We start from the raw sequence: 256,481 nt of genomic DNA, 5'->3' as shown, positions 1-256,481 counted from the left end.
TAATGCAGTTATTACAGACAGGGACGGATGAAAAACCCCCTTCAAAAACCGTATCCCAGGTATTACTCATATTTTCAACTCGATTAATGACAAAACAATGTTTAATTCGGAACTACGCGGTCAAGGTACGCCAACGGGAGCTTATTGCTGGAGGTAACAAACTCTCGGCCGCGAGGGGACGTTTATAGATTTTCGGGGTATTAATGAACGTCAGACTATTTCACCGACCAAGCAAGAGTGACAGAGCGTCTCGGGGTCGTACGATTAGCATCCCTAGACCGCATCCGCAAAGACCTAGGTCCGCCGTCCCCAACCAACCGTTTCCCGACAAACCCCGAAGTCTCTATAACCTCGACGGAAGCTTCACGAAAACATCCCGAAGCCGCTACTCGGGACGGTAGTGTAATTGATTCAGATTTAACTTACAAATTTTGAAATATGGATCGCTCTTCGCACGGTGTGTTCGTTTCGAAAGACCAAACAAAAGTGAACTACCCTTTCGACCATCGCGCGCGAACCGCTTCACCCCCGCTCCCTCCGAGTTGCCAACTCCCCAGGATTGCCAACCCCATCCCTTAGTTCCCAGTCTAACCGCTAGTACCTTCACATTTGGCGCGCTCTCGTGGCGGTACCGGGAATTAAAATTAAAATTTACACTGGGTCACTACAAATTTTTAATCAGATTTTAAATGTATTTAAAATTGTGACCATAGAAGCAGTAAAGAGTTGTGTGCATGCAGAATTGTAAGAACTATTTAGATATCTTTTTTGCACAATGAGCAAGTTTACTCCCTAATTGTATGGAGTAAAGTGGCTCTTTTTTCCCCTTGGGCAAAAAATCATAGGCAACTCAAGCTTTTAGTCAACTTTTTTTCTTTTTTATCCGAGGTGCAGTATGAAGCCCGATGGCGAAGCTCGAGGGTCCTGCAGAGCACCCAGGGTAACAATTATGCACTCCCGAGGTGTTTAAACTGTCTTTTTCACGACCCAACATGACACTTAAATTTAGCTTGACAGTTAATGATAATTTACAAATTTTCGGCTTTTTTCTATTAAAACCGTTGAGTCGTGCAAAAAATAATATATGGACCTCGGAAGTGAATGATTTTTACTCTCAGTGCTTTGTAGAACCCTCGGACTACGCTCTCGGGCTACAAACTCCACCTCGGGCAAATATCATACACTTCACTCCCTTGGGGCACAATATACTATATTGTTTGACATAGTCACAAGACCCTAATCCCTAACTTTGATGTCCTTTATTCATTCATGACCCGTGTTACCTACTCATTGCTTAATCGGCGAAGAAATTTGAATCTCCTACGAAGGTGTTCTTTTAATTTTGGGGACAAACAGTAATAATCAAGAATTATCTACAAATAGATAGGTGGTTCCAATATCTTCAGAGCGGCGTTATGAATGCTAGCCTAATAAATGTAGTCGTATATAAAGGGTGTTTTTTTTTTTAATTTGGCGTCGAAGTAGGCGTTGGAGAGTTGATTGAGAGCGCACCACTCGTGTAAAAGCGTAAGATTTAAACAGCTGATCCGGGATCCGTAACCTGTATAATGCGTTCACAATCGACAGTTCAACGCCTACTTCGACGCCAAATTTAAAAAAACACCCGTTAGTTATTTGTAAGATGCAGCATTGTTTTGATGTTAAAAATAATCTTGCTTCAGGGTTGGCGTAGTCCAGTTAATTGTTTCTAATGGGACAAGAAATCTTGGTTTGAATATCGATTGATTCAAAGATATAAATTGCGATTGAATTTTTTTGTGCAAAATGTTTTGAAAGAAAGAATAGAGATCAAGTGATTATTCAGAAATACATGAATCTAAGGTAATATGCGATATCGTTATTAATAATGATCTGAAAAGTGAGGTAAAATTATAATTACATTGTTAATTTAAATGGACATAGTGTATGTTATATAAAAAAAAAATACAAGAAAAATCAGAATATTTTAATTTAATTGTAAAACAATTGTCTTATTTGATCGATTACTCCCACATCTACATCTGACTGAAAATCGCTGTTCTTCATATTTTGAAAATTAAAAGAGATGTTTTTAAACATATTGATATCTAGAATCCAGTACATCTTAGGTATATGTTCTAACTCGGATATTTATTACTTAGGCCTTTAATCAAAGTAATTTTTACATAAGTATTCCTAGAGAAGTTGAAATGTTTTGGACCTCTCACTTCACTGTGTGACTTGTTATTTCCTTATCTTCATGATCGTAAACAGAGTGATATTTACTAACTCTTGTCATTTTTCTCATGTCATATCATCTTTACAGATGATCTAAAAGTGTATCATAGGATAAGTAGTAATGTACTCGTAAGTGATGTTCTATTTTACGGCATAGTGTTGGCATGATTCAAAACTGATCTAAATATAACAGATTCAATTTAAATGTCTCCAAATGAAAAAGGGTTAGTTATTCCAGAAAACAAATTAGGGAGTTGGATTATCGCATTGGTACTGAAATAATTTTTCCTTGTTCGAATACTTTTTCTCTAGGTGTATTCGTCTTATATCATTTCTTCTTTGTATTTATAACTACACCGTTGTTTATTAGTATGGTATCCCCATCCTCTCTTTGGGTATCAGAGTGATGGAATTCAATCTGTTTATCATTATTTTTTTAAATTATCAGCTTGATGAATTTTATTCGCCAAGAGATTTTAACTATCAATTGCTCTTGAATTGATTCGATGCTGGAGCAGTGTAATTCCAAACAACCTAAAATTAACTTTATCTATTGTACTTGACTGCTGACAGTGACGCAAATGATATTTGAAAACAATCAGGCTTTTTAATGTAAAGTAAGTACAGGGTCATTAATTCATTATAAATGATTGTAGTCGAAGTAAGCCATGCCCATGTTTTTGCCGCCTCACTGTGAACTGTCAATTTTTGTCACTGTCACTGTCATTTTTTAAGGTGAAAAGTGCGGTGATGAGAATTTTATTTATTTCTTTCTAAATTAACAATTGAATTTAAAAATATTGAGTTGTTTTGCAACCAATTTAACTCTTGTGTGTGAACGATATGTATTCACTGATTCATCATTTTTTATATGGAGCGGCAACCATAAATTTTACATTCAGTTTTTACGCCTACTTGGACTACAATCATTTATAATGACCCTGTATTAACAACATATGATAAACTACAGGGTCATTATAAATAATTGTCCCATCATAGTTGGCGTTGAAAACCCACACAAATTTTGGATGTGCCGCTACCCTCGCAACGTTAGACAAACTAGTAGACAGCTTTCCACTACCGCCGGTAGCGCCATCTATCGGCGATACTAGTCTCACTCATTTTATGAAGCTTGCAGCACAGTCAACTACGTCACCAACGCCTACTGCGATGAGACAATAATTTATAATGACCCTGTATAATTCATATCGCGTATGGTGGTAAACGGTAGTCCATTTCGGGGACGGGTATACATTTGCCACAAGGAGAATCGTGAGCACGTGTTTGTCTGAAATTAGGTTGTTGACGCGAGGGCAGATAAAAAGGAGGAAACGAAAGACGAGGGCCGCTAAAGGAGCCGACTTGAGGTTGCCGGCGTGGGACCCGCGAGTCTTCCCCATGACGTGTGGTCCTGGACGTAGAGCTTCTCATCCGCTCTTGGTGGAAGGCCTCTGTTTCATCTGCTGTGGGACCCGCAAGTGTGTTAAGGAGGACACAAGCCGGGGGCACTGTCGTGGGGACTTGGACGAATGCGCCGAGATAGTTTAGAGAATAATAGATAGGGGGCGAGAACTAGGTTAACTCCGCGATGGTAAACCACGTGTTATGCGAAGAGCTGTGAGTTAGAGGAGCGTAGTTTCAGGTAGTAATATCGCCTTGCCTATTAATACATATGAACGCTCATGCTTTGTAATAAATATTCAATCGCGCAAAAAACGCCATAAGTATCACGAACGTTAAGGACATTATACCGATCTCAGACAATAATTAGAGTCGTCGCTGCGCTCCTCCAAACATTTGTCTTTCGATCGATATAATGGCCGTTCTTTATACTTAATATGCTATAAACTTGACCTTTATCAGTAACCATTTTCATTCATTTACATTACTTATTTAGCCGAACAAAAGAGTACACTTTTAAAATTGTATCAACATAATATTGCACAATTTATTTCTTTTATACATTTGCAAAACGATTTAGGAGATTGTTATATCTGAACAAGATCTAAACGTTTCTTGAGGACCACATCCCATTTCGTAGGAACCATCATCACACTGTCCCCAATTATTTCCTGAAACATCAAGACAACCTTGAAAAATAACATTCTGAAGAAAAATAAGATATTTATACCCGCAGTGTAAGTCCAACGCAAGACACATCTTTCACATGTTAGACCATCTGGCAGTTTGACAGTAGTAGTGATTTTTTTCTCTCCCGCAGACAACTTATAATCATTAGATCCATCCCCAAGTGCAAGCGGTTGGAAACAATCTTCACCGGTTTCTGGAGCGTTCGCATCTTGCAATACACACAAACTAAAAAATTCTCGTCAAATAAATCCGTAAAGATTTCATTCAACATACCCGAAGTTAAAAAAGCCTTTGTGATTTGTTGTGAGTTCAACATTCACATCGATAACACTTCCTGATGTGTACTCCTTTGCGATAATTCCTTTTCCATATTTACCAGTGTTCTCATTGGCTTGGGGATGAGGGTCGTCATATCTGTCTCCACAAACCCCACATTTACCGTCAAAATAGTTCCATTGTACCTAAGCAGGAGGAATTGAACGACGAGTTTGAAGAATAAATGTCAAGAAATACTCACAGTCAGGCCACCACAGTAATTTTGGTCGTCGTCGTAGTTTATGGGTGCGCTTGGATTGAATCGCCACAAAGAGCTGCGATTTGGTGGGTCCATCAACCTTCCATGTCCAATACAGCTGTCAAAGAAAAGACAAGCGAGGCAGAAAATCAGTACAAAACATGTTTTTGCCAACATGGTGAAGAGTGAAACGGCGAGTTTGTGATGACGATGAGTTGCTTTTATAAGGAAAAGTGATAAGATTATGTTTATAACAGCCACAAATCGTGCAAGTCTAAATTTGAATATAAAAGATTTTGCCACTCTAGAAGTTATTATGTTGTCACTAATAATCATTTAGTCAATCTAGATTAAAGATAATCAACTGATCGAGGATCAAGACGTCAAACAAAACTATTTTAAGGACACTAAAACAAAACGATTACAAGTGTTGAATGGAAAGAATAATAAACATCTTAAAAGCCAAAAATAAATTTTTAACGTCAGCAACCATGTCTTCAAAGATTAACTATTGGTAGCATATTACTTATTTGTATGAAATCGAAATAAAAATACAAAAACTCTTTTACATGTGAATTTAACATCAAAAGAAAATAAGTACTTGAACACATTCTAAACTCTCTAAGAATATTCTCTTTCTTTTACAAGATCTTAGATAAGAATATAAATGTAAAAGATAAATACCTCAAACCAATCATCAAAAACAATCACACTTTCAAGGCGCCTGTTCTACGTAAGTATACCACCTTTCTGCATAAATATTGCATTATATACTATAGTTCTACAGGCCATTTAGGCCCATGGCTTAGTCTCAATATTCTATAACACACTAACACACTACCCATGTCATCACAACTCTTCTTAACAATTTGTCTCCATTGATTTCTGTCCTGTGACGCTTTCTTCCAGTCGGTTACGCCCAGCAGTCTGTTGTTACCACCTCCAGCCACTTCTTCTTCTATCTTCCTCTTTTCTCGGTCTCCCTCCAGTAGCACGCTCTTTGCATATCTCTGCTCTGACATCCTACCGACATGACCCAGCCACCTTATCCTTATTTAATTTTCTTCTCCATTCTCCATCCTCGGTTTTTGTCCCCTTAAATATTTTCCTCAACATCTTCCTCTCCCATGCTTCCACTTTTCACTACTGTCCAATATACATAGACTGATCTTGCTGCTCTAGAGATTTCTCTCGACGTTAGCATTCTGTTTAATGAGCCTTGCTTCCTTTGCTCATTCTCTTATCTATCTTCAGCTCTTCTTCGTTATCGTAGGAAACTGTTAGGTACTCCTGGGTATTATTATTAAGTGTCCTAAATTTGCTGTATGATTCATCGGTTGTTGTTTTCTGCTTCATTATTAAGTATTTCGTTTTGTCTTCGTTTATCCTTAGTACATAACCCCTTGAAGCCTTTTCAATTTTTTAAATGGTTTCCTTTTTTAACCTTGTTACCTATCAGTGCCACATCATCTGCATAGGCAATTAATTACTTGTTGGATTTAGCTATCTCTAAAAACTGTTTCTACAACTATGTATATTAAATAACATTTTGGATAGCGGGTCCCTTTGTCTGACTCCGATGTTTCCTTTCGTCTGCTGTAATTTTGTTCTCCGCATCTGTCAGATCATTCTTATCAGATCGATTAGTTTCTTCGGGATCTTCAGTTTTTTCATTGCTAAGCACAGTTTATTTCTATTTATCGAGTCTATGAACAAGATATGAAGATTTAGGTTTTCTCGTAGCTTTGCTTCTATAGCATCTTCAACGTAAAGATCTGGTCTGTTGTTGATCTTCCCTTCCTGAATCCTCCTTGGTACTCGCCAATTAGAGCCAAGAGGCTTAGTCTGTTTCTACTCTTGTTATCACTTTGTACGTGACGTCCAGCAGCGATATCCCTCTGTAGTTTTCCCAATTCGTTCTATTCCGTTTTTTTGGGATGAGACATATTATCGCGCTTCTCAACTGCTGTGGCTTTCGTGCTTCCTGTTTTTTAGTTTTCCCACTACGTTGTTTAATATTTCTGCCGGGATGCCATTATCTCCTGTACTCTTATTGTTTTTTAATTTACTGAGTTCTTCTTCTATTTCTTGCTCTGTTGCTTGAACTGTGCAAAACTTTAGAAACATATTTTGTCTCTTTAGTTTCAAGAGATTTTAGAAACTGAAAAATTTTGGGTAGAAATTTTGAAACAAGGAAGAAAACAACTTTTTTCTTTTCAAAAATTTCATTAAAAATTAATTCAGAAGTGTAATAATATATCTATCCAAAAATATATTTCTCTATGTTCTTTTCTTGTAGCTAATTTATTTTAAAAGGTTTTAAAAATGTCTCAAAATTCCGAAAACTATAACCATAAATTATTTGTCAGTGGGTGTATATGATGGTAATTAAACATCTTCGAAAGAAGCATTTATTATTGAAAAATTACAATTCAAGAAAATCTTTTTTTGTTCTACGCTGTCAGAATTTGAGAATTTTCTCCTATGTGAACGGATTTTGATAAATCGTGGGCCTTTAAAACGCTCGTTTCACTCGCGTTTTAATCTGGCCCACTCATATCAAAAAACACCAATTTACACACGAACTCGTTAAATAAATAACTATTGTTGTCTTTTGTTGTAATCCCAAGGAATGAACAACACAGCAAAAAAAAAATGCCCAGACCATTAATAGTTATTTACATTAGAGTACGGGATGTGAATTTTCCGGCACGACAACTGGTTTCGGGCACGATGGCGCAGCCGAGTGCCTGATTAGTTGGAGGGCCGGAAAATACGTCCCGTACGACATTTGTATTAGACTTTTCGGCTGACCAAAATATTAAATCTTTTAAAAATCAAGACTAATTTTATTGTAGAATTTGACATCGTCAATAAAGAATCGAATGCTGTGGAATCAATTCCTTGACGACCGTGACCGCTCATTTGTTTTTTTCCTAACAAATTATTTGCCGGCTAAATTTTCAGTCGTGCTTCAAAATTTGATTTTGGTGTATTAATCGAGTGAAAAAAATGTCTAGTATATAATATAGAGTGAGTTAAATGTGACACCCGAGGCAGTACAACTAGTGGCAGGACTAAATTCTGAATTATTACCACAAAAATCGAAACAACGTTACATAGGACAATTTTTTCTCACGAAAGTATGTAATAACTATTCTTTAATTCACAAATTTTTAATAAACCATATTTTATTACAGACAGTTTCATTAATAGGTGTTTGTGGTGCCTGTCTCCGAAAGGATTTATATTCTCTGAAAATGGAAAATGTCAAGAGAAGATATTATATTGATAACTGACACAAAAACCAATATTTGTAGATCGTTTGCCATTACCAATCCAAACTGGGTTGAAACTGTGAAGAAATATATGGAAGTCAGGTTAAATTGGTATTAAAACAATTTCAAATAAAATTGACAAATATTTGAACCTTGATTGCCCTATGGACACAAGATTGAAGTTCCTAAAATGATTCGTGATGACGATGGCCTTCCTTCAACATCAAAAACAAAATGTACTATGTTGCAGCTACAGCTCCTCAAACAATGGTGAGTTGTGTCACAAACTTCGATACAGTGCTTTAATCTACTTGAATTTTTAGCAGTTGCTTCCAATGTAACCATCCAACATTGAGAATTCCATCATCAGTACCGTAAGAGAAGCACCAGTACAACATATCGACATTCAACCCAGAAGTAATAAAGCTGACAGTTGCCAAATTGTTTCTGCATTGTTCTCTAAAGTGGAGAATTGTAACAATAATGTTTACAAGAAATTATAAAAAACACATATGTGGTTTACAATCGATCATCGATAAATGTAGGATTTGCGGAACTGAAGGGGAAACCATTGAACACATCATTTCTTCTTGCACCGTTTTGGCTCAAAGCGAATATAAAAAACGTCATGATATATTCGCAAAAATTATACACATGAATTTAGCAGTTAAATTCAATTTATTAAAGGATACACAACCACATTACATTTATAAACCAGAAAGTTGTTTAGAAAATGACAATTACAAATTATATTTTGATCGCACAGTTTTAACTGACATTCACATTCAGCATAACAGACCAGACATTATTATTTTAAATAAACAACAAAAGCAAGCATATCTTTTAGATATAGCTGTTCCAAATTCACACAATATAACACAAACATATAATACAAAAATTAATAAATATTTAGAACTATCCGTTGCTATGAGAAATCTTTGGTGTTTAGAAAAAATTTCGATTTTACCATTTATAATTTCAGCAACAGGAATAGTACCGCAATCTCTTTTTAAAAATTTAAAAATTTTGGACTTAGAGAACACATTGGTGGTTGAAATTCAAAAAGGTATATTATTATACTCATGTCACATCGTGAGGAAATTCCTTAACATTGACACAGAACATAAAACACAAAAAAGTCAAAATGCGGAGGCGACACGCCGGTAATTATGTTGATAAGCACTGCACTATTACTTGATAGTATTATCCGTAATAGTGTATGTACTCCGGCAAAATTGCCGTGCCGCCGGGTGGAGGTGGGATACGAATTTTACAAAATAAATTATGTTAATGTTGCAAATTATTAAAATGTCTTGTACTTAACCACTACTTCCTGGTGAAAACGAATCATCTTTCTTCAGGTGAATACAAGATTTTGGGGTTAGAATGTTTTGTAGATTTTTATTTTCCAGTTGCACTTTAGCACTAACAGCTAGTACTGGATAAAGTAGGTACACAAAACCATATATCAACTTCTGTGGTTTTGTTTTATTGTGCTATTTTGCAGATATTTATGAAATACCTGACAATTGTCAAACTTTTTGACATATAAAGCTGCCAACCCAATAGGTTGTATTTTCCCTGTTACGATTATTTTCTTTTTCGATCGATATAAATTAAACAAACACATTTATCGGAAAAATTATACAGGGAAATGTGTTTTTTTACACTAAATTAAAGTAACGTATGGACACTTTAATTTTAAAGTAACTGTGAAAAGAATAAATCAACGGTGTCCGCACATTTTTCCCGTACTCCACTAGATTTTTCCCACATTCCACTAGAAATTTTTGACATTGTACGGGAAATCGCACCTCCCTTGACCTAAAGTGTAAGGTAACGCTATATTTCCCAGATTGGGAGGCCGAAAAACTCTTTGGAACACTTGATTTTCTAGTTTGAAGAGTTGTCCGTGAATCGAAACAATGACAGCGTGTAGCGTGTTTTTCACAAATGTTTTCTCATTATTGTATATCGACTTACTGTTTTAGGAAAACCGTTCTTTTCAGATTTATTTAATTATCCCATATTTTCATTAAGTACGATTACATACAATCGCGGACAAAAAAAAGTAGGACAATGTTTTTTCGCTAATGTAAATTTGCTTGCCCTTTCTATGGTTACTATGAAAATATTTATTTATTTATTTATTATAGTAACCCCGGTTTACTCAACTCAATTTTGACTAAATTTCTTAATAAGACTTGTCCTATTTTTTTTGTCCGCGACTATACAACAATGTACAATAATGGCACCACCTCGTTGAGAATTGGTGGATTCACTATCCTGTTCTCTCATTGGACAAAATCCATTAATAATATCTACGTAAGTCAAATTAAAAAAACTACAAGTGCGATTGCTTAAACAGATCTGTATTTCTCCAAAATTATTACATAAAAAATCAAATTAAAGTGCCCGAATGAAGTTTCCTTATACAATGGCTATGTCGGAGCACGAACGGAATGTCTCTTGAGGTCCGCAACCATCGCCGTAAGATCCGTCATCGCACTGTCCCCAGTTGTTACCTACAGATAAAAATAAAGTAAGACATTAAGAAATAGAAAAAAATTTGTTCTGAAAATAAACTTCCAAGATAGTTTTGAAACCATCTACCTACAGCAAAAAATATTTTTCTTATTACTACCATTGCTATATTACCTGCATTGTAGTTCCAACGCAAGACACATCTGTCACAAGTCAAACCGTCAGGTAGTTTGAGAGTAAGATTGACGGTGTCATTGTCTTCTTCTTCTTTATTGGGCAAGACATATTTTGGCGATCCATCACCCAAAGTGATCGGTTTGAAACAATCTTCACCAGACTCTGGAGCATTTGGATCTTCCAAAACGCACAGACTAAAATTTACAATTTTCACAAAATCCATTTTCCAAAACCGACCGAAACATACCTGAAGTTGAAATATCCCATGTGGTTAGTAGTCAAAAGGACCTCGATGTCGATAACGCTTCCTGATGTATACTGCTTGGCAATAATACCTTTGCCGTATTTGCCGGTGTTTTCATTGTCTTGAGGATGAGGATCGTCATATCTGTCACCACAAACGCCGCATTTGCCTCCAAAGTAATCCCATTGTTCCTTGAAAAGACACAAAGATAAAATTTTACGAATAAATTAGAAAATTTGAAATTCTTACTGTCATTCCACCACAGTAGTTCTGGTCATCGTCGTAGTTGATGGGTGCGCTGGGGTTGAATCGCCACAAAGAACTGCGATTCGGTGGGTCCAACATCATCCCATGGCCCGAAATGTTGTCGATGAACAAGCACAGTACAAAGATGCTGATCGGAAGAAAAGCCATTTTGTTCGATTTGCTAAGCAAAACAGTAAACGTTTCGTGATTTTTTGCGTTTTTATAAGGTGTGATAAGATTAAAATACAATTGTCTACAATAAGAGTTACTTAAGTATTTTGAAGAATAAGCAAAAGTGTGTGATGTATTTTTGTAATTATCTGAAACATGAGCATCACTTTATCTTGTAGATCTAAAGGTCAGGACAAAACTCATTGTCCTAAGAGTAATAGCAATTTAAGCTTTTTTGTAAATTATTTGTAACTAGCTTTTACCCGCGGCTTTGCCCGCAAATTTCAGAATGTTTTAAAATTATGTTTCTACTTTCATGTATTGTGATAAACGCAGTAATTTCAATATGAAGTTTGTCTTTTTACGAAGAATAATTAAAACTTTACTGTAGACTACTTTTTTCTTCGACTATATAAACAAAAAGATCAATACGATAAGAAACTAACACTATGATCACTTACCAATTCATGAAAATACGCCAACATAACACTTTTATTTTCAGTTGTTACCTAATTTAGATCCTCCTATTGTTTGATTGTCTCGTTTGATTTCAGATACCTGCCTTTTGATTTTTCCGTTATTAAGCTATTTGAAGCTTGTTCTGCTTCATTTAAGACATCTTCCGGAAAAATACAATCATTCAAACACATTTTGCGAAATTGCTACTTTTATAAACAACCAAATGTAACGATGACACCTGAACATATCATGCAAACGCGATTTCCAACTGGAAAAAACTTTTTTGTGCTTAACAGGTTTAAAAATGATAATAGGGGTTGCTTTTTGTGGGTGTCAAGCGGCGAAGGTGACGATATACTCAGTTGATGAAATAGGGGTGAAGCTGCGAAGGTGTCTTTTTTTCTTAACAGGGTTGAAAATGGTAGTAGGGGTTGGTTTTTGTACAATTTAAGTAGACAGTTATTTTCTTCTTGTTTTGAAGATCAAGTGTACAAAATTTCATCAAGATCGGAGTAAAACTGTAGATTTGCCTACAAAATATACAAACAGACATTCAGTTTTATATGCAGTGAGTTTTTTTTAAGACTGGCCATAGGGTTTTACATGCTAATTTTTCAACCCCCTGTTAACTTTTGTTCTGATGAAAATATTCAAACCATTTTTGGAACAAAGTTGGAAGATTTTTCAAACTATCGGATAGATTACAATTCAATATCCCAAACTGTCGAAAAAATTGTGAAAAAAATATTTTTTAGCGCGCCGAAAGCGTCCAAAAGTGGAAATCGTCAGGTGCTGGTTGAGCCGACAATGGCGCTACTCTGGCGGCCGCTCGACGCACTATTATTTCGGCGCCCTGAAAATATTTTTTTCACAACTTTTTCGACAGTTTGGGATATTGAATTGTAATCTATCCGATAGTTTAAAAAATCTTCCAACTTTATTCCAAAAATGGTTTGAATATTTTCATCGGAACAAAAGTTAACAGGGGGTTGAAAAATTAGCATGTAAAACCCTATGGCCAGTCTTAAAAAAAACTCACTGTATATAGATATGAGTTATAATAATTAAGCATTTGCAATTTTAAACTAAAAGTGAAATATATCAATAGTTGTTTTGAATGTGATATAATCACAGTCTACAAAACTGATCGGATGTTTTAAATTAATCTCCTCAACTGGGCTTGTTACTGAAGATTAGTACCAATTTAACACGTGTTCGTCAGGAGTTAATTCTATTTTGGTCAGTATTTACAATCATAAATAAAGTAATCACGCTATACTTACATCACATATTTTTCAACGTGAAAGCAATAAATGAAACTCGCTGATAATTACCTAAATTTTAATGAAATCAGATTATAAATGTGTAAAGATAAGGTTATTGGAAAATTTAAAAACATACTCGTATATTCTTAGAATTACTTTAAAAATATCTTTTTCTTTTAAATAAACCTACATTAACAAATTAGACATGTACGTACATACGAGGGCGGTTCATCATTTATTCCTCTTGACGGAAGTAAAAATGTGTAGAATTAAAACAATCATTTCTCAAAATGTTACGTAAAAAATTAATACACCTGAAGTAGCTTTGCTGAACTGTTTTGACCCTTGACGCTTTATATTGCTGACTCCGGCCACTCATTTAACATTTATGTTTAATCCTGATGGAACAGCACAGCAATATGAAATTTTCTACCACTTTCTTTAGCGTCTTACATCCGTGATAAAAGATCTTTGAAGAACTCTATGCAGAATATGGGTAAATGTTTTCCTCAGAGACCAGTTGTCTCTAACTTGTTTTACCCTTCAGGCACTGAACACTCAAAAATTTTTTCACGTTTTTACGTCTTCATAAAATGTCGTAAATTGTAAAATTCACAAAATCGAAAATTATCTCAAAATTATTCCTCTCTACGACGTTTTCTTGGTATTAGCAAACTCTTAACAAATGCTTATAAATATAAAACGTAAAAAAAAATTACCACATAATTGCTAAGAACTCTGTAGTTTTTACTACTGTGGGAAATATATTTTTTTTCACGTTTGGTCAGGAGCTTAAATAGTTTACTCTTTTATTTTATTACTCTCCGTGTCTTTTTATTGTTTTATGACTGATTCTTATACATTATTGCACTTTACTCTTTTCTCATTTTTTTCCAGAAAACCATTATTTAATTTGTCCTATTATAAGTTTTTTGATGGCGGCGGTTACTTGTTTTCACAACTACTGCCTTGTTGTTACACTTTCACATTCGAATATACTCGTAACACTTTTAAATCAAAGAAAAAATTAGTTGAAATCCTTTATTACATATTTTATTTTAATGAATAGCAATATCGGAACACGAACGGAAACTCTCTTGTGGTCCACATCCTTCATCATAAGATCCATCGTCGCATTGTCCCCAGTTGTTACCTAGACAGTACCAAAGTATCAATAAATTACAACATTCCTTTAATGCAACAAAATTATTTACCTGCATTGTAATGCCAGCGAAGGACACATCTCTCACAAGTCAAACCGTCAGGTAGTTTAAGAGTAAGATTGACGGTGACATTATCTTCTTCTTCTTTGTTAGGCAAAACATATTTTGGAGATCCATCTCCTAGAGTGACAGGTTTGAAACAATCTTCTCCAGACTCGGGAGCATTTGGATCATCCAAAACGCATATACTAAACAATATAATTCCAAATGAAACATTTGCAACAAATAATGAAATATAAACAAACCTGAAAGTGAAGTCACCCATATGATTGGTTGTTAGCAAAATTTCGATGTCGATGGTGCTTCCGGCTGTGTACTCTTTGGCGATTATTCCCTTTCCATATTTACCGGTGTTTTCGTTGTCTTGGGGATGGGGCTTGTCATATTGGTCACCGCAAACTCCACACTTGCCATCAAATTGGTCCCATTGAACCTACCATTTAAAAAAAAAACTCCTTGTAAGAGCATCCTCTTTGGACAATTTCTTTAACTTACATTCATACCTCCGCAGTAGTTCTGATCATCGTCATAATTGACGGGAGCCTTTGGATTATACCGCCACAAGGAACTGCGATTTGGTGGGTCCAACATCATCCCATGGCCAGAAATGTGGCCAATGAGGGAACACAAGATCAAAATACTCACAGTAAGGACAGTCATTTTTGCAAATAACTTCACGAATTGAAAATTCTGACATGTATGTTGTCTTTTATAGGAGTTTTGATAAGGCTAAAGTGTTCATTTTGTATCCACATGAGTGCATCAAGTATTTTTAATTCAAGAGATAATTGTTTTCTAGGGAGTGTTTATTCCGATGATCACACCATATTAAGAAGTGTTTTATCTTGCTTTTAAGTTCTTTTCTCTCGTGCCGATTGAATTTAGTCCATTAAAATGATTTCAAATAAGATAGTTATATTTCATTAATGTACTTTCATTTGGCTCAATTAATAAACGATTGATTTTTAAATTGTTACTCAACATATTTTGACAAATGTCTCTAGTAGTGTACTGACCACTGGAACTGATACCTCTATAAGTAGAGATTTACTAAGGTAATGTTCATTAAGATGAACATTATATTCGCAAGATTGTTTACCTTTAACTAATGTTTGTTTTGTTTTCAAACTCGACTCAAGTACTTGAAAATGGAAACTTATCATTATCCATTCAAATATCTTCTGATTACAGAAATATTTTACAATCACATATACCACGAGGTTTTCAAATCTAAAATAATTCTTGGAATATTTATGATACTTAAGTATTCTAAGAATTATTTTAGATTTTACTTATTCATTTATTTACCTAAGGTACATAGTACCGTTACATTTAAAAAGAGAGTTTTAGATGTTTGTAATTTTGTTTGTAAATTTGCACCCTAGATAAATTGGGTTAGAACAAAATTGCTTATTGATCTCCTTGATCAGATTGTAATATGTACTTGTAAGTTAGGTATTTTATTAAAAAAGGAAAAAGATGTTTGTTACCAAATGTTTTAAAATTGGATCTGTTAAAGGGTAATGAGAAAAACTACTAAACTTCGTCCAGCGAGAGATTGGGAGATTTTAAATTGTAGACTTGTAACCCAACACTACAAAATGCACTAGAATGCATCAATTAGAGCATAATTTCAAGGCAAAAATGTTACTGCTTGAAGGGTATATTTCAAATTTTACGTGCGTTAAGTACTATGGGGGTCATTCACGAAACTCGGTAAGGCTCGATAAGGCGTTGCAAATTCAAAACCATGACAACCGACATTGTTGAAGCATTGTTTCGTTAACGATTTGCAAATTTGCAAAGTTTCGTGAATCTCCCCCTATGTACTTTCTCTACGTAAAATTTAGTGATTCTTATGTCAACCAATCACTCGCTGGACAAACTATAGCAAACTTAGGCCCAGTTTATAGAAAGAGATTTAAACATTTAGTTCGAATTAAATTTTAATGCGCAATTAACCCATGAATGCGAAACTTCGGTTGATTACAATTAACCTAATTTCGCTTCTGTAAACTGGCCCTTTGACGTTTAAATAAACAAGAGTAACGATAACTTTACCGAAAACATTTCAAATCAACCTTTTGAAAGCAATTACGTACCAAATTTTCAAAAGATAAAGATCAAGTCCAAAGAACAATTTGTGACTGACTACACACTTAAAACATCTTAACTCTGTTTGTGCGTTCAAATTCGCTGATAAAAAATGTACCTATCATTTATTTGCCACTTTACAATACTGGGTGCCCCAAAATTCGCGGAACAACTCGGGGGCAATGTTAATTCATGTTAGAAAATAATGAGCAAAATAATTAGAAAATTCTATTGGGTGATTCAAAATTATTGTGGCCAAGTATGGCAACTATGTACGAAAATTTATGTGGCAACTGTGTGGATGAGGTAGAGTTGTCATTTGTATGGCATTTCATAAGCGTGCATTTGATTTTTTTGATATCATTACACATTGATTTGACAGTTTTCAAAATTGCGCGACTATGAACTGTCAAAGAAATATCAACTGTACCCTATCCACACAGCTGCCACATACATTTTCGTACATAGTTGCCATACTTGGCCACAATAATTTTGAATCACCCAATATAAGTACCTAATAGATTTGAAGATATGGGGGCTCAAAAGGTGCAGCTTTGATCTCGTTTTTTTTTTTACTATCTGTCTTTTACTAGCCATTGGCATTTTTTGGATTGGAATTTTACGTCGGTTTTACCTCAAATAACGTATGACAACATGGCTTTGATTTTGCTTTCTTATTTTATTTCCATGAATACAACAAAAATTAAATATTTCCAGACTACATATTAGGATACATTGAATATTTTAAATGTTGCCACATTTAGTGTAACAAATAGGTCCATATCTTCTACAAAAAAGAAGATTGATTTTTTTAAACATTTTTACCTGATATTTTAATGGCTAGTTAACAACGTACTGCTAAGTTGTTCCGCGAATTTTGGGACAGCCAATATATTTCTGACTTTTTCAATTAATTATTTAAATAAAATTAGGTTATTAGTGTGTGCAAATATCTACAATACCTAAGGTACTATATCTTTAGAAGGTAGCGCCATTCCGCTCCACAATTTTTCGCCTCGAAATTAAAAGAGATGGCATTATCGACAAATCCTGTGAGTGTGACAAAGATAGAATCTGTTTGACTCGATACAAACATCCCTTAAAATTGTGTATAATTCTATGTTTGTCACACTCACAGGATTTATCGATAATGCCATCTCTTTTAATTTCGAGGCGAAAAATTGTGGAGCGGAATGGCGCTACCTTCTAAAGATATAGTACCTTAACAATACCAAGTGACAAGAGTGAATTAAATTTACCGCATAGGCATCACTGAGCAATTGATAAGCCTTCTGTCTCTTGATCTCTTGATTGATTTATTAGGTTATGGTTTGAGTAGTTTAGCGTTAATGACCCTGAAATTAAGATTTTACAAAATAAAGATAAAAACAAATTCTACTAACGTGAATTCATTTTCATTTGGCAATTCTCTTCGAAAACAAGCCATTACAATAAACGTATCTTAATATTATTTATGTAATTATGTAATTTAATACAGCAACTTTGTTTTATTTGACTTTTAATTTAACATAATATTTAGAATTTGAAAATCAGGTATACCAACATACAACTCACAATATCTTGGTCAGGTAACACAAAAAAATTCACAGGCATTTATAAAATGAAAATGCATTCACGTTATTTGACATACCTAGTGGAAAGCCTTGGAAATGTTGCATTTAATTTGGTAGTAAAGCTGCCTGATGAATTAGGTTATGTTTTTCTAAGTTTGAGGTTATAAATAACCATTGATTTCTTCGGTGTATAGTCATCATTCTGCCTTTTTAAAAATGCACGTAATTTTGACATTTTTTCTATATTTATTCCATTTTTTAGATTGAGTGTCATCTTGACCATTGAATATTGAGACAAAGGGTGAATGCTTTCCTTTAGTCTACATAATTTGCACTACGATAATATTACGGAGGTTGGTTTTTATTCATTTTTTATTATTATAATGTTGCTTGTTTTATTAAATGATTGATTGTAAATAAAATAGTATACAAACCTCGGCGAAAGTCCATTCTTGTGTCTCGAGAACTAGTTCACCTCGAGGGCAAGCCTCTCGGTAAATCATTGTTCTCTCGACAGGAATGGAACACTTTCTGCCTCGGTATGTAATATACTATTACATTCAGGTACTCATATTACAGTTTCAAAACCAAGAAAAATTCAAGTCAACTACGGTGCGATCAATTAAAAAATAAATCGAGTCGGCGTGTTACCTATGGCAACCCATGCTATAGCATAGGCACCAAAGCAAACTCGATTTATTTTTTAAATGATCGCTCGGTACTTTATTACGTATATTATAGAATATTTTAATGAATGGCGATGTCCGCACACGAACGGAAACTTTCTTGTTGTCCACATCCTTCGTCGTAAGATCCATCATCGCATTGTCCCCAATTGTTACCTAGACAGTACCCAGGCATCAATAGAATGCAATATTTCTTTAACGCAACAATTTGTTTTACCTGCATTGTAATGCCAGCGAAGGACACATCTCTCACAGGTTAAACCGTCAGGTAGTTTGAGAGTAAGATTGACAGTGTCGTTATCTTCTTCTTCTTTGTTAGGCAAAACATATTTTGGAGATCCATCTCCTAGAGTGACAGGTTTGAAACAATCTTCGCCAGACTCTGGAGCATTTGGATCATCCAAGACGCATATACTAAACAATATGTAAATGACACATTTAAAACAAACAATAAAATCTAAATATACCTGAAAGTGAAGTAACCCATATGATTGGTTGTCAACAAAATTTGGACATCGATGGTGCTTCCAGCTGTATACTCTTTTGCGATTATTCCTTTTCCATATTTACCGGTGTTTTCGTTGTCTTGGGGATGGGGATCGTCATATTGGTCACCGCAAACTCCACACTTGCCACCAAATTGGTCCCATTGAACCTACGATTTAAAAAATCTCCTTGCATCAGCAACTCTTTGAACTAAATGTATTTTTTACTTACATCCATACCACCGCAGTAGTTCTGATCATCGTCATAATTGATGGGAGCCTTTGGATTATATCGCCACAAGGAACTGCGATTTGGTGGGTCCAACATCATCCCATGGCCAGAAATGTGGCCAATGAGGGAACACAAGATCAAAATACTCACAGTAAGGACAGTCATTTTTGCAAATAACTTTACGAATTGAAGATTTTGACATGAAATTTGTCTTTTATATTAGTTTTGATAAGGCTAAAGTGTTCATTTTCTGTCCGCATGAGTACATCAAGTATTTTTAATTCAAAAGTTAATTGTTTTCTGGGGAGTGTTTACTTCGATGATCAGGCCACATTAAGAAGTGTTTTATCTTTGTTTCCTTAGTATCAATAAAATTTAACCTAGCGAATAGCATTAAAAATCAAATTAAGTATATCTAAGTTCCGTTAGTGTTAGCAATAAACTATTACTAACTAAACTATTACTAACCTATTTTAATACATGCTTGTAATAGACTGCTAACATCTGATACCTCTAGAGATAAAGATTTACCTTGATAAGAATTTTATTTGCAAGATTCATATCTACTACTACTAGTGTTTGTTTTGTTTTTAAACTAAACTCAAATACTTGAGAATACAAACTTATCACGTGTATTATGAAAAAATCTTCTAAAAACATTTAGTTTCCATTCAGATAACTTGTGATCTCAGAATTATCTTACGATTATAATATACCAGGAGTTTGTCAAATCAATAAATCTAAGTTCATATAATCCACACAATATCTTCATCGCATTATTACAAACAATTTATTTGTAGGTAGTTTTGTTGAGAATACAATTCGTGTACCACATGATCCATTTTTGACGATTTTTATTGGCCGAAACAGGGTAATAAAAGAATATCACAATGAGAATATAAAATAAAAGAATCTATCACCTTATTTTGGTCAACTTTTAACGATAACGACATTTACCAAGTTTGACAGTTCAAAATATTTCTTCAAATTGCCCGATTATAAGCTGAAGAAAGGTGTACAAATCCTTAGGAAAATTTCGCTGATGTAAGGAGGAAATTAACAAGTTGGTATCAAAAAATATAGTTATCAAAAAACAAAAGCGGTTATGTCTTTTATAGATTTAAACGTTCCTCATTTCTTCATTCATTATATTCTCTCATCAACTATGTATAAGCTCATGATATGGTTAATAATCGATGATTTGACTCGTGAAACCGGAGTAGCATTATTGTCATCAATGATTTGACTCATACCAGTTGTTATAGCTGAAAATATGAATCTTTTAGAGGCGACCTCATATACGAAAGAAATGACTAAAATAAATTAAAATAACATATCACGCATGGAATTTTCAAAAGATAAAGATCAAGTCCAATGGACAATTTGTGTCTACTTCAAATCCTGTCATACGCACAAATTCGCTGATAAGGAAATTTACCACAGTTCATTAACCACTTTACAAAATACTTCTGATTATCAGAAAAAAACAAAAATGATCTTAATAGGGTAATATTAAGTGATACTTTAAAAATCCATCAACAAATAACGGTTTAGAACACGAAATTTAAATTTTATATGCTCTCATTTTTGCATAAAATTGAAGACAACTTTCTTTAAAACTTATGAAATTCAAAAAAAGAGACTATCGATCAGTAAAAAATTTATCTCATATCATAGAAGAATCAAAAATAACTTTATTGAGGTATATTTTATTGCATAACTTGGTAAATTTCATCTCTTAACTGGTCTTTTCGATTCCATGGTACTTGATGATTTGATCGAACCTTTCCGAAACAGTGAACCTAAGAAACTTGATTTCCTTTTCCCCGCAGACTTAGACAAATCAGTCAACGAACTGATAGTTTCCTCAGATTTTCTACTCTTCTCGTCCGCAGAAGAAAGTACATCCGTTTGATTTCCCTCATCGGTATACACCGGAAACGTTTTCTTCGAAGTGTAAATCTTTTCCATCTGATTACCGCCGAACAGAAGAGGATTTCTAGGGACGTGCAACTTGCAGTCGTCACCCGGATAGTGTTTTTTCGTGTTACTTTTTACTAAAACCTCGTAAGGGTCAATTTCTGGAAATTTATTAGTAGTTATCATTATCTGATGATGTCTTCTCTTCGAGTGAGATGATTGTACAGGTTCTTGTTTCTCCGGTACGACAGCTTCCTCCTCCACCAGCTCGTGTTTTATCTTCGATTCTGTTTTGGCGTGGCCGTGGTCGAGATGACTCTGTTCTGATTTGGGGGTTATGTAGCCACTAGGACTAGGACTTGGTGTTGATTTGACACTGTCATAGTCGCTGGTTGAAGCAGAATGCAATGATGTTCTTTTGCTGTGGGTCGACATCTGTGAAGGTTCTGCTCTAGGAGTGGGATTGGGTTGGGGTTGCAGTATGCTGCTCGCTACATGTGGGTCCTCGTGTCTGGAAGGTTGCAGTATGCTGCTCGCTACATGTGGGTCCTCGTGTCTGGAAGGATCTCTCGCCGGGAGTGTCTTGGTTCCACTGTCGTGATTCGTTCCAGTAAAACCACCATTAGTCCCTACCACAAGAATATTTTGTTAAAAACCCTCGACCTTCATCAAGGGTACGGTTGATGACTACATTTGTGTCTTCCACAAAATAAAACTCAAGTCACCTTGGCTGCCGCTGGAGTCGGACTCCAATTCATTTGAGTTGCAGGTTCTGAAGACCAATCTTCCTATGCAGTCGTAACTCCCCACTTTATCGTCGATGCTTCGCCCCGGTACGTCGCTTTTCTTGTAAATGCAACTCTGTTCATGCTTCTCTAGCACACTTATCTCCATAGCGCATCCTGCTCCATGATGTCGATCCACTAACAAGGGCAGCTTAAACAACCGTTGCTGCTTTTCTGGTACAATTTTTACCTCGGTTTCGGAATGTTTAGTAACCACCAGAGGCTTCTCCCCATCTCCTGTTTGACTCTCGTTTATTTTTACTTTGGAAGGTTCATGGCTTCTGACAATGGACTGTTCGGATTGTACTTCCGAGCGCTGCGGCTCCACTGATTGATGTTCTGATTCATCAGAGGTCACCTCTCGCACACTCGGTGAGGACTCGACGAGTTTCTCGTCGTGTTCATCTTGATTGGATTTATTTATTTTGCTAATTCATGCATTTTAGATTATTACCTGGGGTTGTTCTTTGGCTCTGGGCCTTGTGAATACCGTCGCAGTTTCGTTTACAACATGTTTCGATAGTAATCACAATCACATCTTTACTTCTGCCGTTGGGACAGTCGCAATGAGATACGGTTTTTATGTCGGCTCTTTCCATTGACACTGGGAATTTTGGCAACTGATGCCAAAGTTTTGACTTATGTTAACCTTCACTTTTGAGTTTAGCATTTGGAAAAACGTTCAATACTAAAGTCATTTAAAAAAAACAAAAAGATTTTCGCTGGTATTATAAAAAAAAAACAAATTTGTTTATCTTGTAACAAAAATAAAAAATAAAAAGGAAGACAGACATCTTTCTTATTGCCCAAATCTGGCTCGTGATGATTTTTTTCAGTTCCCACTTCCAGCGCACTGTCATTGCCATCTCGAACTCCAGGCCTTAAGCCAGACAGCGTGTGACGTCACGAGGAAGGCCAAACGTCAAAATTTGACATTTGTTTACATTTTCAGAAAGTATCAAATACGGTGTTTTAATCATTCTTATGGAAAATTGTGAGATAAGCAAAAGCTTGGTGGCAAGTGTATATAATAGTTTCAGTTGATACCAGGGTATTTACTGTTCATCGAACGTCGCAAGAGACGTTGAAACCTGGGAAGTATTTTTATACCCTATCAACATTTTCGTGATTACAAGTCGTTGTAAGGGCAATTTAGTTGAAACTATATTTGCTACACATATAATTAAGATGTATGAAGCATTTGTTGTGATTTGGTGTTATTTAAATGATTCACAAAGTAAAAATTACGAAAAAACAATAAATACACAAACTTAACCTCACTTGTAAATGACAATTTTCGCGTCATTAATGGCATTTAACTCCACGAGGCAGTAATTGTAAAGCATAAACACATCGTTCTACTAAAAAAAAAGAGTTCTAACCAAAAATTTTACTGTTTTTATTAAATTCTGGAGGTTTAATGCGTTTTTCGATGAAGCCTTTACTGTGACGTCACGATCAAAAACAATTGCTGCCTTAAGGCTTTGTGTTCTAGATGGCAATGGCACTGCTCTTTTTAATAATTCACAGCGGTGATGATTTTAAGTGAAAGCTAACGAAACGTTGGAAATAAAAACAGTACACTTTTCTTAATAATCAGTCAGAAATCTGAAGAAAAATAATTGACTGAGAAAACGACTAGAGAAAATAGTACCCACTTAATCAATTTTGGTCTTCAGTGTTATTGTAAAATTTCGTGGTATTGTCACAAATTATAGTATTTATTATATGTATGTATTATTAATAGTTTAAAATCAAACTAAATTTTTTATTCCTTATGTATGAGAATTGCACCTTTGACGCTTTGTGATGAAACTTCTTTTAATTGATTGTCTGCTGTATGTTTTTTTTTTGGTACATCGTGCTGTAACACCCAGCAAAAGTCTGTCATCATTGATACGCTCCATATTCCTTGATATCACCTGTCCATTTCTTTTATATCTTGGTAAAAACGTTCCCCTTATTCCTCGCTAATAGCACCAAGATTTTTACGAAAAAGATTTAAGTGCGAAAATAGGAAATGCACTTTCAAACTCATAGATATTACATCCCAAGATGTGAAAATTTTCCAACATGATTCTTACAATATTTTTGTAGTCTTCATCTTTGTGATTTCCAAGCAAATTTTTCTATGACGTTCTTAAATGCCTTCCAGGAATTCCTTTCAACAACATTCATAGAATATTACTGTATCGAAATTTTGAATTAATTCATTCATTCTACCGGGTGATTTTAAATGAATGTGACTTTTTTTCATAGGTTGGTAGATAATATTATTGTTGGTTATTCTGCTTTTTAATGTGATAGTTGACATAAACATAGGCGTCCTCGCCTATTTGACACAATTTATTCAAACATAAAATATCAAAATGACTTACGTACGCCAATGTGTTGATTAAGGTACTATGGCGGCCAAAAAATTTCGTCCGTCATTTTTCCGTCATTTCAAAAAAATCGGTGTAGTCCATTCCTTATTGTCATTATGATTGATGTTTTTACTTGTCACTTTTGAAAGTCAAGCAAAATGCCATCGGTATCAAATTTTAATAAAATTAAAACAGTAACTCTTGCACAAAGAGAAATGTCCCAAGCTCAAATTTCGATGGACCTTCGTATACCTAAAAGTATAATTTTGTCCATTCTTCAGAAATGGAAACAAAATGAAACTATTGAAAGACGCCAAGGCTCAGGGAGGCCTAGCACATCTACTGCAGAAGAAGATAATATGCATCTCAATATATTACGCAATAGTCCTTTTATGACGGCTGTTGAAGCGGTAAATACAAGCAAATACAACAGAAAGGAGCGGTCGATTTTCGGCAAACATATGGGCATGGATTTCAGTAGATAGCCCCAGGCTAATATTGCATCTAGAAGATCGGCTCAACAGTGATGTTTATGTTAGGATTCTTAAAGACGTGATGATGCCTTTAGTTTCAAGAATTTTTCCGAATTTTAACTTCATATTTCAACAAGACAAGTTCAGTTCAGTGCATACAGCACATAAGGTAGCAGAATGGTTAAGGAATAATAGCATAAACGTTCTTGATTGGCCGAGTCGCAGTCCAGATTCGAACCCTATAGAAAACATGTAGGGACTTTTGGTTTGTAATTTGCAACAACGACAAGTGATTCGGAATAGGGCAGAACTTTTGACTGCGATTACTAATGCATGGCAATCATTACCTAGGAATTATCACAGAGATTTATGCCTCTCCATGTCGCGTCGTGTAAGGCGAATTATTGACGCCAATGGAGCGATTACCAAGTATTGATTTTAAACTTCATTCATTTTATCTTTTGATTTAGCTAAGTACTTAAACAAAAATAAATGTTTCACTTCCTTGTCTTTGCCTTAAAAATAGCCGCAAGTCTGCCTCTAGTCTAGTGTCACTAGCGGTCGTGTGGTAATTGTGTAAGAGTGGAACTTGTCCTTTGTATTCACAAAATTTGAACTGATGGACTGAATGACAGATTGTCAAAATGACAATAACGATAAAAAAGCGAGGTTATTGATGCTTAAGGGTAGTTTACACTTTATGTCAGGGCCTTGAAAGTGACGGACGAAATTTTTTGGCCGCAATAGTACCAAATTTGCCAAAATAATTTATGAAAAATGTTCCCAACTTAAGAAAAAAAGTCACAATCATTTAAAATCACCCGGTACTATTCATTTACTAAACTCCCGCACTATCAAAGTGTTTGCAAGTTGCTGCACTGTCGTTCAGAGACTATATTTAGTAGTAATTTTTACTTTAACGTTGGTGCAAAAATTACAAATTTCAAATTTGAAGTTAAGTTTAATAAATTCGGTTTCTTTCATTCAAAATATTACTTACACGAAGTGGTTGCACAAGAAGAAGATATGAAATGTAAAAGAATACTGTTAACGGCCAGAGAGAAGCAGGGTATTGTTTATTATTGTTTGGAAAGAGGAGAATTAACTCCATTAATATAATCACACTTTTGTTGTTGACGTTCTTATAACTACTCTCGTGTCAAAAATACCGAGTGACTATAAATGATTGAAAATTATTTTGTTATGTTGGTAACACATTTGAAATCTTTAGTTGGCAACATCGTTGGCATGACACACGTAATTTTTAAAATTGAAACAAACGTCAAAAAAATCTAAATCGACAAAGTACCGGGTGATCAAGAAGGACTGTTTAAGTTGTCAGTACAATTAAGAAAATTTTTTAATTCGGTTATTTATAACACTGCAACTGGATATGTTTTGTTGGTTTATTTGACAAATATCTGATATAGGTATATCATTAATAACGATAAGCCACCAACAACCGGAAGTTACTCCTGTTATACGATTTAAAATACGATCCAGTGTTACCAACTTAAACAGTCCTTCTTGATCACCCCGTACTTCGTGACTCAACCTAACCTAAATAGAAATGATTGACAGATGATGCACGAGAAGACTTGCATTACCAACTCCATCAGTGTTGCCAATCCACTATTTTCTTTCAATCATTTATAGTCACTCGGTAGATTACTCCCTAGAATTCGAACTTTTAGGGAAATAACGTTTTTCATGTTGTGTGTAACTAGATTTTCAAAAGTTATTTTGAATGCCTAAGGTTGGTTACTTTGAATTGAGAGATTAAAACCAAATAAATATGCCACCAGTAACCAAAATTGATTGTGAAACGAAAAATCATCTATCACTTAGCGAGAAATTAGTCATTTGCAACTGTTACAATTAATTTGCTGTCTTACATTTTTGGGATATCTTTTGTTTGTCACCAGAAACCACATAGCTTCCAACCTAACCAAATTTATGGCAACTTAGTAACGAATATCCCTAAATCCTAGGGAGTAATCCATTTTTGACACGAGAATAGATTTTGTGCACGGACAATTTGTGTACAGGCAACTGAAAAGATAATGTCACCATAGGTACTATGCCGGCCACAAAATTTTGGCCGTCATTGTCTGTCAATTCAAAAAAAAAATGTAGTCCGTACTTTATTGTCATCATGATTACCGTCTTGATTATGAACGTTATTTTTTGGGTGGTAAATTTCAAAACTCAAAATTATTTTGTCATGTCTACTACACAGAACGTTTACCTCAGGTTATCTATGTACGATTGCTCTAGTTTTGTTCATTCATGTCGGATTTTTGGAATATCTGAGCTTCAAACAGTTTAAATTGATTGTCAAACTGACAAGAATCGAAAGTGGGGTTACAATTCCTAAAGGTTTATTTACACTTTACTTGAATGTCAAGAAAGTGACGGCCAAAATTTTTTGGCCGCCATAGTACACTCCAAAGAAAATTCAAAAATTTGACACTGACAGTGCGGATTACTAGGTGAATATTCCAATTTTAAGAAAAAACGAATTGTGAAAAAACTAGACGTGCTAGCGCAAAACCAAAATCATTTTCATAATCAAGGGGTCGAAATTGTTCAAAAACTGTCAATTTTATGCAAACAACGAAATCACTGTAGACCTGTGTAATTAATTAAGTATAGGATTGTCATTAATCGAGTTGTAAAAGATCAGTAGGTAATATCTGGGATACGGTTTTGAAGAGAGTTTTTAACCGTCCCTGCCTGTGATAACTGTAAGTATTGTAATTTGATTAAGTACCTGTTTTTTTGCAAATTTAAACTTGTAATTAATATTGTTGTTTGGCTTTGCCATGGCCTCAGCTAGATAATTTAATTTTTAATTCGTTAAACTTAATTTCCGTTATTTTGGATTCGTTTCATTTGTTCACCGGAAATCTAAGTTATAACAGGCATTTTTTTCAATAAAAGGTATTTTGCGTCCCTCACATGTGTGTTTTATTTTACGGAACTCTTCCAACTGGAACCTTTTCCGTCAGAAGAAAAACACAACGGCCTTCGCTTCGATGACGCTCACCATCACACTTGTATCAGTTTTGCGCAGGTTCGAATATTTGGCGGAAAGAAGTAAAGTAATGTACACTGAACTCCAAAATTAAGGCATCACTTTGATTTTTTTAATTAAAAAAGCAAGTTTTGAAATATTTTAAAAAATATGTCAACAACAATAACAGCTGAACCATGGAAAATATTTTCAACACATTTTCTTACAAAAAAGATCACATAAATGTAAAAAAAAAATACAAAAATTCGAAAAGGTAACATCACGAGTAAAAATGAGAAATCAAAAAAACCATCGAAATTTAAAGATTATTTTCCTGAAATCTTGTATTGTCCCCTCTAGCGTTAATTGTAGCTCAATAACATAGTGGCATGTTAAAAATGAGGTTTCTGTTATGATTTTAGCCTATATTTTGCCAAATATCCAGGAAGTGCTCTTGTTAGCTGACTGAAGTCATTTGGACGTCCTTACATTGCCTGTAACAGTTTTTCCATATTATCCCATAAGTGTTCGATTGAGTTGAGGTCAGGGTTACGTGCTGGCCACTTCATAACTGATATTTCAATAGTCCTAAATTAGTCGGAAATTACCATTACAATATGTGGCTGTCTATTATCGTGCATATAAATGAAGTCTTGCCCTACGAATGGGGCATAAGGTACAACAACAGGTTCCAAGATGTTCGTGCTATATCGATGTGCATTCAAATTGCGTCTAACTAAAACCACCAGCTCTGTAGCTACGTCTAAAGATATTCCTATCCATACCATTATTGACCCTCCCCCAAAACTCTCTTTAGTAACGAAATTACACTGCGCATATCACTCACCAGGTCGTCTATACACTATTACCTGTCCGTCAGACTTGTATAGACAGAACCTGGATTCATCGAAGGCCAAAACTCTTGTTCGACCCAATTGACATGTTCTAATGCAAAGTTTAAACGGGCCCTCCGAAGAGCTGCAGTTAACTTGGATCCAGTGGCTGGTCTTCTCGGATGTATCTAATCCTCCTTTAGTCATTTTCTAACAGTATTTTCACCCAGGCGGAGTGCATATTGTCTAACATGCGATCTTGAAGTCGGAGAGCAGTGAGAAACCCTTCTCTAATGCTTATTAACCTTAAGTATTGGTTCTGGTGAGGTGTTGTGATCCGTTTTCGGCCTTGTTTCCGCCTCTTTGTGTGCCGTCCAGTCTCCCGATGTCTTCTTAGAACTTTAGATACGGTAGATTGGTTCATATCAAAGTGATATGCTATAATCCTCCGACTCCCTTAATTCTGGGCTAACAAAACCACTGGCACGGACTTTTTAAATACGAAGTTGTTCCTAACATCACCCATGTTAAAAGTAAATGAAGATTGGTGTCAATACTGATTAAATTTTTCAACTGTTACTAAAAAATTATTTTCGAGTAAATTTAAAAATTAAGCAAAAACGATATTTTTGCTCATTTTTGTACACAGTGGCTGGAAATTTTATTTACTCTTGTAGAATGATCTATGTTTTTCCTCTATTTTCAATGTGTATAACAATTTTTTGCTTTAAAGTAAAACTTTTCAAAAAAACCGTAAAAATACAAGTGATGCATTAATTTTGGAAGTCAGTGTAGTATTAGATCATTACACTTTTTAATTATTCAATAAGTAATTTGACAGTCATCTTCAATCATGCTTAATTAAATTTATGTTGTTTTCAGTAGGAAAATATTCTTTGCTCGCCTAAATCATCGCTAAGCGAAATTTTTTCACATAGGTATTATATCCCAAGTGCAAATTTTTTTATCGGAAAATTTTTTGCTAATGAATGAAAACATTCATAAATGAGGTCAGAAGACCAATTATTATTAGCAAATAAGAGCACGAGACGAAGTCTTCTGACCGAATAATTTATGGATGTTTGAGTTGATTAGCAAAAAATTTACCGATATTAAAATTTTGCACCAGGGGTATACGGCTGATTATTTCCTGAATAGAATGAAAACAACCGCATTATTTCCAACCCTTTTTATTCAAAATAATTTATTAAAAAAAAAAAACAGGTACCGACATTTTTTATCCGATTATTGCACAGTGTGCATTTTAGAGAAATTTTATCGGGTTATTTTTTGTTTTCTCGTTTTGATTGGTCAATATTTGTCACGTAATTGGTTGCTAAATGAAGGAAATAATCAAATTAAAATTCCTTTTAGAACTTTTAGTAATATTCTGTTTTTAAAAATTCAATCACCATATTCATATGTATTTTTGCACATCCACTGGTGATAATGTTCTGCGCAGATTTTGATTACTCACGAATCACGAGAACTTTCAAAATCATTATAAATTTTTAATTGATTAAATTAATTAATATTGGTACCTAAGTACTCTTTTAGATAACACTTCCTTCCAAGTTTGTATTGGTTTAAGATTGGGTTGTAATCTTTGTACACCTCATATTTGCAAATGCAATGTGAAAGTTGACGAAATTGGCATTCACGGTCTAAGTTGTTCCAAAAGCAGTGGTAGATTTTCAAGACACACTGAAAATTCATAAACCTGGAAAATCTGTGAGACTCATTGTTTTGCAATCAATGCTCCAACTTCAAAAATTTCTAAATGGTTGACAAATGAATTCAATAACTTTCCCATAAAACAATCAAGTTTTTCAGTCCAAAATTCATTAGATTTTATTAACAGAATTAAAGATATTAAACTCAAAGACAGCGAGATTTTGGTTTCATTTGATGTAAGTTCTCTTTTTCCTAGTCTTTCAATTCCACAGACTCTTGAATACCTTAAAGAATTATTGTTAGAAAACCACTTAGATGACAAAATTGTAAAGGAATATATTCAGCTCACCGAAATTTGCATGAAGCAGAACATTTTTCAAATCAACGATAAATTTTATCAACAGAATGAGGGAACAGCAATGGGAAACTCTTTGTCTCCTTTTATTGCTGATCTATTCATGAGCCGTTTTGAGAAAGATTTAGAGAAAGAGCTTGTATACTTTCCTAGTAATGGTTAAGGTATGTGCATGATATTTTTGCAATTTTCGACACAAATAAAGGCGACATTGATAACTTCATCGAAAAGCTTAATAAACGCTTTGAAAGCATAAAATTCACATGGGAAAAAGAAGACAACAACTGTTTACATTTTAGAATTTGATGTGTACCGAAAGGATACAAACACACTTCGCTATATCCCTAATGATTCAAACCACTCTCCACAGCAAAAAATGGCAAGTTTAAATTTCTTGGTTCACAGACTTCTCACCTTTCCTCTAAGCAAGGAAAGGTACAGAAAGGAGCTGAGTGTCATTAGGGATGCAGCAAAGTGCAACGGATTCGATGTTAGCCTTGTAGATAAAATTATTGATAGGTTTAAGTTTAAACAAATGGTCAAAGAAACTTCGACTTTTCGAAAAGAAACATTTGGAAAACAACGTTTGTAACATTGCCATATATACCAGCATTGACAAAAGGATTAGAAAGAATTTTCAGAAGTCTGGATTTAAACGTGGCTTACACGGCCGGACCTAGTCTTCAAAGTCTACTCGGTAATCCGAAAGACAGTCAACAGGAATGAAAAGTCGGGGATTTATGAAATTAATTGTAAAGATTGTAATCAAAAATATATTGGACAAACAAAACGACCGATCATAACACGTTTTAAAGAGCACATGGCTCACCGTAAGTTTGGGAGATTTGAAAAATCCAGTGTGGTAGTAGTGGTAGATATAAATAGCAATTGTTCTTAGGTTAAGTCTTGGTTTGTTCATCGTTCTGATGATGCCAACTTGGTTGGATGAAACGCGTCGACAAAATTCGACAAAACTTTTGGTGTGGGAATTTTGGGAATTTTTTCAATTTTTCGTGTCATGTAATTATGTTTGTCAATTTTTTTTTTATTCAGTTCAAAAATTTTCGTTAGTTAAATCACTTAAATCCGTTCTCAGTTTACACTTATTAATCACAAAGTGTAGTTGTCAAAATACTAAACAGCAGCATTTTTCAGTCTATTTGGCTGTACAGATTCAATGATTATAATCGTAAGAAGGAAGAGATTTTAAGGAAGGTTCGTCAGGGTCGAAAAGTTATGTGAATCCTTAGACCATTTAATTAAATGATCCGAATGTGAATCAGTCTGTACTTTAGTTTGCAGACATTTTCGGAGCAACCCACTCATACAACCGTGTATTTTGTGTTGCAGGTAACTTACAATAGATAAAACAGAATTCAGGAAAATTTATATGTAATCAACCAAAATTTCTTTATTTTACACCTTTTGCATTTTTTTTTCGAAATTAAAACCTTAAATATTAAGCATGGTAAATATATGAAATGAAAAGGGTGATGAATATGTCAATAAATAAATAAAGTTCACTTCAAATTAAACATCAAATGCTAACTTCCGAGGTGTCATAAATTGCTTCAACACCTCATCAGTAATTTTCGCCCTGCGCTCTTGATGCCTTGTTACAATAGGTGTCAGTGTGTCTATGAGAATCTTCTTTAATTCTCCTGTTAACAAAGCGCCACTCGTGTAATCCTTTCTGATTTGTTCCAGTCTGTCATCATCCTCTAAGAAAAATGTCAAATACTGATATGCAATATCAACATCACAATTTCCTCCAACTCGGCGGTGTTCCTCAACTGTGCTTTGACCACCAGAAAATGCATGTTTGTTGACCTTATTCTTCAACTGTTTTGGCGTATCATTTAAGTAAATAGTAGTGTTGGAATCTGAAGCTGACATCTTAGTCTGTGCTCCTTGCAAAGCTGGGAAAAATGTAGAATGTAAAAGAGCTGGTTTCTTAAATCCCAGTCTCGGTGTCACATCTCTTGTCATTCTAAAATATGGGTCCTGATCTATAGCACATGGAATCAAACATGGCACTTTTTTCCCTTTGAAAATGTGTGGAAAAGAAGTGGATAAAGCGGGAGTAGCTTGCACTGATGGAAAAGCCACTTTGCCAATAACAGAACTGTCATCAAATCCAAAGATCCCCTTGACTTGATTAAATGTCACACATTTCTGAATTTTTACCATGTTTTGGTAGAATTCTGGACACTGTCTGGTATTAAAAAACATGATTATTTATTGTTAAAGAAATGACAGTTGTACCTACCCTATGTAAGTAAGATCTGAAAAAATAAAAGTTTTCTCAACATCAAACCCAATAGCAATAATATCTTTAACATTCTCCATTGTCATTTTCTGGGCCTCTTCCATTTTCAAATCCTTCCACATGAACTTCTCATCATCTGTCATCTGAATGACTAAAGGCACATTAAACACATCTTGCAACCATTTGCACAAAATAAAGGGGACAAGATGCCCTATATGCATGGAGTGTGAAGAAGGTCCTCTACCAGTGTATAAATAAAAAGGCTTTCCAGCTTCAACCTGGTTTAAAATGGAATGCATGTCTCTGTGGGAAAACACAATACCCCTGCGAAGAAAATGGTGGACTTTCTTCCCTGTCACTTTTTCAAATCGGTCCAAAAGTTCCTGGTCTATTTTACTTGAGCCAAATTTCTCTAAAATGAAGACACCAGAAAGGCTTGAATAACATGATGCAACAATCAATTACGAGTCTAAGTGTGTGAAAAACGCGTAAAAATTTTTGTAAGCACGAGAACCGTACTCACTTATTAATTTGTCGTAATCAATGCCAGTTTCCGACTTGCTAACAACTGTCCAGGGATCCACAAAATCATCGTCCACGTCGCCCTTGTCGGCTTTGTCGTTGATTGTGACATTTTCTAATTTATTAATTATTTCACCGGACATTTTGATCTTTTGTTACAATAAATAAATAAATAATAAATACTGTTGAAAATCAGAATCGAACAACGTGGTTTTTGTCACCACTATTGAGGTTACAACACAACACACAATCTCTGACCTCTGACGTTTTCGGTGATGTTTAAAGAATGAGTTTGACAGGACAGTTTGCCAACATAGGCAACCAGTTATGCAACTTTGGAATAACAACTTCCCAATCTATTGATCGCGGTACACTGTGTGTCAACATTTTTGTTCAGGGAGAGCAGCCATGTTTAAAAACGGAAATTATGAAAATTATATCTTTTAAATTTTATTAAAAACACACATAAGATTACGTTCAATTCTGGAAATAATTTTTATATTGTGAATTATAATAGAAGATTAAAAAAAATAGATAAGTGCAATATAAATGTTTCCAAAATTTTCATGAAGTAATAAACGAAAATCATTAACTTTGTACAATGATAAACTGATATCAAACACAAAAGTAAGCAACAAGATAAGATAGATAGATTTTAAGAATTTTAAGATTAAAACGTATGATGCTTGATTTACCAGTTAAAAATATAATAAAAAGATTATTTACCAAGATAATTTACCATAATAAAACAGTTAGCAGTGAAATATCAATAAAAATATAGATAAGAAATAGAAATTAAATACACATTATGATGCGTAATAGGTATTTTAATGTTTTTGGTATATTGCAGGTTTTGCATTCATAAAATATGTGATTTTTGAATCGGTCCAGAAGCGTCAAAAAGTGCCATAGCGGTTCATTTTTTGACGCATTTGCGTTAAAAAAAAGTGCTGTAATGTGTTATTTTTTAACGCGATTATAAAATTGGACATAAAGTAGTGTGCTCTGGACGCTACCCTTTGACATTTGTTCCATTTGCGTATTTTTGTTTTTCGTCTCATGTAAAATGTATTCTTCCTAAACAGTTATCCTGCCATTACCTACTCCATCTCACTTCCAAATAACTCTGATATAAAACTTAATTTAAATGGAGAAAATTTTTCTTACACGGTTTCCAAGCCATATATCTATAGGAATTATTGACCCATAGCTACACAAAATGCTTGTCTTAATTTAATAGCAATTAATAATATTTAATTATTATCAAAGACTCGTCCCGACTGTATATTATATTTCTTTTAATAACAAAAGTCCGTGTTTCTTAAATGTTAGAGTGCCACACTGTTATACATAACAAATTTAAATTTAAATGAACTTTTTTTATTTTAATATTCACATGTTTAAAGTTAAGTGTTTTAAAATACAGAACGTCTGCATTCATTTTTAAAAACCCTGCCAAAACAAACAAGAAGTGTATTGTTGGTTGCCTACACATAATACTTGATGTAAAATCTCCCAAACAAAATAACTATTTCAGTCAAATCAATATCAAAATTGTCGTGTTCACATTAAACCCCGTCCCATTATGTTTGAACCAAAGATCGTCTCGACCCATCTCAAAACCTAAATTCCGCAGTGTACCCAACGTCCTTGGCTGCCACCGATGGTGTGCGCATGGACGGAAACAGCTGTTCTACTGTCAAATGGTTAGAGCACGTCGTGTGGTTCGCTGATGGGCATCAAAACAAAGGTGTATGTAAATATTTTGTGTTCTAACGTTTGAAGCTCAAAATGCGTTGGTACGAAGTACCAGACGCCATAAGGAAAAAGTGCTACATGCACATGCTGGAGAGGTACATAGGACAATTCATTTACAACAAGCTAAACCACAATCAACTGAACGTCTACTTGCTGAACGGATATGCCATCCTGAGGGATGTTCGTCTGGATGTCCAGGTAAGATCTGTTTTCATAATCGTGCGATATTGACACCACTTTCGAGTCATTTGAGCGTCTTTTACTCGTCAATCTCTGCGGAAATGTGTGCTCAAAGAGCTTGTGCGTCGTTGTTTTACTTAGAATTCCGCTTTTAAAACCGTCCGTCTGGAGATGTAAACATGCGCCATAACAAATATCTTGACTCTTGTCCGGAGTCGGACCAGTCTCGATAGTAATTTCTGTAAAAGATTCACCCTTCAAGGCTTAACTGTCTCAGATATTCGCCCAACAAACCCCACTCGTGTATTACCAGTGAGTAATGTTTTTCAACAGACAGTTATCACGCTGTTATCAACAACCTTTGTCTAGAATTTAGTTTTTATTGTTGGTTGCAGTGTAAACACCAGTGCAAAATCGGAAACTTGCACGGACCCTTTGTTAGGTAGTTTTCTGTCTTTGCTGTTGTCTTGTTTACCTGTTGTCAGACCTTGAGGATTGGGTCTGGTGGGCATTCACCCCCACCGAACAAAAGAAAAAGTGTCCTTTGCATTTGTAACGTTTTTGTTGGAGAAATTTCAACACACTCGTCCCTTCGGCAGGGAAAATAATTCCTGTCTGGTAGGTCCTTTTGTGTCGAGGTTAGCACAGCAGGGTAACAAAGTTGCCAAATCCTTAACAGAGTAGTTATAAATGTGTTAATATTTTTGATAAGATCTGACTTGCGAAACCCCATTTCTAGATCATTTCGCTTGTTTAATTTTTTTTTGCAAATGTTTATTTACTGTGTTTAAATTTATCACATTGTATACAATTTAACGGAACGTTAGCCGACCCACAAAGAACTAGTTTTTCTAGTGGCAGAAAATGAATCTGCTATTAGAACAAAAATTTCGCCAGCGCTTGTCTGTTCTTTGTTAGATTTGAATAATGTGAATGTAACAATGGTGACGAAATTCGCTGGTGTTGATGGAGATTATTAACCTACACATTTTCTTAAAGTGCTGTAAAACGACGTAAAGAGAGTTTAATCAAATCATAACATTCAGCATTGTCATGTCACTAAGCTTCTGCGGAAAACGGATGAATTGATGGAACATTTCGGCAAAAATTTTACGGTTGATTGATATCTCTGATTTTCGTGACCTTGAAAGAAAGTTGTCCAAAATGTATGTTTAAAGAAATCACGTCTCATATTTTTAACATTTTCTTTAATTTCATGTTAACTGTATTAAAATTTGGTGAGTTTAAGATTTTTCTGTGATTAGAAAAAATAATTTATACTAGACCCAGAATTCTAACTTTTTATGATAGACAATACTAATAACGATGGGGATTAGTATTTGACAACTTGTAATTTAACGTCAAGCATAAAGCTATTTACCGTTTGCCAGAAGTGGTCATTATGTTAGAGCTGGGTAGTATAGAAAGATACATACAACTATATTTCTGGCAACAACCGCCTGGGTACTTGGAAAACTGCACCCTTTGACAGCTAAACCGCTTGCAACTGCATAGTAGAGTATACCTACAGTTAAAGTAGACCCAGAAATATAGTGATTTGATGTCTACATTCTAAAACGACCCTTATCAAGGCGGTCTCTATTTTAACAGGCCGTGACACTGACTTCAGAAAGTGGTCTGTGGAATGGCCCACTAACGTCTGGCAACGTTGCTTCGCCAACCTTTGAAAAAAGTTACTAGTTTTGAAGTTTTTTGATCACTCACTGCCACTCACTATTTTGTCATTGTCAGCTGTCAGTCATTCATCACTGAAAGATTTTTCTAATTCTCCTATTGCAATTTTACTTCAGTCAAAGTATATCAGGTGTCCAAGTCAAGGTAATTAGGTGTATTCTGTTTTATAAGATAGCTATTGTTAGTAAAATTTTATAGAGTCCTGTACTCTGAACAAGTATCCTATCCAACATGAACATAGAACTCCTTTTAGTTCACCGTGATTGCATTAGCTCCAGTGCAAATTGCAATGCATGCCACCTGTACCGGGTGTCCCATCACTTGTGTCCCGTAGGAAAATGACTTTAAAACTAAATTATATTTATATGAAGGTATTATGGATGCATAAATACTGTTCACCGCCACAAAAATTGGGTATTACTTTTTTGTTAAAATTAATTACCTAGGTACAGCAGGCAAAAAACTATCACTTTAAAAATTAAATTTTGTTCAATGCAGTTCAAATTTAGTATACGTTTTGAAAAAATGGTAGAGCAATAAAATCCGTGATTAGAATTTAATTAAAATGTTTTGATGTAAAGATATTTGGTTAATTAATTTGGGCCGTTCTACTTTATGAAAATTTATTGCAGACGAAGATTTATGAGGGGTGCAGTGTGTTTGACACCGTAACACAGGCAGGTACCGCTGGAACCCTCTTGAATGGTCTTCGTACCATAAATTGCGGACAAGAATAATACCCACAAACTTAACTTTGTCTTCCATAAATTTTTATAAAGTAGAAGGACCCAAATTAAATTAACCAAATATCTTTACATCAAAACATTTTAATTAAATTCTAATTACGGATTTTATTTCTCTATAACTATTTCATAACGTATACTAAATTTGAACTGCATCGAACAAAATTTAATTTTTAAAGTGATAGTTTTTTGCTTGCTGTACCTAGGTAATTAATTTTAACAAAAAAGTAATACCCAATTTTTGTGGCGGTGAACAGTATTTATGCATCTATAATACCTTCATATAAATATAATTTAGTTTTAAAGTCATTTTCCTACGGGACACAAGTGATGGGACACCCGGTACACTGTACAGCTCAGAACAAGATTTTTTTCTAAAGTCGTACACAGAGACCATTAAAGACTAATAAAGGTGCAGTATTTATATATTTTCATTTAAAAATTTACTTTCAAATCTTCCAAATTAATATTAATTTCAACGTCATCCAACATCTCCAAAGATGTATTGTCTTCAAAATAAACATCATGTGCCGAAAGTGGTTTTACAGTCGGACTGAGACGCTTCCTCTCGGTACCAGTCTGGTTAACGCGCCAGATTATTCATGCATTCTAATCTTCTTCGATGGGAATTTGAAAACGGTAACGTAGGAAGACTTGCTTGAAGCACAATCTGACTTGCAATTGGGTACGCAACATTTGTATTATGTTTATTTTTTCAATTACTGAAATTAATTGCACAATTAATTGTCTTGTCAAAATGATTTTTGAATGAACCGCCTTTCTATAGAAGTGCCAATATTTTTGAAACTCAGGATGTTGTGGAATGGCCCACTATGTGTTAATAACCTCAATTTTGATTGTTGTGTCAATTTTGAAAATGTCAATCTCAGATTTACCGAGAAAACATTCAAGAAGTTTTAAAAATCAGACAAATGGAATAGAACGAGGTTTTAATTAATAACTTAATATTTTAAACGGGTAGCATACTGACAAATTGTAGACAAATTTGACAGCAATTTCATCATTCATGTGACAATTTCAATAAAGCATGATTTAGAGTAATTTTTTTATGGGACAGAAGAATGCTGTCCAAAATTTAATGATCGTAATAGTACAGTGTGAGCAACAATAACTGTTTCAGTTTGCATAAAAAATATTTTACATAAAATTTTCAAGACTGAATTGTACCTATTTCGGTTTGTTTTATTGACAGCTGGTATACATTTCAAATTTAAACGTCTTGGTTTTTGCAATCTTTTATTAATAAAATGGTTTTCTCGTTGGAACATGACATAAAAGTCACCAAAAATCACCAGAATTTATTGCCAACTCAATCAGTACTTGTTGCTCACACGGTACTATTGCGATCAAAAAATTTTGGACACTAATGTCATCGTGCTGTCATACATTCTAAAACGACCCTTATGTATTAATAACCTCAATTTTGGTTGTGTCAATTTTGAAAATGTGAATGTCAGATTTACCGAGAAAATATTCAAAAAGTTGTAAAAATCAGACAAATGGAATAGAACGAGGTTTTAATTAATAAAAAATATAAAACAAATACCCAAATGTACTCGCATATTAAAAAAATGATATTTTAAACCGGTGTCAAATTGACAACAATTTCATCTTTCATGTGACAGTTTCAATAAAGCATGATTTAGAGTAATTTTTTTAATGTTACAGAAGTTTGATGTCAAAAATTTTATGATCGTAATAGTACATTAACTTGAGAGGGTCAGTTACGGCAGGGCAATAAGCTTCTAACACCTGTCGCGCGACTAGGCTCCGTGAGCGTATCCGAGTTCCTCCCGGTGGTCACTTCTTTACCTGTATAACCCTTTTTAACGGACGAGTTCCTCCCGAGGTTGTCGGGGATTACTGCGATAGGTAGTTGACGGATGGTAGCCGGACTAGATTATAGAGTATTTTGCTTGAAATTGGCAATAAATATACTGATGAGAGGGAGAAACAATTTTATTTATAAGGGTAAATTAAAATGACATACGGCATTTACAAATTGTACTCTATTTATGTACATGATGATTGATAGAAAAATACTAAACTCTCCATCTCAATTGTTTCACGTTATTTAGAAAACCGTTGTAGCCTTGCAAATTAATTCCCGCCACACTTGTCCTTTGTCTTCTGTCAAAAAACGTGCAGTCTATCAGCGTACGAAGTATACCTACCTCGTCTCCAATGGTCCATACCGTACTGAGACCGTTTCTTGTTTGCAAAGGTAGAAGATTTATAACTCTTCAAGTTGGTAATAAAAGTGACCCCAAAATTGTAAAGAAATTATCGACCAAAATCCATAAAATTACTATATCTTTGGGTGAACCATAGAAATAACTATAGGTGAAGGCTTTAAACATGGCAGCCAGGAATTCATCCAGATTTATCCAAATTTAATTCTTGAACGATTTTTTTTTTTTTTTTCAAATCAACTTACCTACATACCTATTCTGTTAATTAATCTTCAACAAATTCATATATTACAAATGGAGAAGTTATTTTGTCATTTTTATCGCTTTTTATACTCTAGATAACAATTTTCTACGTAGTATCGTAAAACAACAAATTAAAAGTAAGCATAAATTTTTTGAATGGTTTGATTGTTATCTATATTTTAATGTAATAAGATTTTGTTTTTATCAATCACTAAAACACTACCTTCTTTAAGCTTGTGTATAAAAGTGTATTTTTTTTTTATTTTTTTATACGTTTGTCACAAATTAAGAATACAACTCTTACGTAATGGTTTTTATTTCACTATTGAACTGTACTTACTTCGAAAAGAAGTTATTTTAATATGCCTTGTAAAGCATCGATACATGGACGTATAAGACCAGGCTTCATTTCACCGGTTTAGATCACACTGTTTGTGTGAGACGACACCACAACTTTCAATTAAATTAAAACAGGATTCAAACTACCCTTAAAATGTTGTTTATATAAAATTTATTTTTTTTTTACATATTCATAAATAATTTACCTTAAAAGAAATATTATTATTATTAAATGTATGTTTTAATAAAGACTATAATATATAGTCTTATAAACTCTTATATAGTAATATTCAAGGTGAATCATGAAGCGTGGTAAATATTCGAATCTTTGATTTCATTTGTAGGCCCAGGAAAAAAATTAAAAAGAAATAATGAAGCGAAAATGTTTCCTCAAAACGGAACGTGCGCCCTTGACCCATTTTCCAATGATTCCCTGTAACTCAAAACCATCAGTTTTGTCGTTATTAGTAAAAGCAACCATTACACGCACCCTTAACTTCCGCCACTAATAACATACCGACCCAATTGGGTAAATCAAATGTAGACTAACAAAGCTGATCAGCTCAACATATCAAAAGAATACCCACGTTTTTGTTGTGCTCTTCTTTTAATTTATTCGTGCAGTTCTCAGACAATGTTTACTACAATTTCCAGATAAAATGTCTCTAGCACCATCATAGGATATTTGTGTTTTTTTTTTCAAGAGAATATAAATGGGGACTATTAAGTTCAAATATTTACCACACTTTATGAATCAGCTTGTATTACAACCAAAGTCTGGGCTTTTATATCTGGCGTCTAAAAGCCCCCAAATTTAACGCATTTCAGAATTTAACGCAATCACAGAAAATATAAAAAATGCAAAAATTAAATGAACATCGATTTGAAACAATTTAGTAGATGATAAAGTTTCATTGGCTGTACAGATTACTACAAAATTTCGATTTCTTTATGAGTAACTTTTTTGCAGATGGAAAACCATGGGCATCATACTGACGCAAAATTATGTTTATTTTTATTTTCTTTAATATTGTTTATTTATGAGTGCTTTTTTTCAATGAGTAGCCGCTATTGTCAATTAAACTTGCACATCTATTCAATTGTTTCGAATCTATGCATAATACATTTTTTGTCTTTTATTAATTTACATGCTCTTTTAAGCGAAGATCATGAGAGTCTTTAAACTACCCGGGTTGAATAACACTGAAGATTTGCTGATAACTGTGCACTATGGATTGACCTCATCTAAATGATATGGACAAGATAGTTCGTGAGATTCTGTAAACAGCCAGAATTTGCCTGCTTAGTCAGATCAGATTGAATACGATTTGCCTCGTCAGTGTTGCAAAAGTATAGTAAGTAGTTGTGCATATAGCGTGTTCATGTAACTCGGAAGGTCGAATTGGAAAGCTATAAAATTAAATTTATCAGCGATTATCTTTACGCACTAAGTAAATTTATCTGAAAAATATCTTAGCTTAAAGTCATTTATTTTAAATGCATTCTAATGAAATGGGCACGTTGGAAACGTAACCCCCGATTTCCAGATGCTCGTCTATTCAATCCGTTATTCGCAAGCAGCGGCGCTACCACAATTCAAGTTTAGCTGTACAGCCTAGCTTGCAAAAATGCAATTTTTTTTTACTTTGGTAATAATTAACGAGTATTCAAACAAATTTATGGTCAAGCAGACCGTGACTTCCTCTCTTTTCCAAACGTAGATCGTTTTTGTAATTGACAAATCCTTCAGATGCATACAACTCCGTTTGATCATACCATTATTTGTTGTAATAAATGACAAATTGAAGTTTTTGGTTCCTTTTGTATTATTTTTCTCTTTAAACGATTTCTGGATTTCGTATTGACTATCGTTCACTTTCACTCTTTCGTTTTACACCCCTGTTTCACGAAATATTTGACAGCTGATGAAGCTACGCCATACGGAAACAAAAACAAGCACAATGCCATTTCACCACCAATTTTTTTGATCAGACAGTATCATAACGAACTATCAAAGTCACATGAAAACACTACAGTAGCTATTAGCCGGTTCAGAGGGTCTGAATCTATTTCAGAAATTTCCATAAATTCTGCTGTTGCTTTGCGTATTAATCGAAGCTTTTTAACTATTGCCACTGTAGGGTTGTAGAGTGGAATATTTTGCGAAAGTTTGCTACGAGTAGATTCCATATTGTTTTGTGTCAGGAGCGAAAATATAATGGCGAAATTCTGTCTTCGAGATAAGTCAGCCTTTCCAGTTTGATAATCCTTCCAGTTTTTGATCGCTCTGGTATAAAATGGCGAGGATGAGAATGTTGGCAAATCTTGTCAAGAGCTGCAAATGTAACGCACAGGATGGCTGTGGCACAGGCCTAGAGGAATGAAGGAGGTGGAGGAGACTTGACTCGAACCAAGTTCTTGTACAGTTGCGGAATTAAAATTTCGCGCAGTATTGTCATTTTCATACTGTAAACTCTAAAACAACCTTTACGTTAATATAATCTCGTTTTTTACTTTTGTCATGTTGATTTATTTACATTAAAAAATAGTGATAGTGTAGCATAATAACGGGTAGGAAGCAGGTGAAGGCGATGATTTCATTACACCCATTGCAATTAACTCAAGACCCAAAATTCAAAAACTGACTGCGTGACCGACACAGAAAAGTTTAATTTTTGAATGTCAGTCATGAACATGATGACAGTAAAAGGTGGTTTACAAAGATTTTGTTGAAATGACAGAAAAATGTTGCCCGAAATTTTGATTCCGCGACTGTACCTTTCGCGACATACACGTTCTATTGGTGGATGCTTAAAACGATATCCTCGTATACAATCATAAGGAAAAATTGATTCAAATAGAAAAATATCTACATAATTCAGGTGGACGTAGTTCGACTTATGTACAGGGTTATTCACGAGGGGTACTTCTGAATTTTTATTTTGCCGCAACCAACAATACCAATGGCAGTAACTACTAAATCAAATGTGTTATTTCTTTTAAATTAGAAATCAGAGTAAGTTGGATAGATTTGTCAGAAATGTCAAACTGGCAAATAACCTATATTTAATCAAAATTCAACAAATTAATTAACAAATTAAGTTAATGTAAAAGGTGTTCGAAGTGTCTACTATCGGCATGTCATAAATGAGGTGCATGTCAGTCTTTTCGTCGTTATTGTAAAAGCAAATTTTTCGAATTGACAAAGATTTTTTGCTTTAACGTCAAAGAGACAGGACTAAGAGCCATCGTGGATTCAATTATAATCATTTTCAAAATTTGAAATCAAGATATTGTTGCAATGTGTATAATGGGTTGCGGCAAAAAAAAAACAGAAATACCCCTCTCGTGAATAACCCTGTATTTTGTAAAAAGGTTAAAATGGAAAGTTCAAAACGAACTAGGATGCTTCTATTAGCGCGAGAGAAGAAGGTCATAAACAATAGTATACAGGGCAAGTCACATAAGGTTTATTTCTGAATTTATTTTGTACGCAACCAAAAATACTAATGACGTTGACCACTTGATACCGTTTATAATGTGATTTAATTTAGTAATCAGCGTAGGTATGTAATTTGGCTAAAAATGTCAAAATAAAAAAAACTTTACAAATAAAACTGAAGAAGTCAATATTTGATCATTGCTCCATTTTGTTGTACAACCAAGAGCAATCTATTCCTCATGGACAGGCACAGATTTCGGTGATAGTTCGGGGGTGCCTCGCTCTGTTCCACGGAAGACACCCGGCTTCTTCCAGAAACTGGACGCCGAACCACCGTCCCAGTGTGTTGCCACTTCCGCATAATGGCATGGATAGTGCCCTTCGATAACCCTAAATTCGTCGAAATTTGCATACGACATACCTCTCTGGTGAAGGGTTACTATTTTGGCTTTAATAAATTCAGATACGGCTGGCATTGTATCACTAAATTATTATTATAAACTTGTTAGACGTTTACTTCAAACCGTCAATTTTTCGATTTATAAACGTCATAATAACAGTAAAGGGCAGCTTGCAATGACATTTTTTGATATGCCAAAATTTGATCGTTCAAAATTTTTTGTCCGCCATAGTACACACCTACTTCAGATATTCACTAAATACAACAAACGTTATCAAAACGTAAATAGCAAACGATTACAACTTACTGTTTACCTGTTAACACTGAAGGGCAATCTTGCTCTATTTTTGACATTTGTTTGACATCTGATCTGACATCCATGGACACGCCCACAAGTCCCACAACGAGCGGCTCGTCTTTAACCACAGTCGAATCGCTTAAATATTGAATAATAATTTCGTTATTTCGCTTTTTTAGAGGATTAATCTTAATGGGGATAATTTATTAATTAAATATTTCGTGTAATTGATAAATAATTCATGACAAATACTTCAAATGACCTTACATTTGACCCGGTCGAGCTGCCTGTGGGACACTTCTACTCCTAAGACTTGAAGTACCTACTTCCGTTCAGAAAAAAAATGACAGTTTAACTGTCTCTATGGAGATACACAAAGGCGCAATTTTAGACCGCTTGAAGATAAATTATTGTATTATAAAGTCATATCTTCAACAAAAAACGTTTCTGATTTTAACCCAACTATGTGGAGAAACAGCATCTTGCATTGTGAAAACTTAATTAAAGCTGATTGGTTAACTATGATGGATATTAGACTTATCTTAGCGGAATCTGAATCAAATATGGAAAGCGATTTTCAATTGTGGTTTTATTAAATTGCTCCAGTTTTTAGTTGCTGCATTTCGCTTCAAGTGTTCAAAACATTTTTAGTTCAATGATTAAAAAGAAAAACATAACTTAAACATATTTTGTAATTAGATTTTGACGTGAGTACACTCTAGCGAAAAATTTTTATACCCAGGTATAGTCAAAACAAGCATTTTATTTAAAATTTAATTTTGACAGTCCAGGAGTTTTTTGAATTTACTATATGTACAGTCGTTGACCAAAATAAAATAGGACAAAGTAAATTTCAATTGTGTAATTCGATATTTTTGCGAAATCCATCTCTTAGGAAACAAAAGTGTCAAAAATAAAAAAACAATTCTGATAAGTGTCATCATTCGACAATATTTCAAAAACTCACAATCATTCAATTGAACATAGTGACAGTGACGAGATGACAAGTGAAAAACTACAACCTAACTTTTTGTAAATCAATCGTCAAGTCAAATCAAGTTGTAATCTGAGACACATACGCCTCAGTTACACTACACAAATCTTTGAATTGTGAAACTGTCTAAGGTAACACTTTGTCCTATTTTATTTTGGTCAACGACTGTACTTTATATGAAAATTATAGTTTTGAGTTTGTAATAAAAAAATTAGATTTTTTTTTTCTGTCTGTAAACCGGGTCAAGGTAGAAACTTTCAAACTTGGCACAAGGTTTCTCGATTTCTATTTAAAATCAGGTTCTACTCACGTCAGTACAAAACAAAAATAAAAATCAAAATGGTAACATTATTTTTGTCTCTAACAATACGGAAACATGGGGTTGCCGTGATCTTTCCTTTTCATCTCAGACAAGGAAAAACTTTGTTTTTTAGATGTTTTTATTATACATAAATGTTATCACAATAAGTAAACAAATAGTTTAGGGATAGTTTTCAACTTTGGAATTGTCTGAGAAAATTCAGAAGAACGAAACTAGTTACGTAGTCAGAAACGAAGTATAATACGTAATCATTTGAAAAACTTGTTCCTCTTGGATTTAATATTTAGAAACAAATGTATTGGATAAGTAAACTTGAAGTGTGAATCGGTATTATAATATCTGTTCACGTTGGAATGAACATCAGTGGTGCAAATGACCTGACCTGTTACTACAACAACTCATATGAAAGTTTATGCCAAATGTGTGCGATTTGCACCACTGATGTTCAATCCAACGTGAACAGGATATACATTATTGTATTTTCATCTTCGCTTATACGGTACCGGCCAAAAGTAAAGAAACAAATTAAAAACTTCGAATTGTATCTACAAAAACTGATATGAATAAAAATGTGTTTGGAAATGCAGATGCTACCGACTCAAAAAAAACTATAGTCATAAAAAAATGAATATGATAAGTTTTTGTATCAAAACGGCTTTTTTGTTTGTTTTTGTAGGAACAAAAGTAAAGAAACATTTGGTTTTATTCATTTTTAACGAGTTACGACAGCTATGTGCCTTAAAATTTGTGTGTCTATGTAGTATACAGGATGTTTCTGAAATACGTGTGTTAATTTTAACCAGTGGAAGAACGCGCCAAATCATGGAACTTTTCTCTAAAACATTTATTTGAAAAAGCAATACAAATTGATTTAAAATTTCAAAGTGTATACCCGCCTATGGGTAAGGGCAAACATTTTCTGTTGTGATATAAACAGAGGCTTTGTTAAAAAGTTCCATTGTTATTGAAAAAAATAAATAATCAAAATTTAGATTCTCATGGTTACAAAAAATAGAAACTAGTTAATCACACAAAACGCCTCGTTTGGTAAAAATTGTGGGGCAAAAAATCTTGGAATACTTTTACGAATTTTACAAAATGTTATAGAGAAAAGTTTCATAAATTAGCGAGTTCTTTCACTGGTTAAAATTAACACACGTATTTCAGAAACACCCTGTATACACTAAATAAAGATGCCTAAAGGTAAAAGTTTGTCTGTAGATATTCGAAAATTAATAATTGATAAGTTTCAATCTGGAGAGCGACAAAGTGATATTGCAAAAGCAGTTAACGATCAGTTATTTCAAACACAATTTCTTTGTACAATCAAACTCTGGGACCACCTTGATCGGGCAATTCGGAAAGAAAATGGAGGAAAATTTGAATCCAGAGAAGATTTGTTGGAGGCAGCACAAAGAACTTGGAACAACATAACGTCAGAGTATATGGACAAATTGATTTTTTCTATGCCTAGAAAATGTGCTGAAGTAATAAAACATAATGGCTATTCTACTTGTTATTAATAAATAATGATTATATGTATAGAATCATTGTTAATTTGTTTCTTTACTTTTGACCGCATATAAAATAACTGTATGTAAATGTAAATGACTGTATCTTTCAGGTCCTTTACTACAATGTTTTTTCCCTAGTTTGACTTTAAATAAAACGCAGAAAAACAAATACTTGTTTTTCAAATGTTTCTTTACTTTTGATCGCTACTGTATGTCATTTCAAAATTAAAAAAAAAACCCTGCCTGATTATGCCTATGTCAACAAAGTGTCAAAAACATGAAAAAAAAAAAAAGATAACACAGGCCTGCAAAACAAAACTTTTTAATCGATGTTTTGATTTTGATAACTGATTTTGTATAACATTGGAGCCCTGATTACAAAAATACAATTCATTTTTTTGTATCACGTCAGGTTTTTTCACAATTAACAAAAAAAAAATTAAGCAATTTATTTAGGAAAATAAGATGTTTATAATAATTCTTGGTTAATAATCTAACTAATTTTTTTATTCCTTATGAGAATGGCATCTTTAACGCTTTGTGAGGAAACTTCTTTTAATTGATTGCCTGCTGTATATTTTTTTTGGGTACATCGCGCTGTACATCCAGCAAAAGTCTACCATCATTGATACGCTCCATCTTCCTTGATATCACCTCTCCATTTGTTTTATATCTTGGTCAAGACGTTCCCCTTGTTCCTCGCTGACAGCACCAAGATTTTTAGGAAAAAGATTTAAGTGCGAAAAGAGGAAATTCACTTTCAAACTCATATTACATCCCAAGATGTGAAAATTTTTAAACATGATTCTTACAATATTTTCGTAGTCTTCATCTTTGTGATTTCCAAGCAATTTTTCTATGACGTTCTTAAATGCCGTCCAGGCATTCCTTTCAACAATATTCATAGAACTTTGAAATTTATTACCTTTGTACAAAGATCTTATTTGAGGTCCTAACCTCTTTTCATTTGGCATTGGAGAGATCTGGTAACTTTGTACATTAATACTTGAAACATTGTCCATATTTATCAAGAGGCTTTACAAATTGCTTCATCAAACAAAGTTTGATATGCATTAGTGGTACCTAATACTACTTTTTTAGGATACAACTAAATTATTTTTTATTATTGCTTCCCGGTACAAGTCTAGTTCTTAAAGGCTACTTCTTTTGAGTCCAATGCTTGTCTCGTACCCGGCAGTCCCACTCGCAAATAAAACAAGTAAATTTCGAATATCCATATTGTTGTCCGATATTACAATATCGAAATTTTGAAATAATTCATTCATTCTAGGTGAACATTTCAATTTTAAGGAAAAACGATTTGTGAAAAAACTAGACGTGATAGCGCAAAACCAAAATCATTTTCGTAATCAGGGGGTCGAAATTGTTCAAAAACTGTCAATTTTATGCAAACATCGAAATCAGTGCAGGCTTGTGTAATTAATGTCATACAACATGATGATAGGTTATGATATTTACAACTGTTTTACAATGGAGCATTTTCGATTGCGTCAAAGAATGACATTGACGACCAAAATGTATTGCTATATAATATAAAATTTATCAGAATTTTTGTGGTGTTCTCTCTGTATAGTGTATTATCACACCAAGTAACTGTACAGCATCTGTACAAAATTATGAATACCAACGAGTGGAAAATTCTGTTATGATGAAATCACCAAGCATTTTATTCGCTCTAATTGACACTGACCATTATGGAACACATTAATCTATTATCCATGGATTACCAACTCAAAGCCAGTTTATAATCAACAATTTCTGTTTCAGGAACTTTGTATTTTTCGATAAGTTAGTAAAATAAAATCTTTGTACACCTCATATTTGCAATGCAAATGCAATGCGAAAGTTGATGAAATTGGTATTCACGGTCTAAGTTGTTCCAAAAGCAGTGGTAGATTTTCAAGACACACTGAAATTAATTCTATTATCAACCGGTCTTTGACTTCTATTCATGTTAATTCAACTTTAGAACCAAACGGACTATCTCGTGATGACGGAAAACGCCCTGATGGGATGACTTTAGTACCGTGGAATAAAGGTCAACCTTTGGTTTGGGACGTTACTGTCGTAGATACACTTGCAGACAGTTACGTATTGAAAACATCTGAAGTCTCAGGTTTTGCCGCTGAAATGGCTTGCAAACGCAAACATAACAAATATCGTTCAATTATTTCGTCAAACTACATATTTAAAGGTTTAGCCTTTGAAACCTTAGGCCCTTGGTGCAAAGAAACAATAGATTTCATTAATGTCATCGGAGACCGACTTATCGCGGAATCAGGGGATTCAAAATCTAAGAAATTCCTTTTTGAGAGGATTTCCCTTGCCATTCAACGTGGAAACGCTGCAAGCATTCGGGGCACTTTTCCAGATTCCGCATTATTATCGGAAATTTTCGCATTGTAAATTAAAAATGTTATTTTATGTTAAATTTTAATAAATAACTTTTCACTTTTAAAAGATTTCTAAGATTTCATTTATAAGATTTAATGGTAATCTAATGATAAGATTTATTGCGACTTAACAGAAATCCACCATTACGGATTTAGTTGTAATTTATTAACTGTTTAGAAAAGATAACAACAAAAAAATGTAAAATACATATTTACAAAATAAACACCAAACAAACAAATGTTTGAACGCAAAATTAAAAAAAAGAAAATATTTCAGTTGTCTGTTTATTTAAAGTCGATGTAAGAATTGTAAATAAATGTGACCAAAAATTTCAGTTGGTAATTTGTTAAAATTTCATTTATCAGATGTCAGTCTTAAAAGTTAGGTTAGTGATTTTGAGAACGTTGAAATCTTGATTTTCATAAAGGTGTGCATTATGTGTGACCTGTCGGTTGTAAAAGAATCATGAGGAGCTCCAATCGTATTTACGAACTAGAGTAAATGTTCGAAATGTCTGCCTTCAGCTTCTAAACATAATGCTACTGTCTTCGCTTCATGTTTTCAAATGACCTTCGCAAAGTCGGGACATCAATTAAATTCCAGTTATCAGTGAAAGTCCGGAATGACAGTTACTATTGTAATTAAGACATCTGATGACATTTGAATTAAATTTTTAGGTGCTGCCAACTGAAGTGTATTAATCATGGCCGTCTCGATTTTTTTCATTTTCGATCGCACGGTGTAAGTACGTAGTAGTCTTGTTTTTGCTATAAAAAATTTCACATACATATATGTATATTTTTTTAACTGAAAAATAAGTGAAGGTAGTAATTTCTAATCTTGGCACAGAGTTTCTGGATTTCTGTTTAAAATGAGGTGATGATATTCTACGCACGTCACCACAAAACAAAAATTAAAAAAGGTGAATAGTATCCTTGTTTATATTTTTATTGTTTCGCCGCCAACGTGATGGACACGTTGAGTTACCTACCGTGCTTTTTTTTCTTCCACATGAAGAAGTTTATAAAACAAGCAAAATTTTTGCACATATCTTTGCTTTTGTTGAATGAAATTGGCTACCACCCGAGAAATTTTGCCGATTCCGTGTTTTTATTTTACCTAAATGTAATGATAATAAGTAAACAAATAACCAACAAATCTTTAAAAAAAATGGAGCGATAATTAAACAGTTCGTATTCATTGTACGTTATTGAAAATCAGAAACTGTCCTGTGGTAGCCCTAAATAAGAGAAAAAACTTTCAAAAAAATTGAGCTATGAGAACCTAAAAAAAACTGTTCCATAACGCTCAAGCATTTTGTTGACCAGAACTTCAAAAAAGATGGGATGACTTTAGTACCATGGATTAAAGGTCAACCTTTACTTTGGGACGTTACTATTGTAGATACACTTGCAGATAGTTACGTTTTGAAAACTTCTGAAGTTTCAGGTTTTGCCGCTGAAATGGCTTGTAAACATAGCAAATATAGTTCAATTATTAAAGGTTTAGCCTTTGAAACTTTAGGCCCTTGGTGCAAAGAAGCCATCGATTTCATTAATGTCATCGGAAACCGACTTATTGCGGAATCAGGCGATTCCAAATCAAAGAGGATTTCCCTTGCGATTCAACGTGGAAACGCTGCAAGCATTCGGGGCACTTTTCCAGATTATTATCGGAAATGTTTGCATTGTAAATTAAAAAGCTTATGTAATTATGTTATCAATACAGGCTGTAACAAGTTTAAAAAGAAATTGTTTATAATTCATTAAATCAAATATGTACCTACCCACTTTGTCTTAAATTTAGTTGTCAAATATTTTGTATTTTTCTATAATTAGGCAATTTACTCTATATTATTTCAACATTGAATGAATGTGTAATAAATTCGGCAATTGCGAGACGTTGCAAAGAGAAATCTATTATAACAGAGAAGCTTCTAAATATAGCATAGACAAACTTAATCGATGAAATTACAGATTTTTATGGCAACAATTAAATGATGAAAAAGTTGTTTTTTTATTATACCTGAATCTTAATCCCTGTTTTTGTCACTAAAATGCGTGCGAAAAAGGGCCTTTAAAACACTAAGGCCCGGTTGTAGTTAGTTAACATCGTGTCAGCTAACAACGCGTCAAGTCGGAAATCCGCCCATTTGATTGGCTGATTCAAATAAAATGTTAAATATCCTCCAATCAGATCGCTTGACATTTTGTTAACTTTAACAATGACTTGACATCGCTTTATGCAGCCGGGCCTTAAGCTTTAAGGGTTGCTTAGGTAACAACAAATTCACCTATATTTTGAACAATGATAAATAGACATTTATACACAATTTATGATAGCAACGAAACAACAACAATTGACTATTTCTATACCAAGGATTAATGACAGAGATTACTTCGGAAAAGGTAATTCAGTGTACTTTTTTTGTTATATGTAATTTTCAGATTGTAGTGCAGGTATAATAAAAAATAGCGTATGATACACGTTTATAAGCGCCTTTAAATCACTTGCGACGTTAAAAACACTCCGCTACGCGTCGTGCTCTTAAACTCGTCACGCCTGCTTTAAAGGCTTCCTTATAAACTTGTATCATAATATACTATTATATGTTTTGTTGGAAAAGTAAAATAATTAAAAGCCATCAAAATAGCATCAGTTCTCAATCTTTACTTTTCTAGCTTACCTCGCATCGTTCAACGAGTAAATAGCTTTTATGGTCAATCTAAACGTTTAAATGCTGATTTATATACAGGTGTATCCGAATTCGACCGACAAACTTTCAGAGCAGATTCTAACGATCAGAAATAAGCAAAAGTTTGCGAGATAATCAACAAAAACCTTAAAACAATTACGATCTGAATTCCATGGATTTTATGGGGGTTATCTGTGCATTGAACAGGCGGGCGAAATTTGACAATTTTTGTAAATTGTACATTGCTCCTTTTTATTTTTGTACGTTTCATCAAAAAAATTCCACCCGATTCCTTTTGTTGGTGGTAGAAGCAGCAGAATGTGTCTGTATACTCTATAGTAGATGACTTGTTGGTATTTTCACATTATCTCAAATTTATCAGTTATCACAGTACAAAATGTAGATCCATATACAGGTGTCCCAGGACTGCCACCCAAAGAAAAAATTGAGTATTTGGGTAAATGTGATAATCTGAATTTTAAAGAATAACAATCCTCTCTCAAGCGATAATCGAGAGAAGACATCCTAAACTTGACCAAACAGAGTTGAGCACCATCAAGGTATGGCGAGGCAACTTTGTGTTGCCGGGGTTTCGCAGTCAAAATAAAAAAGTAAACTTTTCGCTGATTGTTGCGATCACGGCTTCCTAGATTAATAAGAGTCGAAGCCTCTAATACGGCTGGTCGAGTTCATCAGTTGCGAGCATTTTTACTGTTCCTGAGAGGGCGCCACTATACATTTGTGTATTTGGCTGCTTAACCGCGTATAAATCTCATTTTAAAAAGAATCGTAATTTGTATGTTACATACGCTACTTCAAAAAGTAGATTATTGATAGAAGAAAACAAAAAGCATTAATACGATTTTTCATTAATTTAATTTAAATAATTTTCGTTTTTTGGTAGAGGGCGCTACTATACTTTTGCTTTTGAAGGAACAGGCAGTTCAAGGAACTCTACCAGCCGTATTAGAGGCTTCGACTCTTATTAATCTAGGAAGCCGTGGTTGCGATATCTATATGTAATTATTTTTGCTGCCTAGCAACCTGTCCGATTTTTTAGTAATACCTGAGGACGAGCTTCTGGGATTGGTGAAATTGAAAACTTTATAACTCGGTTATGTGAGTTACAGGAAAATTTATTTTAGTCATCTTGAAGTCTCTTTTGCTGTCGGCACATGACTATGCGGAGGCAGTTCTGGGACAGACTGTATACGCTAATAGAATATGGGACTTTAATCTAACTCTGAAGGCCCGGCTGGCTAATAAACCTATAATATTCACCAAATCAAGGGAGCGGCATTGTGTAGTTGTATGTATTTCTCAAAGTGTTACGATTAAATCTAAATTTGCTAAGAACGCTCCCTGCAGATGAGAGATTGAATATTCGTTCGGAGTTTCTACCTGATTTGACAAGAATTATGAATAAGACAAAAATGGCCCTTATGGTAAAATATGTTTATGTTTAAAGTAAAATTACAATAAAACGGTTGGTACCACCATCTTCATCTGGTGTCCCTTCGGTGAAAAACTGAATATTATTATCTGTTTATTAGTCGGGCCTTTAGAGTCAGTTTAAAGTCCTATATTGACTGTTAGTTTCCGAATAAAATTATCCGCTTTTAAGGAAATCGCATCATTCTTTATAACAATGAACAAAATCGTATTGTTTTGTTTTACTTTTGCTTCGAATTGTTTTTGTGAAATAATTCAGTACCAATGGCGAACCAGCAGGGTCAAGATTCAACAATAATGTGAACCTTTGCTATTGAACTAACAATACACAAGGTTATTTATTAAGTTTTTTGCGACTGTGACGCAGTTCCGTTTTTAAAAATGCCCAATAGCAATAACACTTTTTCCGTTAAAATTTAGGCCCTCAACGAATTGGGAGAGCGACAAAACTGGCCGCTGGAATTCGTGCACGGTTCCATAGGAAAGGTGGTCCTCAGGATACCATGGAAGAAAATACTGACCGAGTCGAGTACCCTCGAAGTGTGCTCTTTAAAACTCACCCTGCAGCCCAAACAACGACATCCTTCTGGTTAGTTTAAAAAAATCTACAACACATCGCAACCCTAGATACATACATTAACTGCTTTGTTTACAATGCAAATCGTCGATCAGTATATTGTCAAGGTGTCTCATTTGTTTTGTTTACGACAATTTTTTTATTCAAATCTATTGGTGATTTTTGGACGTTGCAGCAACGTCAATGTTCGAATCCATGTGGTCGTCCATGACCAGTTCCATGAACTTGGCCGAGGATCTCGTCAAGAAAAATTTACCCAACTCGCCCAGCACCAACACGTGCGAAGGGGTGGAGATCTTCGCGCAAATGATAGATTCTAGTAATGTAAATTTCTTGATGGCAACTTCCCGCTTTACGTAGATTCTTGTTTTAGTTTTGAACAGGGTGAAAGTGACGTTTGTGAATTCAGTAATCCAGATCGAGCACCTGTCGGAGAATAGCCCGCTAGGAGTGGGATTAGTGATGCACATAGATTCGTGAGTGAGGGTAAGCCAAAGTCGAGTCGTCGTTAAGTGCAATGTTGCAGAATTACGTACACGGACGAGTCCGCCAGCGACCCTCCCAAAGAAGAAGCCACGAACTACACGAAACAAGACGAGAAGAAAGCGTACTTCGAACAGTCGTACACGACGAGGTCCGTCCGTCTGGAGGGAATTAAACTGTCGACGGTTGAATTTTTATCCAAAGCGAGGACTTTCGCTCAGCCTTTTTCGGCGGAGTCGGAGCAGGACGAGACGTTTTCGAGCGTGCAAGAAGTAGAAGATAACGATGAGGAACCAGACGAAGCCGAAGCGGAGGGTTCGTCGGATGCCTACCCAGAGCAGGACAGCAGCACTGAAGAGCGGAATATTATCACGTTCGGGCAGTTCGGTGGTAGAGTTGAGGTATTTTGAGTTATTTTGGCGCTTTAGTAGCTTGTACGGTACGGAAAAAATCTAATAAATCTTGGCTACGGTTGTCGAGATCGCTTCATCCTAGAAATGTATACTTCGCAATATTGCATAGCTTTACCCTTTATTGCTGCCCCTTTTTGAACCAGATTTTAGTGCGGTTGAAGAAGACCGAGGAGTTGGAAGGCCCCAAAGTGTCGATCGAGATGAACATCCCACCGTTATTGTTGTTCTTGTCACCTCGCCAACTCCACCTTCTCAGCGAGCTTGCCTCCGGACTGATATGTCCAGACACGGAAGATCACAGGTAGAGATCAACACAACGATTCGATTTTGTGTTGATGCCTCGTCATTTCAGCAACGTGTTAACAAAATGCGTCGGCAAGCCGATGTCCTACTCCGACTACGAACGAATCGAGAAGGACCTTCAACAGCAGTGGACGAATCCTTTGTACATGCATCCGTACGCCATTCCGGGGGGACACGGATGGGCCACTGGAACTTTGGGTAAAGTTGGTCGAAATATCTGTTGGCTCTTTTAAAAGTGTTATTAGATGGCAGCGACATCGAGGAGAATTTCACTCCCGTGGGTGTGGGGCACGCAGGTGACTTTTTCGAAAGCGCAATCTCTGAAACGAGCACGATGGATTCGAGTATGAGTTCGAGCATAACTAGTGCCAGTACTGACATGAGTCGTGCGCGCAAAAGAAGTAAAACAACGCAGGCGCGTCTGAACGTTATCTGATTTGTGTGTTCGTAGTGAGCAGAATTGACAGAGATCCCACCGCTGAAATATCCCGATTCGAGATACATTTGACCACTCTGGCTGTGGTGTTATTACACGAAGACCTACTCATCGAATCTTCAGAGAAGCCGGGCTGCTTAGCACCTTCCAGTGTCACGCATATGCAAAATACTGTTAGCAATTTTTTTAGCAATTGTTCCGAGATCTTATCATCGAACGACTTTAAAAGCTTGAATGCTGCGATAGACAAAGCTTGCCACTTGAACCATTTGAGGTACAGCACAAAGATTTTGAAGTTGTCCTTGTTATTATTCACGTTTTGCTTATGTAGATTGTTAGCATTTCCTCTTCACTTGGAAGGCGACGAAAAAACAACCAGTACAGCTTTCTCCATCAGCGGCTATCTGGAAGCTTCAAATTTTGAGTTAAGCGAATGCCTCTACGACCCGAACAAGAGGATCGTGGAGCACATACCGATAATTACATGTAGCGATATTGTACCAGTAAATTTAGAGAACTTCAGTGCCAAACCTAGTCTTAAGTTGATCTTCAAGCATCTGCAAAAAACTACAGAAAATCTGTTCAAGTCAGGACCCAAGACTGATCTCTTGTGAGTAGAACCACACCGCCGGCCGATCAAAATTAATGAAAGTTTTCAGCTTTTTGTTGAATAAGTGCACTGTGGAATTAGATGTTACCATCGTCGACAGGATCACAGCGCTTCTTAACCCGCAACCCATCTGTGTGGTCAATAAAATCCACGCAGTCAACAGTCAGAACGTGAAGGACTCGGTGCTTGACATAAACGTGACGTCACCGATGGTTTCGCTCAAACTTCGCTTCCCGATTCCCGACTTTAGGCCACCGCACGACAAGGACAAGAAGCCGTGGTGGGAAAGGCACGTCGAGACCGATTTCTTGTCGATGAATCTGTCGACTGCGACTTTCGAGACCAGTTTCGATACGAGAAAAACCGTGCAGGAGTACGTCGTACATTGCAAAAGTGTGGCGATGTTCTATCACGAAAATGCAAATGCCGATCCCTTACCAATAGCGAAAGCTGGTCTAGAAGAAGCGCCGCTGTCGTATCTGCGAGATATTGCAACAGAATGCAGGTAAAAAAAATGGCGTAAAGTAACTAGATATTGTGACAGCGGTAGATGTTGGTAACACTGCGGATTTTGGAATCGAATCTGTCAAAGTCGATCACTGGCAGTTTTAAATAATGGAGGGTTGTGATAATTTTATTAATTACAATTACAAGAACTTAAATCGTTCTGATAAGAATGTTGAATTTATTTACTACCCCCAGACCATCTGTTGGTTTCTTTAATTTAATGGAAATTGCGTCAAATGGAAAAAGAAGTCTTATAAAACATTCTTTTTTGAAGTCTAGAATTGTAATAAATGGATTCTTTCGTTTAGGCTCAACATAAAATTCTTCCCGCCAAAGAACACAGAGGAGACCCAGCTGTTCCAGGACCCAATATCAACGTCTGTGGCTGGAGACATGGTGCAAGAACAAGAATCTACTAGCCAACCATTCACTTCCAAGCGAGTAATATATGAGAGCGACACACCCCATCACGAAAAACAAAAACGTAAGTTGAACCAATAAAAGTTATGAATGATGTATGAAATAATGGAAAATGTTCGTTTGTCTGTCTGCAAATTTGTCAAAATTGTATTTTTCTCTATATTCCAGCGGAATATAAATCGTTGTTGGTGCCAGGTAATAAAACAGAAATACAAAACTTCATTAAACGCGCGACAGAATCAACACGAATATATGTCGACATATCCTTGCCACTTCTTTCGATGCAATTGAAAGACAAAGGTTTATACGAAACAATATACAATCGAGTCAATAACGGTTTGTTGTTGTGGGAGCCGAGCGCACCTAAACCTTCTACCCCAGTGTACGACGTACATTACTCCCCTTTTCGAAATTTTGACACCGAAGACCCCGAAATATACAGATTGTGCCAAAGCGGCATCCAACACAGTAAGTTTGCCATTCGTTCGTCTCCAAGTCACGACACAACCGATATTTTGTAGGCTCTGGTAGCGAAACAGACGAAGAGAGTACGAACATGTTCTTCTCGACTGTCGGTTCGAAAATGAAAGTTTCCCAGAAACCCACCCTTAGCGAAAAAAACTCGGAGAGTTATTTAGTTTTCGACATTAAAATCAACCGCGGACTGCTCACTATGTTCCCCTACGTGAAGGATTCCACCGGCAAGAACAACATCCCCAATCAGGAAGGGGAGTTTCTCTTCAACGTCGAAGATGCGACCATTTTCATTGTCAACGGACACTTGGGCGATCCCGATTTGGGCTACGTCTGCATGGAATTCCGTAATGCTCAACTCTATCACTGTGGTTGGTTATCGTTTTGTGTTGTCGTTTTGCTTCTTCATTTAGTACTTTAAGATGTGAAATCCACCCCGAGTCACACTCCTCCGTTGAAAGACATCGGAGCAACTCCCGGCAAACATCTCCACCCCACTATCTACCGCTCGGAAAAGGGAATGGCTACCGCTCACAAGAACAGAGGAGGGACCAGAGAAATGGTTACCGTGTGCATCAAGATTCAAGCCAGCCACGAGACCCACCACGTCAAGGTAAGATTCAGATTTGCTTTGTTACAGTTTCTGGACAAATGAGACTACTTCTCTCTTGCAGAATATCTCGATTTCGGCCGGTTTTGATAAAGTTACCCTCCGCCATAAAATGTGCAATGAACCCAACAGTTGGGTGTCTCAGCTCATAGACTTTTTCAACGTGAAGGACGTCGCCATACTCGGCTACCAACCGAAAGAAGTCCTCACTGAAATCTCTCTTCACTTTTGGGATTCCGCAATCGACTATCGGCCGTACTACTCGCCGGTCAGGGCTGTAGTCACGTTGGGAAGTTTCAGCATAACGTCCCACTTGAGCGCAGAGATCGACAGCTCAACTCTGAGATTCATAGCCGAAGATTGTATTCTCTTCCTCTGTCAGAAGACTCTGAAGAAGAAAGGTGTACCTTATAGTGGCCCCATCGACTTGAGACGGGAATACGTGAAAGTGATAGAGTTCGGACTGTTCGAATTTTGTTTGAAGATGTCCGACAAGGTTTGACGCTTGGAATTTTGTGTTCTCTTGCTGTACGATTGGTTTCAGAAAAACACGAAAACCCCTCATTTTGACCTAAGGGCTTCAAATGACCTCATACACATATGTACCTGCACAGATAGCGCCAAAGCTTTGACTCACTTAATCAATTACTTCGCCAACAACGGCGACTTGACTCCTCCCGAGTCCACCGCAAGTGGAAGTGTGAATTCTAGTCCTCGACATCCGCCTAAACAAGAATTGATTTCCGTGGAACCCCAGGAAGTTACCAACGTGTCCGAGAGCCAGCACCAGGAAATAAATAATCTCATCGAAGATGCTTTGGAGGACGTGGACGACAACACCGTCCCACAAGGTAAGACATGTTTTATTTAAATTCAGAGGTTTTTCATTACCATTCCTCCATTAAGGGTTTTTACTACCAACTCACAGCTGTACGGTAAACTAACGTTTTGGAACTAATTGTACTAGTCATATATTTTTTCGTACTGTTAAAATTAATGTGCAAGCACTGGACTAAAGTATGTTGTCTTTACTTTGCAGCCAAATCGTACGAGACCGACGGAGCGAAAATGTTCTATTTTCCCGACGAGAAATACCCACCCAACGACCCGGGAAAGCCTTTGCCGCAAGTCACCACCGAGCTGGGCCAGGCCTTCCGGCCGAATCTTGCCGAATCCGACGAAGACTTCTGTTTCATCGACGAAGAGCCGGGCTTCAACATTTTCCCGAAGAACGGCGTGCCCGAAATAAAATGGCTGACCGACGAGCCAGTCCGAATTGTGGAAAATCATTTCGGCGTGCCGAGCGAGAAACGCGACCCCCTGAAGACGCCGACGACCTTCCCGGTCCCCACGAAGAAGTACACCTTGTGCGAGATGAGCATCTTGTGGTCGATGTACGGGGGCAACGATTTCGGTCCAGCCAAAGCGGAGACGAAGAAGATGGTCAATTTTTCAGACGCGAACTTCAACGACACCGTCACTTTTTCCAAACTTCGGAAGGAGCAAGTCGTGATGGGCAGCGACAATAAGAGGGACAAGAGAGACCACGGAGGACCGAACCGAAATCACGATGTCCACGTGAAAGTCAGACTGAATAAAATACGTTTTCAGCACGACGTGTTTTCAGAGACTTCGTCGATCGCGTCTAGGCAGGTGTTGATGGTGTCGGAAATCGAAATTTCGGATAGGTTGTCGAATAGTGACAGGAATAAGTTGCTCTACCAGTACGTCAGTAAGGACATGCCGAAGCGATCCAACACCAGTATGGTAGGTTTATTTTTGAAGTGAAAACTTCTTTAGGCGCACCACATACATTTTATTCCCGGGCAGTGAATTGGTGTCATGCGACACGCTAAAATCGTCACGCTCGGGAGTCGAGTTTAGCCGAGCGAGCGAGAAACAGTCAACTGTGCGTCACTTGTCACTTCCAAATTTTTATTGTGTTGCTAAATTTAAGTGACCTCAGTGCAGAGCTGCAGAAGTAGCCATATATAAAAACGACAAATACTGTAAGTTCACAGATGGATGTAGGATTTAGTAGGTAATTCTCAATTATATGACTTCATCTATTGGAAAAATTTGTGTAGCAAAATGTGAAGTGAAAAATGGACAAGTTATCAGGATATCTATAAATGATTGTTTGGTCCCGCTTGCTATGAAAACTTGTGTTCTGTAATAGGATGATCCCAACTTATCAAATTTTCTATAATCCCAAATTCATCTATATCTTTTCTCTGACCATCCAAAAAATATAGGTGGACGTTTGTAGCGAAAGTTTATTATATTGTAACCACATATTTATTATTTTTATCACCAACAGGTTCTTGTAAAATTGCTGCACGTACGTCCCGATCCACGGCTGCGAAGACAAGAGTGTTGCTTAAAGATATCACTGTTACCGCTGACGCTGAACGTCGATCAAGATGCCTTCCAATTCCTCATGTCGTTTTTCTCGGAACTCAGTAGCGAAATGAAAGACGGTAGGATTGAGTTGACATTTTTGGCGTCTCTCTTGCAATGTGTACGAATTTTAAGATGATTTACCAGTTATCAGCTCGAAACATAACACGCCGGTCCACCAACCGCCAGTGATGACCGTCAACACGGATAACGAGGAACAGATGAAAGAAGAAGCGAAGAAGATCGTCGACGAGAATCTTCTGATCCTGTTGGAAGATAACAAGTTTGAGGAGAAACCAGCGGAGGAGAGTCCGCAAACGTCGACCGCCGGAGATGAAGACGGTCCTATCTATTTCAGGTATTTCGTTGTGGTAATTCACCGATAAAAAATTGTTTTTGGGCTTGCAGAAAAGTGATATTCTCACCAGACGTGCCTATAAGACTATATTATCAAGCCAAGAAGGTGGAGTTTCAAACGTACGGTCCCATACAGGGGCTCATCATGGGTTTGGCTAGCTTGAATTGTTCCGAACTGAGATTGAAGAGGATTTCGTACAGACACGGACTCTTAGGATTCGATAAATTAATAACGTTCCTAGCTAGGGAATGGATCAACGACATCAAGAAGAATCAGATTCCGAATTTGTTGGTTGGGGTCGGACCGATCTATTCTTTTGTACAGATATGTAAGCACGAAAAGTTGTTGGTCGTGTTGGTTTTTCTTTTCTTCACTCGAAAGCGTTTGTTTCAGTTCAAGGAATTAGGGATTTATTCGTTCTGCCCTTCGAGCAATACAAGAAGGACGGGCGATTTCTCAGGGGTCTTCATCGTGGTGCTAATAGTTTTACCACATCCACAGCCCTGGCAGCTTTGGAGTTGACCACGAGGTTTCTCCAGTTGATTCAGGTAGGACACCCAGACTTGCCGATCGATTTTAGCATTGATTGTTTTTAATTGAAGCTGACCGCCGAGACCGCTTTCGACATGTTGACACCCGGACCCAGCGTCAGGATAAATCCGAGGACTAAAGGTCGAAGAAAGCGCTACAATCATCCCAAGGACATACGAGAAGGGGTGACCACCGCGTACAAACTGGTTAAAAAGGTATGTAGATGTGTGAGTGGTGGTGTTGGATTTTGTTGAAACGGTTTTGATCGCAGGGAATTGAAGAGACAGCGGAAAATATAGTGCAGGTCGCTTCGCACGAACATGAACAAAAAGGCTACAGCGGTGCTGTAGGGGGCGTGATACGACAGATACCCCCGACTATAATAAAGCCAATCATAATTGCTTCCGAGGCTACGAATAATGTCCTGAGCGGCGTTCGGTGTCAGTTGGTTCCCGATGCGAGGAAAGAGGCACAAGAGAGGTGGAGGAGCGCTGATACTTACGATTCGCTAGGGTGATAAAAGACTGTGGTTTGTGATTTTAAATAAGATTAACAATATAAGTAATTCAACACTTTGAAATAGAAGTGCTTTTTTATATTGTTTGAAGTGATTATCATTATAGGCAGCGCGTTTTGCTGTTTTAGATATTTTTTAATTATTCGTTTTGTTAGTATTTAAATGTAGAGAAATACGTTTTTTGAGAAGCGAGTCGTACCCGATCATCCGGGAGACGCCTTCGAACCATCATTTTATATTCTATTCAATGTCCAATAATCAGAGGGTTGACCTGAAGTGAAAGCCGAGTTTTTTTTCTATTAAAAGTAAGACAATATTGTAGATCTATTTAACGTTACATAAACTAGTTTTCAGTGTATCTAATGTTTTCGTAATTTTCAGCTATACAAAATTTCCACGTTATTTTTCACAGAAGTGATATTTTTGTACGTCATCTCACAATGTTTTAATTAATTGTACAAATAATCTAACGTTGATTTGAACCGTGTATTGATTTGTTTTAATGCTGTGTTCCATGTGTTCATGGAAATTTTGTATATAGCAAGTTAGTGATATGAACAAATATGTATGGCAATTTAAATAAATTTTTATACTTCTGCGAGTTACATCGGTTGGTTATTTTCTTCTAAGGAGCTTCTCGCGTATTTCCTTCGTTTGCCTTAATTAACGACAGTACCTCGACTTGCATCTGCAAATGAATACCAACATTTAAAATTTGGGATTTCCCCGAGCTTTGTTTACTTTATCCAAAAAGTGTGGAGAATGGGAATTTTTAAAATCTGAATGTAGGTACTTGAGTAGTTTTTAAAAATACTTGAGTAGCGTAATACCATTGTATTGTAATACGAATTTAGCGTTATCATGCATGCACATTTGGACAGTGAAATGATCCGTCCACATAAACTGCTCGAAAAAAGTTAGGAATATTGATAATATAATTTATAACGTAACGGAAGAGTAAAAGTTTCACATACATAAGTCAAAACTCATTACATGTGTAAAAACGTTTATTAAAAACCCATTTCAATAATTCTTTTTTAAAAAACTTACTGATGTATGTTGATAAAGTTAACTTAAATATTTAGCAATATCCCTAACTTTTTTTGACCAGTTTACTACTCGAACTGTAGTTAATATGTATAATGCAATGAGATAGCAATCCCTGCTGGAACCTCTCACATATTATTTTCTTCGTTTGCCCCCCGTAAACGGAAACTTTTTTTAAAATTAATTTTTACAAGCCCAAAAAACGCTCAATTTAAAATTTGGAATTCCGTCGAGTTTTGTTTACTCCAAAAGCGGCGAAAACAGGAATGAGAAATAAACAAAACAAAAGGAGGAAGATACATTGGAACTCTTTAATTTATCTTTATTTGTCAGGAACGTTGGTTTACGATGAATTTTGTTTTTACTCCTTCCTTAGTCCTTACCATATTGCCGTGGTGCCGAGCATCAGGACACATCAAAATGTGATAGATCTGCTAATCTGCATGTCATTTTATTGAAAAGCTAAGCAAAAAGCCACAGTAAAATAAATGCGATTTTTTCATGCAAATGCACCTTAATAAGAAACCGTTTTTATCGCAGCGATAGCGACCCTGAAAGAAAATTAACTGTGATTTGACCTCTTCATTGCCGATCGGACCGAGGGCCCTTATAGAAATGTGAACACGCGGACGGGTTGAGTCACCTTCAACTATTAAATTTTGGAGCGGCGCGTTTTAAAAAATATTGTATCGGCCGATAAATACTCTTTTCTGGGCCGGAGATAAACAGTGATAAATTTAAAACGCTCAACGGTTAATTGATCAAAGTTCGCTTGTAACTTGTTAATTCGTTTTGTACGCTTCTAAATCAAAGTTCAAATGAGTCAAGAGAGCTGGAATGAAGTACAGCTTTTTATTTGTTTTGTAGTTTTACTACGCTTTACTACGAGCCATTCATATCTTCCATTCATTAGAGAGTTTATTGTTTTTTATTTTGTCGGCAAGATTCAAACTTTATTATCGGGTTAAACCGAACGTAATTTGTTTTTAAATTTACTTATCAAAGACATATTTCAGCCATTTGCACACGTTGTCCTCCGCACTTCATTTCTTTCGCGTCCGAGAGGGAAATTTCTCAATAAACGAACGAGTGGGGTTTTGGGGAATGCAAGACCGGCTAAAGTCGAAGAATGTTGTATAAAAATATCAGGTAAATTTATTATGCCACAATCGATTAACGAATAATACCTGTTACATATATACCATTCACGATGTTTTGGCATAAGGGGAGGCTATGATTTCATTTTTTAACGTTGGATACATGTTTGATTTCTGTCATCTCTGCTGTCACTAAAGTGCCTGACATGCGGACCTATCAAAATGAACGTAACATGTTGCCGAATTTACCGTAATCATAATTAAGCGACTTTAAAACGTATTGATGGTGTTTGTATTAGACTGCAGGATATATTTTCAGTAAGTTACAATGAAGTCAAGTTTTTTTTTTGTGTATAAATTGAATCGTAGGTGAGTACAAGATAAATATGTAGCAGGAAGAAACAACGACCCAATTGAAATGGCACAGGGTTTTTGTAACACCTATTATAACTTCGCGATAGAGTTGTGAATTTATGGCTTGATCCTGTGATTGATATTGTGAAGAACTTATTTCGGAAGATTGGGCAAAATTAATGTGAAATCTTTCATTTGAAAACGTTCTTCCTTTAATAATTTCATTAGGAGAATCTGACTCGGAATTTGATTGGGATTTTGATGCAGGTAATGATTCAGAATTTACTAATGAAATTATGGAAGTTGAATAGTTTTGTTCTTTTTTGTCATAGACAATGGGTGTGTAAATATTTTGCAGAAAGATTCGAATAAAGTAAGGCTTAATAAGTAGGTACAAGATTTTATACAATCTAGTTTTAGGAATGTTTTGGTTAAAATGAAAAATTCATTGAGAAGTTACTAACTGGTTGGTTAAGACACTGTATAGGTGGGTTATCTAAGTGGTGCATAAATTAACAGGAGCCACTTCGTCTTTCGGTCCCGGTCCCTACTATTCTGTAGTATGTTCAAGTCAGTTTCCTGTTTTGTAAAATTGGATTAAAAATGTGTGAGTATTGTTCTATTGCAAACTAGTAAAACTGACAACAATGCACTAGACAATGACGCAGTTTATAACCTCAAATTTAGAAAACCATAACCAAATTCAACAGACAGGCTTTACTGCCAACTTAAATGCACTTTTTCCACGGCCTCCCCTTATGCCAAAACATCGTGAATGGCATATATGTATGATTTTAGCGAAATTCGATACAGGATAAAAATCAGTAATGGGGGTGAAAAGAGATAACTAGGTATATGTCATTCTCATCATGTAGAACAGTAAAAAATCACCTAAGTTTAAGACTAAAATCTAACGCTAAAAAGTAGAAATCATAAAGTAGAGCCTGATTCATGAATTGTGGTAAGGGTAAAAGATTCAGCTAAACGTCTTTGAAAAATACTGTGAAAACAAAAACAAACAAAAATACAATCATGTTGATCGTCTCAGGAAAAGTTGCCACAAAAAAGGGTCGAAACCGTTGTAAAGAAGAGCGATCAAAGATCAAATTAATTTGTAATCGAGTTATCCATGAATCCGAAATCGTATGTCGTTACTTGAACTCCACGCTCCAACAATCACAGCGCGAAACACAGGTTAGATCTTGACATATCAATCGCAAAAGACATATTATACGGATTCAAATCCATGGATGACTCGATTACAAATTAATTTGATCGCGATTAACAATTATTTAGATCAAAGAAGGCGTTGAGATTTTCGACGCATGTCCGCAAATTTCTGGAATGCATGGCAGTATTTTTGGTTGCATATTCGGTATATATCTACAGAGTGGCTACGAAAATTGGAGTTATTTTTCTTCATATTACCAAGAAATGTAGCTGTTTTTACAATAAATTTGAGGATCAAAAAAATATATTTAATTAAATGGCAACATAGAAGTCAATATTTCGTACAATTGTCACTATTTTTAACAATTGTCAATGTCACTGTCAGCGAATAATTATCATAAAATCACATTTTTCTTTTGGAGGTTTAGAGGCGAAGCTGAAGCCAAGTGCTTTAAAGAATAAGCTTTATAAAAATAATACCTATTTCTAAATTTTAAATCAAAGAAAAGAACCCAATTTATTAGCTGGTCATGTAGAACAGGCAGTATACCCGTGTATACCTAAGCAGTTTGCATAAACTACAGGGTGAGCAACAATAACTGTTTCAGTTGGCAATAACAACAATAACAAATTTTACATGAAATTTTCAAGACTGTGAATTGTATCTATTCCGGTTTGTTTTATTGACATTATTGACAGCTGGCATACTTTTCAAATGTAAACGTCTTAGTTTGTGTAATCTTTTAATTAATAAAATGGTTTTCTCGTTGGAACATGACATAAAAGTCACCAAAAGTCACTAGAATTTATTGCCAACTCAGTCAGTAATTGTTGCTCACACGGTAGTTTTCAGCGTATCTAATTGATTTTGAGTTACTGAAATCAAGTTATTTTTCACAGAAATGATATTTTTGTATGTTGTCTTGATATTTTATAATATAAGGCATTCACGATCTTTTTGGGACCGAGTTGGCTATGACCATCTAGTGATTTTGTTGGCAGTACCTCGGTGATAACTACATTCCCTAAAGCAAATTGACACTTTTTGTGTTAGGTTAGATTGTTTTCATTTTAGGGTTATATTTTCTGAATAGGAACATTGTTGGCGGATCTCTTAAATCTGGTCTGTCCTTTTTAAATTAAATTAAATCGTTTAATAGAAAATTTTTATCGTACCTAATAAAATTATTTTGGCAATTTTGACTGTTCTTTTGACGGAAATTTAAATTATTTTTACACACTTAATAAATCATTTAGTTTCTTACGAATATTAAAATAATAAATATGGCAATGCGGTGGCAAGAAAATGTCGAACAGACACTGACAGGAAAAAAAAATGCATCCGTTGCATCACTGAGTCAGTTAGTCCAACATGAAAAGAAAAAATCATAGCCAACTCGGTCCCAAAAAGATCGTGAATGCCTAATACGTAGTAACGTTGATTTGAACCGTGTTCTGATTTGTTTTAATACCATATTCCAATTATTGATATTTTTACAAACAAATATGGTAAGTAAGTTGTTGGAAATATGCAAACTCCCATCAAGTTGTATGTTTCAAGTTACCTGAGTAACTATAGTTTGTTATGACATTAGAAAAGTTGTATTAAACATAAAAGCTAGAAATAAATATCTGTTTTGAATCCACAAATACGTTTTCAAACACTGCATAGACTTTACATAAGTGCGTAAATTAGTAAATTTAAATAAATGTGTCTTTTGCGAGTTGCGTCAGTTGGTTATCTCCCACGTGGTTGTCAGCACTTGCGCTACTTGATGTCATTCAAAAAAACTCCTGCGGCAAATTTAGTAAATAATATCAGTGATTTACTATTCTTTGAAGTATTTTAAAACAAACACGAGGAGAGAAACGTAAATTTTCTACAATAAAATAAGAGACTGATTTCTATTTTGTGGCAAAGTTGTCGACACTGTTGCTACAAAAATGATAGTTGTCATAACTGTGCATTTCGAGTGTCATTTGAATTATTATTATTGAATCTGTTATACGTGAAAGTGAAGTTTTCAAAGGTGACCACTAATTAATAGGGTGCTCTTTTTATTATACCTGAAAGGCCTTAAAGAGACGAGGGCGAGACACACAAAGAAAACGAGGTTAAATCTCATTGCGCTGAAACACTCGGCGCCCCTTCTAGTTCTTTTTATGTCATGCTGTTGTCTGCATTGTCGTGAATAGCGGTTACCATGGCAGCGCGTTTTCAAACGTCACTTAAACAAGTCACAGTGAAGTTTTCAAAAATCGGCCATGGATTTATCAGATATCGATATTTTACCATACCTCGAGAGCCTTCAAGAGGGCGAGGAAGAAGAGCTCGAAGAAGAGGAGATCAAATTTCATTACATCGAAATACTAGACGCCCCTCGCGAGTTGCCGCCTCCAGTTGACCTAACTCTCAAAGACCTGACACACATTGCGAACGAACTCGGTTTGATAAAGCTCTGTTGGCCTGAAATTGAGAGCCCCGAATTCGAAAATCGAGTAAATTTCCCCGAGAGTTACTTGCAAAATTCGAACAAAGAAAAACTGTTGCTACTCTACACTGAGAATTTCAGGAGGCAGTTCAGTTACAAGTTTCCCAACAGGAAGCAGTTATTGCTGGCCAGCAATAACGAGTGCGGAATGCAGGTAATAGCTTGCAGGAAGCTGCTTCTTTTTCTGTTTTGTTGCGGTAGATGGGGCGCGAGTTGATATTATGATATAACTGTGTACATTTGAAAAATTTGCAGAAAATGGTTTGTAACACGGTTCGACCCACTACCCTACCGTATCCGGAAATTGAGACTTGGCAGGACTGCGCTAAATTCGTTGGCACTGCGCTGCGATTTGAACCGTTTGATATTCCCACGCTAATCGTGAGTACACGCTTTGCTGTAGATAGTAGATAATAACGTGACTATGGGAAAGGTGAAAACGCTACAGGGTTGTTAGGGATAATTTTTGAAATGGGCAACACCGAAATTTACAGATTAAAAAGCAGGAGAAATAAACCTTAAGGATTGCTGGTATTTACAGCATCTTGTTTGTTTTCGTCTGTAATTCAAGAGCTGTTACTGTAAAGGTGTAAAGTATAAAGCAAATTCATACACCCATTTAAATTTCTAATGGTGAAGTGCACCTCCACCTTTGGGTTGCAGTCATCAAAAGCTGATAAAAAAAAAACGCCATGAAAGTTACCTACGAAAAATAAAGCGCGGCGTTTTAACGTAATTTATGCAATTTTTACCTGTTTTTAGAGAACCGTCACTTGCCCATCAGAAAGTGGAATTCAAGGATACATTTTTTATGGTCTAAAGTAAAAGGAAAAATAGTGAAACACAAAGTGTTACAATTTGTGTGCTTAATAGAATATTAAATGAGAGTACGAATATTTCAAATAGAATTTATAGTCGTTTTCAATGACATCCGTGCCGCCAATATGACAGTATGTGGCATCACTTGTTGATTCAGTTTAGTTAGTAATTTTGAATTTCCTAATTTGGCAATATACCTTGACGCGGCAAATTGACAAATTCAAATTATTATCCATCATTTCCAACAAATCAAAGAAAATATGTAGTCTGATTCGGATGCCTTAGTTTAACCATGTTTTACACCATGCTGAAGACTGAGTTTTATTATTTGTTGTTGATGTTTGACGAAATATAAATTTTCTTTACCATAATCTCAATTTCTTATTTGACATTTTTTTTAACTGGGATTTGCTTATACTCTCAATACTGGTTATGAATTTGTGTGTATAATCTGCACCAACATATTAAAAATGACACTGACAGTATGAATATCGTTGGAAACGACTATAGCTAAGATACTGACTTGTTTTTCATTAGAACTTTTACAACATTTTTTAAATTTAAATTAATAATTAAATCATTAAATAACAAATACCAAATTTATTTTGCAACAATTAAAAATTATTGGACAATAATGGTGAGCGCAGATTTTTAATAACAGTTATTTTTAAGCAGACCTACTGTGATAACAATAGCTATTTTCATTATTTTAAATCTTTTACTTGTACGGTCGGGGGACAAATAAAACTAGGACACTTAAAATTTAATCTATGTAAATCAGACCATTGAATTGTCAATATATTTGTCAGTGTCGATATAATATATCATATCAAAGTTAACCTATTTGTATAAAGCCGTAATTAAACGATGCAAATTTGTAAATTTTGACTTATGTGATTGTCATTTTTGTCCCAGTTTTATTTGTTCATCGACTGTACGTACAAATCTGTACCAATTAATGTACAGAGGTGTATGAATTCGACCTCACCAGCTCGACGTGTTAGTTATTTATAATACGAATGTTCCAATTTTGTGCAAAGGTCTGAATAAGCTAAAAATTGAAAATCCTAGAATGAAACTTCTTATGAGGAATCACATGGTGTCAAACAATAAATAAATGCACAATGCAATTTTATAAAGAAACCCAAACTTATTTGCCACTACCTACAATTTAAACATGAAATGTTCGTACAACAACCGACAAGAGTTCATTACTTATCGATAAATTAATCTTAAAAAGCATGTAGTTTCGATAATAGCTCCATTGCGTAGGTATAAAAATTGGGATGGGTAACGGCAAATATTTGATGATATCGACGTTAACGGGCGGTTCGTTTCGATTAGCAAAGAAATTCGCCCACTTTCGTCCATTATTCTGGTCGATCGCATATATTCAATAAATCCGTTAGAATATCACCCCGTGACAAGTGGGCGAGTTTTGAAGCGATTTATTTACGTTACCTATCTCAGCATCATAGGTATGGGCCATGAAATATGTCTTTTCAACGATGTGGATGTTGTTGTGGCCAATGTAACTAATGATGTATTAATTTGAATTAACCCCGCGGCTCTGTACCGATACGTATCTGATTACCATTGTTCAGTTCGAACGCCGCCCCATCCTACGATTTATGACCAGTAAATGGACTCTGATTTTCAGCAAGACTTGTAGTTTGTCGACGAGAATAAATCGGAACGGATAAAACACCTTCCTTATCCGCCAGATTTGTTCCGTTTTCATCCTTAATGCTTCCATTCGTGCCGCTTGCTCTTGCTTATCGTACGCAAATCGTACACAAACAGAGTATCTGTTTTATTTACCGATATTTTTATACTTTCATGTTTCTATCCCAGGTTTACCAACGAGTGTTCCTTCGCTGTTTAGAATTGTCAATTTATTTCATCAATTAATAACAAGAAACGCCACTTCCTATAAATTTTATTAACGGTTAATCGTATTTTTTCGAGGTGTAAATATTCCCAGTCGAAAATAAATTTAAGCTCTCTGTTTTCTATTGTTCAAATAATTTCGAAGGGATTAATGAAACACAGAACCTTGACGTGAATACCCGGGTAGACTAAATATAATCAGATGCTGAGAATCCGAATGGAAATTAAATTATTGAAATCGGACCGTGATTTTTCATTTTTGATCAGAAGTTTGGTAAATATTCCATTTACGCGTAAAGTATACTATTAGTCCGTTTTCGTTTTTGTCGGCTTATCTCTATGAAAATAATACATTTCAACGGCGCCCCAGGAACTGTCTGCACAATCCATAACAACTCTGATTGATTTATAAGATATTTAAAAATACATGTGAACTATAGGTACTTAATTGTGAGTACATTTTAAACTTCCATTTATTTATTATTTATTTATATGTTTTTACTACAAGCTACTAAGTTTTTTAGTTTTTTTACTCGTAAGTAGATTTACAAAAAGAGAATCTTTTTAATTATGTTATGCTGACCAAGAAGAAAGAAATGAAAATTTACTTCAGTGCAAAATGTAATGTAATAGTACGGTGCGATCAACAATTACTTAGATAAGCCGGCGCCTGTGACTTTAACAGTGTCAGATTTTTCGTATGTTTGCTAACTCAGCTAATAAATGTCAAACAACTGTCAATATGAATCAAATTTTAACGCAAAAATGGTTTTTACTTCAGAACATAAAAGATTCATCATTGAATCGTAATGGAGTTTTCAATAACGGAGAATGGACATACAGCGCTGTTGCCTGTTTGACCAATTTTCGGCAAAAATTTCCAAAGTTAAATTGAAACAGGTATATGCAAGCAACAACACTTCCATGAATTCCATGCACCTGTTAACTTATGGCCATAATTTAAAAACCTAAAACCTTCTTTGATCGCACGGTATAATGATGGCTATTATTCAAGAGAATGAAAATTCTAACACGAGCCGTAGGTGAGTGGTGGAATTGTCCGAGTGAATAATAGCCATTATACTTTCTCCTTTACTTGCTTAAAGCGAACAACTGTCCCGGTATTGATTTGCAGCATTTACTCATATATTTTTTAATAAGTTGTCACCCTATCTTGCGTTACGTCACCGTAACGTTGTAAATTCAGCGCAACAGGTAAATATGACCCATGTAATATTGATTATGTAATAAAAATGTTGTCTCCGAATTGACGGCCGAACATTCTGTACTCGTATAAAGCTCATCGACGTGCGATGCTATTTATCTGCACGGAGCGTATTTATGGAAATGTTTCTTTTTGTTGAGTTGCAGGCTGCGACTGCAGGGTTGGCTCTAGGCAAATCTGGTTGTTTCAGGCAAACCAGGAAAAAAGAGATAAAAACTCGACTTTTTTCTTTGGTGGGTCCAACAATGATAGCTAAGAAGAGATTAAATAGAAGATATCGATTAGAATTTTATTGAAAAATAACAAAGATATAGACATATAAAAACAAATGTATGTTGACGGTTATGCCGTGAAACTGCCTACTCATCTTCGTTTATTTTCAAAATGTTCTGTAACATTGTTTGATCAATGTTACGTCAGTAACCTATAATTTCTTTCTGTGGTTCTTCTAGGTCATTAAAACGTTGTTGAAACACTTGGTCTTTCAATATATAAACATTGCCAAATCCACTGGTATTAGATCAGGATAACGAGGTGGAAACGTAGGTTTCAGTTTTAAACTCAATGCACGAAGACCATGAAACTGTTGTAGAGAAGTAAACGTTGCACCTACTCAGGGTGCAGCGAGACAATCTTGTCGACGATGTTTTGTGGCTTGTGGTCAACTTTGTCGTTTCCTTAAATCCTCAACAACTTTCTCATATACCGGAGGCCTTCCAGTTGATTTTCATTTATTTACTCTTACAGCCCAAATAAATCTCTTGATTACTTGCGTAACATGCCAACCAAGGATGTTTCCTGGATTTAAAGAATCATGTTACGATGCATAAATACAGTGAAATTTAATTGAATGACATTCAGTAAATAAAAAAAAACAAATCCATTTCAATATCAGTATCAGTAAACAGAAGAAGAGAGGTCAGTTGTCTTCAAACGGAAACGAACACAATATTTAAAAGAATATAAAAATTGTTTTATTACAAATGTTTTTAAGATCATAGCGCGCTCGGAAAATTTGGAATTATTCGGTTGTTTAAAAGCAAGGGGCATGTGGATCAACAATTATTTAGATCAAAGAAGCCTTTGAGATTTTGGGCGCATGTCCAAATCTAGACTTTCAGATGCTTTGAATGCATGGAAGTATTTTTGGTTACGCACATACCCGTTTCAATTTAAATTTGGATTTTTTTTTAGATACTCGGCCAAACAGGCAACATCGCTGTATGTCCGTTCTCCGTTATTGAAAATACAATTAGAAATGTATGATTCAATGATTAATTTTTTATGTTCTGAAGTAAAAACCATTTTTGCGTTAAAATTTGATTAATAGTGACAGTTGTTTGAACTTTATTAGCTGAATTAGCAAAGATACGAAAAATCTGACACTATCGAAGTCATAGCCGCCCCTTATCTAAGTAACTGTTGATCGCAAGGTATAAATTAAGATTATTTTGTCACAAAAAAATTAAAACCAGCCGATTGGAATATTATTGAAAAGTGTCGAAAGTATACGCGTAGTACAGAAACAATTAGATCAAGATAATGTGGTGGAACCGCGCGTTTCAGTTTTAAACTTAATACATGAAGGCCCGGTTGTATCGGGCATTCAAATGAAATCCTGGGCTGGGGAGGCGTTGGAAACCGTCAATTGTTGTGCTTTTTTAAAGCGTAGATTAATTGGAGCATGTTGTCAGCTAACCTAAAATTTAGAGCCAAAAATGTATTTCTATTTTTTCTTTCTTTTAATGTTTTACATTAAAAATAGAATAACTTAACGATTCCTATTCTCGAAGCACCCTTTGCTGAAAACTAACATGTTCAATTATGTCCTGATTAAACATAAATAAATGTCATCGTGTCAAACGGCGGGAAATTCAAACTTTACACTGTTCTAAACGGTTTAATTTTTCCAACGCCTACTCAACCCAGGATTTCATTTGATATAAAGCGATGTCAAGTTCGTTGTTAAAGTTAACATAATGTCAAGCGATTTGATTGGGGGATGTTTAACATTGGATTTGAATCAGCCAATCAAATGGGCTGATTTCCGACTTGACGCGTTGTTATCTGACACGATGTTAACAACTAAGCTTTATACAGCGTGATTAACAATGACTGAGTTTGTTGGCAACGAAACAATTGAAAAGTACTGGTGTTTTTTGTCTCGTAAATGGCACTGACCGGATTTTTTTAACGACGACATTTAAAACATTTTTAGTCGCGCCGGTTACGTTTATGCTATTACAAAAATAAACCTTTGATGGTAAATTTCAAATTTGCCAAATTTCATTGTTACCAACAGATTCAGTCATCCTTGATCACACCGTACAAACGGCCATTGAGCATGAAACTGTTGTAAAGAAATAAACGTTGCACCTACTCTGGGTGCAGCGAGACAATCTTGTTAATTTTGTGGCTTGTGTTCTACTTTGCAGTTTCCTTAAATCCTCAACAACTTCTTCAGATACTGAAGGCCTTCCACTTGATTTTCCTTCATTTACGCTTCCAGTCCAAACACATTTCTTGATTACATGTGCAATAACTACAGCTGTCCCAGAACTGTCCCGTTAACTGCAAATGTAAATATTTATTCTGAAATGGATTCTGCAAGAAAAAATGTTTAAATCCTTTTGTTTTTAAGAGATACTGGCGGCATTTTCGTTACTGTTTAGGTGAAACGTGAGTCTTGATCACATACTCGTATGTCATGATTGATTATAATGACAATAAAGCTTAGACTAGATAGGTTTTTTTAATAACATACAAATTGGTGTGCGAAATTCCATGCTCCCAACTGTACGCCAGTTCTGGGACAGCCTGTATAACCGACCAAAAACGTTTCTTAAATTTTAACGTTTGGATATTTTGTAAAGGGCTCATTCTACAGTGTCCTACAAGTGGTAGTCTTGCAAAAGGCTCCTTTGCTGCCTTAACTAAGTCTGAACTTTGTAACTGACACTTTGAAAAATATAATGAAAAGTGCAAAATAAAAAATGTCAAATTTACGTTTTATCTGTGCTATAAATCCAATCCAGAAATTGACAAGCGGCAAATCTGCACGTATGAATGTACATATGAATCATAGCCAACTACGATGTTTCAAACATTTATTTAATAATAATCCTGTGTTATGTTTAAGAGGAATGATAGAGGTTAAAATTATAATGTATGTATACGCAAAGAGCTACCAAAATGAAAAAAAGTCTTAAGAGAAGGGAAAAAGAAAGAACTGCAATGAAATGCTTTGATGAAGAAATTATGTGCTTAGTAATCCTCGTAGTATTAGTACTTATGGACTAGGTTTATTTTTAAGTTGTGTATTTCTTTTTCGTACTTAACATGATTTATAAAAAAAAAACAAATGTACGCGGAGTGTTTGAGTCGGCCCTGCAACTTCGTAACACTGCCCTAATGTCCTCGTGTGGGCCAACGAGAAGAAATGGAAGCGAACTTTCCCGTGTAGGAAATTGTGTCAGTGAGAAAACGCGACGCGGTCCCTTCTTTTCTTCCAGCCTAGACAGGAGTAAATAATACAATAAACGGGACCTTCGTTGATTTTACTTTTTGTGTTTCTTCTCGACGGCCCCGCGGAGGGTCGAAACTGGTTCCGTTCACGGCGACTGCGACGACTTCCGCTAATTTCGCTGGATTTATCGGCCCAAGAACCGGGACAATATTTGCTTGGTTCTCTGCAGATGGTTATTGTTTCGCTCCATCAAGGGGCCGACGACTGATAAGTCTTTGTACAAATTTGCCGCCAGACAAAAGGATTAAGAACGCCGTTAGCGACCGACTGGTAACTCACCTAATGGGAAAAAGTAAATCGGCGACGCGGCGGTGCCGGTGGTCTTCCAACCACGCGACAAATGGATTTTAGATTAACGCTGGACGAATTACGTTTAATTCGATTTTACTGAAAAAATACTTTGGAGAATATCTCTTAACGTTATTGCGATGGAGAAAAATTTTCAAGCTGTAGACTTTTTTACTAATTAATGTGGACCGTATGATTCAATGTTTTCACTTTTTCACTCTTTACAGTTACACCATCTGCCACATATTTTTCGTTGTTAACCTAGACAACCTGTGACTCAAAATTTTGTCATATTACTTACTTTTACATTTTACAAATACCGAACAAACATAATGGAATTGTTTACATAGACATAAAGTAACCTATGGCACATACTGAAAATTTTATGTCATGTTACTGACTTACATTACCTAAATACTGCAGAAATATCTATCGACATTAGTGAAATTACATTTTGTTTGGATTTCAAAAAGAACACTCAACAGATAATGACATTTTAGAAGTGCTAAAAAAAATTCGGCTTCCCTAACTGTAAAACTTACCTTTACCTTTCACTTTAGGTCAAGGTGACTGCGATTCCCCGGCGGATGTTGTAAATTTCTGGTGGAGTGCGGTAACAGTGTCGCACGCACGCACCTACTCTTTTTAGTTACTCTAAAATTAAAGTGTTCATACGTTACTTAAATCTCGTAGTGTAAAAAAACACATTTATAAGTCATTCCTAAAACTCCCGACATTTTTGACATTTCGAGTTTCTCAAAATGATATAATTAATTATTAATTAATGATAATACTCGTATGTATTTTGAAATTTAGGTCGGTTATAGGATGATTAGGTCCTATGTACAGTCAATTAAAATATTAGTTGGTTAATAAATTAAACTAAAAAATGTATCTACATATAAAATTGCAAATGACAGCAAATGTCACGGGATAATCATAATAGGGAAAATACAACCTATCAGGTTGGCAGCTCTGTGTGTCAAAAATTTTGACATTTGTTTTCATAAAAATCTGCAAAAGTTCAAAATAAAACATTTGGTCAGCAGAAAAGTCTAATACCAATGTCGTAGGGTAGGTATTTTACAGCGCTCCACCTAATCGGCACTTGATTTCGACTCGTGCCTGAAACGTAGTTTTCGTCCTCTAAAGTACCCCTACCCCCTACCGTACTCTAATGTAAATAACTACTTTCTTCTTTTTCTTTAGACACAAAGTTGACAAATCAAAAACTACAAATTAGATGTCGTAACAAATTTTGGAAAGACATTTCAACGATAAAAACAGAAAGAAATTGGTTCTTGAAAGAAGTCACATTAGTATTATTATTTTATCTTGAATGAAATTATCGATATGGAAGCAACTTGTGTTGGTATCTTTAAATATTAGTTTTAACCATTGCTACTGACACATAGATAAATAAAAATTTTAAATGGAAAAGTTGGTGAGTGCACTAGGCTAGGTGAATCGTTGCACTTTTTTAACGGCCCATAAAATCGATTTAAATCGCTTCACTTGATGTGACCCTCAAGTGGATAATGCTCGTCTGTTAAACATGGGATAATATAAGAACACGCCTTCTGACTAATTTCATAACCACTTATTATATTAAAATACCTCTCGCGTGTAAAGGGCTCTAACGGGCCATATTAGATAATAATTCGTCGAGGGTGAAGTCATTTTAGGGGATGCGAATCGTCCATCCGCTCTATCTGTGGATATAAAAACATCCCTTGCCAATATTAGCGGCGGTGCCCTCCATTCGACGTCCCTTATTATGTTGAAAATAAACGCCTCAATTTTCTTATTATGTCAATTATTACCATCGTCGACGATAATACACATCAGCTTTCGACAATATAAAAGGAATTTGTATTGTTGTTTCTGGTATCTCTAGGAATTCGCTCTGGATGATTAATTTTGCATGCTTTTATTGGCACAGCGAGACAAACCAATTTTAAGTGAATGTTAAACACGTTGTTTGCATCTTTATCTCGCCAATGGAACTCTCGACGATTTGGACTTCGTCTATTGACAAGCCGAGGAGCTCGAACGGTTCTTATCTCGCGTCTTATCTTGTTTTTGGTTTTTCTACGCCCTGACCCGACCGAAAACAACGTTTGCATCCAGCGAATACTAATGAAGATGTTATCACTATTTTTAAGTAAACGCCAGTGGTCGACAACGTCTAATCTAATAACGCCGTATTTATTCAGAGACACCAAATGATATTTTTATCGCAGTGTAAAAATTGTTTACAGAGTTACCAATCGCATCACAAAGAAAATAAAAGACTGATAGGTTTTGCCAGATTCGCAGAAACGCCTTTCCGTAATTTGAGAAAGTTGAACAATGTTTTGTTTGCTTTTTTGCTCTTTTTAAACATGATACAAAGTGATCAAAAGGAAAACAAATCAGAGCAGGCGTTGTAAATTATCGGTCATGTCGTAGCGGAATTCTTATCCAAATATGTATTTATTATATATTATTTTCTGATAACAGAGAAAATTTATCAAATAAACAAGAGCAACATTTTGCATTCGTAAGAATGGGTAATTTACCAGATTTATTTCCAAACGCGACGCCACTGGTAGGCAGATTTTTCGGTGAAATGTCAGTTTTAAAGCAACTGTGTTATGATATATTATTTAATTAATAATAGATTTTTTATTATACCTGAATCATAATCCCTGTTTTTGACAGTAAAATGCGTGCGAAAAAGGGCCTTTAAAACACTAAAGGTAACTTAGGTAACAACAAATTCACCTACATTTTGAACAATGATAAATAGACATTTATACACAATTTATGATAGCAACGAAACAACAACAATTGACCATTTCTATATCAACGATATAGATTACTTCGGAAAAGGTATTTCAATTTACTTTTTTTGTTATAATTTTCAGATTTTAGTGCAGGTATAATAAAAAATAGCGTATGATACACGTTTATAAGGGCCTTTAAAGCACTTGCGGCGTTAAAAGCACTCCGCTACGCGTCGTGCTCTTAAACTCGTCGCGCGTGCTTTAAAGGCTTCCTTATAAACTTGTATCATAATATACTATTTCGAGAAGTACGCAACCAATAAAACGTTTGTGTATAGCAAGTATATATGCCATTCACGATGTTTTGGCATAAGGGGAGGCTATGGAAAAAGTGCATTTAAGTTGGCAGTAAAGCTGTCTGTTGAATTAGGTTATTTTTTTCTAAGTTTGAGGTTATAAACTGCGTCATTGTCTAGTGCATTGTTGTCAGTTTTACTAGTTTGCAATATAAAATACTCACACATTTTTAATCCAATTTAACAAAACAGGAAACTGACTTGAACAGACTACAGAATATGTAGTAGGGACCGGGACCGAAAGTTAAAGTGGCTCCTGCACCACTTAGATAACCCACCTATACAGTGTCTTAACCAACCAGTTAGTAACTTGTCAATGAATTTTTTATTTTAACCAAAACGTTCCTAGAACTAGATTGTATAAAATCTTGTACCTACTTATTAAGCCTTACTTTATTCGAATCTTTCTGCAAAATATTTACACACCCATCGTCCATGACAAAAAAAAGAACAAAACTATTCAACTTCCATAATTTCATTAGAAAATTCTGAATCATCATTACCTGCATCAAATTCCGAGTCAGATTCTCCTAATGAAATTATTAAAGGAAGAACGTTTTCAAATGAAAGATTTCTCATTAATTTTGCCCAATCTTCCGAAATAAGTTCTTCACAATATCTACAAAAATGTTGGCAAATTTCAGGAGTACATTTTAAAATAGACTCAAGCCATAAATTCACAACTCTATCGCGAAGTTATAATAGGGCTTACAAAACCCCTGTGCCATTTCAATTGGGTCGTTGTTTCTTCCTTCACTATCCGTGCTACATATTTATCTTATACTCACCTACGATTGAATTTATACATAAAAAGAACTTGACTTCACTGTAACTTACTGAAAATATGTTCTGCAGTCTAATACAAACACCATCAATACGTTTTAATGTCGCTTAATTATGATTACGGTAAATTCGGCAACATGTTACGTTCATTTTGATAGGTCCGCATGTCAGGCACTTTAGTGACAGCAGAGATGACAGAAATCAAACATGTATCCAACGTTAAAAAATGAAATCATAGCCTCCCCTTATGCCAAAACATCGTGAATGGCATATACATATGTGTACAATTAAGCTAAGACAGACGTTTCGATGAGGTAGCACTTTTGTTTGTTTTCTTGTTGATCACTCTGTAGGTGGTCTGTGCAACACCCTTGTGCCTTAAATGAAAATCTTTTTGAAAAGTGTATTTCATATTGCCCAATTTGTCGTTGTAGCTAAAGTTGACTCAAGTTGCAAAAAACCACTTGTCATTTGCAACAGCATTTTTTTCATATTTCTGAACCAAATATAGGCACAAAGGGACCAGAAAATCATAGTTTGGGTTGAATATTTTCCATATAAGTACAGTTTTAAAGTAATTTCCAATGACTAATGCCATAAAAGTGCTGTTGCAAATGCAAAGTGGTTTTTTGCAACTTGCACCTTTACTAAGTCTCTAAGATATTACATTCATCCTTTTTCGAAAAAAATTTAGAGTTCTTCCAGTGTCAACAATTATTATTAAGACCATACGATGTAATGAAGATATCTCAAAAAAATGATGTGTCAACTTATAGGTAAAAACCTGCAACTACGTGATTTTAAAACAAACGCCACATGTGACATTTCGGGGACTGTCACTGAACTGTCAAATGTCAAGTGGAACGAAGAAAATGTTAAACAAAATGTTATTTTTTAGTAAAAATTGATACATTGAGTAAAGTAAAACAAGTTTTGTAAGCTTGTGGTGGCAGGTCAGGTCAGGTCAGGTCAGGTCAAGAAGAAAAAAAAATGGCTTTTTTGAAAATTTGCATTATAGCTGCAAGAACGCAAACACCAACGAAGTCGTCAGAATGCTGTCAGTTTGACAGTCCCTCGCTACTATGGCGACATCAGGCGACCGGACATCGGTTTTGAACGGTAAAATGGTGTCGAATTGATATATCATTCGTTTGAGATATCTGTCTAAACTTCAGTAAAAAGCAGTCTTTTGAACTACCACATCTTCAATAAGACAAAACTATCTAAAAATACGAGTGCACATGCTGTTTTGCTCGAAGTCTAATTCTTTACCATTCATGATGTTTGCAATAACAAAATCAGAAAGGATAACATTTTGAACTGTGCAATATTGTTCATACTGAAAAGGTTGAAGTCTGTATGTTTTTTTTTCTTTAAATTTAATAAAGTTACTAACTGAATACAGTATCTAAAAAGTCCTAGATATCTGTCCAGTCTTCCAATTTTTTACGAAACTATTTTTTTTTAATTGTGTTAATTTTGCGGGATGGTTGTTTTTCCCAACCATAAAGCAGCGAACACTTGTAAAATGTTCTTTTAAAGCTTGTACGTCAATAATTTTTTACGTGGTAGTCTTATTTTTTACGTGTGGTCTTTTAATAATCCCGTAAGTAGGTCATCGTGTCGTAGCGAGGCTCGAATGGCCCATTCGATGTAACACTTTTTGTCGTTTACGACAAAATAATTCACAATTATGGTAAATGGAAGACAAATACGGTGAGCAACTAGTTGTTTGATATGTAATGGCATAAAATCCCACAAGAAGAGTTTAATGTTGTGATAACAGGCATTTGCGGCCGCATTATGGACAGTTAAACCGGAAGCGGCCGTTACAATTCGAAAAGGATACACGTGTCCTGAAACACTCCAGGTAGAGATAGATATCTCATTAATCAATCTTTTCTCCCCCTCCTACGTCATTTTATAAACAGGGTAGTTGCTAGCGGTGTTTTCTTGTCCGGGTCTCGATCGAAACAGGCTACTTGTTGAAAAAAATAGGTTTTATAAGATGGGTCGTTGAATTTGGATCATTTGGTTTTTGACCCTTTCGCCTGAGCGAGTTGCAGTAAACGAATTTGTTCCCCTTTTATCAATTCCTGCCATTAAATCAAACAGGCGAGCCGTCCCGCTGCAGGACGAGCCGAAACACGTTATATTGCGAAATTATGTTTGCAAATTTATTAAAATTCCATCGGCTAAAATAATCGGTTTGTGTTCTCTCATTTAATCATCCGGCAGTTTACTTTAATCCGGGGCCGTGCCGTTTTTAATGTAATGAGTTAAACACGCTTCATTATCTGCCCCCGGAAAGCTCTCCGGCTGCTATATTTATTAATTGTTTTCATTTAAAGCCCGTAGTGGTAGTTCGGTTTTTAATGCGATTAAACGTAATAAAAAGCCCGACGTGATGTGTTTACAAACGGCAACCTGTTGAAAACGTTTTATTTACATCGAATGAGCTCAAACACATAACACACACACTCATTCTCTCTCTTCTTTCATTCATAACTTCGTCACTCATGAATTTTTATGATTTCATTCAACCGTTGTTGATGTTTCTTATGGTGGAAGTTACAAAAAGTGCCCACCTGTGATGCGTTCAAATAAATCTTACGGTCTTGGTGCGGTTAAAGGGATGGTTTTTATGTTATGCCGAAAGTTGTTTATTCAACTTTTATTGTCCCTCGAATAACTTGGAAATTGCGAACATTTAACAAACTCAAAGTATAGACCACTTATACTCATAAACATCGTAAAAGGGTTGGGAATAGGAAATGATGAAGTGCTGCCGGATGTTCCACTACCTGGATCGTAAATTTACCGCGAACGATGTAGAATATATTAATTAATAAGGTTCCATTAATTAGCTCAATTAAATTCGAGTGCAAGAACGTGCAAATTTTACGAGGTCTCGGCCGAGGCTCTTTAAAAAATTTAATATACATGATTTAAGACCGTTTGGGAATATCTTGAGATGTACAGAGCATTCCGGAATTCTAAGGACAAAGTTTTGGCGGTGCTTCACTTCAATTAATAATAATTATCGCGTTTTTCTGCAGTGATACTGTAAGCTTTGAATGGAGAGAGTTATTTGCGATTACTTGTTTTTAGTGACGAAAAAAGTGACAAATTCGACAAGTATTTACACGATTTAAGTCGCTATGCAGGAAGTTTGGGTCAATTAATAATTAATAATTCAAAGCTCGAACGGTATTTAATTAAATTACTTTATACACCGGACGATGAAATTAACAATCAATACCATTTCAGAAATTTTAAATTTGATTACATATCTGGAAAACTGTTTGTGTCAAAATCATACGACTGGTCGGTTGGATCAAAATCAGATAAAGCAATCAACTAAATGATTATATTTGACGTAGATTCAGAAAAAATATATCATAAGTGTACTTTTGTAGCGATGTCTGCAAACTCGATTTTTGCCATTACGTATTAAATACTGAGAGAGAGTAATACCTGAATTATGCAACATATGTGTTAGTATATTATTATACGAGTTTTATAAGACCCTTGGTTGTGACACGACTGACACGAGTTGGTTTGCGGCACGACGAACGCAGTGAGGAGTGCTCCAACAGAAAGGGTGTCACAGTGCGTCTTATAAAACGAGTGTAATATACTATTTTTTCTACTTTGGTAGCATTAATTTGATATAAACTCAAAAATCTAATTACGTATGAAATAATCTAGGGACTTTTGTGTGACATGATTTATGGTGGCATTTCTGTGAAATTTATGTCAAATTGCAAATGTTCTAATGGTGGGAAACGATCTAGGAGGACGCCCTGAGGGTGTCTAGCCAGAAAAAACGCGAAAATTCCAGAAGTAGTTAAAGTGAACAATTACCGTATAAATTTATACAGGGTGTTTGAAAATTGCTAGTACAAAAAAATACTGGTAATTGGTGATGGTGAGTTAAAGTCATCGGCAAAAATTTTTTTTAATAAAAGTCCTCTAGTTTTCGAGATAAAAATTACTAAAAATTGGGTTAAAATTGTTAGTACCATTATTAGTTGCCAAAATCTTGCAAAAAAATATTTATTTTTCATATTGTTGTATAGTCCTTCATTATCACGCTTGGTTACTAAGGTTTAAAAAATACTGCCCCGCCTGAGGCGTAAAATATGCTGGGATAAGGTTACTTTATCCCTTTTGTTTAAAAAAATAAAAAATTGTTTTTTTGGATTTCTTAGGGCTTCTAGATGCCACAGTTTTTTTTTGTACTAACAATTTTCAAACACCCTGTATAATCTAAGAATATTTTAGGAAATTGAAAAAATGTATAACGGCATTAGTGAAAGGGCGTGTTTATCTGGGAAAACTGTAACAGTCATTACGGCTAATACAATTTGTGGATATTATCATACGACAAAATCTGAAACACTTTGTGCAACATTTCTAATGACCAGGCTAAAATTGTCGTTATAAACCCTACAGCTAATCTCTTGAATGCTAGCTTTTCTGTTATTCTAATTAATTTAATTGTTTTAATGATCACTTAACCTAACTAGTGACAACAAGATAAAGTATCGTGTTAACCTTTTAAAATGTTTAAACCAATAGATTACAATAATTCGTAAGTAAGTAAATGAAATAGAATCCAAGAAATCAGATGATAACATTGAAAATATTGTTCATTTTTTATTGGAAAAAAAAATATTACCAATAAAATTGCAGTAATAATTACGTCTCAATTTGTTTTTATAGTAAAAAAGAATTAACAAACATTATATGCACGAGTTGAATACAACGTTTTTTTGTTCGACGAACCCCTCAAAGGCTCCAAATCGCTTAAAATCTTTAAAATTAGCTTGACGTTTCGTTTTGACAAGTTGTGACATTTATCAAAATCCGTTCACATAGGAGAAAATTCTCAAATTCTGACAGTGTCGAACAAAAAAAAATGTTTTTGCGTCTATCGCACCTTTTTGTACATACAGTTCAAGACACAGAGTTTCGGGCATCAGTGTGAATATAACGTCAAAAAATGTAAAATAGGCTTTACATTATTAACCTCAATTTTACCGTTTGCGACGATTTTGATTGACATGCGATTGACGTGAACAGAGAATAAATTTCAAAATTTGACTTTTGAATGCACGAAATTCCGTGTCTCTATCTGTACTATTCCGGACACGGAATCTTGGCCAACATTTTTTAGACATTTCTAAAAAATGATGTAAACCAATCATTAGTGTCATTAGTAAATGACAATTATTAAAAAATAAAAATCACTGAAGTTTTTCTTGTCACATCAAAAAAGCAGGGAAATGGCATTGTCGAGTCAAAAGTTGGGTTATATTCAATAAAGGCCAGTTCACACATATTTGTCAGTTAAATGTCAGCTGTGGCCAAGATTCCGTGTCCGGAATAGTACATATGTATAATAAATTAGAAATTAAAAGAAGTGCTAATGATGCGAGACTCATCCTGCATAATAAAACCATTTGGAATTAAACGGAGGAAGTCGATGGAGGCGTTTTTTTACTTTTAAGGAAACGATTTTAGGTTTTTTAATATGCACGTAACGGATTCTCCTCCAATGTCTTTTTTTTTGTTATTTATAGATATAAATAGGAAATAGTTATTTGTGTATCAAGGCCAAAAAGTGCATCTTTTTCATCTAAGTCTGAGTTTTCTGGCGGAGCCGCAGCCGAGGCTTGAGATAAGCGAACACAAAAGGTACTTTTTGGCAGAGGTGCACATTAAATTTTTTAGGCGACCACACGAACTACAAAGCAAAAAACATCATTGTAAAAATTACAAATTTATTTTATATCTACCTTTTCAAATACTCGTAGATTCATTTTTAATACATATTAAATTTTTTTTATAGGAGTATTTGTTAAGTATCAACTTCCCAACAAAACTAGAAATTTACTACGAGTATTTGCAATACAGTTACTTATTTACATAATTTACGGTGACGGGACAATGATCGATTTTGTCGATTTCGTTGCCAACTTACTAAACAGACCAACAGATGGCGCCACGGTCAACGTCCGAAAAAGAGTTACTTTTCGTCCGCTTGTGAGTACGTAAAATTGCCGTTTTCATTAAGGGTGCCTAAAAAACATATTTTTCTACTTGTGTCATTTAAACAAACATAGAATGCAGTAAATTATCTAAATTTTTTTGGTTGATTTAGATAACCGGGCGGGAATATTTTTTTCGCAAGTTTTATTATGGCTACTAGTGTAGAAATGAAAATACATAACCGTAGATTATCAAGTTGCTATGATACAGCTCAATATTCATCTGTTATAATTATTTTTGAAACTTATCCCGAAAGTTTACTCCCGAAGGCAAGAAAATTAGCCAGTAAGAAAATGACTTTTTTCGATAATGTAATGGACCATCTAAAAGCCCTGCCCATTTTTACTGCATTACTGTTTACGATGGTGATGGGACAACCACAATTTTGCCAACAGTTTGTGGAAGAAACTTTATTTTATTATGACTACGATTACACTATGTGACAATTTTTTTGTTTGTTTATAGGTCATAAGTGTTATTTGCTAATTGTTTATGCTTCGAAAGTACAATATGATCAAGAAAAGAAGAGATAAAGGGGCAATGGAAAACAAAATTTCTAATGATACGTGGTCTAAATGCAATCATACGATTAGCGGAAATGATGAAGAGAGGTTTTACCAAAACTCCAACAAACGAAGTTGTTTATGGTAGACTTAGTCACCACTTCTTCCAATTAATTTTTTTTTCAAATAAGATTCATGTAATTGTCAAAATTGTCAATTTTTTGTTGATTTTATTATTTCTCATCAACTTTGCTTTTCTGAACAGAACTTTTTGATGTTTACATATTTTTCGTGTTCGATTCCCGAGATACATAACGTGAAAAGTGGTAATACATATGTAACTAAATATATAAACTTTTCAGTTTATATACCTAACTTGACATCTGTCAAAGATCACCTCAAAATTTACAATTAATTAATGTTTTTTAAGACTTTGCCCAAACGAACATGAAAAACGTAATTCAATATTCGTGCGCTGTTAGTTTTCAGGTATTCGGCCTGTTTTGCATCACTCGGCTAACGCCTCGTGCTTCAAACTTTGCCTTCATACCTGAAAAGTGATCTGACAGCGCTACTCATATGAAAATAACTAGGAGTATTTCATAACATCATAACATACTCGTATAGGAAGCCTTTAGGTTCACTTTAATTCCAGCTGCCTAATTAAGTGAGTAGAATAAAAGAGATACGAGATAAATAAAGGTTTATTTCAATAAATTAATGTGTTGATTTTTTGTGATTATGAAAACGAAAATACGTAAATGTGTTCGTTTTCTTATTAAATAATAGTAAGTGACAAAATGTAAGTGTCGTGGTCAAAAGTTTGTGAAGAACAACAGCCGTTTTTTATATTTCGTCGTCATACTTACACAGTTAAGAAATAGTAATTAACGTTATAAGTCCGGGAACTCATAGTTTACAGTACGAGTTAGACGTTTAAGGACGAGGCGACGAAGGAGCCGAGTCTTGAAACTCGAAACGAGTACTGTAAACAGAGTTCACGGACGAATGTCGTTATGTATTTTATTTCATCCTGCCTCAAATTTCGTTTGAAAGAAACATTGAAATTAATTTCAAAATAATTCAACAAAAGCTCCAAATCTAGTCACATTTTTGGAACATGATTAGCAACGGCTGTTTGGCAATTGTTTATTCTGTTGAAATAATTTGGTGCGTCAAAATGACTTTTAAAGCAAATCCTCCAGAAATTGTAAGAAATCTGCAGAAGCCTGTGCTGAATTAATACCTAGCAGGAGTAGCAAGTCTGGTGAAAGGTATCACCAACAATTCAGCCATTTTTGTAAATGGAAATCAGAAAATAATGTGAAGAAAATTACGGAAGAGGTTACGCTGGCTGGCCTATTTTTTAGATTTGGTTTAAATGGTTGTATTATTTTATTTGTGAACTAACGTTTTTAGTCTGGGAAAGTAAGTGCATCATCTTCTTTGTGGCCGAAATAGTTAATTTGTATTTAGATCTAGTTTTGAATAAAACATTTCTTAAACCTGAATAATTGTTATTGCGATTGTTACTTTTGTGTTTCCAATAGCAACACTTAACCGGCGTCCGGCCGTTTTTTGCGTTTTCCCGGATTCAAACTGATGACGTAAAGTATTGAAATTTGACACAGGATGAAATAATAATATTTATTATGATGGAACAAAAATGGTGTTATTTATTTATTTATGAATCAGTAGTGCAATTGCAGCAGCAATATTTCTTGAAGGATTTTAAAAATTCGAATTGATTAACATAAATCCCCCCGTTTTGTATCAGATTGTCTCGAGTCGGGAATCAGCGAGGAGTGTAGCTTTGAAAATCTCGACGTCTTAGGCAGCTCATTTTATCTGATTCACTTGAGAAAACGGTTTAAAGAAAAGGTGTAACAACTTATCCACTTGTTTTTCCCAAGGCATTAAGAGACCGAAGCCATTAAAAACGGGCTCTTTCGGTGGCTCTTCAAACTAGGAATTTAATAATGTAGGCCGCCACAAAACGCTAAACAACTTTTTACATCGAGGGAGAAACGAACCTTTCCCGGGTAAACGTGCTGTACTATATTGTTGGCGGAGATAAGAAGATTGACAAAACCCTTCGTGCTCAGGTTTAATATACACAAATTGATATAATAATTATGTACGGCCCGTACCTACGCGAAAATTGCATGACGCAGCGCAGAAAGGGCGAAGGGCGGCCGGGTTCCTGCATAAATTTATCGCCCAGCCAAAGATACAACGGTCCTGTTCGCCAGCAAAAACGTTTCTTCGTTAGGTTTCGTCAATTTATATAGATTATAGGAGAAAGGAGAGGCGTGTGCGTTATTTGCGGGTTTTGTCAGAATACTGACCCCGCAACAGGGACTGTGGGACTCCATAAAGATTATATCGCGTGGATGGACCGTGCGGACCTGTTCCGATGTTTAAATGAACAGCAACAAGAGTTGCTACTCGACCTCTGCTTATATATTCCATCGTCCATCCCATGTGACGTAGACGGCATACCATGATTGACATTTTCTTGTCACAGGCGACCGCCTCCTCTAATCAAATTATCCGCCGTCGAGTATGGGACTCATCCCTCGATCGGCCTAATTTGGTTGCGGCCTTCGACAGCACCGATAAAAAGTCGAAATGGCTGTTCGTCGATCGAAAGACGTCCACTACTCGCGCCCTCTAGCGCCGATGGAAAAGGAGCGCCCGTTTGCGATCGCAGACCTTTGATGTTTTGTAAAAGAAAAAAACGTCATAACGTGTGACAGAGAACACCTAATTATCTCGGTACCTCCCGCATCTTCTGCCTGTGCTGGTTCTAATTTCGTTATTCCGGGGTATCAAACGGGCGCTTTTTACGCTTGCCAATTAGCATTTAAAGTATTGTTTTTAGGGACACGTCGGCACACGGGGGATTCAATGCGGAATGCTCTCAGAACTATCGAGAGAGGTTTATGTCGTTCAACCGGGAAAACTTTTAATTCCGGTGAAGTGAAGGAAAGTCGGAGATTAATTCCGCGTTGTCGCCTGGACAAAATGATATTTGACCGAGAGCTGTTTCTATGATTTCAAAGTATTTTTTTACATCGCGATCACGAAGCTTAATTGTTATTGGACACGAGCGTAATCTTAGAAGGTTATTTTTCTGCGGCGAAACTCAAAGTTGTGACGGGAAACGCAAAAATTTGTATTAGATGCTGACAGTGTTCACTACTGTGTTCTTGTTAAGAACAGTCATTGGTAGTCATTTGTCTTTGAAAATTTCCGTAATGCGCCCCATACACGCTGCGGAAATACTCAGAGGAAAAACTGTGCAGTCCAGAGCTTATTTCCGGAACGTGTATGGTAGAAAACTGCGCGGACCTGGCAAACTGTTGAGGCTGCCGGATGACATGCAAGAACGATTCTGAAGAGCTTAGTCCGAATCAAGAAGTGGACATGACTTGCGTCTGCTTTTGACATTAGACAGCAGTGCATGGTGCTAACAATTTTGAAAATTTATGTTGGCAACTTGGGATTAGGATAGATATCATTACAAATTTCAATTTATGAGATTTTGAGTTGTGTTCTTTCGTGCTTTCATAGTTTTTCTACAAAATTATTCCTCCGTTCTTACTTTGTTTATCAAAAAACAGTTCTTTTCATCAATTTTATCAATTAATAGATAAAATATACAGAGTGTCTATAAAAGAACATATATCAAGAGTCCTGTGGAACTCGAATACATTTGATTTTTGCCGCTTTGTAGCATATTGTGGTACCAAATAGAAAAACAGAGGTTATGTAACTTCATTAATGACAGGTTCTTTGATTTTTACAATAATAGTATATTATGATACAAGTTTATAAGGAAGCCTTTAAAGCACGCGAGACGAGTTTAAGAGCACGACGCGTAGCGGAGTGCTTTTAACGTCGCAAGTGCTTTAAAGGCCCTTATAAACGTGTATCATACGCTATTTTTTATTATACCTGCACTACAATCTGAAAATTATAACAAAAAAATTAAATTGAAATACCTTTTCCGAAGTAATCTGTGTCATTAATCGTTGATATAGAAATGGTCAATTGTTGTTGTTTCGTTGCTATTATAAATTATATAGGTGAATTTGTTGTTACCTAAGCGACCCTTAAAGCTTTAGTGTTTTAAAGGCCCTTTTTCGCACGCATTTTAGTGTCAAAAACAGGGATTATGATACAGGTATAATAAAAAAGCAATTAAACGCCTTCCTGAGGCAGCAATCCCTACTCCAATCAGCTTTCTACAAATCCATGTGGATTTTCTGAACTCCAATTATTATTCTAGTTTTGTGCGTCGTCCAAAAAAAAAACTAATGTCTAATAATCTGCAAGCAAAGTTAATATTAAAATTGTTTAATTCAGTTCATAATTACGAACTTGTCAACGTTCAAATTGTTTAAAAACCAATTGCAGTATTCTAAGCGGCTCTCAGAATCATCTGGTCGAAGTTCTTGAAGTGTTGTAATGTAATTTTGTATGGATAGAAGTTCAGGTTTTTTCTAACAATTTTCTGACAAGTGGAGAGTGGTACATCAGCCTAAAGTAATAACTTCCTGAGAGATTTTTTTTTTTTAGTTTTGTTCCATTCGTTGCTGTAAATCTTTGACAATTTCTTTATTCACTGGCGGTCTTCCTACACTTTTACCAAAGTTCAACACTTCCAGTTGCCACAAATCTATCCAGAATCCTTCTGATGTGTGGAATTAAATTTGCTTCCACGATGTTGTCATTTGAAAATTTTCCGAAAAATTCTTCCTTACAAGCGTTCATAAACCCACTCCATTCTGCAGGGTACCATTTAGGTAACACGACATCACAATAAAGGTGTTTTGTTCTAGCGATAAAACCATTGCGGTTTACTGAAAAGATTGCTTATTACTTACTGTAAACGTACGAAAATAAATGTCTTACCTTCGCGACTTCGTAACTTGTTTTTGGTATTATTCACAGTTCACACTTATGTGGAAAAACGTTTTAGTCTTGATAAAGAGTGTTGCAGAGAATCACAAGTAAAACAACTAATACGCCGAACTCACAACTGACGCTAAGATTTAATTAATAATTTGACATTTGTCATTTGACGTCTAATTTGCCAGGTTCAACGGCTTGACATAGTTCGACAAAAAAAAATATAGAGCCGCACAATTCCACAGGACTCTTGATATATGTTCTTTTATAGACACTTTGTATTAAAAGTTGTTGAAAACAACACTAAACAACCACGTTTGTATTGTCTTTCTTTCTTCCTAGATTTTGTTTCGGCAATGCCATGAATTAGTTTATCTCCTTACATGCTAATAAGAAATTTGTTAATGTTGCGGGATGCATAATAGTGGGACGAGCTTAATACAAACGTACGAGAATTCTATAGTTTGTTTATATTATGTTGAAAAGAGATACCAATCTAACAGTTGTTCTGCTTATTAATTGATCCATCGGACTATAATTAAAAATTGGACTTTATACAGGTGTCTCAGCTAAGATTTTCGAGCCTAATATCTCGGTTATTTGCCAACGGATTTTTATAATATTTAAAATACAGATATTTTAGACGGTGAAGGTTCAAATAACAATAATAATAAAATTACCTCAAGTTAAAAAATGTAATTTTAACACATGTTCCCTTTATTGAAAATTAAGCACAATTATTATTAGATTGTTAAACATTAAAAAATAGGTGTCTACACAAATAATTAACCAGATCACTCATCTGATTCAACGAAAAGATTAGATTTTGTTGTTAAAAATTTGATCTAAATTTTGAAGCAGTTACCTTATAAAACAATTGATGAAAAGTTGCCAAGCAACATTTTGTACACCCATTAAAATCTGTCAAAAGTGGGCGCGCTTTATTAAAAAAGTCAAATTGTGTAAATTCATTGAATATACTCTAAAAATAAACTACAATGGGAGAAATTTCAATAATACTGAAAAAGGAAACAATTTGTTGCCTATGGAGAGTGTCCTAAGAACTTCAATGACAGTTCGTTTTCTCGTGGAACTCTATCCAAATGTAGGCTTTACAAAATTGAAGGTTCAGAAAGTCGTCAATTTATTTGAAAACATGCTAAAATATCCCAATCATGTTTTAGTCCTTTATGAAAGAATTAAAGCATTCAGTATAATAAATTATGTCCAAATGTTGTTTTTAACTTTGTAAGTGTTTGTAAGGTTAGAAAGATAAACGTCAAATATGTCACCTGCGTTTGTGCGAACAGGGGCGATCAAAATTCGGCAAAAGTGCGCGTTTGTTTCATACGCGTCTACGTTTTTACATAATGCAGCCACGTTTAACACAGTTTTTTCCTTTTTTCTTGCAGACCAGACGTTTTTCAAGGATGAATTTCTCCTTACACAATTTTTTATTGACGATACATTTTTTGATACCTATAAATATTAAGTGATTCAAGGCATGTTCACCGGGTTAATGGACATTTCTTATCATTCTCAATTTTTTGTCAAATGTGTAAAGGGCTAGAACTGCAAATTAGAAACTAAGTGCTTCGTGGTAGAAAATAACTAAAGACGTTTGCACTTGTAGTTATAAAAGTCTATGGCGGAGAGTTTATTCAGGTATTTTTAAGTCCAGGACTGCACAGTCCTTCCTCAGAGAATTTCCGGATCGTGTATGGCGGAGGCCAAATCCGAAAATACGGAAGGCTAGGACTGCGCGCAGTTTTTGCTCTGACAATTTCCGGAGCGTGTATGGGGGGCTTAAGTGTTCTGAAAATATTTAGCTGAATCCATACTTTTTAGCGAGCCTGTATATGAATTAAAAAAATAAGAGGACATTTAAATAAATGTTTAGTAAAAGTTTAGTAAAATTATTAAACTAGCAATAAGTATTGCATTAGCGACAGGCAGGAAATAAGAATATGAGAAAGTAAGGTTAAGAAAGTATTTTTTGACGTTTGGTGTAAACATGTGTACAACCCTGATTTAACTTACAATAATTAAGTACCCACCAGGAATCCTACGAAATATTTAAATTATTATAAAAAATAAGTTGTAATGGCTGCAATGTCTACGGATACGTTAAAAATATATCAAATTTTTAGAAACTAAAATTGATTATATTAAAATCTTCAAATGGCGTATCTGTAGATGTCACAATTAAGGATGTAAATAGAAGAAGACATACGGTTTTATTGCCAAGTTCTTGAGTTCAAAAATTGACCGTATAGTAATGCCATGGGTTCAGGTCTAGTGAATATTGAGGCCACTGGAAAATCGGTCCGATGCCACTGCTCTGGCTCTGTCAACTGGAACAGAATTTTGTTAAAAGCACCAACAACCATTGAAAATGCTCAACGAAGTAATGTCTTCAAGATATCCTGAGGGTAAACATGCTTCGATAAAAAACAAAGACGCGTTGCTTATTGCACAAATTCGGTCTGTTACCATCAAAGAGTGAGGGTTTTGTGTCGGGAAACAACGACAGAAGGTTGCGGAGGCTTTGCTAACCACATTTTGACAGTTACGAGAATGTATAGTAAATTCATTTTTGTAATGACGAACTAGAGTTACTAAATTTAGTAACTTTTGTCTTGTGGACAGACCTTTTTACCGCGAATTTGTGATTTTTAAAAAGTTAGGTTTTGGATCATGTCATTTGCTTCTATAATTTTGTACTTTTTCATTACGTTTCCATTATCTTCATGAGTAATCTCTTTTATTTTGTTGAAAGTCTTTAAAATGTACTGCTTCCTCTGCTTGCTTATTGATGCTCTACTCTGTTTTGGAAATTCATTCATTATGGCAGCGACAATTTTTATTTATTTTGTAAAAAAATCTAATAAAAAAAAAAGTTCCAGTTAAACGCTGTTCAAAAATCAAAAAACGATTGTGGTGCAAATGACTTATCTCTCACTGTGATAAGTATGTAGTAGGAAATGTCATGAAAAATGTGTGTGATTTACACCACAATGGTTTTTTGATTTTTGAACAGAGTTTAGTTCGTCATTACAAAAATTAATTTACTATATATTTGTTCTGCAGTGAAAAGATTTTTTTTTATGTACTTCGATGCGCTGCAGTAATTGTTGACATCTTTGAAGTCGTATTCTTTTATCATATTCAGTTGGCAGATGACATTTTTGAAGTGTATGTTTTCTCAGTTTTAGGCCTTCTTTCACCATTTGCCACTCACTCACTCACTCACTCCCTCATTCACCTCTCACAAACAATTTTTCTCATTGATATCTTCGGATATTTTTTGTTCATTTTCTAATGCTATCGCTGTTTCTGGAAGTCCTGAGAGTATATTTTCTTCCTTGTCCTCAACTATTACTAACATGATCCAGCTTGTTAAATCGTATTTCGTGAGGAACTTGAAATACATATACAGGGTGTCTCAGCTAAGACTTTCGAGCTTAATAACTCAGTTATTTTCCAGCGGATTTTTGTGAAATTTAAAATGCAGATATTTTAGACGGTGAAGAATAAAATCCCATTAATGCAATCACCCAAGTCTTAAAAACGTAATTTTTACATGCCTTTTTAAAATGTTGAATCAATTAAGATTTACATAAAAAATTGATCGTCAATAAAAAATGCTGTAGGGAAAAACTGGTCCTTGAAAGACGTCTGGTTTGCAAGAAAAAAGCAAAAAACTGTGTTAAACGTGACTGCAAATGCAAAAACGTAGACGCGTATGAAACAAACGCGCAATTTTGCAGAATTTTGGTCATCCCTTTTAGCAGAAGCGCAGATGACATATTTGACGTTTATCTTGCTAACCTTACAAACACTTACATACAAAGTTAAAGACAACATTTGGACGTAATTTATTATACTGGATGCTTTAATTCTTCCATAAAGGACTAAAACACGATCGAGATATGTTAGCAAGGTAATTTAGTTCACGTACGCTTCATGTGTCTTCAAATAAATTGACGACTCTCTTAACCTTACATTTTGTAAAGCCTACATTTGGATAGTGTTCCACGAGAAAACGAACTGTGTCATACAAGTTCTTACGACACTCTCCATAGGCAATTTTTTTTTCCTTTTTCAACAATATTGAAATTTCTGCCGCTGTAGTCTATTTTTAGAGTATTTTCAATAAATTTTCACAATTTGACGTTTCTAATAAAGCGCGCCCAATTTTGACAGACTTTAAAGGGTGTACAAAATGTTGCTTGGCAATTAATCATCAATTGTTTCAAAAGGTAACTGTTCAAATACCTTCAAATTTTACATTACATTTTTAACGACAAAACCTAATCTTTTCGTTGAATCAGACAAGTGATTTACTTAATTGTTTGTGTAGACCCCTATTTTTTAATGTTTAACAATCTATTAATAATCACGCCCAAAAAAATAAAGGAAACATGTGTTAAAATTACATTTTTTAACTTGAGGTAATTTTATTATTACTAATTGAACCTTCACGGTCTAAAATATCTGCATTTTAAATTTCATAAAAATCCATTGGCAAATAACCGAGATATTAGGCTCGAAAGTCTTAGCTGAGACACCCTGTATATGTTTAACATTTTAAAACTTCATATAATCATATGAATAAGTAGGTAAAATAAAAAGCAAATCATGTTTGATAAGATCAAGAATTAAAGTGAAAAAGTTCAGCAGATTATTGGGTGCTAGTTTTCCTCATATCACGTTTGGTGACTCAGTGTGTTGTTATTTTTGCTACTTTTTTTCTTTGAAAGACTACAAATGTGCATTTTCGTAAACAACTTTTTTAATGCTGTTTTAACAAAACTGTTAACGCATTCGTTTTGAATGCTATTAACACATTCGAAATCTAGGAACTGTTTTCAGTTGGTAACACACATTGCTGGCAGCAAATTAACTCTGGTATTCTCTGCTATTTGCCGTGCGAAAAATGACAATTATGTTTACTCTAGTTTCAAAATTTAGAATTTTACTTTAAATGTTAATGAAATAAATGTGTCACCAACTGTCACAAAATTCCTTAAATTACCAAAATTGATTTTATTTGTAAAAAAAATGTATGTACATATTTAATATGCAAATTAGAAAAAATAGCATAAAAAAACTCGTTTTATAAAACATAAGAGCACTCGTCATTTACAGGCACTCCTGCTGCGACAGTCGTGCTGCAAATCTGATTCGTGTCTTTCTTAATACATATAAGCTTTTAAAAAACTCATGTTTTAATATACTATTTTCTATGCGATTAGTGCTCTATTGCAAGTTTTTATTTCCCGTTTTGGCATTCTTTTGAAAATTGTTTTAGAAGTATGCAAATTTTGATATTACTAAGCAGAAAATTTTTAGGTAGAGGATAAGGTGGTAAATAAATTCGAATTGACATATTGCGGGGTTTAAAATCACATAACGTTGAATACGATGTCATTTTAATCTGCGTTTTAGATATGTTCATTTGAGATAAGACTCTCTTGCGTCCACATAATAGAAATCGGGATTGTATGCAAATTGGGTTCAGGCTCCATTACAGAATGAAAGGCTTCTTGGAGTGAGAACGTACAAATTTATTAATGACAAATAATCAGTACAGTACAGCAGAAATACAATCTTCTGATCTTAATTCGAAACGATCTAAGTTTAAAATGGAATCTGGTTAAATTGGTGACATCTAAAAATTTGGAAGTAAACAAGAAACGAAAACGTGATCGTTTGTTGTTTGTTAAACTTAAACAATGCTATCAGTATTTAGTTACCTCGTTAACAGTGTCGGTTCAAATTACATTATCTTTATTTCAGGTGTGCCATGTAATTCGGACGTTGTAACTCTACGATTTGAAACAAACAACCTAAATCATTTCCACTGACCAAAATTAATTTAAACAGAGAATACATAATTATCATTAAAAAAATTAAAATTCGGCAAATGAGTTTGTCTAGTTTAATTACAGATATGTAGTTATTGGTTTAATTTGAAAATGATTTTTTGGCATTTTAAAATGTGGCATAAGAATCAGAGTATGCACTTTTTACAACATTCTGTAGATAAAAAGAAACAATGCAGGTTGGACCCTGGTAAGACAGTAAATTGTTTTCCTACTACGTATCACTAAACATCGTTCACGTTGTTTTGGCATAATGGGAGGCCATGATTTACTTTTTTTAACGTTGGACACTGTTTGATTTCCGTCACTAAAGTGCTTGACATGCGGACCTATCAAAATTAACATAACATGTTGCTGAATTTCCTGCGATGTCTGAGTATTCTTCTATTGCAACCTAGTAAAACTGACAACAATGCACTAGACATTGACGCTATTTATAACCTCAAACTTAGAAAAATATAACCTAATTCAACAGACAGCTTTACTATCAAATTAAATGCAAAATTTCCACAGCCTCCCATTATGCCAAAACAACGTGAATGCATTTTATAGAAAACAGTAGTTTATTTGACTAGTTTGTGTGTAAATTGGGCCTTTTTTGGCCCACGAGTGCTAAAAAAGACCCAATTTACACACGAACGAGTTGAATACAACGTTTTTTTGTTCGACGAGCCCCTTAAAGGCTCCAAATTGCTTAAAACCTTTAAAATCAGCTTAACGTTTCGTTTTGACAAGTTGTGACATTTATCAAAATCCGTTCACATAGGAGAAAATTCTCAAATTCTGACAGTGTCGAACAAAAAATGCATTTTTCTCATGGTTTACTTGGTTTATTGACATTAAAATTGCCAATTACCGCTTCCGAAATAAGGTAAATTAAACTTGTTATAGGGACAGAACATTAACTAATCCTGTGTTCCTACATTTTCTCATAGTAAAATAAAAACAATACGGAGGACTAGAGAAAAAAATGTTAATATCTTGGTCAGGTCTACGTACCCAGTTATATTTATTTGGTCGCATTTTTGTGGATTGTCTTTTATTGACATTGCTAACTCGAAATATACACACCGTACACCCACTCATCGGGTCCCACACACAAGCCAGCAAAACTACGCTTGTTACTTTTGTAATAATTTTTTTTTCTATTGCTTTCATAACTCAGTAATGATAAAAGTCAGTTAAGCAATGTTATTGTTGATTGCATTTTATTAAAAATAGTAGATTACATCACTAAGAGTAGAAGTGAGTTTTTTGTGCTAAGCCTAGATTGAAGACCGAGATGAAGTCGAGGTCGGCAAATGAGCGAAACACGTTCTACTCTGAACGAAATACAAGGTGTTTCACGTAACTTTCCGACCCTGACGAACTTTAAATACAACCAGTAATACTTCTTTCATTACTATCCCTCCGCAACCCGGCGGCACGGCAATTTTGCCGGAGTACAAGTAATAGTGCAGTGCCTATCAACATAATTACCGGCGTCTCGCCTCCGCATTTTGACTTTGTTGTGTATTATGTTCTGTGTCAATGTTAAGGAATTTCCTCACGATGTGACATGCGTATAATAATATACCTTTTTGAATTTCAACTACCAATGTGTTCCCTAAATCCAAAATTTTTAAATTTTTAAGAAGAGATTGCGGTACTATTCCCGTTGCTGAAATTATAAGTGGTAAAATAGATTTTTTTTCTAAACTCCAAAGATTTCTCATAGCAACGGAGAGCTCTAAATATTTATTAATTTTTGTGTTATATGTCTGTGTTATATTATGGGAATTTGGAACAGCTATATCTAAAAGATATGCTTGGTTTTGTTGTTTATTTAAAATAATAATGTCTGGTCTGTTATGCTGAATGTGTCAGTTAAAACTGTGCGATCAAAATATAATTTGTAATTGTCATTTTCTAAACAACTTTCTAGTTTATAAATGTAATGTGGTTGTGTATCCTTTAATAAATTGAATTTAACAGCTAAATTCATGTGTATAATTTTAGCGAATATGTATATCATGACGTTTCTTATATTCGCTTTGAGCCAAAACGGTGCAAGAAGAAATGATGTGTTCAATGGTTTCCCCTTCAGTTCCGCAAATCCTACATTTATCGATGATCGATTTTAAACCGCATGTGTTTTTTATAATTTCATTTATAATTATAATTTTCATTAACGATAATTAATTAATAATTAATGATAATTAAATTGTATATTTTGGTATCTAGCATTTTGTGACTACTGAATTTTCAGTTGTATACAGTTGCGGCCACGGAACAGTTTACTTACATCATTATTTTTCTATTGTGATTTGATGAACTGAAGGTTGCAAAACGTTATTAATAAACAAGGGGCCTACACCAAATATTAATTTGCAAAAAATTACCCTTGTACCTATTTGTTAAATAGTTAAGTAAAAACGCCTGCTGGATAAATGTAGACGTAAACTGTTCTGTGGCCGCAATTGTACATTCGGCGTACATCTCGGAAAGTTACGTGAAACGTGAAACACCTTGTATACTATTTTATCTTCAAGCGGATCACAAAAAAAAAATCGGACATGAACTAATTTATTTTCTTTTGCTGCAGTTACAGTGAAATGACACTAGTAATTCCTAGTTCTCTCGTTGATATAATTAGTACTTGAAGGTTCAATAATACATATTAGTAATGTCTAATGTCTTTTTAACGTTGAACAGCCATCTTGCTATTTTTGATTTTGATATCTGTCATTCGTGCACATGGGCGACTCGTATTACACCACAATGACACCGGTTAAATATTGGGTAATAATTTCGTTATTTTGCTTTTTTAGAGGCTTATAGGGATAATTTAATTATTAAATATTTCGTGTAATTATTGATAAATAAATCGTGAGCAATGCTTCAAATGACATTATATTTGACTTGGTCGAATCGCCCGTGGACATTTCAACTCCAAGGATTTGAAGTGTTTCAAGTCCGGTTACAAAAAAAAAATCCACTTCAACGTTAACATTTATATTAAAAGATAAAATAAATTTTTGGGTTTTGATGATGTTTTAAGAACTGTTACAGAAGGAGGTGTTGAATAAAACTATGTATTACTCTCATGTCTTAACAAGAATATGTAATTAGCCCATTCGAGCAAGCTCTCGTGGCTAAACATTTCTTTCATGACTTATTTGCCTTATAAGAAGACACTTGTATAATAAATAGTTATTAGATGATTTAGATCTAACTTAGAGGAAAAGCTCTGTGAAGACTATTTAGCATGTTATTACACAAAAATTACAATTTAATTTTTCCAGAAAATTATTTTTTACTAAGATGTTTAAACTTGCTGTCATGTTTTGATACAGTTTTCTCATGAAGTAAGTGTCTTTTTATGTAGTTTTCAGCCCCAAAGAGCCCTCGCGGGTGAGGCAGGTCAGCTCTAAACCTAAACGATTACAATAATTATTGTACAACGAATATGTGTTTTGCCTAAGAGAAAAATTGAAAAAATGGATACCTGGTTTTAAAGTTAGTTTTTATTATACCTGAATCATAATCTCTGTTTTTGACACCAAAATGCGTGCAAAATTGGCCCCTTAAAGCACTAAAGCTTTAAAGTCGCTTAGGTAACAACAAATTCACCTATATTTTGAACAATGGTAAATAGACATTTATACACAATTTATAATAGCAACGAAACAACAACAATGGACTATTTCTATATCAACGATTAATGACACAGATTACTTCGGAAAAGGTATTTCAATTTGCTTTTTTTTGTTATAATCAAAAATCGCGTATGCGTATGATATACGTTTATGAGGGCCTTTAAAGCATTTGCGACGTTAAAAGCACTCCGCTAAACTCGTCGCGCGTGCTTTAAAGGCTTCCTTATAAACTTGTATCATAATATACTATTAATTTCTTTAATTAAATAATATCTATACGAATAGCGACAGTTTGAAGATAGATGTATGACACTGTGTGTCATTTTTGGTTAGAACGTGCATCACTCCATGTAGGACGGATGTAGTGTATTCGGTACCTACTAATGACCTTATCCCGACCAACAATTATTACCTGCCGACCAACGCCTCCAGAACAGTTATTTCTATCCGTCCGCCAAATACCACTTAACCCGCCGCGGTATGGTAATTTTTGTGCATTCCACGAATAAGTACAATGGGGTACCGCCCGACGACGGTGGTACTTTTCGGCGGAACGACTCGCAGGTGCGGTCGTTTCTCCTTTTGACCCAAAACGCACGCCTCGCCGACCGCTATTCGAAAGCAACGCCATCCTCAGCTCTTCGCGGAAAAGCCTCAGCTGCTCCGTCTCGATTGATCCCGCTTTCCTCCAGGAAGTGGCGCGTGAAAGGGCGCAGTTGCACCTTCTCGCCCTCTCCGTCGAACGACGCTAATAAAGAAACGCGGAAAAAAGTCGGCGGCGAAACGCCGAATCGGCCGACGCAATTTTGACTTCTCCCCGTCTACATAATTGAAAACGGACGACCGTCGGGAGAGGAGGCGGCCGCCGCCCCCGCACATTGTTGCGGGCATAGTTGCAGGAGGCCGTGAGCGGTGACGCACTTGCGGAGGGTCCATCCTTCGTCCGCACAAAGCGGGTTTTAGTGCCGATGTCGATAGTTAGTCCCCGGTAATTTCACGCGGAGGAGGCCGGGGCGCTGTTTACCACGCGGGGAGCGGTGCGCGGGCAGAAGGTGGTTCGCGAACCCCTCGTCTCCTGCCCCGCGTCGCCCCGTCGCCGTCCCAACGGCCGTCGGGGGTCCGCGGACCGCGACCTACAGCCCTGCCGCGCCGCCCGCCTGCCTGTCCACCCCAAACCCAACGCCGACCGCTCAGGCCCGACTCACGCAGCCGAAATATAGACGAACACGAACACGCGATCTCGCCCCCTCCGGACTTCGCCCCGAAACGGGGACGGCTGCACTCACTGCCATATTGACGGATTCATCTCGGCCTGTCGGACGAAATTTACAAGAATCATCCGGTTCGTTTGGATTTTTTTCGTCGGAGTCTGCAGGTGTCCCTTAAGCCGCAGTCGAACGTTCCGCCACGGGAGAAAATTCGATACCGATAGCGTACAGGGTGAATAAGGAAAGTCCTTCAAACGTCTTTCAAATGAAAAAGATTGACTTGAAGGTGGTGCAACGATGGTTTTGCTTCGATGTGCTCGTTGTCAGATTGTCTGATAAATTGGTCGTGATTCGGTAACATACGCAGTGTTCACATCTACAAGAATCTTCGCGAAGAAACTTTTATTTTTATTTCGCGCAGATCAAAATCATTTTCAAGCGATCGGTCAATTAAAACGATTTAGGTATTTCATTGACCAGCATAAGTTGAACTAAATATTGGATATGTAATTGATCTATATGTTTTTGATGTTTCTGTTAAAAAAAAAAATTACAACCATTTTGAAAGAAATTCGTCTTCTCGATTAAAATTTATGTTCATAATTACAGGTACGGATTTATTAAGATTTAATTAGTAGAAAGCAGGAATTTTATAAAATGATTGATTCAGCTGAATACCATTTCCTTTCCTAAATGTTGAATTTGAAGTAAGTACATATTTTCAAAGATATACAGGGTGGTCCCGATATAACCTGCCAAAAAAATTCTGGGTCATTAGAAGGATCTAACAAGTCCAAAAAACCCCCCTTCGTTAGGTCCAAAATAATGGGGATAAATTAACCCCTATCCACACCCATTCGACGCTGCTGACCACAAAAATACGTACCTACTCAGGAATTAATTGTTGGTGTTTGTAAGGATGACAGTATCTAAGCAACATAGATACCTGTATCGTTTATGACAAATCTCAAATCTGACAAACTAAATCAAATTAATGACATTTATTGAAAACGCTGGACACTGTGTGCGTTAATTCACCAGTACAAAAGCTGATTTTGTAGACTGAGATGAATGAGTAATAAATAAAGTGGTGTTCCTCAATGTGTAAATAAATGTAGAGATAGTGTGTGCAAAATTGTGGAAGAACTGTGTAATAAGAGTATCGTCTTAATTGTGGTTAAATAGCCAAAATAATGTATTGAATAAATTTATTTACACTTTACATATTCGTACTTTCAACTCTAACTGAGAATATCTACTAACTAATGAAAGGTAAACTAGACTAGAAACATTATTTTATAATAAATGTTCTGTGTGCCTTCCGTTGGCATTTAAGCACATTTGAGTACGCCGGTACCAATTTTCATAAACAGAATTCAGCATTTCTGGGTTTTTACGAATCGGGTTCGCGGCATCTGTGTCGCGTTTCTGGAGTTGGCTTTTTGTATTTATTTCAACTTCGTATACCAAATCTTTCGTGTGGCCCCAAAAATTAAATTCCAGAGGGGTTAAATGGAGGATCGGGGACGCCATCGTATTGAAATCGGTCAGAACCAACCTCACATAAATGCAGATGTAGCTCCACAAAAGTACAACGGGACGGAAGGACTCCTTCAGGAAAACGCTCGCCGTATGGCAGCCTTGCCGGTCTTGAATTACCACGTGCTTCGCCATAGAGTAAATGCAAATCGGCGTATTCTTGTTTCGTGAATTTCATAACTTTTTAAAGGATTCGCAAATTTAAAATTAAACTTGACAAATGTCATAGGTGTTGCAGGTACCGTTGCTAAAGAAATCGCAGCCAAGTAACCAGAATTACCTTTTTAAAACTGATTAACTCATTAGCGTACAGCAAATTTTGACCAAATTTTCAATTATTTTTATCTCGAAAACGAAAAGACTTTTATTAGAAACTTTTTTTGTGTATGAGTTCTACTCATCGTCACCTATTACTGGATTTCTTCTGGCAGGTTATATCGGGACCACCCTGTATTTTTAAAGAATCTTCTCCCTTGAAATAAAGATTTACTTTCACTAGATGACTTTATTCAATCAACAAATTAATTAAGTTATCTAGATGATGCTTTTCAAGTGGGTGTTTTAGTCTAGAATAGGATATTTCATCGTTTTTGGGCATTTCTTTTTACAAAACTTTTTACTGCCGGTCTTTTATTTAATGTTTTCAAATAATATACAATTTTTTACAAAGAAATAACATCACCAAAATCTCTGCCTAAAGCCAGTACTAAAAAAAAAAAAATATTGAAAATTAAGATAATGGAAACATTTAGTAAATTAACCGTTTTTTTTTTGGTTTTTATTAAACTTAGAAGAAGAAAATTTTGACTTAATTCGGGTACCGGTGATTTATTTGTAATTTTCGAGACCAAGTAAATATTGATGAACTAGTTGCATTAGTTATTATTTACAAACAAATGTAGAAGACTTGCTTATTATAAGTATATTATAACAATTATGCAAGGAATATGTGTTTTACATAACCAAAATATGTAATTGAAAAAAGAGGTACTGTGCTTTAAATTGATTTCTTACTTTAATAATAATACCCACATAAAACGCTACATTTGGAAATGCATTGCATTGACTGTGCATTACCTTGTATTAATGTATGATGGATATTATACATATTGTATACAGTACTAATAAACTTTACCCTACCAACTATGATTACTTATCGATTAGAGAAGATTTATTACTATGTGTCCACCAAATATTTTAGCACTTAGCTTAGAATATTTACTGAATGATCGCTGGAACTTAAATTTAGGCCAAATTAAAATTATAATCAAGATATCAATTTAACTGACGTAAAAAAAATTGTCAAAAAATTATCGATAATTTATTGCCGTGGAAAGTTATCGCGTAATTCCAATTTCATTGGAATTAAGTTGATTATAATTAATCAATAAAAACAAAATAAAAACAAAATCAATGAAATCATATAATTATTATTTCATTGGTCCAATTTTAAAAAATACAGCATTTTCATTGGCCAATAGAATGCAGTAAAAATAATTTCCTAGATACTCCACTGGAAAAGAACATTTCCAAAACTAAAACTACAGAGTTATTATAAATGACTGTAGTCCAAGTAGGCGTAAAAACTGAATGTAAAATTTATGGTTGCCGCTCCATATAAAAAACATCAAAATGTGTGAATAAGTGCGTATACACCGTTTACACACAGGAGTTAAATTGGGTGCAGAACAACTCAATATTTTTGGATTCAATCGTTAATTAAAAAAAAAACAACAAACAAAATTCGCCTAAAAAATTACAGTGACAGCCACAAAAATGGACAGTTCACATGAAAGCGGCAAAAATTTCATAACATGGGCATGGCCTGCTTCGACTACAATCATTTATAATAACCGTGTACTTTTCAAGCGTCACAATTACAAATTCACTGTCAACATTGTTTACATGTAATTAAATGATGGAAGTTGTAAAGTTTGTCAAAACACATTCAATTCGAGTTTGAATAATATTTAATTGCGGGAAAATAATGACATTTTGTTTACCCTCGGCCAATTTGACATCTATATTCGTTTAGTTACTGTGAAAATTAAGTGGCTTATATCATTAGCTGAAAATGATATATAATTATAGTATATTACGTAATATTACAAGGGGTGAATAATATCATAGAGATCTGTGTTTTCCACTAAATTGTTATACATATTACATTGAGATAAGGAAAGATCATACAATCTGAATGAAAAAAATCGAAATATCTTGTTAAATATACTCATGTAAGTACAATCGGGGCCATCTAAAAATGAACGATCAATTTTCTTCTAGCTTTGCAATTATGTAATTGCTCTAGCTGTCTGAATCGGAGTGAGAGGTCATGGCATTTTAAAAAAATACTTTCAATAATTTTTTAACGCTAGTATCAAACTGTAACACTTTAGGACGCCTATATGATTTAAGGTAAAAATCAAACTATTAAATAAAAACGTTCACTTTTGGATGGCCGCGATTGTAAACAGCGTGATGGTAATCAACTTTAATAAGTACAACATAATAGTAATTAACGTTATAAGTCCGGGAACTCATAGTTTACAGTACGAGTTAGACGTTTAAGGACGAGGCGACGAAGGAGCCGAGTCTTGAAACTCGAAACGAGTACTGTAAAAAGAGTTCACGGACGAATGTCGTTATGTATTTTATTTCATCCTGCCTCAAATTTCGTTTGAAAGAAACATTGAAATTAATTTCAAAATAATTCAACAAAAGCTCCAAATCTAGTCACATTTTTGGAACATGATTAGCAACGGCTGTTTGGCAATTGTTTATTCTGTTGAAATAATTTGGTGCGTCAAAATGACTTTTAAAGCAAATCCTCCAGAAATTGTAAGAAATCTGCAGAAGCCTGTGCTGAATTCAGCATACCTAGCAGGAGTAGCAAGTCTGGTGAAAGGTATCACCAACAATTCAGCCATTTTTGTAAATGGAAATCAGAAAATAATGTGAAGAAAATTACGGAAGAGGTTACGCTGGCTGGCCTATTTTTTAGATTTGGTTTAAATGGTTGTATTATTTTATTTGTGAACTAACGTTTTTAGTCTGGGAAAGTAAGTGCATCATCTTCTTTGTGGCCGAAATAGTTAATTTGTATTTAGATCTAGTTTTGAATAAAACATTTCTTAAACCTGAATAATTGTTATTGCGATTGTTACTTTTGTGTTTCCAATAGCAACACTTAACCGGCGTCCGGCCGTTTTTTGCGTTTTCCCGGATTCAAACTGATGACGTAAAGTATTGAAATTTGACACAGGATGAAATAAAAAAAATTACAGATATTTTATTAGCGTAGTAGGAACTTAGTTTAGTATATTTTTTGGATATAAGTATTTTCACGTTTTTCTGCTTTTATCTTAAGTATTTGTCAAAATTACTATTGGTGATTCATTTGAGATAATTCTTGTTGATTCATACTTATTTATAAAGAAAATTTTCAGTATCATCTAAAATCATGGTATTTAATGTATCTGGCATTTTTTGCATTATAATAAACACTTCTATTAGTGCACACGACATTTTTGTGAAATTAAGAAATCCTCATCTTCATCTACGATGGAAGTCGTCAGTAAATAAACGCTTTTTCGACTGGACAACGCTGTATCAACATGACAAAGGCTTTTACATTTTGCTTTATTTTCTCTTTATTCCATTCTGAATGGTTGACATCGCTGTTAATATGTTGTACACATGTTAACTGCGTATAATCCCGTGTAATCCCATGTAACAGCAAATAAATCAGTTTACAGTAACACGGACAGTAGTTGGTAAATTGATGTACCTGCAGTCAATTGTTTATAATATTAAATTATAAACATTTACGTTTTGTTTGATTCAATTCAGACCGTGTACGATATCGCTGCTTCACTGAAATCTGAAAGCTGGAAAACTGAAATTGATTCAGTTGGATAAAATTCCAACATGATTTCAAACGATACACACAAGCGTGTTTAAAAGCGCATCTCTCTCTAAATAGTGAAACACGAGAATTTTTTAAATGATGCAATTTTTAGTTTAATTTACAAGTTGTAATTTACTTGTTATTAATTATTAATTAATTAATGAAAAGGAGTGTACTAGATTTGTTTCTTTATATGTACATATCTATATTAGTTAAACGATTAATAGGTATCAAATTAAATTAAAAACATTATTTTTTTAATGATGTTTTTTCTTTTTTTTATTTTGGTTATGAATAACCATCTGCTTTAAGCAAGATGTTGCTGATTTTCCCTGTAAAAAATATTTCGCCGACATTTAAAATTCATGAAATACCTCAATCAAGTTCAGGACGATGGCTTTTCAGGCTGAATTAACTGAAACGTTTCTCGCATCTTGTTTTTCATTCTCTCTCATCATTCATTACACCTACAAACATTTAATGGTAAACGACTCCCAATTTAACTTTATGTAATAGTTAGTAATAAGTTCTACCTTTGTAAAATCAGTTCTAGACTAGAATGATAAAATGTTCTAACTGGATGTCGTGCACTCTTTAAAATAGATTTGTTGAACGATCACCTGTTTTACTAAGACATTTAGGTTTTTCTTTCAATAAAAAGTATTTTCAAAATATTAACGTCTCAATTTCTTTGGAATGGTATTTTTTCCCGTTGGTCGTGGAATGGTACGTGGGTACAGCTAATTAAGAACAAATCAAATTAATGTTTTGCTTTCTAAACGACGGTGTAATTAAGAAGGCCGTATTTGCGTTTCCAATTTCCAAAAACCGATCAGCATTAGCGATAACGGCGTTTTGTTTCTTTGCCCGTGTCGGTTTCGTTCTCTTCAGTACATCAAAATGTCAACGTATTAACTGAGGGTCATTAACGAGGTAAACCAAGAAACATTATAATACTTCAAACAATGCGTTTCCACAGTGTTGACGTCTAAGAGGCCGCCAAAGCTCCACGCAAATTCACGATTTAAGAATGCATCAAAAGTCCTAAGGGCTGATTACTCAGGAACATTCTTTGTCAGCTATCGAACGTTTCGCAGGTACCCGCGTAAATAACAACAAGTACCCTCGGTACTCCGGATTAGTATTTTCCGAAAATTTCAATCAAGGAGGCGGTGCGGTGTGACAGTAATCCTAAGAAATGGACACACCAAGGATTAAAATGCACTTGAAAATCCACGATTTTTGCGCAACGGAAAATATTTCCGTTTTTTTCCAGAATCTTCTTAAACTGGTCGTAATTTAGCGACACAATAACAACTCAAGTTTCTAATAGAAAAGATCTCATTACGTTACGTATATGCGTTGTGCCCGTTATAACAAAAGATTGCTAAGTATAACGATGTTATTCAATTCAAAAACACAATTAGATTGTGTTTTCATGGACAACGACGTTGATGTATTTTCATCATGAATGAACCTCTTCCCGCTGAAGGAGATTGGGTTAGGTTATAAAACAATATAGTAAATGTAGAAATGTTACAACTTTTCAGTCTACAAATGATTAACCGATGTCCAGATCTGTTGCTCCAGAGAGGCAAATAGGAATTATACATATAATAATAATTTTGATTTGGTTTTTCGTTTTTTGAAAGTAGTTTTTTTCGTGTGTACATTTTCATAATTACAAAATAAAATCAGGAATTCAATCCCACTAGTTTATAATAAAAATTATCTGTCCCAAAAATAACTATACCTACTTAGTTATCACTTCTGTTTAATTGGGACACTCAGGATAGGACTGTTTTGTGCCAATTAAGCAGCTGTCTCAATTGTAAGAATTTAGCTATAAAGAAAGAACTTGGAAAATTTTCTTTCCAAGGAAAGAAAAAGAAAAGACGTGTCATTTAACGTGGACTAAAATAATTTTTACCGATTGGAACGTTGTCATATTAGGAATTTTTATCTGAATTAAACGACATTTTGTCTCAAAAAATACAATAAATCATTGGCGCTATTATAATTATCTGATGTCTTAATTAACGGGAATCTACTGTATAAGGTGGTACTTGAAAACACGATTTCAATTTTTTTTAATGACACATTGCATGCGTTGTTTGCAAATTGACAGAATTTTTGTATAACAATTTAATTGTTGAAAGCACTATTATAAATGGCGAAGTTGAAAAAGCTTCCGGATTGATTTTTCATAAAAAAAAAATTTGCAAAAAAAAATTTTTGTTTAAAAAACTTCAGGTTTGTTTCCACATTTCGGTAAAAAAAATAATTGTCGCTTCAACGTCTTATCAGCGCACACTCTAACGGAGAAGATTGGAATATAAAACTCGACTGTTTTCTTTACATTATGTAGTCAGTTTCGCGTGAATTTTTTTTTTTGTAATTCTGCTAAGAAGAATTGAGAATCTATTGGAACTTTATGACGATAATAATTGACATGCGAGCGATAGAGATGCAATACGGTAAATTTAACTGGAAATAAATTATGGATGATTATCGGAAATCGGATGCAATTATCAGGAGCGCCCAAAATAGAATGTGTCAATCGTGATTTAAAATTTAGGTTCGCAACGAAAATAATAAATTGTGCACTTGGAGGATCGGAAGAAATTTGCGTGGTCGATCACGTGAAGTTGGCATGTCGGGGGGCGAGCGCTCGCGGAACCGTAGATAGCGCTCCCCGTCTCCGGGTGCATCGGCTGTTGTTTATTTTTCGTGATGTCGGGGGTTGGTGTCGCCAGAGAGGGGGGTTCTTTTGTGTCGTCGGTCCATCAGCTGTTCTCGCACGTGATTCTTCAGCCGGTCCGTTGCGAATCTCGTGGTTGTTGAGCTGCGTGAACGCGTCTTCGCGCAAGTATTCACCCGTCCCTACCACTGGGGGTGGGAGGGTGTCACGTCAAGCCATCACGCGGGGACCCGCGAACAAACCTCCCTGCTGCTGTGCCCTGCGCTCAGTTCGTGTTCAGTCGTCGGTAGTATTGATCGCTCGGACAAAGGAACTGACCATCGGCTGGCCAACTCCGCAAGAAACTACTACTTGCCACTAGCCGTCCGTCGCGAGCGGATGTCCCTCGAAGAAGTACCGAGCGTCCCATAAAAGTCTTCGGAAGCGCGCGCCTGCGTCAAAAAGTGATCGCTGCATTCGTCAAAACTTGGCCGCAAGTTTTGTTTGTTTCTGTGAAGTTTTTGCCCCGGAATTTTTTAGAGCTGCGCACTCCGCCGCACTCCTCATTGGCCAAGAGACACATTGCACGCCAACACCACCACGTGCGAGCTTATATGAGCCGGCTCGGAGACGATGTCGAAGAGTGTGAAACGGTCCATGCGTAACTTCAGCGCCGAAGGGAAACTGAGCGCGATCCAGAGGGTCCACGACGGCGAGAGCAAGGCGTCGGTGGCGAGAGACATCGGCGTGCCGGAGTCGACCCTCCGGGGGTGGTGCAAGAACGAGGCCAAGATACGGTACCTCTCCCGGCAGTCGAGCCCCGACACCGACGAGTCCATGGAACCCGCCGAGAAGCAGCCCCGGCTCGACGACTCCGACGACCAACCCTTCAATCTCAGTCTGCGACCCTCCACCAGTGTTTACCCGGCCAACTCCCAGGCGCCCTCCACCAGCATGTACACCCCGAACGCGCAGCTCGCCACCACCAGTATGTACACCCCCAGTTCTCAGTCTCTTTACACCCCGATGGATTGCTCGTCGAACGACCTCGACAGCGCCCCCAAGACGCCCCAAAACTTGAGCATCAAGACCGAAATTCCCAAGTCGACGGCGTCGCAAACCACCGAGAGAGAGCGCACCAGGGCCGAACTGGCGAGAATGAGCGTCGAGCTGGGGCTCAACCAGCCGGAGATGTTCACGTCGAACTCTGCGAATTCGAGTCTGGCCGACATGACCTTCAAGTTCAACCTGCTGAGTCAATGGCACAACGTCATGCTGCAGTACCAGCACCTGACGAAGAAGACGGCGACGTCCGCGAGTCCCGGAAGTTCGAAGCAGAGTTCGCGCTCCTCCAAGGAACAACAGCTGACGGAGGACTATTTGTGCGCCTGGTTCAAGGCGCAGGAAGCGCTGATGGTGGGCCAGAACCGCACCAACGGGATCTCGCCGGCGGTGGCCACGACCTCCGCGCCCAGCACCTCCAACGGGGTCCAGAACAACGCGCTCTGGGCCTGGTACAAGGAGTTGTACAATCAGCCTAGCACGTCGACGGCGTCGACCGAAAAACCCATTCTCTACCAGCAACTGACGAAAGACGCCGCCGAAGCGGGGAGCTCGGCGGCGGAGAGACCCGCCACGAGCGCCGCCTGCGTCAACCACAACAGAGGAAAGTCCGTGTTGGATAATTTGCTGAACATTAACAACAACAACAACAACAATAACAACGTGACGGTGGAAAAGAACTGCGACGGGGATCGGTTGAGCGACAGCGAAGCCGTCGAACACGGCGACAAGTTCTTGAAGTGGTTGGAGTCGTCGTACAGCGACCCTTCGGTGACGGCGCTGCACATAATGCAGTTCAGGTCGTTGCTGAACAACGTGAAGAACAGCGTTCACAGGAAGAATGGTGATTTGCAAAACAAAACCAAAGTCAAAAGAAAGTGAGAATTTGCTTTCGTCTAGTGAAAAAAAGGCTGTTTAGCTACCAAATCTTATTAGTTAAAATATTATGTAGTTTATGTAAAAAGTCTATGCGGGTGTTGAATGGTGGATACTGGTTACTGTACATACCGTATTTAAATATTGGAGTATCCTTTTTAGTTACGCCCGTTCTTCCTTACATGTTACCTAAAAAGCGCGATTTATTGACGTTCCAATTTGTTTGTACATAATTTAGTTTAGTCGAATCTAGACAAATTTAATTGATCGTAAAGACTACTGATAGTGCCAAATGGTTTCGTATTATTTTTGCTCAAATGTGTACCTAACTGTGTGTTTGTTATAAGAAACGGTATTCCTATTTGAGATCTCATCACTAGTGTTTACCAAAGTTATTTTTTATTTAGCAGCGTCCGTTCCGGCGGCCATTATTTTTTTGCAATACTGTCAGAATATGTTCCTTAGACTTAGGTGATTTTTTACCGTTCTACAGGGTGGTATACATCTCTTTTCACCCATTACCCTGTATCGAATTTCGCTAAAATTATACATGATGTTATTCGTAAGTACATTGTTGTATAATAAATTTATCTGATATTTTTGTACGACATTAAATAAATTCTTCGACTTTAGCCGGTCTGTTATTCCCCGAAAACCCCACTCGTCCGTTTATTGACGAATTTCCCCGTCGCACGCGAAAAAATGCGGTGCGGACGACAACGTGTGCAAAAAGCTGAAATATGTCTTTGACAAGTAAATTTAAAAACAAATTATTACGTCCGGCTTAACTCGATAATAAAGTTTGAACCTTGCCGGGAGAATAAAAAACAATAAACTCTCTTATGAATGGGAGATATGAATGGCTCGTAGTAAAGCGTAGTAAAACTACAAAACAAATAAAAAGCTCTACTTCATTCCAGCTCTCTTGACTCATTTGAACTTTGCCGGGGTGATTTAGAAGCGTACAAAACGAATTACCAAGTTACAAGCGAACTTTGTTTAATTAACCGCTGAGCGTTTTAAATTTATCACCGTTTATCTTCGGTCCAAAGAAGCGTATTTATCGGCCGATGCGATATTATTAAAAACGCGCCGCCCCCGAGTTTAATAATTGGGGGTGGACCATCCCGTCCGCGTGCCCAAAATTCCGCAAGGGCCCTCGGTCCGATCGGCAATTAAGAGGTCAAATCGCAATTAATTTTCTTTCAGGGTCGCTATTGCTGCGACAAAAACAATCGCCGGTTTCTTATACATATTAAGGCGCGTTCGCATGAAAAAGTCGCGTTCATTTTACGGCGGTTTTTTGCTTAGTCTTTCAATAAAATGACATGCAGACCTGTCACATTTTGATGTGTCCTGATGCTCGGCACGACGGCAATACGGTAAGGACTGGGGAAGGAGTAACAACAAAATTCATCGTAAACCAACGTTCCTGACAGATAAAGATAAATTGAATGAGTTCCAGTTTGTCTTTCTCCTTTTTTTTTTGTTTATTTCTCATTCCTATTCTCGCCGCTTCTGGGGTAAACAAAGCTCGACGGAATCCCAAATTTTAAATTGAGCGTTTTATGGCCTTGTAAAAATTAATTTCGGGAAAAGTTTCTGTTTACGAGAGGCGAGCGGGTTCTTCGAGCCGGATGCAAGCCGGGGTACTCTCGTTAATTGGGGCAAACGAAGAAAATAATATGTGAGAGGTTACAGCAGTGATTGCTGCCTTATTATATTAACTACAGTGCGAGTGGTATGTGGGCGGATCATTTCACTATCCAAAAGTGCACCTTCACGCCATTAATCTATCAATTGCTTGTTACTTATATTTACACCAATCACTTAACAATTATTATTTTATCAACTTATTATGTATTGTACTCGTAGCAATAATTTTTTGTGAATTGCCCATTTCATATTTATTCACATACTTCATTAATCATTATGTATTTTTGTTAGAAGCAATTTTATCGCCACTGTTGATAATACCTACGAGTACATAATAATTTAATAATGTTATTTTTATTATACCTGAATCATAAGCTCTGTTTTTGAAACTAAAAAGCGTGCAAAATCGGGCCTTTAAAGTACTAATGCTTTAAAGTTGCCTCGGTAACAACAAATTCACCTACAAATTTTGAACAATGACAAATACACATTTATACACAATTTATAATAAATATACATAGTAACGAAACAACAACAATTGCTAACCATTTCTGTATCAACAATTGATGATACAGTACTTCGAAGGGATTTCAATTTATTTTTTTTGTTATAATTTTCAGATTGTAGTGCAAGTATAATAAAAAATAGCGTATGATATACATGTGTAAGGGCTTTTAAAGCACTAGCGACGTTAAAACCACTCTGCTAGTGCTAGCGCTTCGTGCTCTTAAATTCGTCCCGCGTGCTTTAAAGACTTCTTTATACACTTGTATCATAATATGTACTATACTAAAACAAATTCTAGTTTTGGGGCTTCATAATGTTTTTCTTTAAACTATGTATTTAGTTTAAAGCAGGAACTTATTCTTTAAACTTATCAAATTAAGCAACAATGTTTTCCTGTATCAATTTTTATTGAAGTTTATGAAAGAAGAAAGCAATAGTGTCATTTTACCTAAAGTTCCAAAATGTTTCTTTTAAAATTAAAGTATTGTTGCTCATAATGCTTCCAAATAGTTGTTAAATATTTAAATTACTTTTTTTTTGTCAATTATTTACTATGATGTCTTATAAACAGATATGTATTTTTTTTGTCTTGTTTCTTACTAATACGAATTCTTTAAATGATTTGTGGGTTCAAAATTGCAGCCAAATGCATTGCTGGCAATTTGGGCGTGTTCTCGTCTGTTAAATTATCACTTGTTAAGTAAACTAGTGGCTATTGGCTACGCTGCAGTTGTAAAAGTTTAATGGTTATAACACAACAAGAGATCTTTTCTATTTTTTCTACCTAAGAACCGCCCACATTGCGGTAAATTTTATGAATTTCTTAACGACATAATGGTATAGCTTTACAGCTGTCACCATTAAAGACAATTTCTACGAGTGTGTTATACGCGTATATACTTAATTATTAAAATCAATGTAATGTAATTTTAACTCAGTTGCAAATCCACACTTAATCATAAATGCTACATTACATCCACAGGTGATTAATTATAACCGTTTAATGAATTTGCCATATAATTACTGTCATTTACTGTGACTTTATGAATTGTTAATTTCTGACTATCTAACTCCACTTTTGCCAAAATGTTGAGAGGTCGGATGTCTGGATCCAACTTACATAATTTTAGAAAACATAAAACTTCAGGAATTATTTAAGGGAATGTGGGTTATTCAGGAACAGTTCGTCTTTGGGATAATTTATTATAAATATAAATAGATAATCAAGTTACTCAAAATATTTTATTATGTACAATACTTTATATTTTTTTATCATACCCAAATTACGTTATCTGTTTAACCCCCAATTTCATAATCAGCCTAAAGTTACTTTAACGTTAAAGTTAACCATTTACCATAGAAACATATTGTTGCAACAATCCATTAAAGTTACGTTAAGATAAAGTCGACTTTAAGTTTATTATGAAACTGGCCCTAAATGTTTTCAGAACCTACCATTAGATTTAAAAAAAGATTTTTATTGCAGTATAAATAATTGTGTATTGTGATAAGATAATGAGTGTCATGTCATAATAATCAAGGAGTAATAATGACCGAGAAAACAATTTAACAATTTTTAAATATCTACAATATTTTTCGTTGCATTAATTTTTTTTTTTTTTTTGTCTATTGAAGCAAATATCATAGATTACCTTTTTTACATTTTTCTAGCGTACAGGAGGGTTCATACTAAAAAAAATCTTTTTTAAATAAGTTATTGCGCTACCGCTGAAAAAAGTACCTATTTTTATTTTTAAATCAGTATTTTGCGTTCACAGTGAACCTTTTTTTATAGTGTAGGATGAAATACCTTATTTTACATTTTGTGGAAGCTTGTTTTACATTTTAGTACTGTAATATCCAAGTTTTGCTTAATTTGCTACAGAAAATTCAAAATAGAATTCCGGTGGAATACTTGGCAGTGCTATATTATCACTTCACCAACGCATTTACTTATATTATGGAATAGTATATTGTTATACGAGTTGCACAAGACAGTCTATTGTCGAACGAGAGGGTTTAGAACACGACGAACGCAGTGAGGAGTGTTCTAAAGGAACGAGTTCGACAACATGTCTTGTGCAACGAGTGTAACATGCTATTTTTTCTATTTCGGCTTCATTAATTTAATTTTTTTAAATAAAAAATTGTTATCTAGTGACTTTTATTTTAATGGAATTGGGTTGGTATTGACGAAGCAATGTCATTTCATTGAAAATTAAATTTTAAATGGTCTCCCAGATGTTGTTACAATAATAATCTACCCCCTTAATAGTTTATTTTGATCCAAAACATGGATTCAGGTTCAAATGACATCACATTTAACACTGAAATTTACTTTCAATGCCAATCCCAAATTCAATTGTCAGTAGAAACGATGCTATAAAATTGATCTTTGTGAAACATTGTGACACCGAAGTAGAAAAATAAATAAATAATTGTAAAAGAACTCCAAATTTTACACATCAACATGATGCCAATTTTTTTACTAGGTATTAATTGGTTACCTGGGTTATCCAATGACAGTAATACAATTAAAAATTACGTGTGCAACTGGTATATAAAGCGCTTTCTTTATTTGTTGTGGGATAATCGCTGCGCGCATGTGAATAAACTTCCCATTTGTACAATATGTAGCAGTTAATACCTTTGTTGTATAAATAACTATTATTTGGTGATATGTAATGTGTATTTTTAAAAGGTGAATCTACATTAAGCCTTTTTAATCGGACCTCAATCGCGAATTTTCGTCTTTTCCAGGCTTGATATGCAAAATGTTTAAAAACAGTATAAATCCTTAATGGGAGAACAGTCATTGGTGAGCTATTAAAGATCATTTGTCCATATGAAATGTGTGTAATAATTGCATTTTTACGACTCGATCGGTGGACATGCACCTGCTATAAATAATATTAATGGGAACACTAAGCATCAGTGGCAGGTGGAGATGTGTCACCAACAAATAGAAGCTCTTAAAAGCACCGAATAAATTATATTGTTAAAACTACGACTATACGGGTGTTGAAAATTATATTGCATTTTCTGTAAAGACGGTTGCAATACTGTTCTCTATAGCCCTGCTTAACAACTTTGCAACTGGCAACGTTAAACTCTGTTAATGCTACGTAATTGTTTTAAAGTACTCACAATAACTGCGTGGCTTGTTCTTCCTTTGGTGGATGACTATCAAGAGCTGTCAAAACACGGTGTGAAAACAAACCCGTGTCGGCTTGTCTTCTGCTAACTATTTAGCGATAGAATAGATAGATGGTTTTTAACACGAATGAAAGTGAATTAAAAATAAAATATAATTGCAATAGCAATCAAATTAAAATATTCGATTCGTTGCTGCTGATCAGAAAAAGGTGTCTGCATTGAGAGGTTCTGATGGGCCTTTTGTCGTTGCCCGTTTAGGCAACAATATTTGACTATTGTTTATAGTTCGCCGAACGAGCTGAGACAAATTGATTTTCAGCTTGTTAGTTCTAGAGCAGCACACATACATTCCCTTAATAATTTATGGTGTATATGCATGAAATTGCTCTGTGGGTGTACTAGTAATCCTAGTAGAAGACCCCGACTTTGGAATTAAAATAATCGAATTTGCAAATAGTTAATCAGTTGATGGCTTACCGCGCCCAAATTCTATCCTCTTTAAAAACCGGGTCAGACAGCACGATCAATCTGCACGCCACTGTCACAAAAATATTTCTGAAATGAATAATCAGCGTTCATTTTATCAATTTAACACTTTTGTTGTTAATTTATTACTAAACAATATTTAAAAAAAAAAATGTATACATACATAAAATATTGTGGAGAAATGGGTGACAATTCTTCCGTTTCAAATCGTTCTAACTAGGTATTTCAAAAAATTCTTGTTAGAATTTAGGAATAAAGAAGAACTCAGTGTTGGTCTTTTTCTTTTAGAGACGTATCGTTTTGTAAGTTAGACCTTCTTAGATTAATATTCAAGTAGTTGTAATAGGGATGGCCGCTAAAAATAAAATTTTAACCTCCTAAATTGAGAAATTTAAAATTTCTTTAGGATTAGGAAACATACTTTTAAAACGGAAATTTATTTCTAACTAAACCGAAATTCGCAGAAATTTTGTCGTTAAGATGTTTCAGTTAGTTTATGTAGGGTAGGTAATTATAACATACATATTTCGAGATACAGAGTGATCACAAAATAACGCCCCAGCTTATATTTTTCTTATTTGAAATGCAATTTGAACGAGTGGTACATCAAATTAAAGGGTTTTAAAAATACTATAAACCGGATATAAAATATTGCCATTAACAACCCTACCTTGCAAGGGTCAAGGGTTAACTTAATTTTTTTAAATAGCAACATCTAATTTTTTTGGTACAGTTAGATTTATTATGTTTTTCTGAGTTGAAAAATATAGCACAGCCTGTATATTGAAATGTTATTTTAACATAAGAAATAAATAAATGTCAATTACAAATTATCAGGAATAAGTAGAACTTGATTCGTAACAGGCCATGAACTACGGGGTGATCAAGAATGACTGAGTCTGTTGGTAACAATGAAATTTGGCAAATTTAAAATTTACCAACGAAGGTTCATTTTTGTAATAGTATAAACATAACCTGCATAACCAAGAATGTTTTTAATGTCATCTCAAGTTAAAAAATCCGGTCAGTGCGTGGTCAGTGCCAATTACTAGACAAAAATCACCAGTATTTTCAATTGTTTCATTGCCAACAGACTCAGTCATTGTTGATCACGCTGTACTTGTGTCCGTGGAAACACAAAAAATAAAAATTTATTTTGAAAATAAACTTCATTTGTCGTAATTTTTGTTAATTTTTTCCTTTTCCAATTTCGTATTATGAAATAAAATGAATAATATGGATATTTTACAAGCATATTTCGAAAATAATAGAAATTACTACATGCAGAGAAACGCCACCTGAAATCCTTCTGAATGTCACGCAAAGTGTGATACGTAGATGCCTCGAACAAAATGGTGCTCAATTTGAACAGTTCCGTTGAAAAATGTTATTTTTATTGTTTGTATTAATTAATAAAAATTGTTTCTATGGCTACAAAAATGTCTTCATAACTAATTCATGGCCTGTTACGAATAAGGTTCTACTTGCTCCTAATAGAATTAAAAATTAGAATAACATTTAACTATACAGCATGTGCTATATTTTTGAACTCAGAAAAACATAGTGAATCTAACTGTATCAAAAAAAACTCTATGTTGTTATTTAAAAAAATTAAATTGACCCTTGACCCTTGCAAGGTAGGGTTGCTAAGGGCAACATTTTATATCCAGTTTATAGCACTTTTTGAACCCTTTAATTTGATGTATCGTTTGTTGAAATCGGATTTCAAATAAGAGAGATATAAGGTGGGGCGTTTTTTTGACACTATAACAGTTAGGTAAAAAACAAAATGTTCCAGTTAAGTGAAGCTCGTCTAACACGGTGTTAAATTTTGTAAAAAAAATACATATTACAAAATTTAGGATGGTGTCATAGGTACATAATTCTGAACTGATACAAACTGTACAAACTAATTTGAATCTAAATTTTTTAAGACATTTTTATAAAAAATGCAAAATATAGAATCTAAATGTGCGCACATTGAACGTAAGTTGAAATCACAAAATTCGCTACAAAAAAACAAACGCACAATACCGTTGTAAATGTTCTGTTAAATTTAGCACAAAATTCAGTGTCTAATGACTACTAATGAGTGATGAGCTTTACAATTGAAATTTAAAAGTGTTAACCAGAATTGTGTTATACACACGTTGTGTCGTTTTAACAAATAGGAGTGTTTATTATTCAAGAATGTCTAAAAAAATATGTTTTCATGAAGATATTTTCAAGAGTGATATTCCAGGACCTTATAATTTTTTCGATAAATTTTTATTTTACATAAAAGCTTTGTACCTACTTGGCAACACCAGAACTCGCTGTGCGGTAAAATTTTACCAAATGTGGTTTAAAGTAACAAGACTTGTGTGTATTAATACATAAAAATGCATCTAGAGAGAATTCGAAGCTCGCGGAGATTATTTTCTGAACCAGATTTAAAAAAGAATGCAAACGATAAGGAAACTTTTTGAATTAATTAAGACAGTTAATTTTTTTGTTAAGTAACAAAACAGGAAGAGGGCATTTATCGCAGGAAAAGAGCATTTATCGATATAATGATGTGTTTCAATTCGTGATTGGTTGAACATTCAAATTTGAGTTTATTGCAACCGATTAATATGTTTTTTCAAGAGTGGAATAATTCCTCACTCGCTGTACATTATCTTTTTTCAAAAATTATTTTTTGTTCAAATTATGTAGGTATTTAATAGATAGATATTGACGGTAATCGATTATAACCGAAAGGTTTGGTTAGAAAATGGCAAAGAATTAGAGGATTCATCGCGTTCGCATCCACGAAGTCAGTTTTTGGCGTGGCTAAAACGAATCGATACCAGATAAGTAATTTGTCTCCAAACTATTTCCTTAATTAATCCCGCACCTAATTATTGGCTCGATTTCGAAGAAAACCGAAAACAAATTGCCCATCACCTCCATCGGCGCACCTCCGCCGTGCAAGAACCTCTCCTGCGTCCCTCAACAGCCATCGCCGGCCAATCTAGAGCGTTTAATTTTCGTCGAGTCCGCCGCTGTACCGAATCCGACCATCCGCCGCATGCAACCTTCCCTCCAGGACGCCGTCCCGCGGCATCGTTCCGCGCTCCCTCCGTCTCTCTCCGACCCCCGACGAAGACGCTCCGCCGACGAGGAAGAAGAAGGGACCGACGTGACACCGGGTCACGATACAGTCGGGGTGTCCAAATGAGCATTACGTGCTGCTGGGCATTGACAGCGTGTAAAAGGAAACCGTGTATCCTGTAGTTTGGGGGATGCATTTCAAATAAGGCACGTCACGCTTACTGACGGCCTAACTTGGACCCGCCGCCGCCCGCCCGCTTTCGCCCCCCGCGTTCGATACACGCCGTTCACCCCAAATAATATTACCGGGTAGTCGGATGGTCGCGAATAGGACACATTAAGACAGATGTGGACCAGGCGAAGCCGTCCTCTTCGGCTGGGAGACCTGCGCTTTCTCTTCGTGTTCGATAGCCAGTCGAGACGCTTTTCTGATAATTTTACCACCCCTAAAGTTGTCGGCTCACGGACGAATTTTGACCGTTACGGTGGCGAGTCGCGGTTTAAAATTGAAACAACAAAAATAAGGGAAAACGTTTTATTTCGAGTTTGAATTAGCGGCGATGGGTCCTTTTTGCATTCGTTTTAATAGATGTGACCCAAAAAACGAAAATTGTTTCTAATCTCTAGATAAATACCGTGTCCTAAGAAATAAATCACGAAAGGTGATGTCAATGACATTAAAACGGGGTGAATTTTTACCCTTCTCGTAAAGTCAGTTTTTTAGAAATCGCAACACCACTCACATTTTTTTTTTCAAAACTAATAGGTACGTTGTGTAGCGCGGAAATTGTTTTAGATTTTTATCAGTTATAGTCTCCCTAGCTTACGAATTGCTTCCGCAAGTTTGTCCGACCTTAGGAACATTTTTGTTGTTATGGAAATAAGCACCGGTCGCAGAAATAGTCGTAGACGAGTGTATTATTTCCGAACGACAACAAGGTTTCAAGAGAAAATTAGCGCCAGTTTGACATACACTAGTGATATTTGAACAGACTATTTCCTCAAAAAACTCACAGAGAAATAAATTTTTGAGTATGCAAAAATCAGATCGCTGCTAAATTTAAATTTCAGCCGATGTCAAACACTTGGCAACGAATGTTCGTACAATATTTGATGATTGCACAAGTGCATGAATATTTGTTGTCATTTGCTTATTATTGTGTTACTGATCCAGTTTTTAGAAACTTTTTTATATGCTTCTGCACACCCATGCGTGATACATAAGTGTTGGGAAATGTTTCATACATTTTGTAATTATGTGACGAAAACCGGCCCAACAATGGATTAAATAAATTCTATGTTTTAAAGACGACATTTAACAGTAATAAGTTGTTTGCCAAAAACCAAAGCCAGCTGTAATAAAATTAATAGGCCTAGAGTTCCCTCAAAGACAAATACTTTACATAAAGAAATATTCAAATCCATGGATCTTTGGAGAGGTTATCCTGAACGACAAATTAGCACCAAATTGTGCATCCCAGCTAACAAATAGTAGGTATGTATATTATTATACGAGTTTAACAAGACGTTGTATTATCACATGAGTGTGTTTAATGGAACAAATGTGATAATACGTCTTATTAAACGAGTATAATACACTATTTTATCTACTTTGCTTTACTAATCCCTGAAATTTCGGCTGCTCAAGCTTTCATATTAGACTAGGGACTTTCGCGTGGGTTGGTAATAGACATTTGTCACAAAAATGTAAGGTTATATTTACTAAATTTACCTCGTAGCTTCATTCGTTCGTTACCTTGATACCTGACGTCAAACGGCTGATGTTACCAATATAACAAAAGCTAAAAGATACCAGAAACAGTTTCATAATATGCTTCATTATTAAACTGTTTTCGGTATAATAAGGAGCCTATTTGTAACCCAAAGTTGATAAACATGTTTAATTATGAGTAAGCTAAGATGTATGTACTAATAACTTTGTACATACTTGTTGAATACTGAAATAGTATATTATTACATGAGCAAGTAAAGAATGTCTTTATCCACGAAAATAAAGGTTGCTGCACGAGTACATGTAATCATTTAACTGGGTATGTTGCTGCGGTTATTGCAAACTGTTGTCAACATGACAGTGGGGGAAAAATAAAAATCCCAATACATATTTCTAATTTTGATTGGTCCAAATCCCGATGGATAAAAGATCTTGTCAATTTTATCCATAGGTGGGAACCAATAAGAGCTCTCTTTTAATTTGTCGGTGGATAAAATGACAATTTAGAGTAGAGCTTTCACATCAATAATGTTGCTTTTATCTAATCGTAGATAAATAATTTTACTTGACAATTTGTATTATAAATTCGTTGCCATAAATAACTTATTGAGAAATATTACAATACGTTTATTAATGTTTTTTAAAGTGTAAAAACTATCCAAATAAATGTAACAAAAATCCAGTGGTTCATTTAGATCTATTTCGTGAAGTTTAACTAAGGAAAAATGTTTCAATGTTTGAAAATTAAGAAATCTGTAAGTTATTTATCTCTGAAACAGCATCTAATTAAAATTATTTTCGTACTTTTACTTTGGTGAACCATTATGCCATAATAAATCAACCAAACTAAATACATTTTTATTATAATAATTATAATAATAATTTTTAGTTTGAACAGTTATAACTTACAAGAAGAATATTTTCGAAATAAACATGTTCACTAGGATGCAACAAGTGTTTCATTTGGGCCTAATTTATTTTGATTGCTGAAGAGGATTCCAATTCTTGGAAAGTGCTCGGGTACAAATAAATAAGCAAATTATGTTGTGTGGGCTAATTGTGCTTGATGAAAAATAACAAGTAGAAAATATTTTTCGACTTCGTTTTGAGCGTTTGTTACCTTCATAAATACCGTCGAAATGTATCGTGTGAAATATATTTTTTTTGCGAAAACAACAATGTTTTCTTATTGATTTCAGATTCGCGTGAAGTATAATTTCAATAATATTTTCCTGTTATGTTGATGGAAAAAAATATTTCATTTGTCCGCGCTCGCTCATGATTTTTTTTTTAATTTAGAAACCATTTTTTATTTGTAGTCCAGTCGCCAAGGAGATTTGAGATACTTTGCTGTGTAAAGCGTGGCGGAGAAATGATATGTATTTGATAAATTTGTAGACTTAAGCGTCGAAGACTTTATGCAGGAAAGAAGGCACAAAAATCGGTATTTTTGACAATAACACCAAAATGTTCCACTCTCTTCTATACAAATTTCTATACAATTTTGTATAGAATTGATTTTGCTAAGAGATCTTTTTTGAAATGTTTTTATTTACATTATTTTTAGAGTTATGAATATCCTAAAAAGTATACTCGTAGTCCAATTTTTACCCTTTTGAAGTGACGTCACGATTTCCTTCCTCGCTTTCTCTTTATTGACACGACAGAAACAGAAAAAAAAGGCACGTTTATTTATTGATGGTCACTTTGAGTTTATTTTATCCTCCTGTCAATTTGACAATTTTTAAATTTTTTCACTTAAACTAGGCAAAAATGAATAGGGAATTCCACAATTTTTCTTGGAAAGCAAAATAATTGCCCCAATCCTCCCACGTATTCTTAAACACAAGATAAATTTAAAATGTTGCAAGTACTTGAAACATTACATTTAATGTGTATATTAACATATTTGTATACTTCGTACTCTGATAGATTGCACGTTTTTTGACAGAAGACAGACACAGAAACTGGTTTGGCGGGAATTAATCTGCAGGGATACAACGGTTTTATACATAACGTGAAACAATTGAGATGGAGAGTTTAGTATTTTTCACTGCTTTATGTTTTGGAACTAGAATTTAAAAACGTGCAATCTATCACCGTACGGAGTATACCACATTTCATTAAAAATTTTAAACGGTATTTATAAAAATTCAAAAAAGGAAAAATTCCCTATTCATTTTTGCCTAGTTTATTACATACATTGATTACAAAGATAACCTTTTGAAGCAATTGTTAACAAATTTGAAACATAATAGTTATTTATGAATTTTTGATCAATTCAAATTTGTTTTTGATCCTAGCTCAAACATACGTGAAGTTACTAGATAATGACGTCATCGCAAAAGAGTAAAAATTGGACTATACAGTGTGGAAATTACTTATGCAATAAATTCAATAATTTCAAAACTAATGACATTTGTCGAAACCGCTGAAACAGGTCAATTTTTATTTCTCGTAATACTTATTTTAAGTTACTTCACTTGCTCATGACGTCATCCATTTTTGAGCTATGACGTAATGACCAATTTTTTTAAATGACAACCCCCACTTTTTTCTTCTCTTTCTGATAGACCTGCGTACTACCTAAACTATCAATTAAAACATCTGGTAACTTACATAACAATTTTTTTGAGAAAATGACAAATTTTACTTCAAAACTTTAATTACATTTTTAATGTATTTAATTTTGTTCTATGTGGTTATTTAAAATCGAGGATTTACTTCAATAGACCAAACAATTTAGAAGATTTACGACACAGAATTCGCGCTGAAATGGAACAAATTAGCCCTAACATTGTTGAGCGCGGTGTACAATGTTTACACTCCTGTGTGAGTACTAAATAGTTGGCGGGGGGCAATTGCAACATTTGCGTTACATTTTATTGTTAACCTTAGATGTTTATTTGTTTTTGTTTGAGGTCAATTAAATTGTTTACATTAAAAATTAAATTAAATTTTTGATGTAAAATTTGTCATTTTCTCAAAAAATTGTTATGTAAGGTAACAATTTTTTTGATTCATCGTTTAGGTAGTAAGAAGGTCTATCAGAAAGAGGACAAAAAAGTGGTCGTTGTCATTTAAAAAAATTGCTGATGACGTAATAGCTCAAAAATGGATAATGTCATAAACAAGTGAAGCAACTTAAAATAAGCACCATGAGAAATAAAAATTGACCTGTTTCAGCGTTTTTGACAAATGTCATTTGTTTTGAAATTCCTGAATTTATTCCATAAGTAGTTTCCACACTGTATATTTGACAAATTCATTTTGGTTCTTTATAATTACAAGAGAAAAATTTTCAAACACATTTATTTTGTCAACAATTCCAAATGTGTTACTGTCAAAAATACCTACTCACATAAATTTAATTAAATTAAATTTAAATCACAATTTAGTTCAATTAAAACTAATTTTCAAAAAATTTGAATTTTGCGTAAATATCCTGACCTCGTAAACAGACCAACGTATTATCTATCTAAAGGGCGTATCTCAGAAACTATTGGTGGTATAGAAATTTTTATAGAACCGATTTTATTCAACATTTGGTAAGCTAGAAGAGTGGCTCATGCGACTTTTACGCTAGCTACAATTTATTATTATTATCAAAAATACTATTTTTTGCTTATTCTCAGCTGCATCAAGTCACCGGTGCTTGGATAGGTGAGCAAAATGGATACAAATTTGAATCTTTTAAAGATAATAGAGTCGATAATGACTTCCTGAAAACAAAACGTTTTAACAATCTGTCAAATAAATCTTAGAAATTATCTTTAGAGATAAAGAGAAAAGTGATCGACCTTGAGGAAAATGGAACGATAACCAATAAAGGAGAGGGACGAGAATGCTTACAAGTTGAGATGTTGGGAAATAAGCAGAGGAAAGTGAAACCATTAAATGCAGATGCTAAAGTGGATTAATTTATCAAGCTACCTGTTGAAATATGAAACAGTACAGCCGGCAAAAACTGACAATGAAAAAGTACTTTTAAAGTGACCGTTACTGTCTTCTTTATCATTCGATAGCGTCCCATACTGCTCTTTATTACTTCTTTTATTATCTCACTTAAGCACACGCTTTTAGTGATCACTTATCACTATCACTTTTTGCCCAAACACCACGTCAGTCACCGGTGGTAACAATGAACATCCCCTGTACATAATTAAACGTGAGTTGTATATATATGTCAATCAGTAGCACGAATAATCTATTAGTGGATTAAGTACATCACTGCTGACGGGTATTACACTCAAACTGCATGAAATAGGTGTACAAATTCATATTTCATCGGCGTTAGTGTAGCTGCAATTAAATTAACTGCTGTTTTTGAAGCAACAGGTTACTATTTTGTTTTAACGCGTTAAATTACTTCGGTAACAAAACATTAATTATTTTGGCATTTTAAAAGTGAACTAGTCTGAAACGAGCTCCGGGAGTGAAATGGGACGAGCGTCGAAACTTTCCACCGGCCCCAAATGATTGTTATTGAAAACTTGAAGTTGGCAACTTACTGAGTGAAGAAAACGATTAGTTCTCTGCAGTTTTATTTACGAAACGACGTTCGGTGGCATAAACGGGGAATTTTCATGGACGAGGGTCCACGGCCTAATTTGGTTTTATGGGGAGAAGTGAACTTAATCTTTTTTTAAACGAAAGGCCAACATAATTAAATGAAAATTAGAAAACGGACGCGATTTGGTTTGTTGATGCAATACGCCGGATGCGTTTGTTATTCGGACAACTTTACTAAGGGCCATGCTCGCAAAAATCACTTATCATTTTTCATATTTTCTCAGTGAATACAACTTCACTTGAATATAATTTTAAGTGCTGATGGTTTGAGAAGAGTTTGATTGAAAATGGAGTCGCTGAGCGAGCTCTCAGTTGCATTGTCCAATTTCTTAAGTTTGGAGAAGTTTAAAAACTCCAAAAGAAATTTAAAAATGTATTCTATTGCTATACATATTCCTATCAAAATAAAGAAATCGGTAGAACGTTAATTTTTACAAATTCCACTCTTTTGGATATTCTTCATCGAAAATTTTATTTACTTCGCCATGAAAAAAAGAATGTAATTAATCAAAATATTTTTCTCATTTTAATGGAACACCCAGTAAACTTTTCTAGTTCTAAGAGGAAAAATAGAAAATAGGAAATAGTTATTTACATTACCAGATGCGTAAGTAAACTTTTTTTGGCAAGGAGGTAGTTCAAGACCCGAGGCGGCAGCCGAGGGCCGTGAAACCTCCGAGGTTGAAGAAGTAACTTACGCATCGTGTATTGTATGAAATTTTTCCTACTACGAAGCATCAACATTTTATAATGTTAAAAGAATAGCAAAAATTGTGCCGTATCGCGACCGTCCTTGGATCTTGGAAGCAAAAACCATAGCAACAGCTTTTACAAACATTTTATTTTTCGTCTACAAACGGCCGGAATTGTATAAGTGCGTGAAATCCGTAATAATGTTAGTTTGATAGTTTGTGGTTATTGGTATTTATGCAACAAGCCTTCCCGCAAAATATGTAATGTGACGGAATTGAAAGAACCGCTGGAATTACGTTAGGCTCATTGTTGCCTGTCAAGTCGGGTGAGCCTAACTTTCCGACAATTCATAAATCACAATAAATGTGAATAAGTAGATTAATTTTCCTTTGTTGTATTCAATTGGACTAATTAAACTACATTTATTATTATAAAATGTGTTGCTGTTTTCCATTTGATGATTTGGGTACCTCAATCGAAATTGTCACAAAATAAAATAAATTCTCCTCGTCCCGTAAGGAATCTCCTAGTCGCGTAAGTATTTTACTTTCGTAGCTAGCAACCATACGCAAGATAGGTTTCACTTTCGATTACATGTGTGTTGCTAGGACAGTAGATGAAACTTTCCAGATACGTAGTAGGAAAAATGTCTATTTTGGAGTTTTTGCAACTTGACTGTTTTAATAAAGACACCAAATCAGTTATTGTGTCTTATGGTTTCCTATTTTCTTTTCTTTTCTCTCAACAGCAACTTTTTTCTTTCCAAATTTTTTATACGTTTGTATTTCTTTCATTTTTTATTATAGTTCTAAATACTCCTCTCACATCTTTTCGTCTGGTTTTTAGATGTACACATCCCATTACTTATTCTTCTCTTTGATCTCAGCAGTTAATGTAAGACTCAAAATGGACATCACCGCATTGTAATTTTTTATTTTTGCTTCTTGTGCTTCAGCTTATTTTCTTCTATTTACTTCTGGGTTCTAATGAGTTATATTTTTTATACATTTCGATCCTTCGTTTCATTTGTATTCTACCACGACCCATTTTTTCAATGCTTTCTCTGTTTTTTCATTTTATGCGAATTTTCGAATTTTGAAACAATTTATTCTTTTACTTGTTTTATCATTTTTTAGCATCTTTTCAATCCTCACTCTTATTTATGTTTGTTTTGTCGTTTTTATTTCCCTTTTTACTTTTCGTCTTCTTACTTTGATATCATTTACGTCTGTCCTTTTTTCCACACATCGGTGTTTCATGAACCTAGTGTCTCTTTCTAAACTATTTTTATTCTTTTTAACAGCTACACATTTAAATCTGTTTTCCTTAAAATCTATTCTATTTTTGTCCAATCTGGAATGGAAAATAATGTGTAGGGTTTTCTTCATTTGTCTATATATCTTTTGTGAGATGAGTGTATTCTTTTTCAATAGCATAGCGGGAGTATTACTTTATCAGTAATTTCTATTGTCCAGAAGTAACACTAGCTGTGTCTTACTGCTCCACGTAATTTGAACATTTTACAAATTACAGGACTAAACTAAATTTTAAACAAAAAATTTCTTCAAGTCCTGAGCTTTTGGCTACAGTTCCCAAAATACTTGCAGCATTTCCTCTTTGAATGGCAATACTTATTCTTTGCTGGAAATAGCTAGGGGATTCGGAAACACCAGATTTTTCAAGAAGCAACTTGCTTATATCTTTAAAAAGTTCTTTGGCATCTGGGCTTCATGGGCCAAAGGTTTCTAAAGAACAGGCGACAAAAGTGTGATTTTTTTTAATGCTACAGTATTTGCTGTGTTTTAATTTTTCGGCTGAAAGAGAGATTTTCTAGAACAACCATCTAAACATGTTGCAGCCAAGGTATCGACAGACGTTACATAATAATAAATTAATAAATATTTAGAGCTCTCCGTTGCTATGAGAAATCTTTGGAGTTTAGAAAAAATTTCTATTTTACCACTTATAATTTCAGCAACGGAAATAGTACCGCAATCTCTTTTTAAAAATTTAAAAATTCTGGATTTAGGGAACACATTGGTAGTTGAAATTCAAAAAGGTATACTCATGTCATATCGTGAGGAAATTCCTTAACATTGACACAGAACATACTTAATACACAACAAAGTCAAAATGCGGAGGCGAGACGCCGGTAATTATGTTGATAAGCACTGCACTATTACTTGATAGTAATATCCGTAATAGTGTATGTACTCCGGCAAAATTGCCGTGCCGCTGGGTGGCGGAGGGATATATTTTTTAATAAAATAATCTGCAATTTTATAATTGAATGTCGATATACATATTAATTTTTTTGTTCGACACTGTCAGAATTTGAGAATTTTCTCCTGTGTGAACGGATTACAATAAATGTCACAACTTGTCAAAACGAAACGTCAAGCTAATTTTAATAAAGATTTAAAGCGATTTGGAGCCTTTAAGAGGCTCGTCGAACAAAAAACCGTTGTATTCAACTGGTTCGTGTGTAAATTAACGAGCGTTTTAAACTGGCCCACTCATGCCAAAAAAGGCCCAATTTACACACAAACTCGTTAAATAAACTACTTTAAAACGATAAATCTACATTAAACAAAAAAGTAGGGTTTTCAAACTTGTATTTTTCCACTTCAAATTTAAACCTCGCCGCTTCTAATTCTAATTTCTTTTCTGCCAATTTCAGCTGTTTTTCATTAAAATTATGTTTTATATATTCTTCCAGCAATTCCTCTTCTATTGTTTTAATACAGCGATTTTCTTTTGGCATCCTTGTCTTTTTAAATAGTTTTATTTTCACATTTTTTTTACGCTAAATTGATCTTCACTTTGTTTACTTTGTTCAGAAGATTTTTGGTTTTCCAACATTGCCATCGCTTCTTTGATCTAATTCTTCAGTGGAATGCATTCTTCACTAATTCTATCATCATCACCGCTGCAATCAGGTTGGGGTGAATTATTTTTTCTCTGCTGCTCCAAACCCGCAACTACGAGATCCTGTCACCACCACCTTGCTCCAGAGAGCAAGACCTCGACCTTTAACGGTAACAATTTAATTTCTTCACCGACACCTCCACCAGTTTTTAGTCGGCTTGCAGCAATTTTTCTATACTTTGTTCTAGTGGCATTTTTCCAGTCACTAAATCGCTGTCAATTTATAAACATGCAATAGGTGAAGTAATAAAAAATGTATTTCTTATCTTTGCCCATTCTTTTGGCGATAAAACGGGACCAGCACCAATTGCGTTTAATTTCTTGGACAACTTATACCAAGACTTCAAAATGTAATTTTGGGAAATGATGGAGTTAATTTGCCAATCTCCGTACTGCTCGGAATTTGTATTTTGGCACCTTTTTCGTTTTTTAATGTTCATTTTAACACTTTTCCATTTCCATTTTTGAAAGGTACGAAATTTGCGTTGTTCACTCAGGCAAAATAGGCAAATAGTTAGCACTCTAAGGCAAATGCTTACAGAGGTTTTTAGAGATTACGAATTTTATGTATCTCTGTAAGGACGTTTCTTACATTGCTCTGTTAGCTACAGACTGTAAGTTTTAACATTATGCAGTGAAATTTTATAGAATAGCACTATAAATTTCTTCACGATTTATTAAATTGATTGATCTTCTAGGTTGTTATCGTTGACTTGGATTTCTGCAATTTTTCTACCATCTCTTTACAAATATTAACCCACAATTCCCAATTTATTTTTAATTGTTAATGGCAACATTTCGATTGATTCTCATTTCTCGTCATATTTCATTCATACTTGATGATCCATCTTAAAAGCTGCATACAAGTTACACAGGGTCATTATAAATGATTGTCCTATCTCATTGGCGTTGAAAACCCACACAAATTTAGGATGTGCCGCAGCCTCGCAACGTTAGACAAACTATATATAGTACATATTCAGATTTCCACTACCGCCGGTAGCGCTACCAATTGGCGATACTAGTCTCACTCATATTATGAGGCCTACAGCACATTCAACAAGGTCACCAACGCCAACGCCTACTACGATGTAACAATAATTTATAATGACCCTGTAGTTAGTTATTACCGGGTGTTCATTTAAATTTATCCTTAAAGTAGGCGATTGTTAACGCACCATTCGTCAATCTACAGAGTAAAAACACAAACAACGCAAAAAGTGAGGTTAGCACTTAGCAGTTGATCCGTGATCTGTAATCCGTTGTACGTTCACAATCGACTCGTCAACGCCTACTTTGAAGTGAAATTTAAAAAAACACACGATTGTTAGTTATAGTTCTGTAAATGTTCCACGTATGTAGCTGATTTTGCATACGTTCTTTGGTATTGCTGTTAATCTTGTTTAATATCTTCTGTACAAGATCAACCTATACAGGTGATACGAAATTTGCTGGCGGTAATATGAGCCGCCGTTCGGTCGAACCTAGCCTCGGCATCCGTCCACGGTTCCTCCCTTCGGTGTTATTGTTTTGAACTGTAATAACATTTACGTTTAATAGCTAGATCAGGCGAGTTATTTATTTGTTTAGCATAAATTTTCCTTCGGTTTTCGTCCCTCACCCGAAATTTCTCGTTGGGCAGGCGACGCACGCGAACTCCTGGAGACCCGCGGGACGGGGCCCCCACGACGTCCTAGTGTCAGGTCGATGAGGCAGGTCCGCGTGCGTGTATGTGTGTGTGTGTGAACGTGAGAGTGCGAGAGTGTGTGTGCGCCGATCCCGGAGCCGTCCCTGAGCCGGGCCTGGCGACGGTCGGCCGCGGCTTCGAGAGCAGATGCCGCGGACCCCCGCGAGGCCCTCCCCCGCCGCCCCCCGGCCGTCCCCGCCGCCGCCCCCCGCGTCCGTCAGTCACGCACACGGGGCGCGAACACTCATCCGCTGCAAGGTCAGTCCCGGCTGCGCACTTGGCCGGGGACGGCGGGATGGGGAGTCGCCGGCGCGACCCCCGATCCGGGCGCCCCCCGACCCGCCCCCGGCCGATAGGCGCTGCCCAATTTTACAATTTACGGCGCTCGGCTACACGGCATGTAATTATCGACGGTCGAACTCGCCGCGACCTCACGTTCCACCCGTTGCTCTCTCTAACTCCAAGTTTCCCGACGCGGCCGGGCCGGGGGGCTGCGTCCCTGCCCTGCGAAATTGCGGCCCCGCCTGACGTGACAGCCACCCCTCGCACCGCCGAACGGACGACGCCGACCCCGACGGCCGTGCGGATTTACACGGCCCGGGGCCCTCACCCGAAATTCGTTCTTCGGAAGCCCTGGCGACGACCACGACGACGACGACTAATTATCGTCCGGAGGACTCGTACACGAAATGTGGGTCGACGATACTAGCAACGGTTTTTTTTTCTTTTTCGCGCTTGCGGCGGTCGATTAATTAAAGAATGCCGAAGTGGATGATCGAACGCGATGTATATTTTGCTAAGGAGACTCGTTACGATGACCTCTTTGCTTTTCTTTTTAACATCACGTTATAAATTTCGAAAGATGTTATTCCACCTTTTACGGTGTGAAGTGTTAAATTTTAAATTCACTGCAGGGCTTAATGAACAAAGAGGCTGTGCAAGCTGAATCACATTCTATTCAAAATGTGCTCTTTTTATTTTTTGTGTATATCATTGAAAACAATCCAATTTAGACATCAAGATCTCGTTTAATAATTCACAAAATGTAACCGCCATACATAAGTTATCTCTAATAATCTATTTCAATTAGGTATTTTATTATTATTAATAATAGAAAATATGCATTTGTGGATTTAAAAAAATAGTTTTTGCACACATTTTTGTTAATAATGTTGTGCCCTCTCTTATTAAGATTTTTTTTTAATTTTGTAAATGTCCACCTTAACTTAATAATTATTATTAATTCACACTTCGCGCAAGCAAAAAACAATGCGAAAAAAGCTACGTGGTGGCGAATGCGTTGTGTGCGTAATGTGTTGCAGTTCCATCTTGTTATACGAACATATTGTTCCACGTGGGTTTCGGTTAGTCTTTTGTTCGGAAGTAAAATGTTGTGGGCGGAATAAAGTCAAACAGACGTCCGGCGAATTCAGCCTGTTTTGCATAAAAGTAGAGATCATAATAAATTAGGGAAAGAGCGATATATATTTTTTTAAATTTTATTTTTATTTCATGCGTATTTTATATTGTGAACGAAAGGAACGACAAAGCAACAGAGAAGCAGTAACAGCAATATCTCTTTATTATGAAGCCTAACATCACAAATAATTCTCTGCGTTTTCCGCCGACAAAGTTGAATGAAAAGTTCGCAGACGGTTTACTCGCCACTTACCAACGACGACAATAATATGGTTTAATTAAAGAAAAATGAATAACGTGTCAGAAAAATGAAAAGTTTAAATTGAAAGTTAAATTGTCATTTTTCTAGTCGAACGAATATAGATAGATCGCGTCTTTTTTTGTAACATTATAAAATGGAAACATGTCAGCATAAAATGGTTATGTGGTTATCTCAGATCTGTTGATTAAATTAAATCCTTCAACTCAACTTAACTGAATCCGTAAGAATGTCGGTGACGAATACATTTTAATGTTAAATCAATTTGTTTTTCTGGTAACTTCAATAGATGTTATTCAGGTGGCCATCATAGATCAGTCACAAGTATAACTTTTTACTTTCTTTTTGTAAGTAGAGGTGTTCCAAATTTCACACCATTGTCAAATTGCACCGCTACTACTAGCCGCGTTCAGTAAAAACCTTCATAAATCAGTCTCACGTGGCCAACAAAGTAAATAATTAACTCAGCTCATTTGTTTCGGAATTCTAGCTTTTTTCAGTATACCAAGTGGAATAACGCATACTCTATGGGGTGTTCATTTAAATTTCCGATAAAAGTTGGTATTGAAGAGTCGATTGCGAACGAACCGCGGATTGCGGATCACGGATCAGCTGTTTATTAAATATTAGATACCGTTGTTTTTGTTTTACGAGTGGTGCGTTCGACCGAAAAATTAAATGAACACCTGATATCATCAGTGAATGGCATATTAAAATCGCAGTACCTGCACTTATATTTCTGGAATACTGACAGAATTCTAAAGTATATCAGATATTAGAAGTGTAAAAAGTGTATACAAATGTAAAAAATATGTACATACAGGCTGTTTGATGAAAAACGCCTCAACCCATAACTTTTTTATTTATGATCCGATTTCAATGAACAAAAAAATCAAAGATATGGTTTTTCAAGCGCTACAAAACAGCCATAATATTTTTTTTTTTGGCGTTATCTTCAATATCTAACGAGAGTCAACTTTTTTTTTTAAATGGACACATGTAGCTTTTTAAGCTTGGTCTGGTAAGTTTTTTTTCTGAATCTAATGATGTATTGAAAGTTTTCATTTAGTTCATAGCTAACTGAAAAAAAAAAACTATTTTTTGTGGTTCAGCTTATTATAAAATTTTTAAGAGTGCCGTGAAAAACAATCGGAATACAAAGTATGATGATCGATGAATGTCATCTAAACGTCAGCTTAGAAATTTTCATCTGCTTTTTTAAACTTTTTTTATTTAAGTATAAAATAACAACATTGTCAGTCATGCAGGATAGCAGTCATTTGACTATTATTTTTTGTTCGAGTGTAATAAAAATCGTAATTAGTCAAAAACAAAAATTTAATAGAAAAAATAATAATAATAATAATTATTATTCATGTTTTCCAAGAAAATAATATTAAAACTCTTCAAGATTGCACCTGAAAATTTTCAAACTCACACTTGATATTTGTTCCTATTTGTATTCCAATTGTTTTTCACGGCACACTCGAAAATTTCATAATAAGCTGAACCACAATTAAAAATTGTTTTATTTTTTTTTCAGTCAGCTATGGACCAAACGATAACTTTTAATACATCATTAGATTCAGAAAAAAATACTTTACCAGACTAAGCCTAAAAAACTAGATGTGTCCATTAAAAAAAAAAAATTGACTATCGGTAGCTACTGAAAATAACGCAAAAAAAAAAGTATTTTATGGCTGCTTCGTAGCGCATGAAAAACCATATCTTTGATTTTTTTGTTCATTGAAATCGGATAATAAATAAAAAAGTTATGGGTTGAGGCGTTTTTTATCAAACAGCCTGTATATCTGCTTAGATGTTACTAATATATCACTTCCTGTTTCATGTCTTTGGAACCAAAACAAATTTTCTTTTTCAAGAATATCGATTTACTTGTTTTCAAATTATACTCATCAGAGACTTTTTGTTGTACACCTTTTTTAAATAATCTTAGATTTGAGTGTTTTCCGAACAAGGACTATAGATTTGTAATATAAATAATTTTTAGTGGAATGTAGGTAGTAGAAAAGTTTTTGTCCCAGTTTTACCGTTCAAAAAAAAACCTGTATTCAACTTCTTTTTTTTTAACTATACCTATAACCTCTTTCTTGTTGAGCAAACTTTTTTTAAACATCTCGGTATCAAAACACTTTTGTAGTATTACTATCACAATGAATGGAATAATCGAATTTTCCTTAAGTCAACAACGAATTGCACAAACAACAGACATGTTTACGACAATATTTATAAATAGCACTCGTCAACAAATTATAACTTTGAATTTGTTTCATTGATGAAAATATTTTTTTGTAATCTTTTAACCACTAAGTTTAGAAAGTAAAGTTGAAAAAAATAATGAATTCCCTTAATACAGGACTTTGCAATTAGAATAAAAACAAACAAAAATTTGATCCTGAGGCATTTTTAACCTTAAAAGTTCTAATTTAGTATAATATGCAGAGGAGGTAACAGATTTTTTTTAGGTTCAACTAAAGGATTATTTTGAACATTTTTCTCTCAAGGAAGGAGTGATTGTCTTTTGTAATGAAATAAACAATATATGTAGTACAGAGAAGAAAATTGTATTAATTGTGAGCGTTTTAAATATGCTGTACGTTCAAAACTAGAATAATTTATTATTGTTTGTTATTACATATATTCGTAACGAGCAGGCACGTATTAACCTAAATTAGGTTTTGGCTGTTGAGCAGTGAAATCACATCAATTCCGTCAGATTTTTAATCGCTAATGATCTGCCTTAGAATTTGGTAATATGTATTTTGGAAATCAAAAAACTCCATGAATTACCGTCGACGTAAACAGGAAACTTCAAAGGCCATCCATCTCCTGCCTGAGCGCCGTGACATTCAAATCCTCGAAATCGCAATATTTCATCGTCGATTTGTCGCAACAGCTTTTGTGTAGTGGTCGGCGTAAATGAAATTATGACGCAATTTACCAGAAGCTTCGGAAGAAGAAAAATGAGGAAACGGAGAAAACCCAAATGAAATTTAACAAAGCTATATGAACCCCGGCCCTGATTACGTATTATTATCATTACGTCGTCGACAATACGGAATCAATTTCCGAAAACGGATCCAGAAACCCTTCCGCGGCGCGTCTGACGCACTCGCAAAGTCCCCGAATACGCCTCTGGACGGATCAGGGTCGTATCGAAGGGACCGGAAATGCCGCGATTCCCTCGCCGCGCCTCTGCGCCACGGTTCGCAAATAACGATCTCCTCTTGTAATTAGTCCGACAAGTGGTCAGTCACAACGGCCGAACGACGGTACTCGATTAATGCACGCGGGTAGAACCTGCTCCTGCTGGAAATTCCTGCTGAAGGCTGGAGGGTCCGACTCGAAACGCGGCCGGTGACGACATTAATTAGTCGGACTCGCTCACCGCCAGCCAGACTTCAGCCGATGATAAATAATCCGCCACCTGACGACCCATCAATACCGCCACCAAGGAAATACCGTCACCGGGAGCCCTTATCTGCATCTATAAATTACACCGGCATATCACTGTCCGCCATCGACGATTTATACGAGGAGCATGCCTCGATTGTCCACGCTGGGCTTGCAGAGAGAGGGCGGATGGACAGGATGTTCAGCCGTAACGAAGCCAAGGAGATCTGATCGTCATCCGCGACCAGCTGTAACTGTACACTTCTTTTCGCGATAATCGATACGGCGAACGTTGGCCGGTGTGAGCTGGGCTTCATCTGATTCCATCCGAAAACCGACAAATCGGAGCTTTCGGCCCGGCGAAGAAACGAGACTACGATCCTTGAAGAGCCAACAAAGAAGTTGTCACGATCGAGATCGAAATGTTTCTGCGACAAAGTCGAAACGAGTAGACTGATTAATGAAATGTTAAACTGGATAGTATGGACTTATTTGTGTCGTCTCTGTTACAACACCGAAAGACAAATCAGAATTAATTGTCTCATATTATGTAAACATTTTTGTTAGATCGATAATGCGCTGCAGATGAGAAAGAAATGTGCAAGCAAAATCTTCTACTGCTCTGCTATCCATGATTTTGAAAATCGTTGTTGTAAAATATCACATCAATAAGTATCAAATATGTAAATGTGTCAAATGGTATTTTGGTTTAGAGGGGCAAAAGTAATTTCAGTTCATGCTTGGCGTGCTATTTTGACCAACCTATTACCAAGAAGACTAATACTTATTCGTCTGATAGAAAACAGAATAATTGAATATCAAGATGTCACCAATAGAAAATGTTTGCCCAGAACGCATTACACATTTACGAAGGTTATAAAATGCGCAGTGAAAATCCGTGTTGGGATAATCTTCCAATATATTTTTGAACGAAACCATAGAAGAAACGAACCAAGAACTCTGATGTAAAAATATTCACTTATAATATCCCAAGTGCATTGATTATTTCCGGAAATTTTTTCGAATGCATTTCCAAAACGTATTAATTACGTTTTGGAAATGCATGAGAATACAATTTCCGGATATTAATCAATGCACGAGGGCATATTCGGTAAGAAAATCGCAACGACACATTATTCTTGAATTATAAATTTCTGACAAAAAAAATCAAATTGTATAACAGAATTATCGTTGACAACGGAAAAAAAATTGAGATTTTTAATAAATAAATTATTTCGATTGGCTGAATTAAAAATTTCCACTTATTAATTTCATATTGGGGTAGCTAGGTGTGAAAAATTTCCAGGAAATCTCTATATTATTATAGAAACGACACCGAATTCTGTTTTTCTATTGACTATTTTTAAGTGTTGTGCGATTTTCTGTTGAATTCAAAGAAATTAAAAAATATCCTTGAGGGCACCAATTATGTTGGTTAAATTTACTTTAACATATTCGATTGTAACAAGATCAACATTACAGTGCAAAGATTACAGTGATGTACAGAGGCGCAAATTGCTGAAATTAAAAAATGTAAAGTGAACTCTCATTGGCTGTTCAAGCATTTTTAAACTGAACTTTATTTAGGCCAGTGAAAGTTATTTCTAGGTTAGTAAGTACTAAGTAGCATTTATTTCGCGGTAGATTAAATTCAACATACACAAAATATTTACATTACGTTGTGATTCATAACAGAGGTATTTTTGAACGCTTAATGTTTCCGATAGAGTAGTTTTGCAACACCAAAAAGTGTATAAGAAAGAATATTTAAAAAAAATGTATACATGAAGATTGTAGTGTGGAAGATGAATCTCGCATATAAGGAGCCATTTAGAGGCAATGTTGACGTTGGCATCTATATGTGTACATGTGACGACTGGGTTGAAATATCATTTCAGTTAATTTGGTAATTTTCGAGTAAACAATAAATTAATTGGCATCATATCTGGCGAATGGCGTGCACGGTGTATATAGATCTACTAACTGTTTGCCCGCGGCTTCGTTCACCTAGATGATGTTTTCTGATAATTTGTGAATGTAACAATTGTATCGATGTAGATCTTGTAGATTCACGGAGCCACAATCATCACTATCATGAGAAAATTGACACGTTATGTATTGGCAAACAGATGTCATACATTTGGCTCTGAAGTGAACGTCAGCATGTAAGTGTCTTCTCTGACTTCTTTCCCGCCAAAAAATTTCATTTGGAATAGCTCACTGTACTCACTCAAGTCGAGGGTCATAGAAAAAAACTGATGTATTCTCTAGAAGGTGATTCACACTCGTGGTTCTGTTGGTAGTTTTTTTTTAGTGTTAACTACTAAATCTCTCTTGTCTTTGCACGTCAAATTTCAGTCAGCGATTTGTCACATCAAATTTCGTCTTTGGACATCAGATTCAGAAGATCTAATCTGAACAGCTCTATCATATTGTTGACTGGGCCTGCCATGTATTCATTCTTGTGTTTTAGTCGCTCTGACTGTGGATGGTAGCATGTGTTTATTATATTATTATTTCTTCCTTTTTTGCCATGACGTTTCAATTTATTATCGAAAAGCTACTGTTACAATTTTAGTTTGGTACGTGTTTCCTTAATAAGATGTAAAATATTAATAAATTCTGGCATTAAAAGTGATGAAATGTCTACCTCGTAGAAAAACTGACTCGTGTGTAATGGCTATACTCAAATCTTTATACACTCGTTGAATAATATAAGCCATTCAACAAACTCCCGACATTTCGAGTTTCTCAAAATGATATAATTAATGATAATCTTTTGAAATTTGGGTCGGTAATAGGATGATTAGGTCCTATGTACAGCCAATTAAAATATACAGGCTGATTCACGTAGCCCGTTCATTAGAAACTTTCTGATTTCCCCAAATCATATTAATATGAAAATTGGTAGTTGACTATAATCGATTACTCCAAGTTCAAATGAAATATTTTCAAAATGGTGGCACTTCCGGAAATACCGGAAATCGACGCCATCTTTATTTTTTTTAATGGAAAGCCCTCATTTTGACTTCACATTTCGATTCTACGTTAAATTTTGAGTTTAGAGCGTCTTTTTGTTACTCACCTCACTTTTTTGCAAAAAAGATGACATAGGTCAAAAACGATGACAGATAAGTAAGTATTGACAAAAAGACGTACTAAACTCAAAAGTTAAGGTAGAATCGAAATGTGAAGTCAAAATGGGGCCTTTCTATTTAAAAAAACAAAGATGGCATCGATTTCCGGTATTTCCGGAAGTGCCGCCATTTTGAAAATATTTCATTTGAACTTGGAGTAGTCGGTTATAGTCAACTGCCAATTTTCATATTAATATGATTTTGGGAAATCAAAAAGTTTCTAATGAACGGGCTACGTGAATCAGCCTGTATAATATTAGGTCATTAGGTGGTTAGTACTTATGAAATAAACTAAAAAATGTACATATAAAATTGCAAATGACAGCAAATGTCACGGGAGTTTTCTGAATAAATTATAGGTATATTATAGTTTCCCCTTGCTTAGAGTGTAAAACGATTATGGCAATATCTAGTAAGCGTCTCTAATATTTTTGTCAAAATGTATCATTTATTTTTTTATTAAGAAAGCACAACATACTCGTAAAAAAAAATATTTGTTAGAAAATTTTAAATTGTACACAATGAGAACTTGATTCAAACTACATAATTTTTGCTCCCTTCCTTAACGGAAAATTATTGACAACCCCGAACCCCAAAATATGCAAGAAAAAAATGTAATACCTACATGTTAAATATGAATGGAACAGAAGACTTAAAAGAGTTTCAACATTAAGATTATTTGAACGTTGTTTTAAATTTCTTCAAAATTCACTTAGAAAGCTGGCAAATAATGATAATAATATGAGTGATCAATCTATTGGGTGTTCATTTAAATTTCTCTTCAAAGTTGGTGTTGAAAAACCGATTGTGAACGCACCACGAATCACGGATCAGCTGTTTAAATCTAACCTGACTTTTTGCGTTGTTTTTGTTTTTACTCTGCAAACTGTTCAACGCCAACCTTGACGGGAAATTTAAACGAACACCCGATAGATAGTCTCCAACTCGAAATTAGATATCAAATTTAAAAGTCTGTAAACGTTTTCCTTGTATCGTGATGTCGGATTCAAAAAATTGAGAAGCGGTAGATGTTAAAAAGTAATATTTGAAAGCCTTTACTTAATTTAATTCCGGAAATAATAACAATCATTGATGGATATAATGTATTCATTTTCTAAACGCATCAGGGTTGGCCATGATTTTTTGATACATTTCACACAGTATAGTAAATTTGACAATATAAACTGTCATGCACTGTCAGGTCAGGTCATCAAGTAAAAATTTTCTTCAACACGATGTCGAAAGTTGTGTCTCAAGAAACCAAGTGCATAATCTTTGAAATGCTATGAAAACATGAAGCACGATAGGCCTGATTTGAGCTATGATCATCTGGTAAGAAGGCTAAGACCTAATAGATATTTTTAACGTAAACGTAACTAGTCTTTAAAGCACGATTTATAGTTCCGTATACATATAGCATATCATAATCAAAAATCATAAACATAACATAACTTTTTAAATTCAGTTTATAGTTCATGACAAAACGTGATAGGATTGTTGATTTTTTAAGTGTCAAACAATTGCCCAATATGTTTTGTGAAGACGATGTTTTAGAAGCTGCTGCTTGTGCTGTGGTCTTACACGAGATAGGTCGTAATAAAGAAAAAAGGAAGAAACCACGAAAAAAACGAGTTACAAAAACACGGATAAATCAGCTACTCCAAATCATTTCCTTCTTTACACCGTCCTCAAAGTCTTTGGAAGACTTATCGTACAGTGCCTTGAACACACTGTACGATTAGAATTTCCTTCATATTTTCCACCTTTTCAATAATGTTTGTAAATTGAATTTATTGACAGTATACCTACACGTAACCGTTTCTATGGAAAAATATTAAAATTCCGTAACTTTCATGATACATAACATAAAAATTGGCCAATTCATATGTAAACGGATACGGACTTATGTTAACGGATCTATAAATGAATACATCTGATTCAATAGGATTCAATTTTGATATGTTATGCCATACGTTACGGAACTATAAATCGGCCTTAAGACTTAACGATTGTAATTTATAATTAAATACATGATTCTTCAGAAAATGAAAACATTTTATTTCATAAAGTTTGAATCTATTTTGTTGTTTGTGCTTTCACACTGACATTTTTACTCCCAAATGACATTTTATACTGTCATAGTTTATACAGAGTGAATACCCTAAGAAAGTCATGGCCAATCCTCATTTAGATTTAGAAAATGAATACATTATATTAAGTAATTAATATGAAGAGAGACAAACATAAGAATAATTAATTATTATGTTACAATATCAATCGGAACAACGAAAAAATTCTTTGAATCGATAATGCTTTTCATAACCTTCGATAGCTCAGTTGGTAGAGCGGTGGACTGTAGAGGTATCACTGTTGTCATCCATAGGTCGCTGGTTCAAATCCGGCTCGAAGGAGTTTTTTTATCATTACTGTTTACTTTTAATTGTTTAAACAACCGATTTTACGTAAGATTCGTTAATTTAACTACAAGCGAATTCGTTGAAAACAGTACAATTCATATTTGCAGCAACAATTTTTGATAAAATAATAAGTATAATTTATCAACAAGAAGGATTTACCTTCTTGAAGCCTCTCATTTACAGCTTCATATCATTATAAATGTGACCGAGCCAGCCCGATTCCAGGATACCACTACCTGCTTCCAACAAATTCCATTGGCACATAATTTTAATAGTTAAGCTTGATTTTAGAATGCAAAAGTGGATTTTGTGGAAAATCTAAGTAACATTTAATTAATTATGTATGTACATATTATTGAAATTGAATTCGCTTGCGTCAATGTAGAAATCAGGAAATGAAAATTTATTCAAAAATTTGTATTTTTTAAAATTTGTAGTAGTATTTAATGACGAAGAATTACAGAAAAAAAAAAGATTAACCAGTTACGTGTACCAAATTTGAGTAAGTTTGTCTAATTAGAAGTTGCGATTTTGGAGGTGGAAGTGAGACTTGCCTTATAAATAACTTATCACAATACATGTGCTTGGTGGTTATTATTATTAAAGTTAATTGTAGGCTTGGTTCAAAAACATCTTGTACTGAAAAATTAAGAATAAAAATGAACTGTATCTATAATAAATTTCAGGTGAGAGGATTTTTAGTTATAATAGAAAAATTTACCTGGCAACGTAGAGTTTACGTGAAAACAGTAATATCCCAAGTGAACAAAAATAACCGATTAAATTTTGACGTTTTGTCAAAATGTTTTGTTTAGAAATATGTCGAATAATTTTCCACGTAACAAAATTTTGGTGGAAAATTTACGAAAAATATTTCTTTAAGCTTAAAAACGTTGGGACAAAAAACGTCAAAATTTAATCAGGTTAATTTTCATGCACGCGGGGTATTCGGAATGATTATTTCCTGAATTATTATGAACAAATAGATTTTATAAAGAAGCGAATAAATTTTGACACAGATATTTACTCGATTAAATTTTGACGTTTCAAATTTAACCGATATAAAAGCCAGAAAAACCATAGCAACTACGGCTTTTTATATGTGTGAAGGAAATAATCTAGATTACTAACACTACACCAATTAATAAAAAGTTTGGTTTTTAATAATTAATTAAATTTTCAAGAGCAATTGCCGATAACTGTAATCTAATTTTTTCTTGTTCTCCCTTCGTGGATGTGGAAACACAATTTTCGTCACAGGTTTGAAAGAAAAACAAATGACAAACGTCTGAGGTAACAATCAACCTACAATTAAATTTGGACGTGGGTGTATTTTCCTCGAATTTACAGATCTAACGTTGGATCTGACCGCAAGATCACAGATGTAACAATGAACTTTGCCGTAACCTTGAACTATCCGCCATTTTTAGCACACACAATAATGACCTTTTGCAAATCGAGTCAATCAACCTTCTCTGAAAGTCGGACAAGTTCTTGATGATCGCATGTAACACGAATAACAAAACTCATCCACATCAAACGGCCAGCGTGGACACGTTTCTTCAACTAAGTTGGCACCATCAGGGCAGTAAATAAAGGAACCGAGTGTAAATTGACCTTTTTCTTATTATAACTTTTCTGTATACGTCCACTGTTAAGTATGAGTTTTCATTAGAAAAAAAAAATGTAATAAGCAACGTTAAATAAATATTTATTTTGACTGAATAAAAAAAAATTGTTTACGTTTTAATCTGAAAATATAGAAATAGAATACATAGATACATTCAATAGAAAATTCGGCGATGAATATTTTGCAGTTGTATTGCGGAAGGTTATGTGTTTTGTGAGGTGATGACAGCAACAAATACTCCCCAAAACAATCTACTAATTACCGTCGTATAAAATTACTACATTGTAGAAAACAAGCTACAGACCAACAATGACTACACCCACTCTTAAATTTGCTCGGTCGTTTTTGTGTTCATATAGCTAATTGAGAGTAATCAAAGTTTATATGGAAGGTTATTTCTTTAACGTAACATACAAAGGTGGCAAACAATTAATATGTTTTCTCCTTGACAAATATCTTTGATTTCAACATTTGGCTTCAACATTTTTGACCGATATAATTCTTTTAATTAACGTACTCTCTTAAGGCTAACATAAATGGTCCTAATTCATGAAACAATTTAGAAACAGAAAAAAGAACAGTTTTCTCGTTTAAAAATCATAATACATTTTTAAAATATCTGCCACCAAGACGAACACACAGTCGACATCGACCTGAAGGTGGAACGATGAATTTGCACAATTTACATTATTGGAAACTTTACGTAACAGATTTATTATTGTCTTAAAATCTTCCTAGAATTTTGTATCCCTTCAACTCCGATAACATTAAAAGATTATGTCAGAAATAACAAATGAATTCCCTTGATTGACCTATTTTTATTTGTTATCGACGAAATTACTTGTTACTTATGGATTAATAATACTCGTAGATGCATCTTATACATATATTTAGGATAAGCACATAATAATGTACAGACCTTGAAAACTTTAGTACAGATCCTTCAGTTATTATATTATTGTTTTCTAGTCTACTAAAATTTCATATTTTATGCAATTAGCTTTTTCCTTATTATTTCCATTTCGTCAGCGTAGAATTGGAGTCATCAGATATACAGCTGTCCCAAAATTGACGCACTAACTACTTATTATTACCTTATCGAGGGTGTTTAAATGTATATGAGAAAAATATGGAAAAAATTCTTCAGACTTACATTTTCAAATCGGGGAGAATTAAATGTTAATAAATTTGGCGTCGTTGCATGTGGGTAGTTTGAATAATAAAATTTACCTGCATTTTAGCACTATAGTAACGTGACAAAAATGAAAATATAAATAAAAATAAAACACTGACACTAAACTCATTTAATTTTGACTCCTATATGATATAACAAATAAATCAATTATTGCGATGTTGTCTTACTGGATTTAAGATAATTTTTGCGATTTCCAAAGCTTCTAAATTCTCTATTATGCAGGATCAGATATTGGTAGTGAGTGATCTTGTACTTTGTGATAATATGTACGATTCGAGGTAGTTTTCATGATAATTTAATACATACAGTCGCGTACAGAAAAAAGAAGGACAAGTCTTATTAAGATTTTTAGCTAAAATTGAGTGGAGTAAACCGGGCTTACTATGGTAAATAAATAAATATTTTAATAGTAACCATAGAAAGAGTAAACCAATTTACATTAGTGAAAAAACATTGTCCTACTTTTTTCTGCCCGCGACTGTATCTTTCGAAATAATTGTCCTGTTAAGTGCCACTTTCAAAGATTCCCAAATCAGTAAATAAATCTCATAGAATTTTTTAAACATTTTTCTCATGTTTAGGGTAATCTGTTCTACACCGTAATGCACCGTTAGTGTGCCATTGTTAGGACACGCTGTGGATAGATATCAAAAGTTTTGTCAGCAAGTACTCCACTGCCCAACACAATTTAAAGGAATTTGTTAAAATACGTTTTCTACTTTTCTCTCCCTTAAAAATCACTTCTTAGCGGATGCTTACGTCGTAGAAGGAGTAGAAGGAGAGATTTCTAACAAAAAAATGTGAAAATACATTTTACTCCTTTTCAACCCCTCAGAAGTAAAATTTTTAGAAATCACATCTCAGCCGATGCTTATTTCGTAGAAAAGGGGTGTGCGCGTATTTCTAGGTGCAGGGGTTTGGGCTGGGTGTCAGGACATTTGTCTTTATTTACCTACACATTTAGATTTAAAACATTTTTTGTTCAATTCATTATTATAATTATATTATTATTATAATTAATGTGACGTTTTAATAGTATATTATGATACAAGTCGATAAGGAAGCCTTTAAAGCACGTGCGACGAATTTAAGAGCACGACTCGATAGCGGAGTGCTTTTATTAACGTCGCAAGTGCTGAAAATTATAACAAAAAAAGTAAATTGAGATACCTTTTTCGAAGTAATCCGTGTCATTAATCGTTGATATAGAAATAGTCAATTGTTGTTGTTTCGTTGCCTTGTACATATAACGGGTGTTTTTTTAAATTTGGCGTCGAAGTAGGTGTTGAAGTGTCGATTGTGAACGCACTATACATGGATCAGTTGTTTAAATCTTACGCTTTTACACGAGTGGTGCGATCTCAATCGACTCTCCAACGCCAAATTTAAAAAAACACCCTTTACTTATTATAAATTGTGTATGAATGTGTATTTATCATTGTTCAAAATTTGTAGGTCAATTTGTTGTTACCTAAGCAACTTTAAAGCTTTAATGTTTTAAAGGCCCTATTTTGCACGCTTTTTAGTGTCAAAAACAGAGATTATGATTCAGGTATAATAAAAAATAATTTACTAGAAAATATAGTGTCTACTAAAAATGTAAAAAAAATAATAATATTGTGCTAAAAAGGGTTGTGAGCTCCTTAAGTCCTGAAAATTATTAAGAAAGTAGAAAAAAAATTAGATCTCAAATCAAAATGAAAATAGATATCTGATTAAATTTTGAAAACAAATGTCGAAAATTTGAATTTCTAGCAAAATGAAACTAAATGCCCGAAATTAATTTAAAAAAATTACATGTGCTTATTTAAAAAACTTAACACTGCACCAAAAGATAATTTCTGATTTATCGACTATCTAAATTTGTGCTAAATCAGTGTCATTTGTGATACAAATCTTAAGATAGTGAAGGACGACGGTTTGTCACTGTGAAGCAGCAGTCGTTTGTATTTTATTTTAATCCGTAATCTTTCCTATTATCACTACTTCTTGAATTAATGACATGTCAAAAAGACCCAAAACTGTCGTCATCCATGGTCACGGGTTTGCCACAGCAGCCTGAAGTTTCTAATTAATTTTTTTGTAATATATTTAAATTTTGTAGACGTTAATAATTTTTTTAATGTTCATTATATTCGTATTATTGTCGTAGAAATGGAGAAATATTTGCATTTTCTTTTTTTAGAAATGATTCAGATACCGAGTTGAGCGACTTATACTTTTTAAAATTAATTTTTGTGTAGCAAATCTCTTTTTTGCAGTTCCACACGAAAAACAAGGTTTTTGATGTTCAGGCTGGAACATCTTGAACGTAGGATGATTTCGGTAATCGTTTGGTAATTAGATACCTTTCGTGGCTACACGGACGGGGTAATAATGATATTGTTAGGTTTTCTCCTAAAGTGGGTATAAAGATAAATAAGTCATAAAGTTTAAGGTCCGTGGCTCAAAGGTTTACAAGACAGGTAAAAATTGTGTGTGTGTAAAACACTAATGGGGCACCCATATCAAACGATAATTAGTGCGAATATGTCATCTGATTTTAGAAGGGAGAAATATTCTGAGTAATCGTCGCAAGTGGTGGTTTTTCAATACGCAAGAACTCGTCAGTCGTCGTCGACAATCAGGGTAAATTCCGAAGGATCTGTTTCATTTGACGGACATTTTTCACCGGGACCGTAGAGATGATCTCCGGGCGAAAGTTGAAAGTGGCGGCGTGTCCTTTTCAAAGTTCAAGCCCGTTGTTATTTTAATGAAACAATCCTGTCCTGCTAGATTGTATAATATTATATAAGACGCGCCGTGGGCTTTGTTCTAGAGCAGTGTTGTTTCTGGTCAAAGCGAAATTCGGGTCGCAGCGGCAAACAGGCAGGCAGGCAGGCAGGCAAGCGACCCCGTCCCGACCCACCCCATCTCATCCTCCTTAAATCCGTCCCTGTCCGAACCGCGACAGCTGCGGGTAGATCACACGGCAGGGACAGGACGCGGGTTCGCGGACCCGTGCACTAACTACCCGATCGCCGCGAGCGTTGGCGGCCATTGTGCTCGCCCCTTCGCACCCCTTGGGTCCCGCGCCGCCGTCCGCCCTTATCTACCTACACACCGACGCGACGTGTGCGTGTGTGTGTGTATGTCAAAGTAATTCGCAGATACTACCCTCGTGGATCGCCCGGCGCGCCGCCACCCCCCGACTTAATGTTGCCGTCGGGCGTCCCCCGCATCCCCCGGGCCGCGCCACTTTCTGCGAAATGTTTGTTACCACCCGGCCTCCGTTGCCGCGGTCATGGGAATTGTCGGCAATCACGGTGATGCTGTGTCTTGCCCAGCCTGGACCCAGATCGATTTTGGGGTTCGGGCTTAATTGAAACGCGCCCGCGTTCTTGAATCGGAAATCGTGATCCGGTGCATCTTCGTCGGATATGGTGTCCTCTTTGATCTATGGTAAATGGTGGACAAGCGGCGCGCTTAATTGAGCTCCGCTGCATTGCAAATCGGGGGAAAATTGTTATTTTTAGGCGAATGGAGGAGCGGAGTTTGGAGGTGTCATCGGGATGAATGATCGATCAAGGGAAAGGGGGTTCGCCGTGCATCCGTGCATCCCCTGTGTTGTTGCAAACTTTAACCAATTAGGCGCACTCGTTTCGAGGGTTTTAACTGCCTGACGTCTTTTCGCCGAAGGCTCGCTCTTTCGGTTTTGATTGCCGCAACTGATACAAAATGTTCGATTTCCCATGTGGTAATGTGTTTCCCAGATTTGACGAATTACAAATGTGCATACAAAATTCTCGTGCAGAAATTATTAATTTTTTTAAATTTAAAATTGAACTTGATAAATATTCTTCACGGGCAGTTTCCCTGTTTTATGAAACAATTTCGTAGCATACCTTTGGAGTAACTGGAAATGACCAAAATTTTATTCATACATATCTACTTGAGACTTGAGTACGTTATTTTATTTTTATTGTTTGAGACGTGGTTCGCCGTGAACAAACTTTGAAAAAAAATGCAAGTGATAATCACCTTTTCATTTAGGAAATTGTTAAAAAAATTCTTTTTTTATTTATTGAAAGCCGTAAAGAACACTTTGGGAAACCTAAAAATGTTGTAAATGATAATGTGTCATTTATTATTAATACATATAATATTGCAAATTTGCAACATATTTTAAACCTAATTTTTGTACACTATTAATTTAATATTGTATTAATTTTTATACAGGTGTCCCCAAAAAAGAAGACGAGTCCATAACTCCCTTATTTATCGGAGGATAAATTAAATGGTTGTGAAAAGGACCTAATAAAGTCACGTATAGGCCTAATCGCTTCAAGGCTAAACTATCAAGATATTTCTTTTCAAATGGGAACACAGGTACTTTTTTAAGTAATTCTGATAAAGATTTGTATTCTGAAAACAACAATGTATCACAAGTATACACTTATAGTGAAATTTTTTTAATAAACAATTCATTGTCAAAATTAAATAAAAAACCATACTGTACCACCCTAAAATGTGCGCATATGGACCAGCTATATAACAATTTTACACCAAATCATAGTTGAGGTTATGTTCACATTGGCGGCATCTCTTCATCCCTGTGCAATCCCATATGTTATTATTTATCATTTGTTTTTCCAGCTAAATTAATTTTGTTATTACACTGTAACGCAATGCATTTTGATAGCTTCTCGCTTGATGCTCGTCATTTGTTAAAAAAGTTAATGTTATTTTTTTATGTGAGGTTATAGTTGCGACACATTGTTGTTTTCAGAATGAAAATCTCTATCAGAATTAGTAAAAAAAAGTATGTGTTCGCATTTTGACAGTTTAACCTTTAAGGTCTTCGGGCTTTACGTGAATTTAGTACGCCATTTTGTAGCCTACTCACAACCATTTAATTTGGTGTATAGATAAAATTTTCTGATAAATAAGAGAGCTATGGACTCGTCCTTTTTTTTTGTGACACCTATATAACATTTTTGAATGTTTTTTTTTGTTCGACACTGTCAGAATTTGAGAATTTTCTCTTATGTGAACGAATTTTGATAAATGTCACAACTTGTCAAACCGAAACGTCAAGCTAATCTTAAAGATGTTAAGCCATTTTTGGAGCCTTTAAGGGGCTCGTCGAACAATAAAACGTTGTATTCAACTCGTTTGTGTGTAAATTGGGCTCTTTTTGGCACTCGTGGGCCTTTAAAACACGAGTGAAACGAACTGACCCACTCATGCCAAAAAAGCCCAATTTACACACGAACTCGTTAAATAAACTACATACTATTTTTTAACATATTTTAATTAGGTAATCACAAACGTAGAATTAAAAAAATTGTCCTAATTACTTCATGCATAATTATAGAATTGACTGTTTTCCAGTGTTGTTCAATCATTAAATGTTTTGCTGATGCCCGGTATAAGATATAAAATAAAACCCACATGAAACTTTAGTGTGCAGTATGCTAATATAAAGATTTTCAAATTGTTCAGAGATAAAGTTAAAAGGGTTATAACAATTTCATTTCGTGAACGTTTAGATATTTGCGCGTGGTTTATCTAGGAAGTTGGTAATAATGTGTTTCCTCTATATTCCCTCCCAAAAATTAAATTCCTAACGTGTGCTATAAATACAGTTTTTATTAGCGTCCGAAATTATTATTTGCTCGACAGGCTCGAAAATACAACACCACGTAATTTTTAATTTTTAGGACTACAATACATAGAGGTATCCCCTTATTTCTGGAAAGTAGTAGCTACTTTTTCTCTTATTAATTTGTCACTCATAGAAGAAAAATGGTTTAAAAGTAGGCGTTTTTAAGAACTAAACTACCAAAAAATAAAATTGACCTATTGTAGTCAATAAAAAAATTAAATGATCTTCAGTTTGGAAGATAGGACTGATAGAAGAATAAGTCTTTGTCAAGAAAAAATAATAATTCTTTTTAATGTGTTTAGTTACAACCACAACTAGAAAGGTACCTACAATCAGACCAAAACCAAAAAAGTAGTAGATGAAAATACAAAACAATTTAATGAAGATAAAATCAACAATATGTTGTTGGTACAATATGTTTCAAAAAATTTATTACACATAACTACACACTAAAATTGACATAACCTAACTTTGAATATGTGAATTATAGTACTCTTATTGGACCGTATATTCGGCTCTGTCAAATGTTGGTAACGGTGACTCATTCATCTAGGAACTGTTCTTAAAACAGAAGCGTTTTTGATCTTCGTTCATGACGACTATCATAATAATGACATTTACGGCTGGATTATTCTAGTTAAGCCATACGTGCTGAGATCTTTTGTTTTTCAAAGCCGCTCTTGATCCCAAATTTTTTAAAACATGTAGATAATACACGTTTTGAGTGCTGTAATAAAAATTATTTTTTCTATAATTGATTCAAAAAATTGAAATTCATGCATAGTTATCTGTGCATGAAGTGGGTCATTTTCTTACGTGTCTTTTTTTTTACATTGTTAGTAAGATCGAAACCATAGAAACCATACAAAACAGTGTGTGAAATGCAATTTCACGCATACGACTATTTCTGTTTTTCATTTCACGCACTGTTTTTTATTAGTTACCTAGCAAGATGGTCACTGCATTGAAACTTCAGAGTTCCTTCAAAAATTTGAATTTTTAATTTCAATTTTTTGAATCAATTATAGAAAAAATATTGTTTATATTTCGTGCGCGAAGATGTTTTTGTGCATTCAAAGGCTTATACTGCCTCGACCTTCGTCTCGGCGTAAAAGACCTTTTCATGCACAAAAAACACTCTCTTCGCGCACTTAATATAAAAATAACTATTTTTGATAATCATCGTAACAGTAAGAATAAGAAAATAAAATAATGTATAATGTGTATATCCAAGATCAGGAAATGTTCCACCAAGAATAATCTTGATATGTTTCATATTGGTAACTAGGTATAAAAAAATTGGCCAGGACACCATCATTGATGGTTGAAAGGAACTTATAAAAATTAATTTATTTAATTTTGGTACACTTTTAGATAACACTTCCTTCCAAGTTTGTATTGGTTTAAGATTGGGTTGTAATCTTTATATACCTCATATTTGCCAATGCAATGGGAAAGTTGACGAAATTGGTATCCACGGTCTAAGTTGTTCAAAAAGCAATTCTATTCATGTTAATTCAACTTTAAAACCAAACGGACTGTCTCGGGATGATGGAAAACGCCCAGATGGGATGACTTTAGTACCATGGATCAAAGGTCAACCTTTAGTTTGGAACGTTACTATTGTAGATACACTTGCAGACAATTACGTTTTGAAAACTTTTGAAGTTTCAAATATAGTTCAATTACTTCGTCAATCACATATTTAAAGGTTTAGTCTTTGAAACCTTAAGCCCTTGGTGTAAAGAAGCCATCGATTTAATGTCATCGGAAATCGACTTATTGCGGAATCAGGCGATTCAAAATCCAAGAAATCCTTTTCGAGAGGATTTCCCTTGCTATTCAACGTGGAAACGCTACAAGCATTCGGGGCACTTTTCCAGATTCCGCATTATTATCGCAAATGTTTGTGTTGTAGACCAAAAATGTTATGTACTGTTGTAATCAAAAGAATCGCGTACACCTATTATTTGGCTGTGTAATTTTGTTGTTCTGGCGTCTATTAACGTCATACTGTGACACTTAAGTTATTCAAAAATGCCACTATCAAAAGTTTTTGAACAAGAAAAGTGGGAATTTAGAGCAGTCTATGCCACGTAGATTAAATGCGGTTATCAATGCATACGGTGCCACGACCAAATATTAATGTAATATTCAAATGAAATGATCTAAAAATTAAGACAACCTATCTTATAACGTTTGTCAAAATGATAGAAAAAATCCGTTTTTAAACTAGGTATACAAAAAGCTATAAAAATTGATTATTTGACTTAAATGGTGTACGCGATTTGTTTGAATACAAGTGTACTTCAGTTGATTAATTATATCATTTATTTAATATAACCGAAAAAAAATCAATAATAATGATAAACAAATTTGATTATTCGTAAGATAGGTACATGACATGATACATGAAAAGAATAAATTGCGTGAAACTGTAATTCGTTAAAAAGTTGATGAATATTTCGCTGCTTTAGTTAATCTATTGATGTGAGATTTCCTATAATAATATTCTTTAATAAAAACATATTCAAAATATATCTATACAGGATAATTTAAAGGGAATTCTACAAAAAAATCTCCAATTTTTAAAAGCTGTAATGGAATTTTTAAGAAATACAAAAATTCATCTGTCGTTCTACGGGAATCTTATATCATAGTTCAAAAATAAATGAACACAGCCGTAATAATGGAACAATAGAAGGTACAAATCGAGATTCATTTTATATCTGATTGTGAGTTGCCAAAACATAGAGTAAATTTTTTTGTAACAGTAATCTGGATATGTTGATTCTAAGAAAGTTGTGAGTCAGAATATACACCCACACAGTTATCCTGAACAATACTTTAGTTATCGATTCTCACCAGAAGACGAGAATCTAAGGCTTTTGTTTAAAAGAGTGCAAAGATGATCTTGCTGTTGTTTGCTATAAGCCGATTATTTGTATAATAAGTTCCATTTTATCACGAGTGTGGAGAAATAGGTCTTTTCGCACGTGTTCCACACTGTACTTTTCCACGATCAGTAAAATAAAATAAAATGACTTATTAGATTAACATAACCAACAAAATTGACGGTTTAAATTAATTTATCACTTGGCAGGTACCAAATCTGCATGCATAGAGTGGTGAATTTTTGCCAATGTTTATTTCAGCACGCTGTAAGTAATTATCAATTTTGTCGTATAGTAAACCAATAAAACATATGATCGTTGAATATGTTTTTTTTTTAATCTAAATCGTTATTTTTGTTGGTATTATTGATTGTGTGTATAGGGCGCAGCACGTGTGAAAATGTCTATTTTTCACCCGTGTGATTGCGACACTCGACTTCCTCTACTACCCCAACTTTGTCACTCTCGTGAGAAATTGACACTTTTTCACACTTACTACACACTATTGATCTAAAAAAATCAGTGTTGTTATGTTCTTGTCACATTGTTTGAAATTGTTTTTCACACAGAACAAGATGACAAGTATGATTACACAGTACTCATGTTGGATTTGCCGCGGGGGTTGGTCAACATTAAAGAGAGCTGCCTTTTTATAATACATACATATATCTAGTCACTTCCAGTTTTTTCTTTTTGTCTTGGCAACACCTATCGTAATGTACGAAAAGAGAATTTTCAAAAGTTGAAAATTATTCCAGTTATGTGATCGAGATTATGTCTTTAAATGTGGTTGTGTCATTGTCACGCTTTTTGTAAGAGGGTGGCGTAATCTTGATCAAAATGTGATGCCCTTTTAAAGCGCGGTTAACCCAGTGTGACGATTCATAAAAATTATCATGAATTAATTGATACGATAAGTATTCTGATACGGATAAAGCGGACAATACCTGAGGAGAGTCAACAGATGATTTATCAATGGGAAAGTTGTGATATTAGACTCGTCGAGGCATTCCGCGTTTGGTGTGCTCCATTGTAAAACTGGGCCGGCCTGAGTAAATTGATAAATTCCTGTGTAAAAAAGATGTATTTTCTCGTTTTATTGCACAACCCCTAAGTGGCTTTCAAAACATTTATGCCGTTTTCTGCGCTTTCAATCCCGAATAAAGTTGCCAGACTCGAAAACTTTATTGTGAGGAATTTAAAGTTGATATTCCTATTCCCTCATATCTTGGTCAAGGTCGGCGCACGGGAATATTGTCCTGATTCCTGCGTGTCGCTTTTATTTTAATTCGCAGGGAATTAAACATCGTCACGAATGGAACGGACGGTCGAATTACACGGCCCCCCACTTAATTATTATCCCATCTTTCCATAATAAGAACATAAAACCGGACCCGTCAAGATCAACATCTTTTCAAGAAAGCTCGTAAAGCTCGATCATGCGGCCATTTATTGCACACTGAATCGGAAAGTAGTGTTGAATGTCAACAAATTTCAACCGGCTCGTAGGTAAGAGGAGGCGGTTTTTTAAACGAATTAGTGGGAGCCTTTGTGGTATTTTTCATTAATATTCTTTTATGTTTGTGGGCCTTTGTGGGGGAATCGTTTTCTTCGGTCATTAGCATAAAACCACCAGATAAGGAAGGAGAGTGACACTCATCGCCACCCTCGAAAACAAACTAGTCGAAGGTCGGGAGGGAATCTCGCATCATAAATAAAAACAGAGAGGAAGATACGAGTGAAAATATCCCGATAGTTTTTATTGGTTTTTGTCCTTAATTTTTATCTAAAAACAAGACGCAATTTCCTACATTTTACGGCCGCTCTTTCTTTATTCGCACCCTCTTCGTGAAAAAAATATGTGCTCGCGTGTGCAGTTCGTTTCACGACGAACCTTACAGCTGAGGTCATTCCTCTTGAACTGGAGCACTCAGGGAATGAAATACGTAATCGTAAAAAGATATTCTAATAAAAAAGAGAAAAATTTTGATTGGATAACAATTGAAGATAATTGAGAAACCAGCACAATAATAGCACAATAGATGTGTCTTTTATTCACCGTTACGCCCAACTTTCCAAGACTGGATCCAACAAAATTCTTAAAGTGTGTTCCCCAGTGCAGTTTCCTTTAAGTTTAAGTTTGGGGCCGTTCAAAAATTACGTAACGCTTGAAACGGGGGGAGGGGTCTCCTTAAGCGTTATTTTTTGTTACATAGGGGAGGGGGGTGGTGGTTCCTACGTTACATAACGCATAAACCTGACGCAATTTTGCAACCCAGGAAAAAATGAGTTGGTTTTAGTCATGGGTTTTTCTTAGTTTTCATTATTCATTTTTATATTTTAAATTAAATTGCGTTTTTTTGGGTGGTGGGGGGGGGGGGTTCATATGGCTCAATTGTTACGTAATTTTAAAGGGGGACTACGTAAAGTGTTACAGAAAGTTACGAAGGGGGGAGAGGGGGTTCAAAACGGTGAAAAAATGCGTTACGTAATTTTTGAACGGGCCCCTTTCTACAAAACATAACAAAATACCTTGTTTCGAAAAGATGGAGTTAATTAATCTAATGCTTAATGTCAGAATAAAAATTGTGCATTTTTAAATTATTCGAAATAAAAGTTTGATTAGAAGATAATAACAATTAATGTTAGATGAAAACATCAAGACAAGAATTCGATTCTTCAAAGTCTAAAACGAGAATGGCTATGAGTCAAAGAGTGAGTCACCTTTGCGAAACAATAACATTTTTGAATCACTGCATTGTTATAATTAATTAAGTTATCCCAAGAGAATAACATTCCGTGATATCTTTCAAGAGTTAACGTTTTTACTTTGTAAATCATCTCTAAAAGAATAAAAGTGTTAGAAGTTAGACTAAGGTCCGGTCTATTCACCTTCAAGTAACTTTATTTGAACGGTAATTAATTACCATGGATCTACCATTAGCAGATTCTAAATCATAGCAACTACTGGCTAGATAAATTTACTTGAAGGTGAATAAACCGGGCCTAAAACTAGAATCAACGCAACTAGAGACCCAATAATAATTAATGAAGCAATTATGATTGCATGTACGCTATTAATAAATAATTTTATTAGTTTTGAAATTTATGAACACTACGAGTATGATACAACGATGTTTCATTAGAAAAAAACTGAAACTCAACTTAACTATTCCATACAAGACAAAGGTGTTTAATGAAAATAACAAGGGTACCAATGTTAATCGCTGAGGGACTCCATACAGAATTTTTCGTAGAGTCGACACCTGATTTGAAATAATAATTTTCTAGGTATAAGTGATGAACTGATGAATGAGACACGATTAAGAAGGGTTCCTTGTCTGTGTTTTTATATTTTATATATCAGTCACTACTAAACTTGTTATCTAAATGCGTTGCGAAATTCTAGTTGCTGAGTGGATAGAAATATAAATATTCGTGTAATTGATTAATTCTTTCCAGTTAAGTACCGTTTTAGTTGGGATTTTCTTTGAAGGTTTAATATTTTATATGCTCAAATATTTTTTTCTACAATCGTCAAAAAAACGTTACATTTATGCATCGTTATCAAGTCGCAAAGTATGTCATTTTTGATAGTGAAAAAATATTTGTCAAAAAGTTTCCTTGGATGCTAAAATAGTTGTATTGTAGTATTCAAGGAAATTTTTTGACAAATATTTTAGCATCCAAGGAAAATTTTAAAAAAATTTGAAAATTCAAAAATTTAAAAATGTGTTAGAAAAAATAGTGTTTGTATTTCGTGCGAAAGATGATTGTTTTGTTGGCACATTCTCATGCCTCAACAAAAAACAATAATTTTGCGCACTTAATACAAAAATAACTATTGAAGTTCTGGGAAAATCTAAGAAAATAACATTATTTGTGAGAAATAGTAATTAATAAATTAAAGTAAACCTTAAAATAATGCTGAAGGAAATGTAGACAACTGCGAAAGACGTAGTTATTTGTTTTGTGTTTTTTTTTGTTAAACTGTCAGAGAATTTTTTTTTATTAGATTTAGAGCCCGATTTCAAGTCAGGGTGACAAATAGGTGATGCAGCGCAAGTGTGTAGCTATCTTTGTCCTACACATTAATTACTAATATGCGTCATCTTTCTCAAACTTGCAATTTTGTGCCGTTACCATGACAATACAAGTTGCAACTCAACTTGAAATCGGCCGCTAAGACAATAAAGACGATGCCAAAGAGTGTAACACTGTTGTAGCTTCTCAAATTAAAATCTACAACAAAAATGTTTTTCCAAGGAAAGACTGAGAAAATATTTATTGTGCAAGGCAATAGCAAGTAGAACAAGATTTCAGCAGTATGTAGCTTCAAAAATATACTAAAAATTCCAAAACTAAACTTAACAAAATATACGGCGCGATCAATTAAAAAATAAATCGAGGCGGCGTGTTACTTATGGCAACCCATGCTATAGCATAGGCTCCAAAGCAAACTCGATTTATTTTTTAAATGATCGCTCCGTACTTAAAACATGAACACATATTGGGTAATTCAAAATGATTGTGGCCAAGTATGGCAACTATGTACGAACATTTATGTGGCAACTGTGTGGGTAGGGTAGAGTTGACATTTCCTTGACAGTTCATAGTCGCGCAATTTTTTAAGTTGTCAAATCAATGTGTAATGGCAAGACGGTCTTTATTTTAACAGGCCATGACACTGGCTGTGTTGCCAAATTTCTTAGTGGGCCATTCCATAGCATCCTGAGTTTCAAAAATATTGGCACTTCCATAGAAAGGCGGTTCATTCAAAAATCATTTTGACAAGACAATTAATTGTGCAATTAATTTCAGTAATTGAAAAATAAACATGCCACACAAATGTTGTGTTCTCGTAGATACCCAATTGTAAGTCAAATTATGCTTCAAGTAAGTCTTCCTACGTTAGCGTTATCAAATTCCCATCGAAGAAGATTAGAATGCAAGAATGAATGCGGATTTTGGAACTAGAAAACTGGCGCGTGAGGTCTTAGTTGCTCGTTCCATTAGGTCTAAAATCCATTTTAAATTATAAACCTGTATTGATAGTAGGGTCCATACATCCGAGTGGGTAGCTTTTGCAGTTCTTATTTACTGCACCTTTATTGGTCTTTAATGGTCTCTGTGTACGACTTTCGAAAAAAAATCTTGTCCTGAGCTATACAGTGTACAGGTGGCATGCGTTGGAATTTGCACTCGAGCTAATGCAATCAAGGTGAACTAAAAGGACTTCTATCTTCATTTTGGATAGGACACTTGTTCAGAATACAGGATTCTATGAAATTTTACTAACAATAGCTATCTTATAAAACAGGATACACATAATTACCTTGACTTGGTCACCTGATATACTTTGACTGAAGTAAAGTTGCAATACGAGAATTAGAAAAATCTTTCAGTGATGATTAACTGACAGCTAACAATGACAAAATAGTGAGTCACAGTGAGTGATCACAAAACTTCAAAACTTTTTTTAAAGGTTGGCGAAGCAACGTTGTCAGACGTTAGTGGGCCATTCCACAGACCACTTTCTGAAGTCAGTGTCACGGCCTGTTAAAATAGAGACCACCTTGGTAATGGAAATGAAAAAATCAAAGGCACGCTTATGAAATGTGATACAAATGTCAACTCTACCCCATTCACACAGTTGCCACATACATTTTCGTACATAGTTGCCATACTTGGCCACAATCATTTTGAATCACCCAATATGAGTTTTGTAAATTTCTGAAAAGCTCCAAAAACTCTTTTAAGTACTAAATTAAAATGCCATCGAGAATCCAATATACAGTGTGGAAATTAAGTAGGCATAAATTCAGTAATTCCGTTGCTATTAATTTTTTGAAAAAATTTCGAAGGGGTATAGCGGTTTTAACTTCAGTAAATATTTTCAGCCTATTTTAAGTTTTTATGTCATTTATTTTTTATGTTATGACGCCATCCACTTTTTTTTAAATAACATCCTATACTTTTTATTATTGATTTTGGTAGTACATACTTTTTATTCCGTTTACAACCGTATAAAATTTTATATTTCAAAAAATCGAGAAAAATTCATTAAATTGGAAAAATGTATCTAGTTGCCGGTGTATAAAAACAAAAAACATTGGTTACGGCTGTTACAATTACACAATTTGTAAAAATGTAACGATAAACTAAATGAAAATAAATTTTATTTTACATATTTTATGTAACAATAAACTAAGATGGATAGGAAGAAGAGGTCAGATGGAATGACCGGTCAGATCTCCTGATCTAACACCATTAGACTTCTTTTTAAGGGGGTACTTAAAAAGTAAAGTCTACAACAATCGACTCACTAATTTAGAAGATCTCAAGCAAAGAATTCAACATGAGATTAGGTTAATATCACCTCAAACTATCCAGAATGTTAGAAATGAATTTTATAATCGTCTTGGGTATTCTCAGATGGTACAGGGTCGTCACTTTGAACATTTAGTGTAAATGTAATTTAAAACATGTTATTTCTGTGCTTATTTCTGTATTTGATCTTATTGTTAGAGATTTTTCCTGTTAATCAATTTAGTTTCTTTTTATTACAATGTTTGCCTCACAAAGTCATCGTTATTACTAACTTTGAATTGAGCAGATACATTTCTAGTTCGATTTTTCAACTATTTTTATATATAATTTCAAAATAAAAACGAATGTGCCGTGGATAACTTTCGTGGCTACATTCATTTTCCCAATTTAATTTTTAATATTTTAACTTTAACACTGTTTTTCTCGTTTTTTTTTTAAAGTACTACCAAAATCAATAAAAAAATATAGGTTGTTATTTAAAAAAAAATATATGGCGTCATAACATGAAAAACAAATAACGTAAGAAACTGAAAATAGGCTGAAAATATTTGCTGAAGTTAAAATCGCTATACCCTTTCGAGATTTTTCCAAAAAATTAATATCAACGGAATTACTGAATTTATGCATTATGTACTTAATTTCCACACTGTATAATAAAAATTACATAAAAGATTAATGTATGATTGCTAAAAAAATTTTTCAAACCCAGTCATTTAAAATTTAAATGGATTTCTGAAAAAATTTTATTTGATAAATTTAGAAATTTTAGAAGTGACAGAAACTACATTAAAAATTAGAACATGTTTGGTAATTTCTTTTTTGGTTTAGCACAAATAGGAAATGAACAATTGGGGAGAACCACCCTCTATGTAAATTAGATGAGTTTAATTTGTAGCTGACTTACGACTACGGGTTTATAAAAAGCTGAGTATTTAACAAACGCTGTACAAAATTTTATTTACGGACAACTTTTAAGGGGTACGAAAAGCTGTAAAGTTACGAGAGTGCTCTCATAAAACTTTTATTTTTAGTAATATTTACATTTGATATTGAAAAGTTTTTACTGAATTTCAATATTTGGATGTGGTTTTCTTAACGTTACGTACACAAAGCCTGTCAAAAACTCGCCACTTAGATACACTTTTCGAAATTGCGACACTTCCTGCGGTCACATTTTGCCCTGTTTTCCAGCCTATTTCAGGCACAATTTTACACGATTTTTCACTCATTTGTGAGTAAAGAACGGAACATTCCATTGCGAGGGTATTTTTTTTATTCTCATCGCTTCAAGTCCTACAAATACATCAAACTGAAAAGGATTATTCTGAATTATTAAGAAGTGATCCTTGTTATGGTGTTTGATTTGAAAAAAGAGTCAATACAGATTGTTAATGTATGACACACGATTTTCTCATCCAATTTTCGTAATTCGTTATTTATCGGTCCACAATCGAGACCATTTTTGGTAAATATTCCTTAATTCGAATGGTTATTGAAGTACTATTTTCGGCAGCCAATCCATATTAAATAGATGTACAACAGAAATTAGGCGAAGCGGAAAACGAATGTATGCTCCATCAAAGACTATCAGGACTGTTCCTAAATAATACCTAACAAAAGAAAAAACGGAAAAACTCAATTAACTAAGTTTTTCACAAGAGGAGTGACTAAAAAAGGGGATTAAAGAAGTTATGATCGAAAAACCATTTAAACACAACAAACTACATAGATGAATCCAAAATTTAAATCTAAAGTTAAAGTTAAAACCAAAATTAAAAAAGCTGACCAAGACATTGTATAATTAGTTTTCCAAATGTAAAAAATTTTGTTGCTTCATATTCTTCTTGGTTTAATAAGGGCATTATTCTACTTATCAAACAAGAACATAAATCGTGATTAAAATTTAAAAACTTTTAAACGAATCAAGATTGTGAGGAATAAAACTAAAAATGATCTCAAAATTGCATATTTTGTGTACATTAAATAGTTAAATGATGATATAAAAAAAAACCGCTTCTGAGGATATACATTTTATAAATACATATACCATCTGTGATGATTTTTAATGATGAATTAATGATTTATTTCAAATTTATGAAATCTCAATAAGTCAACACGATTTTGTCTCGAGAAATAACCTTTATTATTTGTTATCCCTGACACCTATATTTGTGAAAAGTTTGATCAAAGAAAGCAGGTTTTATGCACCAATTTTTAGTAGATATTTGATCGTGTTGGTTGTTGAAAAACTAGAACGTTTTGGCTTTTGGATTATCACAGCATTTGCTGGATCTCATTACGCCTTATTTACGGGTATGTGCAATACAGGGGTGACAAATCTGAATTGTTCAAGCAGAGTTTGGGAGTTCCCCAGGGACCTGTGTTGGGGCCTTCATTCTTTGAGCGCATATAGATGATCTAAATACCAGATTAGATGTTCCTTACGTATTATATGCTGATAACTTGAAAATTTATGATCAAGTCAATGCTCAAATATGTAGCATTAAATTGGAAAATAACAATAATGTGATCTTTAAGTAGTGCCGTGAGAATAATTTGTTTTTAAATAAAGACTTTGTGCTTTGTTGTTAGTTGTTTTAGGCAATCTAACAACATATTTTTTTATTACTCAATTGATGCTCTACCAATATGAAACATTCAGACACTTTTAAAGATCTTGGTGTTGTTTGCTGACAGTGGCCTCACGTTTAAATGTCACATCATGAAAAAGATGACTTCTTCAGTTTATAAGACGCTGGGATTTGTATTCCGCCATGTTAAATGTTTTAATAATGCTAGTACCCTTACTCTCTTACATGAAACTCTAGTGAAATCGCAACTTCAACATGCCAACATTGTCTGGTCACCAATCTATCAGATGCATATTTCCACCCTCGAAAAGAGGCTTCTCACATAATTTATTGCTGCCACAGGCTCAAGTTCCAAGGCTGGAATGTAGAAGGAAATATTTTTCTAGTAAATTTCTGTCAGAATTCGTTAATAATCAAAGTAACATTAATAGAAAATTATCTAAAAAAACTCCAGATTTTCATTGCAAAGTACTGAAAACATTTGATATAGCAGTAGCTAGAACAAATGTATTTCAGATATTTCCATTATGTGAAATGGGTATGAACTACCATTGCGTGAACGAAACCATAGATATACAGGTGTCCCAAAAGTACCGCCTTTCCTTGAAGGTACGTCATTTAGGGATGTAGTAGTGCTGGAAAAATATTTTTTTAAAACCTGACCCTCCATATACGCAATTTTAAAATATAAAAAAGGCAACGCTGTAGCCTGAGAATTACCTCTACCTAGAAATAAATATAGTATTGTATTATTGAATACCTAGGCAACCATTTTGATGAGCTTGAGAGGTAACACAACAACCAAACACTTCAACAAAAATTATTTTATTACAATAAATTTTAAAAATTTTGCCCATTTGCGTCTAAACATGCGTTGGGTCTTTTAACGATGTTGCCGTGAACGCGCTCAAGCATTTCAGGAGTCACCGTAGAAGTAGCTATTGAATTTTTAAACTATTTTTCAGTACTCCATAATACTTCTAGATGAGGCACCTTCAAGGAAAGGCGGTACTTATGGGACATCCTGTACATATTCACAACAAATAATCAGGAGCTGAAAACGATATTAACTTCTGGGCAATGGCGATATACTTTTTCCAGCGAGAGACTGGGAGATTTTAAATTGTATTAAACTAACCCAACACTACAAGATCCACTAGAATACATTAATTAGAGCATAATTTCAGGGCAAAAATGTTACTGCTTGAAGGATATACATATTTCAAATTTCAGGTGCGCTAGGTATTACTTCCTCTACGTAGAATTTAATGGTTTTTATGTCAACCAATCTCTCAAACAAACTTTAGTAGTTTTGTGTTCTGTATTTTAGAAATTGTTTCAAGTCATATTCGTCTTCAGCAGTAATTTCCTATGAATATCTGTATTTATAACATAATTACATAACATTTTTGATTTACGATGCAAAAATTCCGATAATAATGCGGAATCTGAAAAAGTGCCCCAAATGCTTGCAGCGTTTCCACGTTGAATGGCAAGGGAAATCCTCTCAAAAGGGAATTTCTTTTATTTTGAATCGCCAGAATCCGCGATAAGTCGGGTTCCGATGATATTAATGAAATCGATGGTTTCCTTGGCCTAAGGTTTCAAAGGCTAAACCTTTAAATTATGTATTTCTGTTTCTTCTTATCTTTGTTTGTCTATAAAGGGGTTTACACCTGTTGACTAATCTATTAAATGATAATAAGTAATATGTAGTAAAATTGTGGGAAGAAAACTTTTTGAAAATTTCTTTTTTTTTCAAGTTTATGATCTGACAGGTGCAGTCACGGTCACGGAATTTCATCAGTCGTTGTCATTCAACTGACATTAGCTGTAAAACAGGCTTTATATATTTCTAACCCCACATTGGAATTTTTGACATGGATGTCATGTGGCATTTTGATTTTTATTGTCCGTGACAGAATTTCTGTCACAAAAATTTTTAATGTCAGTCATAAGACAATAAAGCTTCGGCTACACAAGTTTTTTCGATGTGACAGTAAAATAAAATAACTGACGAAATTCCGTGGCCGTAACTGTACATTAAAGCTTATATTTTCATAATTTACATAAGAGGAAATGGAATACGCGCTTAATAAGCTTTTTGATATTTGAATTGATTCTGTTGAGAAAACAAATTTGCCGACAGTTTTTTAGCAAATCCTCTATTCCGCCCTTTGATTTCCAATTATTTGCCAACCTGATCAGTTTTCATTTAACTCTAAACTGGTCGTCGGGGATGACAGCGTTTTACGATTTGCACGTCCAAACAACAAGTACCGATCAAACTTTTCTGTTCGACCTCTCGTTATTTCCCTTTCAACGTTTTATTTTCGTTCTTGATAACTGAATAACTGAACTGTAGCAATAGATGAATTTTGGAATACATTTTGTATGGATGAGGTTGAATGAATCGCTTCCAGCTCGGTCACTACTTCATTAGCCGTCGAAGCAGAGCACAAGATGTATAAATTTGAATCCAGTGTGATGAATAATAATGACAATAACTGAAATTAATTTGTGATAGTGATGAAGGTTTCATTTAATTTACATCAAAGCTTATCTGAAGTTATAATCACTTGCACCTGATTTATGCAGTAGCTAAAATTGTCAAGGAGTCTCCACCGAAAACTTCTCACTAAAAATAGTTTTTATGACGTCGTTTTAAAATGTAACATACTTGCATTTATTATTAAGATGAAACAAACAGCCTCATAAAAGGGAACGCAATCAATTACAATCAAATCGTTTTGAGATTTCGCCGATAATAATTTTTACACTGGGACAATGAAAGTCATGTCTGAGATTAGTCCAGACTAAGAGTACAAGATAAACATACCAAGTAATCTGCTCTCATAATTTAGAACTTCTCTTGTTATATTGTTGGAAACAACAGGTAGTTATATCCTTTATTAGAAGTTTCAAGGGATCGGATGTCGGAATTTATTTTTACACTTTTAGTTGAAATTATCCAACATGTAATCAAAGAATTTTTGTTTAAAATTTATTTTACTTCATTTAATTTTATAAAAATCTAGTACAAATACACATCTTATTTTTATGTTGTTACCTACAATACTATTGTTTTTATTACTCACTGAGTGACACGGCATTCAGGCCAGATTAATTTATCTTTACCGATATTGTAATGAAGTAATGATAAAATTCTTTCTAGTTCGAAACACCTTAAACATCAGAATCATAATGGAAAATTCCGCCGCCCTCACACCCTTCTAAGCTCGTCAATTACGCTTTAATCAAATTTAATTATTTAAAGAATTGGGCTCTTTATTTTTTTCTATATGTTCATGTGTTTACTTCTGAAGTAAACTGAAATTAATTAAGTAGGAGTAAAGGGCAAAAACATTTGCTTTTTAATTGTCTCACGTTAAAAGTAGTGGCTAATGGGTGAAGCAACTTTTAGGTGTTTCGAGCGTTACAAATTACCTCAACGTCCCTTCGTGTTCGAAAACAATAAAATTCCTGCCGTTCTTAATCTAATAAGCTTCTTATCATAAATGATCGACAGGTTCTAAATGATTAGTGGAAGCTATTTAATCGATTAGTATTGTCCGCGCTGTTTAGGAATAAATCGATTCATTTAACAATGTAATAAGGGAAATAGCCATTTCGTTTCGACCAGAAATAAGTTCCATGCTATTTTTAGTCAAATGGACGAGCTTGTTTATCATTAGTCACCATCGCAGTACGGCTCCTCGACCGTCATTAAATGTCAATTATTTTCTAATCAGTATATGTATTTAATTTGGAAAACGGTGAGATGTTCGTTCGACCGCCGAAAATCTGCAGCTTAACGCACAAAAAAATGCGGGGAAGAATCGATTTTTTTATGATAAAAATTTGTTCAAAAATCTACGTTTTCCACGTTATTATAGCGACATATCGTGTTTTTTTATCCTGCATAATAAACTAAAAAATTTAACAAAGATCAACTGTCCAAAGTTAATTTGATGGAAACAGTTGTAAGCTTTTGTCGCAACTCTCGCTGAAAAAAATTAATACTCATAAAGCTATCCATACACGAGCGAGTTTTCCTCAAGGTTCGGCCTGAACAGTCCAAGCCTTGAGGAATTCCCCAACGTGTGTGGCGGTGTCTTTGGCCGGATTTTCCCAGTCTCTTTCTGCGTGTATGTGTTGTCATAACACATTTTCAACGGTAAAAGGAGTGATCAATGAAAGAAGATGTAAATATGTATCGTGGTCCATCCTCAAGTAATTGTGGAAATCTTTCGGGGAAACCTCCAGTTCAGTAGTTAGATTCTTGTGGGAATACACGCACCATACACCTCTCTTGCACCTTTTCTTGCGAAAACAGTACCATGCAATCACACAACCGAGAGCCGCTAAAATATCATCACCCATTGTTGCCATGATGAAAACAGTTGGCAAAACCACGAGAACAACCAACAATCATCACCAGTCACAACACAGAAAAATCTCCAAGGCCTTTTCCTTGAGAAAAATTTACTTCGTGTTCGGTAAAGGAAATCCCGGAGGCTTTTTCCATGAGGAAATCCCGCTCGTGTATGGCTACCTGAAGTAAAGCAAAATCTGAGCTTTGATCATCTGCCAAATTTTTCAAATTTTCGAAATAACAGAAAAAAATACTATAATCTGTTTCAGAATCAAAAATCCACCACCTGTTGAATTATGTTGGCAGAAAAAAAGAAATCACTAGAATAAGATTCATTTTTTTGGGTTGGCCCAACCTCCCGCCAAAATTTGCCATTGAATTGTTGAGTTTATTTACGTAACACAAAATAATTATTATTATTATGTACAAAAAGGTGGTAGCTACCATATCATACCTTTTGAGTGAAATAATAAATTGAGAATTAAAAAACACTATGAACTACGCCCGAAACGACTGTCAACAATTTTCTTTCATAACCCCATTTTTTTCTGACACTTGCAGACACACTAAAAACAAAAGTTGGCGACGTTGTCGGTTGTATCTTCGAGGTAGAATGCAGTGTTGGTGGATTTTTGATTTTGAAACAGATTATACATATTTTTTTATTATAGTCATTCCAAATTTTTTCTAATTTCAAATATTTACGATTTCATTCGTAGATAATATTTGACCATATCAAGATGACAATTTTTGATCTGTCCGATGATTTTTGCGAACGACGTAATTTTATAATTATAAACCATCAAGGAACAAAGATTTATAACGGGTGACTATTAAAATTTTCACTTAGGGTTGGCTATGGATCATTCTTTGTTTTCCGTTGCACCTTAGACACTGACAAGTTTGACATTTTCCGAATGCATGATTTAATGTACTGACTGACATTCGTCGTTCGTTCTTGCGTGTGTCTAAAGTAACAGAAAAAACAAAAACTCGTTCAAAGCCAACTCCAAGTGAACATTTTAATAGTCACCCGTTACTTTGGTATAGACTAGAAAATAAATTACATTAAAAATAGATTAAGATCCTGGGGTACAGCTAGGCACTCTTCCTTGTTAGTGATAAAAATTTTAGTATTTGTTTTGCGTTATTAGTATTTATATGTAAACTCTGTTCACTCATAGATTGCTTGACATAAATGTTACTAAAAAGTTCACTCTACGCTACATCAAATAGATCCGGCGCGACATTTAAAAAAATGGAAAGAGTAGGTTTACACGTGATGTTTTATTATTGTTCTGCATGTTTGCACTTAGGAAAGACGAAAGAAAACTTCAGTATAGTAGGAGTAATATATTAGGTTTTATTATTACAGGATAATAATGATAATGTGCCCGACGGAATTAAAAATGCAACTCACAATACATTTTCGAATTTCCGAAAAAAGCTGGCTAATGAAATTAAAATATCCAGGTTTTTTTCGGAAATGGCTAAACACAAACAAGAGATTAATATTTAACTGTATCATTTTCGAAGTAATGTCACTTAAAGTGTTCATTATGCAATTATGCTAGATTCTTGAGGTACGCACCCACTTCACAAATTTAAAAAAATCAACAAAAAATCGCAACGGAACAGATCAAAACAGCAACACGATCAAAATTAATAATTTTTAAAACTAGAGAAAGCAAACCAAAGCTCTAAAGATGAAAAATCGCAAATCTTGACAACACTGACAGTTTCAAATTTGAAATGTCATCTAATTTATTTTTCGCGAATGTTTCAAGATATTACCAACACAATCTATGATACTTTGTTGATATTTCAATGTTATGGTTTGGGGATTTTGTTATCTAAGGATATTTAAAAAATTGCATTCTATCAGTGGACGTAGTCTATACATATGACTCTTATTAGAGCATTCTGTCATCCGTTGGAGATAAAATATTATTAACGTTATAAAATATCTTCCGAATGTTTTATAGCACTTTAGTACTTATTAAGTTATTAACAAAGTAATATTCGCAACGTCTTGGTGAATAATAATAATAAGGTTACAACCATCAGTCGCTGGTCCAATTTGCGGGTTTAAAGTGGTGACATGTGTGCCTGGTCGATGTGAATAGAGCGGCACGAACAAACATTGTTGTTCATTGTGAATCCAAGCCAGCACGGCGCGTTTTTTCAGTTCCAGCGAATTACCAAACTTTCGGAATGTCCTTTATGTCAGGATCGGCGGCAGACTCGTCGCCCACCATTAAATGTCAATTACTCGCTAATCAGCCGTTTTAAGATCGAAAACGGCAAATATTTATTATCTCGGCATCGGTACCCGTTCCACGAATCGTTATCGCTTCCGGCGCAGACCGATTCTTCAGTCCGCGCGGACAATTATCCCCTCGACGGCCCCTCTTCCGTCATCTCCGTCCGAACGGTCGGAGCACGACTAATTCCTGGAAAATTTCGCGGGGCCGCCGTGTTCTTGACGGTGCTGTACCTCTGGGCCCGACAGAGAGGCGGCCCTCCTGCGTCCCAACGACCCTCCGCATGTTCGCAACACGCGGTGACGTGTCCTTGGAGCCGACCATCCGCCCAAACGCCAGTCCGCATCCGCCGTAATACCTGCGATCGGCACCGCGGATGGCGGCGGAGTGCGGCCGGGCTCGCCCTCGTCGCCTCGGGGACGGCGGCCGGGGCGGCTGCCGTGATTTCGCCGCCGATGCTCGATGACCGCCCGCGTTCAGGTTCGGGCTGGCACGCAACGTCGAACCGATGCTGCCTTCGCTGCAGAACGCTCTCCGATTACCATCGGTGATGGTTTCGTTTTGTTTTCTGTTCGGTGCACGTAAACGCCGACCAGAAAGAAGGGGCCGAATTATGGCGGCGATTAAACCTAATCATAGTCGAGCCAGATCCGGCGGCAGGTCAAAGACCAATCGCGACTCGCCAAAAGACCTGCCAACTCGACGAGGCATAATCGATAACGAATTAAAGAGAAACGCGCCTGCATTGCCCACGTTATAAATCTTTCGGGATTGATCTTTATTTGACGTTTCAGGAAGCGCGCGATCTGGGGTGCAGGCGAAAGGTGCACATCGGAATGCGTTTTACGCTGCCTTAACTGCGCTCGTTTAAAGTGAAGCGGGCTTGCTGATTATTTCTTCGAATTTCTTATTGTTTCGTGTGAAATTCACGCGAATTCGATGGGGTTAAGCGGCGGAGTCCTCCAAGTCGATTGCTACGGCTCCGACCTCTTGTCTTCGTGCCAGGTGTATTCCGGAAGAGTAAGACGCCAAAAAGGGTTTTGCTTTCTGCCAGAGTAACTAATAACGAATTAATTTTCTTCAAAAGTACCCAAGTACCTTCCAAAATTGTGCAAACGATTTTTTATTCGATATAATGCCTTTTCTTCAATTTGGAAAGTAAATAAATACGGTACTGCCAATTAAAACTGTACAGAGAAGTTTCCAGAATTCGTCAAAAATTTGCTTTTTTCGTTAATTCATTATGAACAACATTATACACATAATACACTCGCGGTTTTCGAACTCTTTTATCATAACGAATGATAAAAATACTACATACATACATATTTGCAATAAAGGCGCAATTTACAGAGGTACTTCCGTGTGGTGCTGAGAGGTTTTCACCTCCTCGGGTTCTGTTGATGGTGGCCTGGTCTCCCCAAAATAAACGTCAATGAAACGACGTCGGAAGCTTTTGGCGTCTCAACTTCTTCAGCAAAAGCCGCTTCCCGTTTTAGTCGATTAAGTACAAAAAAAAAATACAGGGTGTCTTAAAATTAGTGTATTCCGAGTTCGGGGCCTAGTAGGGGACATCCTGTTGACTAAGTAAAAATTGATGTCACTTTGAAAAAAATATCAAAGTCGCCAATATTTGTCCAAAACCTGATTAATATTCTAGCTATGTTGTACATACATACTTCCCTTTTGAACAACAATTGGAAAAATAAAACTTTTATTTTTTCGAGATGAAGCTGGTTTTTCAAAAAATGTCTTTTCATAAAATATCTTTTCATTTATATTTTAATATTTTACGTAATCATCATCACCATATTTCAAAAATGAATGTCAACCATTTATATTTTTTATTTGAAGAAAACATAACGAAAAGTTTGAACCTTCAGACCCATTTATCTTTGTAAAGACCACCCTATATTTTTTATTTTATTTTTTCGAGATTCCTGAGATTTTTCCCTACAAGACCCCCGTCTTGGAATACGTTAATTTTGCGACACCCTGTATATTCAACCTACGCATTTTGTACAGGATGTTTTCTTAAAAAATCTTCTAGAGACGTCATTTACATCCCTATTATGCGATAAGCCCATCTAAATCTATTATTTTCCAACCGCCTGGACAATTACCATCTCTAAACCTTTGTAAAGGTAACATTTATTCCAAATCAGAGACAAACATTTTGTTATACCAACCGTTGATTGAAGAGTTTTTAAGGTACCATCTCATCTCTCTTGTCAATATCTCTCGGAAAATTTTAGAAAAAATGATCACAATCCTGAAACCGACAAGCTTCTCTCTATTCTGCAACTGTCACAAGTACCAGCATGTACTACATGTCTTCGAAGTGAAGTTGTTTTGCATCATCACAACGCCTCATCTCATACTATTCAACAAACAAAACACTTTTTAAGAGGTTTGGGAGAAAAACTTTAGAACATCCCCCTTACAGCCCTGACCTGTCACCTTACTATTTATTCTTGTTTCTTACATTGAAAGATAGCACGCGTGGTATTCTATTTTCAAGCCAAATTTAGTTTCTGAAGTGATCCAAGAAGCATGTAATTTATGTTTTGATGATTAGTTGAAAATTAAATGAGGAATATTTTGAAGAACAAAAATACTCCTAAAAGCTTCCATAAATCGTCAATCTGTTTTATTTGATTTTCGGTTGAACCTACGTACAATTGAATATTCGAATTTACGCAAGAAAAGTGTCTCCTTCCAATTTGTTCGTCTCCAGCATGTGGATAAAAATGCTCGGTTTTTGTCGTTTTTCCCTTCAGCAATTGTCATCCCTTAGACTAAGTTTACTTTCGTTTTTGTCGCCGCTGCAGCGCTGACGCAGCATCCCGTGATTGGAATTCAGCATTATTACCCCGGAATTACTTATTCGTCCGCGGCTCGCCGTCTAGGTAATCCTAAAAATTCGCGGAGGGTTTTAATATGAGAAGGGTGCGAATTCAAAGTGGGTCCCGACAATGCGCTCCCGCTTTCCCATGGTGAGTGTGTGTTCGAATACACGCGACACCGTGGCTATTATGGGATTAAAGAAATGGTCGATCGATGAGAACGCTTTAGTTTATCCCGTGGGGTAGCATCAGCGGAACATCTTGCGTAGCGAATCTTCGTCATTAGCGCGCCCGTCGAGGTCGAACCGTGAACCCTTGCCATTGTCGATTCAGGTAGAAAGAGCTTTGCGTGATTTACAATGGACTTTCTACGAAGTGCCATCGCCGTTTTTAACAAACGGTGGCGAAGGGACGGCGCGCAGGAGGCCCGTCATAAAACTAAAATTAGATAGCGATCGCCGCCGGTCGATACTCGACCAGATCGATAAACGGCACAGAATGTGACATTCCTCGCCAGGACGCCGTAAACGTCATCCTGCCGGTTAATCGATGTCGCCGTTGCCACAGTGCATACGATCACGATCATTGCATTTTTAAAACGCAACTGCGTATTGATCGATATTGTGCTGTTCCCGCCGCTAGAAATACGAATTTCTGGCCGTGATGATTTATATGCAACTTGTAGCTCCGTTTATTACTGCCCAGGAAATTTATCGATACTTGTCGATTTCGCTACTGGCGATCCATCGATGGATACTTCTTCCTGACTAACGGTAGATAATTTATTATGTCATTTCAAGTTGATTATTTATCATGTGAGCATAAAGTACGACATGCTTAAGCGCACCTGAAACTGAGTGATATGTTCATTTCATCGCTGCATCGATAAGTATTTTGATCTACAATAGGTTGAAACAATCATTAATATCTTCGCAACATCTTTATCACATTCTTATTATTTCGCATAGTTGTTTTTCTTAGTGTCGCTTGATTGACGTACGCTACAAAGCACATAATAATTATTTTAATAATAAGTGCCGAAAGAAACCCATTACATACCTACAGTGCAGAATTTAACCCACGAGTGCGGAAATCTGCACGGAATTGTGTGATATAAACAACATTTTTTATGTACCTTTTATACCTATATCTTTTATTCAATCAAGTCGTCATTTTACGCTGTTGCTAATGATGTTGCTAATATTTTTGTTGATTGTTTCAATTTAATTTTTCTGTAAACAAAAAGCACATGTTCTTTTTGGGAGTTTCAAAAACACAAGTATTGCGTATGTCTCATTCCCAACAGTTGTCAAAGCAATTTTAGTTAACTAACAATAAATAAATGAAATCGTTGTAAGAAAATATATCTGTTACTTCATTCCAAAAAGATGCGAACGAGATTGATCGATATTTGTCGTTTTCGCGCTGTCGATGCGACAAAGCTTAGTTTCCAGTTGATAATTTATGTACTTTGTATCTTAGTTCCTCTAACAATAGAAATTTAGCGGCATCAATTTGTTGATTTCGCCAGTGACGTATATCTTTCGAAGTAATGTAGTTTACGTGTAATATCTGCATAATACACAATACAAAAGTAACTGGAAGTGTTGATTTCGTCGCTGCATCAGTGTGTCGGTTTCTATAGGTTGTGTTGAAGTGATCATTAATAGCATACTGATCTGATTTATGAAAATATTTTGACAAGTTCGCATGGTTATATATCTTGATCAAAGTTGTTTGATTGATAGATACAATCATAATTATTCAAAAGCACATATACAGTCTGCTTTTAAAAGTTGTGCAGATATTTTAACCTGAGGTAGTACGTGTTAAAAGAAGGCAAAATAATCCAACTTGCCTTATACAAATGTTTACAAGAGAATCAAAGGAATCAGTTTGTTTGGGAACAGGCGAAAAAATTCTAATTTGGCGGGCAGTTTTGACGTAGGACTAACCTTAAATGTCAAGTTTTGCTGTCATTTTAGGTTATGTTTGATTTTTATCGTTAGATTTTTTTGAGTTTCATTATGAATCTTTGATAAAATTTGTAAAGTGATGATAGTGCCTGAAACTTATTCAGAAAACAACAAAGGTTTAAACAACAAAGTAAAAATACTGTAATTGTGAGTAAAAGCGCAAAATGAAACATCAAAGAAGTTGCACAAAATGCTTGCCATCGTTTACAATGCAAGCTTCAGCAAGACGTGTCCAAGAAACACGAGCTCGATTCAGAATGCCTCTGTTTTCACGAATTTCCTGAGCGGCGTTTTGAACTCGAAGCCAAAATTAAAACTAAGGAACTCCCAGGACCCAGGTTATTTGCGAGATGTCGAGTACTTATTCCTGGCTGGTTTTCAATTTCGTGAAGAATTCCTTCTGTTGCAACTAAAATTCATTTCGAAACGCCCGAAATCGCGAAGATGCTGCACAACGTTTACAAAGGTTCGTGCATTGGGAAGTATCCTTTGAGGAAACATTTCACCGTAGATTTGCCGTGCTAGCTCTGAATGTCCACGGGCTTCGTCATAGATCAAAACCATGTCGATTTTCTCCAGGTTGGTGAAAGCATTTGTGATTTAAATTGAGGTTAAGACTGAGGTTCTTATCAAAGCGACTTGATTTTCAATTAAATGACAACAAAAAGTGTACTGTGATTTTTTTTGACTCATTTTTTCATAAAATGCAGTGGCTCCCAAACTTTTTTTGAAAAACTTTTAACACCTTTTTTTCGAAAAATATCAACATTTGTATAAGGCATTATTGGCTCAATCGTTACCTACTGTGGAGTTTTACCACTGGTTAAAAGATCTGCACAGCTTTCAAAGTCACCCTGTATGCATTATGTTAGTACGAGTATGTAAGGTATGTTGATTCCTGAATAATAAAATCATAAATGAGAGTGACTGATATTTGCCTACCTCACGACTACCGATCAGACATTTTTACGCGAGCTCTGATGATTTCTATGTAATAACATAAATACAGGGTGTCCTCAAAAAAGAAGACGAGTCCATAACTCCGTTATTTATCGGAAGATTTTAATTATCTGTACACCAAATTGAATGGTTGTTAATAGGCTACAAAATGGCCTAATAAATTCAAGTATAGCCCCATGGGCTTCAAGGATAAACTGTCAAAATATTTTTTTTTAGTAATTCTGATAGAGATTTTTATTCTGAAAACAACAATGTATCACAAGTGTACTCTTAAATACAAAAAATTCACAAAAAAAAAAATGTAAAAAAATGCTACTATCGTCTATGTTCCATTTTGCGCTAAACATTGGTGGCATATTTGCGCAATCCTACATGTTATTATTTGTCATTTGTTTTTCCAGCTACCCTAATTTGGTTATTACATTATAACGCAATGCATTTTGATAGCTTTTCGCTCGGTGCTCGTCATTTGTTTCAAAAGTTAGTTATTTTTTTTATGTGAAGTTATACTTGTGATACATTGTTGTTTTCAGAATTAAAATCTCTATCAGAATTACTAAAAAAAATATGTAATCCCATTTGAAAAAAAATATTTTGACAGTTTAGTCTTGAAGCTCTTTGAGCTATACGTGAATTTATTAAGCCGTTTTGTAGCCTATTAACAACCATTTAATTTGGTGTATAGATAATTAAAATCCTCCGATAAATAAGGGAGCTATGGACTCGTCTTTTTTTTTGGGACACCTGTATAAGAGAAATAATGTGAAATAGGTAATAAAAAAATTATCTGTCAAAATTTTAACTTTGCCACTTGATCCCTTCTTGGTGGTGCGTTTTTATTGGCACGTAGTTTATATTCTAATATACAGAGAGTTTCATATATAGTTTCATACATATTTTAACCAGTGGCAGATTCTGGTCTCAAAAGGCTTTTAACAATAAACAAAAATTGGCACAAATTACCATATGGGTTTTTTCACTATTAGTAAATGCTTCGCTAATTTATTCCATTTTGCGTCCAATGTATAACAAATGTCATGAATGTCATAATAGAAGCAAACAATTGTTGCTATAGAGAAAATATTGGTATTATAAAGGTCGCTTTAGTTTCATTTTGACAACAATTACAACATGTATCTGCAGTACTGCAGTTCTTAAAAGGTGGTATAGTTTGTCCAGCGAGAGATTGGTTGACATAAAAATCACTAAATTCTACGTAGAGAAAGTACTACCTAACGCACGTAAAATTTGAAATATATCCTTCAAGCAGTAACATTTTTGCCCTGAAATTATGCTCTAATTAATGTATTCTAGTGCATTTTGTAGTGTTGGGATAATTTAATAAAATTTAAAATCTCCCAATCTCTCGCTGGACGAAGTTTAGTACATTCTTCAACATGCTTTATCTTCAACAATTTTAACCTTAGAACCTAAACATTTTTGAAAGAGTATCTAGGAGTTGGAATCTACCACCGGTTAAAGTTTGTATGATACTATATGAATCAGCCTGTATAATTACAAGAGTAAATTGGTTAATATTTGTGGATTTTGCCATTACCAATCCATCAATACGTATCATGAATTATGTTTGATAGATTATAAGTAGTTTTTACAGAAGGCTATTTATCAAAGGGCATTCAACAAAATACAAGACGCCACTGGAACTGAGTCATTTGTGAAATCCGTTGTTGCATCGATATATCTTTTGATAAGTAACGATGGTATTATTTTTAGCATCTACCGAGCACGCTTATCAAATTCTTGAAAAACACAGATTGTGAAGGTAAAGTCGTTACGTATATCTAGTTGGCGATTTCGTCGATGCATTTGCATTGAGTAACCATACAATTTGATCCATATCGCTGGGGTAATAATAGCTTTATGTAACAGCTTTCAGCAGAGACATCTCCGCAAATATTCATGTCGATAAGAAAACTTGTATTTAGGCAATCTGTTTTGATAAGTTTTACTAAATTTTTGGGAACTCGAAATGGCCAAAGCTACTTTAAATTGTATTTTATGTTAGCAGTAATGTTTTAATTTCTCTAAGGCCCAAGATTCACATTTTACTTTTTATAATATCTTTCTAAAATTGTTAGCAAATAATGATAATAATATGTACCCTTGAAAGCACTATTTTTCGTATTCGTTTCCTGAGATACATAACGTGAAAAGTGGTAGATACATGTATAACCAAATAACTTTTCAGTTTATATACCTAACGTGACATCTGTCAAAGATAACCCCAAAATTTACAATTACATAATTGATGTTTTTTAAGACTGCCCAAACCAATACGAAAATGGTTATTCAACATTGGTACGCTCTCAGTTTTCAGGCATTCAACCTGTTTTGCATCACTCGGCTAACGCCTCGTGCTTCAAACTTCGGCCTCATGCCTGAAAGCTGATCTGACAGCGCTACTTATATGAAAACATAAATAACATAACACATTGCTTAATAACTTCACTGACCGAATTATTATTATAAAAAGGGCACAGCATCCCGATCGGATTTATTTATCATTACAGATACATATTTCAGTGAAGTATTTTTTATTATGCACCCACATTTTACACAACATCCATATCGGAGTTTAGTCATACGACATTATGGATTACAGACAATACTAAAAAAAAATGCTTTTAGGTGTTGTCACAATTTTTTGGTTTCTTTTCTCGTTTCTTAAACAATAATGTATTTATATTTAGAAAAAAAGTGTACGCTGTCAAAGATACAACAAACATTCTTTGATTCTGCTATTTTCTACAATTATTGTTTTATATCTCATCCCTTATTTTCGATTATTTTATTTTTCTTATATTTTTTCACAAAATATAATGTCGATGTCTTCTGCCCACTTCTAATATTCTTTCTTATATTATTTTTTAAACAGTAGCACTTCTTTATGTTTTTCAATTTAAATATCTGTGGCGGTCGTGGAAAAGTAGGTAAGTCGAAAATGTTAATTTTTCAGGGCAACGATTCAAAATTCCACATCATTCCTAAAATCCTGTAATTAAATAGAAACTTCTTTCTACCTGTACTTGCTTTCAATATAAGTAAATTTTAAACTGTGAAAATCTGAATTATTTAATTCCATGATTTATTATTAAGGTGTAAACATCGTTAACTCATTTTTGAAATTATTTGACTTACCTACTTTTTCACGACCGCCACAGATATTCTTTCTCCCAATGCCGATATCTACTTCGTTTAAATTGAAATTTAATTTTACTTATTTTTTTTTTTTCTAAAGAAAATATATAAACATTATTGTTGTTATTATCATTATAGTCGGCTCTCTACCGTTTACACCTAAACTTGTTAATATCTTCATCTTTTTCCACAGATCGATGAATGTTTTGATCGCTCCTTAATTTGTATAAATATTTAATGATAAAACGAAACACGATAATATCAATGACCTGACCGCAAATTGAGAATTTGGTACCGGCTCCGTCCACCACATCCAACGTTTATTATTTTACGTACCTGTCCTGAGACATCTCATTATCTAAAGATATCGATATCTAATTATCCGCGGCGGCATCGATTTCAAAACCATCGACAGACCCGTCGCATCGTCCACCCTGCGAGGGACGACTTCCGGGCGCGCTTCGATATTCTCAAGGACGTGCCGAAAACGCCGCCACCGAACAAAAAGAGGGCGGATGCCGAAAGGAGAGATGCCCGTTGTAAATATATAACGTCAGAATTGGCGGCCGGAGCTTAATTTAATCTGTGTGGCGGTGTCAACGATCCCTGGAAGCGCACAGGACGCAAGTGTCAATAAGAAAATGCCCTCAGGTATAAACCCGTCTTTGTATATCCAAGCCTTGCATCCGGAATATTCTTCGCATACGCCGTACAACTCTTTGAACGCCGTTCAAAAATAGCATTTCGCGATTTCGGCTGGCTACACACCTGAACCTCATCGATTCGAGGGGTGGAAAGGTGCAGTGCGCAAGGAGAGGCCCCGATGATAAATTTTAAAAATGTCAAAGCCATTAACGCCCTCCAATTTATGAAGCCGTTGCGTAAGTTTGTTGATTTATTTCGCAAATCAAGCGGGTCATGGAGTTACGCCATCGGTTCCAAAATTTCATCCGAAAACGGAAAAATGTAGGCGCCTGCAAGAGGAAGTTGAGGTCATTTCCACTCAAACAGAGAAAGACCAGAACGACGAGTTCCCGAAGAGAATTTTATTTTTGTGATTTTAATTTCACGTTACATAAATCTTGCTCTTCTAGCTTAGCTAATTTTATTGTGAGTCACGTATAGTACAGAGTATTTAAAGTAACTTTACCATGTCAAATATTTTTTGTGCAACCATACGCGAAACGAGCACTTTGCGTACTTAAAACAGGCCGCGGCCGTTGCTTTTAACGACGGCCGTCGAAGTAAACGTCATTTTAATATTTGATACAAATCAGAGTTTCCATGTAAGACTGGCGATTTTACGCAAAAACTTTAGAGGAATAACATTTTTTGCTTCATCTGAAACCCCCATTTCTGTTATTAAAACACAGAGGAAGACTTAACATTAAAATCAAAGAAAATGCAGAAAAAATATTTTCCTTTTTTTTGAAAAAATCAAATGATAATTAAATATAAAACTATTCTATTAACTATGCGCCGTTTTCTGTACATCATTCAACCCTGTATCGAAGTTTAAGCTTTTGAACACCCATGCCTGATACATAACTGTTGGGAAATTTTTCATTAAATTTTGTAATTATGTGACAAAAACCAGTCCAACATTGGATTAAATAAATTCTTTGTTCTAAAGACAACATTTTGCAACAGTAATAAGTTGTTTGTCAAAAAACCAGGCCAATTGTAATAAAATTTATAACATAAAAATTAATTCTAAGTCCAAATTTGAACAAAAAATGTTAATTTAAGAATACAGTGTATCAATACTGAGATTTTAATAACGGAAATGGGGGTTTCAGATGAAGCAAAAAATGTTATTCCTCTGAAGTTTTTACGTAAAATCAAAAATATTTTTTTTTCCTCTTGTAAACTCAATCCGGGGACATACTGTATATGAAATTGAAACATTACTTTCACTACAATTCTCATCCGACATTTTTACGATTATTTACAAAAGTACAAGTAATTTTCTGCACAAAAAATGTTGTGTACACCTTGACCGCGAAATTCTTTAACATCCTGGAGATTGTTCTGCCTCGGCCGCAAGCGGCCTCAGCGACAATTTTTCTCTCGGTACGTTAAAGAATGATTTCGCGGCCTTGATAACAAATAACTATTTATTGTAAGTTTGACACAAAACTGGATTTTCGATTGAGCGTGTAGCATAGTACGATCAGACAAAGCATTGGGAAATTACAATGTTTACATAAATCAAATCGCATTGTTTTGTGTAATCTTACCGTTTAATCTCAGTAACTATATTCAAAATTGTGAAATAAATGATGAATCAGTTTGATACAATTGATTTTAAAAATTTAAAGTTACACTATAGTCCAGTCAATAAAAATATCTTATTAAATTCAGTTGTACTTTTATAAAAAATCTAATTGAAAATTTTGACTCCTAATGTTTTATTAAAAAAATTTGACAATCCTTGTTCATTTTCATTAAGGCAGATTTTTGTTTCTAGTTTTGATCAGCAATCAGTGCGACGATTGCCCCAATGTAAAGTTTCGCCGGCAGTGACATCAGAAGTTTTCTTGCCACCCTCCGCTGACCGAACGCGTCTAATGGGGCGTAATTGGGGAGAAATTTTTAAAGCAAACAGCTGATGCCGTTTACTCTACCCCGTTGATTATAGTAATATTAATAATCGTGGGGCAGCGAGTTAGTCGCTTTTGTGCTGTTAAGAGATAATCGTCGACTTTGAGGGTTATCGCCTCGATACCTCTAACGGACTTTATTGCCTCGAGCTTTCTCTCCCCCAAAAATAGTATCATGTAAAGGGTTCATACCGGAATGGGAGAAAGCATCGTCGATCGATAGATGAATAAAGCTGAATTCTTGTTCAAATAAGTTGCGGTAGGTCAACAACAGGAAACGTTTGCTTACCCATATTTTTTTGTGTGGCGGCGACGGGAAATGAGCCGGTGTTGTTAATTTTTTTCCTTCCTCTTCTTGGCCGAATCCGGTCCTCTTAATTTTCGTTATTAAGAAATTATGTAAAAGTTGTCCTCTTCGAAAAACGACCCACGATGCAAATTAAATGTTGGACCGGGTCGAATTCATTTGGACCGGATCGTTAATGCGAGAGAAGCGACATCCTGATTTGTGTTTTATTTATTTTTATTTAAATTTCATTTATTTATTTACTGTCTTTGATTAGAGCCTGCCAAGACCAATATTTTTCTTGTCTGAATGAGTCCTGAGCGGAGTTTTAAATTTGTGATTACACAACTTTTCAAGATTTACCATCGCTGCCCACTTCTTTTTACCACACAGCAATCTAAAAAGCCAGTTAATGAATTTTTGATACAGGCTCGATTACACTTAATCAGATATATGAATCCGTAATGAATTTTTTCTGCACCAGGATTGAACAGAAGTTTCTCTGAGTGTTAAAATATAATTTCTTGACCTTTATGGTGTGTTTGTGACAGTTTCTTTTTCTTCTTTCGCGCGCGTTAAGCAGAGTTATCTCGAATAAATGACAGGATCACTCTTTTAACGCTTCATTCTACAATTTTCCCCCGTCTGATATTTTTAAGATTGCGACGGGGAGCGTTATCGTTCTGTTTTATGCCAATTCTGTTTTTGGCAGGGACACGTTAGTGTCATTTAAATTGGGTTTATTGTTGTACGATTGTAAATTTATCGGTTTTGTAAATTTTGAAAAATTGAGTGAAAATTGTGCGGTGGGGCGACCCGAATCGATTAATAATTGAAAGTGATCATCGACCGTTCTCATCCATTTCGTTCATTTTCGAGCACCTTAATCACGTGTAATGGCACATACTAAATTTTCCATTTTTTTTACAAAATTAACAGCGCTCTTGGCAAATAAATACTGATCAAGAGAGTCCCTTCGTGAAATTAAAAAAAGTGTTTTTTTCTACCACTGCGGTGGATAAATTTGACGCAATTCGCGTTTGTTTTTAAGAAAATCTAAAGTTGAGATAAATGGAAAATAACAGTTTTGGTAGTGATTTAGTTATAAAAATTAAATGAAAAGTAAATATATATGGGATACGAAGCGAGGGTGTTGAGAAGGCATTTTATTAAGAAAGTTCGATAAATTGTCAGTGGAAACCTCGTCTCTTGAGATGCTAACATAATAAGAACAGGCTTTTTACTTCACTTTGCGGATCTCTCCATTTTAACAAAATAATTTTGGAGCAAAAAGTTTGTAAAAGGTCGAAACAATTGTCAATAATTGACTTATGCGTGTACATGTAACTAATAGTTATTTATTGTATAAGTGTCTTATTAGGCATATAAAACACGAAAGTAAAAGGTAAACACGAGAGCGTTAGCTCGAGCTGTTTACGCTTTTCTTGAGTGTTTTAAGCTAATAGGACAACGAATGCAATACAAAATTTTATCCACAACCAGGTAAAATACAAAGAATCACGTTTTTTCTTTATTTTTTTGGAAACATTTTATTTGACATTTTCAAATGACGTTTGTCATTAATTTATACCAGGAAGTCATGGAACGGTTGCTATTTATTTCCGATTGTTTTATCGACCCCATTTGCAATCATTCATTTTTGAAAAATAGAAAATATTGGCAAGAATCAGAATATTTTAGCGGAAATACTTGCAGAAACTGAAAAAGCGACTTCAGAGTCATTACCGAGAAAATCGAAGGAAGCCTACGACAATTTGCAAACTTTATTAATTGGAAAGAAGAAGAGGAGTGTAACATCAGTGATGATAACCGAAGAGCTCCTATCGGCGTAATTCTTCAATGTCAGTAAAAAGTATGTACCTTCATCGTCGTAGACAAATGTCTCTATGTTAAAGGCAACTTTGAAAGTGCACCGAAACTTCTGGTGAGACTACAGTTCCATCTACTATTGCAGTTAATCTGTCTTCGCCAATGAAACAAAAAAAGACCGATAATATTTTCTTTTTTGAAAGGAAACAATGCCAATGTTTTGTCTGTTAATGTGAATATTAATGTAAATCTTAAGTAGATCTAAATAAAGTTATTCTGACTTTAGCGCTACAGTGTCTTATTACTTATAACACACTAGTGTCTTATAATATAAGACATTAGTGTTTTATTAATCCCATAAGACGTCTCAAAACAGCAGAATTATGACCTCATAATGTATTGGTTGTGGATAAAATAGTTTAATTAGAAGTATAATTTAAAAAAGGTGAAAACCCGGCTACGAATAAAATACCTACCTTTTTTATGACGAAACTCTACAGTTTCACAACTGAAAGAACAGTTTTATAGTGATGATTCAATGTTTTCACATAAATAGTATTTATAATTCAACGAGCAGGTAATGATGGTTATAACTCTTGAGGTAGAAGTTTACCTCACCTACAGCTCGTGCTGTAATCATCCCAGTGAGTAATAGAAATAGCCATTACCCGCGAGTAGAGTAAGTATAATACTTTTTTTAGGACGTACAAATTTCATCATCATCGCAATTCATTTAAGACTACTTCTTGTTATTGAAGACGTATACAGACTCGTGAATTACAACACTGCAAAATAAATATAACCGACGAATAGAAGTAGAGTAATGAGTTATTGGTCACGGCCGCAGGTAATGAATGTCATAACTTAACAGTTAGTTGTAATGAATGCTTAATGTGATCCACAAAAAACTGACAAGGGGCGACTTTGAAAAACCAAACTTCTGAAGCACGTGTGAACATATTTTTTTTAATAAAATTCACGTAAATGTCGCAATTGACAAGTGATACTTAAGTCCGGAAATTTTATTTTCCATACACATACCTATCTCTTTTTTTTTTTTGTTGATCATATTGTATTATTTCATAGGAGTAGACAAAAGTTTAGTTTGTTTTGAAACGTTTATTTGTATCTCTGGAGATATTCATGTCTACATGCGAGAAAATCTACCTACGACCCTGTACAGTGGCGGTGGTGCACATTCCTACTCCTTCGGCACTTGCGCAAAAAAAATATTTCGTTTTATATTGAACACTTTTTGAACGTGATACAAAATTAAATAAAAATATTATTCTTTCAGTTTGCGGTTCCCGAGAAGTAATATGCGCGGTTATATTTATTTATTTGAAAAAAAAATCTCAATTAAGAAATAACAAGAAAAACATTACTCTTACATTACCTGAATTGAGTACATACTGGAATTATGGTTAAAACAATGGCATAATTTGGCAGTGTTGACTGGAGCAAACTGATTTTTTTTTTTTCAGAAGAAATACACATTCTACTGCATGAGTGTAAAGTAAGGAATAAGTAATAATAATAAGAAAGTAAATTTATATACAGGGTGATTTTGAAAGTTGTGCAGATATTTTAATCACGAGCTACTGGCTTCATGTAGAACTCGGAAAAAATGATTAAAAAATCCTGTCAAAAAATAAAATGAAATTTATTTTTTGAGCTACAATTTTTTTTAATTGCTTTTAGTCTTCTACGTTGTCAAACAACCTCGTAGGTAAAATTTCGGCACATTTTAAAAGTACAGCCTTTATATCATCTTTTATAAAACGTACACCAATGCGGTTTCCTTGTTTTAAAGCATATTTCCTATATGTTACTTCGCATTGGCGTTCATTTTATAAAACATGATATACAAAGGTGTATTTTTAAAATGTGCTGAAATTTTACCTACGGGGTTGTAGGACAACGTAGAAAACTAAAAGCAATTAAAAAAAATTGTAGCTCAAAAAATAAATGTCATTTTATTTTTTGACATAGAATTTTTTAAATATTTTTTCCGAGTTCTACATGAAGCCAGTAGGTCGTGATTAAAATATCTGCACAACTTTCAAAATCACCCTGTATGTACTTACTTGATTTTTGACATAAATTTTTGTACAGATCAATTTGGATTTCTAAATTGTGGTCTTTCGCCATAGATTACACTTTTCTTTTCTGTTACACTCAGCGGCGGTGTAAGGGGATGCAACTCAACTTTTTTAAATGGCAACAAAGTTACATGTTATATTTTTTCAAAAATCTTTTAAATCAGTTGATTAAAACAAATTGAAATGTTGATGACATAGACGATTTAAGGGTGAGAATTAACTTTGTGCCAGAAAGTTGAATTTAATTTGAGGAGACATTTCTATTTATACTAAAATTTAAAAATGCGTTCGCTATTGAATAGTGAATAAAAAGATCTCTCAAAAAATGTAACACTTGGCCATTTGATTTCCCCTCTTTGCGCCGCCACTGGGTGTAATATTCATGCAAAAAATTACCATTACATATTTAGAAATGCAAATTGAGCTATCTGGAGATTTGTGCTAAAAATCAACAATATAATTTTAGGGAATTTTTTCCTTACACTGGTACTGTGGGTAGGTATAAGCAGCATTTTGAAATACATACATAGATATTTTAAAAATATTTTGATGTAACGCCTGTTGTCCTTGTCCTTTGTCCTTGTCCATTGTCCTTTCAAAAATTAAAAAAACACTACCCATTGGATCTTCTCAACCTTTTATCAAGCAGTCACGGAACTTGTATCGTAATAATACTATTACAGTTAACCAAAGTGAGTAGGTATGTATGTACAAAGCGTAGTTACATCAGGTTTCGAGCTTCTAATCGGTGCAAGTGGCCTTTTTACTAGTCTCATAGGACTTCTAGACTGCATGATACCTTCTGTTGTGCTTACATACACTTCCACAGGAAGATCTCAATACCGTTTACAGTTGAAAAGGATTCTTATAAAAGCACCTTCGTTTATTTGTCATCATAACAACTTTGAAGGAACATCTGTCTTCAAATAAACTTTTTGTAATTTGCCTCCATTTTGATTCTCTAATAGACATATTAACGAACGCGACGTCATCATCTGGGATGTCCTTATAGCCATTATTTCACGGAACATTTTACGAAAATTTTTAGGTTGGCATAGCTTGATCTGTCATGCGTGTCAGTTTAAATTACAAAATGTGCAAAGAATTATTTATCAGGATTTATCAGGCAACAAATTCGCGACCGTATTTTTGGCAATTTCACGTATTTCAGCGGGCGTACATGAAAGATTATCTTCCATATTCGTGTTTTGTAACAGAATTTGGATAAAACAAAAGGCGACTTTGAAGACTTGATCAAATTTTCACTTTTAAAATTAAGACATTACCAACCGCCACAAAAATCCCTAAATCGAGGAAAGTAAACATTTTTGTTTAAAAATGATTTAAAAAAGGCAAATTACAAAAAATAGTATAAAAAACTCGTTTCATAAGACATTGAAGCACTCATTCTTTAAAATAACTCGTGGCTACGCCACTCGTTTTTTAATCTTGAATTCGTGCTTCAAGACTGGTCTTATGAAACTTGTCTTTTAATATACTATAATAACATTTTGTCAGTTATAACATTGATGTTTCATGTGCAATATCAATCAATTCAAAAATGTTACCTAATGGGACAAATTTGTTTTCTAATTGTTTATCCCGTTTAGTAGCTTTGTAATCAATCATAAATGTTGAGTAAATCTCTCGATCTCTTTCAACTCACTGACTCAACGTCTAAATTTTTGTAAAAATATGTGATGATTCAAATCGATGCTTTCGTACCGAGTACTGATTTTAACAATAATATGTAGTACCTATATTAAAAAACGGGTTTCATAACGAAGTGTTTATAAAACGAGTCGCGAAGCGTATTTATCCGTATAGTGCGTTCACAATCGAGTCTTTACGCCTACTTTGAGGATAAATTTAAATGAACGCACGATATAATAGTTAATTAGTGTCCATTAGAATACTCGTAGTAGTGTTATATTTTATTCAATAATATGTATCTGAAGTAGGCATTTTTTCCTTATGTAAAAAGAGCAATACATGACAATGGACTAAAGTGCACTTTTCCCTCTCGAGTGTAAGTTTATTGCACGAGCGCAGCGAGGACGATAATTATATGATGGATGAAAAGAAAAAGATAGTTTAGTGTCGTGGTATAAGTATGTTATTTTTTGCACGACCTAATGCAATTTAATCATTTAATCCTAAAAGAAATTTGTGCACAACGTTGCACATTTTTTGGATGGTATGTATCTACTACTTAGCGATAAAATATTTAATTTAAGTTAATTAATTAATTAGATTTGTGGGCAAATGTGGCTAGGAGCGAGATCGATATTCCCTACCCGGTCTCCTTGTTTGTGCAAGCTCCAAGTCGGAAGAATAAAAGAGATAAAAAGAACTAATGGCATTTATTGTCGCGTTCCGATTTAAAAACTCTTTGACCTTAAGCGTTTATTTTCCAAAGGTTTTTCCGTGAATGTAGGTGGAAATTCCGCTGACCCGGTTTATATTAGGTTGATGGCATTTTCGGGAGAGCCGCGGTGCTCCGGTCGGAAGATTGGATAACAAAGCCGCCGAAATTCCTCCTTCCAGGCTGATGTCGAAGACGGCAAAGTTTCGCGCGTAAGTAGGTAGGTGGTCAATAATGGGTTTTCGCGGGGATGGTCGGCGGAACGGGGGTTGGTGTTTGCCGTAGAGGGCGAGCTGAAATGGGAATGTGGCGTGACGGCGACGGCTAAGGCCGGTGAGTGGCGTGCGGTGGTGGTGGTGCGATCCGACGGCCTCAAGGAAGAGGATTGATGGCGTCACACGGTCATGTGCTTGCTTAGCGATGTCGAAGAACGCGGCTGGACGTCCTCTCTGCCTATTGGAAACGGGTAGCGGACCCCTCGACCGTTTTCTAACGATATAAATCAGTTCCGTCCGAAATGACGGCACATTTGCTGGGCCTGCTCGCTCTTCCTCCGCCCGTCCATCGACTCCGCGGCGACCTCGCAAATTACATGCCGGAAACGCTGAGTGTCGGCCTGCATAGCACCGGCTCGCCTCTCCGCTGTCAAAGCACGGGCTCGCATCGAGGCCGATATCGATTCCCATCGATTATTGATTCGACGGTGCCCGTTTACCATCCCTCAAAAACTACCCCCTGTAAACTATAATCTGACCGTTAACTAAATTACCGCTAAGAATTAACTAGAAATACTCTGGGTACTACTTTTAACTCGGATTTATGATTTTACAAGTCGACACAAGAAGTTGCTGACGAATCGTAAACCCATTTCGTTAACTGTGGAATTCCACACTTTCCCCTATTTATCGGCGATTGCTTTTAAGAACTGTTTTTAAAGTAAACTCCACGAAAGCTTTTCAGATGACGTCACGAAAATTATTTCTAATTGATAATACACACAAAATATATGTTGTGCAAACATTAATCTGTCCATATCAAATCGACTGATAAAAGTTATATATTTTTTTTTTGTGACCACCGGTTTTTGAGTATTCTATTTTCAGAATGGTAGAAATTTAATAGTAATTTATTACAACGTACATTTACATTTTTAGAATATTTTCCTTTTTCGTGACTTTCATTAGACATTTTTCGGTTTATAGCATTCTTTTTTTGAGACATTAAACAAATTAAAAATTTACTTCTAAAATCCGACATAAGCGAAGCGAGCTCATTACGTCGCATTTACTTGAATGAATTTATCGTTACTGGGCAGATCCCTGATATCATATCGTGATGAAATAAAGTGCAGAACACAACCAGGGATTTTACATTTCTAACAAATTTTGTCTGAAGGAAATCGCCCCGTTAGTTTTAGACATAAGTGGATTCAAACAGAAAACCGTTAAAATATCTCTTCTACCGCGCAAGTATTTCAAAGATTGAGATAGTTTGTTTAAATACAGGGTCATTATAAATGATTGTCCCATCGCAGTTGGCGTTGAAAACCCACACAAATTTGGAATGTGCCGCTAGCTTCGCAACGTTAGACAAACTAGTAGACAAATTTACACTACCGCCAGCTGCTCTACCTATCGGCAATACTGGTATCACCCATGTTATAAAGCTTGCGGCACATTCAACTACGTCACCAACGCCTACTGCGATGAGACAATCATTTATAATGACCCCGTATTAGAATAACAGACTCAAAGAGCTATGGATCACTCACTATGGATCACACTCATGAAGTTTCGGCCGTTCCTCCAGACTCACCCTGTATGTATTTTATAAGAGAAAGTAGGCTCGATCCTGGTTCCTAGGGGAGTTTTTGGGAATTAGATTTTGTGTTGGCAGCATCAACTGTCATAAGTACTGTTTACTATCAAACGTCAAATATCTGTCAGTCCGGTCAAGCGCTAAAATCAAAGCAGCAAAAATTATCGAAATGGCTGGTTGCACGGCACCTATTGTTCTGCCAGATCAGAAACTGGTATAAAAATGTTTCGGTTCCCAAAAGATGCATCACGCAGAAAATTGTGGATCCAAAATATTGGGAAACCATTGAAATCAGTGCAGCCAATTAACAATCGACAAACGCCTCTAAGAACTAGGATGGAGCCAACTCTATTTAATATGCTGATTTTAATAAATTTTCGTCACAACATGATAAAAATAAATCACAACCACCCCTTATCCACATTCATCGTGAATAGACTATATCTATGGAATTTTCTTCCGCTGATTGCTATCACTATTGCAAAAATTCATCGATTTGAATTTTATTTTGCAAAATGTTTATAACAATAGCGACTCCAGGGCTATTGATTTTGGCCCCAATCGGATCAGTGGTTTTGGAAATGCACAAAATTTAATGCAATTATCTTTCGTTCACGATAAATTCCGCAAAAATACAAATATGTATGTTGAAATGTAAACGTTCTGTACGGTTCTCCATACCAGTATTTTATTTAAATGTTTCCAACCATGTCCCAATTTGCTTTTCTTCCTTTTTATCTTGTTACCTTAAATTAAAGCTAATCAGCGGTTTTTTAATATCAATTCTAATTAACCGTGACTCTTATTTTTTGGAAGAAATTATCATAAAGTACAATGTGTTCAAATTTTGCACATCCTATTAGAGGAGTTGTTCTGTCCAGATCCGCATTTCTGATTACACCGTCATACAATTAATTTTATACAGACCGTTGATTTTGTAAGTTCACTCGGCCACAGAAACATGATATGCAAGCTTTTACAACAGCCGCAGAACGCCGAAAACAAAAAATAAAAAGAGTTTTTCCCACAACAAAAAAATATGTGAAAGTTCGCGTTGTTTTGTAACTTCGGATTTGAAGAACGAAGTATAAAATAAACGTTTATCTTTGTTTTCTTTTATGCGAGAAATTCGCTAGGTGTTTCTGGTTCCGCAGAATTCTACATCATCGCGAATTCTGTTTTATTGTGATTTAATAAGAGATAAAACGCCTCGCGAATAAATCTTAAAGCTCACGGCTTTAACGATATGGGTTAGGGAGAGAAGTTGAAAACAAGCTAAATGGAGAGAAAAACAAGACGGAGGGGATTCGAGGGTGATTAGTAGATAAATCAGGTCCTAATAAAATTAATAAAAATCAGAATCTCCTCTGGCGGATCGTTAAAGCAACAACGGAGCCGAAATTTTTGCCGTATCAATTAAGGGAGACAAATATTGTCCTGCGGCTTGTCCTGTTTGGTTAAGTAGTTCCCTTATTTACATGAATATTTCCCTATCAAACATTAAATAATTAAGTCCGCTGTAAAACACTAAAATTGGCCGACCCCATTTGCATGAATATTTAAATCAACTTTACCGAGTCACCCTCTTTTAGAATAACACTTTAAAATTGTATTAAGCCAGCGCTAAACGCAACAAGTGTCTATAAAAATCAGATATGGGGACAGAATTTCTAAAGAATTGTGCACCCCTGTTTGTTTTATTACTTTTATTACGTCCGACAAACTGTTGCGAGTAACAGGTGGGTAAAATAAAATAACTCGAGGCAATCGGAAAACTGTAAAGAGCTGCAAAACTCGCTCCGCACGGCATTGCCTCGCAGATTTTATCACATAATGCCATTTTAGAGACAATTACATTAACGTCCGTCCTAAGTGGCACTAGTTACGTTACAACGAAATAATCGGAATTAAATGCGTCGCTCAAGACGCAACACGCCCATCGGTTTTCTATTATCTTTGCATTGAAGTGCTGCGACGTCCTCGGATGAGGAGGAAATTCTTTTATGAGGTGGCAGCGTGAGAAGGAGCGCGATCTTGTTGAGCACGGTTCTGTTCGGGGAAGCCAGCACATTTCTCGACTTGTTGCACCTGCGAAGAGAAAAAGAAAACTCAGGTCTTTTTTGGTCAGTTAATTTAAACGATGTACAGAAAATGTTACTTTCTCGTCGGGGGTGAAGACGAGAATTTTTATTTTACTCGCGCCGCTACAGCTGTTTTTTCTTGTTTAATTGACGCAATTAATTATTGTCAATTATTTAATAATGCAATTTCATTAAACTTGTTCACTGTGGGACAGTGCATTTGATTACATTCGGTCAAGATTTTGTAATTCGATAAGGTCATAGTGGATTGGTAATTATGAAAATGGCCAAGTGATGATAATCGATAAGGGTGAAATGTGTCGAGTTCCCCGATAAAAAAATTAGCTCAAATAAGTATGTTTAGAAATGGGTGGTGAACTCACCCCAAATATTCGAAATGAACAATAGGTCGCACGCGTTGCATGTAATAAGTGGAAACCACCCTCCGCATGAAATCCTTTTTGCTGACACTTTGGCACCAACTTCGCCCCTATCAGATTCGAATTTATTTTTCCGCATTTAAAATAAAAATTGTCGGCACTAGTAAATTTACGTCCACTATCTTGTTTAAAGTTTCGTTGTTATCGAGTTTACGTGGATGATGGTCAGGAACGAGGAAATGTTCGCATTTTCCAGACAGAGAAGTTCATTTGTTGGAGATATACAGTGTGAACATAAAGTTGGGAACAAAATTCATAATAACGTTATGCGATGTTTTTAAGAAAATTGCTCGGACAGGTCGATTTTACTTGGAAAAATGCTGTGAGGTGTAATTTGTTTCAGTGACGTCATCAGTTTTTGCGCAATGACGTCACCATCAATTTTTTTAAATGACAACCTCCACTTTTTTCTTCCCTTTTTGATAGACCCTTGTACTACCTAAACGACGAATGAAAAAAATTGGTACCTTACATAACAATTTTTTTGAGAAAATGGCAATTTTTATTTCAAAAATATAATTTAATTTTTAATGTAATTTTGTTTTGTGTATGGGTTTATTTAAAATATGTAGAAGGTTTATTTTAATCGACCAAACAATTTAGAAGATTTACTGCAGCGAATTCGCTCTAAAATGGAACGAAAAGCCCTGACATTATTGAGCGCAGTGTATAAAGTGTCGGTAAGTGCCAAATGGTGGGCAGGGAATAATTTCAACATTTGCGTTAAACTTTATTGTTAACCTTAGATGGTTGTTTGTATTTGTTCGAGGTCAACTAAAATTTTTACATTAAAAATTTGCAATTTTCTCAAAAAAAATTATTATGTAAGGTACTAATTTTTTTCATTCATCGTTTAGGTAGTAGGAAGGTCTATCAGAAAGAGATGAAAAATATGGGGATTGCCATTTAAAAAAATTGGTGATAACGCCATTGCGCAAAAACCAATGACGTTATTTAAACAAGTTGTACGTCACAGGATGGCATTTTTCAAAATAAAATCGACCTGTCCGAGCGATTTTCTTAAAAACATCGCATAACGCTACTATGAATTTTGTTCCAAACTTTATGTTCACACTGTATATCAAGGGTATTATTTTAAAGTGGTAATAAATTTACCCCAAATTAGGACAAGTTAATATAACAGTTGTAAGAATTGTTTCTGATATTTAGAAGGATTAAAATGATACGGCACTAAAAAAAATATCAAGATTTCGGTTCTTACAGGATATTGTAGATGTATAAAATACTGAATGAAGTAATTTCTCATGTTAAATTAATTAAACAAGGATATTAATTAATTTGATAAATAAACAAACATAAGTTTTTATAAATTATTTTTTTATATTCACATATTTAAGGGAAAAATTACCTATTCCATTATGTGTTAAATTCTAACTTAATTAAGGAAAATTATTTCTCAGTTTTATATTATTGTTTTAAAAAAATATGCAATTCGGTTCATTCTAGTTCCAAAATATAACGCAGTGAAAAATACCAAACATGCCACGTTAATGGTTTGAAGTTGTTCAGTACATATCATTGGTGGAATAATTCGCGCCACTTGTAATCCTACGCGCGCGTTGTTTACCTAGTGAATTGACAGCTGTTTATCTGAACGGATTTTCGGTACAAGTGTTTTCAATTGTTATAAACTGTTGTTGAAATTATCGATTCTTCTAACAATAAGAAGAATTTTTACTCGCTGCTCTACTTTTTAGGGCGTAGTATCCGCGTTGCTAAGTGTGGTCACGTGTCTCTATGTCTGTCAAAGAACGTAAAATCTATCGGAATGGTGTTTACTAAATTTAATAATGATACATTATTATGTAAATAAAATACATAGTTGATTTATTTTTAGAGACTAGAGTACAGTTATTTGTTCTTTACATATTTGATAGCTGTAATACAAATTTGTAAAAGGACTTTCACGAAAATATAATCCTGCGACATTCGATCTACTATTTATATCATTGATTTGTTAATTTGACATTTTGTTCAATGTTGGTTAATTCAAAAGTATAAGTACCGTGCGATCCAAAAGTCTTTCTATCAAGTGGGCCATGACAGTGGAAACGAATCCCGTTGGGCTGCAGCATATTTGGCGCATATTTAAATGAAAATTAAAAATATGTTTTATTAGCCTGTCCGTATCCTTTGACATTTTTAATTTCACATTTTTTTTAATTTTATGGTGTAGTTATAATAATGTCATGGCTCACTTGATAGAAAGACTTTTGGATCGCTCGGTATAATATGTATAAGTGCGAATTGATATGTGAAAATGTGGATCAACTGGAAACATTTTTTTTTAATTCTTTTCCTAAATTCAGTTCGCGAAAGACATTATTTAAGACGGTATCTTCGTGTTCTAATTAACTACGAGTATATTAGAGTTTCAAGAATTCTGCGTTAATGATTGTTTGTACATTTGGTAACTAGTTTTGTGACAATCTGCTCAAACTTTAGGAAATGTTAGCACTGCTAATTAATTAAGTACACATGTTGTGAACAAAGGGTTCAAGAAGAATTGTGAAGGGACATTTTATCTTATTCATCTTCATATTTTGTATAACAGTTTTGCTATTTTTTATGTTTTAATTAAACTCAAATTTAGTAATTAAGTATGATTTAATTTAATTTACTGTAAAATTTACCTAATATTTTTATGGTTTCCAGCTTTATCACCCTGCTGACTTTGAAAACAAATGATTTATAGGATGAGCCCTTCCTTATAACCCCATAAAACTAATTTCATGGAAATAAAAAAAAATTGATTGTTTACACATGGAACAGCCACAAATCTGTCATGATTCGGTGTTATTTAATTCTGTTGTAAAGGAAGGATTGATTTAATTAACACCTACTTTTTCGAAATTCAATTCAACAAAGACGTTTTTAGTGTTATGCTTTTTTGTCCGGTTGACTCTAGAAACTAAATATAATTAATTGAGTGGAATTTGTAAGGCAATCCTTTTCTTGCATCTTCATATAGTGGAGCGATTATTTTTGTACTTTCTGGACTTTCCACCCTGTTGACTCTGAAAATAAATGATTTATGGGGTGATCCCTCCTCGTATCGCTATAAAACAAATTTCACGGGAATTAAAAAAATCGCGTGTGAACTGATTTCACTGCGATTGTTTACAGATTCGACGTGGAGAATGTTGTTGTAATTTCACGAATGTTGCCGGAGATTTGCAGCAGTTTTTCCGCTTTTACTGACCCGTGAACGTTTATTAGGGCAGTTTTTGAAGTCGAAGGGAGAGATGGCTTTCGTGGCGGGGCCGGAAGAGCGCGACGCGGCGGCGATCTCGTCCGCCCCCGGGGCCAGATCTTAATAACCATCTTTGGGAGTGCATGTAAATATGGTGATAAGGGCCCGTTAAGTGCGGTGTTTAATTAAAGTTCTGTGCGGATGGTTCGAATTCTTGTCGTCGACGTGAAAGTAACGGTTTTCCGCGAACAATGGTCGTTTTTTGCCCTTGTCGAGGCGAAGGGAAAATCTTCCACCGTGACACAATCAACGGCGTGGCGCGGCTGTAAAAACCCCCACGGCCGGGGTAGCGAGCGCACCGTCATCAGCGCTCCAAATCTAAAGAGCCATCTGCTCCGCAGCGGGGGTCGCGGGGGCACGCGGGGGGGTGGTCCGCACGGCGCTGGCGATATCCTAATCTCGAATCGGCAATGCAGTGGAAGACGACGGCCTGGCGTGCCACCGCCGCCGCCGATAGCTTATGCATGCCGGGGGCGGTGGCGGAGGCGGCAGCCCCGGGGGACGGGAGGGCGCGGCGGCCGGGTCAGTCGCGGGCTATTGAACCCGCGATTCCAGGAACCGGGCGTCATCCCCTAAATCATGGTCCTCCCGGCCTCGCTCTGCGAGACCCATTAGCGGGAATTAGCCGTCCGGCGTCCGCTCGAGTGCCCTTTGTTCGTACCTACGGAGGACGGCGAGGGCCTAAATAATACATGCGGAAGCCGGGCCGGGGCCGGGGCCGGTTTCGGGGGAGCGAAAAAAACACGACGAAATGCCGGACGGTTATTTACGAATTCGGGAAACTTTGACGGTGGTCGGTAAAGCGGAAATTTCGCAGGACCGGGTTCGTGGTTCGAGGAGTGGGCGGTCGAGGGCGGCCATGTTGGGATGGAAATAAAGTATCGGTGCACGTAGGTTGATGCGGAACGAAAATTTCCGACGGCGAAAATTTTAACGGCTCCTATCGATACTTTCTCTCTTCGCTATCCTACGATCTGACAAAGTCATGTCTGTGCTTGCTTCGGCGGCGCGCTAATGACAAGGTGAAGCTGGCTCGCTGCGTGACCGAAATAAACTACCTCGACCGTGAATTATTGACGGTATATTTCTTCTGTTTAAAGTTGCTGTTCTCTCATAAAGAACATTACTCTACTAGGATTTATTCAGTATCAACAGGTAAAATACGTCAGTACTTGTGGAAGAGTAGTACCCACTCGTAGTAAGCTAAATGTAGGTCGGAATGATCCACTTATCGTACGAATAATCATAAAAAATGCGTATATTAATTATTATATTCGAAACAATTTCAAGTTAACCAGTTTCTTCGTGTTAATCACTATCACAGCAGATAATTTGTGCATGCATCTGTAGGTATACCTACTTATGTCTAATAATTTTACAAAATTTTCAAATCAAGTAGGACTGTGAAAATGAAAATTCAGAGAGAATAATTAGAAAAGATAATTAAGCAGCTAATTATCAATAAGTGGGATACTCACCATTTGGAAAATCGGGCGACTATACGTGTATTACACCCTATAAACTGACCTGTATTACTGGTTGCAGCCAGAACAACTTCTAATTTTATATTGTGATTATTTTATAATAGATAAGGACATAGTATTGAAGCAGGATTTATTTATCATTTCAGATATCTCAATCAAATAATGATAATAAGAAAAAATAATAATAATAATAATGATAATTCGTTTGAAACATGTATTTTTTATATTATCATTTATTTCATTATACGCTCAATCTTTACACGACATTCAACCTCGGAGTTTGTTCATTTTTGACATTACGAATTTCAGACAACACTGAAATCAAGTAATGAAGTTCGGAAGTCACAACAGATCAACGGAACATCCGCTGCATGTTTTGGAAAATATTTTAGTCCGTCTGTGTTATTTTGTGTCCCGTAGTAGAAAGATAAATAAGCAATTTTCTTCTTTCAAGTTGGACTATTATTTGATATTAAATGAAACGTAAAGACAACAGGTTTGGCCAATTATTTAAGCCAAATAAGAGCCTAATCTGTAAATGACAATTTAAAAGCTATTGTAATACAATACAAAAATATAAAGTAAACACAAGAAGTACGATTCGTCGATGGCCATTTAGAAACATAAAACTTGTCAGTCAAGAGACTTTCACGTCTTTATCTCCTTTATCAATATATCTGTTGACCAACAACCGAGCATGCTAATTGAACCCAGCGTGGATAAAATTCGTTCACCAATAGATTTTACGTTTTTTACAGACGGAGACACGTGACCACACTTAGTTACGCGATAAAAAGTAAATCGTCATCATATCATTCATCTTAGAAGAATCGATAATTTCAACAACAGTTTATAATTATTAAAAACAATTGTACCGAAAATTTGTTAAGATAAACAGCGGTCGATCCATCAAGTAAACAACGTGGGCGTACCTTTACAAGTGGCGGGAATTGTTTTGCAGGGCTACCAATGAAGTGAACAACTGGAAACAATTAATATAGTGCGTTTAGTATTTTTCACTGTGTTATGTTTTGGAACTAGAATTTAAAAACCTAAAATCCATTTTCGTTCCATTCATAATTCCAGTTTTCTAGATATTTTTTGCATATCGTAATGAAAGTGGCACTTTTTTACACGCAAAATCGTAGTGAAAGTAGCACTTTTTTACACGAAAAACCGTAGTGAAAGTAGTACTTTTTTGCATCATTTTATTCCATCTCCTTGGAGATGATTGTCAAAGCATACCATTTTTTTTTGTAATTTTTGATAAATCCTTTTAGACCAAATTTCTCAACTTAGATCGATATGCAAAAAAATAGTGTGTACAACACGTTATGGAAGTCTCTTTTTTCACTTATTTGTTTGATTAACTCGGGCTACGCCCTCGTTAATCAATCTGCAAATTCGTGAAAAAAAGTATGACTTTCATAACGAGTTGTACAAACTATTATCCTTTGCAAGGATCTTTTTAAACTATAAAACTTTTCACTGTCGGTCTTGTGTGTACAACTTTATTAATGTTTTGACAAAATATATAAATTTAAAAAAAATTATGCCATATGTAATCGACTACACGCCTGACGTGCAAGTTAGCGTGTGGATGGTCTCCTTTGGTGCTCACGCCAGAAGAAGTGAGCTCTCAGTTGCAACAACGGGGCAACCCTGCATCCCACACGATACTAGTTTTGTCCCTGACTGACTGACATCTGCGAAAAGGATTAGAAACATTTTTTGTGTATGAGTTCTACTCATCGTCACCTATTACTGGATTTCTTCTGGCAGGTTATATCGGGACCACCCTGTATATTCTGAAGATATATACACACCAAATTTGTCATGCTACCAATTCCACCTAAACATAAAACAAAAAATTAATTTATACTATGTACTATTCGAGTTCCTCATATAACCAGAGGAGAAAAAACATTTTTTTCTATAATTGGTTCAAAAAATTGAAATTCACGCATAGTTATCTGTGCCTGAAGTGGGTCATTTTCTGACGTGTATTTTTTTTTTGCATTGTTAGTAAGATCGAAACCATAGAAACCATACAAAACAGTGTGTGAAATGCAATTTCACGCATACGACTATTTCTGTTTTTCATTTCACGCACTGTTTTTTATTAGTTACCTAGCAACATGGTCACTGCATTGAAACTTCAGAGTTCCTTCAAAAATTTGAATTTTTGATTTCAATTTTTTGAATCAATTATAGAAAAAATATTGTTTATATTTCGTGCGCGAAGATGTTTTTGTGCATTCAAAGGCTTATACTGCCTCGATCTTCGTCTCGGCGTAAAAGACCTTTTCATGCACAAAAAACACTCTCTTCGCGCACTTAATATAAAAATAACTATTTTAATTTTGAAAAGATCGACTTTAGAGAACCCATTAAACGTACTTTCCACCAAATAAAATCAAGAAGATTCTTTTGAAGAACTTTTATTTCGGATCTTTTTATTATGTACACATTAAACAATGTGTATTCTTATTTGTGTAAGAAGTGACAAATGTGTAAACGCTGAAAAAGTGGCTTGTTCAGTGCGCAACAAATCAAATAACTTGGCAAGGGACAAATAAGCATTGTTTAAGGTGCCCGTTTCCTCAACTTTTTCTCGCCAGATTCGCTTTGTATTAATGCGCATTTTCTCTTTTCTTGAGCACAATGAGAGGAGAACGCTCTTTTATTACTCTTACCTCTGTTGCATTTACGTTTGCAATTTAGTGTCCAATCCGTGTTTTAAGGTAAGGTTACGGCACAATAAACTTTAAGGAAATAATTTCCTCCAATTTGTATTTTAAATTTAGTCTGGATTTTGTGTATAATAATTGTAAAGAAGAGTTTATCGGAAATTTATATGTATAAAATGATAGTAGAGAACGTAATGTTAACGATTGCAAACTCAAATGTTTTTCTTTGTACATTTTTTATAGTCAACACTTTTAAACAAACTACTTAATTATTATCCCACATTTTTTTTTAAAGCTTAGAAAATGTTCTAAGTAACAAAATGTTATTTTTATTCCAATCTTAATATTAGAATCTTGTCCATGAAGAAAAAGGAGAATATAACTTCTACAAATTTTTGATCACCTATTTGAAATCTATTTATTACTCGAGAAAATTTAAACTGTTACACGAAAACTATTTATGTTACATATTACATACAAGGTGATTCAAGTTTGGAAAAAAAACCGGTAATTGGTGATGATGAAAAAAAGTCATAAACAAAAAAAAATTCTTATAAAAGTTTTTTCGTTTTCGAGATACAAATGATTGAAAATTTGGTCAAAATTGCTACAGTACGCTGCTGAGTTAAAGGTGATTACCTGATTATCTTGGTAGTTTAGCAACAATAATAATCAAAGGTGCCCGTCAGTCACAAACGTAACCTTACTCCTCTCGATCATTTCCATAGAAACATACCTACGCCTTTATTGTGGGGTTGATGTAACAATGGTTGCTAATGAAGTGAACAAATTCGAACAAATTTCCCCTATTCATAGGCGTCGAAAATACAAGGATATAGGGTAATTTCCTTCCTTTTGATTTAACCTCCAAAAGTCATTTACGCAGAATTATGTTGAGTCAAGGATACTCCACATTTTGTTTCCAAACTTATTTCAGAATCACCCTGTATACAATGATATACAGTCATGTTCAAATAAACCTAGGACAATATTATTTATAAACTATCGCGCGTTCAAATGAAATCCTGGGCAGGGAAGGCGTTGGAAACCGTCAATTGTTGTGCTTTTTTAAAGCGTAGATTAATTGGAATATGTTGACAGCTAACCTAAAATTTAGAGCCAAAAACTCTTTCTTTTTTTCTTTCTTTGCAATGTTTTACATTAAAAATAGAATAACTTAACCATTCCTATTCTCGAAGCAAATATCTAAGGGCACCCTTTACTGAAAACAAACATGTTCAATTATGTACCGATTAAACATAAACAAATGTCATTCGTGTCAAACGGCGGGAAATTCAAACTTTACACTGTTCTAAACGGTTTAATTTTTCCAACGCCTACTCAGCCCAGGATTTCATTTGAACGCGCGATATAACTGTTTTACCGTGCGATCAACAATTATTTAGATCAAACAAGGCTTTGACATTTTGGCCGTATGTCGACAGATGTCTGGAGTGCACGGAACTATTTCTGGTTGCATATACCTGCTTCAATCTAAATTTGGAAATGTTTGCCGAAACTCGGCCAAACAGACAACAGCCCTGTCTGTCCATTCTTAGTTATTGAAAACACCATTTCGAAAGTAAGATTTAAAGTAAAAACCATTTTTGCGCGTTAAAATTTGATTAATAATGACAGTTGTTTGACGTTTATTGCCTGAGTTAGCAAAGATACGAAAAATCTGACACTGTCAAAGTCATAGCCGCTTCTTATCTAAGTAATTGTTGACCGTATAAACTAACGACCATTGAATTGTTAATTTTAGCCAATAGTAGTTTATTTAACGAGTTTGTGTGCCAAAAAAGGCCCAATTTACAATTTTTTTGTTCGACGAGTCCCTTAAAGGCTCCAAATCGCTTAAAATCTTTAAAATTAGCTTGACGTTTCGTTTTGACAAGTTGTGACATTTTTCAAAATCCGTTCACACAGGTGAAAATTCTCAAATTCTGACAGTGTCGAACAAAAAATATTTTTTTAATAAAATGTTAATTAACTGCTCGAAGTCACTTTTAAAAGCCAAAAAAGAAGTTGTCCCAGATTTATTTGTTTATGTTTGTCTTATTTGTGTGTCATATTGTTAATGTTCCAAATATTTTGTGACCGTGATATCGTATAATTTTTGAAATGTTTCGTCGTCTCAGAAAGTGAATTTGTAATACAAGAGAAATGTAATGACACAAGTACGATGTTAATATTTTTGTCTTACTCATACATTCCGTATGATATGACACCAACACAAACAGAAGATTGTTTCCAATGAAGTAGTCTTTCAGGTGATGACAATACTGAGACATAAAATTGATTTGAAGTTTTAGTTCTTTGCTTTTTTTCTTTTACTATGTCAGGAACATAAAGTTTTGATATAATTGTCAAAAATGGTGGATGCGCCGGGATTTTTAAAATTTAGTTTTTAATTTCGTTTGATTTTTTGATCAGATGATCTTCACTAAAACCATTTTTTCGACTGTAATTACACGAGAGGTTTTTTTTTGTCCGGATAAAATTGAATTTTTTTATCTGGTGGTTTGTGGAGTCAATTTACCAAAAAGAAACCAAATTAGAGTTTAAAAAATGAAATTTTATCCTGGACGAAAAAAATCTCGAGCGTAATTCGATGAGATAATTTAATGAATATTAATAGGTAGGTAATTATGAAAAATTGAATTAGCCATTTTGCACTTCAATTTATTACAAGCTGTGTCAATGTTTAAGATTGTTGGTTCGTTATCATAACAACAAACAATAATCAGGTTCGAAAAAGTTTGCCATGGAAGTTTAAGCACATTTTATCCAGATGCAAAGTTAGGGCTAACTTTATCCGATGTCCAAGTGACAAATGCATCGCGGCTTATGGGATTTTTTATACATGAATTAAATTATCAGCTATAATATAACAAGTGGTATGATTATTATCGATGAAATTATGAGTGAAATTGTGCTGGAGATTTCACGAGTCCGAAGGACGAGTGAAATGTCCTGCTTCAATTTCACGAATTTAATATCATCGATGATTAATCATACCACGTGTTATATTCGATGAGACAATATAATGAATGAAATACAAAATTATTCATTTATTTGTCAAATTGACAAATTTATTTCAATCAAAAATCGTAACGACGAAAGTAAATAAGAAAATATTTTTTTTTTGTTTTTTATAATCGCTGTGATAGCCATGCAACTAAGGACTTTTACGCGTTTTCATTGGATCATTCATGATCACGTGATACATGAATTATATTGTCACTAATACAGGGTTATTCTAAATGCTTGTAGTCGAAGTAGGCCATGCCCATGTTATTACGTTTTTGCCGCTTTCATGTGAACTGTCAGTTATGTCGCTGTCACTGTCATTTTGTAGGTGAAAAGTGCGGTGATGAGATTTTTATTTATTTTTGTTAAATTAACGATTGAATCCAGAAATATTGAGTTGTTCTACAATCAATTTTAAAAATATTGAGTTGTTTTGCACCCAATTTAACACATCATTTTGATGATTTTTTTTATGTGGAGCGGCAACCATAAATTTTACATTGAGTTTTCACGCCTACTTCGACTACAATCATTTAGAATAACCCTGTATAATATCGGGTGATCAAGAAGGACTGTTTGAGTTGGCAATACAATTTATAAAAAAAAATTATTCAGCTATTTGCAACACTGCAAACGGATATGTTTTGTTGGTTTATTGAACAGATATCTGACGTAACATTAATAGCGACAAAATGGTAGATTATGAGAGTAAAAGTTAACGATAGGAAGAAATTTATTAAATTTGAAATATAGAACAATTAATTCAGTGTTTTATCTTTTTCATTCAAAGACTTTAATCTATTTAGATCGCTGTCAAATTTGAATTTCAGCCGATGACAAGCACTTCACAGCAAATATTCATGCACTAGTGTAATATTCGATAAATGCACTAGTGCATGAATAATCGTTGTCATTTGCTTGTCATTGGCTGAAATTTAAATTTGACAGCAACATGGTTGAATTAAATTTTTGAAGGAAATAATCAATTATTTAGAAATGGTCTAACAATAGTTGTTCTGATTGGTTCAAGATATTTGAAAGAGCTAATTAATTAATTAGGTATATTTTTTTTAATAAAAAAGTGTTAATGAAAATGAAATCGACAAAAAATGTTTTGCATCAGCTTAGTACTCGTACGTACAGTTAATTTCAAAATTATTGAGTACACCTAATTTTCTACATTGTGAAATGCACTTACATTTTTTGTCAATGATCAATGTCAATTTTGACAAACAAAATGCCTGATCTAACCGAAAAAGCGAAGGTGCTCATTCATTCCAAATTAGAAGAAAGGTGGTCGATCCGGAGGGTAGCCCACTATTATAACGTCGCGAAGAGCACTATGCAGAGGATAAAACAGACACTATTATGGTGTTCTAAAATATCAGCGACATTTTATGTTGTCAAACTTACCTAACCTATATAAAAAATATGACACTCAAATTTCAAAAAGGCATCTTTACTTGTGGAAAAAACTGTAATAAATCGACTTCTTGATTTTTGAGGTGTACTCGATAATTTTGAAATTAACTGTAGTACGTGAATCCATTAAAAAAGTAAAATAGAGAATTCTCATAATGTAAACCTTTTAATTGCTGTTACTTAGAAACCTGTAACTAAACATCATGTGCTCAACTCAAACTTTTATTCATAAATTTATAGAAAAAGGCAGCTCTCAACAATCTAACAATTTAATAGTACATATATTATATTATAAGTGATACAGGGTTATTATATTATAAATGATTGTAGTCGAAGCAGGCCATGCCCATGTTATGAAATTTTCGCCGCTTACATGTGAACTGTCAATTTTTAGATGAAAAGCGCGGTGATGAGAGTTTTATTCATCTTTTTTTAATTAACGATTGAATCCAAAAATATTGAGTTGTTTTGCAACCAATTCTAAAAGTACTGTAGTTTCAATTTGGTTGTAGGTCGTAACATTTTATGGTACTTTAAGTTAAAGATCTTGCGGGGCTTATAAATCCTAGTTTACCACTAGCAGGTAATATTTTAAGCAGGGTTGTATTGTACATTTGGTATATTTGCATTGTACGGCAAAACGGCACGCGTCGCTTTTCAACCTTTTCAAACCCAACCATTGTGCCCGTTAATCGCTCATAATATCCAATAAAATTTTACGACCTACAACCAAATTGAAACTACAATATTGAATTGTTTTGCACCCAATTTAACTCCTGTTTGTGAACGGTGTGTACTCGCTTATTTACATCATTTTGATGTTTTTTTTTATATGAAGCGGCAACCATAAATTTTACATTCAGTTTTTACGCCTACTTGGACTACAATAATTTATAATGACTCTGTAGAAATGCATAATTATACTGTAGTTTCAATTTGGTTGTAGGTCGTAAAATTTTATGGTACTTTAAGTTAAAGATCTTGCGGGGCTTATAAATCCTAGTTTACCACTAGCAGGTAATATTTTAAGCAGGGTTGTATTGTACATTTGGTATATTTGCATTGTACGGCAAAACGGCACGCGCCGCTTTTCAACCTTTTCAAACCCAACCATTGTGCCCGTTAATCGCTCATAATATCCAATAAAATTTTACGACCTACAACCAAATTGAAACTACAATAAAAGAGTGAGAATTTTGACCGACGAGTGCGCTTGCGCACGAGTGGGACACTTCTCATGAGTTTCATAATGGCATTTTGATCACGTGTGATATACGGCGTTTTATCTTACAGGTGCAACTATTACAAAAAATCTAAGAAATGAAGTTTCATTCAAGTAAAATGACAGTTGTCAAATTTAGTCACTTGTGAGTACTTTATGTCAAGTTAAATGGCAGCTGTCAAATTTACTCACTAGTGAGTACTTTATCTCACTTGTGATTAAAATTTGACTTCTGTCACCGAAAACAATGGTCTAAGGTAGCTCAAAAACTCTACCTGTAAGATAAAAATTTATAAAAGGCAATTTTCACACATTTGACATAGAAAATGTCAGTAATACGTTTTCTTGGAAACGATTAATTAATTATCCAATTTACAGTAGCCCTCAATACGTGTACGCTTTTTTTTTTTAATAGAAGTGTATATTTCCAGTTTGCTTCATCGGTAAACCTTCTAGTAACAATTTTAGACGAAGTACAAACCTATCAAATTTTATTTGGAAAAACTTCGTGCACGAATGCAGACGAATGATCATATACCGATGTAATTCTGAACCTTATTGCGCCCGTTGAAATTTTCTTGTATTTCATTTCCCAGCCAAATCGCTTCTACTCTCCTCACACGACTTTCATCCGACGATCGGGCCAACCACACGAATTAGCTTGCGTCCTGTGCTCCCTTCTGATAGGGTTGGGGTACGACGCTTACGTCGTATTCGGCTACGCCGTCAGAGATGTCACCCTGCGTATAATGACCCGCGTCGATTCACCCTATCCGCCGGACGAAGAAAAAGAACACGAACACGACGAAGATCAAGACAATAAGAAGTACACCGTTAAACCCCCGAGGGATTTGAGAAGTAAATTTTTATTGATGATGGAGCAGAAGGAAGCCGATAAAATCAAAGCCGAAGCGGAACGACAGGCCGAACTCGAAAGGCAAAAAGAAGAGGTGGGTGCCGTTTGCACTTTTTCAAAATGAAAAAATATTTGTTTGTCGATTTAGGAAGACGAAAAGCCGCCCCCGGACGACCTCGAAGGGATGCGATTCCACTTTTGGGTGTTGATAAGAACGGAAGGACGTCCCCTCGACGAGGTCACTTTCGTCGAGCCCAGTACCGGGACTGCTCACCCCATCGACAGTCCCTTCTACAGCGGGATCGAGAGCGTATGGAACCATCTCAACTACTGGGTGAGAACTAAAGTCGCGTCCGAGATTAGTTCGCACCGTCAGAAATGTCAAATGCCTGTTTTGTTTCAGGTAAACATGCAAGACTGCAAGGAGGGACTCGGCAAAATCGATTACAACCTGCACGACGTTGAGAAGTGGGAACATCTCCTGATTGGAGAACCGACGCAATGGCGTGAAACCAAACTCAACTTAAACATGGACGACGATGAGATCGCTTTGGCAAAAATCATGGAAGAGAAACATCTAGACATGCCGATTTCGTGGAGCATGAAGATACACATACCGCACAAGGGTAGGTACGATCAAATGGAAGATTTACACTCTGTGCTGTAATTGGCTGTTTCAGTTCTCAAGCAGAAGTACCCCGATGGGATGAACACGACTTGGTACAAGAGGACGCTGGTGGAGGAGTATGCTTCCTACGTGCAGTACGACGGTTTGGTCACCAAGATAACGAGGTTCAAGGATTTTGATTGTACGATATGCACGAGAGTCGAACATCTCTACGAACACAGACAAGATAGACTTCAAAAAATTGTCTTTGATGTTCAGACTGATATGATAACCGAGTATTTTGGACCTGGGAGGGAAGACGCTGTGATAGGTAATTTTTGACAGTTAAGTAACGTTTAACCTGTCGAATGATCGCCAAGTTGGTCTTAATATCATATCAATCAATATCAGTTTACATTACATTATCTACGATATGTTTCAAAAAAAAAAATGTATGATCAAGAGCGGCTATGAAAACAAAAGATTTGAAAACGTTTCGCTTAACTCGAACAATCCAGCCGTAAACGTCATTATTACGATATGATCTTTTTCAATGAAATTGGCATAAGAGTAGGCCGTGACCGCGTAAACAGCGCTGTAGATGTGAAAGGTACTTTACACAAAAAGTAACTACATCTGTCTGTTTGGTCAAGACAATTAATATTAATCAATTTGGTTAAGAATCAAATTTGTAAATTGAGTATACATATTTAAACGCGATTTAAATAAATGTGATTTTAACTGTTGTTGTTGTATGTATATTTAATACCTATACAGGTTTATAAATTATCCGATTTTCGACATTTCCCACTAACTCAATAAAATACAATAAAATATAATATAATAACTAAAACTAACTAACTAAATAATTCAAAACAATAACAAATTAGCAGCTTTCCAAATACAATTATCCCTCCCCACATATTGTCCCTCTTCTCCACTCAACCTTCTTCATCCATTCGATCCCTCTTCCGTCCTCATTCAACATTTCTTCTCTACTTTCCTCTCTCTCTCTCAATTCTACGCATTCATTCAACATATGTTCTATCGTCTCCTTTTTTTCTCCACACATCCTGCACACTCTAATCCTATCCTCATTCCAATATTTATTCTCTCTCTCCTCATTTCCACACCTAAATCTTGCTATTATCACTCTCTCCTTTCTACTCTCTCTTCCTAGGTACTTTGGTAGTTCTTCCGTTATTATTTTTTCATACTTCCCATTGTACCTAGATTCCCTAATTCTCGTTCTTCTTTCCTGCACTTGCACATCTCTGTCTCTCTGCACCAATTCATATGTCATTGCTCTGCCTCCCTCTCGCATTCTTTCTATCTCCGCTCCTGCATAACCATTTCTTTCGAAATATGCCTCCCTCTCTTTCCATACCCCTTTTCCTATTTCTTTCCTTTTTTCTTTCAGACACTCTTGCAAAATTCTACACTCTCCTCTCTCTATCAACCTCTCCTCAAATCTTATTGCTCTCTTTCCTGCTTCTATTCTTATTCCATCCCTTTTTGTTTCCTCCATCACTATATAGCCCGGTGTCTCTCTATCTACTCCTAGCACCCATTTCAAATATTTTCCTTGCACCCCTTCCAACCCTTCTTGCTCTCTCCATCCCCATATTTCCGCTCCATACATCATCACGCTTTTCACCAGACTATCAAACATCATTATTCTCCTTCTAAAGTCATGTCCAAATTTTCTCTCTCCTATCCCCCATACCGCTCCTATTATCTTATTCGCTTTTTTCACTAACTCTCTCACATGTGCTGCTGCTGTGTTTCTTTCATTCATCACATAACCTAAATACTTAAATTCTTTCACTTCTTCAATTTTATCCTTTTCCCATCTCCACTCATTTATTTTTCTCCTACCACCCCCCTTTCTAAACACCATCATCTTGGATTTCTCTACATTCACCGTCAACTTTTTCCTCCTCATATATTTCTCCATATTTCCCAACATTTCTTTCATACCTTTCTCCTCTCTCGCTAGCACCACCAAATCATCCGCGTATGCCAAAGACCACACTTTTTCTTTGCCCACCACGACCCCCCCTGCCTGCCCCTTCCTGAACATCTCCTCTATATCTCCTATAAACGCTGCAAACAGGCTGGGGCTTAGTGGACAACCTTGTCTTACTCCCTTATACGTCTTGAAACATTCACTCACTCTTCCATCCACTCTCACTCTACTTATCGTTTCTTCATATATCTCTTCTATTTTTGTTACCAGATGCTCATTTATCCCTTTCTTTCTCAAGTATTCCCACAGTAAGTCTCTTTCCACATTATCAAAAGCCGCCTTCAGGTCTACAAAAAATGCATATATCTTGCTACCCCTCTTTTTTATCTCATTTCCTATTATATGATTCAAGATATATACGTTGTCCATAGTCACTCTACCTTTCCTAAATCCCGCCTGCCCGTCTGGTAACGCACCCCGCTCATTCATTTCCTTCATCAGTCTTTCTTCCACAATCATCGCGTATACCTTATATGCCGTATTAAGGAGCGTGATCCCCCTGTAATTGCTGGCTGTATCCTTTTCTCCTTTCTTATATATGGGGCATATTATCCCCTCCTTCCACTCCTGGGGGAAGCCCTCTCCCTTCCACACTCCATTCATTATCTCTAACAACCTATCAACTTCCCTTTCAGTTCCATACATCCACGATTCGTTCTGTATACCGTCCCTCCCCGGTGCCTTTTTCCTTTTCAGTTTTCTTAGTTGTTGCTCTAATTCTTCTCTTGTTATCTCTTCTATTTCTCCCACTCTGTGTTGTCTCTTTTCCTTTTCTTGTCTGTTTTCCTCACCCCCCAACAACTCACTGAAGTACTTTCTCCATTCCTCCATAGTAATTCTATCACTCACTATTTCTCCTTTTTTCTTTCTTTCCCTATTTATGTATCTCCACACCTCTTCTTCCGTCTTTATACCTTTCATCTTCATTTCTTCTTCCATCCGTTTCTTTTCCTTCTTCTCTTTGCATACTAATTTGTACCTCTTGCGTGCTCTCTTGTACTCTTCCTTCGTTGCTTTTTCTTTTTTCCAATTTCTGAGTTTCTTTCTTGCTGCTTGCTTCCCTTCCCTGCATTCTTTATCCCACCACTCGTTTTTCCACCGCCCCATCTTCTCTCTTATCTCTATCTCTTTTTTTTCTGTTGCATTTTTTACGTTCTCGCTCAGCTCCCTCACTTTTTCGTTTATTTTAACTGTTAACATTGACAATAATTTACTAACATGCAGTACTGTAAATAAAGAAATACAAAAACACTGCGAGCAGGGTATACACATGGCTGCCAACAGAAATTTGAATTTCCACAGCCACCCCTAATGCCAATTCAATTGAAATGGAGTTTACCGGTCATGAGCGAAGATCAAAATATCGGGTGTTTTTTTAAATTTCACCTCGTGGTAGGCGTTGAAGAGTCGATTGTGAACGTATCACTGGTGTAAAAATGTAAGATTAAACAGCTGATCCGTGATCCGTAACCTGCATAGTGCGTTCACAATCGACAGTTCAACGCCTACTCTGAGGTGAAAATTAAAAACCCGATATATTACATCTATTTACATATTTGTTTTTATTTTCTCATTGACCTACATAGTCTTGTAGAATGTAAAAAAAAGGAAATTTTTGCCAGTAGAACTTTTTCGCTTTCTTTTAGTTCTTGAGATGTAAGCAAAAATCAAAAAATTCCAGTTTTCAGGGGGTAATCTCACTCTTTAAATATGCATCTAAGCATCAAAATTCCGCGTACAGCGAGGTAACTTTCCTTATCAGTGTATAATTTTTTGTGCCGTATGATCCGCATTTAATAATTAAAACTGTATTTTTTTTTGTATTAAACGAAAATAGTGGCAGCCCTTCGCCGCCCCTGTGCCGAGTACATCTCGCATACCCCCTTAGCGCGACCCTAAACTCCTTATTTATTATTTTCATGTTATTTTTACGTTTTATTCACCTAGACGACTTGACAGTTTTTTATTTGATTAAGAGTGAATCTTCAATCCATTTCGAATTTCTTTTAGAGCACAGCTATTGCGCCAAAGAGACCGGAAACTGCAAAAGAATCATCAAGTTCAACCCCCGCGCTCGCCACGACGGCTTGGAAAAAATAGAGGTCGAATCGGAACACATGGTGGAGAACTACGTCGACCGCGAGGACCTGTTCGTAAATCCGCAACAATAAAAAGAGAATAAACCGAAGAGCCATCATTTCAGGTTTTACTACCGCGAAGTGTTTTACGCGCGCAAAGGCCACCCACCCCCCGGATTCACCGAAGGTCACCGAAAACTGATCTTGGTAAGTCGTCCCCTCCGTGTTTGATCCCTGGCGGTAACGCAGTTTCAGAGAATCGTGGAGAAGTTCAAACGGAACGCGAAACTACCATCGCGCCAAGATATTGCCACCAGAGAGTTCGCCATCGTCGACAGACAAATCCACCTGCAGTACCACTTCGGCGAAGGCAAGGTCACGGCCTCGACGAGGAACTTCACGAAGCCCGCGATCGCCGAAACGGGCGAGGGGATGATGTTCACACCGGAACTGACGTCAGGATACATCGCGGACATCGGGGCCAAGCCGCCCAGACAGCTGGAGCTGTTCTTGCTCTTCCACAAGATGCTGGAAGAAGAGGAAAAGTCGCTGGCGCGCATACGCGAAATCGAAGATCAGGTAAGAGTAGTGGTACAGAGACAAATTGATGTTGGGTTAAGATTGCAGAGTTTTTGCTGTTGAGGGATCACGAGATGGCGTTCCCTAAACTGGAGGTGTCGCTGTTTAACGTGGAGCAAAACGAGGAGTACCGACAGGGGATGCTCGAAAAGGTGATCTTGATTTGATATTTATTCGGATTTGAGTGTCGTGCTTTAGGAAAAAGCAGAGCAAGAGCACAAAGAGAAGGAAATTGAAGATGCGGGAGTCGAGTACTTGGCTCCGTACTTGAACAAGTTAAAAAATCCTGAAAGTCTCACCCCTAGTCAAGCCTTCAAACTGAAGGAGGAGTGTCTCAACGAGTTTAAGCAGTTGCTACTCAACAGAGCTATCTGCATACAAAAACAATTCGAATTCGTAATTTGATTCGTACAAAAAGTACTCTCCAGTACTCATTTATGTTTTAGTGGACTCAGTACCTGAAGGAAAAGCAACAATGGTACAGCATCAATCAAGACACGATACTGGAAGAAGACGAAATAAAATATTTTCAAGACGTCAACGATCTGAATTTTCTGCTGCAGTGCTACGAAATTCGTCTCTCTCGACACAGAGATTTGTCTCCTATAAGGTAAGTGATGACGCAAAAATTGTAGATGGCGCTTGTGACGTTACGTCAAAGTCAGCTGTCTAACCCAGTCTTTCAGATTTTTCTAGGTGCGTTTTGATTGCAGATACGAAGCTGTTCTACGCTACATAGATGCAATTCTAAAGCCTTTGATAGAATCATACGGATGAATAAAATATATTTCAAAAAATTAAAGCTATACAAAATGAGATCCACGAGTGTGAGAAGGTATGTCAAATGGAGCGTCTTGTCGGCTACATTAAATAAAATAAAGCTACTCTAAGAATATTGTTTCAATTAATAACTAAACGACCATGAACCCATTTGCCCGATGCAGTGTCCATTTTCGTCGAAAGTAGCCAGAGTTAATTTGCTTAACTTGTTGGTAAGTGAAGGTAAAGTGGCCGTGTGAGTGGTTCCTATAGTTAACGAAGAATGGGTTTCTGCAGACGAAAAACAATTACTTGGTGTTAACAATCCTTCTGGTGTTTACCATTATCGTTGTTGATTTGTTCAAATGGTTTATCGGCTTCGTCGTTCGATTTGGTCTTGATGTGATTGACGAAACCCGTTATCAAGGTATCCATGAGAGTAGCTTGTCTTGAGAAAACTTGTAATATTTTTGAGACTCTTGCTCCGTTTTCTACGACCATAAACTGCACGAAGAGACACGGAAGACAGTTGGAGTCTTCCTCTTTGGATGGTCTGGCGTATTCCCAACTGAGCTCTTCGAATCGTAGTCCCAGCAGCAGAGACTACGACAAAAATAAAAAGTAACACCACCACTTACCGCCAAAGTTTACTTACACATTGACTATCATCGATAATGTAGACTCCTTTGGAATTGATGGCTACAAGAACTGGAATGTCTTGGTACGTTATGAGGGACGTCAAACCGCGCACCGGTTGTTCGATTTGACCTTCAAAAAATGCAGATCTACGAGCAAAAATGAGCAACTGACAGTACAGAAAAAGTACCCGTAGAACGGTAGCGACCAACAAAACTCCAAATACTTCTTCATCAACTTCCGGTTGGTGGCGGAGTTCGGTATTCTCTTGAACTGCTCCAGAAGTCTGACTTCTGCTGAATTTTTCGAGCTGATGGGCAACCAAGTCCAGGTCGAGCTCTTCCTGACATGGTGGGGTAAATACTTCGACTGTTCCTCTCTGAAGTAATGAGTGGAATGGATTTGGGGATTGTAGGGACCCAGTTCGACTCGAGCTTGGATGCCTCCCAGCATGATGTAATGAGCCACTTCGCATGGGTACCTCCCTTCCAATACGTTGTGTCTGGCCTCCTCGTAGAGCAACTCTAGAATCTTCTGGTCCCTGCAAAACCAACTTGCAATGCTCACCACCACTCGTACCGTACAAACCCCACTTGATTTTTTCTTCTAAATGTTGCGGGAAGAAGATGTTCCTCTGGAACATGACCTTGGGCTCGTCCCTTTGTTGCCTGTTGTACGAAGCGTGACTGTATTGGGCGACTAAAGCGCGCCAGCTCTGTCGTATCTCGTACGGTTTGTGTGTCGGTTTCAGTTGCAATTCTAAAACGTCATGATTGCAAAACTGTACGGTTCTCCGCCATATTAAACACCTAAAAGTGGACTGGTCATCCACAACGTGAACACTTGTGACGACAGTTGCTTGTTTAATCCGAGCTCGTCGCTATTGACGATCGCCTGACACAACACGTCGCAAGTGGCTGAAGGGGTGTCTTCGATTTCCATCATTATGGCCGTGTTGCTGTGGAGGTAGACACTTGTGGGGATGATGGGGCCCTGTAACTGCTCGCAAGTGGTGGGTATGGCGGAGACGCTCGCTATAGAACTCGGAACGGAGGCTGTTGTGTTTGAGTCTGGAAGAGAGCGAATTGAAAATGCGGAGTGAGAGTAGGAATGAGTTTTTCCTGTAGAATGCAAAAATTTAGGCTTTTTCCGTTACACTCTCAGACTTGAAATATTTCTTGTTGGAATTAGCTAATTAAGCTGAGACATTTTGAAATAATTTTATTCTTCATAAAAAATAAGGAAATAAATAAACTACCAAAGCAGTGATAAGAAATGACCAACTTTCTTTTGTTATTTTCAAGACTTTCGTGATTATACAATATGACAAAAAAAAAGAAACAAGGGGTATCTATGGAAAACACAACCGAAAACGTACAGCATAGCTTCCATTATGCTAACATTCATGATGAAGAGATTTTACCGAAACTCAAACAAGATTGCGCATACTAAATCCAGTCACCATTTTCTTCATTCCCATTTCGAAAATAATTTGAATAATTTGTGTTCTCGACGGAAAATATACATAACTGTCAAAATCGACAAGTGACAGTTTATTAAGTTAGGCCACACGTTTTTAGAGGTTTTGTTTTCTATAACCCTCCTTTCATCTCAGCGCCAGAAATTGAATGTATTGGGTGATTCAAAATGATTGTGGCCAAGTATGGCAACTATGTACGAAAATTTATGTGGCAACTGTGTGAATGGGGTAGAGTTGACATTTGTATGACATTTCATAAGCGTGCATTTGATTTTTTCAATTCCATTACATATTGATTTGACAACTTACAAAATTGCGCGACTATGAACTACCCACACAGTTGCCACGTAAATTTTCGTACATAGTTGCCATACTTGGCCACAATCATTTTGAATCACCCAATATGTTTGTTCTGTTATTGCGAACAAAAATTAAAATTTTACAAAATAGTTTTCAAGGCACATTTCGGTCACTTAGCTCGTAGACTTTTTTCTAAGGTACCACAGGAATCTGTGGTTGCACTGAATGAATATTTTGAAACATACCAGGTGATCAAGAAGGCCTGCTTGAGTTGGTAATACTGAATTTTATTTTTAAATGGTACAACTCGAGTAACTTCCGGTTGTTGATGACTTGATACTGACAGCCGCATCATTGACAAGTAATATTTGACATTTCAAATTAAATTCAACATGCTGGTGAATCTTTTCAAGAGCCTAAAAAGAAGAGTTATTTTATGTTTACAGCAAAATGGGGGCACTTCGAGCATTTCCTCTAGTTAATTTTTAGATAATTGTTCTGTATTTCAAATTTAATTTCTTTTTACCGTTAATTTTTACTATCATAACCTGTCACCCTGTCGCCGTTAATGTTACGTCAGATATCTGTCAAATAAACCAACAAAACAGTTACGGTTGTAGTGTTGCCAATACCCGAATAAAAATTCTTAATTGTATTGTCAGCTCAAACAGTCTTTCTTGATCATGTTGTAGTTTATCTCATAAATTTACAATTTCTTAAAATGATATTCAATAACTAATTTTTTTTACTATTTGCACCACAATATTTTATTGCCCCAAAATTCGCGGAACAACTCAGTGGCGTAATGTGAACTCATGTTAGGAAATTATTAAAAAAAAAACTAAAAAAAACAAACTATATCTTTTAGATTTGAAAATATGCGGGCTGAAAAGGTAAAGGTTTATTTTAAATTAATTGCATTAATTCAGGAATTGTGCCAGGCCTGTTTTTGAACACAATGGGCCGTATGAATAAAAAAGGAGCATTTGCTTGGGAGCATGAGCAAGGAGCAAAAGCAATTTGTGGTCTGAGTAAAAGCATTTGCTCAACTTCAAATGAATAAACAAATACTTCTACTCATACCCTGTGCTTTCTGCCATATGAGCAAATGCTCAATTGATTTCAGTTATTATATTAATGTAGTTATTGTAATTATTGATGTCTATAAATTATATCAGCCAGTTCATGTCTTCTGATACGTCCCCTTTCCAAGAGCTGCCCTTGATTTTCTAGTTCTTGACCTATATCTTCATTTCCTTGTTGTTCTTCTTCATCGGGAAAATCTTGATCTCTCAAATATTTTGCAATGTTATGAAGAACAAAGCAGCTTATGATAGTAGAAGGTAATTTATCCATTCGTAGTCTGCATATATATTTGATGATTGGAAATCTTCTCTTAACTTGTCCAAAATATCTTTCAATAATAACACGTTCCCTTTTAAGAAGTCTATTGAAAGCATTTTCTTCATTTGTATGACAAATTGTAAAAGGTGTCATAAGCCACGGTTCTAAACCATACGCTTGTGAAAATTTCTTTTGTGTTACAAATTGCTTGAACATTTATCGAAGCAAACCCATTACGACAAATGTACTCGTCTCCGTGATGAGCTGGTTTTTCTATAGCATTTGTGTACAATCGAGTGCACCGATGGCTGTTGGAAAGTCATAAAAATTTTGCCATTCAGCTTTTGCTTCTTGTATTTCACGGTCGTTGCCAGGAGAATGAATCCAAAAATCAGCACGGTTATTAACAGCATGCATTACTTCTCTAATTGTCTTTGAGACTGTAGATTGATGAATCCCTAGCTCTTCACCAATTCCAGATTGAAATCCAGGGTCCGCCAAATACCTCAAGAATGTTTTCATTTTAAGCTCGGGTGAAAGAGCTCCTCCTCTTGTCTCTTCATGGTGACCCAAAAAATGGTTTGCTAACCACTGTAAATTTTCCTCTTGAAAACGATAAAGCGTTTTATAGTCCCGACCAAGAGCCCTTCTCCTTGGTTTGTAAATTTTTTTATTCCTTAATATTATAAACTGAGCCATGTTTGACAGCGCGACGCAAATGTGATTCTACTATTTAGTAGATGCATTCATTTGTGAGTAAATGCTCAACAAATTGAGCAAATCATAATGATTATTCATACAGATTTCTCAAGGCTGAGCATATGGATATTTCACATGGAGCAGATACTCACTTTGGAAATGGAGCAAGGAGCATTGCCTTTCGCTTCAAATTGTTATTCATAAAATACTAAGCATTTACTCAAAAAAACTGTAGTAAAAGCATATGCTCTCTTTTATTCATACGGCCCGTTGTTTTTTAGGTATGGAAAAACGAAATATTCAAGGCAAGTAGTTGGTAAGTGCCTTGAAAGTCCGGAAACTTTTGTTGAAATTCCTCACAAACTCGTTCTCAAGTCTTTCTTCATTTGTGAAGTAACACTGCACAATGAAAATTGCTCTAAAGTGAACATATTGGGCCGTATGAATAAAAACGGAGCATTTGCCTGGGAGCATGAGCAAGGAGCAAAAGCAAATTGTGGTCTGAGTAAAAGCATTTGCTCAACTTTAAATGAATAAACAAATACTTCTACTCATACCTTGTACTTTTTGCCATATGAGCAAATGCTCTATTGATTTTTATCAATTATAGTGTGTTGTAGCGTCAGAAATGACATTTCTAAGCTAGGGGTTATTTCACCTGTAATTAAAAGAAAACGAACAAATAATATTTTAAGTGAAAATGAAACCACGAAACTTCTTCCCTTTCAAATGCTAAACTTCAGCGACTAGTAATGCTAGAGCAACTAAAAACTTTGAGAACACAGAGACGCTTTTATCAAATTCAAATTGAAAATTTATGGTTTTTGTTAAATAAAATAAACTACCATAACAATTGTTTATCATAGAGCAGTGTTTACGATGTATATTTGATGATTGGCAATCTCCTCTTAACTTGTCCAAAAGATGTTTCAATAATAACACGTTCCTTTTTAAGAAGTCTATTGAAAACATTTTCTTCATTTGTATGACAAATCCTAAAAGGTGTCATACGCCATAGTTCTAAACCATACCCTGAATCGGCCAGAAGCACAGCACCACAATTTTGTAAACGGACCATATTCTCTCTGACGTTAGAAGTCTTCCATATTCTGCTGTCATGCACTGATCCAGGCCAGCTCGCACAAACGCTTGTGAAAATTTCTTTTGCGTTACAAGTTGCTTGAACATTTATCGAAGCAAACCCTTTACGACAAATGTACTCGTCTCCGTGATGAGCTGGTTTTTCTATAGCAATTTGTGTGCAATGGCTGTTGGAAAGTCATAAAAATTCTGCCATTCAACTTTTGCTTCTTGGATTTCACGGTCGTTGCCAGGAAAATGAATCCAAAAATCAGCACGGTTATTAACAGCATGCATTACTTCTGTAATTGTCTTTGAGAGTGTAGACTAATGAATCCCTAGCTCTTTACCAATTCCAGATTGAAATCCAGGGTCCGCCAAAGACCTCAAGAGTGTTTTCATTTTAAGCTCGGGTGAAAAGCTCCTCCTCTTGTCTCTTCACGGTGACCCAAAAAATGATTTGCTAAGCACTGTAAATTTTCCTCTTGAAAACGATAAAGCCTTTTAAAGTCCCGACTAAGAGCCCTTCTCCTTGGTTTGTAAATTTTTTCATTCTTTAAATTGCAAACTGAGCCATGTTTGTCCGCGCGACGCAAATGTGATTCTATTATTTAGTTGATGCATTCATTTGTGAGTAAATGCTCAACAAAATGAGCAAATCATAATGATTATTCATGCAGATTTCTCAAGGCTGAGCATATGGATATTTCACATGGAGCAGATACTCACTTTGGAAATGGAGCAAGGAGCATTGTCTTTTGCTTCAAATTGTTATTCATAAAATACTAAGCATTTACTCAAAAAAACTGTAGTAAAAGCATATGCTCCCTTTTATTCATACGGCCCATTGTAATAGCAAATTTTAATAGTCAATAATTAATAATAACAGTCTGAACCCTCCACCACCCGGCGGCACGGCTTTTTTGCAAGTGTACATACACTATTACGGATATTACTATCAAGTAATAGTGCAGTGCTTATCAACATAATTACCGGCGTCTCGCCTCCGCATTTTGACTTTGTTGTGTATTATGTTCTGTGTCAATGTTAAGGAATTTCCTCACGATATGTCAATAATAATATACCTTTTTGAATTTCAACTACCAATGTGTTCCCTAAATCCAGAATTTTTAAATTTTTAAAACGAGATTGCGGTACTATTCCCGTTGCTGAAATTATAAGTGGTAAAATAGAATGTTTTTCAAAACTCCAAAGATTTCTCATAGCAACGGAGAGCTCTAAATATTTATTAATTTTTGTATTATATGTCTGTGTTATATTGTGTGAATTTGGAACAGCTATATCTAAAAGATATGCTTGCTTTTGTTGTTTATTTAAAATAATAATGTCTGGTCTGTTATGCTTAATATGAATGTCAGTTAAAACTGTTCGATCAAAATATAATTTATAATTATCATTTTCCAAACAACTTTCTGGTGTATAACTATAATGTGGTTGTGTATTCTTTAATAAATTGAATTTAACAGCTAAATTCATGTGTATAATTTTAGCGAATATATCATGACGTTTCTTATATTCGCTTTGAATAATAATAAACTTAACCCTCCATTGTACTATACTACTTTACTTTATTTTACCCTACGGGCTTTAAAGGATTCCTATACTTTACAGTTCTAAATAAACTTACAATTCCAAATCATTCTTTTTTCTTTTTTAAATTAACCTACATTTTCTTTTATTCCCCCCCCCTCTCCTTCTCTATCCTTTCCCTCCTCTTCCATACCTCTTTCATCCATCCTATCTCTCTTCCGTCTTCGTTCAGTATTTCTCCCCGTTCCTTTTCCTCCCTTTCTCTCATTTCACCGCATCCTCTCCACATGTGTTCGATCGTCTCTCTCTCCTCACGGCACATCCTGCACATTCTTTCCTCCTCCTCCATCCAGTACTTATTTTCTCTCTCTTCGTTCCCACATCTAAATCTCGCCATCATTTTCCTTTCTTTCGTGCTCTCTCTCCCCAGATACACCGGAACCTCCTCTGTCACGCACCTTTCATACTCCCTGTTGTACCTCGCTTCTCTGATTCTCTCCCTTCTCTCCTGCTTGTCCGTATCTCTGTCCCTCTCGCTCAGCTCCGCACACATCCATCTTCCTTCCGCTCTCATTCTTTCCACTTCCTCTCTGGCATACCCGTTCCTCCTACAGTACTTCTCTCTCTCCTTCTCATCCGCGTTCTTTTTCTTTTCTCTATAGCACTCAGTCAGTATCCTGCATTCTTCCCTTCCGCCCATTCTGTCCTCGAACTTTGCCGCTCTCTTTCCCGCTTTTACTCTCAGCTTGCTCCTCTTGCACTCTTCCCTCACTATGTACCCTGGTGTTTCTCTGTCCACTCCTAGCACCCATCTCAAATATTTCTCTTGCACCCTCTCCACCTCCTCCCGATCCTTCCATCCCCATATCTCTGCTCCGTACATCAGCACGCTCTCCACCATGCTCTCGAACATCATCATTCTCCTCCCGAACTCGCCTCCCCACATTCTCTCTCCTATTCCCCACACACATCCAACTACCTTGTTCGCCTTCCTCACTACCTCTCTCACTTGCGCCCTGACTGTGGCTCTCTCGTTGAAGGTGTAGCCCAGGTACTTAAACTCGCTCACTCTTTCTATCTTGCTTTCTTCCCACTTCCACTCGCTCTCCTCATTCTTCCTCTTTCTCTTGCTGAACACCATCATTTTTGTCTTCTCTACATTCACTTCCAGCTTTTTCTTTCTCACATACTTTTCCAGGTTCCTCATCATTTCTTTCATCTCTCTCTCACTCTTTGCCACAATCACCATGTCGTCCGCAAACGCCAGGCTCCATACTTTCTCCCTACCCACTACAACCCCCCCCGCCTGCGCTTTCTTCAACATTTCGTCCACATCCGCTACGTATATCGTGAACAGCAGGGGACTGAGCGGGCAGCCCTGTCTCACTCCCTTTGTTGTCTCAAACCATTCGCCCTCTTTCTCTCCCACCTTCACCTTGTTCCTCGTTCTCGCATATATCTCCTCGACCTTCCGCACCAGCCATTCACTTATTCCTCTTTCTCTCATACATTCAAACATTTTCACTCTGTCAACCTTGTCGAACGCCGCCTTGAAGTCTATGAACAATGCGTACATCCTCCCCCCTTTCTTCCTCAATTCGTTCCTTGCTAAATGATCCAGGATGTACACATTGTCCACAGTACCCCTTCCCTTTCTGAACCCTGCCTGACTATCCGGCAACACTCCCTTTTCCTCGATTTCCCTCTTCATCCTTTCGCTCAAAACAGACGCATACAACTTATACCCCGTGTTCAGGAGAGTTATTCCTCGGTAGTTTTCCGCTCTATTTTTCTCGCCTTTTTTAAAAATTGGGCAGATTACGCCTTCTCTCCAGTCCTCCGGGAATCCCTCTCCTCTCCATACCCCATTCATCAGTTCCACCATTCTCTCTACCATTCTTTCAGTCCCATACATCCACGCTTCATTTTGCACCCCGTCCCATCCCGGTGCCTTTCTCTTTTTCAAGTATCTTATGTGTCTTCCCACCTCCTCCGCTGTGATTTCTGTTTCCTCCATCACCGTCTGCTTCTCTTTCCTTTGTGTTCCCACCTTTCCTTCTTCTTTCCTCCCTTCCAGCAGTCTCATGAAGTACTCTTCCCATTCTTGTATTGTTATTTTCTCGCTCACAGGTTCCTTTTTCTTCCTCTCTCTGTTTATGTATTTCCACACCTCCCTCTCTGTTCTTATTTCTTTTATCTCTTTCTCCTCCCTTTCCCTCTTCTGCTTCTTCTTCTCTCTACATCTCTCTCTGTATCTTCTTTTTGCTTCTAGGAATCTGCTTCTGTCAATTTCGTTCCTCCTCCATCCTCTCAGCGCCTTTACCACTTCCCTCTTTGCTTGCTCACATTCTCTGTCCCACCATCCATTTTTCTTTTCTGCCCCTTTCGCTCCCCTTACTATCACCTCCTTTTTCTTCGTCGCTTTCTCGATCACTTCCTTTAGCTCTGTCACCATCTTCTCTATTTCCTGCTCCTTGAATGTTGCTTCCTCCAGTCTCCTCCTGTACTCTCTCACTCCCTGTTCACTCCACACTTTTACTATCACCTTCTTCTCCTCCTCTCTCATTTCTCCCTTTTCCTTTTCTTCTTGGTTCGTTCCCTCTATGGTAATTTCTAGAGGGAGATGGTCGGAGTCCACTCTTTCTCCCACTTTGAACTCTTTCACTCTCTCCCATGCTGCCTCATTTACTATTGCGTAGTCTATGACTGTTTCCCCCCTGCTGCCTACGTATGTCACTTCCCCTTCCTCATCCCCTCGTTTATTCCCGTTCAGCACTTCCCATCCATTTTCTTCTATCCACTCTATCAGCCTCTTCCCCTCTGCATTTTCCACTTTGTCTTTCGTTTTTCTTCTCCCATCCCCTTTCTCTTCTTCCCAATTTCTGGCTCCTCTCTCTCCAATTCTCCCGTTAAAATCACCCCCTAACAGCATGCATTCCTCCCTGTCCATCTTCGTTGTGTTCTCGACCCGTCTTGTTGTTTTCCTCATCTCCTTGCTATATACTGTTGCTATTTTCCACCATTCGTTATCTATATGAACGTTTCTTTCCATGTATCCCTCTTCTTCCCCCTTTTCTTTTTGTTTCTCTTCAATTCCCAACTTCACCCCTGTTATTATTCCCCCTGCAGCTCTTCCTCTTTTTCTTTCTCTTTTTGCCCATTGTCCTTCCCATTTATATTCTTTCGGTAGCGTCTTTTCTACTTTTTCCCAGCTCTGTTTCTCCACCCACGTCTCCACCAGTCCCACTACTTCGAATTGTCGTACATAGTCCCAAAATTCATCCCCTCTTTTTCTTAATCCCGCTACGTTCCAATATAATACTTTTGCTCCTTTCCTCCCTTTCGTACCTTGTTTCTCTTGTTCCCCTTTGTGCTTTCCTTCCGTTTCCCCTTTTTTTTGTCCATCTACCCTTTTCTTTATCCTTTGTCCATTTCCGTTGTCTCCCCTTCCTCCATCTCCTCTTCCTACATCTACTGAAAAACCTCCAGTCTCCCCTTTTCTTCATTCCATCTCATCTGCACCCCCTCTATGGTTATTTTCATGTACCCAACTTTTAGATCTTTCCCTTGTCTCCTTTCTTCTCTGGCGATGGCTCGTATTTTTTTCTGTATTTCCCTTTCCTTCTTTGTGAGGTCGTTGTCAATAAATATTTTCTCTGTTGCCCTATTTCCTCTCAATTTTCCTTTCTGCTTCATTACCTTCTCTTTCCCACTCCACTCTTCCATTTGCACTAGTATTTGGTCCTTGTTTATGTTGTAGCAATCTTTAACTTTCGCTTCCCCTATGTTTTCTTTTATAAACTTTTCTACTTCCTCTCTGCTCTGCTGCTTGCTACTTCCCTCACTTCTCCATCCCGTTATCACTATGTTATTTTTCCTTCTTCTTCTTTCTTCATTCTCCATCTTCTTTTCCAGCCATGCTACTCTCTCAGACATGCTGTTTTTCTCCTCCTCCCATTTCTTTTCTTTATTCTTAAATTCTTCCCTTAGTTGTTCTATTTCTCTCTTGACATCTTGATTCTCTTTTCTCAGCTCCTTTATTTCCTCTGTAATTTCCCTTTTCACTTCCTCCAGCTTTTCCAATATCTTTTCCATTTCCCTGCCTAATTTCTTCTCCACTTCCGGTGACCTTGCGGTTTTTTTACTTGCCCCAAATACCTCTTCCTCCTCCTCCTCTTCTTGTCTTCCTGTCTTCCCTTTTCCCGTTCTTTTCCTTTTTTTCTTGTCTTCCTGGGACGCCTCCCCCCTTCCTTGGCTAAAAGAACGGTTTCTGCTTCCCTCGCTCATAGGCTTGCTCTTTACCTCCTAGATGTCGCCGTTTTATGTCGCCGTTTTCCGTTTGTTTAACCTTCTCTTCTTGGGTGTTTCCTTCCTCCCCACACCGCTCCGCCTCTTCCTACCTTGCTTCGCTGATCTCTTGCTTGCTTGCTTCGCTAATCTCTCTTAATTTTTCTATTACTTTTCCACTTCACTCTCTTAGCTCGTTTTCTGCCACGTGTAGCTCGCTTCGTCGGTAATACAGGACACCCTCCATTGTATTACTCCTAATAGTTATTTACGATGCAAGACCGTTACATAGAACTTTACATGTGAGCACAGTACAATCGCGGCCATTCAAAAGTGAACGTTTTTTTTTAAATAATTTGATTTTTACTTTAAATCATAGGCTTCCTAAAATGTCACAGTTTGCTCTGGCGTTAAAAAAAATATTGAAGGTATTTTTTTAAAAATTCCACGACATCTCACTCCGATTCAGACAGCTGCGGCTATTGCAAAGCTAGAAGAAAATTGGTCGTGAGAGATTTACATTGCAGTAAGATTTGCATCTTCAATATAAAGAGGCTTTCTTAAGAAAACAGGCTGCACGAACGCCAATGAATACAGCCTAATTTAATCTAACGAAAAATACGGAAATTTTCGCAAGCTATCGTTCACTTTTTGATGGCCGCGATGGGGCGATTGTAGCTAAAGAGCGAGCGACAGCGAGCTTGTTATCTGTGCGAGCATGTAAAGTTCGGTAACGGTCCAGCTTTGTACAACGTTTTACGGTATATACATAGGATGTTAGGGAACTCTTCCGACAAAATTTGTGAACAGCTTCTCCTGACAATAGCCACAATAAAAAATGTTGTTAACAATTTTGGCTAAGGTGGATATTTTTGTTAAGTACTGTGTCCCAGTACGAAACGAACAAAAAAGAGGCGCAGATTGTTAGCAAAAATGTATTTGAAACAAAAACAGAAGCTCAGTTATAACATTTAACTGACATACAAGACGTACAAGAATACAAAAGTGAGTGAGTGAGAGCACAAGAACGCTCCTTTTTATAGGTAGATAAGCAAAGGTTTTTATAGTGTGGTATCCCGCACCACGAACCCTCGATGAGGGTGACCTAAAGTGTCAGCAATTTTATCCAGAAACAAACACCGAAAATCATGCCGAAAATGTAGACTCAACATTTTGAGAACTGCTGGCATATTCTTTTATTTCTCCTGTGCTGTCAGAAATTCTGAAGACGTTCTTAGCAATATCTACAGTGTGGAATAAAATGATTTACATCTAGTTACCTTTGGAATTTTTGCACATGTAAATTTTCCTGTACCGCTCTACTTTTTTTTTCGAAGTGCCGAACTATTAGTTCTGTCACTAAATGTCATCAATCGAATTGACAATTGTTGCAATTTACTAAATTGAATTAACAAACGTTGGTGGCCACTTTCAACACTAGCTGTGACTTGCTTTTGTTAGCTCCTTTTTTATTTCAAACTCAACTTTGCAATAAATCACATTTGGAATTTGGATATATATTTTGAGGTTAGGCTTTCTTTTTTTTGTAGAGCGGCATTTCGTATTTATACAAGGGCAATGCAAAAGTAACTAGATGTAAATAATTTTATTCCACACTGTACAATTTAGGGTTTTGTAATCACAAAAACAGTCAAGTACACAGGAGTTAAATTGAGTGCAAAAGAACTCAATATTTTTAGAATTGGTTGCAAAACAAATCAATATTTTTGGATTCAATCGTTAATTTAAAAAAAATAAATAAAATTCTCATCACCGCACTTTTCACCTAAAAAATGACAGTAACAGCGACAAAAATTGACAGTTCACATGAAAGCAGCAAAAATTTCCTTACATGGGCATGGCGTGCTTAGACTACAATCATTTATAATAACCCTGTACAACCGGGCTTTAGTGTAACAAATAGGTCCATACTCCATATCTTTTACAAAAAAGAAGATTGATTTTTTAAACGTTTTTTCCCGATATTTTAATGAGTACTTAACAACGCACTGCTAAGCTGTTCCGCGAATTTTGGGGTAAAAAATTCAATATCGAACTTACCTAGAAGCGGTAAATATTTTGTCAGTCTTATCGTACACAAAGTGACGCTTTTTTATCAAATAGAAACTACAAAAACCTATCGAGGACAGGAGAGTTGGTTTGTAAATATGAACGAAAATAATTAAAGCAATTTATGATCATTGAACTACTTATTATTGCCCCCAATTGTACTTTATGTACCAAACAACTGACACACTTAGTGAAGATAAAAATTATGTTATTTTTCGGAACAAAAAGTTATGGTATTTTTATCTTGAATATAATTTCCCTAAACTAATATGTCAATATGGTGCTTGTTTGTATAGCTGTTCTAATAGGATTAATTAATCTGAATATTATAAAATATCAACTTGCTAGTTGCAATAAGTGAAAAGATGCAATATGTGTTTTGTTGTAATAATTTTTTTATTATTAGGTATACAAACATTACCACATTACTGGTAATAGGCCCATTGTTGCTACGTTAATTAATCAATGAGGCAAAAATGCATCCATCATTTATTCTAAATGGACTTGTCAGCTTATCCTTTCAAGTTTATAGGTGACAGTCGCTACACAAAACCAGGACCACACGGTGAACAATTCAAATTTACCGTTAACGAATGTTGGTCAATTTCAATCAATCAAAAATAAATTGTATAAAAATTGGACGCGTGAAGTCACAAGTGCTACTGGATTATTTCAAGCTAAATCGGTGATCGGCACTATTTTAATGTTTTGACTCCTACAAGTTTCAGGCCCGTAGTGTTGACTAACTATCTCGTCTATGACGGATGAACAAAGAAAAATATACGTAACCTTGTGATAAAAATAAATCGCACATGTAGGAATAAGATATTTTTATTTTTTATTATCATTCACGCAAAAATCTAATTCAATTGACAGTTTTTGTTTCGTAACTTTAAATAAAGCATCAATTTTCGTTTATTCCTGTGGTTTCTGTTTTCGCAGAAGTCTCTCTTTTCACCAACTTGAACGATATGATTAGAATTTATGTCTTTATCAAAAATGTCTTTATCATTGAGATATTTTTGTTCAAAATTTTGGTAATTGTTCACTTTAACTACTTCTGGAATTTTCGCGTTTTTTCTGGCCAGACAGGCCTCAGGGCGTTCTCATAGATCGTGTCCTACCATTCAAACCTTGTGCAAATGCACTCTTGTTGTGTTTCAAGGTCGCGTCAAGGTGGCGCCAAGTCTTAGTATAATTAAAGGGTAAGGAAAATTTTCATTTGCACAAGGTTTGACTGGTGGGAAACGATGTAGGACGTCCTGAGGCTGTCCAGCCAGAAAAAACGCGAAAATTCCAGAAGTAGTTAAAGTGAACAATTACCAAAATTTTTTATTGAAACATCCAACTTTTTTTTTTGCGGAAATAAAATCTGAACATCTTTGAATTGTAAAATAAATAAATTAACCACGTAGGTTGCACTACAAACAAATATTGTAAATTCAGGTTAAGTGGGAGTATCGGAACGGAACTAATTTGTCGAAAAAATGAGAAAAAATCCTTGAACGCAAGACAATTTTTTTTATAATTATTTTTAACAATTTATTAATAAATCAACATAAAAATAAGGCAGTAGGTATTTTTTGTCACAATTAAGCGGCATATTATTTAAAAAAATCGAAATAATTTTTAATGTCATATGTTTTTAAGAATTTGGTTAATGAAATGAAATCAATGTCACTGTCAGTTTTCTACAAATTTTCACGTAAAAAGTGTTAAAAATGATAAAACTTAACTTCTCTCAAACAGAATGTTTGAATAATTTTATTTTTTGTTTGACACTGTCAGAATTTGAGAATTTTCACAACTTGTCAAAACGAAACGTCAAGCTAATTTTAATTTTTTGAGACTCGTGGGCCTTTAAAACGCTCGTTTCACTCGCGTTTTAAACTGGCCCACCCATGCCAAAAAAAGCCCAATTTACACAGGAACTCGTTAAATAAACTACTATTTTCTACTTCAGTGCCACAACGAGCATTTTGTGACAGTTTCACAAAGATCAATTTTATAGCATCGTTTCAAGTGATTAACTGATTATTGAATGTGGGGTTGGTATTGATAGTAAATTTCAATGTTAAATGTGATGTCATTTGAACCGGAATCCATGTTTTGGATCAAAATAAACTATTATGGGGGTACATTATTATTGTAACAACATTTGGGAGACTATTTGAAATTTAATTTTCAATCAAATGACATTGCTTCGTCAATACCAACCCAATTCCATTAAAGTAAAAGTCACTAGATAATTATTTTATATTTAAAAAAAAATAAATTAATGAAACCGAAGTAGAAAAAATAGCATGTTAACATTCGTTTCACAAGACATGTTGTGGAACTCGTTCGACAATAGACTGTCTTATGCAACTCGTATAACAATATGTATACCATTTTATCATCAAATAATATTTTATAGTAAAAAAGAAACAGGACATTATACCAAAATTGAACAAAATTCTAAGTAGGAATATGTATATCGTTAGAAAAAAATAATACCGTGAAGTGAACATCATTAAGTATTATTGCATTTCAGAAGAAATAAAGTATAATTTATTGGCAAGAGTTCAAGACTGAAAAATAATTAATCAGCGAGCACAGTATTACAGTTTGACTTATCTTACATAAAAGAAGAACGTTTGAAATGAGAGCGTCTTTAGGGAACTGGAACATATTTTAGAAAAGCTTTGTCTGGAAAGCCTTGAGAAGACTAAATTAAGTACATACATACTTTCAAAGGCAAGTTCCTATTATTGGTATATCGGTTTTTTTTTCAAGTCCTTGACGTATCTGCGACGTATTTAATTAATGAGATGAGCATACATACATATGTCCACCAAACACAGAAACAATTTTTTTTTTGCATTTTATCAATTGCTCCCATAGGCGATTACCGAAAAATTGATAAAGACCAATTTTAAAATCATAACTTCCCAAATTGATAAAATTAGATCTTACAATATTTTTTCTAATAATACTGACATTCCGACATAAACAGCTGTTTCACATTTTACAGATCACTGTTCGAAGACTGTTTAAAAGATTTTGGCATCGTTGATGAACAACACACCTATAAAAATTTTATAGACTTGGAAAGATTCAGGGGCGGTTCGGGTCGTTAAAAAATGAGATCACTGTATCGCTTACAGTTGCTGTTGTTCGTCAGCATCTCAATCCGTTGCAAAATTAAAAAATAAAATTTTCGCAGAGTAACGCTCGATAGTGCGAAAACGCGGTGACCTGACAAATTGTAATTAAGAGACTCGTTTATTTATTTATTGACTAATCACGTCCCATCTGTGTAAACAACGGAATTGGGTGTTTTGTTCATTTCCTCCGCCGTTTGAATCCTCACAGAGACCGCCACCAAAAAACCAACAAAGATAACCCACTTCGAATCGTTGTTAAGTGTCCAAATCGCCTCTGAATCAATAGGATTAAATAACAAATTTATTCGAGCCTCATGAAAATCACCGACGAGCAGGGTTAGTATTTTACCGGGAATCAATGAAAACAGATGCACCGCAGCAGAGACCACATTCGTGTGACTGCCCGATCACTCCATAAATATTTGTTTTCGGTAGAATCATGACAGTACCTATTTAAAGTTTTACGGACACGAAACAGTGATTCCGCTGTAAACACTGTAAATTTTCGTGTCCACCTGTAAGTGCAACTGCTCAGAATAGACCGTCCAAACTCGAATTGTTCCAATCAGAAACCACGTGTCGAAGACTCCGTTGCGGAACGCCTCGTGGTCTTCCGTTCATAACTCTGTGTCCAGTTTGGCAATTTGAACAATCTCAGTTTGCATTATTTTTAGAATCCACACCGTCCTCGCCATTGTAAATCAATGAACGCTAGTGCGACGTCGGTACTGCTCCGGAACAGACTCTTCGACGCGTGGTAAGTGCCCACCGACAGGCAACGACTCTCGTCTTGACACCGGCGAGGGAAAACTTTCGAGGAGAACGCGAATCCTTGACACTTTAATCTGTGGAATTATTCATTTAGGAACATTAGGAAGTACCTAATCTATGGAGCACGTAAGGTAGCATGGCAGTTTCCTCAATTACGACGATTTCATGAAAAGCCGCAGCAGAGTGATGTTTTATTCATAATTGGTGCTTATGAAAATTTAGCCGAGTTCAAGGACGAGTGAATCAACCGTTCGGAGCGAGATATTTTTTTAATGTGCTCACGGTAAAAAGGGAATCCCTGTAGTCGTCGGAACTGATAAGAAAATCCATCGGTTCTGCAGGAAGGAAGCTTCCGGGTAATACGATATAACGGCGAGTCTGAAGAGAATTTGTCACAAGTTGGCACTGAAAGCTGGGGCACGTTTATTTTGTGGAAAGTGTTGAGAACAAGAAATTTTGCGTGAAAATACGAGAGCGGGGGTGGCGCAACGCAGTAAGTGCAATTATTTTTTTATTTGATAAATGGTAAAAAATCGATAGTAATTGTTAGTGCATTATTCCGTTTAACTGCTCAATAGCATATTAATAAATTATAGCACATTAGTGGCTATTGTTGTTATCGTTACTCTAAATGGAATATCCTGGTAAATTTTGCAACAGTGACAATTTTGTTACTTATTTCCAGTGGTTACCCGATGAACAGTTCAATATTTTGAAAACGGTTTATCGGAATTCCTCCAAATTTGCTGTAAGGGAAGTTCTTTTACTCGTAATTTTTTCAAATTTACATCTTCATTTGTTTTCGACATATGTGCTAAATTTTACATTTTGAAAAGAGCATTTTCTTATGAATTCAGCGACGTAGCACGCGCATATATTAATTGTCATCAAAACTAAAAAAAGGATGTGACTGAAAAGTGGTCAAAAATCCCAGTAATATGTATATGTCTGATATATCAATGTCTTGACTGACTGATTCAGAAAATGTATATTTGATTCTGAGGAAATGACCAGATCGTCGCTGGAGAGCCTGTACCGTGCTTCAAGGTCACTGGCGTCGCCTAGTTCTCTGAGCAAAAATGATGTATGTATGTAAATACTAAAGGAGTGCTTTCGAATGATATGCAACGTGCAGATAGTGGTATGTATTTATAAAAAAACAAGTTATCATTACCTCTCAAAAACAAAGGATGATACAAAATTGAAAAAATTACAAGAAACAGCAATTGACTTCTCCTAACCCTATACCAAATCTCAACGAATTCCGAAAAACCGTCTTCAAATTATTTAACGGTTTTTAAACTGATCAAATTTCGCGTTGATCGCTCAGTTTTATTTATGTCGACAATGTGGTTCTTTTCACAGTGATCAAAATGATAAATTAGTCTTGTATCTTACTATTCTGATGAAACTGGCTTAAGTCTTTCTGTACAGATTAATCAATTCATACTTATCAGACATGATAAAATTTAATGTATTTGAATTAACGTATACAAATTGAACGTCGGAATGGGTGTATTATCACTTATAATATCCCTAGTGCATTGATTATTTCCGGAAATTTTTTCGAATGCATTTCTAAAACGTATTAGTTAAATCGCAACGACACGGACATTATGCTTCTTAAATTATAAATTTTTAAATCGTACGACACTCATTAAAGACCAATAGAAAAATTAGTTCACGAGCCATAACCAAGACAACAACAAAATAAATGATTTTGATTGGCTGAAAAAATTTCCACTTATTAATCACAGTTAGGTTGGTCTACCTACAAAAAATTTCCAAGAATTTTTTTTGTTGCCATGGTTATGGCTCGTGAAATAATTTTTCTATTGGTCATTAATGAGTGTCGTACGATTTTCAGTATAACTTTTCATTACTTGGTTCTTATTTTTACGAGTTTCTAGCCTTTCAAGATACATATTTGCTATATTCAGCGGTATCATTTGTGCATTTGTGTACAGTGGCGGCCGGGGAAAATGGGAATCTGGCTTCTTGACTTCAGTAACTTTGGGATGTATTTAAATAAAACTGTAAAGGTTATCATTATTAAGATTTACGACAGGGACAAATTTTTGCCTGCCAATACTGTATGTGTATACCTACCTGATAAAAGGACGACTGTTTGTTTACATCAGAAAAGTACCCATCGACCGCTCGAAGTCGAAATCTTAATAATTAACCATTACAGTTTTATTTAAATACAACCCGAAGTTATTTAAATGAAAAAGCCAGATTCCCATTTTCCCCGGCCGCTACTATAATTTCAGACTGTTTTTGATAATACTACAAAGTATGTAATACCGCAACATCACAGTTTGAGTAATTTCAGCAAAACAAAATTTATACTACATATTTTCAAATTGTTAAAATGTTGAAAATCAAGCATTATAGATAACAGCTGAAACTAAAGTAAGTGTGATGCAAAGTTGTTTTTGTGCTCATAGCCTCAAAATAGGTATTTCCCAGTTATCCTGGAACTGCGGGAAAACGTTTTTTCCGCGCCCCAAATGTTCTTTACTTCGCAATAGAAACTAGGGCAAATTGCTTTTAAGGTGGGTATTAAATGACGGAAGACAGACGGTCACGTCAATTCACTTTAAACAAAATGGGCGTTTAATTATTATTAATAGTTTACAAATTAGGGTATCAGCAAATAAAACTATATTACATGTTTATGTTATTTACTTTTTCCCAAACCAAGTGCGAAGGTACCAAAGACATCAAAGTGTGGAGAAACCAACTTTTTTTAGAGACCAAACAAGTCGATTCCTCAAAGAATCTCTTGAATTTGTCAGCATTGGACAGGATCAGTAGAACTTCAATCCTTCGGTATCGGTAGCAAAACAGGCTACTGATTCTTTTGCATATAGTTTTAATATGTATGTAAAAGTTTTATCTCGTCAAAAGATAAAATCACACCATCTGACAATGAGTGACATCCACAAAAATGTTTAATAAGTTGTTACACACTCCGATAATTTGCGCAAAGTGGTCTGAGCATCCCAAATTCAGAGGATCATTGTGTCTAAATAGAAATCTGCGTTTGATGCAAACCAAAAAATTGGGCCTGTGCTAGATTTGTTCTTGTTTGAAAAATAACTGGGGTCGGTGGAGATAACTGAGTGTGTAAACGCCGTTTGGATCAAACCCGTGCGTATTTATAAGGTTTTTGCCTGTTTGGTATAAACATTACGGTATGTCACAATCCACTGAGCACCAACGTAGCGAAAACACAACACCTTATAAACATTTTTTTTTTAGATATAGCGTTACCGATCTAGTAAAAATGTTTGTTGGTTTGGTTTGATGTGAGTTATCTAGTTCCTTAAGGTAAATGGCATGTGTAAACGATTGAGAAATGGTAGGAAAAAAATAGAAGAAAGGATATTGTCGCGACCGTCCGTCAGAATTTGCAAATGTCGAGAAATTAAAATCGTCGGGAAAGCGTTGAGCAAATAATAAATAATCAAACATGTTCTGTTGAAGTCATTAAAGCATGAAGAGGCACTGCTTAATAAACTAATTGTGCAAAATGGACTAATTTCCGCAGCTTTTGAACTTGTATTTAACACACGAATTAATTGAAAAATAGCTTCTAAATATTTTTCTTTAATTTCGTCTGGTTTTCACAAAATAATTTGGGTTTCTATTCCTATTAAATGCTATTCATTATCCACACCCGTGAATATTGACTTACTACTCTACAGGTTTTTTGCAAATGTTGCAAATCAATTTTGCAATTGACTATGCACTTGTTATGATAAAGTGCAATATTATTAGATTAGTTTGAAATGTGTATGCTTTTAATAAAAAAAAGTAGTAAACGAATGCTGATAGTGAAAAATTATGAAATTTGGACGTCGTTAAGAAGTATCGTATTCTACTCGTGTGTAATGGCTATTACCCACTTGGATGATTGCGGCACAAATTGTAGACATAGGCGTAACTAAACTTCATCTCCGTGGATAATAGCTATCCTTGAATAATATACTGTTATGTAACGTGTGTAAAGTTACACTTTACATAATTACATAAATGTTTTTTTATAGTTTGATTTTTACTTTAAATCATAGGCGTCCTAAAATGTCAAAGTTTGACATTAGCGTTAAAAAAATTATTGAAACTATTTTTTTAAATCGTACATCTCACTCCGATTCAGACAGCTAGGGCTATTGCAAAGCTAGAAGAAAATTGGTCATTGGCTGCTGTGGCGAGAGAATTACATTGCAGTAAGACTTGCATCTTCAATATAAAGAGGCGTTGGCAAGAAAACAGGCTTGAGAGGCCAATACGAATAGGTGTTGGAAAGGTTTCTTTACTAAAGTTTACTTTCATTTTAATAATGTATTAATTACTTCTCAGTCTCATTTTTATTAAAAATTATTTATTACAACTTTTTATTATTAAAATAATAACGCCTGCTGCACGAATGTGATACAGCCTGATTTAATCTAACGAAAAATACGGAAATTTTCGCAAGCTATCGTTCACTTTTGGATGGCCGCGATTGTACTGTCGCGAGCAAAAAATTCTGGTCGTCAATGTCATTTCAAAATTTGGTTAGATTGTCTCAAATTAAACATTTTTCCCTGCCTGATTAATTAATGTCAATTAATGTCATACAACATTATATAGGTTATGATTTTACGATCGTTTTACAATGGAGGATTTTCCACTGCGTCAAAACATGATTTTGACGTTTTTTTGCTCGTGCCAGTGTATAAAATTTTATCTATTTACAATAAAAATAAAAATATTGCAAATTTTAGTGAATGTGACATTTAAACCACAATTTCATATTTGTTAGTTATAAAAACAAAATTCGTAATCACACCTTGAAGCAAATTCCCGTTTCAATTATCAACGATTAAAAAAAATCACACGATAGGAGTACATGAGTGATCAACTATGATTTAACAAGAAATAATTATTTATCTGTATTCGGTAAAAACTGCCCCACTCGAAAACATTAAAATATCATTTGTGAGAAGATTGTAAATATATTTTTCAATTACGGGTACCATAGACAAAAGATGACCTTCCTAGGAGAAGAGGTTCAAAAAACTTCGGTCTAGACTTTTTAACATTGGTTCATATTTATATTTCAGAATCAGCAAAGTTTAGATCAATGACCATTAAACTACCATTAAGCTAATAGACTGAAACAATGAATAAAAAACCTTGAACTAACACTTTGGATATATTACAAATAAATCCTGCAGACTTTAAATATCTCATCCGCCAAAAGATCCATACGGAAATCTTATCTGTCTTGTGATAAATAAACGTTACAACATTAAACGCATCCACAGTGTTTCAAAAATTGAAAACATGTAATTTACGTTTCATACTGTTTCTATGGACAGTGGTTTCTAAATTTGTCTGGAATTAATGATGGTATAGGGCAAAAGAGCAAAAACAATTGTCACAATAGCGTTTCATATCGTAATGTGGAAAATTGCTATGTCATTACAGCCACTTAAAAAAGGCCTCGGGTTTGTGAATCGTACGATAAAGTTCCACGATACTGATGGTACCATTGGTCCACACTGGTGAAAAAGACCATCAAAATTGCGAAAGGACATTTTGATCGGAATCTGTTATAACAATAAACAATAATGGCGTCTGAAGTATACATGTCACCAAATTGCATGCCACACATCATTAAAGAAGACTTTGACTTGATGCCGACACCAGATGCATATAAGTACTGAATTTTTGCTGACGGATGGTCTAAACACAAAATGAAGGAAAACAGAACAAAACAACGACTGATCGATTACGCAGGAGATTCTCTTTTGAGTCGAACAACTTTGAAAACAAAACTATTTATTAAGTATACGCTGAATAATGTAAGAAAATTTGGAATATGTTGGTACTGGGAGTTATCACCCCACCGTTATTATGCTGTCATGAAATGTCAGCCATGATAGAACAATAGACATTGACTTTTCTCAAAAAGGTGTTAAAATTTGGTATCACTATCTAAGAAAGTTTTGAAACCATAAAGTTTTTTTCTTTCTATTGTAACTGTACTTTCTTCAAGCTTTCGTGGACCGTCTCTGACGATATCGTGCGTTCATTTAAATTTATCCTCAAAGTTGGCGTCGAAGAGTCGATTGTGAACGCACTATACGGATCACGGATCAGCTGTTTAAATCTTACGTTTTTACACGAGTGGTGTGTTTACAATCGACTCCTCAACGCCAACTTTGAGGATTTTTAATGAGGAATTTAAATGAATGCACGATATCACGACCCCTTCGGAAATCCGCGGATCATAGGTTCAGAACCATTGCGTTATGAATAAATTGAAGCAAAAATTCAATGAAAAACCAATTTGTGGCGTTTAAACATAAAAACATAAATGTTCCCCTGCGGCCTGCACCTGTGCTATAAAACAGTCTGTTTCAACATTTCATACCCACTCTTGAATATTTCTTGACGTAATAGTCAAAAGCACCAGTTTCATTCTTTTCCACAGATTTTCCAAAGATTCTGGTTGGGTAATGTAAACATGTTCCCAAATGCGATTTTTGTCCGAAAATTGTTTTAAAAATGAGGATGAAAAATTAATGCAGTATACCTATGAAACCACATTTCATTCAAAGGAATTGAAAAATCAATCCACTGTTGGATAGAAAACTGAAAGACCTTTCAAATCATTGAAATTTCAAAGTTGATAGCGCCTCCAGCGCCATCTTTGCAGGTATGTGCTTCAATTTTACCTTACGTAGTCGTAAACTTGATACCATTTGATTTGGTTTCTATCTTCTCTGGTTCAAAAGTTAAGAGATGGGGGAGTAGTTATGTCCTACTGTATATGAGTAAACATTTTTTTTCGACAGCTGTGTAAAAGTGTTTCTTTCCAGAAGTTTCACAACATCAAGGCAAACTTGACTACAGTTTCGGAACCACTGATATACCTATACTATTTAGGCTCAAATAAAATGACTTTTTGCACGATTGGTCGTTTTCACGTGTTTACCGGTTCTGTTTCCAAGGCAGTGGCTTGCGTTTATCGCCAAAGTTGATTATTAAGGCGGTAAGTTACAAAAAAGGCCCTATTATAGGGCGGTAATTAAAAAGGTATGAAGGGCTTTTTCTGCAATCGCAACGATCAATTGTAGCACTAGTTTACAGTTAATAAGCGAGCGTTTTTACTATTTTGCTGCTTTAAAGCAGCAAAGTGACACTCCTCGGAAGAAAACGTCAACATTGCGTTGTCAAATGCGAGCGCACGTGTCTTCTTGGATATCGATTGTAGAAAAAATGTTTTGTCTTTTTATAATGTTTCCGATCGTGCTACCGGCCTGAGGTAATAATGAATGAACTATTACGCTGTAAAACGCACCTACCGCCCTTGATACTTGGTCAGGTTACAGAAATGAAAACAAATTAGTAAAAACTCAAAACAAAAATGTTTAATTATGCAATTAACAATAACAAGTAACAAAAATAAAACAAGATTAAAATAGTGTAGCCGATTCTCAAACTCATTTTGAAATTCTGAAAAACTTCTCGTGTTAAACTAGACCAAACTGATTATTCTAACCGAGAAAAATATTTAATTTTTTTAAATGTCAAAGTCAAATATGTCAAAAACGTTTCATTGTAAGTGTTGTAACCTGTCACGTTTTCTAAACAGACGTATAGTATAATTCAGAATAAGTGGCATCGCGGTAGGCGTTGATTCTCTAAAGTGAGCTTTATGTTATGTCAAAAATTTAGTAAACATGTGAAACCATCATTACTTTATTTTGAGGTTATGCGTTACATAATTTTGACATGGTTTTCACCCGCAGCAGAGATAACCCCCAGACAAATAATACACTTTTCATAAATGAAACAAAGAAATTCCAAATACAAGAAAATAAACACAAAACGATTCCAATGATATCAAGGCCAAATTAAAAGCGAAGGTTACCAACAGCATCGAAACTAGGGTATTATTAGCAAGGGTCTTGCTGCCAACGTAAATTTGAATTTCCAACGCCTACCGCGATGCCACTTATTCTGAATTATAATATACTGAAAAGATGCCCTCTTTTACAATCCTTCATTTCAAATGTTGGATGTCATTAAAAAGTCTGAAGTGGGGGTGGCTGGGGGCCGATTAATTTCATGACAATGATATTAAATTACGTCCCTACGTGTGTTGACTCACCCCTTACAATTTCAAATTTGTAATGTTTACGACACCGGAAATAAACCCATCTGAACTTTCGCCCGGACACCCGGTATACGAATGATAAAGAAAAATCAACACTTATTTTTATTTGAACACATCGTGAATTTTAGTTTCTTTCATCGTTTTCGTATAAAATTGCATCAATAAATAACTGTTTTAATTTTTTTTTTAATAAAAACAAAATAATAAATATAATTAGGTATGCAGAAGTCTGTTTGATGTATTGATCCGTCAGTGTTTGACAAGATGAAAGACGACAATAATTCAATATGTCCCAACAATTTTAATTATTATTTTAACGAATCGAACATCACAGAATTTAAAATGTAATTGAGACCATACCGACAGTCAGAAATCAATTTCAAAGGTGAACACATAGTATTAGTGGAGATCAAAATCTATGACAATAGGTACATTTCAATCGAACAAATTGAATTCTAGATCAATACCGTTTTGCGCCTAGTTTTTCCCGTTAATCTTTTTCGTTTCACACAAACAAATACAATCACATTTTCGCCTAATTCACATAAAGAAAATTGTATTGACAAACTTGCAACTTTTACACTCTTATCGTGATTCAACAACACTCCCATTTCCTTCCAGACATTTAAAACGACACGAGTTACATGCCGACAACTGAACTGGTACGACTTATCTCCGACACCACCGAAATGAACGCCACCCAACTAAAATCAAATATTTCTCTCGACGATAACAATCCTTCCGTCAAGGCTCAACTGACCCTGTACGACGTCTTAATACCGGCGATCGGATGCATCATCATTCTTTTGAATCTCCTGGTGGTCGTCTCCAGCGGACTGATACTGAAAAAGGGTAAGACCAATCTTGTGTCGTTGCCGTCCTGACGTGGTCGCTTTAGGTCAACAGCCCCGGTCCACTTACTTGTTCCTCGGCAACGTCGCCATGACCGATCTCCTAACAGGAGTGGCTGTCGTTTTCGGACAGCTGTACCCCAAAGAGAACCGCGACCACAATATTTGCGCTCTCCAGTTAGGTAGAGTCTAGACGAAGAGTCAACACTGTTATCTCGACCGTGTTAAAATTGCAGGTATGATAGTGGCTAGCACTCTGACTTCCGTGTACTCCGTCGGTCTGATCGCCGTAGATCGATTCCTGTACATAATACACGGCATACAATACCAGCAGTGGGTTTACCCGATGAGGGCTAGATTATTAATAGTGGGCACGTGGGTCGTAGGTGAGTCGAACAACCCAATTAAAAACGAAACGAAACCGTTCATTTTCAGGCTGCGTTATCGGATTCATGCCGTTGTTCGGGTGGTACGGCGATACCGAAAACGGAAGAATTTGCTGGTTCATCCTGTTGGCACCCCGAGGCCTGATACTGCTAACCGTCCTAGCTGGAATCCTTCCAATCCTGATAGTCGTCGTGCTCTACTCGATCATTCTCTACCACGCAGTCAAAAAAATCGCACACCTCCAGGACTCGGACAACAACAGAAACGCCACCAATTCGTCTACCAACAATCTGAGAATGTTTCGCGGTCGAGGACAGGTTGCACAAACCGAAGAGACAAACTCCAAGAAGCGAAATATTTTCGCCAGGATATTCATGAAGAATCCGTCGACCAGCGTCAAAACGCCGAGCAAGTGGAAGGCCATCAAAGTGGTCTTGTTTACGACGGGAAGCTTCCTGGTTACTTGGTCTCCCTATTTTATAACCAGCGTTATTTACGTCTACCAGTGCGAAAATATAGACAGCAAAAGATGTAGGAATCTTCGGATAATTATAGCCAGTCCCTTGGCTATTTTGGGCTTCACTAATAGTCTCATCAATCCGATAATCTACGCCTGGTGGCACAAAGGTTTCAGGACTTTTGTACAGAAGAGAGTCAGTACCGTGATCATGAAGACGCGCCGGAAAAATAATATCGTCACCAACTCGAATACGAACACGCAATCGTCGTCGACGCCAGGAACCAAGTCCGGTGATAAAATGGAAGCTGTCAAAGAAGAAGTTGAAGTGAATTCTGCCTGACCTCGTTTGGTCTTACTTAGTTTCCTCCAGTATTAGGAGCTGTGATAATCAATTTACACATTCAGATTCTCATAATATATGATAGACACTATTTTAACGACTGTAACCCACAGTTAAACTGTATTTTACAATAATGACATATATCTTGTCAGTTTGACAGTTATGACGAGATTTTAGTCAAGATGATTGCATCAAGATTGCCATGTCCCTACTGTCAATTTTGACATTTTTTTGTTCCTGAGGAACTCTTTAAGTTTGTATCAATCATAACCATTATACCATAACTTATTGTTACTCTACTGAATAAAAACAATGTTGAAATACTTGCCATTGGTCTGTTTGTCACTGAGCACATCTGAGCTGGCATCTTTGGTGGTGTCAGTTGTGGAGACTGTGCGTTCCCTTTCCCAATCAGACTGCATCCCTGGGTAGGTGGTCTGTTCGGTGGCATAACCAGTGTCTGTGCCGCACAGACTCGAGTAACTGGCACTCACAGTTGGAACTCTTTGCGAAACAGAATACAACGCCCCTTGACTGGATGACAAGTCTTCAGTTTGTAGGTAGTCATCGTGAGTTCTGGGAACAAATGTAAAATAGTTGGAATTAATCTGGGAAGTGTTTACCTGTACTGTTCCACCAAGTATTCAGGGTTTTGGTTGTTGTAAACGCGGTTCCTTGGGAACTCAACTGGAATGACAGTCACGTAATTGCTTTGTTGGATGTCTTTGGTGTCGGGTACGTTGGCTGCATCCATAATTTTCTGCACTTAGCTCATTTTTCGGCGGAACTGCGGAAAATATCGATGACAGGAGGTGTGCCGGTATTGATTTTTAAGTGGGTGAGGTGTCAAGGTGAACGGGTCATTAGATCCATTTAGATTCATTCTCTCACCTGGTCTTGATTAGAATGGATGCACTAATTGCGAGCAAAACGTAAAACGAAGGTTGTTTGTTTGTTTACATTTTTAAATGTAGGAGAACCGGCTGACAGTTGTCTGACGTTTACACTGGAAGGAGTAGGAGTTGCTGTTTTGGCAAGGTGGAAATCTATTTTACCGACAGTGTCAAAATCAAAAGCAGAAAATCACAAAGTTCAAGAAGAAATTCAACCATGTGGAAATTAATACAAAAATTGGATAGGTTTAGTTTACATTTAATTAAATAAAATAATTTTAAATTGTGTCATTAGGATACCGAATGTCTCAAAATTATTCGGTACTTAACGAAATATGTGAAAATTAATAATCACAGTAAATACCTATAAATTTATATTTTTAAGTAATTTAATATAACCATTCATTATCATTAAAAATTTATGAAATAATTGTTTATTATTCAAAAAAAAAGCCGACGAGGATGGGATTCGAACCCACGCGGGCAGAGCCCATTGGATTAGCAGTCCAACGCCTTAACCACTCGGCCACCTCGTCTTGTTTCCACGTTTTGAACCAAATATAATTTAACAGAGTCATTATTGTTCAACGCTAAATAATTAGACAAATTTGAATACTGATCAACTAATGAATAAAAAAGCGATTGTCGACGAGGATGGGATTCGAACCCACGCGGGCAGAGCCCATTGGATTAGCAGTCCAACGCCTTAACCACTCGGCCACCTCGTCCTGCCTCGTCCTTTCAACCCGCAGAAATTTCACGCAACATCATCATCCCTAATCAAACAAACCGCAAGTAATTGAAGCAGCAATCGAAATTACGATAAAAATACTGCCCCAAAACGTTCTCACACAGACGCGAGAAAAACGAAAAAAATGTTAAGTGCAAATGCGCAAAAGTCTTTAAGGTTGCTATAACAACCCCTACAAAAGTATATACAACCAGTGTCAGTTATTCACATTTCACGTTGTTTTCATGTTGTTGTGCGTGTTTATGTTACCCCATTTTCCAACACCACGCCAGGCGATGTAGGGCTTGACAAGGTATGACTTGGACAATTTTTAAATTTAAATTCTTGACTGAAAATTAGTGAAAGTGTGTTTTTTTTCCTTGAGAAATAACTAAATGTGTCCTATGTGTACTAAAATTATAATTGTTGGACAGCGATAATTATATTTATCGATTTTTGTTTTGTTAACTTGACACAAATTAGGTGAAGGTAGTTGACACCTATCCAAATAAGAAAACAATTAAATCAAATGTTAATCATCTATAGAGAATGTAATTCGAGTGCAAATACATTATTATGAAACAAATATTGAAATTATTAAACAAACAATAAAGTAAAGAACTTTAACATCATTAGGTAGGTATATCTAATATAAGTTTTTACAGAGACGAATTGTGTATACTTACTCACTTATTCTACATCTACAGTGTGACCAGAAATGATTCGGACATCTTTTTCTGGCTGACACTATAAGTAAATCACTTCTCAACGCATGTACCTAAGTTTAACAACTTTCAAAAGGACTTTCCACACATCTTTTTAAAATATTGTTTCCGTTACATTATTTTTGAGTTGAACTGTCTCTAAGCGCTGGCGTAGTAGAATCTTGTTAAAATTTAGTTCCTCATTGGTCATTAGGTACTAAATTGTTCTCAATTCCAAACAATGATCACAATTTTTAAAATGTTCCTGTCGTAAACTACTTGATTAGGTAATTCTTAACCTTTTGTCAAAAAAATTAAGAAAATATTTGTTAATGGTACAAAACGCAGATCTTTTTCTCGTCACTTAGTATTTTGTCATTTTTTCAGTTTATAAATGTCCCTTGACTTATCTGAAGCAGAGCTTTTAGACGAATTAATAATAATAATATACAGGGTGGTCCCGATATAACCTGCCAAAAGAAATCCAGTAATAGGTGACGATGAGTAGAACTCATACACAAAAAAAGTTTCTAATAAAAGTCTTTTCGTTTTCGAGATAAAAATAATTGAAAATTTGGTCAAAATTTGCTGTACGCTAATGAGTTAATCGGTTTTAAAAAGGTAATTCTGGTTACTTGGCTGCAATTTCTTTAGCAACGGTACCTGCAACACCTATGACATTTGTCAAGTTTAATTTTAAATTTTCGAATCCTTCAAAAGGTTATGAAATTCACAAAACAAGAATACGCCGATTTGCATTTACTCTATGGCGAAACACGTGGTAATTCAAGACCGGCAAGGCGACCATACGGCGAGCGTTTTCCTGAAGGAGTCCTTCCGTCCCGTTGTACTTTTGTGGAGCTACATCCGCATTTATGTGAGGTTGGTTCTGACTGATTCCAATACGATGGCGTCCCCGATCCTCCATTTAACCCCTCTGGATTTTAATTTTTGGGACCACACGAAAGATTTGGTATACGAAGTTGAAATAAATACAGGAGGCCAACTCCAGAAACGCGTAACAGACGCCGCGAACCAGATTCGTAAAAACCCAGAAATGCTGAATTCTGTTTATTAAAATTGGTACCAGCGTACTCAAATGTGCTTAAATGCCAACGGAAGGCACACAGAACATTTATTATAAAATAATTGTTCTAGTCTAGTTTACCTTTCATTAGTTAGTAGATATTCTCAGTTAGAGTTGAAAGTACGAATATGTAAAGTGTAAATAAATTTATTCAATACATTATTTTGGCTATTTAACCACAATTAAGACGATACTCTTGTTACACAGTTCTTCCACAATTTTGCACACACTACCTCTACATTTATTTACACATTGAGGAACACCACTTTATTTATTACTCATTCATCTCAGTCTACAAAATCAGCTTTTGTACCTAAATAAGCTGGTGAATTAACGCACACAGTGTAGGTACAGCGTTTTCAATAAATGTCATTAATTTGATTTAGTTTGTCAGATTTGAGATTTGTCATAAACGATTCAGGTACCTATGTTGCTTAGATACTGTCATACTTACAAACACCAACAATTAATTCCTGAGTAGGTACGTATTTTTGTGGTCAGCAGCGTCGAATGGGTGTGGATAGGGGTTAATTTATCCCCATTATTTTGGACCTAACAAAATGGGGTTTTTTGGACTTGTTAGATCCTTCTAATGACCCAGAATTTTTTTGGCAGGTTATATCGGGACCACCCTGTATACTTTATTAGCATACGCTATTCAAATACAAAAAAAAATATAAATAAAATCAAATGCTACAATACAGAACGAAAAAATATATAATAAATAAACAGACATCCCGAAAATAAAAATAAAAATATCATATAAAAGAACCGATTCAGAATCCGAAAGGAAATCGGCAACCGTGACCATTGGAGGATAATGTCTGATGTAAAAGAAATATCCAATCTATAATTGATTTCATATAAATGTTCATCAAGTGAGCTGTGTATTTGTAAAAGCACCTTTAATTTAGTTACATTACAAAAGTCACATTTATGAAGGTCATGTCCAATAAATCTTTACTTGGTAAAAATACAAAGACAAAAACAAATAAGAATTACTTTAATTTAATCAGTAAAAAGACGTAACATTGCTTTTGAAATCAGCAATGTTAAAATGGACAAAAACTGAAAAATTAGTCAAATCGGGTTCGCGCAGAGCAAGCAACTTTGAAAGTCAAAGTCACTAGCTTTACTACCAACAGAAAATGAGATTTTCATGGCTTGCTTAGATGCACATTTATATGAAATTGAGTATAATTACCTATTACTTATTTAGATTCAGAATTGGAAACTTCAATAAGTTGTGAGTAATATTGAACCTGCATAATTATGCTAGAGGTGTTAGTAATATCACATTATATACAGTCGATGGACAAATAAAACTGGGACAAAAATGACAATCACATAAGTCAAAATTTACAAATTTGCATCGTTTAATTACAGCTTTATCATAAATAGATTAACTTTGGTAAATACAGACACTGACAATAATATTGACAATTCCGTAGGTGTTCTTGCATAATGGGAGGCCATGGAAATTTTGCATTTAATTTGATAGTAAAGCTGTCTGTTGAATTATGTTATGTTTTTCTAAGTTTAAGGTTATAAATATTGTCAATATCTACTGCACTGTCTTCAGTTTTACTAGTTTGCAATAGAAGAATACTCATTGCGGGAAATTCAGCAACATGTTATGTTCATTTTGATAGACCCCCATGTCAGGCACTTTAGCGACGGAAATCAAACAGTGTGTCCAACCTAAAAAAAAATAAATCATGGTCTCCCATTATACCAAAACACCGTGAACGGTGTTTCATCCGATTCAACAAGATCAAGAAAGGTGTTGGTTTGAGAATGGTTCCTATTTGAATGAGCCACCATTACCATTTGACCGTGCCGCTGTTTCGTAGGTCCAATTGCACTTTAATTTGGAAACTGAGACTTAGTTTATGTGATACTTTAGTCTGTGCTTAGGTGTAATATAATAATGTACCTAAAGCTGCACCACACGTTTTCAATGTTTTTGTTTTTCCAGTCGCTTTTGACCAAAATTTTTTGAAACATACGTTATATCTCGTCCATGAAATGTGTCAAATGTACTTGAATAAACTAACAGCGACGAATTTGTTCAATCTAATTTACCCAAATCACAAAAACTATCTCCCGATAGATTATTATTTTTTCGTTTTAGATTAATGCTACGTGAGCAAACCTAATAATCTATTCTTATCTAAATTTGTCTGCTACGAGTGTCTCATTTTGATTGATATCCTGATTGATGTTATGATTGTTTTTTCGATTATATTATGTATTCAGAAACCATAATGAAAACCCGAATCAATCGCCATAACTCCGCAACTACAACTCAACAAAAAAAATTATCCAAAAATAGAAGTAAACAAACAAATACAAAACGCGAACTATTTAGCTTTTATTTATTAATTCTGTTTGCACCAGCTTTTGCAATTGATCCGAAAACAATATTCCCATTACACCGCACGTTATCGCGGCCCTCTATTTACATATCTCTGGTAGACCCCAATAATAAAATAAAAAGTCCGAAATGAAGTGGAACGCGTCCACTTTTTGCAAACAACCCTAAGCCATCATGCAAATACCGAAATACACGTCAAGGTTTTATCCTAATGTCACAAAAATTCAATATCCATCTAATTATTGTGATTTAATTGGGGGTGTGTTGGGTAATTTATGGTCCGGCTCGGCCCTGACCACCGCCTGACCCAGATTTGAGTCGCCCCTTTGCACCTGAAATGCATTCGAGATCGCGTGCAAGGGGCGAAGACGCGGCCATTTCGCTCTCGGTCGTAAAACCAGAGTCAAGTCAGGGATATTACAGATGGAAGCGTTGATGGCGGTCTCGAAGTAATTCGGAACAGCTATCGACGATCTAGAGTGTTGGAATTGTTTTGATTTTGTTTTTTGTCTGTTCGGTAGTGTGGGGAGTTGCCTTTGTGACGGAGTCATACTTGCACTTGATTCAGTTTCAGCTGGTTGCGTGCCAAGTCGTCTCCACTTTCGTATAATCGACGCCTACTTTATGTCATGAAGCTTTTGCACGGAAAGCGTTCATTTTCAAAAGCTCGGCTTTTTCGTCTTGCACATAACTGTCTGACGCTCGTTCGGAGTTATTGCGGGCTTGGTAGTTTTAATTACTGAGAGTAAATGGTGCCCATTGTAATCGAGTGGGTTTGGGGGCCGGGAGCAAATCGTGGGGGCCAGTTGGAAGGTAAATGAAAGAAAGGCTGAAACGGAAATCACTTCCAAGTTGCCAAGTTAATTATGTAGCAAAATTAACTGCTATTACCTCTTCAATATTTCATTTTTGTTTCAACAACAAATGGTTTTGCTTTTGGTCTTCATACTGTAATTAAAAGATAATGTATGGTACGATCGATTTTAATAAGCTTTTAATCACGAATTTTTGTTTGATGTTTAGATAGGTAAGTATTTGTGCTTTTAAGATTTGCTTTATAAAATTTATTATAACATTGCTCCAATGATCGATTTCTAGAGATCTCCTGTGCTATTTAAATTAATGATTTTTTCCTAAATAGTAATGTGATTTCTGGTTTTACTGGTGACGTGTGTGGTCGCTATTATATTTTTTTTTGTTCGACACTGTCAGAATTTGAGAATTTTCTCCTATGTGAACGGATTTTGATAAATGTCACAACTTGTCAAAACGAATCGTCAAGCTAATTTTAAAGGTTTTAAGCGATTTGGAGCCTTTAAGGGGCTCGTCGAACAAAAAAACGTATTCAACTCGTTCGTGTGTAAATTGGGCCTTTTTGGCACCCGTGGGCCTTTAAAACGCTCGTTTCACTCGCGTTTTAAAATGGCCCACGCGTGCCAAAAAAGGCCCAATTTACACACAAACTCGTCAAATAAACTACTATTATTTCAGTGAAAATATTCTTACAGTGCAAGGGTTTTGTTACTTGTTTTCTGTTTTGTATATTTCAGATCTATGTGTGAGGGCTTAACATTTATAAAGCAAAATCGTACAAGGGGATCCATCGTATAGAATATTCTAAATTAACCATCTATATATTAATACGTGAAGGAAAAGCTTTGTACCCCTTTTTAAGCACATTGCGCGCACGGAGGGTTGTGAGATTTGGCATAGTTAAAGTTTATGTGGAGAAGGAGTGCAGAAAGATAAAATTTATGTATAATATACAGGGCGTCCCCAAAAAAAGAGACAAATCCATAGATCCTTTATTTATCGGACAATTTTAATTATCTATACACCAAATTAAATGGTTGTGAATAAGCTACAAAATAGCGTACTAAATTCATGTAAAACCTAGTGCTTCAAGGTTAAACTGTCAAAATATTTTTTTCAAATACGGACACATACTTTTTTTCAGTAATTCTCATAGAGATTTTTATTCTGAAAACAACAATCTAACCTCATATAAGAAAAATTTTTTTTAAAAATAACACTACATTTTGAAAGAAATGACGAGCACCAAGCGAGAAGCTATCAAAATTCATTGCGTTACAATGTAATAAATTAACCAAATTAAGTTATTTGGAAAAACAAATGACAAATATGTAGGTAATAACATTTGGGATTGCACGTACAGAGCGCAGTTTAAGCATGGACGATAGTAGTAATTTTTAAGTTTTTTTGTATTTTGGGTAGGTAAGTGTACACTTGATGATAAATAAAGGAGTTATGCACTCATCTTCTTTTTCGGGGACACCTGTGTGTTACTAATATCAAAATATTCATTGTTTACGTTCATACACTGTAAAAAATTAGCGGAGTAAATGCGGAGTGAATTTTGAGCGAATGCGGAGATACGGAGTGGATGATTTGTAATTGATTTAATCCCCCCGCAGTGAAATCCACTCCAAGAGGGAGTTTATTTAGATTGTTCATAAAAAAAAAAAACTCAAGGCCATTAAGCCAACGATGAAATTTTATTTTAAGTTCAATGGACAACATTTTATTTTTTTAACCGCCGGGTTTTGTTGTTTAAAAAAAAACATAGGTATAAAAATACGAAACACGTGTTCTTTATTTCATTTTTAATTTTTTGTATTAATTTTTTATTTCAATTTAATATAATTTGAAAAAGATGGGCAAATTAACTGTGTAGCCTTGGCGAAACCTGGCCTGTATAGCAATCAAAAACCTAAGGAATTGTCAAAAAACGCATTATCGTTTTTAAATATGGCATAGCTAAACTATACCTCATTTTTCCTATCGTTCGTATTTTTCAAATAACTCGAAAATTAGTGCATAATGACGTATTTCTAAACTCTCGCAGCTGACGTAATAGAACAAAATTCAAAAAAATTATATGCGATAATTATAGAGGTATACTCTTTGATAAAAAAAATCTCAGTAACGTTCAAACTTTAATGAAAACGGTCGAATTTCGACCGCTGGGCGACCTCTAGTATTTCTAATCATCTTAGAAATTTGAATTTTGAGGTCAATAATCTGCACTGAAAGTACTACAACATGAATTTTTTATTTGTTCAAACTGACGCTCCAAACGGCGTCAGGACGCTAAAAGATGAAAAAATCAAAATTACTTAATTTTTTATCGACTCCCTGGATTGAAAATACCCCAGAGAACTCATTTCTGATATTAAAAATTATGAAGGAGTCATTGATTTCAAATTAATTGACATTTAATAATTTTTGGTGCCAAAATGTAAGTACCTAATTTATTACGACGAGCCTCGATGGGTCATTATTCTTGACTGTCAATGGTCGCTTGCTGCAAACAACCAGCTGTAAATTATAACTGGTCCGGATTTGTAAGGTGCCGACGACTTATTGGAGACCCTTGTAAATCAAACTTACCTAACCGCAGCTTGATGATTTCCGTCATTTTAAAATACTACCATAAAAATGCCACTACTTTGTTCGTAGATGTTAAATGTCGATTTATTCAGTTATTATTCTAATTCAAATGCCAACTTTTGTATACTTAATCAAAATCGACATTGTCCTGTGGGTGAGATTGTAAGAAAAAAATCCGGATTGCTTTATTATGTATTTTGATAATAAAACGCTATCAAAGTCAAATTTCACATTTATTTTATTTTATAAAAAATGATTCCGCCATTTCGTACATCGGAAATTTAAGATAGGTAGGTATTCCTTCTAAATTTCATTTTTTTTGACAATTAAAAAAGGGTTTTATAACAAATATGCTATACGATGGTCCATCCTGTTTATACAGTGAGTTTTTTTTAAGACTGGCCATAGGATTTTACACGCTAATTTTTCAACTCACTGCTAACTTTTTGTCCTGATGAAAATATTTAATCCAGTTTTGTAGTAAACTTGTGGGATATGATAATGTATTGAAACAATTTCAATTTAATAGCTAGAAGCAAGGAATAAGCTAGGAAAAAGATGTTTTTTAAATTCCGTTTGCTTTAATTTTAAATTTTTAGTAGGCTAAACTGACCTGACATTTGTAATTAACTTGAATTTTTGTGAAAATTACAAAGCCTAGGGCTGTTTTTAGATTAAACATTAACGTTATCTAGTCATTTACTTTGTTTTGTGATAGGTAATAGACAATTTACAAACAAAATGTTATTTGCAGAAAAATAGTCTGAACATTACTTTAATAACAAAAGATAAAAAACGTCTTTTTGCTAGTTTATTCCTTGCTTCTGGTTATTAAATTAAAATTGTTTCAATACATTATCATATCCCGCAACTTTACTACAAAACTGGGTTGAATATTTTCATGAGGACAAAAGTTAACGGCGGCAGCGGAGTTCCTCCGGCGGTCAGAAATTTTCAGGTCTTGTAGCAGGTAGTGAACGGTAAGGGATTAGCGCTCGTGATAAGAGTGATCGGGTAATTAGGAATTACATTGCCTTTCCTGAAATATTAAATTAAAGATTTCTTTATAAGAAGACATACTTCTTGCGATCAATGATTAAAACCATCTCTTTTTTGGTGGGGTGCAGGGGTAAATCTCACTTATAAATAGGCCCATTTCAAAGTAAAATTTTTAGTTTAATTATTTCTTTAAAAGCGTCAGCATAGAAACTGAGTGAAAAAGGCAAACTTGTAGTGAATGGTGCGAAATTTTGTCAAGCCAGAAAGTTATATAATAACTTGTAATAAGATGTGTTCAAAAGTTTTTTTATTGCAAAAATAGATATAAATGTACAGTGGGGAGCACGGAATTTCGCACGCCAATTTGTACGTCATTAAAAAAAAACTATTTAGTCTAAGCTTTATTGTCATTATAATCAATAATGAGGTGGGATACGCATGATATATGTGATCATGACTGATGTTTCACCTAAACTGTCACGAAACTGCCGCCAGTATCTCATTTTAATAAAATTAAGTCAGTGAAATGTCCAATGTGTGCGAAATTCCGTGCTCGCCACTGTACCTCGGTTTTTTCTTAAATGACTAGATAATATTATTGTTTAATATAAAAACAGTGCTAGGTTTTGTAATTTTCACAAAAATAAAGTTAACAGGGGGTTGAAAAATTTGCATGTAAAACCCTATGGGCAGTCTTAAAAAAAACTCACTGTATGTATACTCATATCATGTACATAAATAGAGTATAATTTATAAATGCCGTATGTCATTTTAATTTACCGTTGTAAATAAAATTGTTTCTCCCTCTCATCAGTGTATTTATTGCCAATTTCAAGCAAAATACTCGTCATTATAATCTTGTCCGGCTACCACCCGTCGACTACCTATCGCAGTAATCCCCCATAACCTCGGGAGGAACTCGTCCGTTAAAAAGGGTTATGCAGGTAAAGAAGTGACCACCGGGAGGAACTCGGATACGCCCGAAGTTAACAGGGGGTTGAAAAATTAGCATGTAAAATCCTATGGCCAGTCTTAAAAAAACTCATTGTATACACTGTTAAACAGAATTCAAATGTTGTACAATTGTGTCAATTGTACAAAGATAATTTCATAAAATATGATTCCTAAATAAATTTACACATATAAAAAATTTAGAAAAGAAAAAGTGATGGTTATTCGAGGTTGATAAATTTCGTCCAACCGTACAGTTAGGTATGCAACCAACAAAACTGCAGTAGCTTCGAAGGCGGTGACGTCAGTACGGTTTGCCGATGGATAGTTGTCTTTACAACATTCAAACATTGAATAACAGTATTATAAATACTGACTTTCATTGAAATCATAACATCTTGATGGTGTGAACGGGTTTTATTAAATTTTTTCCAAAATGTGTATTGCAGTAAAAGAAACAAATGGTTAAAGTTTGAAAGAAAACAAACAACCATTTTTTTTTTATTTTCAGTAATTACTTTTTGTTTCTTTTATTAAAAGCTATCGAAAATATCTGTTTTGTCTTCACTAGTGTCTTCTATACGTTTCGTAAAATGTCTAGAACTCGTCAACGAGTAGTTATAATAACAGCAATAAGTGAGGATGTTAATGGATTGTTCTTTTTTTTTAATCAGTTATATTATAGTTATATTATTAAAGAATTGTTTGTTAATTTATTTTTTAATAGATTTACTTTAATATTTTATTATATTGACGTTTAATCCGTATTATTAGTTTTGCGCAATGTTAAAATAAAATGACGTTACAATTCTGACTAAATTATAAATTAGAATTATAAATTCATGACTATCACCGAAAAACTATGCAAATAAATTTTATTTATTTTCATTTCTTGAATTATACACAGGTGTCTCAGCTAAGATTTTCGAACCTAATATCTTGGTTATTTTATTTGCCAACGGATTTTTATGAAATTTAAAATACACGTATTTTTAACCGGCGAAAGTTCAATTGATAATAATAAAATTACCTCAAGTTAAAAAAATGTAATTTTAACACAGCTTTCCTTTATTGAAAATTAAGCGCAATTATTATTAGATTGTTAAACATTAAAAGATAGGTGTCTACACAAACACAAACAATTAAGTAAATCACTCGTCTGATTCAACGAAAAGATTAGACTCGATAATGCCATTTCCCTACTTTTTTAATGTCACAAGAAAAACTTTAAAGTGATTTTTAATAATTGTCATTTATTAATGACACTAATGACTGGTTTACATCATTTTTTTTAGAAATGTCTAAAAAATGTTGGCCAAGATTCCGTGTCCGGAATAGTACATATTTAATGAATATTATAGTTTTATTAGTCGGGCCTTCAGAGTCAGAAAAATAGTCCAGTAAAATCACTTTTCTGACGAGGAGCGTATGCGTTTTAATAATATTAAAATTTGTTCGTAAAAAAGTTTTGCCAATAATTCGAAAACCTTAGTAGATAGATTTCCACTAACATAGCAGAAATTGTACATAACAACATAATTTTTTGGAAACTCATTTCAAAATGATGGATTTGAAAGGCGAAAATAGCGTGGAATACACCTCAACAGATATTCAATGCTTCGTCAATTCTGCTCCCTGCAAAATCCAAAATCGAAGACTTTGCCCAAACGAACACGAAAAACGTTATTCAATATTCGTGCGCTGTTAGTTTTCAGGTATTCGGCCTGTTTGCAACACTCGGCTATCGCCTCGTGCTTCAAATTTCGGCCTCATACCTGAAAAGTAATCTGACAGCGCTACTCATGTGAAAATAACTATTATAGGGCTTTCAAATGCTACATCTTTAGATACCCCTTGCCATTTTGAATTCTTCGCTACTTTCGGGTTCGGATAAATGAAAATTAATTTGACTTCTGAGATTGTTTTTCGAGAAATTGAGGTTTAGTGCCGCAAAATACACCTGTTTAGTTTTCATTGGGTTACCCTGTTGACTTTTAACCCACACGTTATCATGCAAAATATTAATTATGAAAGTAGTAGAAAGTAGAGGTATTTTCATATTTGGTGGCGGAAACAAAAGACTGAGAAATGTCACAAAAATGTATTGTCAGTGTCAAATTTCTCATAAACGCCGTAAAAAGGAATGTCTAGGTAAATTTAAATTTTCGTTAAATAGATTGAAAAAACAAATTCTAAGGAAACCAATTTTTGTCAGTGCTTCAAAAGGAAAAGTTATTCTCATATAATCAAACGTATTACAAATTATTTCTCTAGTTCGACGATGAATAACTTTCTTATTGCCAATTTGCTGCATTTCTGTCGAAATCACGAACGGCTTTGAGAAATTTGACACTGACAATACAAATTTGTGACATTTCTCAGTCTTTTGTCTCCGCCACCAAATATGAAAATATCTCTAGTACCGTGCCTTCAAATAAATTCGGAATTAGAGTAGGCTTTGATTTTATTATGAAGTTGGTAACGTGGACTCTTTAAAGGCACAGCAGTGACCTTGGACAGCACAATACACGTGTTTAAACGTCTATTACCAACCGTTAATAGACAAAATATATAAATCACATCCTACTCTAATTCCGAATTTATTTGAAGGCACGGTAGTAGTTTCAGTAGCTTAAAGACAGTGAAACCAAAAATAAACTTCTTTTTTGGTATTGGTCACAAGTTGCCACTGATAATAATAATTACATACCTACTTCTTTATTAAAATTTTAGTGTTTCAACAGTTATACTTATACAGGTTATTATAAATGATTGTCCGATTGCAGTTGGCGTTGGTGACGTAATTGAATGTGCCGCAAGCCTCATCATAACATGAGTGAGACTAGTATCGCCGATAGGTGGCGATTCTGGCGGTAGTGGAAATCTGTCTACTAGTTTGTCTAACGTTGCGAGGCTGGCGACACCACCAAAATTTTTGTGGTTTTCCACGCCAACTGCGATGCGACAATCATTTAACAACCCTGTACATATTACGGTTATAAATCAGTAAATCTGTTTATCTGTAGCATGATCGATGATGACATAAGTGAAAAACATAGATGTAGGTCCTGTTAACAGAATTTACCATTTAACCACAGACGATACCATTAAAATATCAAGATATTAGCGACTACGAGTTTTGTTGACTATTTTTTATTTTTATTCTAAACATTTTCCGGTCAAAAATATTCATTGTTTTGCGACTGAGACAACCCTCATAGTCAATTACATTTTTGTTGTATGGAAAAGTAGAGTTATTCACATCTTTTGTTGAAATATAAATTGAATATTGATTCAGAAAGACGGTGAGTTATTTTTAAAATGTTAAAAATAAAATCAAAATTGAAAAGACTTTAATAAGAAGATATGCACTCTTTTTGCACTTGATAAATTGAATTAAAAATAAATTTAACAAAACGGAAAGTTCTCTACAAGAAAACCAAATTAGGGTATTAGTCTGTTGTTTAGATACTTAAATAAATTTTCAAACTTGTTGGGTTGCTATACAGAAGACGTTTTAGCAGTTTTTAGACTTTTCTTGTTTGCCTGTCTGGTTCTCTCTCTGCAGCGATTTAACTCTAATCAGATCGATTTTCCTCAAACAAACTTTGATAGACAGAAGAAAATCTTGATTGTGCCCTGCCCTGTTTAGTAACGATAAATATGTGCCGAGCATCTGGTGGTGTAGTGAGCCCGTCTCGCTTATTTCTGTTTCGTCGATTTTAACATTTTTTATATTGCAATTGTCCTCGAAAGGGATTCACGAAAGCTTCCTCGAGAAATTTCTCTAGTGTTAAATCTACAGAGAATAAAATATGTATTTTTTCTCGTATATCATTTCTTTATAATTTGTGAGGTGGCCCTCAAGTGCTTTGTTTTCAGCGTAAACTAAAGAAACTTCATTTCGTTTGTTGTTCTAACTACATACAAGGAACCAATTCGGACCATTGACAAAACTATTTTTTAATGTTTTCATTCAATTTCAATTGTGCTTTACATTCTGAAACACTTAACCATTTTGAAAAAAATTAAATTAAATGAATACACCGTTGGGTTCACACGTTTAAATCGTTGCAATAAACGAGTGCTGTTGTAAGTTG

The 256,481-nt window shown here is 35.3% G+C and overlaps 10 protein-coding genes, 1 long non-coding RNA gene and 3 other non-coding genes across 22 annotated transcripts; 6 read left to right on the top strand and 8 right to left on the bottom strand.

The window, feature by feature from the left end:
* Positions 1-4,132: 4,132 nt before the first annotated feature.
* On the bottom strand, positions 4,133-5,046 carry LOC138123575 (uncharacterized). Its single transcript, XM_069038324.1, has 4 exons — positions 4,826-5,046; positions 4,582-4,769; positions 4,349-4,533; positions 4,133-4,289 (listed from the first exon to the last, which is right to left on the bottom strand). The coding sequence occupies exons 1-4, from the start codon at positions 4,997-4,999 to the stop codon at positions 4,195-4,197; spliced, it is 642 nt and encodes a 213-aa protein (XP_068894425.1). The 5' UTR covers positions 5,000-5,046; the 3' UTR covers positions 4,133-4,194.
* A 5,405-nt stretch (positions 5,047-10,451) lies between these two features.
* On the bottom strand, positions 10,452-11,483 carry LOC138124259 (uncharacterized). 2 transcript variants are annotated; one of them, XM_069039247.1, is made up of 4 exons: positions 11,255-11,483; positions 11,009-11,196; positions 10,745-10,955; positions 10,452-10,625 (listed from the first exon to the last, which is right to left on the bottom strand). In XM_069039247.1, the coding sequence occupies exons 1-4, from the start codon at positions 11,417-11,419 to the stop codon at positions 10,542-10,544; spliced, it is 648 nt and encodes a 215-aa protein (XP_068895348.1). In that variant the 5' UTR covers positions 11,420-11,483; the 3' UTR covers positions 10,452-10,541. The 2 variants fall into 2 exon arrangements, with proteins under 2 accessions (XP_068895348.1, XP_068895349.1); XM_069039248.1 differs by having other exon boundaries at positions 10,759-10,955; positions 11,255-11,474.
* A 2,690-nt stretch (positions 11,484-14,173) lies between these two features.
* LOC138124264 (uncharacterized) lies at positions 14,174-15,074 on the bottom strand. The gene is made up of 4 exons (XM_069039252.1): positions 14,865-15,074; positions 14,615-14,802; positions 14,361-14,557; positions 14,174-14,299 (listed from the first exon to the last, which is right to left on the bottom strand). Exons 1-4 carry the CDS (start codon positions 15,027-15,029, stop codon positions 14,205-14,207), a joined length of 645 nt encoding a protein of 214 aa, XP_068895353.1. The 5' UTR covers positions 15,030-15,074; the 3' UTR covers positions 14,174-14,204.
* Positions 15,075-18,634: 3,560 nt separating this feature from the next.
* Positions 18,635-19,643, bottom strand: LOC138124094 (uncharacterized). The gene is made up of 4 exons (XM_069039025.1): positions 19,441-19,643; positions 19,191-19,378; positions 18,941-19,137; positions 18,635-18,879 (listed from the first exon to the last, which is right to left on the bottom strand). Exons 1-4 carry the CDS (start codon positions 19,603-19,605, stop codon positions 18,785-18,787), a joined length of 645 nt encoding a protein of 214 aa, XP_068895126.1. The 5' UTR covers positions 19,606-19,643; the 3' UTR covers positions 18,635-18,784.
* Positions 19,644-21,114: 1,471 nt separating this feature from the next.
* On the bottom strand, positions 21,115-23,658 carry LOC138124167 (uncharacterized). The gene is made up of 3 exons (XM_069039117.1): positions 22,600-23,658; positions 22,086-22,550; positions 21,115-21,989 (listed from the first exon to the last, which is right to left on the bottom strand). The coding sequence occupies exons 1-3, from the start codon at positions 22,742-22,744 to the stop codon at positions 21,172-21,174; spliced, it is 1,428 nt and encodes a 475-aa protein (XP_068895218.1). The 5' UTR covers positions 22,745-23,658; the 3' UTR covers positions 21,115-21,171.
* An 8,579-nt stretch (positions 23,659-32,237) lies between these two features.
* TrpRS (Tryptophanyl-tRNA synthetase) lies at positions 32,238-33,988 on the bottom strand. The gene is made up of 3 exons (XM_069036831.1): positions 33,655-33,988; positions 33,132-33,543; positions 32,238-33,077 (listed from the first exon to the last, which is right to left on the bottom strand). The coding sequence occupies exons 1-3, from the start codon at positions 33,794-33,796 to the stop codon at positions 32,393-32,395; spliced, it is 1,239 nt and encodes a 412-aa protein (XP_068892932.1). The 5' UTR covers positions 33,797-33,988; the 3' UTR covers positions 32,238-32,392.
* Positions 33,989-35,203: 1,215 nt separating this feature from the next.
* On the top strand, positions 35,204-63,600 carry Atg2 (Autophagy-related 2). 2 transcript variants are annotated; one of them, XM_069036830.1, is made up of 24 exons: positions 35,204-35,609; positions 54,777-54,945; positions 55,109-55,252; positions 55,307-55,409; positions 55,460-55,817; positions 55,973-56,130; positions 56,182-56,330; positions 56,378-56,533; positions 56,584-56,842; positions 56,900-57,178; positions 57,228-57,683; positions 57,994-58,169; positions 58,274-58,573; positions 58,627-58,950; positions 59,002-59,192; positions 59,254-59,685; positions 59,734-60,040; positions 60,229-60,956; positions 61,510-61,669; positions 61,737-61,947; positions 61,998-62,275; positions 62,341-62,495; positions 62,550-62,693; positions 62,750-63,600. In XM_069036830.1, the coding sequence occupies exons 1-24, from the start codon at positions 35,445-35,447 to the stop codon at positions 62,993-62,995; spliced, it is 6,048 nt and encodes a 2,015-aa protein (XP_068892931.1). In that variant the 5' UTR covers positions 35,204-35,444; the 3' UTR covers positions 62,996-63,600. The 2 variants fall into 2 exon arrangements, with proteins under 2 accessions (XP_068892931.1, XP_068892930.1); XM_069036829.1 differs by having other exon boundaries at positions 35,205-35,609; positions 61,725-61,947.
* Positions 63,601-65,239: 1,639 nt separating this feature from the next.
* On the top strand, positions 65,240-65,883 carry LOC138124042 (uncharacterized). Its single transcript, XR_011156986.1, has 2 exons — positions 65,240-65,457; positions 65,509-65,883. It is a non-coding gene; the product is annotated as an uncharacterized lncRNA (long non-coding RNA).
* Positions 65,884-68,793: 2,910 nt separating this feature from the next.
* lobo (lost boys) lies at positions 68,794-213,741 on the top strand. The gene is made up of 13 exons (XM_069039684.1): positions 68,794-69,309; positions 69,411-69,536; positions 207,337-207,690; positions 207,745-207,930; positions 208,000-208,222; positions 208,277-208,534; positions 212,243-212,381; positions 212,436-212,517; positions 212,566-212,889; positions 212,931-213,041; positions 213,088-213,285; positions 213,336-213,499; positions 213,603-213,741. Exons 1-13 carry the CDS (start codon positions 68,929-68,931, stop codon positions 213,664-213,666), a joined length of 2,610 nt encoding a protein of 869 aa, XP_068895785.1. The 5' UTR covers positions 68,794-68,928; the 3' UTR covers positions 213,667-213,741.
* danr (distal antenna-related) lies at positions 110,804-113,717 on the top strand. The gene has a single exon (XM_069039685.1). It carries the CDS (start codon positions 111,781-111,783, stop codon positions 113,089-113,091), a length of 1,311 nt encoding a protein of 436 aa, XP_068895786.1. The 5' UTR covers positions 110,804-111,780; the 3' UTR covers positions 113,092-113,717.
* On the top strand, positions 144,129-144,217 carry TRNAY-GUA (transfer RNA tyrosine (anticodon GUA)). Its single transcript is given in 2 exon segments — positions 144,129-144,165; positions 144,182-144,217. It is a non-coding gene; the product is annotated as a tRNA-Tyr (tRNA).
* Positions 213,742-230,622: 16,881 nt separating the features above from the next.
* On the top strand, positions 230,623-241,555 carry LOC138124597 (glucose-dependent insulinotropic receptor-like). Of its 7 annotated transcripts, none has more exons than XM_069039688.1 (6): positions 230,626-230,998; positions 231,107-231,505; positions 239,813-240,043; positions 240,090-240,224; positions 240,279-240,428; positions 240,478-241,555. In XM_069039688.1, the coding sequence occupies exons 3-6, from the start codon at positions 239,836-239,838 to the stop codon at positions 241,227-241,229; spliced, it is 1,245 nt and encodes a 414-aa protein (XP_068895789.1). In that variant the 5' UTR covers positions 230,626-230,998; positions 231,107-231,505; positions 239,813-239,835; the 3' UTR covers positions 241,230-241,555. The 7 variants fall into 7 exon arrangements, with proteins under 7 accessions (XP_068895793.1, XP_068895791.1, XP_068895789.1 ...); XM_069039687.1 differs by having other exon boundaries at positions 230,626-231,295; positions 231,354-231,505; XM_069039692.1 differs by lacking the exon at positions 231,107-231,505 and having other exon boundaries at positions 230,623-230,998.
* A 1,021-nt stretch (positions 241,556-242,576) lies between these two features.
* Positions 242,577-242,658, bottom strand: TRNAS-GCU (transfer RNA serine (anticodon GCU)). Its single transcript has one exon. It is a non-coding gene; the product is annotated as a tRNA-Ser (tRNA).
* A 110-nt stretch (positions 242,659-242,768) lies between these two features.
* On the bottom strand, positions 242,769-242,850 carry TRNAS-GCU (transfer RNA serine (anticodon GCU)). The gene has a single exon. It is a non-coding gene; the product is annotated as a tRNA-Ser (tRNA).
* Positions 242,851-256,481: the final 13,631 nt, after the last annotated feature.

The sequence above is a fragment of the Tenebrio molitor genome, chromosome 2 (assembly GCF_963966145.1).
Source record: "Tenebrio molitor chromosome 2, icTenMoli1.1, whole genome shotgun sequence".
In the NCBI taxonomy this organism is placed as follows: domain Eukaryota; kingdom Metazoa; phylum Arthropoda; class Insecta; order Coleoptera; family Tenebrionidae; genus Tenebrio; species Tenebrio molitor.
Note: the sequence above shows the minus strand (reverse complement) of the source record. Positions and strands in the feature narration are given on the sequence as shown.

What these genes read in the sequence shown, in the direction of transcription:
- LOC138123575 (XM_069038324.1), bottom strand. Translation starts at nt 4,999, where the DNA reads ATGTTGGCAAAAACATGTTTTGTACTGATTTTCTGCCTCGCTTGTCTT. An exon ending in ATTACTGTGGTGGCCTGACT is followed by an intron (nt 4,770 to 4,825) that starts GTGAGTATTTCT and finishes CCTCCTGCTTAG; the next exon opens with GTACAATGGAACTATTTTGA. An exon ending in AAAGGCTTTTTTAACTTCGG is followed by an intron (nt 4,534 to 4,581) that starts GTATGTTGAATG and finishes AGAATTTTTTAG; the next exon opens with TTTGTGTGTATTGCAAGATG.
- LOC138124094 (XM_069039025.1), bottom strand. Translation starts at nt 19,605, where the DNA reads ATGACTGTCCTTACTGTGAGTATTTTGATCTTGTGTTCCCTCATTGGC. An exon ending in ACTACTGCGGTGGTATGGAT is followed by an intron (nt 19,379 to 19,440) that starts GTAAGTAAAAAA and finishes TTTAAATCGTAG; the next exon opens with GTTCAATGGGACCAATTTGG. An exon ending in TCGCTGGCATTACAATGCAG is followed by an intron (nt 18,880 to 18,940) that starts GTAAAACAAATT and finishes GGTACTGTCTAG; the next exon opens with GTAACAATTGGGGACAATGC.
- LOC138124259 (XM_069039247.1), bottom strand. Translation starts at nt 11,419, where the DNA reads ATGGCTTTTCTTCCGATCAGCATCTTTGTACTGTGCTTGTTCATCGAC. An exon ending in ACTACTGTGGTGGAATGACA is followed by an intron (nt 11,197 to 11,254) that starts GTAAGAATTTCA and finishes TGTCTTTTCAAG; the next exon opens with GAACAATGGGATTACTTTGG. An exon ending in ATGCAGGTAATATAGCAATG is followed by an intron (nt 10,626 to 10,744) that starts GTAGTAATAAGA and finishes TTTTATCTGTAG; the next exon opens with GTAACAACTGGGGACAGTGC.
- LOC138124167 (XM_069039117.1), bottom strand. Translation starts at nt 22,744, where the DNA reads ATGGAAAGAGCCGACATAAAAACCGTATCTCATTGCGACTGTCCCAAC. An exon ending in GAGCCAAAGAACAACCCCAG is followed by an intron (nt 22,551 to 22,599) that starts GTAATAATCTAA and finishes AATCCAATCAAG; the next exon opens with ATGAACACGACGAGAAACTC. An exon ending in CGACTCCAGCGGCAGCCAAG is followed by an intron (nt 21,990 to 22,085) that starts GTGACTTGAGTT and finishes TTCTTGTGGTAG; the next exon opens with GGACTAATGGTGGTTTTACT.
- TrpRS (XM_069036831.1), bottom strand. Translation starts at nt 33,796, where the DNA reads ATGTCCGGTGAAATAATTAATAAATTAGAAAATGTCACAATCAACGAC. An exon ending in TGATTACGACAAATTAATAA is followed by an intron (nt 33,544 to 33,654) that starts GTGAGTACGGTT and finishes TCTTCATTTTAG; the next exon opens with AGAAATTTGGCTCAAGTAAA. An exon ending in TCAGATCTTACTTACATAGG is followed by an intron (nt 33,078 to 33,131) that starts GTAGGTACAACT and finishes TTTTAATACCAG; the next exon opens with ACAGTGTCCAGAATTCTACC.
- danr (XM_069039685.1), top strand. Translation starts at nt 111,781, where the DNA reads ATGTCGAAGAGTGTGAAACGGTCCATGCGTAACTTCAGCGCCGAAGGG.
- LOC138124597 (XM_069039692.1), top strand. Translation starts at nt 239,836, where the DNA reads ATGCCGACAACTGAACTGGTACGACTTATCTCCGACACCACCGAAATG. An exon ending in TATTTGCGCTCTCCAGTTAG is followed by an intron (nt 240,225 to 240,278) that starts GTAGAGTCTAGA and finishes TTAAAATTGCAG; the next exon opens with GTATGATAGTGGCTAGCACT. An exon ending in AGTGGGCACGTGGGTCGTAG is followed by an intron (nt 240,429 to 240,477) that starts GTGAGTCGAACA and finishes GTTCATTTTCAG; the next exon opens with GCTGCGTTATCGGATTCATG.
- Atg2 (XM_069036829.1), top strand. Translation starts at nt 35,445, where the DNA reads ATGCGTTGGTACGAAGTACCAGACGCCATAAGGAAAAAGTGCTACATG. An exon ending in TTAGTGATGCACATAGATTC is followed by an intron (nt 55,410 to 55,459) that starts GTGAGTGAGGGT and finishes GCAATGTTGCAG; the next exon opens with AATTACGTACACGGACGAGT. An exon ending in CCAGACACGGAAGATCACAG is followed by an intron (nt 56,131 to 56,181) that starts GTAGAGATCAAC and finishes TCGTCATTTCAG; the next exon opens with CAACGTGTTAACAAAATGCG.
- lobo (XM_069039684.1), top strand. Translation starts at nt 68,929, where the DNA reads ATGGATTTATCAGATATCGATATTTTACCATACCTCGAGAGCCTTCAA. An exon ending in ATAACGAGTGCGGAATGCAG is followed by an intron (nt 69,310 to 69,410) that starts GTAATAGCTTGC and finishes AAAAATTTGCAG; the next exon opens with AAAATGGTTTGTAACACGGT. An exon ending in TACAAAAACAATTCGAATTC is followed by an intron (nt 213,286 to 213,335) that starts GTAATTTGATTC and finishes TTTATGTTTTAG; the next exon opens with TGGACTCAGTACCTGAAGGA.
- LOC138124264 (XM_069039252.1), bottom strand. Translation starts at nt 15,029, where the DNA reads ATGACTGTCCTTACTGTGAGTATTTTGATCTTGTGTTCCCTCATTGGC. An exon ending in ACTACTGCGGAGGTATGAAT is followed by an intron (nt 14,803 to 14,864) that starts GTAAGTTAAAGA and finishes TTTAAATGGTAG; the next exon opens with GTTCAATGGGACCAATTTGA. An exon ending in ATGGGTGACTTCACTTTCAG is followed by an intron (nt 14,558 to 14,614) that starts GTTTGTTTATAT and finishes TATATTGTTTAG; the next exon opens with TATATGCGTTTTGGATGATC.